This window comes from Talpa occidentalis, unplaced genomic scaffold (genome assembly GCF_014898055.3).
Source record: "Talpa occidentalis isolate TD23 unplaced genomic scaffold, MPIMG_talOcc4v2.1 talOcc4.12, whole genome shotgun sequence".
Lineage (NCBI taxonomy): Eukaryota > Metazoa > Chordata > Mammalia > Eulipotyphla > Talpidae > Talpa > Talpa occidentalis.
This window is the reverse complement of record NW_023601212.1, coordinates 27,249,432-27,532,364: the sequence shown is the minus strand read 5'-3', so window position 1 is coordinate 27,532,364 and position 282,933 is coordinate 27,249,432. Positions and strand designations below refer to the sequence as shown.

Genomic DNA, 282,933 nt, shown 5'->3' with positions numbered 1-282,933 from the left:
GCCTCCTCCCGCCTCTCTGTGTCTCGCGCTGTTCTGCCAGTCTCTCTATTTTAAGACACTAGCATTGGCTCTCCACCCCGCCCCCCCCCCGGGGAGCGCTCCAGGTGTGTGTGCACTGTGCGCGCGCGTGTGTGCGCGCGGTGCAAGGAGCGCGCTCCGCCCCGGCCCGCCAGCCTGGCCTGTGCCCGCTGCTCCCCAGCCCGTGTCCCACGCGCACCTCCTTAGCCAGGGTCTTGCCTCCCGCTGCGCCCTGCGTGCGCCGCCGGCGGGCGGGCACATCCAGGTCTCTTACTAGGAAAACGTGGCGTCTTGGCCCAAGCTTCCAAGCCTGGCGCCCCCTGAGGATCAGTTTGCTTTCTTCTCCTTCCCTGCACGGACCCCAATGGGCCGTTTTCTGAGGACAGCCACCTCCCGCCGGTCCCCTACATTCGCAGCCTGTGCTAACCCGTGCGCTCCGTACGCTCCGAACGCCGGGATTTTGCACTCAGCTTGCACACGTCTCCACTGCCCCACAGAGATCCCAAACCATAAATGACCCTTGCACTGTCCGTTATCCAAATAATAAAGTGCCAATAACAACAAAAAAGTAGACAAAAACGTACGTTCTTGTTTGTTTTTAAATTCTATTTATAAACTTTTCGTCGCCGGAAGGGCCTCCGCAACGCCACTCCGGGGTGCTGGTGAGCCCTGGGGCAGGCAGCAGGGTTCGCGGTTTCTCCGAGCGCCAGAGACTCCTGACAAGTGATGTTCGTTCCCAGGGCTCCCCACCACTCTTGGGGTTCCGGGAGCTGCAAAAACACGTCTTTACGCGTTTTTTTACTTCTTCCTTCCAGCTCCCCAATTCTAAGTCAGTTCAGACCTATAATATGGGAGGACTTTTGTTTTCAGCCGGCATTGTTGGGTTGGGGGAATCCCCAGGCAACCTGCGCGCCCTGGACGGCTCCGGCTGCTTCCCGCCTGCCACCGCGCCAGGGATGGCGCGAACCGGGCGAGTTTCCCACCACTGGGTCTAGGAATTGGTGTGCACAGAACGAGGGAAAAAACGCACCACGATACAGAGAATGAGAAATACAGGTGCGATGACCGTGTCGGTGACTTCCCTCGCTCAAAACGTGGACGCTAACCCAAGTCGTTGTCGGTTCCCGGCGAAGCTGCTCGCCCAGGATCCCAAGGCGCCGCGGCAGCAAGCGAACACGCGCGCTGGGGTCGGCGATTCAATTCAAAGGAAGGGACACACTTGGAGAACTAACATTTAGGCACTTGGAAAAATAGAGATTAATAAACCTAATCCGAGTGCGCCTTAGACGAGGCTCGCAAGGAGTCTGAGGTACTTCATTCCCGAAAGTTGTGTGTGCGCCCTGGCTGCGCGCTCCATCCCTCCTCCCCACTGAGACCAGTTTTCGTTTATTTTCCTCCACTCAGAGGCGGCTCCAGGGCACGGGAGAACTGCGGCCGGGTGCCAGTCCAAGGTCCGGAGTTCCTGCTCTGGGCCCCGGCTAGCCTATGGCTCGGGTGACTGGGCTCGGGTACCTGTCGGATGTCCGGCACCCGAGGACCTCTCCCGGCTCAGCGCCGGCGCCACGACCCGGGGCTTCTCCCGCGCGCCAGTGGAGAAGGGATAGGCTGCGTAGCAAGCCCGAGATGGGCTCCAGGGGCCCGGCGTTCCCGCCGAGGAACATCCCGGGTGGGAGTTATATTCGTTCCCAAGAAAGTGGGGGGCTGTCAGCAGCCGCGGAGAAACTGGCAGGATTCGAGAGCGCACGGCGTGGAGGCGACCTCACCCGCAGCTCGAACTGCAAGGCGTCTGGAGTGCTTGAGGCCCAGCACCCTGTAGGATGGCCACACCGTAACTCCCGAAGACTGGGCGCCGGGACTGAGCGTTACCCGCTGGGACTCGTGGTCTGGCCCTGCGGTGCGCACCCGGATGCGCGCGCTCTGCGCTCCTCTTTCGGGTTGCGTCCTCGCACAGCCCTCCTTTGCCTCTACCTCTTTTCGCCTCCACTAGAATTATTCCCCTTCACCTCCCCCACACTCTTCCCATTCCTTTCCCCGCAGCGAACATCTTTCCCCTTCCCCCTGCCATTTATCTGTGGCCCCCCACTGTCCCCAGCATTTTCGGCCTCCACTCCTCGGACGAACTCCACCCCCTTCTCTTTTCCCTCTTCTCCACCCCCTTCTCCCCACCTTTCCTCCAGTTTCTCCTTTTCCTTCTTCCTTCTCTTCCTTCCCTTGTTCTGCCTCTCCTTCCCTCTCTTCCAGCCGGCGCTAGAGCCCCGCGCGCCCCGCGCCTCCGCGCACCGCCGCGCGGAAGACAGCCGGCGGCCACGGGCGCCCACTGCGCCAAACCCCGGTCCTGCAGCGGCGGGGGCTCGCCTCTGCGGGCCGCTCCCCCTCACCCCCCCCACACACACTCGCTACTCTCATTGCTACAGGCTTCCCCTCAACCATAGGCAAAAAATTCGCTCAGACGTTCCTGCACATCGGTCCCTTGATTTTAGCTGTGCAGTGTTATAAATAGGTAAGGAAGTAATATATTTCTATTCAACTCCTGGATTTTCCATATTCCACTACAGAGGCGAGTGTAATCTCAGAAGGGGTCTGAGGGCAGGAGTCCCCGGGTGTAGTGGAGGGAGAGATTCCAGATCTGGGATTTTGGACCCTCTAGCTCTCTCTGTTGCTTATAATCAAAGTTGAACCCCCTTTTTTATTTATAAATGATAGCCATAATACCTACTCCACAGGCTGACCTTTCATAATCCATGTTTTTATAAAGCTGTTTCTTTTCATGGGAATGCGCCCCTAGACCCCTCCCTTGCCTCTTTTTCTGCCTAGAAAACTAGTTCAAGACCCATCTCAAATGTCACCTTATCTCTGAAAGAGGTTCCCCACTCCCCAAGGCTGTTAGTTGCATCCCTACTTCTGTTTTAGCGGCTCCTTTGCTGTAGTGTTGTCTGTGGTATGTGTTTCACATGGGGGACAATGAGCTCCTGGAGGACCAATACCCTGGCTGTTGTTACTCATCTTGTATCATCAGTACCAGCATAACTAACCTGGCATATCGTAGGTTTGCAGTAAACTATGTCATGAAGAAATGAATGCATGAAAGCTAGGATAATTATATAATGTGGGAAAAGCTCAAGTATATGATGGGACTTCAAATCTTCATTGGCTTTATCTTTCTCATTCAATGAGTCCCTCTCTCCTTCCTTGATTTTTTTTTTTAGCAGTGGCATCTAACCTAATTCCTATTTTGCTATTTTGCCCCATCTCCCTCTTTTCCAATTCCTCTCTCCTGCTGGCAGACTGGAAGGGGCTTCTGTGGGAGAAAGCACACCCCAGCTGTCAGTCACAAAGTGGAGCTTTGGTCAGGAATAGTCAGGGTTTTAGTTTCCAACATTAATGAAGTGGCTGGAACACCAAACATCTGCCAAAGAGACTCAAACCTTTTCCAGCTGCTGGGGACCCACAGACACTTCCCAGACTTCTGTGACTGGACCCAGACAGTGTCTCCCCCTTACCTGGGACGAACACACAGTCACACACACACACACACACACATACACACATGGGAACAAACCTGTCTACACTGAGCCATGCTAGCTGGACAAGGAAAGGGATAAAACTCCACACTGCCAAGAGGCTTCAGATCAGTCTCCTTCCCCTATGTGGCACCTGATTCCTGGGAATAGTGGGAATAGAACACAGCCGGAAAGAAGGGGACAAAGGTATCTTTGGACAGCTAGGAGTGTCTGATAGCCAGAAACCAAAGAATCTCTGTCCCATTTATACTCACACCCAGTATCTCCACTCAACTAGAACTCATGACATTTGATAAAATATTTTGTTAATTCTAAGGTGGTATTTAAATTGCAGCTAGGCTCTTAACCTAAATCAATGCAGCTTGATTTTTAGTTCAACTCTCCTTTTGTCGTCTTGAGCTATGTGTTGGTATAGCTCTTCAGAAGCAAGCAGGACAAAAGTCTTAGAAGTACACTAATTTAACCCCAATGATCTTTTCTCCAAAGGGAGGAGGGAGGGAAACAAAAACACTTCTTACATTCTGTAGAGTGTATTTAATAACTTGTATTTCAGTCAGTAAGTTTTGAAATAGTTTCAGACATGTAAAAGCAAAATAGGGAAAGCCTTGTAAGTTAATATTCCCCTGGGCCCCTGGGTCATGCCAAAACCTCTGTCTGTGCAGCCCAGCACTGCCGTCTTGCATAACAAGAAGTTAAGGAGGTGTACAAGGAGGCCAGCTTATATTTAATGATGATATTAATTTACAAAATCTGCTTTCAAACATTGCAAGGCGTCTTTTTAAGAGAGGCAAAAATGCAATCCACTTGACAAATGGACTTGGAAAGATCTGAATAGGTCCCTGTATCCTTTCTCAAAACATCTTCCTGCAGTAAAAGTTTACACTGGAGGGGCCGGGGGGAGAAGACACTGACTATATCTACAGAGCGTAGTACCTTTACATCAAGGGTGGAAATGCAATAAATCACTGAACTGTTACCAAAATTTTAGGAGATTGGTACAGAGATTAAAACTGTGGGGCCTTCCTGGTGGTGCAGGGGTTAAAATCAGCACTATCAAGCTATCAGCCACCACTGCAGTATGAGTTTGATCCCACACTAGGGAGCTGACCCATATGGCACAGCAGACCTCTCCTATCTTGCCTGCCTCTCCCTTTAGCAGTGAATTTCAGTAGATCCCCCTGTTCTGTTCCCAACTCTGTCTCAGGTGAATCCTCTTATCCCCCAGTGAGAGGCGCCTACACTGGCTCCTCTGGCCTACACCCCAGTTCTTATATGCATAAATTAAAAAAATAATAATAAATCCTTTTTGAAAAACTGTGTGTTTTGCTGATTATTTTCCTTTTGTGCTATCCTGATATCAAACAACCATTTTTCTGACAAAAACTGTGTGCTTCAATTATCCCAACTGATATATCTAGAAAAATAAAATTTTATCTCTTCTGTCTCTGTCACAATATTGTGAAAATAGATATGGAAGTTTGGAGCATCATTGGTTTTGACATATTTTTCACTTGGTATCTCTTCATCAGGGATAAAGTTGCAACAAGAGAAAAGAAGCACTTTTAAGTATGTAGAGGAGCAGTGCCCTGGTTACCTGGGGGCTCCACTTCCTGCCCAATAACCTAGTATATTCCCTGGGCTCTGGTGATAATAACCAATTCAGAAGTTTGCTAGAGGATTTCTTGGAGGATTGTGGGCACCGTATTAACTCACAAAATGCCAGCCTTCCCACCACTTTCACTTTAAATTCAATAAAATAAGCAATTTGCTATCAAAATCCATCACAAAATAAAATTTCATTTTCAAAAGCATTAGAACAACTGCTGTTTCACACATGTTTGAAGTTGGCTTTTGTTCAATGTTAAAAACCAGGATCAAATAAGAAATAAAGAGCGGAGGAGCAGGAATATGAGTGTGGGACTGTCATTAACTAAAAGAAATGGTCCTGGCCACCAAGAGTTCCTAAGTACTACTTAACATCTGGTCCCTAAAACCACAGACTCAGTACATCTGCAGGTGTCAATCATTCTAACCAGCACTTCACAAGAGACTGGCTCATTTATAGTTGTTTTGCTTTGTTTTGTTTTGTTTGCAAAAAAATAATGCCTTGATCCTGCACCCACTGGGGAATATCTCATCAAAACCATCTCATAAAATATTTTTATTCTCGTCTTGGTGTCAAGAAGACCTCGGTTAGGTTTCATGTGAGTTACCTGTAGTCTTCCTTTACAGAGGGCCGGCCACGGGCCCAGCAAGACAGGATTTCAAAGAGAACAAGCAGCGCTGGGTCACTGGCATGGCCTATTATCAAGGACAAGAAGGTTCCTGTGTCAGCCAGTGCAGGGAAAGACTTGTGGAGCCAGTCTGCCTGCTGAACACATGAAGGAAAAAACAAAACTCACTGAGAGCTTCAAATGATTAAAGAAATTTGCTAGCTTGATTATGCTCTTACAGAACAATATTTACTGAGAACACTGGGTACAGTGTGGCAGTCACAGAGTTTAATGGCCTCTGCTTAGCAGGTCCTTAAGAAGGAGGAAGTTGGTGCACACTCCTGGACACAGGTGCTAATCACCTGCTTAGGTACAAGTGTAGAGAGTGTGTGAGTGTGTGTGTGTGTATGTGCCCACACTCTGCAAATGTTTTTTGTTGTTTTTTTTTTTTAATGGAATGAAGACAGGCTAAGAAAAAGGAAAGTGAAGAAGGTGGGGAAGAAGAGATATTTGAAAATCTTACTCACTAAACAAATTCAAGAACAAAATCTTTAATTCTGGTGGGGGAAGGAAAGTGTAGGCAAGCAAGTTGTCCAACCCCAAACCTCACGTTTGTACTATCTCTCTGCCCAGTGCTCAGCCTGTGTTAGCCAACTCATGCATGGAAAAAATGGAGACTGTTTACACTTTTCTAAGAAATAAACTATGATTTGAAATACTTCTTACAATGATAGGCTTTTAACAGAAAGCAACCACAGTGAGCTACTTATAATGAATATTTTTATCATCCATAAAGATTACAACACAACAAATGTACTCAAAGCAAAATGGAAAATCCAAAATCATATGGAAATTTTTTATTTTAAATATCCTCCTATAAAGCCCTCAAAAACTTAAGGAAAAAGCAAATTGTAATTTTCTGGATCCTCAGTCCAACGAAATTTTGCTTAAACTTTTTTTATCTGGGGATTTTTAGGCAGAAGTTATTCCATTTCACTTTGAGCAGATAGCCTGGAGGGCAATTTTATAGCCCTCTCATGCTAAAGCTTTTCCTTGCTTGTTTTCCTTGCTTAACAGGGGTTCTCAGATATAAATAAGCTATAAATTACCAAAGTAAATGAATAAGATAGTGCCAATCTAATGCATTTCAATGGCACAAACAGCCTGTCCTCTTAAATGGGATTTGAAGTCATCATAGAGCAGAGAATCCCCAATTCTATTGCCAGCCCACATCCTGATACGTTTACTTAAGTCAGTTATTGAGTCTCTTAGATTGTGCCCACATAAGCAGCTAAAACATCTGGTCATTTCAATCAGTTCAATAAAAGATTCCTCCAAGCCAACAGGAGAAAAATTAGTCAAATTAATCCTTTGTTTTCTCCAACAATGGGTTGTTTTCTCAGGGTACACAGTAAGTGGATCTAGCTCAAAGAGCTTTGGTTTTCTCTCCTGAAACCAGAATAGAGTCCATAGTTCTTAAAGAAATTGTGACTTTTATCAGTTAATGTTGGGGAGATGTTCTGACAGATCTTCAGTCCCAAATGTCATGTGTGTGAAAATGACTGAGCTATGTCTCTGAGACAATTAATTCTGTGCCCATTTGAATCCTGTTTTCAAGGCTGGGACTATGCCAGAATTAAGCCCACTGGTGTTTACTAAATGCTGGAAAACACAAATAGCAGCACTAGAAATTACAGAATCATGTTTTCACCCCCTGGAACTTACTGTATTTCCAGTGCACATGTATCCTCACTTGAAGAAAATTTGACACATGATTTGAATTATCAAATATAGATAAATACAGCTTCTCATCTGAACTGCTATAAAATGGTTTTCAAAAAATATTAAAAAATGATTTTATTTCTTTAGTCTCATATAGTATTTCAGTGACTATTTGAGACTTCAAGTCATTATGTTTTTGGATCACATAAAGGCAGTTGAAACAGAAGGGGAAGGAGAATTCAGAATTCCAGTTAACCATTCTGTCCATATTATCCCCATTTTTCTTTCACATTAATATTCTCACTCTAGACTGAAAATTTCTGTAAAAATTATTTGATTTGGAAATCTGTCTTAGAATGTAAACTCTCACTTGACTAAATGCACTGAAAGCATAAAACATTTTTATATTCATTTGGGGCAACTTTATGTACTGATAACCCACCCATGTCTAATTTTATATGACATTGTTCTCTATGCTTAGAATTGAGGGCTTTTTTTAAAGTCATAGACAATTAAATGTAATTATTGTCATAACTGACTAATGTAAACTTTATATTAAGGTCTGAAATGACTCATCCTCCTACTGAATATTCTGAGTACATGATCTCTTAGGCTGATGATGTCTGTGTATAACTTGATGTCTACAACTTAATTGTTAAGTAATTGTTAATGAATTAGTAAAAAAATGAAATCTTTGTTTCTCTTAAAAGAGAAAAATAGCTCTTTACTTCAAGGAGGAAGAAATTAAAAGAAATACAGTTTTCTATGTAGGAGAAAGAATTTTGGGGAAAGTTTTATTTAGAATTTCAGTACAAAGAAAATCTTGCTTATGGAAAATTAAAGATTATAAAATTAGGTTCAACCAGGCTAAAGGTTAAAACCAAGGATCCAGAAAAAGAATGATGTTCATGTACCCAGGAGTAAGGATTTTGTTTTTGTTATGGGGGATTGGAATTTGGGAGGATTAAGACTTTCTGTAGAATTAGGCAAAAGAACACTCAAAAGAATAGGACAAATTGGAGATATCAAATGGGGTAGACATATCTCAGTTGACTTCTTGTGAAAAACCTATAATTGTTTTCCATCATTAAGTAGTAATTTATGCAGCATTATACCATTATTTATCCAGTATTATTTTAGAAAAGCAGGTTTTACAGCACAAAAGAAAATGACCTGGAGAAGAAAAGGAAACAGGGAATGAAGGACAGTCTAGAAGACAGGAAAGAAAAAAAGAGTATCATAACAGAATATGCCTGAGAACCTCAAAATGGTTAAGATGCCTGAAGAAAAGGGTTCAGCCTTGAATTCACTTTAAAATTCACACACACACAAAACACACACAGGCTAGGTAGTCTACAAGTAGGTTATGCCCTGATGACAAGCTGAGAAGTAATTTACAAGGTAACATTCTGGAATACAGAGAGACCCAAACAAAAGAGCCTAAATTAGTCACACACTGTTTGTAGGCATGTAAACTGGTATGACATTTCTGCAGGGCAATTTGGCATTATGTCTCAAATTCAAAATCGATCCAGCAACCCCAATCTAGGAATTTAAACAAGGTTGTAATTCTCAAACATGATTGTACACATAGCAATCTCTGAGGAGAGCTTGTTTTAAAACTCTCAAATGTTAATTCTCTTCCCCCATAGATTTGTAGTTGTAAGAAATGACATTTTAAAGCAAGCAGCCCTCTTAGTTTTGGTACTGTTTAGCAAACAGGGTGCTAAATGTATAATAATAAAAGTGGAGAAAGCTGTAAACAGAAGGAAAAATATTAGTTATGAGTCCTTTAAATTGCAGAAAATTAGAAAACCTGTTGTTTCTTCTCTCTGAAACTCAGTTCCCTTATCTTCACAATAAAGTACACACTCAATGCTATTGTTGTGAGATTAAATGAGGAATTATGTAACTCTATTAGACAGTGTTTTACTCATTATTAAAGATCAATAAATGCTAGTTATTATGTAGAGTGGGGGAAAAGGCATTAAAATAATGGAATATTTTACACAATTCAATTTTTAGAAACATTATTTATATATACGTATATGAATTCATAGAAAGTTGTCCAAAAGCATGTTCAAATATTAACAGTGGTACTTTTTTAATCGTGGAATTTAAAAGGATTTACTTCCCTCTATTAGTGTTGTTTGAATTGTCTTACAATTAACATTTGAATGACCAATTCAGAAAAATAAAGTGTATTTTTATATAATATGTCACATTTGCCTAGCATTTACATTTACAGAAAACTTACTAATTTACAAATGCCTTACTTCATGTGAATCCTATGAATGAAAAGGACATGATGAGGGTACCTTCTCATTTCTGTTTTACAGATGAGAAAACTGGGAATAAGTGGTTGACTTCTGGACACCCACATACAGCTGAAGTTGCAGGCACAGTCTCAAATCCATACCTGTTTAGTCCAAATTCACTATAATTTCTACTGTACTGAATGATGTTTTTTCACATATCCCAGCTCTGCATATGTTTAATGGGATTCTACTTTTAACAAATGTCTATTTTTTACTTACCTCCTCCCACCCCCGTTTGTGCTAAGCACTTTCTAAGCTGAGATAAATGGAATACTAAGGAAGCTGATAGGAAAACATAGAACATCAGGGATGGATAGATCTCCGATAGAAACCCTAACCATCTCCTGTGACCTGTAATTTTGGTTGCTAGACAATCCTCTAAATATAGACAGTCCCAATCACCCATTAAAAGTTAACAAAAATTTTATAAGCAAGGAAATTGAATTGATTTTGTAATTATGTAGAACTTGTAATTTGTAATTATGTAGAATGTGGACTATCAACAAGGCTTCTCTAATTCTCACAAGTTTTTCACCTAGCAATCAAGCCCGGACCCTAAGCCGGTTTAGCTTCTGACAACTTGTAAGGTCAGGAGTGGATTCTATGGCTGCTGTTTGCAGCATTTTCTCAAGGTTGCGGTGCGACCGTCACCGCCCTCTAACGGAGGAAAAGGAAGTACAGCGTCTGTGCAGTGGAATCATGTCTCCCTCTGTCGGCGGAGAAAAATCCTATCAGCGAAAACCGCTTTCCTGAGGTCTGAGTCAGCCATCATCACTGTCACTGAGTCTCAGAACAGTATCGCTCACTGGTCTTCAGTAGATACCATTTGATGGCTCTTCAAGCAGACATATAGGTAATTCTACCAGCGGTGAACAGGTCTTGTTCACCCTGGGGACTCCTCAAGTCAATTCTGAGTCAGAAGTATCACTAATTGGTATTCTTAATTCTCACTACTAAAAGAGTGAAGCAGACCAAGGCACACTCTTTCTTTTTGACATGGAAGGCTCTTCCGTGGCCCTAGTAGGAATCCAAATAGTCTCACCATCAAAGATTCAAATTTTCCTTCTAAAAAAAAAAATGTTACACTAGTTCATTCTACTTGTGCCGAATAAAAGCATTTAACAAGGGAAGCTATGAAAGCAACACATAATACGAGTCTACAGCACATAATTATTACAAGATTCAAGACTATGTATCCAAATTAAGAAAGAACACAGCTCTAGTCCAATCTGGGTTTGTGAACCTCACCCATACATAAAGCCCACTTCAAGTTAGTCTCAGAGATCTAATTGGCCTATGGCAATAGATCTTTCATATGTTGGCAATATGTACATACATTTCCATTTTAATTACAGGTTTGTCTACTCCAGGCCATGTTTTAATATATTCAGTGTTTTGTATTGGGTGCACTTAAAATACTCAAATTTGTAAATGATACCTGGTCTCCTTTTACTTAGGAAAGTGAAGGGTTGACACACCTAGTCCAGCCTTATGAGGGATCAGGGAAGAGTTTCTTGCGCAATTGTCTTCTAAGATAAGGCCTGGAGGAAGAGAATGAGTTAGCAGGGAATAGCATTCAAGACAAATGAGAAAAACATCCAAAGCCTAGAGCCAAGTAAGTAAAAATGTCTGTGTCCTGGGACTTGCAAAATACAAGCGGGCTAAAACACAGGTTTGGAGGAAAGTGCTAAGAAAGTAAGAGAAGAAAAGTAGGGCCAGATCATAAAGTGTCTTTCAAGCTATGTTATTGACTTACATTTTATTCTGAAAACAATTAGAAGTACTGAAGGATTTATAGCAGGAGAATAGCATAATCAGATTTGTGTTCCAGAAAGCCCTGGCCACAATGTTTGTATAGATTAGAAAAGAACAGAAATGGAGGCAGGTAAACCAGTTAGGAAGTTATTACATTGGGGCCTCCCCAGTGGCACAGTGGGTTGAGCACTGCTCTGTGAACTGTGAAGCTGTCCGCAGCCTCTGCAGCGCGGGTTCGATTCCCGGCCGGCCAGGGAGAAACCCACATGGCGCAGCAGACCCCTCCCACCTTGCCTGCTGCTCCCCTCAGCAGTGCCTTGGTCCGTCTGCCTGTTCTGTTCCCCGCTCTGTCTCCGGTGAATCCTCTCACCCTTCCGTGCCTCTGACCTGTACCCCAGTTCTTTAAAAAAAAAGTTACTACATTAATCTAAGAAAGAGGTAGCTATCTTCTAAAGTAGTAGGGAGTAGAAATTATGAAAAAAAAAGGACAATAGAATTCATGAGACTCAAGAATTATTTTGATGTGGGAAAATAAAGAAACAGTGACACCCATTTAAGATCCAGAATAAAAAGAACTCCTACAACAACCAAGAAAGGAATGGACCAAAATTAAAAATAGGCAAAGGACTTGAATAGATATTTCTTCAAAGAAGATTTACAAATGAAAAAATGTTTTTAAAAGAAGATGTACTAATGGCTAATAATTACATGGAAATATACTCAACATAACTAGTCCTTAGGGAAATGCAAATCAAAACTACAATGAGATCCCATCTCACTACTACTAAGATGGTTATAATGAAGAAAAAGGAAAATAAAAAGTACTGGCAAGGATGTGGAGAAATTAGAACCCTTGCACATTTTTGATGGGAATGTAAAATGGCATTCAAACAAGTATTTATAAGCAAATATTCTTTGCAGAATTATTTACAATAGCCAAAAGATGGAAGTAATCCAAATGTCCTTTAACAGGGAACAGGGTAAGTAAATATGGTACACACATATAATTCAAATGTTTAGCCATAAAAATAAATGTTCTGATACATGAAAGAATCTTGAAAATATTAAGTGAAATAAGCCAGACACAAAGGACAAATACTGTATGATTTCAATTATACAAAATACCTAGAATAGTAGGCAAGCTGATAGAGACAGAAAGTAGATTGGAGGTTACCTGGCACTGTGGGAAGGAATGTTGGGAAGTTACTGTTTCATGGTTACAAAGTTTCTGTTTGGTGTGATTAAAAGTTTTAGAAATAAGAGGTGGTGGTGGTTGCTCAGCATTGTGACTGTAGTTAATGGCTCTGAATTGTACACTTAAAATTATTTAAATGGAAAATTTGCATATATTTTATCACAACTTAAAAAAATCAATAATTTGGTCAGGGTACAAACTTTTAGTTATGAGATGAATAAGGTCTGAGGATTTAATGTATAACAGTTGACTGGTAAAATTAACTATTATTGTACTATTGTACTATAAAATACTTTACTACAGAATTGAAACTTGCTAAGAAATTTAACTTAGAACTTAAAAGTTCTCACAAAAAAATAAGAGATAAATATGTGACATGATGGATGTGCTAAATAACTAAATGGTGGGAATCCTTTTATCATGTTTATATGTCAAATCACCATAAGGTATACTTTAAATCTTAAATTTTCAAATTTCAACTTCAATAAGGTTGAAATAACAATTAAAAAAAAATAAATGACTTGAATTTCTCCAAGGAAGATACACATGGCAAATAAGCACATGAAAAGATAGTCAACAACAGGGAAAATACAAATTAAAGCCAGAAGACACCATTTCAGGGCTGGCAGCCCTGTTCTACAACTGCTGAGAGTTCTAAAGGGTATCACAAGTGCTCACAGATGGCACCTAAAATGCTATCCATGGAACTGGGAAGACAATAAAATCAAGGTGATGAGCACCCTATAAATGATTTTCACATCAGGAGGGGGTGTGGGGCATTCTTTTTTTTAAAAAAATTATTTATTTATTTTCTTACATCATTATTCATTTTTGGACAGTATTTGATCTCTCCCCTCAGGTGTAGTCTCTGTAGTTCTCCCACCACCACATCATCCGTGAACTATCACCATAGTCCCTTGTGCTCACCCCTCCCCTGTTTTGACCATCCCCTCCTCCTCCCCTGCTGTAGACCTCAGATCTATGATCAGTTTACCGGTTTGTCTTTACCTGAACCTTTGTTCGGTCCCTATATTCCACATATATGTGAAACCATCTGATAATTATCTTTTTCCTTCTGACTTACTTTGCTTAGCAAAATCCCTTCCAGTTCCATCTGTGTGGATGATCACTGAGGAGTATTCCATTGTGTACATATACCACATCTTGATCCATTCATCTCTTTGGGGGGCATTTAGATTATTTTGAGTGGGGCATTCTCATGGGGTCAAGCACCTTGGGCTATCTTGGGTGATTTCTCTTCCAGGAACCTCCTAAACACTCCACATGCTATTCCTGGATTAATGAATCTCTGTTGACTCTTAGAACCAGTTCACCAGCTACCCAGCACACTTGAACCCCAACACTGGCCAGAACTCCAGTCCCTCCCTGGAGTTTTCCAAATTCACATATAAATTACTACCTGACTTTCCTGATGTTTTCCATCAAAAGTTTTTCAGTCTCATTTAGACACAAACTAAAATCTCCTTAATCCATGGCCTGATACTTCATTTGCATAACTCTCTAGTTTTATTCCTGTGTTTTCCAGCGATGCATGATTGTTTTGGGCTCCAGGCAATTTTCATAGACTTCTTCCTTCATTAAAATACTGAAAATTATATTTTAAAAATATTATCATGTATTAAAAACTTGTATTGACATAAAGATGAATACACTGAAATTACATAATAAATCATTTTCCTCCACCTAATAGTGTATTTTTCCAATTTTAAAAGAAATTAAAATATTTTGGCGGGTCCTTAAAAGTACCTGGGCTCAGGCACCTGGCTTCTGCACTCAGTGGGTTAAAGACGGTCCTGGTTTTTCCATTCTTGTATCCTTAGTTCCTAGTCTGAGCAAAACCAATATTCAATACTTTTTTTATTGAATAAGGTTAATATTCTAGATGAGCCTACTCTGAAAAGATGTCTGAGAATCAAGCAAGAGAGTAGTTTCAGAAGCTATTTCTGGGCCTCCCTGGTGGTGCAAAGGATTAAGCACAACACTATGAAGCAATCCGTAGCCTCTGCAGCATGAGTTCGATCCCCGGCTGGCCAGGAAGAAACAGACATGGGGAGGCAGACCTTTCCTGTCTCTCCTGCTGCAGTGTATTTCAGTCCTTCTGCCTGTTCTGTTGCCCACTCTGTCTCTGGTGGACCCTCTCACACCCACCCACCCTGCATCTCTGGCCTGTACCAGAGCTCTTGTATGCATAAATAAATAAATCTTAAAAAAAAAAGAAGCTATTTCTAACGTGTGAGTTCTTTGCAGATAAAAGGAATTCAGGGAGGGAGAGCGATGTTAAGTTGGTGAATGGAATCAGAAACCCCATCCGAGGAAGAGGAGCACCAGGATGCCAGCAAAGGCAAAGCAGGAGAGAATGGAAGACAATTTTTGCCTCCTGCAGTATTTGGCAAAAACCTGAGCCTGCGTGGTTCTCGCCCCTGGATTTGGACAGCTGTCAGGAAAATCAGCAGGAAACTGGGACAAACATATGTCAAGACACAGGCAACATCAGACTGTGAAAACTAATCCACAGGTCCCGCTCCAGCAGATGGCACTGTGTCAACCGGGAGGCAGGCGCAGCGTTTCTAAGAGGCCCCATTAAATGACCTTGTGCTTGCACCAGCGCAGGGATGCAGTTTGGATAATTTTTCTTCTCATTATCTAATGAGAATTTTTTTAATTGACCGAAAATAATATGAAATAGAACATTATTATAGTTTTTAAGCCACAATGAAACTATAACCAAGATAGTGAAGACATGCAAATAAAGCAGTAATATTCATTGATAGTCACTGTAAACAAGTTAAATTTGGGTCCTCATCCTCATCATCATTACTAATTAATTACAAATTAGCATTGGCATCGACTTTTCATTGAGTTGATATTGGTGAAACTTCTGAGTCTTGTAAATGGAAATTCATTCATTAGGTGAGATTGGAAATGGCACAGACACAGCCTGGGATAATATTCATCCTAAGATTAGTTCAGGACTGAACAAGTGTCAGGGGCCATAGGCAGTGCCATCTGCAGGTCCCAATCTTCCCTCTCATCAGCTGAGGACTTGCAGAGAATTCCTGCCTGGCCTCACAGCCTCTTCTACAATCCTGTGGGGGCAGCTACAAGGCATGGGTCTTCAAGGATATGGACACCTATATTAGGATGCTAGAGCTTCCATAACAATTGGCCATAGACTGGGTGACTTAAATAACAGAAATATATTTTCTTACAATTCTGGAGGTTTGGAATCCAAAATCAAGGTGTCTGCAGGTTGATTTCTTCTAAATCTCTTTGTTTGGCTCAGAGGTAGCCATTTTCTCCCTGTCTTTACAGGGTTTTCCCTGCCTGGGAATCTATGTTCAATCTCTTTTTGTTTTTTGGTTTTTTTAAAAGATTTATTTATTTATGTATACAAGAACTGGGGTACAGGCCAGAGGTGTGGGGGGTAAGAGGATTCACCAGAGACAGAGTGGGGAGCAGAATAGGCAGACTGAAATACACTGCTGAGGGGAGCAGCAGGTGAGATAGGAGAAGTCTGCTGTGCCATGGGGGTATCTCCCTGGGCAGCTGGGGATAGAACTCGTGCTGCAGACAGCTTCATAGTGCTGTGTTTAACTGCTTGCGCCACCAGGGAGGCCCTCAATATCTTCTAAGAACACTTCTTGTAAGTGAGATTGGATTAGGGCCCACCACAATTATCTCATTTTAACTTAATGGCCTCTTTAAAGACGCTGTCTTTTAACATGGTCACATTCTGAGATAGTGGGGGTTAATATTTCAACCTATAAATTGGGAGGGGGCATAACTTCAGCTGATAACAACATCCAAATTCTTGTCCTGATACTCCCACCCAACTAACTGGGTGATATAGTATCTCTAAGCTAGTCACTATCTGGGCCTCTGATTAATTGGCTATACAATGAGGTTGTTGAATTAAGTAATCTCTGTGGTTTAAAAGTCTGTAGTCACAGCAATCAATACAAGTCTGAATTTTGCAAGACCAGACCAGGCTGATTTCCAAGCGAGCCACAAAGGACAGCTGTCTCTGTTTATAGAATCAACAGGTGAAGGACATAGGTGTGTCTCTATACTCTTGTATATCTAAAACCAGCTTCCACCAATGTATGAAAGTCATCTTCGATATAGACACACACAATACATTCAGGACAGCATCAGAACAAAACCCAGTATGAAATATGTTTTCTCCAAGTAAGTTGGTAATTTCCCCTTTATTTCATCTTCAAAAGAAAAAAAAAATGTAAGTGCTTCCCTGGTGGCATAGGGGTTAAGTCTCAGCACTATTATCACTATGGTCTGAGTTCGATCCTCAGCCAGGGAGCTAACCCACTTATGGCTCAGCAGACCTCTCCTGTCTCACCTGCTGCTTCCCTGAGCAGTGTATTTCAGTCAGTCTACCTGTTCTGATCCCCACTCTGTCTCTGGTGAATCCTCTCACTCCCCACACCTCTGGCCTGTACCCAAGCTCTTATATGCATAAATAAATGAATCTTTAAAAAAAAAAAGTTACCTCCTCCTTAAAACCTTCCCAGCCACCTCAGAAAAAGTTGGTTCTTTCCTCTGCACCTATATTGTACCTGGTGGCCAATCTATTATTTTTTTTTTAATTTTTTTTTCTATAGAGGCATGTTTTATTTATTTATTTATTTGCTTGTTTGTTTGTTTTGTTTATACATGCACTGGGTACAGTCAGAAGCGCGGGAGGGTGAGAGAATTCACCAGAGCCAGAGCGGGGAGCAGAGCAGGCAGAAGGACCCAAGTACACTGCTGAGGGGAGCAGTGGGCGGCAGGGGAGGTCTGCGCGCCATGTGGGACCCTCCTCTGGTGGCCAGGGAGCAGCCGGGGATCGAACCGGCACCGCAGAGGCCTCGGGCAGCTTCGCAACCCAGCACTCAACCGCTGCGCCACCGGGGAGGCCCCATGGTGGCCAATCTATAATAAGAAGTCCCCTACATACACATAGTACTTACTTCATGCCATGCGGAAGGCTACATGCGTTAGAACAATTCCTTCAATCTTCACACCTGCCCTAAGAGGAAGAAAGATACTGTTATTATCTGCATCTAGCACATGAAGAAACTGAATCACACAGAGATTAATTAATATGTTCAAGTTTACTGAGAAAGTGCTAGCATTAGGATTCAAAGCCACACAGTCCATTGCAGAGGCTGAACAAGCCATGTAGCATTAGCTTCTGCACTACATTATTTTGTAATTAACATGTGTTCACATTTCTCTTGCTCGCTAGGTAATAAGTTTCGTGGTGCCAAAAACCATTTTTTATGCCTCTTATCTCTTTCGGGCTTTCACAGGACATGGCCCTTGGCGGGTAGTTAAATAGTGAATAAATGTATTTATTGACACATAGTCCCTGCCTTCCCTCCTTACTTTTTTTCCCCAGTTCCTGTTCTCTTCACCATGACTCCATAGCATCATTCTTTCTCTGGCAGATAGTTCTCAGGTTCAAGCACACTTCTCAGTGCCCGTCTACAATGGGGTTGTCATATGGCATATGAGACTGCTCAGATGACATCTATTAATTACAATAACCAACACACATATCTCAGCTAGGCATTTAGAAGAACTTCCACCCTTGTTCTTTTGGGTCCTCATTCTGCTTTATTCTATCACCACCACTAGTTTGTCTTTCAAAATTCATAGAATACAGAAGGGGAACAGATAAAGAAGTGGAACACTTTATCCAAAGGGTTGTTAGTCCCCAAAGAGCGCCAGATAAATGGAAGGTCTTATCATTGGCTTTAAAAATAACATTTGATAGGGCCTCCCCGGTGGCGCAGCAGTTGAGCGCTGGGTTGCGAAGCTGCCCACGGCCTCTGCGGCGCCGGTTCGATCCCCAGCTGCTCCCCGGCCACCGGAGGAGGGTCCCACATGGCGAGCAGACCTCTCCTGCCGCCCGCTGCTCCCCTCAGCAGTGTACTTCGGTCCTTCTGCCTGCTCTGCTCCCTGCTCTGGCTCTGGTGAATTCTCTCACCCTCCCGCGCTTCTGACTGTACCCAGTGCATGTATAAACAAAAAACAAACAAACAAATAAATAATAAATAAATAAAAACATGCCTCTATAAAAAAAATTAAAAAAAATAATAACATTTGATATATATGGTTTTGTTTTAAAATAAATCAAATGCTGTTAGTTTTATACACCACTAACCAATGTTCAACCACACTTATCTAAGCCTTTATATGAATTATCTTCTCTAATTTTCACAAAAATTAATGAGACTCTCCTTTTATCTTTATTTTACCAATGATAAGCTACATACTCTGAGAGCTTAAATAAGTTGCTCAAAATTTCATAGCTAGTAAAGGTCAACACTAAGTTTTGAAGATCAGTACAGAACCAGAATACTTAACACTCTTCTCTGTGGTCTCTGTATCGCTTTCAGTTTGCTCTTAATTTTTCTTGCCTATATTTTATCAAGAAGAAAGAGAAACATGGGAAAGAGTAGAGAGTAGTAGGATGAGTAGGGATCAAAAAAGGAGAGCAGATTATAGGAAAGTAGGGAAGATAAAGGATACATCATGGGAGGAAAAAGAGGAAACAGCACTGTCATCACTGCACTCCTACATTCAGCAAAGTTCACTGGTGAGTATAAAACCACTGGGCAAGTTTATTTTCATTTGATTTAAATAAGAAAATTCTTAGAATGCAACTTGTGAGGTTATGTCTCAAATCAGCCAAAGACTATCCATGCAGAGTCCTAGGGGCAAGTGAAAGACACCGCCCCCCCATCTCTCAATGTACCAACAGAGATACTCACCAGCCAGGTCAATTAGGTTGTACTATTTAAACTTCTGATAGTGCTTAGCAGAGCCCTGGTAGTCATTTGACTAGGCTTCAGAATGTTTAGGTCAACACAATGTATCCATTCAGGACCTGGCCCCAATAACAAAGAATTATAAATTATCACTCAGGGTTGCATGCTTCCAATCTTTTTTTTTTTAAGATTTTATTTATTTATATAAGAGCTGGGGTACAGGCCAGAGGCACAGGAGGGTGAGAGGATCCACTAGAGTCAGAGCCAGAAGCAGAACAGGCAGAGAGATGGAAAACACTGTTGAGGGGAGCAACGGGCAAGACAGGAGAGATCTGTTGCGCCATGTGGGTGCCTCCCTGGCCAGCCAGGAAACGAACCCACGTTGCCGAAGCTGTAGACAGCCTCACAGCGCTGTTCTCAACCTGCTCTGACCCACCCTGGAGGCCCTTGCATGCTTTCATTCTGTCCAGGCTACTCTATACTTATCTTGTATTTTCCTCTTGGGCATCCTCCACACTGATATTCCCCACCTGATACAGATGTTATATTAGAAATAGGCCCTACGTCCAATTGTGTGTGGTCCTCATATTTCTCATGGAAGAAGCAGGTTCAAAAGTGTGCATGTTGATTATAATTAGAAAGGCAGGACAGGAGTGCTGGAGGACAGATGAAGGACTCAGTTCTGGCACAGAAGACAAATTACCCAGACTTAAATGCCAGGATTCCAAGAACTGGCAGTAGAACATTATTTAAAGTACTAACATTTGGGTGACAACTAGCTTTGTGACTGCAAGCAAATCAGCAACCTCTCTGGTTCTTTCATCTTTAATAACGTAAGAATTAAACTCCATGATCTCCCAGATACTCATCTAGCTGTAGAAATCTGATTCTGCTAATCCATCCCAGAGAGGTTTTCATAAAGAAAAAAGCAATTTTCAAAAGAAAAAAGAAATTGTTGGGTAGGAAATTACAACCTAATAGCTTTCTTTTGATGAAAAGAGACCAAATTCACAGCAAATTATCCTACCAATTGACCAAGAAAAGAAATACAGAAGGGAAAGTTATTTATATTTCAGCTTTTTACTTGCCTTTTGCTTGTCTATTTTAATTAAACAGGAGAACTTGTTGAACTACTGAATTTGCTTAATAGGCTGGCATTAAAAGAAAAGATCTAACATGTATCTATATAATTTATTATTTTTATTCTGAATTTAATCATACATTTTGTATAAGTGCAAATGTACAACATTTGATGCAAAATTCATAGAACAGAAGCATAGTAAAATGGAATAATTTTTCTTGGATAGCTAAATTTGATAACTTTAACCTTAGATTTAGTTCAGAGGCTGCCATTTCAAAGAATTTTTAGGCATTGAACTGTGGGTCAATTGAGGAGGAATTATGAGCTAGTTATGATGCCCTGCACCACCTCTCCCAGCCAGACACAAGCGTGTCTTTCCTCTAGATTGTCTGACTTTGAAGAGTTTCCAGGTATCCCCACTCTGATTTTGTTCCTTGACGTTTCACAATAGCTTCCTTTGCCCCAATTTTGTATCTACTGTAACTCCCAACTTAGCTTGGCCTTCCCACCAAACACCCAATTCCCCATATATTTCTCTATCCTATTTTCATAAACTGCTGCCCCACTCTCCATTCCTGAGAGAAGATCACTCAGGGCTACTTTGTCCTGGAGAGACTGCCCTACAGCTTGGAGGGCATTTCGTGAAGCTCACCTGAGAAGGGTCAGTGATAAACAGGAGCGGTTTCATGGGAGAGTTCTCTAGCCTGTGCTCATTAACACAAACAAAAATGTAAATAGAGTTGAGGCAATAAGCATAAAGACTTGACATCAAGAAAAAAATTTAAGGAATTAGGGTTTTTTGAGAGACACAGAAAAGAAGAAACTTAGGAAACCAAGTATCACACAGAAAAGTTACTTGATTTATAGTTTTGACTCCAGAGGATGATGTAGGAAAAGTTACAGAAAGTTATAGAAATATTTACAAAGGCAGATTTTAACTTCATGTAAGAAAACTCTTTTTAAAAGTTAGAAATGTCAGGACCTCCCTGGTGGCGCAAGGGGTTAGGCACAGCACTGTGACGCTGTCCGCAGCCTCTGCAGCATGAGTTGCATCCCCAGCTGGACAAGGAGCAACTCACATGGCACAGCAGACCTCTTCTGACTCACCCGCTATTCCCCTCAGCAATGTATTTCAGTCAGTCTGCCTGTTCTGTCTCTGGTGAATCCTCTCACCCCCCACACCTCTGGCCTGTACCCCAGTTCTTGTATGCACGGGTAAATAAATCTTTATTATTATTATTATTATTATTGGTAAATAAATCTTGAAAAAAAAAGTTAGAAGTGTCTATTAATGGAATGGGTTCATTTGTGAGATTAGAAATTTGCCGTCCGCTGAGGATGATCACATAGATGCTGACCAGTTACACCGAGGGATTGTTTTTGAGGAGGGGAATTTGTTAAATATCCACCCACTGAGCACTTTTCATGGTGAAGCACAGGACTAGTTCTGTAGATACAAGGTTGAATGAGTTATGACCTTAGTCAGACAGGAAAATGATAACAAGAAAGACCAACACTACATGTCATCTCATATGTCACTGGTTCATGAGGAGAACTAAAGAGTGAGGTCCTTTCAAGGTTATACAGGGGATTTGGATTCAGGGGAGTGCACATGTTTCTCTCCAATATCCTCTTGCTTCTGTTGTTTTTGAAGAAGTCCTCTGCTGTTGACTGCTTTTGTTTGAGGTCAACGCTGTGCACAACAGACCATTCCAAGTCAAGGACAGTCACCAATGTGATGTTCAACCCTCAAATTCTTCCTTCCCTTGTTACTTCTTAACAGCAACCAGGCAGAAATACGCCAATGACATCATCCCGCCAAGGATGGTCACAGGAAGAGATAAGGAGAACCCACCAAGTCTGGAAGTCCAAGATCATAAGGCCCGAACTCTGACCACAACAGAACTGACTAAAGGTCACTTGAGGCTGCCCAGTAACTGGATTTTCAGAAGAATCTCTGGAAATTTTTATGAACGACAGTGACCTGACAAGACTTGGAGAAGTGGAACCAACTTAGCGATTAACACAATGTCATTTTCCCGGTCCTCTCCCCATTGCTTTACTGACATTTACTCACCTTCACAGCTCAAACATGAGCTTATATTTCTGTCAATCCACATGTACTGTTTCCCACTCTGTCTCTGGTGAATCCTCTCAGCCCCCGCACCTCTGGCCTGTACCCCAGTTCTTGTGTGCATAAATAAATAACTCTTTAAAACACACACACACACACACACACACACACACACAAACATGAGCCTGAAAGATCAGCACCACTTCTGCTGCTCTGATTTCCCTGCCTGGTCCCAACATGTCTCTTGGGCCAGGAGAGTGACCCTGGACAGATGGGATTCCTTCAGCAGAAGTGACCCTGAGGCGCCTTAATGATCCTGAGGGGGAATTTGATTTTACTGTTTGCAGCACAAACAGGATGCCACATATTTCAAGCACAACAGAATAATAAACCTCATGGAAATGCCACGAAATCCTTGGGGGGGGGGTGTGGAATAATGCTGATTCCGGAGAAAAGGGAAAATTGTAATAATGATACTTCCCCAAAGAAACCACTTAGAGAAGTCAGATGAATTTCTGCTACGGAAGGACTAAAGTAAAACACCACGAGCTAGAATGAATGCCAAAAGGAGGTCCCTTGAAACAGTCAATATTGCAACATGAATATCCAGATGGTTCTCTCTAGGGCAGGCTGACTCTACTGGAGAAGGAAGTAGGTAGGAGGGACAGGGAGCAGGGCAACATTCACACCAGGCAAGGAGAGGGAAATGTGCATTTGATTTTAAACTGTCCTCCTGGCCTCCCCACTGCTTGGGCCCATCAGAGAGTAGAGGCAAGGAAAATAGGCGCATTGTGCTGTGTGTCTATGTGTGTTCTTGCTGCAGCGCTGTTTACACAGTTTGCATGTGTTACCCCAGGGCAATTTATTCCAAAAGGGGTCCTAGGCAGCCCCAATTCTTCTGGGAGATGTTAATCTGTGTTATTGTTGGGGAAGGAGAGGAAGCGATGTCCAGTGGTCAAACTATTTTGGAAACACTGAATTTTTCCAAATTTTATTGTAGCAATTCTAGGCTGCTTTAACATGCCAATCTGCATTGTGACTTTCCTGGCGGAAATAGACAGTTTATCCCAAATTTAGATGACTGGATATTTCCCATGGAGTGCTCTCTGAATGTTCTAGAAAATGTTGCCTTGGAAATACCCTCTATACCCTGTGCCTGTGTGGTGTCTGTCTCAGATGTGTCTTTTCCTTCCACCCCTTAGACCCTAATCCCAGGAACAGCAGTTCCCCTACTGGGCTGCCCAGGTCAGGTTCTTCACACAAAATCTATTCTACATGCTTCTCACAGCCTTGTTTTTATTTACCAAGCCCAGTCTAACCCCTCTAACTGCCTGTGAGGTCCAACAAAATCTGTACCAATATATCTTTACTCTTTCCCCAAATAAGAAGGAACATGGCGTGAGTGCCTATTGCGTGTATAGAACTGTTCCAAGCACTTAAATTACCTCATTCAGTCCTTCCCACGACTTATGAAATAGGTACATTCTTTTAAATTTTACCAATGCGAAAGCTGAAATATAGAGAAGTTCAGTAACTAGGCCAAGGTCACATGACTAATAAGCAACAGAGTGACTGTATAAACTTATGCCATTCATCTGCAGAACCAAGACCCGCCAGAGCCACCTCTTGCTTGCCTCTGCAGTCAGTGCCTCATTTCGGCCTTCCAGGCTTAGCTCAGGAAGTCAGCCCAGCCTGGAATGTCCTCTCTCCCCTGCCTTGTCCACTGCAAATGGGGAACAAGCCTGGGTCAGACTTTGGAGGCTCTAGCCCTGTTATGGAATTTTGACTTTATCCTCTGGAGATCAGGGAGTCATTCGAGGGTCTAGGAAGTTGCACAGCAGCATTAGATTTGGGCAGTTGATGCACTATCTCTGGAGAAAGAGTGCAAAATAGATTGGGTTAAATTTGACAAAATCAGAAAACAGAGAATAAAGCTAATACATACAGCACATAAATGAATGAATAAATGAGTCCTCATAATCCTGTGAGGTCAGGGCACATTCTCATACCCCTTTTTTATAAATGAGACAGGAAATTAAGTTATAAAGTGGTTAGGGAATCTGCCTAAGGTTACCTAGCTAGAAAGTGAGGGGACCAAGATATGAGCTGAAACCATTTATTTCTAAAGTGATCCTCTCTAACCCAGAGCTGGAAACAACCTAAGCGCCCATCAACAGATAATATATAAAATGTGGTATAGATTCAAATTTAGCATTTGTGAAGCCTTGCATACTACTCTGCTTTCCTCCAACAATGGGGTGCCAACTGTCTTCAGGTGAATGGACAATCCAATGCCTAAATTCACTTTGAAAGTCTGCTCTCTTGGTACCAAGTGCCTTAGCTCTAAATCCCGGGAAATAGAACTTGAGACAAAGGCTTATCAGATCCCATTTAGTGGAGAGTGCAATTCCCAGGCAGGTAGCAAAATAAGGGGAGAGGAAAATGAGCCACAGCAAACAGAAGAAGTGAAACAGAGAGCTTCGTAAAATATTTTGGTAACCAGTGTAGTGGGTAGCTGCTCTCAGCTGTTTGAAACCCTGGGTGCTTTCTGAGTAGCCTGGTAAATAGCCAGCTATGGGGCAGGTCAGAGAAGGAATTTGTCCTCAGGTTTTCTCCCATCAGGAAAAAAAAATGTGGTCCATATACACAGTGGAATGAATACTGCTCACCTATAAGAAAAGATGAACTTGTGCCATGTGCATCAGAATGGAAGGGCCTAGAGGGCATTATGCCCAGTGAAATAAATCAGGTGAAGAAAGACAAACACCCTATGATTACTTATATGTGGCACAAACAAGTAAGCTAAACAAAACAAAAATAAACTTTTAAACTATCAGACCAAAGTAGTGGCTACCAAAAGGCGTGAAGAGAGGAAGATATATCGGGTAAAAGGCGTTAACTGTCTGGTAAAGAATGGAATTAGAGGGCCTCCTTGGTGGTGCAAGGGGTTAAGCACCACACTATGAAGCAATCCGCAGCCTCTGCAGCACAAGTTCGATCCCCCGGCCAGGGAGCAACCCACATGGCGCAGCATACCTCTCCTGTCTCACCTGCTGCTCCCCTCAGCAGTGTATTTCAGTCGATCTGCCTGCTCTGTTCCCCACTCTGTCTCTGGTGAATCCTCTCACCCCCTGCATCTCTGACCTGTACCCCAGCTCTTGTATGCATAAATAAATAAATCTTAAAAAAAAAAGAATGGAATTAGACTTTTAGAGGTGTTTAATGTTATATATACATATAAAATGAAACCTGTACAATGTTATATACCAATGTCACATCAGTAATTTTTAAAAATAAAATGATACTCTCTTAATATTTCCAGTCTTACTACCTCTGCGGAAAGTTTTTTTTTTTTTTTTTTTAAAGATTTATTTATTTATTTATACAAGCACTGGGTACAGTCAGAAGCGCGGGAGGGTGAGAGAATTCACCAGAGCCAGAGCGGGGAGCAGAGCAGGCAGAAGGACCGAAGTACACTGCTGAGGGGAGCAGCGGGCGGCAGGAGAGGTCTGCGCGCCATGTGGGACCCTCCTCCTGTGGCCGGGGAGCAGCCAGGGATCGAACCGGCGCCGCAGAGGCCGCGGGCAGCTTCGCAACCCAGCGCTCAACCGCTGCGCCACCGGGGAGGCCCTCTGCGGAAAGTTTTTATACTTAGAAAGTTGTTCTCAACTTTTCTCTGCTCCAAACATTTCATAAATGTTTTTCAGTGAACCGCAAGGGGGCAGATTGGCTGCAAACCTGTGAAGAGGCTGTTGCAGGTGAGTCACCCAGGGGAGTCCTGATGAAGTCTTGAACTAAGGAATGAGGAAGGCAGTATGCAGTTGAGTGGGCGAGTGGATAGATAAGAGAATAACCCAGGAGGGAGGCTCCACAGAGAGTGGTGCTGAATGAGGAGTAAAGAATGTGGGAGAAAGAAGAACCCATTCAATTCCAGTGTCCCAGTTGGAAATATGGGAACCATTTTTAGCTCTTACCGTCTCATACTAGCTGCCTCCTGCCTGGGCTGTCTGGCTTCCTATTCTGCAACCTAAATTCTATTCAGCATGTTACTGACAGTGTCATCTTTACCAAAGACTGTGTCAAGGAAGCATATTTGTATCACATTATTGTTTTTCTTTTTAGCAGAAACCTAAATTTCCAGATGGCACATGTTGTGTGCCTCGCCCAGTGCTAGGAATTAGGCATGATGGATGGAGTCATGGATAAAAGTGCATCAAATTATGTCTCTCTCTCAAAAAAAAAAAAAATCTGCTCAACAGATAGCCTGAAAGGTTAATAGGAAACATTCTTACCTACTTATGATCTGCAGAATTCTCTCTGATATGCCAGATATCTGCAGTGATGCCTGAAACCCACTTTGAATGCCTGAAACCCCATTTGAGAGACCATAAACCTCCAAATAGATCTTGCAGCCTGTATAATTAGTCTAATTTTTCATAGGAAGGAATCAGGCCCAGAGAGATGATGTGATTCGTACAGCATCACACAACTTGTTACTGAACCTAGATTTAGAGTCCTGAATTCCCCTGCTGACTCTCTCTGGAGTCTTCTTTGATCATGAACATCCTTTCCCCCTAACAGAAGGAAGGAGAGACAATACTTTGACATTCCTAGGACCTTGAATTCCTAACAGGTTTTCCTCTGTTCTCCAAAAAAAAAGGTTGCACTGGAAGCTTTGCTTAAGAGGCCACTGGTATTTTACCACAGCAATTCCTTTCTCCACAGCAGGCAGCTAGGATAGCATTCCCTGTTCTTCTCCAGGTTGCAAAGGGACATTGTCCTCAGAAGCACTATTGATGTCTCTGCTTAACCATTTGAGGAACAGTCTGCACACTTATTTTAAACATCTAGGGCTTAGCTAAGGCTTTGCTGGGCCCTCAGTCACTGAATCATAAACCTTTAGCAAGAGGGATCTCCATCTGGTCCAGCTCCCTGACTTGAGATAAGATTTTATTATCTCTAAATTTTTCAGATAAGGCCCTGAATCCTAAGAGGTTAACCATCTTGCCCAAGGTCACAGCGCTAGTAATTAGAACAGCCACTTAAAACTATTACCTACTTAGAATCCTAGTGGCATAGAATGTCAGCGCTGAAAGTGATCTTATAAATACAGTGACCATATTTTCAGAATTCAAAACTAGGCCATTTGTCCTGACAAACCCAAGTGCACTTATAGGAACAGCAAACAGTTTATTTGAGTTGGTGCTGCCCCAGAAAAGGGGATTTATGGCTGTGATTCTTAGAGATCATCCAGTCTAAGCCCCTCATTTCATACTCGAGGCGACTGAAGCCTGGATGAATTGCTGGAGGTTGAGGTCGTAGGCAGAAATGTTTTCTGTTTTCTCAACTCTGAAGGTTGAGTCAACAGGGTGTGGGTGGGGGAGGACAAGAAGGGGCCATTGTTCAGACCAGTTTCCCTCAAGCTGACTGACCTAACCCCAGAGTGCCTGCTTTAATGGGTGCGGCTGTCCCCTGAAGACCCGAGAAATAACATTTGAAGCCAGATAAAGCTTAGGGTCTAGAGCGCTTGCAGACCTGGGCAGCTGGGCAAAAGGCACTCTGAAGACATAAAACATTTTTCCTCCAGGAGGTAGCATTCTGTGCAAAGTAGATGTTATTTTCGAGGGTTTCTTGCTCTTCCCCATTCAGAAATAGTTTGTTAAAATGACAAGACAAAAACTAATACATAACCCCTCTGTATTTCTAAATTCTAGTGTAAATCAAAAAAACAGGTCAGACTGACAAGTATTTTAAAGGGATCTACACAACCCTTGTAATGAGCTAGGTACTATAAATATTTATTATTAAATCTTCAATTTGCCCCTAACCCCTGCTTCACCCACTGTTTGGCCTCATTTTATATTTAGTAAGAGAAAAGAAGACTAAAGAATCAGTTCAAGGACTGAGGGTAAGTCCATTTCCAGGCAGCTACTTTGGCCCGGAGGCCCCCAACCTCTGGATCAACACTCATTCCCATATTAAAAAGTGCATTTCATAGTGTCCTTTAACACTGCAGCCATCCAAATTGGGACTCCAAGTGGCAGATGGAATCCTTCCAACTGTCAGCCTAACCTCTCCTCTATGCAAATGCAGAACCACTCTGCTGATAGAGAAATTGCTTCCCGGAAAACCAATTTCCTCCTCATTGTCCCACAGGCTGCTGTGAGATACCCTGCTGTGTGGGGTGGGTCTGCAGCCTGCTTATTCCACTCAGAGTGAAATTGCACAGCACATGTTGCTGAGACTGAGATTTAGAAGACGTGTTTGAATAGGAGTTGTGTTCCCAAGTCCCTGGTTTAGAAATTCTTTGCCTGATGCTTATTTTCCATTGGTCTAGTTGCTTTGCACCGTCCGAGGCCCTGGAGCTAGAGTTCTCAAAGCCTCACTGGCCACCATACACTGGCTATTGTCAGGGTTCAACAATTATTGCATTCATTACTTCGTTCATTCATTTCCTCTAAATTTGTTTCCAAAGAACCGTAACCTGCCATTCAAGACCACCCTCTATTCTACTGGCAAGGAATCAAGATGGGAGGTGAATGGCAGGACTCTACAATGTGCTCCTCAAGTCTCGGTCCAAATTAGAGCACTTTTCTGTGTCCACCATTCACCCCAACCTTCAATCCTGCTTTGGATGAAAGCAAATGACAGTGAACTTGAGAAGAGCCAATAAAAACCTGATCTCCCTGATAGCATCTTCTTTAATTATTTAAAGAAAGGGACAGCCTGTTTAAAAACTCTTCCTGTTCCAGTTCTTTTGTCAAAACTCCCTCAGAGTCAGTGACAGGTTGCAGAATTGAGAGTAGGAAGGAGAAGGTGTTGGCTCTGCTGATGGGATACAACAGCAAAGAGTTTTTCTGGATGTCAAGGGAAGGGGTTGCAAAAGACCCTTTGTTTAAAAGAAAGTTGTGTATGCACTTACTTTGCCAACCAAAAATGTCAGAAAAAAATACTTTATGTATTAAAGAGCTGATTTACTAAGGCTAAGAGAATAGTCAAGTCTAACTTCTATGGGAATTTGCTGGTACCCGTGATTATGGTATAGTAAGCATGTGTGTTGGAGGTAGATTTAAGAACTGGTTCTGCCACTTACCAACTGTGAGACCTGAGAAAACTCATTTATAAGTTCTCTAACCTTCAATTCCTCCATCAGTAAAATGGGCATCCTAATTGCTGCCCGCTACAGGTGATTTGAGGTGGGAATGGGGAAACACCTAGACTTAGTACATAGTAAACACACAATAAAAATATGTAGTGCATTCAAAGAATTGAGAAGTCAATAGAGTTACTCACTGGACTGTCCTAAGATTGTTTCTGGTGGATTATTCCCTTGCTTGACCTTATAACCTGGAATATGCATTTGTGTCCACATAAATTTATTTATTTATTTTTTAAAAATTTATGCATACAAGAACCAGGGTACAGGCCAGAGGTGTGGGAGGTGAGAGGATTCACCAGAGACAGAGTGGGGAACAGAACAGGCAGATTGACTGAAATACACTGCTGAGGGGAGCAGCAGGCAAGACAGGAGAGGTCTGCTGCACCATGTGGGTATCTCCTTGGCCAGGGATCAAACTCATGCTGCAGTGGCTAGAGATAGCTTCACAGGTTGCGTCTTAACCCCTTGCGACACCTGGGAGGCCCCAAGTCCACATAAATTTAATAAATATGTGCAGAATTAGAATTAGACCCTGCATTCAGGGGAATCTGAGTCTTTTCATTAGAGGTCACAAAAGAAATTCACGTGGAGCTGCACACCAGTAGAGGGAATGGAAGGTGTCATTGGGCTAGACTTTGTTCATATACATTCTCAGTACATATGGGGAATTTAAAATCGGGTCCTGTTCCTTTCTGGAAAGAGAAAGCTCTGGGCAGAGGGAAAAGAAAAGATGGATATGGGTCCAGATCAGGGAATCTGTAATAGAAGAAAAAGCAGAAGCATGCCAGTCAATCTAATCAACAGCTGCCTCTTGCCTCTGCCTCCTTTACGCCTGTGTGATCTTTAGATGAATGTCAGCAATATTCACAGAAGCACCTAGCTGGAAAAGTAACATCCAGATGTGGTAGAAAATAGCAGGATGATTAATCTGATTTAATAACACTTAGGCAGAGCTTGCCCTGTGCCAGGTAACTTTCTAAGAACTTTATAAATACTATCTTGGTGAATCTTCAAAGCAACTCAATAAGATGGGTCTTTTATTGTCCCTATTTTACAGATGAGGAAAGTGAAGCCTGATCATAATAACTACTTTTTATTAAGTATCTGAATTGTAGCAGAGGTTTGATGCCTCATAACCATAGTCTTCAGACTCTATAAAATAGGATCATTACTATTTATCCTGGACAGATGATGGCACAGAAATTCATGGAGCTCTAGTGACTTGCTTGCAAACACGTACTCAGTCTGATTCCAACCACCAGACCACCTTCTGGATCTCCAGGACACACCTCTACTCTCAGAAAGCTGAGCTGAGATGAGGGATAACTGTAATATATCAGATGCCATTTCAGATGGAAACAAGTTCTGTAAAAGCATAGGAAGAATTTCCTAAATTCTGCCCTCCCTTCTCTTCCCTATCACCACCACCTTGCAAGAAGACCCCACTTACCATGGGGTTAAATAATCCTTTGCAGAAAAACTTAAAGTGAGAGAGACCCTCTTTCCTCCTCCTCTAAGTACCATCCCTCCCCTCAGTGCCATGGTTATAATCCTGGTCTCTTTGAACCTTACTCTTTTTTTTAATCTCCAAGTGCATGTGATTAAAAAAATAATCACATGCCTGGGAAGGGAAGGGATCTCAATAAGGAAAGAGAGAACAGAGGAGGGGGTGGCTGGGCAGAGTAAAACGGCAGGGTCAGAGGACTGGGCAGGGATGATGGGGGGTAATGTCAGGGGGGTGGAGGAGAAAGTAGGGGTGGTTAGAGCCTGTAAATACCCCCTAGGCAGAGGGATGCCCAGCTCAAGTTCTGTGAGCAATCTGCTGCACAGCTTCCAGAACTTGCGCTCAGGGTTCGTACAGATATCTGCCTTCTTCAGGGTGGAAAACCAATGCAGTTACCTGCATGAAAAGTAAGAGGTTGGCCAGGGACCTGAGGCAGGCAGTGGGGCTGGCTGTCCTGCTCTTTGCCCCTCCAACAGCAGCTAAAAGTCCCAGGTTTAGTCCCTGCTGCTTTGAAGCCTGGCTCTTTGTCCGGTTGAACAAGTCGAGGCAAACCTGGCCCAGCAGGTTGGTGCTGGGCGGAGCCCCGAGACCGCCTTGACCCAGGGCACTTGTTACCTGAAACGGGCAGAGAGGGCACGTAAAAATCAGGTGTGATCTGTGTTTACATTGCCTCCCCGCATAGAGGGGCCTAGGTCATTCTGGGAGGGCTGGGAGAGGGAGCCTCTTACCCTATGCCTAGGGAGGATAAATCAGGAAATTCAGATGCTGGGGAGAAAGACAGGACAGCATGCAGCAGCAGGTGGGGAATGAGCAGGGAGCAACCAGTCTGGGACAATTGCCGAGAATAAACACTATTGTCTACCACAGGTTTTCCATGCCAGCCTGGACCTGCTGGGTTGACCACGTTTAAAGGGCCAGTCCCTGGGCAGCAGAGGCAAACTGAGATGAGTCCTGGAGGAATAGATCATAACTATGAACCTGAGGTCCATGGCAGGATGTGAAGACAGAGGACAGGAGCTGGTGGGAACAGGACCCGGGCAGGAGGTGGGAAGTGAGCCAGATGTAGAGATGGGCCAGGATGAAGGCTGGGCACCAGGCGAGGTGACAGTTCATTCTGACTAAAGGTTGGCGGCCTGGTATCATCTTGATTGTTCGGTTTAACAGAACAAGACCTGACTAGAAACCTGGCAGCCTCGTCTAGATACTTGGAGCTGACTTCACTGGACACCCGATGCTTTCTTGTGCCCTGGAATTCACATGCTGTGGGCAGATTGTCCTTGTAATCCCTTCCATTTTTACCTACCTCCAAGTACAATTTCTCTACCCCAGGAAACTTGCATGCTTCTATTATTATAGTCTCTTCTCTGAAACCCAAACTGTGAAGACAAAGATTTAACCACTCTGAAATCTACATTTTACCCTCATTTCCCCCACAGTGATGTAATTCATCTCCTACTTCCTGGGGGAAGATTCATAGCCTCCTTCTCCCTTTCCCTTCAGACACTGAGTGCTGGGAAACTATTACCTGGATTAAAGGCCCATTGACAAGGGTGCTGTGGTTGCCTAGAAACAGACCTGTAGGAACTGTACCATCCAGATAAGAATTGGACTGATTGGTCTCCTAGGGGAATGGCCCCCCCATCCCCATCCTGAGGTTATTTAAATTCAGGAATGATAAGCACAGATCTCCTCCAGCAAAGCTCTTTCTGGGCCATTGATTGAGTCAGAAAAAAATCCATGTGGAGGAGAAACGGGGAGTTCTAGAAGGGAGACCCAAGATGATCTATTTGTATTGAAAGAAAGAAGGAGAGGGAGTGGTATGGAGAGAGGTAGAGCAGGGGGAGAGAGAGAGAGAGAGAGAGAGAGAGAGAGAGAGAGAGAGAGAGAGAGAGAGAGAAGAAGGGAAGAGGAAAGGAAGAAAGGGAGCTAGGAAGCAAATGGGAATAATAAAGAGGGGAAGCAGTGGTAGTAGTGACAGTGCAATTGTCTACCTTTTTCCAAGCTGTAGCTTTCACCTTACAGTCAGTTATATATGAACAGAAACTAAATGGGGCAAAGGAAAATGGTGGGGCTGGAAGTGAAGGTTCTGGTCCAAGCAGAGGGATTATACTTCCTTTTACTTATGTCCCAGCCAAAGACCAATTCAATGGTCAATAGAGTTATGATTCCTTTTTCTGTATTAGGAGATGTGCATTATTTGCTCTGCTTTCCCAGTATTTCAGCCTCTTTACATTTCTTGTAATTTGTACATTGTGGTAGGAGAGGCAGTATATTTGAGGTTTCCTTGAGGACAAGGGCCCACCTGCTAGACTAGTACACTGCCTGAAAGCAATTAACAAGCATCTCTAACTTGAAGGCTTTTTCTAGTTCCCTGGGCTCCTATAACTTGGTTTCACAGTAGCTACTCTTCTGACATTCCTTGGCTGATATACTCAAAGTCACTATTGCCATGTCTAATCTGGAAGCTAGTGACAGAAGGAGTAGCACGTTTCCTCATTAAACCTTTTCACACTTTCCCACTTATCAAGGTAGTACCACCAGTGCAGAGGCTGGCACTAGAACATTTAGGAAAAGCAACTTCAGAGCTTTGCCAGAAGTTCTGGCAGAAGCAGCCTCTTAAAGAACCTACCTGCTGATTATAGTACTAAAGTATTGCACTGAAAAGGGAAGATTAAATATGGTGTCTGGTGCCCAAAAAGTCTCTTGGAAAAGTTTTTGCTGCCAGAAATGGGGCTTTCCTTGAGGACAGACTCAACCAATCACAGTTTTTCCTGATGATGTAATGCTCTGCAAACAACTTTGATTGGTGGGAAAGCTCTTAGGTGTTGTGAGGGTGTAGAGTTTCCACTGCAGCTCAAGGAAAATTGTCTGTGGCTTCGTTTAAGGGTCTACTGAATTCCATCGTGCTTATATTTCCAACCAAGTTGAGTTTATATTTGGCATTTGTGAAAAACTGGAATATCAAGAAACTTTCTATTCCGCTGATGTCAAAAGCTTCTGATTTCCCAGTGTCAGTTATTTGGCTGCACTTACAGATCCTCCGCCCTCCACCCCCAGGTCCCAGGAAGCTGACCAGCAGAGCATCGGGACACGATAGTGGATAGGAAATACACCACCGCATGTGAGGTTGTAGAAAGGAACCTTTTGGGTGGAAAGGACCTTAGAGAGCCGGCTATGCCCGCACATATTTCCATCTGATGAATTCGCAGGCACGCACACGCCTTAAGTCCGCTCGGCACAGAGAAGCAGCACTAAAAATAGCTCGGAGCTTATTTCCCTCCATTCGAATGTGTTGTCCCCAGTTTTAGTGTCTCTCCTCCCCCAGACAGAGCCCCTGCTGTCTGCCAGTCTGCGCTGGAATTAGCACACCGGTGTCTGTGCAACTCAGTGTCCCTGCTGGCAGAGGCTGCCTGGCACACTTCCGCCGGAGCGGGGTTGGGCCCCTTGGTTCCCTGCATCCAGGAGGCCGGGAGTACCCAGCCCTAACCACATAGTGAAAGATGTCATCCACTGACTCACTCTCTCTATTATTTCAGACAACAGGTTGTTGGTGCCCCCACCACCTGGCTGCCACACTACCTCCTTTCCTTCTGGAGAATGGGCTCCACCCTCACCTCATTCAGGAAACCTCAGAGTAGCTCCACCTTACTGCAGTCCCCCCAAGCTCCAGCCAGTTCCTTTCTACCAGCTTTTATCTTACCCCACTTCTCAAATATGTGACACTTTATTATGACTGTCTCAAGCTGTGTTAGTGACTCATGAATATGAATATGTTGAAACTTCTATGTAGTACTCATATTTACCCACCCACCGTTCACTCCCTGCCCCCCAATAGAGTAGAAACAGCACTGGGATTGGACTTGAAGGATTTAGGATGAAATTGCTTATACTGCAGAGATTTTGTCGAATTAAATGAGATAATACATACTTGGCACATAGTAGGAGCTTGGAAAATAAAGTTGAATCTGAATCGTATAATGTAAATTATTTAGACATTTGCTTTGGGGGAGGGTGTGTGTGTGTGTGTGTGGTTCCCCCCCCCCCACCTTTCCCCAGTGTTTAGTCCCTCTGAGAATAGAGACATTTAATAAATGCCAATTGAGATATTTTGATTTTTAGGATTCCTTTAGGATCGCGCATACTTTGCCTAGTAATTTGAGTGTCAATAAATCACAATAATGATGAATAATGCCACTTTACAATCAAGGCTCTGTATCTTAGGCTCCTCACACTATTTTCAGTGGCATATTCCAGGGTCAATATAAACAAAATTGCTATGAGCACATTTGGAGACTCTGACTTGTCACTACAAAGGATCTTTCTCCAATGATTTCCTCTTACTCTTCTGACCTGTTCTTTTAGCTGACATTCAGCTAATTAATTCCTACAGAGGTTTTAACGGGTGAGCCTAGGCTGATAAAAGCTTAAGGACCCAGCCTGACTTGTTTTGCTAGCCCTCCCATCACATCTGCTAAGTGACTTCTAAGATGTAGAAACCCTTTGCAGGTGCCAAAGAAATGTTTTGCTTGGGATGAGAGAGGAGGAAGGGGCAGTGAGAGGCTGATGCTCCCTCAGTAATGGTTGGCTATTCAGTTACTGAGGGAGGCTTTTTGGATCCCACCTGCTAACTCTGAACCTCCGGTTCTTACTGCTGCCAGGAGGCCAAGCCAGACAGATTTAATACTGGGTTTCTCTCAACCTGTTGACTACCTCACTTCTCAACATCTTCTAGCTGTCATTTTCAGAAATCTGATCTTTTCAAATAGCCCCCACTCTCTCTTCTTGTTCCCTGAGGACCAGCTAAAGACAGTTCTTCTGAAAGGCTCTCTGGTCTTGTACAGAGTTCTCATTCCTGCAGGCAGGGTACCTACACTAACTGGAGAGGAAGCACCCCTGTGAACTGTGTACCCTGAACTGTACACTTGCATCACCTAACCCCAGCCTTGCAAAGTTGCTAGATGCATAGATATGCACACACTGCTTATTTTTCAATTACTTTGGTACATTAAAAATATCTCCATAATCATTGCTTTATTTCATCTTTACTAGAACCATGTAAGAATTTGGAATTGACTCTTAGTCCACAGCTTGTCTTCCATGCTGCCCTTGAACACTCAAACCCAGGCATCCGTGCATAAAGGATACACTTGCTAAAGGGGTAAAACACCCAAACTTTTCTTGAAAATATTCTCTGTTTTTTAAAGTATCTTTCAAAGAAAAAAAAAAACATGGGATTTGGGGTCTTCACCCAAAGTACTAAATAACACCAAACAGTAGCTTAGTAAATAATGATTGCTTGACCAGTGAGGGTATATCGCCCATTCGGCATCAGTCCCTGATGACCGCTACCCACCTGAACACTGCTGCATCCAGTAGGAAAGTGTGGGTAGAAGAGTTGTGTGGCTGTTTCCAAGGCTGTCTGAGAAAGGCCTTTTTTTTTTTTTTTTAAAGATTTACTTATTTATACATATAAGAGCTGGGATGCAGGCCAGAGGTGCAGGGGGTAAGAGGATTCACCAGAGACAGAGTGAGGTGCAGAACAGGCAGATCTACTGAAACACACTGCTGAGGGGAGCTGGAGGCAAGACAGGAGAGGTCTGCAGCACCATGTGGGTTAGCTCCTGGCTGGGGATCAAACTTGTACTATAGTGGCTGCCTATAGCTTCATTATGCTTAGTTTTAATCCCTTGCGCCGCCAGGGAGGCCCCAAGAAAGGCCTTTCTGAATTTATACAGAAGTTGTGTTAGTGGATCTGTGCAGTCTCACTAAACCTGCCTTGCTGAAGGCACAGATGCTTTCTGTCCACAGACCCAGCTCCATCCCATTTTCAAGCCAATGCAGACCAAGTTAGGTAGGAGAGAAACTGCCTCTGTGTGTCTTTCTGTGCTAGTTCTGGTATTCAATCTGTCAGAGATGAGGCCCTAGGAAACCATACACCATAGCTATAGTCTGCCTTCTTCCTTTCTCCTTGTGTAAGCCAGCTCTCCTAAGGAGGCACCGAATTGTGAAGCCCTGCCCCTTAGTAGAACCCCAGTGACAGCATCTCTTGCTAGGAATTTTTTAAGAGGTGGACTCTGCTCTCACTACTGCTAGCTACTTGTCAGGGTCCTGAGCCAAACATTTAGGAATAACTGCCTTCTTCTATCAACCACCCTCCCACCCCATCCCATGTCTCTGTACGGGTTCATGCCCGCTTGAGCATTAAATTCTTACTTTCTGGGTGCTTCCTGAGATTGTGGGCTCCCCTTATGGCCATGGGACTGCTAAGTTGCTTCATTTTGTCTAGCTAACCCATGACCATTTAAACTCAACTGACTACATGTCACAACCTGCTCTGTCTTAAGAACAAGACTCAAATGGCAGCACACATTTGAGCAAATTGCTCAAATCTCACTTTCATCCCCACCCCACATTCTTGGCTTTCTGTTCTGACTTTAATTCCTGCCTTTGGCACTGCCAGAACCTGGCAGTCTTCCGAACTTTTTCCATTCTATTTGGACCTTGGCCCTCCTCCCCGATTTCTGGCCAGCTCACCCTCTGGCTGGTGTTTCCATTACTTCAATGGAGAGGTCCATATACTTTTGGTCTCTCAGAAATCCTCATTCCTTCTCCTGGCTGACTCTTGTCATGTCTCCATCTTTGGTCTTCTCTCTCTATACTCCAACTATGTTTTGAGAGTTAACTTTATGCATCAAAGAGTTAGAAGGAGAAGAATACCTTTAGTCTTGGAATCATCTTGTTCCAATTTCCTTCTCCTTTTTAACAACCAAGCTCACTGTTGACTATTTTTAAAACAATGGTGAGCATGCAGCTATGTGTTCTTTTTTGTATATACATATATTTAAAATCAGTCCAAAAACCAATGATTTATTTGTCATATCCCCCCATCAAAGCTACAAAATATCTTGCACATTTTCCCAAAGCAATCCATATTATTCTGGAGTACCATCTTTAATCATTGCAAAGCTTTTCATTATGGTTGCCTCATTTACATACTCTTGGGGAGTCTACTGTCTTTCTCTGCCTAAATTGCTTCAGTAACATTTCTGTTCTTTTTCTCCATATTTTATCCCTTACTTTCCCTCCCACTCACAGACAGATTCTTAATCATCTACATTCATAGAATGCAAATGAGACAAACTAAAAATAATTAAAGTGGCCATGAAATTCACAATGTGATATTTTTGGATGGGGACAGAAGTAGCAAAGTTTTTACATGTATTCATCCTCCTAATTACTATTATTGTTGTTATTATTATTCTTTGCTTGGTAAATCTTAGTGTTTTTCTCCGAGTAGTAACTACTGACTTGCAGGGGCAAAGGAGATTCAAGATGAGGAGCAAGGAGAAGCTGCTTCAGTTAGGGTTTGAAGAAATGCTGCCATTTAAAGAAAAAAGGAATGAGTTAAAGGGAATGATGTGTAGAAAAGCAAATATTGCACATTTACACAGTAGACAATTTGACAAAGCAAAATTCTTATTAAAAACTAGCAGAGGGGCCTCCCTAGTGGCTCAGGGGGTTAGGCGTCAGCACCATGAAGAAATCTGCACCTACTGCACCATGAGGTTTGATCCCTGGCCAGGGAGCTACCCACATGGTACAGCAGGCCTCTCCTGCCTTGCCCACAGTTCCCCCCAGCAGTGCATTTCAGTCAATCTGCCTATTCTGTTCCCCACTCTGTCTCTGGTGAATCCTCTCACCCCCCACACCTCTGGCCTATACCCTGGTTCTTGTATGCATCAATAAATAAATCTTTAAAAAAATAAGTAAAATAATCCAATCATTGGTGATTTAGTTGTGTATAACTATAAAACTATCTCAGATCCCATGGATGATGGTCCAACAAAAGGAAAATATCAACTACATCAATAATTGAATTTCATCAAACTCTTGCAATGAACAGATGGGCTAAATAAATACACATTCAGTGCTCTAATCCCTGCTGGATTTCTGAAATCAGCCAACTCCTTCTGAACGAACATGTGCTGAAGGAAAAACTGATAACTCCTTGAGTATCTTAATTAACACCTGGTTTCATCAGGATGGTGCTATATGATACACCACGAGCTCAGAGCTGCAGATTCCATGGCACACCTAGGTCTAATTCCCAATTCCTCAAATAAAGGAAGTGAGAAGAGCAGGCTCTATATATAGGGGAAGAAAGCCAGTCACCTTCACACTTCAGCACCTCTGTTCTTGTTGCTTGAGCTGCCTAGACTCCCTTGTCCCTTATCTATATGAAGAAATTCTGTTCTTTTTTCTCATTCTTTTTTTTAAACAGTTGCTTTCTTTCTTTTTTTTTTTTTTTTTAAATATTTATTTATTTATTTATATAAGCACTGGATACAGTCAAAAGCACGGGAGGGCGAGAGAATTCACCAGAGTCAGAGCGGAGAGCAGAGCAGGCAGAATGACGAGGTACACTGCTGAGGGGAGCAGAGGGAGGCAGGAGAGGTCTGCGTGCCATGTGGGACCCTCACCTGGTGGCCAGAGATCGAACCTGTGCTGCAGAGGCTGCGGGCAGGCTGGCAACCCAGCACTCAACCGCTGTGCCACCGGGGAGGCCCTCTTTTTTCTCATTCTTTAAAGTACTATTCAAATTTTTGCTTCTCAGGATGCCTATTTCTGGACTCTCTAGTTATATGTTTCCTTCACTCATTCATTCAGCAAACACTGAGCAAGTCTATCACAAGTGTGGTGCTGTCCTGGCCTGGGGTGGGGGGACTCGCTTGTCAACTCGCTTGTCTCTACCCTCAGAACACATCAACACCAGGTAGCTTGGCTGGCAGTGCAGTTCCCTTGATGGGCTGGACTGTCTAAACAAAGGAGAGTTTTTAGAAGACAGAAACCTGGTATTTCAATTAACAAATATTACAGAGCTCTTGCTATATCCCAGGTGCCGTCCTGTTTTATGCATTAAGTATGATGAATCTTTTAAGTCATATAACAACCCCATAGGTTATTGCCTTATTCTGCAAAAAATGAAACTGAAGCATGGAGAGGTTAAGTGACTTGCCCAAGGTCATGCAGCTAGTAAGAAGCAAAGCTAAAATGAGTTTTAGGGATTCTGACAATAGAATGCATCCTTCACTAATATGCTCTGTTTTATTATTATTACTCACTATTATACCCCTATTATTGAATAGGATGCTAGAAATGCATTTCAAAATGTGTGTAGAATGGAAATGAGCTAGCTACTCAACATGAAGGCAAGTCATCCTCTCCAAGATATAATTTCTACAAAGATAAAGAGGAGAGATTGGACAGGAAATTTTCTAACATGACTTACACCTTCAATTAGTTTCTCATTCACATAGTCGATAGTCTTGAAGCTTGGTTCTGAAAGATATCTTGAAGATCCTCTGATATAATCCTGCACTTTAGCCACACTTCACCTATAGGACAAAGGTGGGAATTCTTTTAATATATCAAGCACTCTAAGATGTCCCACATTTTGACACTAAGGAATGGATGACTCACAGATTTTATGACTAATTTACTGTAACAGCATAGTTAGGATATCTAAAAAGTTCCTTCACATAATGAAAGATACGTGTTTTTCTATTTGCATTGATGGCAGTTTTGTATCAAAGGATATTCTGAAAATATTTTACTTCAATTTTAAGAGGCCTTGGATTATGTTCTGAGTTGCTTATGTACTTGTAATAGAGAGAACACTACAAGGCTTCTCAGATCTCAAATGTTCATAAACCTGGCTGCAAACAATACCTTACCTCCAACAGACTATTATAAATTACGTCTTCAGATATATTATGGCCTGACATTGTTTCCCAAAGACCTAAGGATACAGTGCCAGTCCTTTAGTGCCAGGCAGCAAAATCCCCATCATCTGACCAAATGCCAGTGTGGGTCATTTTACACTGGCCAGGCTTCTCCTTCCCGCAGCGACACTTGGCGACATAGGCCTCTACCATCCAACTCATGCTGCCTGGTAATCACTGAATTGGCAGAACTGCCTTCTCCCGTGAGTAATGGTTAGGAAACTGTCAGAAAAGTAATGGTCAGAAAACTGACTTGGACCGAAACTAACTGTAGGGGAGCATATCGGTGGTAATGAATTTCACTGCATCTAAACCCACAGCAGTATTATTTTCTCTGTGGGGCTGATGTCAATAGGCAGCAGGACCGTAGACATTGCCTTTGAGAATTTAGCATATTTTACATAGTTTTGACTATTTGCTGACTCAAAAAATCCATGGTATAATGATTGATTGTTTTGCTGAGGTGAGAATTGAACATGTGCACTTTGAGATTGGTATAAAGTTTGCGTGAGTCACCTTGCCAGAGAGTGAGTCCAGTTACGCACCTGATAGCTCTATGTGGCTATGTGGTTCCATTTGGGCATCCAATGCCAAATCTCTTTTCATTTTCTCACTAAACCATTAAGATTCTTCTTATTACCCCAGTTTTATACATGAAAGAATTATATGTTCTGGTGCTATTCACACATTTAAAAATATTTGAAGGTCTAAGAATGTGTCCTTTCCCTCAATGCTGACTTTGTGAGGAGTAGAGCTGGGGGTAAACTGCAGTAGAGAGACATTGGTCTCCTTCTCCTTCATCACCATGTACAAAGGCTCCTCTCTTGATGGATTAATTTCTTCCCTTCACCCCCAGTCTATAATTTCATTTTTTTCAGCCATAAATTTTTGTAAATGATGTAATGTTCTGTATTATGTGTTTTTTAAATTTACAAAATGGTCTTGAACTTAAAACTCACTCTCTTTTTATATTTTGAATGCAAACCAATGTTTTTGATGTCCATGGATAGAACTAAATGTATATCGAGTCCAGTACTTCAAACCACAGCATATTATTCTACAGTATGCATTTTTATTTTACCTATTCAATTCCCTAGTTTTATATATGTGAGTATATATAACATATTGATACATAAAATAAAAATATAACATCATTATAATGTATAATATATACATAACATATATAATGTACATATTATAAATATATATGGCATTGATGTGTCATAGCACATATGTAAACTCACTTCACTAACTAGTGCCAGATGGTTTTGCAAACGATTGTACCTGTTCATACTCCCACCAGCAATTCATAGCACATTCTTTACATTACTCATCAAAATTTTATTTGAATTGATTTTCTTCAGTTTTTGTATAGTCGGACGATTAAATACAAATATTGGCAAATGAAGCACAGGGAGGAGTTGGATGGGTCTGGCCTTTTGGTCTCCTTCTCCAGTGTGTTATTCCTACCATTCTCTTATCTTTCCTTTTGTTCCTCATTCCTTTTATTTATTTATTTATTTGTTTGTTTAAGATTTATTTTTATTTATTCATGCATACAAGAACTGGGGTATAGGCCAGAGGTGCAGGGGGTGAGAGGATTCACCAGAGACAGAGTGGGGAGTAGAACAGGCAGATCTACTGAAATACACTGCTGAGGGGAAGGAGCAAGCAAGACAGGAGAGGTCTGCTGCGCCATGTGGGCCGCTCCCTGGCCAGGGATCGACCCCATGTTGCAGTGGCTGGAGATAGCTTAATAGTGCTGACTTTAAGCCCTGTGCCACCAGGGAGGCCCCTCATTCATTTTAGATTATTCCAGAACCTGCAGAAGAAATTTTTTCCTCTGAACCTTCTCCCTGCATAGTTTCCTTCCTTTTTATCAGGGTTTTCACCATACCTTAACAGAGTGTTCTGCCTGGTCATAGCTTTAAGTGTCCAGATTCTTCCCATTTTATGAGGACCATTTAAGATGTAACTCCGGGCCTCCCCGGTGGCCAGCAGATTGAGCGCGGCGCTGTGAAGGTGCGCAAGCCTCTGCAGTGCGGGTTCCATCCCGGCTAGCGAGGATCCCACATGGCGCTGCAGACCTCTCCTGTTGGGCCCGCTGCACCCCTCAGCAATGTATTTCGGTCCATCTGCCTGTTCTGCTCCCTGCTCTGTCCCTGGTAGATCCTCTCACCCTCCTGCGCCTCAGGCCTATTCCCCAGCTCTTGTATAAAAATTAATACTTTTTTTTTTTTAAAAAAAAAAGATGTAATTCCTCCACAAAACCTTGTTTAATTAAGATAGCCTACCTGTGTCCTTTCTCATTTTAACTATATATCTACCATTTGAGGAACTGGTTTATACTCAATATAAGTATCTATTATGTTTTATGTAATTTCCAAAAAGAGAGATCAGACCAATGAAATGTGTAACTTGTGGTCAGACTCACCAATCCAGGAGGTCAATAGTCTTAGAACACAGCCTGTATTTGACTTGCACTCTCCTGGCACCTGTAGGAAAATCAGATCTGCCCAGGTAGCCTCACCTGCCACCTCAAGACAATCTTCAATAGGACTATAGAAAGAATTCAATAATATAGAAATATGTAACAAGTGTGACATCTGCAAAGTCGATATCCAGGGAGTTTTACCAAACCCCTCTTTTACTGATTATACTTATCTCTATTAACTCCGAGTTTGTGGAGTTGAAGAGTGGAAGATAGGTTCCAGGTGACCCTCTGGAACTCTGCTCAGCTCTAGCCTGCCCTGGTGTGTGCTGTCATCACGTGTCTTTCAACAATCCCTGCGTGCTTTCCCTAAATAAGCAAGTGCCTGTCAGAAGTCAACTTTTTCTCCCGCTTTCCCATAGTCCACCCATCAAAATTAAATAAGTTGGGAAAAAAAACACCCACCACTGTTATGTTAAACTATTTTCCATTCTTAATTTTCACCTAAAACCCTCATGTTGTAACAAAAACTACTATGTTTAACCAAGATTTTTGCCTATAAAACCAATTTGTTCACTTAGCCAAAATTCAGCCAAAACATTGACATTATTCAGGATGCATGAATGGAGTTATAAATCCACATTTTCCAATCTGTTTGGCAGTTGAATTTTATGTGACATTATATGTCACTCAAATGAAAACCGTAATTAGGTGTAAGAGTTTTAACCATGTTCTTTAAAGAAAAACACATCAGCTAGTATTCACCATCGTCCTTTATCCTCCCTTCTTCCTGCCTAGAATGTGCATGATGCCTGGGGGTGGTGCCATTTTGTTATCAGGAAGATGGAGACAGTTTACTGGAAGAATGGCTGAACAGAAAGACAAAAGGAATCTGGGTCTCTGATAATGTCCTGGAGCTACCACACCCACCCTAGACTGTTTCCTCTAGGTGCTTTCCAAGATAAGGAAAAATAAACTGGCAATTCTTGTCCCAAGACTTCCTGCCTGTATCCCTCAGGTGTCTCTTAACAAACCTTTCCCTTTGCAAAGTAGCAGCAGTAGCTCTCTGTCCACCTGTGACTATGCAGGTGACTTTCTTCCTTTCTCTTTTCACTAACAAACCTATCATTTTAAAATGAAAAAGAAGGACCTCCCTGGTGGCATAAGGGGTTAAGACACAACCTATGAAGCTAACCACATCCACTGCAGCACAGGTTTGATCCCTGGCCAGGGAGCTACCCATATGATGCAGCAGACCTCTCCTGACTCGCCCGCTGCTCCCCTCAACAGTGCATTTCAGTCAATCTGCCTGTTCTGTTTCCCAATCTGTCTCTGATGAATCCTCTCCTCCCCCACACCTCTGGCCTATACCCCAGTTCTTACATGCATTAATAAATAAATAAATCTTTAAAAAAAAATAAAATGAAAAAGAAACCTCTAATTTGTTTAAACACCGTGTGTGTGTGTGAGTATGTGTGTGTGTGTGTGTGTGTGTGATCTGCTGGAAGCAGTCAAACTGTAGTTGTGATTGTTGTTTATTTGCCTTTGACAAACATCCTCTCCCTGAGAGTCTTGCACTAGTTCAAAGACAGCTTGAGAAGGAGAAATCTGCTTGTTTTTTTTTTTTTTTAAAGATTTATTTATTTATTTATACAAGCACTGGGTACAGTCAGAAGCGAGGGAGGGTGAGAGAATTCACCAGAGCCAGAGCGGGAAGCAGAGCAGGCAGAAGGACCTAAGTACACTGCTGAGGGGAGCAGCGGGCAGCAGGAGAGGTCTGCGCGCCGAAATCTGATTGGTTTTAAGGAGAGCCCCATAGTTGTCCACACCAGTCCTCTGGTGTCAACATACCAAGCTCTGCCTTCCCCTTCTATCTCAGGACCTTGCTGTGGGTGATATGGGACATTGCTCAATGGGGCAGAGGTTTCTGGCAGACTCTGCTGCTGGCACAAATGTCCTCCATCGATAAAGGCTGAAAATGCTACATGTTTGCTTTCCTTGTTTCCCTCATGGTTAGGGTCTGGGCATGTGGCCTAGTCCTGGCCAAAGAGTTCTGGGGAAGGGGAGGGGTGGAAAACTTCTCTAATAAAAGGACATGTGGAAACAATGTCCCCTCTTCATTGCCTAGAAATGCTGACTCATCTTGTAATCAGTGACCTGGCTAAGAGGACAAAGACATTCATGAAAGCACTTGAGTCCTTGACTTATCTCCAAGACACACCACCGATCCGGGACACAACCATTGTTGAACATCTGGTTGTTGTTCACTGCACTTTTGAGATTATTCTGTAGTTGGCACTTGAAAGAGCTCTAAGTGATATATAGGTGTCAAAATATGGCTGGCAGCCCACTTCAAACTTCATAGTTTGCTTTCTGTAAATCAAGTTCCTCAATTCCTCCACATGTCGCTCTCCAGACAACTTGCCTTGCTGGTCAGCAAACTTGCCCAGACAGGTCTGAATCTGCAAGGAGTGGAGTCCAGGCTTTGTGCTGGAACTACCTTGCATGCTCACAGTGATCCCACTTCAGATTCCTCACTTTTTAGTAGCACAAAATTTATTAAAGCGACTACTACGTGATATGCCATTATTTTTTTACTTTTTAACAGTAAAACAATCTGGATGCTGGATAAAGAGCATTTACGAGGGAAACCTGATCTTTACCAAAAATCAGAATTGCATTTAAAAAAATTCACAATTGTAAATTAAAATAGGTGAAGTAAACATAGGCCTAAACTCTTATCCCGTCATTGAAAGGACTTTTGAAATTATTTGAAAATAATTATTTCATCATAGTTACATTAATTATACTTAATAACTATAAATTACAATTATTTGAAAATGATTTGTAGAACTTCAGAAAATATTAATAGCATTCAAACATGATACCAAAGAAAAATGTCTAATTTGCTATGATGAAGTATTATCTTATTTCTGTAGGCAGACTGTGCAGATGAGATATTTGCCTCTTGTTAATCTGGTGGTCTTTATGTTCTAAATCAGGAAGGGCCTGTAGCATAGATAGGCTGACATTTAATATTTTCCTCTGAACCTTCTAAAATACATGTACATCTTAAGTTGTTCTTTGCACACAATGGCAGTAGTTTTGCTTAGCTGTTCGATTGTCAAATGAGAAAGTCCACCTCTATTTACCTGCACAAAACACTTGAGTGAAAAGTGAAAATTTCAGTTAATCTCTGAATAGTTTAGGATTGCAGGGAAATATACTAACTTCACTGTTTACTAGTGATTAGAGATCCCAGTGTTAGTGAAATTCCTTGCTAAGCTGAGGTTTTGGTTTAATAGAGATGCACATGATTTCTGTCCTATGAAACACATCATCTCTAAGATTTATGTTCTATTGGTTTGCTTTTATTTTTAAATCAAATCTGACAATCTTATCCTAAGCATTTCTTTGCTGAACTGCTTATAAGCACTGAGATTTTCAAATGCTCTCCAATCAATGATATCATCTTACTGATTTCATTTTCTTTGGATAAATACCCAGAAGTAGAATAGCTAGATCATATGGTCTTTCTATTTTTAACATTTTTTAGGAAACTCCAAATGCTTTCCTTAGTGGCTGCACTAATTTACATTCCCACTAACAGTACATAAGGGTTCCCTTTTCTCCACATCCCCACTAACACTTGGTATTTCTTGTTTTTTTGATAATAGTCATTGTTATCTAACAGGTGTGAGATCTCATTGTAGTTTGGATTTGCATTTCCCTATGCCTAGTGATGTTGCTTGCTTTTTCATGCCCCTGCTGACCAACCATATTCCTTGGAAAAATGTCCATTCAGATTCACTTCCTATTTTTAAGTTGGATTCCTTATTTTGCCACTGAATTGGGTTAGTTCTGTATACATTTTATTTATTTATTTATTTATTTAGTAAGTTCAAAACTCATTTATTCATGGATACAAGAACTGGGGCATAGGCCAGATGTGTAGGAGGGTGAGAGGACCCACCAGCGACACAGCGGGGAACAGAACAGGCAAACTGGAGAAATACACTGCTGAGGGGAGCAGCTGGTGAGACAGGAGAGGTCTGCTGTGCCATGTGGGTATCTCACAGGCAGGCTGGTATCAAACCCGCGCTGCAGAGGCTGCGGATGGCCCCAAAGCGCTGCTCTCAACCGCCTGCACCACCAGGGAAGGCCCAGTTCTGTATATATTTTAAATATTAAAGCTTTATCATATATAATAACCCTTAATCAGATAAATATAATATATAATTTGCAAGTATTATCTCCCATTTAGTACATTGCTTTTTCATTTTGTTGATGCAATGTACAATTTTCATGGAAAAAAACACACTATTAGCAATCTGACATAAAGGTAAGGTATCTTTCTGTAGCTCATTCTCTATTTGCACCTAATTCCCATTCCTTATACCAATATATTTTAAGCCTTGAATCCTCTGTGTATTTGTAGGGAGCTCTGTTTGAAGCTTACATACCAACTTACTAGCTTATTGTATATATATATATATATAATTTATTTATGCATACAAGAACTGGGGTACAGACCAGAGGTGTGGGGGGTGAGAGGATTCACCAGAGACAGTGTGGGGAGCAAAACAGGCAGATCCACTGAAATACACTGCTGAGGGGAGCAGTGGGTGAGACAGGAGAGGTCTGCTGTGCCATGTGGGTAGCTTCCTGGCCAGGGGGGTCGAACCTGTGCTGTAGTGGCTGCTGACAGCTTCACAGTGCTGAGACTTAACCTTTTGAGCCACCAGGGAGGCCCCCCCCCCCACTTAATATATTAACCAATTTAATATATAGCAGTTGTGTTGCTTTCTAATTTACCCGTCCTCTCAAAAAACCAAAATTGTTTCTTTGAAAGGTAAAGGGGTTTTGTTTTTTTAAGGTTAGAAGTACTTTAGGGCCTCCCCTGTGGCGCAGCGGTTGAGCGCTGGGTTGCGGGGCTGCCCGCAGCCTCTGCAGCGCCGGTTCGATCCCCGGCTGCTCCCCGGCCACCGGAGGAGTGTCCTACATGGCGCGCAGACCTCTCCTGCCGCCCGCTGCTCCCCTCAGCAGTGTACTTCGGTCCTTCTGCCTGCTCTGCTCCCTGCTCTGGCTCTGGTGAATTCTTTCACCCTCCTGCGCTTCTGACTATACCCAGTGCTTGTATAAATAAATAAAAAAATAAATCTTAAAAAAAAAAATAGTCTTAAAAAAAAAAAAGTACTTTTAGAGGAAGGGATCAGGACAGGTTGCACCACTCCTACTTTTACCAGGCTGCTATGTCCAGGTGTAGGGAAGGGGCCAAACACACAGCCTTTCCCTTTCTGCAAAAGGCCCTAGTTTCTGCTTCTGCCCTTCCAAGGGTCTGGCCCCCACTATAGACTGTGTGTAGCTGAAAGCTGAATACAGAATACTTTTCTGTGCCTCTTGCTGTGGAGCAGGCTTGTCTGGCCCAGATCACACTTGAATAGATGAAAAGAATCCGTTTTTTGCCTTGGCCCAAAGCCTGCGGTGGAGGCCACAAAGGCCCTTACAGACATGCTGGAGAAGGAAGGGCAAAAAAGAAAGGAGAGAGAAGACTTGAGAAGTTTTAAGAAGAAATAAACAAATCTTCCAGAACATTTCCAGCTGATGTAGGTTATGAGTTATTCAAACGGTCCCTTTGCTCTCATTTGGAGAAATGAAAATTGCAAAGAAACTAACTACAGCTTCCTGTGGTTTCACTGGAATCCTGTCTCCCAACCTCTTTAAGGAAATCTAGGTAAAAATAAAGCCATGGGTGTGGCCCTGGGAGACAAAAAAACACACCATGAGCAAGATGGCTATCACCCCTCACCTCCCCCGGCAACCCCCAGCTTGATCCAGGAATTCAAGATATAACCAAAGTCTGAGAAATGCTGTTTCATGCATGAGGATGATGCTGGGAAACCTAGAAGCGGTTTTTATCAATGTGCTTTGTTTGGGAGGTAATTGTGAGAATTAGTCCCTTTATGTAAAAGCTGTGTTTGGGAGTAGTGGGAAAGGCAAGGCTCTGCTCTCTTTCTACTCTGGTTAGAAGCTGTGAAATGGGAATCTCTCTTCTGAGAAAAGAGCCTGGAGATCTTTGCAAAATGCAGTCCCAGATATAAAGTTAGGGGAGTGTTCGCTGTAGCTCCAATTCAGATAAAACAAGGAAGTTGGGGCTGCAGGAAACTGGATCCTTTAGTTACTGGATGGGTTACTCCTGGTTATTTCTAAGTGACAAGAAACACAGTTTTTGGAGAAAAGTAAGCAAACTATCAGAATGATTGTAATTCACAGGTGAAACCTCTTCTATCTTTTTTTCCTACAATTTATTTCCACCCTTATTGTTTATATGATTGTTTCTGGCTTTGCTGATGTGTAAAGTGGTATTTTGGTGTTTTTGGCTCAGGCATCTGAGCGCCTGCACCAGCACCATCTGGGATGCATGCCAAAATGCAGACTCCCAGGCCCCAGCCCAGATTAATTGAATCAGAGTATCTGGGAAAGAGAAGTGTACAGATTTAATTATCTCAAATTTGAGAAGAACTGGGATTCTGAAGGTGAGAAGACCTAACAACCTGACTTCAAATCATAATGTTGCTGTTCCCATGTGATCTTAGGCAAGTTATTCAACATCTGTCTCAGTTCTCTGGCTGCAAGGGAGAGATCATTATGACTACTTGATATTGTTATTGCAAATATTAAGTACCATATTTTTAATTAGCACCGCAGCCTAGAATGGAGCAGATTAAGCATTCAATAGACACTGACAATTCTATTTGCTATCATTTCAAAAAACCTTGAAAGCCAGAGCTTGCAGAGCGGCTGCAGGTCAACCGGTTTGCTCCTTCCAGGCCTGTTCCTTCCTAGCACTTCAGTGACCTGTGTTCCCACACACTGCAAAGAAGAGCCATTTTTTTTTTAATTAATTAAACTTTTTTATTTTTATACATTGTTATTCATTTTGTACAATATTTGATTTCTTCCCTTAGGTATAGTCTCCATAATTCTCCCACCACCACATTACCTGTGAACCATCACCACAGTCCCTTGTGCTCTTCCCTCCCATTTTGACCTTCTCCCTCCGCCTTCCCTGCTGTATGCCTCAGGTCTGTAGTTTGCCTGCAAGTTTTGTCTTTTTTTTTTTTTTTTTGACCCTTTTTTTGGTTCCCCTATATTCCTCCTATAAAGTGAAACCATCCAATTTTTTCTTTTTCCTTCTGGCTTATTTCACTGAGCATAATCCCTTCTAGTGCCATCCATGTTGCTGCGAATGGCATGAGTTTATCTTTTTTGATTGCTGAGTAGTATTCCATTGTGTATAGATACAACAAGGAAGAGCCATTTGATACAAGCTCTTGCTCAAGTGTTTGCCAGTACAAACTTCTTTGGTGTCCTGGACCTCACTGTTCCCTATGTTGGTCTTCTTTTTCTGCCCCCCCCGCCTCTGATCTCTGGCTTCATACCTGCTGCTTTGCTCAACTTAGTGGCCTCTAGAGACTCCCTTTGTTGCATGATCTTTGCCTCTTTAATCTTGGTGTTATCTTTATTTTGGTCTTCCTCATAATTCTCTGTAAAAGACTCTCCCTCATCCATTCTTTTTCCTGTGCATCTTCCAGTGGTGCTACTAGGTCCCCAACCCTGTCAGAGGAAGGAAATCCAGACAAACCACACCCTCAGCTCAAATTCTCTGCAAATAAACATATATAAAGCAGTAGAAAACAACTGGGGTATCTGCCTAAAATCTGGCCTCATAGAGTTTGAGGCTTTGGTCCTTACCCCATTTTTTGGAAGCCTCTGTGTTTCCTTTGAAACACACTCTCTGCCTTTTAAAGCTGAAAAGTGGGTTTGTGCTGAGCTTTTTCAGGAAGGAAGGTGTGCTCGGTAGGGTGTACGAGAACAATTAAAACAACATTGTGAGCCTGACAGCTTCCAACTCCAGGAGTTGGTTATTAACTACTCAAAGCTTGAAATGCCAAATATGTGTACGTGGGTGGTTATGATTTCTTTTTCTCCCTCACCCACTCCCCCTCTCTCTGCCTCTCTCCTCTCTCATACTTGCTAAGCTTCAGCAATTGGGTACCCTTCCCCAGAGAGCAATATGGAAAAGAAACATCTTCAGCATAGTTGTCCTCCTTATAGTTGAGTGAAACTAATACAAGTGATATAAATGGAACATGAAGTAATAATGTTCACACAGAATCTCAAAACACCCTTTGTAAACCAATTCATTCTTAAGTCTTTTTAATGGAAGGCATAGGAAAATATTGTTGCTGGTGTTCAGGTGTGAGATGGGAGGAATGGCAGCATATAGTCATGTCCCTAAGGTGGCTCAGTGAGTCTCTGGTGGAAACAGAACTTTAGTAACAATTAGCACTTAAATCCTGACAGTCCTTAACACTGCCAGACCCTCAGTCTCTGGAGATGGACACTCCTTCTAATCATGAGAAATAGCTCTCTCTCTCTCTCTCTCTCTCTCTCTCTCTCTCACACACACACACACACACACACGCATACTTGCATAGAAACAAGAAACTTCACTTCTCCTTAGGCTCTGTCTTTTACAACAGAACCAGTGTATTTTGATAAGACATGTCAGAGATACATTTACTGAGATGAGGAAAGTCCTGGTTATGTGCATGAAAGAGCTGTACCATCTCTCTGGGGATATCCCGGCACCAGACCTGAATTCTAGGGGCACAGCTAGTAGTTATGTCACTTGGAATTGAAATGAAAATTGAGGTTTTAAATAAGTGACTGCAGTAATGAAGATAGGCTGTAAGGTAAGTCGATTTACATTTACTGAAGAATGAAACAAATATAAAATAAGAAATGTGAGAATAAAATTAATGAAAATCTGGATCAGGTATTGAGGGAATAAGCTAAGATGGAACATGTTTCCAATAATAAACTAAATTTAGGCAGTAATTAGTACCAGATAGCATTAACTGTGTTTCTAACTGCTCAAGGATTTTAGTCAATTATAAAAGTATAACAGTTCTTCCAGAATATGCCTGAACTTTGGAACTTTACTGGCTTGATCAGCCAATGTTCCAACAGAGGCCTTAGTACAGAATTAACCTTTGAGACCTTCCTCAGGACTTTCCAAGAAAAAAATGGGAAATAAGTGTCAGATGGCATTTAAGGAACACCCCTCCTGGGGAACTTTTTAACTAAACAAAATCCTTAAACCAAAGGGCAGACGTATTGAGCATGAAATTGTAGGTATCAGACAGTAGGTAAGGCAAGACTTTGTTCTGACTCTTGCTGGTCTATGATATTGGCAGCCTACAAAATAGAGTCAAAATGAGACACAATGTCTTTTAATTCACATTGCCAATCTTCATCTTTTAATGAGTGCATTTCGACAATTTCTACTTAATGTAATTACTGGTATTTTAAGACTTGTCTCCCATTTCATTTTTGGGGGTTTTTGTTTGTTCTTTTCTTTGCACTTCACTGGTTTCATTTTTTCTTACCTTTCTATGGGTTACCTGAACATGTTTTTGGAAGTCCATTTTGATTTCTACATAATGTTTTTGAGTGTATCTCTTTATACAGTATTGTTGTCTTTGACAAAAGCTGTTATTTTGAATTGGCTTTCAACCCACATCTTCTCTGTACATTTCTCTCTAAGAAATAGATCAGTTTTTATAAACCTTGATTTGAGAATGACCCTGGACAATGATATAAACATTCTAAAAATATATAGGGGATCATGGACCTACCTGGTGGCCTTGAGTTTAATTCTCAGTGCTTTCATCTCCACAGCCCACCAGGACAATGGCCTGAGTTCGATCCCGGCCAGGGAGCTAACCCACATGGTACAGCAGACCTCTCCTGTCTCATCTGTTGCTCCCCTCAACAATGTATTTCAGTAGATCTGGCCTGTTCTGCTCCCCACTCTGTCTCTGGTGAATCCTCTCACCTCCCTCACCTCTGGTCTATACCCCAGGTCTTCTTGGCAAAAATAAATTAAAAAAAATTAATATATATATATATATATATACATATCCCATATATATATATGGGATACATATGGGATATATATGGGATACATATATATGGGAATAAATTGAATTTGGTTCTTAGGAAAAATTGAAAGGCAATCAAATGTTCATTTTGTGTTCAAAGAACTGCAATTTGGGGTGTGCAGTCTCAAGTAGAAAGCTAAAATGTGCCCCAAGAAGGGGTAGAAGTTGGGGGTTTATGGGAAAAAAAGAGGAAGATGAGGTAAGCGGTTAAATCAAAGAATTGATTAATGCTAACAAACTTAGACTATTCTTTTTTTAAAAGTTTATTTATTTATTCATTTGTTTATGCATAGAAGAACTGGGGTGGAGGTCAGAGGTGTGAGGGTGAAAGGAGTCATCAGAGACAGAGTGGGGAGCAGGACAGGCGGATTTTACTGAAATACACTGTCAAGGGGAGCAGTGGGTGAGAGGTCTGCTGTACCATATGTGGGTTAGTTCCCTGGCTGGGGTTCAAACTCAGGCCATGGAGATGATAGCTCTGAGACTTAACCCCTAGGCCACCAGAGAGACCCACACTCACACTATACTGACTATACATAATTGGTTACAGATTCTATCCTTTGGTAAAAAGTCCATAATCAGTTCTCCTGATCCAGATGACTTCTCAAACAATTGTTTGTGGGGGTGGTTTCTTAAAATAAATGCTTTTCCACCCAGTCCAAAGGTCTTTGTCCCAGTTCACGGGTCTTTGTCTCTGTTTAAATGAGACAGGCAATGCAATTTCTCTGTAATGATTCCCAAGCTCCATTTTAAAATGGCTTCACAGATGTCAATTTCTCATAATATGCACACACACAAGGATGACACACCAGCTATCACTAATTAGAGAAAAATAAACAAACAAACAAATAAATAAATAAATCACAGCACTATAATCGTTCAACAATAGAAGACTATTACAGGAGTAAGGATGGCCTCCCCGGTGGCGCAGCGGTTGAGCGCTGGGTTGCGAAGCTGCCCACAGCCTCTGCAGCACCGGTTCGATCCCCGGCTGCTCCCCGGCCACTGGAGGAGGGTCCCACATGGTGCACAGACCTCTCCTGCCGCCCTGCTGCTCCCCTCAGCAGTGTACTTCGGTCCTTCTGCCTGCTCTGCTCCCTGCTCTGGCTCTGGTGAATTCTCTCACCCTCCTGCTTCTGACTGTACCAAGTGCTTGTGTAAATAAATAAATAAATCTTTAAAAAAAAAAAAAAAAGGAGTAAGGTATGGATATGTGGTCCTATAAAAAAGATGTAGATAAATATTTATTGACATGAAAAGTGAAAAAAATTGCTAGGGGGAAAACAGTTTGCACATTATTTCCCATAGGACAGCATTTCTGTTAAAAATGGTATATATTTATATATTTATTCATTTGTAGAGCTATGGACCAAAATATTTCCAGTACCTCAGAATTGAAGGACTATGGATTTTTCCATTTTAAGACTTGTGATTTTTTTAAGAATGACCTAAACTATTTTATCTTTCTACAAAGGTTTATTTTTTCAAACACAGGATACTGCACATAATGATTCTAAATAAAAATTACATTTTTATTTAAAATGAAACCCAAATGACCATTACTTCCTTTTGCCTCCTAAAGTAAAGAGAGCCATGAGCAGCTTAGTCATTCAATCATTTATGACTCCCATGTTCCAGGTGTGGAGTAGAGGAATCTAAGCTAAACAGACCTGTGTTGCATCCCTGTTCCTCCATGGAGAACATGAGAAATTTCCATGGTGCCTGGCTACCAGGCAGAATCTCCAAAGGAGGTAGGCTACTGTAGTTTCCTTTCTCGACAGACGCAGGTAGATGATCAAGAAATTCTTTGAGGACAATTCTTACATCTCTGGGTCACTTTCTTGGGTTCCTGCTGTTGTTAGCCACTGGGGGAGTCTCTGACACTTTAAAATTAGTTACTGACACAGATTCTTAAAAGCATAGTCCAGCATATAAAAAATAAGTTCTGAGAAACAAAGTCACGTCAGCCTGAAAACCCGGTTTAGAGGCTGAGGAGCAGTGGACAACAGTTTACATAACAGTTGTCTTTGTTCCTCTAGCCATATGTGACCTTTCCACTCCTTCCTGCTGACACCATTCCCAACAGAAAAAAACAATCTGTTTAGCGGAATGTACCTCCTTCCCTCCTGAGCCTTGGCGGAGAATAATAACAGCAGCTGCGTGACTTTTACTTCATGTAAATACTTTATTTACTTTTGTATTTAATTTATGCATCTGTCCATGTTTGCACAGCTGTTTGATGTCCATGGACCCACAGGTTAACCTTTGCTGAGTTTATCTATCTTAAATTTTAAGCATTGAAAAATAGAAAGAACACCCCATTCACTATTCTTTGCCCACCCTGCAGAATGGTCCCATACAGACAAAAACTTAATTAAGAAGGATGCTTCTGAGTGAGACTGAGTCATCTCCTCAAAGATAACTTTCTCATTTGGTGAAAACAAAAGCCCAAATTTCCTGACCCATCAGGAAAAACATAATTGACTTTGTTTTCCCTGTAAAAAGGACTCCACTCTATCAAAGTAACACTGAAGAGGTTTTTGTCTTCTTGGAAAAGTGCACCAGAGATTGAGATTTTTGGCAAATAGAGAATGTATAAGAGCTAGCCAAGTAGTGAGGCTAGTAATTATGGAATGGGCTGGGATGGAAAAATTGCTCTGTTATTGAGGCTCACTTGCCCACTGAGGAAGGTGGTATATGAAATGCCAAAGCTTACCTGAGTACCAGTACCTAACAGTACATTTGTTTTTTTGTTTTTTTGTTTTTAATTTTTTAAAAAATTAATTTATTTATTTATATAAGCACTGGGTACAGTCAGAAGTGCGGGAGGGTGAGAGAATTCACCAGAGCCAGAGCGGGGAGCAGAGCAGGCAGAAGGACCGAAGTACACTGCTGAGGGGAGCAGTGGGCGGCAGGAGAGCCATGTGGGACCCTCCTCTGGTGGCCGGGGATGAAACCGGCGCTGCAGAGGCTGCGGGCAGCTTCGCAACCCAGCGCTCAACCGCTGCATCGCCGGGAGGCCCAGTACGTTTGTTTTTTGATGCTGTCTTCTTGTGGCATGGGCAAGTGACTGCCAAGTACACTACTGGAAGCTGTCCTGGAAATGCAAATGTGAGGGCCTCATGTCTTCTTTCCTCCAATAGCAAAGGGGAGTGAGGAGGGTGGAAAATGTTGCTTTGCTTAGATGGGCTTTCTCCTGCAATGTACACAGAACAGTACTTTTAAATAAAAATTCTTGTCCAGTTTTGTGTGAGCTGGCATCAGCACATTTTTTTAAAAAGGTAGATAATAAAGATCAAGTACAGGTTGAATTTTAGTTAGAATTTCACTTTCTCTGTACCTCAGTTTCTCTCAAAGTTAATAGTGCCTCCAACTTGCTGATAAATCCTTCGGTCTCCTATTGAAACATGCTCCACAAGAAAAAGGAACTCTTTTGCACTGTTGGTGGGAGTGCAAACTGGTCCAGCCACTATGGAGAGCTGTGTGGAGATTTCTGGACCTACTAAACATAGAGCTTCCAGATGATCCAGCAATTCCACTCCTAGGTATTTACCCAAAGGACACAGAAACATCAATTCCAAAGGGCACCTGCACCCCTATGTTTTATAGCAGCACTATTTACAATAGCTAAGCTTTGGAAACAACCCAAATGCCCAAAAATAGATGACTGGATCAAGAAGATGTGGTACATATATACCATGGTATATTACTCAGCATCCAAAAAAGATAAACACATGCAATTTGCAGCAACATGGATGGTGCTGGAAGGGATCATGCTCAGCGAAATAAGCCAGAAAGAAAAAGAAAAATACCGGATGGTCTCACTCATAGCAGGAATCTAGAAAACTTAAATAAGGGACCAGCAAAATGAATAACTATAAGGAAGTGAAAATCAAAATCAACAAAAAACTATGAACCAGAGACACGTTATGGGGGGTAGGGTCCGGGAAGGGAGGGATTGGGGTCAAAATAAGGGGGTTGCAATTGCATGGGAATATAAAAATAAAATTTATTATAAAAAAAAAGAAGCATGCTCCACAAAGCACAGATAAACTCAAATTATCTAAATTGTCATTTTCTCAGCTGCTCTGCTCTGTCTATTCTATTGCAGGACTCTTTAATGAAGCTTTCTGTTGTCATGAGTCAGTTAGTTGCTATTGCTTTTTATTTTTTTGTTAAAATCCATCAAGAACAAAAGAGAAATAATTTTTTTTTTGAGAATACTTTTAAAATTAGATCATGATCCAGGAAAGGAAGAATGAGCTAGTAAGTTTGAGTCTGTTATCGGCTCTGCTTGAGACTGGCCTTTTATATCACTCTGAGGAGTAATACTGTTTGTTTTCACCATGAAATACATAAGAGAAAAAATTGAGTAGGGAACAGGGGAATAATATTTTGATAGAGAGTTTTATTGTTTTGTCTGATATATTATGACCCCTAGCCCCTTGTATATCCAGGGATTATCCATACTTAATGTTAAATACAAAATAACTTCCAATGCCAAGGGCAAGTGATTTAAAAAAAATAATAAATGCCATCTATCACTGTCCTAGGAAGCCTCCTACTTCTCTACTGTACTAAGTTTAAGAAACATAGGTAAATTCTCTGCAAATGTGAATTTTGAATAAAGCAGGAAAACACAGATGTTTTAGACCTTCTGAGATGCATTAAGTTCTGGAAACTGGAAGCTATAAAGACAAAATCGTGGGAGGAGAATTGCAGGGAGCACCCTGGGAAAATCCAGCCCTGGAGTTGAATGACCTCTCTTTGATCTCCAACTTTCCCAAGTCACTTTCCCATGCACTTCCTCAACACTGGTTTCAGTTCTTTAGATCTAATAAAAGGCTTTGGGGTTGCAAGTATCACCAAGTATCTGAGTAGGGTGCTGATTCAGGCAGAGCTCTGAGGGCCAAGTGGAACACTTGGCGTGTTTACAGTAAAATGTGGTGTGTGTGTGTTCTCATGAGAAGTTGCAACATCTCACCACTGTCACAGTCACCAGCAGGAGATTTAGCTTCCTCCAAGTCACCCCAATGAAACATACAACCTAAATAATGTGGCAGCTTGCTGGGGACATAGAGCTTTCAAAAGTCTGCTGCCCTCTGTTTCCCTCCCAAACATATCACTGCTCCCCAAGGAGCTCATATATAGAATGTCAATTCTTTGTCTTTTAGTTCTTTTATGAATTTCCACACTTGATGAGAAACAGAATTAATACTTTACACAGAAGCTTATACTTTGTGTAAGTTGTTACAAGTTGTATTTTAAAAATATCTTTCTTCCTCCTTTTCAAAATGTTAGATAAAGATGTTTGAGAAGCATCATGATTACTCTTAAGTGAGTGATCAGACCCATTTTATAGATGGAAACACAGAGATTTTAATTGATTTGTTCCAGATTACTATGGGGTAAGACAAAAAGTGAAAGGGAGAGCTAGCAGCTCCCAAAACTCACCATATTTATTGCCTACATGTTGATTATTTCAGTTGGGAATGAGAAGGTACTTTATATAATTTGGCTTTAATTTCTTTAACTTCTACCTATTAAAATCTAATTGCAAGGTTAGGCTATGATTTTGCCTTACAAGCATTAAATTCCTCACTTAATATGTACCCCTCTCTGATGAATATTGATATTTTCTTACAATTTCACTATAATTTATTTTGATTGGATTTTCAGTGAATTGAAAATTACACAATTTTATAATTTGTAATTGTCCCCACTTGTAATAAGTATAAAGACACTGCATAAAAATCAGCAACAGCAGAAAATAAGTGAGCATACAGATTCCGTACTCTGACAGTGTCCATTTATTCATTCATTTGGCAGTGTGGATACAGTGGTGAATTAAACCACATCCCTGCCTTCATGGAACTTACATTTTAGTAAGATGGGCAAATAAATAATTGCTTGACATAATCACTTAGTGATAAATGCTCTAAAAGAATTTCAGTAAGAGCATAGAGAAGCATCACAATTACTTAAGTGAGTGATCAGACCCATTATATAGATGGAAATACAGAAATGTTAATTGATTTGTTCCAGGTTACATATGGGGTAAGACACAAAGTGAAAGGGAGAGCTTGCAGCTCCCAAAACTCACCGTATTTATTGCCAACACGTTGTGATAACTGCTCTAAAAGAATTACAGTAAGGGCATAGAGGAGGCAAATCTAGATAGTGGTTGAGAAGGTTAATTTAAAAGGCAGGAAGGGGCACAGTAGACCTCTCCTGACTTGCACGCAGCTTCCCTCAGCAGTGTGTTTCAGTCAATCTGCTTGTTCTGTTCCCCACTCTGTCTCTGGTGAATCCTCTCACCCCCTTACTTCTCTGGCCTATACCTGGGTTCTTGTATGCATCAATAAACAATTTTTTTAAAAAAATAAATAAAAGGAAGGAAGGAGCATCCTGGATGGTGTGAGGAGCCATAGGTGGGTGTCTGAGCTGGAGCAGAGTGAACAGTAAGAGGTAAAGAGGAGAGGTGAGTACATGCTGAAGGAACTTGCAAGACTGAGGGAAAGACTGGATATTGCTGAGGTGTGATTAGAATCATAGAACACTGGAAAGTTAGAAGTAAGAGGAATCATGCTATTTTACTAATGTCTAGAAAGAAATTCTCTAGTTGCTGAGTAGATCAAGGAGGGGCAAAGAACGGAAGCAGGGAAGAGATTTTAGGGGGCATATGTAGGTTTTAGTGGTTATGGAAGTGTTTTGAAGGTAGAACTGGAAGGATTTCAGGCTAAGATGAATATAGTATTTGAAAGAGATATTTTTGTTCTGAGAGGGAAACAGGGAAAAAATTTTGGTTTTGGTTAAAATATCAAGAGTTCTGTTTTGGACGCTTTAAGTTTGAGATATCCAAGTGGAGATGGGTGGCAGCCGGGTGTATGAGCTTGGATGCTGGGGAAGAGGTCAGGGTTAAAAATACACATCAGTGATTGGAGGCTACTTAAAGCCAAAGGCTTGAGGAGACTGCACTGGGGGAAGGGCCAAGGACAGAGCCCTGGGGCAGTCAACATTTGCAATTCTAGCCTAATGGGGGATTTAATGGAAAAATAGCAAAGGAGCTACTACCTGGCTGAAGGATTCAAAAGCAGACATATAGACAAAAAATGGCAATCAAGTTGAAAGCCTGGAAATAGATCTTTGTGGATGAACAACCAAAAGTTCGAAATTATACTAATAGAGGCTAGTGAACCAAAATGTGACCAGGAGAAAAGTTGGAAAATCTATCATTTCAGTGAATGCCCTGGGGGGTGGGAGGGTGGTGGTGTCATATCCCAGGGAGCAAAAGTACTGCCAACTTCCTAAAATGTTGCTCGGAGTACTTTTTGTTGGAAAGGGTTCAGAGTCTAGAGAGTTTATTCCAGCGGCATTCATATTAGCTAGGAGAAAGCTACACATAGACAACATACCTTTTTAAAAAATCTAGTTCAGTTTTATGGGGACACAATATGGAGCTGGCCCTTAGGCCAGGGAAAAAAATAAAGAGCATGTCAAATGCTACTTTAGGAAAATTCTCTATTAAGGCTGGCCTCTTTCAGCAACTCATTTTTCTCAAGACAGTCGTTGAGCATTCAATTGGGGATGAAAATAAGCTGCTCCTGTCTCCCATGCTCAATTCCCAGGTCTCTCTAAAACTCAAGGTTAGGTTAAATGTTGCAGTCATCTGTGTAGCTGGCCTCCTTGCTGGCTCTACTTGTCTGCACCATGACGTGGCTTCAGTGCCCAGAGGGGACTGCAGTGCAACAGATCGCTGATGCCAGGAGTGAGCCCAGATGCTACCGCCCGGAAGATGACAGTGCCAAGGCCAAGAAAGGAGGCCAGGATAAAACCTCCAACAACTTCAGACAAAGAGGGAATTTGCTTCCCTTCCCCCTTGTCCCTCACCTAGGGAATATTGAATCAAAACCTAACAACATGGATCACGAACATTATTTTATTGCTGGGCAGCCTTTTTCTTCCTTAGGAAATGTTGCAACCTTGGGGATTTCTTCATTGAGACTCTAAGCATGTCACTAGGACACAAGTAATTGGTTACACACACCTGAAACACTGAGTTCAGATGGCTGCGCAGTTGCCCAGAAATCACAATCTTCAGTTTATCTGCAGGTTTAGCAATGATAACTAATTCATGGGATATTGAATACTTTTTAGGAGAGAAGGTGCTGGCTCAGAAGGAGAGTACGGAGCATCAGCAGTCTTGAGCTTGCTTAAACACCTCTGACATTTGGAGTACACACATGGAATCCATTTGTTCTTTCTCTGTACTAGATATAACACAAATGAGGGAGGAGTTACCAAAATGTTTTGAGACTCTGAAGTAAAGTATCTGTGTCATCCAACATATGCATAGATCCTAGTTCTTTCATATATTATTCACCTCCACCAGCTGAGCATAAAACAGTTAACATTCAGCCACTGCAGCTGATTTTGGGGTGTGATGGCAAAACTCTGGAATGTGAAGGTTTTCTGAACAGAAGAGTGTCATGATCTTAAGCCAGAGCAACCAAGCCTTGGGCAAAACTTGCTTTCCACGGTGACTTGGTTTACTGTCCCATATGACTTCCCCAACATCACCAGAGCCTTTATACTTTTTGCTAACCAACCCAAATCCCTCCCTGCCTGCTCATCCCTTCCTGCAAACATGGTTCTCTGCGGCCAAATGCTGAGCCCGTGGAACTGCTTCATTTACCTAGCTTTTTCTCCAGTACTTGGAGGAACCCATTAAGACCATTACAGAAGTGCACCAGTTTCCAGGAGCCGGCCACAGCACCAGGACATAATCTGTTAAAGTAAGTTTCTGTAAGTGTTCCCATCCCAGTATGTGTGTCTATGCAAATCATCTTCTTTAAAGAATCCTGGTCTTTAAAGAAGCTTGGGTTATTCTAAGGCTGCCAAGAGTGGGATTATTGTATATGTGCACTCCCTAATTTCTCTCCTAGATAGGTGAAATCCTGTGTCATGTACGTGTCCTTGAAATTCTGCTAAGTGTGGTCAAGGCCATGTTTTATATTCAGTGACTCCCAACGAAATGACTAAATGCTGAGTAGACCTGAACTACTGCAGTGACATTAGTGTGATGCAGTATTTGCCATCCGTAGGTTTGAGGACTGAGTAACATTAAGTAGGTTAACCACCTCCCCTCAATACGCCCCCCCCCATTTAAATACCAAATGAGTCAGAAAGAGCGAAAGGTACACATATACAAGAAAAAACTGAAAATACAAAACGGTAGTGTCAAGATCTTTGTTACACAGAAGGTTGTTTGCAGGTGTAAGTACCACCTATCTTTAACAAAAGGAACAGGGGAACCAAGGCAGTGGCCATCACAGGCAGGGGCTCCCCGCGAGCTCCTTCACTTGTCTCCAAAATCTCTTTTCAGTCTAGTCACGCACCTTCAGGTTTGCTACACTTTCACCCTTTCTTGTCCTTCCTCTGCCCTGTCATGTCACTTCCAATCTCCTGGTCCTTAAGTCTGCATGAAGAAGCCAACTGAAGGAACTTTTAGGCCCCTACTTGCAAATAATAGCCGGATGCGAGTTTTTAGACCAAAATGTGCACGAGATAGAGAGCGTCCACGAGCTTCCTGACTTCAGGGATGCACCCTCTCCTCCCTCTTCCATCCCCCCGGCGCGCGGGGACAGTATTCAGGGGTCAGCTGGGAGTGGAGAGGAGCCGCTGCCGTCGTCTCCGGTATGTCTCTTTCTGGTGTTAGTGCTGCTGCAGCAGGTTTTTTATTTTTGCAGCACAGCATAATGCAGAAAGGCAACAGACTCCGCTGGAACCCCAAAGGCAGCCGCTCAGCCCCCTTCCCTCCCCCCAGCCCCTGCGGACCCCCCACCCGCTCCCCCCGCCCCGAGAGGGCTGGCCGAGCGCCCCTCGCCAGCCCCCCACCCCCCGCAGTGCACGTGCGCTCCCGGGACAACAGCAGGCGAGGCCCGGGCGCGCCCCCGCTGCCCTCGGCGGCGCGCGCGCTCAGCCCGCCCTCCTCGCGCGTGCTCGTGCCCGCGGCCGCGGCGGCGCGCCCCTTCTCCCCGCTGCGGGCGTCGCGGGTGCAGGAGGAGGCGGAGCGCGGGAGGCGGGGGCTGGGCCGGCGGCGGGCTCCGGCGGGGCGCGCGCCGGCGAGCGGGGCGGGGGCGCTGCGGGGGCGGCCCGAGAGCGTCGGGGTGAGGGGCTGGCGAGCCGGCCGACCGCGTCCCGGGGCCGACTCCGCCGGGAGAGGGCCCGCTCGCGGGAGTCGGGGGTGGGGACTTCGAGGCCGCGGCCGGAGCCCGGTCCCCGCCCCCGAGCCTGACGGGGCGGCGAGGCGGGATGAGGCGCTGGCGCGGGGGGCGCCCGGCCGAGCCCCCGCGGCTGCCCTCCGCGGCCCGGCGCTAGGCTCGGCGGCGCGGGCGGTGCTCGGCGGCGGCGGCGCGGGCGGAGGACGGCGTCGGGCCCGGCGCCCGCCCAGGGCAGACACGGAGCGGAGAGCGGGGCGCAGCGACGCCGCGGCGGCGCGGCGGGGCCGCGGGGCTCGGTAAGGCGGGGGCGCGGGAGGGCCGGGGGCGCCGCTGACGTGGGCAGGCGCCGCAGGGCAGGCTGCGGGGGCCTCGCTGTCCCTGCTGGAGGAAATTCTTTTGCAAGGAAAGGCTCCAGATCGTGTGTTCCCAGCAGACCATCTCGGGTTTCCCCGGACACCCCCCCCAACCCCCCCAAATCCCCGGACTGGTCGCCCCAGGTTGCCCGGGTGGACGCGGCTTCGGGCCGACCGCCTCCCGCGCTCCATCTCGGGTGTGGGCCCCGGCGGACCAGGCGATCTGACGGGTTTCTGGCCTGCTGCAGTGTTGCCCGCCTCAGGCTCAAGTCAGGCGAGAGCCGCGACTCCCAGGCGGTGGCAGAGTGGCCCCCCCCCCCCCCCGGGACCCGCGCTGGGGGAGCGGTGCCCCCCGCTGCCCGGGGCGACCTCGCGGTGCCGCCCCCCTAGGCCGGGCCAGGCGGTTCTGCTCGCTGCAACCTCGGTGGAGTTTTCCCTCTCCTCTTTCTCATTGACAGAACTTGCTGCTGCAAATTGGACGATACTGGGGGGCCCCTCCCTCGCCACCCCCTTGTCGAGCCTTTCTCATTTTGTTGACTTGGATAATTGTTTATGTTGAAGAGTTCCGCAGACAGACACCAGAAGCGGTGGGGAGAGAAAGTCCAACCTGGTTTCTTAGCTCTAGTCCACGTGTGGACCCTCTTTCTAACTTCATCTTCTTCTGTTCCTCATCCTCAAGCCTAAAGAGGGTGAAGGGAAGTAGGAGACCCACAACAGGATGCTCGGGATGAAGTTTAATAGTTATCTCTTGGACAATAGAATTTGGATAATTATCATTTTGATTCACATGCAGAATGGCAATCCGCTTTTAACATGCTTGGGGCACTGCATGATGCTACACGGATAGCTGGCAGCTGGGCCACATTGCATTGTTGTCAGCATCTCTTTTATTTTCCATTCTTTCAGAGTTTTAGTTGGCACAGAGTTCAACCTTTTTAAATCAATCTGAATGGGAATAACTTCTCATCCATCGGTGGCTTTGGCAAACGTTGTCTATATTCCTATTTATGGTGGAAGAAGAAAAAAACATGGTGCTGGATTATTATGGTGACTGTCTTAGAGTCCCGAAAATGTGCTAGTTTGATTCAGTATTTGGATTGTGTTGTAATAATTTTGGGTAGTGGTGACTGCGATTTATTAATGTGCTTTTCCTTATTGGGGAATTGAACTCTGTCTAATTCGGAATCTTGACATTTGTGCAAGTCAAGAGTGAAAGAAATAGAAAGAGAGAGTGAAAGAAATAGAAGCTTTCCTTCATGTTACAATATAACCTCAAAGTTTTCAACGACTCTGGTGTGAAATTCTTTTTATTGGAGCTACTTGTAAATAATGGGGTATTATGATCTTGTCATGTCTGTTTTCAGGAATATCTGTAGTTTACTTCCTTCCGAAAATTGGGTGTGTGGTGTTGGATTATAGATCATGTCTCCAGGATGGTGTGAGGTTGGAACTGTGCTCAAGCCAGTTACCCTCATACCATCGTCGCTATAGCAGTCCCTGGAATAAAGCAGCACTTTGGACAGAGACTTGTCCAGCTTTAGCTTGGGTGAAGCCCAGTTTACTGTATGGTCTCGCACTTGAGGTGGGTGATAGAGTCTAAGTGGGCCAGAGAGGAAATGTTACTGGGAGAACCTTCTTTGGTTATATAACTGTTTTGTTCTCTAGGGAGAGACTAAGAAGCAGCCAGGCAGGCTCAACTGTCATTAGAGTCTTTGATGTTGGTTTGGATTCCAGTAGTTATGTTCCTTTTATTTTCTTTTCCCAGCCCCCACATCATTTTCCAGTCACCAGAAGCTATTCTGCAGTTGGGCTGAGACTTTAATGGCAATACATTCATCTTCATTTCTCTCTTTTTCTCTTATTCTCCCTTTTGCATGACTTATTTAGCAGTGTTTTCCCGTTCCAAGCAGGCCTGGGTGCATTGTCTGCAGAGTATATATAGATTCACTGTTGACTATAGATGATTTTAACAAATGTCAAGGACTAACAACTGTTTTCTTTGGAAGACTAGTAGCAGAAGAAAAATGGAATGGAATGAACTAAACGTTGTTCATTATGTTTTAACGGTTATATTTCTGTGTTTTATTTTAAAGATTATGACTGATTTCAAGAATTTCTGGGATTTAACCCATTCACTTGAAATCTGTTGTCCATGGAAGTAGTTAAGAAACAGCAAGGACTTGAAATCAGGTCATTGTTGTCAGTTCTGCTTAACAACTGTGTGGCATGGTAACCTCTTTGGGCAGGTTATTTAGATTTATGAGCTTGTTTTCTTATGTATAAAACAGGATGCATCAAGTCCTGCATTGTCTTCCTTACAGACTTGTGAAGGATTGCATGAGAGAAAGGATATGAAAATGCTTTGTAAAACTTTCTATACTTGTAAGATTTTACTGTCATCACTTATAAGCTTAGTATTTAACTACTTTAAATATTTTAACTATCAGCTTAAAAATGCACATAAGTAATGAATGTGTTAGGTCTGTTCTAGTTCCAAAATATTGTGATTCTACCTCATTAGGCAATTCATATGTAGTACTTACAGTTTTGGACTCTGGGATATTCAGTTGTTCGGGACATATGTCAAGTTTATTGAGACTTTGAGCTTCTTTGAAGTTTCAGTTCAAAATATCAAAGGAGGTAACATGTTAGGATTTGTGAGAAGAGCTGTTGAGTTAAAAAAAAAATTGCGTTTGTCTTACTGAGGACAGAGTTGGAAAATTCAGCCTGTAGGCCAAGTCTGGTTCACAGTTTTTTTTTTTCTATGACCTGTGAGCTAAGAATGACTTAAAATATTTTAAATGGTTGAAAAACCAAAGAAGAATATTTAATGACATGTGCAAGTTATATAAAATTCCAATATCCATAAATAAAGTTTTATTGGAACAATCTCACTCATTGTTTATACATTGTCTGTGTCTGTGTTGGCAGTATAACAGCAGAGTTCTTGCAGCAGAGACAGTATGGCCTGCAATAACTAAAATATTTATTATTTGGCCTTTTACAGAAAATGTTTGCTAACCCCAGATATGGGACTTAAATTTTGCTTTCTTAGCTAGCACAAGCATTATTTCTGATTATAGCATTGTAGGAATTGAGACCTCTGGCAATGTACTGCCTTCTAAACAATTTTAATTTGTTTTAAAAATTTTAATTTTTATCTGACTGTTGTTTTGAAGTCTGATAGGCTCGTAATGGAATGTTAGCTTGTGATATTTATAAACTGGAAAACTAACTGGTAGATGCCTGGGTTTCCTTCTTTGTAATCAGAAAATAGCAATAGTATCTATTTTGGCTATGATTAAATTAAATGATACATGTCAAGACCTAATGCTATATAAGCATATATTAAGTGTGATAGATAGGTGATAGATGAGGATTATAAATTCAAATCCAAATGATAGCCTAAAATATTGTACATTGCCTTTGCCCCTGTATTACAGAGTTGTTCTCCTCAGTGATATGCTACTTGCCATCAGGTTTTCTTCTGTATTGAAACCATTATTTTAGTTAACAACTGATATATAACTTGAGAAATTTCCCATCTGTTGTACTGTATTTTATTAATCACATATTTAGATTATTAAGAATGGGTGGAAAGATAATTCTGGTCTATTTTTCAGGGATTCTGGCTCTTGATAATTTCCTGGTACTATTCTGTTTGCAAATTAAATTTAAATATCACTTCTATTTTAGTACTTTTTTTTGAAGAAGATATGTGAGAAAAATCTGTTTTAATTAGAACAGAGTTAGATAACTTTCCCTACATGTATATGACACTCTAAGTCTTCCTTATGATTTGCATTAGCAGCTTCTCTTCAAAACTGAATAATAAAACTTATATTTTTTTTCCCTAAAGATAGACCTAGTTTACTCATTAGAAGCCTTGATATTAGCTGCGTTTTGAAGTATTTGGTTTAAATTATGTTACAATTGAGAAATTGGATATGCTGCTCAACTTCAAGTGCTGGTTTATTTAACATTAATTCCACACTAAGAGTGAGCAAATAAACAAAGACCATTGTTCGAACTGAGTCAGACAAAACAGAATTGAGGTCATGGTGGCTCTTGCAGTCTTAACAGATTGTGTCGTCCATCCCCGGAAGATAGTTAAATGCAATGGGACCATCCAAGGAGATATGTGGGAGGATTTTAATGTTCCCCAGCTGTCCTTAGTGGAGCGGTGGGAAGGAGGCAAAGGGGTTCTTCAGAAAAACCATAGGGCAGTAGCACCTGGAAAAGCAAACTGCAGGGTTCTAAATGGTAGCCCCTCAGAAAAGGTAGACACCTAAAGAAGACCCATTATCATCATGATAAGGCAGGGAAAGGACAGTATGAAATGAGGTGTTTGGTTTACTCTATCATAACACATGAACCACATTATTCACAGTGGAAATAGAATACTGTTTTTCAGAAAGATCCTATTATTTGACTTATCATCATAAATCCATTTACTGCCCTATTTCATGCTATGGATTATAATATAGATTGATATTGCAGGTTGTGGAGATGGAAAGCAATGAGGGGAAAAGCATATGGAGGTGTTATGGAGGTGTTGTGATCTGCCCATTTTCTCTAGAAAAGAGAGGTAGTGTAATCTGGGAAAGAATTCTAAAGTAGATGTCCTATTCATTTGCTCTTAAAAATAGTAAAATTGTTATTAACTGTGCTTCTTCAGAAGCCTTGTGATCTTGGTCAGGGCATTTGCCTGCACTGTTTTTTATTCCCTTGTGTGTAATTCCTTTTTTTCATTGGAGAGATATGTGGTAGAAGGATTCTTTTTTTTTTTTTAAAGATTTATTTCTACATACAAGAACCGGGGTACAGGCCAGAGCTATGGGGGTTGAGAGGATTCACCAGAGACAGAGTGGGGAGCAGAACAGGCAGACTGAGTGAAATACACTGCTGAGGGGAGCAGCAGGCGAGTCAGGAGAGGTCTGATTGCCATGTGGGTAGCTCCCTGGCCGGCGATCGAACTCGTGCTGCAGCAGCTGCAGATAGCTTCATAGGTTGCGTCTTAACCCCTCGTGCCACCAGGGAGGCCCCGGTAGAAGGATTCTTATGATGAGGATCATTTTCAACAATTCTAAAGAACATATTATACCCAGTATATCAAGCACAGATAAAAAAGTGAAGCAATCTTAACAGAGAAAGGAAATTTGAACTTGAAGCCAGAGGGCCTGGGTTCTTAAGTCTGGAGTAAACAGCCTGACTTTGGAAAAGTACTTCATCTCTTTGAATCTCACTTTCTTATATGTAGAACCAGGGGTCAGACTAGATGTCTCTACAGTCCTTTTGTTTTGCTCCAAAATTCTATAGTTCTCTGGTAATTTTTTTTAATAGGGGCCATACTCTCAGATTTATCCAGTTCCCATTTACTTTCTAATCAAGAAGAACCCATAGTCTTTACTAGTTGCTTTATATCCAGTGGTCTTCAGAGTCAGTAGCAATCCTGGCTGTAGTAGGATGAGGGAAGCCAAATCTCTTATCAGCAATTTAGAAGTACCCACTCAATACATACCAGGTATTTTGTACCATTCTGGATGCACTGGAAAATAGATATGAAAGAAGGTGGCACTGAGTCTCTGCCCTTAGGAAGTATTCATTTCATTAGGAAGATAGAACTGTATTATGGAAAAGAACATTTTAAAAGAGTATGCTGGGAACACTGGGATCCTCTCTGATCAGGCAGTTCAAGGTCTTGAGATACTTTGTGGCCTTAAACATTTGTAAAATGAGTTTTGCAGACTCCCTGTAGTTCTGAAATTTGGTCATAAGCTCTTTGACAGAGATCGGCAGCTCTGAAGCAGCCTATCAGGAGACAACCCAAGTGAGAACTACTCAGTTCAGGTTAGATTTTTGCACCTATTCTGTGTGGAACAAAAGGGTTACTTTAATTTGCTGGAAATGCATTGAAGAGACAGTCTTTCTTCTGAAAAGTCAAGCATATAACAAGTGACAGGAGACCAAAATGCCCCTGCTTTTGAGTCAATGTGTTTGTGTTCTGGATCAGTCTTTTTGCCTTAAGTTCTTCATTTCTGTAGTTATTTTTCTTTCTTAAAAGATCATTCTTTCTTTATTGACCCCTTTAATATGCAAGCATGCTTTATATTATGTGCAGTAGTGATGATTAATCATTCATCAAATGCCATTCTCTGTATGGCTTCCTTTCTGTTATGCAATTGGGCCCTCAAGTTTTATCTGGGCTCATGTCTGCCCAACAAGCATCTGTCTTACAGCTTGATGTGGCCACATGATTAATTTTGGCTGAATGAATGTGAGCAGAAATGATGTGTGAGATTTCTGGGTCACCACCTTGGAAAGGAGGCTAGTTGCCTTCTACTTCTACCATCCGTGCCCCCCAAGTATGTGGAGAAGAGAATGTAGTGCTGGTGCATGTTACTCAACTTTACAGGTAAGAGAAATACTTTAGGAGAAGATGGATTAAAGAACTAGCCATGAGTCAATACTTTTAACTGAAAAAAATCACTTCTCTTAAACCACCCACTCCACCTCTACTTCTTCACTACCTATTCTCTACTTCTTCACTACCTAGTTTCTCTTTAGCCTGATCTCTTTGAGCTCCTGTTCCACCATTCCACTGAAACTGTTTTTGTTAAGGCTGCAGTGACCTGTGTTTTGTCAACATCAGCAATCAATTCAATATCTGCATCTTACTGACCTCTCATCAGCATTTCATGTTGGCTGACTACTTCCTCTGACCTCTTAGTTGCTCATTCTTTATGTCTGCTGGTCAGTTTATCTCTACCCTGGTGGCCTCTTACCCCCTCCTTAAAATATGGAGTGTCCCTGGCCTCTCCTCAGCTGATTTAATCTATTTTCATGGTTTCAAATACTGCTTATATGCTGATGAGGTGCAAATTCCTCTCTCTAGTATTGATCTTTCTCCTCTCCCCCCCTTGAGACTTAATCTAAATTCCATTTCTCTACTTGGGTGTCCGACAGATACCTCAAATGTGACATGAACAGAGAAGAACTGTGGATTATTCTTTCTTTCATTTACTCTTCTCTCTAACCCTCTCAAGTCTTTACCAATCTCAGTAAGTGGCATCACATCCTCCAAGTTGTACAGGCCAAAATCCTTGGCGGCAGCTTCTATTTTTTCTCAACTCATGTTAAGTTCTTTCAACTTCAGAATATAACTAGGACCTGACTACATCTCATCTTTTTCACTGTTAAAAACCCCAGCTTAGCCTTTCTTTGGAAAACTGCTAGGGGATTTCCCTGCCTCTTCTTGTCTATGTCTTTCTCACCTATCCTATCCCATAGACCAAAGCCCAAAATAATGTCATATTTTAATCACATCCTATCTTCTGCTTCCTTACTTTCTAATACACTTAACACACTTAACACTAAAAGTAAAATTTAAAATTTGTCATGGAAACAACACCTTCATATTGGCTGCTTATGAGGACCTATAATAATGGTTCTCAAAATGGGGATGATTTTCCCTTAAGGGATGTTTGCCAGTATCTGGAGACATTTTGGGTTGTCAGAACTGGGGTTGGAGCTTGGGGAGGAATGTGTCATAGGCATCTAGTGGGTAGAGGCCAGAATGCTGCTAAACATCCTGCAGTGCACAGGAAAACCCCCAGCGAAGAATATAGTCCAAAGTCTCTGTAGTGCATGATCTGACGCCTGGCTTCCTCTCCAGTCTCATCTTCTGTTTTCTTTATTCCCTGGGCTGCATCACAATGATGGCCTTTTTTTCTTTTTCTTAATAAACTTTATTTCTAAGGACAGTTTTAGCTTCTGAGTGAAATTGAGTTGAAGATACAGAGGTTTTCTATATAGTGCCTGCCCTTACACAGGTACAATGTCCCTTGTCAACAAATGTAACCAGTTACTTTTGTTACAGTTGATGAGTTTACATTATCCTCATCTAAAGTCTGTTGTTCACATTAGGCTTAGCACATTCTATGGCTTTAGACAAATGTATAATGACTTGTATCTACCACTGTAATATCATAGTTTCATTGACCTGAAAATCACCTGTGCCTATTCATCCGTGGCCTCCACCCACCCTAACCTGCCTACCAGTGATTTGTTCAGTGACACTATGTTTTACCCATTTCCAAAGTATTATATAGTTGGAGTCAAACAGTATGACTCCTTTCACCTAGTAGTATATGTCTTAAGTTTCTCCCGTGTCATTTTATGTTTTTTTAAGCACTGAATAATACTCCATTGTGAGGATGTGCTATAGCTTCCTCCCACCCCCACTCACCTGCTGAAGGATATCTGGGTGCTTCTCAGTTTAGGCAATTATGAATAAAATTGCAGGGCCTCCCTGGTGGCACAGCTGCGCTGGGCTGCGAAGCTGCCCACATCCTCTGCAGCGCTGGTTCTATCCCCAGCCGGCTGGCGAGGGTCCCACATGGCACGCAGACCTCTCCTGCCATGCCTGCTGCTCCCCTCAGCAGTGTGTTTCATCAGTCTGCTTGTTCTGTTACCCGCTGTGGCTCTGGTGAATTCTCTCACCCTCCCATGCTTCTGACTGTACCCAGTGCTTGTATAAATAAATAAATAAATCTTTTAAAAAAAAAATTGCAAACATCCCTGTGCAGGTTTTTTTGTGGACATAGTTTCAGTTCTTTTGGGTAACTAAGGAGTACAGTTGCTGGATAGTGTGGTAGAAATACCTTTAGTTTTATAAAAAAATGGCCTAACTTTCCAGAGTGACTGTCCTGTTTTGCCTTTCCAGCAAGTAGTGAATGAGAATTTCTGTTCCTCCATATTCTTGCTGGTATTTGGTGGTGTTAATATTCTGGATTTTGACCTAATAGATGCGTAGTGATGATGTGTTCTAATAGATGTGTAGTGATGATGATCATTTTTATTCCTTGAACAAGCTAAGCACTTCTCAGGGATTTGCAATTGCTTTTCTTTTTGTTTAGAGTTTACTTCTTTCAGATTTTGCATGATTGCCTTTTCCTCCTTCCCCAGAGAGGCCTTTATGATTACCCATATACATGCAGTATTCTGATCTCTTTCGTCCATATTGCTCTATTTTATCTTCTTAACATTAGTTTATTATTTATTTGCTTATGTGTTTAACTTGTCATTCCCTTCTCTATAAGCTGTTTGAGGGCTAGGGGCTCTACTACCTGCTCTCTTTGTAGTAGTCCTGCTGAATAAATATTTGTTGAAGACAGAGAGGTGCCTGAGACCTTGGTGGGAATGGAAAACAAGGGTGATAATGATAAAACAGAAGTTCTAACTGGGAGCAATATAGAAGGTGATGGTTTTTTGGTGGATAGAAGATTATCTGTTGGGACAAGGCTGCTTTGACTTTTATTTAGTAGTTAAATTTGTAGAATGGAGGCATTCATTCCCATTTTTGAGGAGGCAGTGACAAAAGTAAGCTGACCTTAGGACTTTTAAAGAAAGGTTATTTTAGGGTTTAACTTTCATTTTGCCTTGTTTCTGATACACTTGTTTCTGCATATTGAACTACATATTCATAAGGTTATTAAATTCTGCAGTTATGTAGACTTCTAAGGAATATGTGATCTTACTATTTCCCAATATCAGACTTCCTTCCACATTATCCTTGGAAGATACTCATCTGCTCTCTGCTTCTGTATTTTCTATCTGAAAACTCAGTTACTCACATGACAGCCCAACTTTTTTAAAAAAGACTTCTTATTGTTTCAGGATTCCTCATTATACTGAAGTGGAGTGCACCTCCCTGTGCTTCTAACGCCACACAAATCTGCTTTATTTTTCACATGATAGCTCTTTAGCTGTCATGTGAAAAATAACTGATTCTTTTATCTTCCCACCAGCTTTTTCTCTTTCCAGGCTAAATGTACTCATTTTCTTCAACTATTCCTCATATGACAGGGTTTTTAGATCTTTTTCCAGGCCCATCCCTAACAATCTTGGGACTCAGGGCAAGAATACAAATGGAAGTCTGCCAGATGTCTAAACATTTATGTTATGGATCAAGCTAATCAGTAAAGATCTTCCATTGCCTACCTTAACCAATAATAATTACCGAAATCAGGGTCGAATTAAGAATTCTTCTGACTTCCACTCCAGAAGATGGTAAAGTGCATAGAAGCAACCTCCACCTAAGATCTCCTTTTTACTTCAGGCTCCTTGCATAAGGAACTTGGCATATGCATCTGTATGGACTCTGTAGCCCATCTAGTCCCACACACCTTTTAATTTTTTTTTTAAAGATTTTTATTTATTTATACATACAAAAGCTGGAGTACAGGCCAGAGATGTGGGGGTGGGGGCGGTGAGAGGATTCACCAGAGACAGAGCGGAAAACAGAACAGGCAGACTGACTGAAGTACACTGCTGAGGGGAGCAGTGGGCGAGGCAGGAGAGGTCTGCTGCACCATGTGGGTTTCTCCCTGGCCGGCCCAGGATCTAACTCATGCTGTAGAGGCTGCGGATTGCTTCATAGTGCGGTGCTTATTTAACCCCTTGCGCCACCAGGCTACCCCCCACACACCTTTTATATAGCTCCTCTTTGATCATCCTGTGGGTCTAGATATAATTGCTGATTATAGAGTCATCTGCCTTTGAGAGGACCAGCTTACAAAAGAGACTTGAACAGACTCAGGAAATAGGCAGGAGATTTTAGGATCCAGGGCAAGATGAGGACTCGGTTGTGTAGGCTGCAGTTGAGCCAGAACAACTGAGCCCTGGTCAGAGGTGTGGCCAGAGGAAAGCCAGCTCATGGCCCTCCAAAATTCCAGGTCCAAGATAGGAGCTAAGCTATTGCTTAACTCTAACATAAAAAATATTTATTTCAGTCAAACTGTGGACTTGATTCTGTTTGTCAGAGCCGATTATTATGGAAAATGTTAAATTCTCTCTTATAGTGCTCCAAATTAGACCTGGTATTTTTATTAGAGCTTCCTAACCAATGTCCTAGGCAGTGCTGTGAATGTGTTACAGATTGACCAGAATACAGATTTCCTTAGTTCTTAGAGGGGATTGTGGTGACAGTCGCAGAGATTCTATGCTAATGACTATTGGCCTCTGGCAGCATAGTTTATTTACCCAGAATGCCTGTAGGAGTACTGTCATTTTCTGCATGTGTCATAAATGGAAGAGATTGGGTAATCCTGCTCTAGATCGATGTATGTTGGCTGTGTATATGGTTTTAGGAACTTTTTGAAAATCGGTGTTATTATTTGGTCTTCCTGACAGTGTTGGAGGTATCGAAGTAGATTTGTGCTCTATTTATTAATGAGGAAATAGATCCAGGTTAAGTGGCTTCTCTAGCTACATATTCTCACTGAAGTAGGGCAGATGAAACTAGAACTCCATTCTTTTGACTCTTATTTTGGTATATTCCCTCAACTAACCCAAATTGGTTTCCTTACACTTTTTTTTTTTTTTTTTTGGGCAGCTTATCACCTCTGTTTCATTTAGGGCATGCAAGCAATTAGATTTTTTTTGAGATTTTCTACCCTAAAGTTGTTCTGTCTGATTGTTGTTACTTTTTAATTTAGAGACCCAACTTTAATCCCTGTTAAATGGTGCCATTTTTTAGGCAATCCAAATAATTGATCCAATGTTTGAAACTAGTTTCTCTGTGTTGTCCATTGGGTAATTCTCTTCGTAAGGTTAGTTGTCATATTTAGTTATTATAGTGATGTTTGTTTGAAACATCATATTTAGTTATTATGGTGATGTTTGTCACACCTTCATAAAAGGTCAGATTACATTAAGGTAAGAAATGTGCAGTACATTTTAGAAATAATTCTTTCATAAACCAGTTCTGATATGAAAGTTCTGGCAACATGTAAATTCACTTCCCTTTTTATTTAATACCCACTTTATATTGATCTTTACAAATGTTCTATTATTTAAACCTCTGAAAAGTGTGGTCTTTTGCTCTAGTTACCCACTGTGTGGTGGATTGATTCAGAATCCAAATCTACTTTGAAGTACCTGTACTTTCCTAAATACTGCTCTACACGTAATGTGAGCGAAGTGATTTCTAAATATTCTGAACATTTAACTAGAGCTGGGAAAGGGATGTCAGGAAAGCTAAATCTCTGACATTACTCATGCAGAGGTCAGCACCTCTACCCTACGCCTTTGCTAAACATCAGTACATAGTTCTGATATTGAGAAATCCTGCTTTAAGAACGTTAAGTAGTCATGGTTTTACTTTGAGTAAGTGTGTTTGTATATTTAACTGACTATTGTGTGATGGTTGGTAGAGTGTGTGAGATGCAGAACTCCTTGTGCTCTGTAGTTCATGTTCTTAATTTATTTTCTTACTTGGGAACAGGTTGCCCATGAGAATAGAGCATGATTATTCATTTCAATTCCCTGTTGCTTCTAGAGAATCTGGGATTTAGTACTGAAGACCTGAGTGGTGAAGGTTAGGCTTTTTATGTTGAATGCTTATTTTATTTTATTTTTATTATTTTTTTTTTAATTTTCTAGAGGCATGTCTTATTTATTTATTTATTATTTGTTTGTTTGTTTTGGTTTATACATGCACTGGGTACAGTCAGAAGCGCGGGAGGGTGAGGGAATTCACCAGAGCCAGAGCGGGAAGCAGAGCAGGCAGAAGGACCGAAGTACACTGCTGAGGGGAGCAGCGGGCGGCAGGAGAGGTCTGCGCGCCATGTGGGACCCTCCTCCGGCCGGGGAGCAGCCGGGGATCGAACCGGCGCGGCAGAGGCCGCGGGCAGCTTCGCAACCCAGCGCTCAACCGCTGCGCCACTGGGGAGGCCCTGAATGCTTATTTTAATTAGAACATTTGATGGTTAAAAAACAACAACTTGTGAAACTTGTGACTTTGGGGTACAGCAGACTTGCTTTTGTTGCTATAATGTTGAAGGAAAGAAACACCTATGTTGAACAAGATGAAATTATTTGAGGACCTGCTTCCTTATATGTCATTTCTCTTAAAATTGCAGTTTCTAAGAATTTATGAGTAATGTTAAGTGAGGACTTACTGTATTGACTTGCCACTGTGTGATTTATACGAAGAATTGTCATTGGTGCAAGCCCAGGTTTGAAGGAATTGTTGCTTAGCATTTGAATACGAGTTCTTTTTTCTTTTCCCTTGTTTTTGAGTTCTAAGGCATGACCAGTACTTTCCCCAATTTCTTCAAAATACCTTTCCCAGACTTGATTTTGTTTTCCTTTGATTTAGATTGCCATACCCACCTTCTTAAGCTTAAATTTCATTGTGTTATTCAAACTGACCAAGAACAATCAGAGGTTCCTTATTCCTGCTATTATACTTATTAAGCTCTCTTGCTTGATTTTCAAAGGAAACTTTCTTATAATTCCCAGTTCAGGATTGAGTTCCACTAAATGGAAAATTTGTCTCATTAATATTATCAGTAGCTCCTGTTATGTTAACACTGTTTGTTATTGATATGCCAGGAACTATGTGTGTGTTACCTGGTTTAATGATCACAATTACCCCATGAAGTACTCATACCGAGTTTTTAAAATTGTGATAAAATAACAGAACTTAATCATCTTAGACATTTGTGTGTGTACAGTTCAATATTTAAGTATATTCACATTGTGAAATACATCTCTTGTAGAACTAAAGCTCTGCCCATTAAACATCTCTTCATTTTTCCCTTGCACAAGCCCCTCATTATCATCATTCTATTTTCTCTTTGGTTTTATTTTTATGATTTGTCTACTTTAGATATCTTATACAAGTAGAATCATACAGTATTTGTCTTTTTGTGACTGACTTTTTTTACTCAGAATAATGTCATCCAGCTTCATCCATGGTATAGCATGTGAGATTTCCTTCCTTTTTATGACTGAGTAATATTCCATTTCATGTATATACCACATTTTGTTTATTCATCCATCCATTGATGGACACTTGTTGTTTATGCTTCTTGGCTGATACTAATAGTGCTGCTGTGAACATGGGTGTGCCAGTATCTCTTTTAGATCCTCTTTTCATTGTGTACCCAGAAGTAGAATGACTGGATCATATGGTAATACTGTTTTTAATTTTTTGAAAAATCACTACACTGCCTTCTATAGTAACTGTTTCATTTTACATTAAATATACCTGTGCACACGGATTCCAATTTCTCTAGTCCTGGTCAACACTTGTTATTTATTTATTTATTTATTTATTTATTTATTTATTTATTTATTTCATTTTTCTCTCTCTCTCTCTCTTTTTTTGGTGCAAGTAGCCATCCTACTTGATGGCTTGCAAATGATGTCTCATTGTGGTTTTGAGTTGCATATCCTTAATAGTAATAATATTTAGCGTTTTTTCATATGCTTGTTGGTCATTTGTGTATTGTCTTTGGAAGATATGTCTGTTCAAGTCCTTTGCCTGTATTTTAATCATTTTTAGAGTTGCTAGAGTTCTTCAGTTTTTTCCAGACACAGCCATACCATGGAGTATTGTGAGTTTGGTTCCCAGACTATTAAAATAAAGTGAACATTGCAATAAAGTGAGTCAGACTAATTTTTGGCTTCCCATTCCATATAAGAGTTATGCTGCACTATATTGAAGTCCCTTAAGTGTGTAATAGTATTATGTCTAAAAAAATTGTACCTTAATTAAATATGACACTGAGACATAAAGCGATTATCACAAGTTGTTGGAAAACGGCACCAGTAGGCTTGGTCAACATGGGGTTGCCTCAAGGCTTCAATTTGTTTAAAAAATGCATCATCTTCATTTTTAAAAGTGCAATAAAGTAAACCACAGTAAGATGAGGTATCCCTGTAAATGATTTTAAATGTTTTCCCCCATTCTGTGGATGGCCTTTCACTCTGTTGATAGTGTCTTTTGATAGACAAAAAAGATTTTTATGAAGTCTTGCTTATTTTTAGTGTCATACTCAAGAAATCATTGACAAATCTAGTGTCATAAAGTTTCCCCCTATGAATTGTGCAGTTTTAGCTCTTTTGCTTAGATCTTTGCTCCAGTTCATTTTTCTATGTAGTATTAGGTAATGGGTCCAATTTCATTTTTTTGCATGATATCCAGTTTTCCTCATACTACTTGTAAAAAGCTCTGTCCTTTCCCAAATGAAAGACCTTGGCACGCTTGTTGAAAATTATTTTACATACATGGTAATACTTATATTGATTGTATACATGAAGTGATTGACATTGAGGTGTGACTGATTGACATTACCAACACATTTTCAAAAAGATTTAGATAACTCCAAAGTAATCCGTATTTGGTGCAGTAAAATGAAGGAGGTTTTTATGATCGTGAGACCTTTTTTCGCGTTGCACTCTTCTAGGAGAACAAGTGTTTCCCTAACTTTGTATCCTAGTTCTGATAGTTTCCCAGCTCCATGTTCTAAACCACTGATTTTCAAACTCTTTTAGCAACAAAATTCTTCCCTTCACCCCAAAGGAAATCTTAGTTGGACGTTCTGTGCTTCTCCTGATATTTTCTTGGTATTGGTTCGCCTAAAAAAAATCTGTGTAGGGCCTCCCCGGTGGCGCAGCGGTTGAACGCTGGGTTGCAAAGCTGCCCGCGGCATCTGCAGCGCCTGTTCGATCCCTAACCACCAGGTGAGGGTCCCACATGGCGTGCAGACCTCTCCTGCCGCCCGCTGCTCCCCTCAGCAGTGTACTTCATCATTCTGCCTGCTCTGTTCCCCGCGCTGGCTCTGGTGAATTCTCTCACCCTCCTGCACTTCTGACTGTACCCAGTGTTTGTATTAAAAAAAAAAAAATCAGTATGTAATGTTAACCTATTTTTGCTAATTGATGATAGCACAAGTTCATTTGTGCTTCTCATTTTTAAAAATGTATGTATGTTATGGTTTTTAAAATTATGCCTGTTAATGATTTTAAAAATACATAATGATGTACAGGAACACCTTCAAATCAAATGTTTGCAGAATGCCTGAAACTCTGCTATGGAAGTCAGTGTGAAAGATGATGACTTACCATTGGGGGTCATTTTGCAACATGTGCAGAGCAAGAATTATAATGTCATGCACCTGAAACCTTATATAATGTTATAAATCAATGTTGTTTCAATAAAAATTGAAAACAACAAAGTAACAAAAGCCTAATAGCTTATTTAGATATCATTAAGAAGTTCAAATTGTGGTTTTGGAGAACAATTTTTCTCTCTATAAAATTAACTAGGGTGTTAAGTGTGAGATATTTAGTGCTGAGACATGGATCTAATTGAATAGTCCAATAACTAGCCCCCTCACTTCTGTGCTAAGGCTTTAAGGATAAGTGTCAAAAGACATCTCATTTGTGTGTCCTAAGTGGTTTGACTTAAGAACAATTCACATCTTGTATTTTAAGACACCAAGGTTGATAAAGATGCAGAATTTTTTTAGTTATAGGAAATTTATTCTTTGAGATTTGATTTTAATTTAAGTATGTCAGTAGCATTTATTAACTTTGTAATGGAAGATAGTAATTTTAGATTTTAGCAATCTTACATAAATTAAGGTCTTCGAGATACAAATCACTCTTTTTTTAAAGAGCTCTTTTGCTTAATGGAGTGCTTCCCAAGAAGTTACCATATTCATAATGAAATATACTATTTTTTAAACCTGAAATCATTACCTAATTACTGTGCAATGGCATTAAGTAAATTTGCAGAGCCTAAGATTCTTGAAAATTGGTGTAGCAGGGTGATTTTTTAAATTTAAAATAAGATAAAATAAAGATATACTCATATACTCATTTAAAATAAGATATACTTATTTAGGATATATAGTATAAATGTTGGGAAAATTTCTTTTGGTTTTGATTCTTTTATGCTCCTTGTTTAGCTTTCCCCTCTTTTGCCTTCTCCAACCTTTATTAATATTAGTATTATAACACATACTTTAAGTTATAATTTGGTGATCTGATGCAAGTATGTTGCAAACCATCACCACAATAAAGTTAGTATTTCTATCTTTTCGCATATGTAACCATTTGTGTGTGTATCACATTTTCTTTATCCACTTTTCTGTCAGTGGACCCTTAGATTCTTCCCATGTCTTGGCTATTGTGAATAATGCTACAGTGAACATGAGGCTGCAGATATATTTTTGAAATATCAATTTTCTTTTCTTCAGATAAAATCACAGATGGGGGATTGCTAGATGAAATGACAGTTCTGTTTTTAATTGTTGGGAAAATCTCCATACTGTTTTCCATAGTCTATTTACCAAAGGACATTCCTACCAGCAATGCACAGGATTTTCTTCACTTGATCTTAGCCAAAAGGCCAAGAAGTGATAGGATTTTCTTTCTCTCTGTGGTCTCATCAGTACTTTTTGTCACTTTTTGGTGACCATCCTAATTAGGTGTGAGGTGTAATAACTTGTTGAGGTTTTGATTTTCATTTCCCTAATGGTTAATATGTTGAGCATCCTTTCATGTACTTGTTGGCCATTTGTGTTTCTTTTTGGGAAAATGTCTTTTTGAGTCCTCTGCTTAGGGGGGTTATATGTTCAAACCTCTTTAAATGTATACGTTCATACCCTGCCCACAGCCTGCTCAGAAGCTACCATGAACCGCTGAGCCCCTTCCCTTCTCCAGCCCCACCCTATCACTCATTGCCTCAGCTTTGTAGTGAGATGGTAGTATTATTGGTTTGGGTTTGACTGATCCTTTGTTATGTTTCTGAATTTTCCATATTTAAGTGAGGACATCCAGTATTTATCTTTCTCTTTCTGACTTCTCTTAGCACTATTCTATCCAGTTTCATCCAATTTGTTGCAGGTGGCAGGAGTTCATCCTTTTTTGTAGCTGAATAGCATTCCGTGTGTGTGTGTGTGTGTGTGTGTATGTATGCATGCACATTTTTCTGCACTCCTGTGTTCATTGCAGCTCTATTAAAATGACTAATTTATGGAAACAGTCTTAAGTGCTGAAGACAGAGTAATGTTCAGAAATGGTTTTTAAAATTGTGGCTTTAGGGCCTCCCCAGTGGCGCAGCGGTTGAGCGCTAGGTTGTGAAGCTGCCCGCAGTCTCTGCAACGCCAGTTCGATCCCTGGCCACCAGGAGAGGGTCCCACATGGCATGCAGACCTCTCCTGCCACCCGCCGCTCCCCTCAGCAGTGTATTTCGTCAGTCTGCCTGCTCTGCTCTCCCCTCTGGCTGTGGTGAGTTCTCTCACCCTCCAGCGCTTCTGACTGTACCCGGTGCTTGTACAAATAAATAAATAAATCTTAATAAATAAATAAATAAATAAATAAATAAATAAATAAATAAAATTGTGGCTTTAGCCAGATTTTTTACTGCTCCTTATTTATAAGTTGGGTTAAATTATTATCTCAGAATTAATTTAGTGGTATTTACTACATGTCTATCAGAAGTGGGCTTATAGGTGATAGAAAGTAGGGATTTTATTTATGCCATTTAAATGCTAGGAATTTAAAAAACTGTGAGAGATAGAATAATTTAAATTACAGTATACATAAACTTCTAGTGTTAAGAAAAAATTCATGACTCAAGAGGTATATTTTAATTCTGCTTTAGTTCATATCTAGTCTGCCCAATTAATTTTTTCATAAGTAAAATTGTGAACTTTTTGGTCAGATTTCTGTATTTTCTCTTAATTTGTGTAAAGGGCAAACTTTGTATCGCCGTTTTTATAAAGCTCCTTTTTCCTTTATCTCATACTGATTCTGTAAGGCTAGACATAAACATCCATAAGTTTGGTAATAAAAATTGTCAAAATTTTAACATTTTTTTCCTTGCAACAATGGCAAAAATAATTCCTATATATTATTGCTATTAGCATATTAATTACCTGCTAAAAGATTCTTATGTTTTTAGTTTGACTTTTCCCCCATTGCACCATTAATACTCATTTAGCGAGATGTTTAAGGTCTAAATTATTTTGATTAACAGAACAAGTTGCTTTATCAGCTCTTTGCTCCTGGTAGGAAGCAGTTTTCTTACATTTGTTTACTGAAAAGTATTTCTTGGAAACTGTTGTGAATTCCTCATCACCTGCTTGGTGAGCACGAAAGAGGTAAAAACAAAAAAAATGCTTGTTTTTCACTTGGTAGGTAGATTTTAACATTACTTGTTAGTTAAAGTAAAGGCCGGGCCTCAGCCTGGAGAGATCTGCCTTCATGGTGCTGGAGCTGTGTTGTGGCTTATCATGAGAGGTAGGAAGAGAAGGCCTGAAACAAAAGAAAAAATTTAAAAGATCGGTTAGTCTTAGTAGATGAATGACAAGAAAAATATTAGGATGTTCTTAGTGTTTCAGGGTTATGTACTTTAGTAGAAGTAGAATAAAAGAAACTCATGGTAAAATGAGCCTATGCAGGCATGAATGGTTTTGAAATATTTCAGAGTTACTGAATTTTATGTGAGACAAAATCTGGAGTAACTTATCTTTTTACTTTAGATCCTTTTTCTTATATTCAACCCTGTCCAGAGCTATCTTATAGTCACTTTCAGCAGCATTTCTTATTACTGTGGATTTGGCATATATTCCCCCCCCCATCTTCCAGCTTTATTCCCTTCCATTGTGTGCTTATTAAAATAAAACAAAATGAGATTGAACCTATTTTCTCTGAGGATTATGGTGTAGAGAATTTTGTTGGTGACTCAATGAATTATAGGTAGATTTTTAGTCTTCTAGAGACATCTGTCTTAAAAACACTTATGGACAGGTTTTTTTGTGGGGTGGGGGAGTGCGGGGAATAAATTGTTATGGTTGTACTGATCAAGTTCTTCCAGCATCTTGCTTTAGGTGATCTGTGTTATGTGGTTCTCAGCTTTACTGTTAAAAAAAGTTATTTCAAACTGTTTTCAAAGATGCTAAGTAATCTCTTTTTTGATTATTTATTGGATAATTTTTTAAAAGATTTACTTATTTTATATAAGAACCGGGGTACAGGCCAGATGCGCGGGAGGGTGAGAGGATTCACCAGAGACAGAGCAGGGAACAGAACAGGCAGACTGACGAAATACACTGCTGAGGGGAGCAGCAGGTGAGGCAGGAGAGGTCTGCTGTGCTATGTGGGACCCTCGCCGGCCGGCCGGGATCGAACCAGCGCTTCAGAGGCTGCGGACAGCTTCACAGCGCTGTGCTCAACCTCCTGTGCCACCATGGGAGGCCCTGGATTATTTTTTGAGGGTAATTATTTCTTGATTATTCATCTGTAATACAAATATTTTATTAGAGTAGACTTGGAGGTTGCTTTCGGCACATGAAAGTAGTAGTACTTTATTTAAAAATTGGTGCTTTAGGTGGATAGCTTAACCAAATACTTGACTTTTATATTTAAGTAGATTAAATATATAAAGGTAAATTACTTGCATTCTAAATTATTTTAGTATATTTACATTCTTCATTCTAATATATCTGTATTTAGGATCTTTTCTATTTTAACATAAATTTTATAACATTTCTTATTTAGATATATTTATTGTCTTGTTAAGAAAAAACTTTTTATGGCCTCCCTGGTGGTGCAGCAGTTAAAGTCTCAGTGTTGTCAAGCTATTGCCAGCCACTGCCACTTGAGTTCGATCCCCCGCCAGGGGGCTAACCCACATGCCACAGCTGACCTCTCCTGTCTCGCCCGCTGCTCCCCTCAGCAATGTATTTCAGTAGATCTGCCTGTTCTGCTCCCACTCTGTCTCTGGTGAATCCTCTCACCCCCTGCACCTCTGGCCTACATCCCAATTCTAGTATGCATAAATTAATAAAATAAAATAAAGACAAGGATGAGAAGAACCCTGAGAAACAAAGTCAGTAAAACTTTACAAAAGAATGGTATGAAGAAGTATGATGATTATGACAGGAAGTCATAAGACCATGATCAGCAGTGATGTTCTTTATGTTTGACAGAATCAACAATCATTTATGCCCAGGTAAATAAGTTATTTTTTTCACAAAAGAGATTTAATAATTTATAGTTGAAGCGTAAGTGAAATACTATGGCCCTTCAGTTAAGTAATGCACATGCAGGCCTCAGATGTAAAAGTTCAGTCAGTGTAGTCGTTGCAGCCCATGTCATTGAAGGAATGGGGACAAAAGTCTGTTTGTAACTACCGTGGAACTGAGTACAAAGACAGAGAGACCTCTGAACTTTGTGGCTGTGCATCTGAACAAGGAATTGTTTGAGGATGGGAAAGGCTGCCAGTAGACTTGGGATATGTTTTCTCCTTGCTTTCCACAGAATTGTTGAATGACCCTACTCTAGAAAAACAAAAAAGCAAAACCCCCAAAAACAAAAAGCTTAATTGGGAGAAATTCTCATTAGTCTCAGAAAATCTTGTGTCCACATAGCTAAATCTAATTAGATATTCATACCCCAGAGTGACAGTCCCTGTAAGCATATTGTCTCTGCTTACAAAAATGGCAACATTAATTATGGCTGTTTTATGCATTAACAAGGCTGATAGAAGCTTGTGGTTCCTTCCTTTGCAATTGTTATCTTCTTTTTAAAAGCTGTCCTCCAGCTCTGCTGGTTGAAAAGTCCTTCTGTATCTGGGTCACACTAATTCTTAGGTTTCTTTTACATTGTTTTTAAAGTTTGGGCATTTTTCAGAGTGGAACCTCCAAATATTTGTTGAATGAATGAATGAATAAACTACAGAAAAGTGTTTTTGTGTGAGGAAGTAGAACATGGCATTTGCATTACATTTTTTTTCCTTTCTCCCAATGTGGTTAATGAAATCTAGTGACCTCTCTCAATTTGAAGATGGCATACACTTTCTCTTGCAGATTTAGAGTAACTCAGCTATTGATTATACTACTCTGGGTCACACTAGCCAGTTTCAAACTGGGCTCAGATGGCAAGGTTTCATTTCACATTTGGCGTCCTTGGAAACATCTGAAGAATCAATGTCACTGTTACCATTTTGGAGAAAAGATGGATGGTTTATATTGCATATCTTATCCATGACTGATAAAGCAAGATGTTTGAAATTAATGTACCAGTTCACCATTAAATTGTCCATATATTTTGAGGTGTATTTGTGTGATTCTTTTCATATGCTTTTATATAGATCACTTTCTAATCAGTGGTCAGCACCTTAATTTGGTTTACAGGTTATGATAGTTGCAGAAATCTGTAATCATATTGTGTCTGTGGGCTTCATTAACAGCTGTGTCTTTGTGAATGATAAGGCATAAGGTGGGCAAAATTAGTATGGTAGTTATGATAAGAAAGATGACTGGCTTTTTAGTGACTTTTCTAAATGTGCTTATATATGCTACCAGAAATTTAACATAAATTCTTAATTTTTTAATACTTAAATGATTTTATTCATCATACTCATATGCATAATAAATTAGAAAGTTTAACCTTGATTTATCAACTACTATTTTTTTTTGATTTATCAAGTAATCTTACAAAATATGACAATTTACTGGCAAAAGTTATTCAGTTTCTTTTTAGAGCTTTCTGATACGCTTAAGGTGAGTAGGGCCTCCGGTGTTGTTACTCCACAGTGGAGGTAGAGATAAAGAGTGGAGGGGACTGAAATTGTGATGGGAAAGGTTTGGCTATCGGGGAAGACTGTAGAAAGAGAGTGAGAACTAAGGGTTGGAGAGAGAGAGAGAAAGAGGAAGCTAGACAGTAAAAATTAGCCGCAGATGAGCAGCCTTTTCAACCTAACGGAAAACAGAATGAAATCAGAACTGCTACTGCAGGCATCAGATGATCTTTGTCTGGTAGAAGAGACCATCCTTAAATGTCTCATTGATTAAAACAAATTAAATTCATCTTCATCTTCCTTGTGATAATTGATGTCTTTCATTCAGTTTTGGCTTTGGCTTATTTTAATAAAAATCTTTCTTGTGATACAGATTGAATTTAATTTAGACTTTAATTTGATAATTGTAAAAGAGAGAACAAGCAAAGTTTTGCACAAGAGACTTTCTTTGACAAAATACTATAAAATTGCCATAAAACATTTAGTGAATGGAATATTTACTTTTCAAAATATTCCATGAAATATGTTACTACTATTTTAGACAAAAATACAAAATTTTTTGAATAGTCTACTCCATTATACTAATATGAATGGTTTATACAGGGAAAAGAGAGGTGAACAGAAGAATGTCTAATACTGGCTAGGCTGTATTATTCACACCTTATATACTGAGTGGAAAAGTTTGTGTTTGGATAATACATTCAGCAATAAAGTGCCATATCACTTGATATTCTGTGAACTCACAAATGCCCGCTGAATTAATTTGAATGAATGGTGAACAGTGCTTTAGTTCAGAAAATTCATTGTTCAATTCTGAAAAGAATTGTCAGGAAATACACTATGGGATTTATGAAGTTGGGTTTTTAAAAAAATTATTTTTAACTTAACATCTAGGAACTGATAATTTTAGAAAACTTTATCAACTTTTTAATAATTTTTCTTTTTTAAAATATTTTTTTTAAAGATTTATTTTATTTATTTATTTATTTATACAAGCACTGGGTACAGTCAGAAGTGCGGGAGGGTGAGAGAATTCACCAGAGCCAGAGCGGGGAGCAGAGCAGGCAGCAGGACCCAAACACACTGCTGAGGGGAGCAGCGGGCGGCAGGAGAGGTCTGCGCGCCATGTGGGACCCTCCTCCGGTGGCCGGGGAGCAGCCGGGGATCGAACCGGTGCCGCGGAGGCCTCGGGCAGCTTCGCAACCCAGCGCTCAACCGCTGCGCCACCGGGGAGGCCCAATAATTTTTCTTTTTAAGAGATTAAAATTAAAACATGAAAGGAAAACATTCTGGACACTGATTTGTAGCTGCTAGCTAAAGAAATGGTGCTGTGCCTAGACTTTTAATGTTACAGTGCCTGAAATTAATTTCCTCCTGTGGTAAATAGTATGAAATATGCTTTGGAAAAATAGTTGCCAAAATTGTACCACAGAAAATTGCATCTATTGCCGTGATCCACACACTGGCAAGTTGCTAGATTAAAAAAAATTTATATTTAAACACATCAAATGCTCATCATTATTGTCACAGGGATTCCTAACTGCCTATCTGATACACATTTCTCCTTTTTTTCTTTCCAATAAATGTAAATTTTGTTAGAAATAGAAGTGTGCTTAGTTAAAACTATGCTTTCATAGCCTGCCGTTCACCTGTAGTAACCCTGTGACATAGACCTGGTTGGTGAGCTATAGGCAGAAATTTCTAGATGAAATTTTTGGAAAAGCCATTTTAGCTATTTCTTTTTCCTCCTGTGTGGGAATTAGGCCTGAAGATGAGCTAGACCATAATTCTTTAGAGGAAAAAACAAGAGATTTACAGAAATCTTAATCTGTGTAGTTTTGAGTTGCCCAGCTCAGCAAGTGCCTCTCTCTGAACTGCTATTTTTTGAGAGGAATAAGAAGGGATTTTATCTAACTTCAAATCTCTGAGGCCCTAGGATTTCTAGAATTATTTGTTTTTTAAACTTGATTGGACCAGCTGGAGGAATATTGCTTACTGCTGGAGGTTTGAAGGAAATGGAAGGAAGTATTCATAAATAGTCTAGCATTTCCCACTGGAATTTCATCCTCTCTTTTATTTCAAGTCCCTGTCTTCATCTGACTATAATTTATATTAAAACTACTAGAGCTCCCTCTCAATGGAGGGATTTGCAGGGATTTATTGTATTATTAGGGTCTAGATTGGTTAAGGAGAGGAATCTCCATGCCAAAGTTAACTATAAAGATTATTCCCGCCCCTTTAAAACAAAACCTAAAAATGTTTAATGTACATGCAGGGAACATACAGAGAATATACATGCATAACTATGGTTTTTCACAAACTGAACGTATCTGTGTAACCAAGAAGCAAATCTATCTATGTGACCAAGAAGCAAAGAAGTTCCACTTTGCCTTGTGGATTACTAGTATCCAGACTTCTATCAGTTTAGATTAGTTTTGGCCTATCAGCATAGATTAGTTTGTATTTTATATATGTGTAATCATACAGAATGTATTCTTTTTTTTTTTTTTTTTTTTGGTGGGACCCTCGCAGGTGGCAGGTGGCCGGGGATCAGAATGTATTCTTTTGTGTCTAACTTCTTTTGCTTAACATTCTTTGAGATTTATCCATATTGTTATGCATATAGTTGTAGATTCTCATTGTAGTGCAGTATTCCTTTGTGGCCTGAGTGTATCCTAACTTATGCATCTTGTCTACTGTTGGTGGACATTTGGATTGTTTCCAATTTTAATTATCATAAAATACAGTTACTAAAAACATTCTAGTAGGGCCTCCCTGGTGGCACAGAGGTTGAGTGCTGGGCTGCGAAGCTGCCTGCAGCCTCTGCAGCGCCGGTTCGATCCCCAGCTACAAGAGAGGGTCCCACATGGCTTGCAGACCTCTCCTGCCGCGCCCACTGCTCCCCTCAGCAGTGTACTTCGGTCCTTCTGCCTGTTCTGCTCCCTGCTCTGGCTCTGGTGAATTCTCTCACCCTCCCACGCTTCTGACTGTACCCAGTGCTTGTATAAATAAATAAATAAATATTAAAAAAAATTCTAGTACATACTCTTTGGTAAACATATATAATGACTTTGTTGGGTCTGTATACCTTGGGATGGGTTTGCTGGCTTATAGGGTATCAGTAATGGACTGGAGTTTTGGTTTGGCATTCTCAGCACTACTTAATTTTGTCACTGTTTTTAACTTAGTCATTCTGGTGGATATGTATTTTGTGAAGTGCCTGTGCAAGTCTTTTGACCATTTTTCTATTGAGTTGTATGTCTTATTGTTTATGAGACTCCTTTTTATATTCTGGATAATAATCCTTTGTCTGATAATTGTATTGTGATTATATTTTTTCTATTCTGGGGCCTCCTCTTTCATTCTTTTAAGTGTCTTTTGAGGAATAGGTCTTGACATGATCCAGTTTATCAGCTTTTACTTTATAGTAATACTTTTGGTTGCACTATTAAAATGATCAATGCATACTCCAAGGCCACAAAGATGATGATCTAAATTTTCTTTTATAAAAGCTTTGTTGTTTTACCTTTTATTTTTAGATTTGGCCTTTATCAAGAGTTGATTTTTGTATAAGATATGAGGGAGGGTCAAAAGACGTTTTTTCCAATATGGATATTTACTTGAGTCACCTCCATTTATTAAAAAGATTATCCTTTTCCTACTGTGCTGTGGTGTCAGCTTTGTTGTAAAACAGGTAACCAACTATATGTAGCTTGTTTCTGGATTCTATTCTGTTCTGTTCCTCGTTTTTTTTTTTAACCCTTTTGTGAATACCATACTGTCTTAATTGTTACAGCTTTTGTAACAAGTTTTGTTAAGTTTTCCAGCTTTTGTTCTCCTTTGAGAAGGTCTTAGCCAACTTTAATGATTGTCAAACTGGCTAGGTGGAGTTGATATTCATTTTATGTGCCTTATAGCTTATGTATACACATCCCTCATCCAACTGACTGAAATACTGGCTTAATCCACTGAGTCATCAAGAGAACCCAACTAGGACCTCTAACCTCTTAATGGGTTTTCAGATTTATTGAGTAAACAGAATAATTTCTTGGTGCACACATAATACATCACATTAAAAATCAGTGCTCACTTTTAGCATAAATTGCTGCAGTGTGCAGTAATCAAATATTTAGTTCAAATGTGTGTATTTAATTGCACTGATGCTTAATTTTCTCATTTGTAAGTAATCAGCTGTTTTGTTTATTATGGCCAACTCTGTAGATGCCATGTTTGGGAATTAGTTTGCTTCAAAAAGATGAAACAGGAATAGTGAAATAAAAATAAGACTGACTCCATCTGGAAGAATGAATCATCTGTGCATGACATTTAAAGGCAGTGATCTTTGTTAGTAACAACGTGATATTGTCAGAAGAAATTTCTACTCAATATCCTGCCTTTTCCCTTTCCATTTCATGTTTATTCAATTGTGGGAAATTATAAGATTTTTAAGTAAAATAACTACCTCAAAATTGATCATTCATAACATGACGTATTTCTGTAGGGGGTGGGGAATAGGGAGGAGGAAGGGAAGTAAGGATCGTAGACACAGTGACTGTGTGTTCCAAATTCCCATATGATATGTGTTATCTTTGATGCATTATTTAAAATTGATACTATCTTGGGAACTAGAAAATAAGTGATCAGTATAATAATTTTTTCCCCTTGTTCTTAAAATAAGGGGCCAAATAATCAGATATATATATATATATATATATATATATATATATATATATATATATATATATGTGGGTTGCATGAGTTTTTTCCCCCTCTTTTTGATTAATAAATGCTCAGTTACAAGGGTTCATGTTTGGTTTAGAGATTGAACTTGGATGTTAGTTAGGTATCTGAGACTCTGATCACACCTATCTGCTTTTAATTACAAATAAAGAATATACCACTTGGGCCTCCCTGGTGGTGCAGCGGTTGAGCGCTGGGTTCCAAAGCTGCCCGCAGCCTCTGCAGCTTCAGTTCGATCCCCAGCCACCGGGCGAGGGTCCCACATGGTGCGCAGACCTCTCCTGCCACCCGCTGCTCCTCTCGCTGCTCCTCTCAGCAGTGTACTTCTTCGTCAGTCTGCCTGTTCTGTTCCCTGCTCTGGCTCTGGTGAATTCTCTTACCCTCCCACTTGTATAAATAAATAAATAAATCTAAAAAAAAAAAAATCCATTCTTAATATGTGAAACCATTTAAAAAAAAGAATATACCCCTTTACGTAGTATAATTTATTTTTTTATTACTTAATTTTTAAAGATTTATTTTATTTCTTTATGCATACAAGAGCTGGGGTGTAGGCCAGAGGTCTGGAGGGGTGTGTGTGAGAGGATTCACCAGAGACATATTGGGGAGCAGAACAGGCAGATCTACTAAAATACACTGCTGAGGGGAGCAGTGGGCGAGGCAGGAGAAGTCTGCTGTGCCATGTGGCTCAGCTCCCTGGCTGGGGATAGCTTCATAGTGCTAAGAGTTAACCCCTTTCGCCACCAGGGAGGCCCTCACATAGTATAATTTTAATGTAATTAAACTTGAGCAGTTAAAGTTTCCACAGTTATATTCTGTGTTACAATAACAGACCCAAATTTGCTTTGTTATCTTATAGCAGTTCATACACAAGCATATCGTGTGCAAAAGTTCTCCTGTTTTGCAGGTCAGGGACTTATTTTTGGTCTCGTTATCTCAGTGGCAGCATTTTTTGACCAGTTATCTGTTGAGTGCATAATGTTTTTCGAACACTTTATCAGCATATAAAGATGAGCTATTGATTCTGCCATCAGAACTTTCCAACTAGAGTTGTTGGCCTTTATAACCTGGTGTATTTGCACACTGGTAACAATAAATAATTTTTGATTGCACTTTGAGGACTAAGGTTTTTCTACTTCAGTTATGTATAACGTTTTCTAGTACAGTGTACCAGATGTTCACATATTTGAGCTATTTTTCCTCAACCTACAATTAGTTAATAGCGTGTAACCTAGCTAGATTAGCCTTTTGCATTCTCTATGGAGAACATATTCTGCCTGAAAATATTATGGCCCTGTTTGAATGTTCTGGAGATGAGCATCCAAAATGAATGTGCACTGCACTTTCTTACCTCCCTCTTTTTTGCTTGGGTTGGAAAATTTTGACAACATGTATACCTACCAATTCATCAATGACGGCCATGTTTGGTAACACAATATGTCCTTTTTCATAGAGATGATCTGTCTACTTATATTACAAGTTCCTGTTTAGGAAACCAACCAAGGTAATGGAAAGGGAGCGGGATAGAACTTTATTTGACAAAATTTAGATGATTACTGCCTAGGTATTTAGGAATTGAAGGGAAGATTAGGAGCAGTTTTATTCAAAATTACATAGGTGCCCATTCTCTTCTTTGTGTTGTTTTCCTCTCCCCCTTCCTCTGCCTTCTAAACTTACTCTCTGTCTCTTAATCCATTCCCTAAAAGCATACCTGGGTTTATTTTTAATCTCTATAGTTCTATTTTTACATCTTTTAAATCAATTCCAAATTTGTCCACCTCTCTTGAGCTCCACTGCTACTCCCCCTAGTTTTAATATCCTCTTCTAGTTATTGCAGCAGCTGACTTATTGCTCTCTTCACCTGAAACTTTTCCATTCCAGTTTATTCTTTCTCCATTTTGAAGACAGAGTAATTTAATTAAGGTACATATGCAAGAATTGAGGGAGCTTCCCTATGTAATACTGCCTGGTTGAGTGTGGAGTAGGGCTTAGAGAGAGGCTAAAGCATGTTGTGTAGAGGGAGTGGCATTTACAAAAGCCATGTTTTAAACCAAGAAGTCTTTGTTAAGGAGACAGCCTGCAAGAAAGACTGTAGGGGCCTCCGTGGTGTCGCAAGGGTTTTAAGTGTCAGCACTATGAAGCTATTTGCAGCCACTGCAGCACGAATTCAATTCCCCTTCCAGGGAGCTAACCACATGGTGAAGCAGACCCCTCTTGTTTTGCCCACTGCTCCCCTCAGCAGTGTATTTCAGTAGATCTGCCTGTTCTGCTCCCCACTCTGTCTCTGGGTAATCCTCTCACCTACCCTGCACCTCTGGCCTGTACCCCAGCTCTTGTATGCATAAATAAATTTAAAAAAAATTAAAAATATTTTAAAAAGACTAGCTCTTATACTTTTTTTTTAAGATTTATTTTTATTTATGCATACAAGAGCTGGGGTACAGGCCCAGAGGTGCGGGGGGTAAGAGGATTCACTAGAGACAGAGTGGCGAACAGAACAGGCAGATTGACCAAAGTACAATGGTACAATGCGGAGGGGAACAGTGGGCGAGTAAGGAGAGGTCTGCTGTACTATGTGGGTCACTCCCTGGCCGACTGGGAATTGAACTTGTGCTACAGAGGCTGCGGATTGCTTCATAGGTTGCGTCTTAACCCCTTGTGCCACCAGGGAGGCCCAGTTCTTTTATACTTAATTGTCATTCACCTCTAGGTATGCTGACAAAATCAGTCATGTAACTTTATGGTTATATATCCTTGCTTTAACCTAAATGCAAATGAATTGAAACCTTACTTTTATACAAATGAGTTTGAAAGACCTGTTTTGCCATTTATATTTAACAGCTTATTCCTTTGTCTTCCTGTAGTATTTGGTTCACTCTACTGTGTTTGTTTAGTTAATAGATAGAACTAATTTGTAGTGGTGATCAATATTTTGCCCAGTTCAGTAAATGCCTTTGGTGAGTTGGAATCCCTAGTCAAGAACAGAAGTTGATAAACTGTTATTTGAAAACAATGTATTAACATAGGCAATACCCTAAAGAGAACACAGGGCCCAGGTACCATTTACTAACTAACTGACCATTGTTGTCCTCTTAACTGATTTTTTGATAGTAGATCCTAGTGGAGCTTGTTGTTTTCTTCTATGGTAATCAAAGATTAGACATGATCACAGCTGAGGGTAAAGTTGTTAAACTGGCAGATCAGTTAGTGTTGTGATGGTAAAGGTGTTAAAGATGATAAACTATACTATAGATGTAAAGTTAATGTTAGTGTAGAATTAGTTTAAAAATGTAAATTGTCTTCTTTTCCTGTGGTGGCGACAATACAAGGCTGAGGTACATAGTCACAATGGCATGTTTGTGGGAAAGGTCCTTTGTTGTCTTTAACCTTCAATATTTTCTGCTCTGTTTCTTAGCTAAAATTTTGCTTATAAATACATGTAATATTCATATATTATTGATGTGTATCAGTAAGTTTGTGAGACACATTTCTGTCATTATATAATTTTAAAATGTAGTTGCATTTAAACATTGGGTTTAAACAAATTAGATTTTTTTTGCGTGTATATGAATACATTTTCATTTATTCATATAATCCAATCATTTTTAAACTTTACTGTTTTCTGCCTTGAGATTTTTACATTCAGAGGCATATATTCTTCATAATAGAACTGTTCCAGGATTTTGTAATGTAGACTGCTGGAAAAATGATTCACTTATTAGAATTGTATTCTACAGTCAGGATTTTTGGAATACATCATATTTCATTGAGGGAAAGGTGCTTGAAAAGGAAAATCTTATAAACCAGATAACAGTAACAGTGTGTTGGCTAGCTACATGATCTTATCACCATCACCTTTGGAGTTCCTGAGTGGCGCTTCATCAAGATAAGTGTCAATTTGCTTTCTTGTTTGTCTCCTGTTGTAGTCTCTTAACCAATATCTAATCACAAACTTGGTGGTTTAGTTTATGAGATATTTGCTGGGATCTGAGCCAGATTCGTTGTTGGATTTTAGCATTCAGTATAACTTTTGAAAGCTGTTTCTTGAGCAAATCTTTGAGAGGCAAAAAACAATGTAATAAAGTTCATACATTGCTTATAGGATGTTAAATGATGTGATTTTTTTCTGAGGGGCAATTTTGGATTATATATTAAGAGCCTTAAAATGTTACTTTTGACCTAGTAATTTTGTTTTTAGGAACTTGTCTTGAGACAGTAATATAAAATGTATAAAAGATTTAATGACAGATACTGTAGTATTATGTATAATGGTAAAAATTTGATGTCATAATGTCCAACAAATTAGTTAATTATAGTATGTCCATATAAAGGAACATTACATAGCCATAATGAAGTTTCTTTTTGAAGCCTGTTTAATAAGGGAAAATTCTGATACCAAAGTGAGAAAGTTATGAATAATGCTATAAAAAGCCCAAAAATGTGAGTCAGACCTGTATATACAGACCTGGAAAGATCATAAAACCTTATTAAATACAAAAAAAAAAGATATGAATAATACACACACACACACACACACTCGCAGAATAAAGTAAAACCCTATTTGTAGTCATGTATTAGCGTGTACAGTATAGAAAAAAATTTGCTCAAACTGTTAGAGCAGTTACTGGAATTGGAGACAGGAGAATGTACATGCACTTTGACTTCTATTTGCATTTTAACATTTCTTGTATTAATTTATAACTTGGAGTAAAGAACAAAAAACCCCTGAAACTTAAGATTTTAGTTTGTTAAAAAAAATTCACAAAGATAAGATAGTTATCCCTGGGAGACAGGAATTCAGAGAGTTCTTAATTTTCTTTGTATTTATTTCTGTATGTGCTAGAATTTTGGCAATTAGCAGTTATTTTTACAATCAGAAAAATCTGAGAATTAAAAAAGCTGAAATCTCAGGTGATAGCAGTATGGTTTGGGGTACAGGACTAGGTGTGTGAAGGTATTGGGATGTTGATGCTTTACTTTTCTCACAGGATTTATTTGAATAGATGAGTATAGGCTAATTTTGATAGTGTTTACCCACATTTGGTGCTTAATATATATTAATTTCATTCTTGCTTGCTTTTTTTTTTTAAGTTTTTTTTTTTAAAAGATTTATTTATTTATACAAGCACTGGGGTATAGGCCAGAGTCGCAGGAGGGCGAGATAATTCACCAGAGACAGAGCAGAGGGCAGAACAGGCGGAAGGACCGAAAACACTGCTGAGGGGAGCAGTGGGCGAGACAGGAGAGGTCTGCTGTGCCATGTGGGTATCTCTCTGGCCAGGTAGGAATTGAACCAGCATTGCAGAGGCTGCGGACAGCTTCACAGCGCTGAGCTCAACCTGCTGCACCACTGGGGAGGCCCTTTGCTTGCTTTTCTTTTTAATGACATAGCAGCTAAAACACTCCACAAAACAGAATGAAAATACTATAAAACTATTAATAAACACACAAATGTATTGAAGAATTAGGTAGTTGAAAAGTTTATGAAAGTTTTAGAAAGAATGACACTTCAGGAGAGAAAGTAAATTAGAACAAAATAAAGAAGGTATATGGCATTTCACTCCTGGTGGAAGGAAGAGGCGGTTTGAAGCTTCATTGTTTTCTGTGAACCAATGTTAGTCAACAGCAATATGGGTTTCTAAGTATAGTATAAAAATTCCCCATAGGTTCAATCTGATTAATCTTTTTGAAGCTGTGTTGCAGATAAATTGCTGTCTTTCTTTATTCATTATGATTATCAATATTAAGAAACAAAAGTATTCAGGATTTCAGGATAATAAAAGTCACAACAGTAATTCAATATGTAAAATGAGATATCTTCATTAATTTCAGAGGTTATATTTCAGTGTCATAAGATAATTAGGGAAAATAGATACCAATATAGAATGCTCACAGTAGTTGATGATTACAGTCTTTTTACACTCGTTTATTAGAAATACAATAGAAACTACGTACCATTTCCCCTATTTTGCTGAGCAAATACCACAGGCTTAAAAAGGAAGCTTGGTATCACACAGCCAGTGAAGTGGCAAAGTAGGAATCTAGTGCTGGATACTTTAGATACCAAAGCACCATTCTGTTTTCTCTAGTGGTGTTTTCATAAAAAGAAAGTTTTTTTTAAAGGGCCAGAGAGGTTTTTTTGGCTACAAATGTTTCTATCTACTTGCCTTCCTATTTAGTCCTATTTCTTTTTTTATTTTTTTAAAGATTTATTTATTTATTTATACAAGAACCTGGTACAGGCCAGATGGACGGGAGGGTGAGAGGATTCACCAGAGACAGAGCGTGAAACAGAAGAGGCTGACGAAATACACTGCTGAAGGGAGTAGCGGGCACGACAGGAGAGGAGAGGTCTGCTGCACCATGTGGGATCCTCGCCGGCAGGCCGGGATCAAACCCGAGCTGCAGAGGCTGCAGACAGCTTCACAGCATGGCGCTCAACCGCCTGCGCCACCATGGGAGGCCCTTTAGTCCTATTTCTTTTTCTTTTTTTTAAATTTTTTTTTTAAAGATTTATTTAGTTATACAAGCACAGGGTACAATCAGAAGCGCGGGAGGGTGAGAGAATTCACCAGAGCCAGAGGGGAGAGCAGAACAGGCAGACTGACGAAATACACTGCTGAGGGGAGCAGCGGGCGGCAGGAGAGGTCTGCGCACCATGTGGGACCCTTGCCTAGCTGTTGGGGATCGAACCGGTAATGCAGAGGCTGCAGGCAACTTCACAACCCAGCGCTCAACTGCTATGCCACAGGGGAGACCCTAGTCCTATTTCTTGACTAAATTTACTATCTTTTTTTTTAAAGATTTATTTTATACAAGAACTGGGGTACAGGCCAGAGGCGCAGAGGGTGAGAGGATTCACCAGAGACAGAGCGGGAAGCAGAACAGGCAGACGGACTGAAATACACTGCTGAGCAGCTGGTGAGACAAGAGAGGTCTGCTGCGCCATGTGGGTATCTCCCAGGCTAGCCAGGAATAGAACCTGTGCTGCAGAAGCTGCGGATAGCTTCACAGTGCTGTGCTCAACCCTCTGTGCCACCAGGAAGGCCCAAATTTGCTATCATATATGAATGTATTTTCTCTTCTGATATACTTTCTCTTGTATTGTAGCCCTTAACAAAAGCCAAATATCGAAAGCCAGTATGGGGGACAGACTTTCATTTGGTGAAAAGTGAGTGTACTTTGGGAAAGCAGATTGCTCATGTGATTCTGAGCTAGCAGCAGGGTCTCAGTAGGTCGTCTGCAGTCAGGACCTGCCATGTCCACTTTTTTTTTGAGTGTCTACTAGTAGTAAAATTTTCAACATGAATGCCAATTCAGTATCTTTGTGAATATGAATTTATCCCGGTGAGTTCATTTCTGTTCTGAACATAAATATATATATATATATATATATATATATATATATATAATCCTTTTCCTAAAAGTCAAAAACTCGTGGAATATACCGTCATTTTAGTGAAATTGTATTTTCCTTACCTTGTAGATTTACCAGTGGTCAGTTATTTTTCTCTGTCTGAATAGCATCTTTATATTTTCAACTTGCCATATAGTTGCTTGAATCATAGGTTATCTGGGATGTTTTGTGCTCTTTTTAATGACTTCTAGACTAGTACTCTTTCGACTGTGTCCTTTTATTTATGGAAGCCAATCCTTTCCTTATCTAATTCAGTATATTATTGTCAACCTAAACTACATCATGTGTTGTAAGACCTTAACTAAATAGCATTGTGTTGTCCTTTTCTCTTGATTTGGTAAATGACCATGTGGAGAGCAAGTGGACTCCAAGCTGCAGGAGGGCAGAGAACATGTCAGCTTTACTCACTGTGTGTACTGTGCCTGTACAGCACCTGGGACACTGTTGGCATGAGTACATTTGAATGGCTGAGCAGTGACTGAGCACAGTTGTACATGAAGAAATAGTGGGGTCTTAGGTACTGTGACCTGAGTCATCAATTTATTGTGTGGAGATGAGGCACAAGAAAAGAAGGATATTTTACTAGGTTTTTGGAAATATATGGACAAACTATACTAGTGTTGATGATATTTTTGAACACATATATCAGGCACTGTGCTATGAACAATATATGTAGAGTCTCATTTAATCTTTACAACATACAAACAACAGCACAAATTCTCAGATCATCAAAGGCAAGGCAATGCTTTGGCTAGTCTGGGGAAAAGGACAGTAGGGATGATTTAGGCATAGAGCACCACTTACAAAGATATTTTGGGACCTCCCTGGTGGCGCAAAGGGGTTAAGAATTAGCGCTATGAAGCAGTCCACAGCCACTGCAGCAGGAGTTTGATCCCCAGTCAGGGAGGTGACCCACATGGTATAGCAGACCTCTCCTGTCTCTCCCGCTGCTCCTCTCAGCAATGTATTTCAGTAGATCTGCCTGTTCTGCTCCCCCTGTCTCTGGTGAATCCTCTCACCCTTCATACCTCTGACCTGCACCCCAGCTCTTGTATGCATAAATAAATAAATCTTTAAAAAAAAAAGATATTTTGTACGGGAGTTGTCGGTAGACTATAGTGGAATGATTTTCAGTGGATTAGAGATAAATTTAAAAGCTTTCAATTACTACTGTAATCAAAATAATGAGAGCCAAGACATAAATAAAAACACTATTTGGATCTTTCCCAAGGAAGTAATCTTGGTATAAAATTCTGTGAGACATATATTATTGGATGTTATGCTCATCCAAATTTTAGAAGAAAATAGGTCATCTACCCTAGATGACCAGATAGGTTGACAGAGATGAGTTTTCAAACTATCCTTTCATTTGAATTCTATTACTTCATCAGATTGGATGTAAATAATTTTGAGGGAGAATGTTTGAGTTCACTTAACCTTTTACTAAACATATTTAGGGCTAATTTAAATTGAAGATAGAGCAAATGTTTAAAAGGAAAATGTCCATTGACTCAGTTTAATTTTAGGAGCTAGAGAAGAATCAGTGTGTTGTATCCCCTTCCCATAACTGCTTGAAGTTTTCAAAGTTATTTGTAGTTCATACTTTGAAAATATGTAATTCTTTTCCTGTTTTGCTATTGCAGGGTTTTTATCTTCCAGAAAACATTTTTAGTAGAAAGCAAACATTATTCATAAATTTTGCATTGTTTTAATGTGTTAAAAATGACCTTCAAAAGTTGGATGGAAAATTGCTGTATCATACCTTTTATATGCTATAAAAGAAAGCCTTTTTCTTTACTTCTTTTAATGTAGAATTGGAAGATGAAATGAATTGATTTTATTAGATAAATTTCTTTGAAGCCAGATAATAAAATTTGGTACATTTTTGTTTTGGAGAAAATATTGTCACAATAGTTGTATTTTTCTGCTCCTTTGATGTATGTTGTTTGTGGGTTCTCTTTAAAATCCTTTCAAAAGTCTCATAGGTTGCTTTGAAGTCCTCAAACAGGAACTGTCAATATATGAGAAGATAAACCTATGAATGAATTTAATTAATCAGTTTAAAATCTTATGACTGCTGGCAGCTTGTCTCATATCCAGCTTTGAATGATGAATACAACTAGGTCTGCACATCTTTATATGTATATATATATTTTTTTTAAAGATTTATTTATTTATTTATACAAGCACTGGGTACAGTCAGAAGCGCGGGAGGGTGAGAGAATTCACCAGAGTCAGAGCGGAGAGCAGAGCAGGCAGATGACGAAGTTCACTGCTGAGGGGAGCAGCGGGCTGCAGGAGAGGTGTGTGTGCCATGTGGGACCCTCACCTGGTGGCCCGGGATCAAACTGTCTCTGCAGAGGCTGCGGGCAGCCTAGCAACCCATTGCTCAACCACTGCGCCACTGGGGAGGCCCCTTTATACGTTTTTTAATTGTATATGTCTTTAACCAGGAGTTGTTCACATGGAGTGTAATAATTTTCTGTTCACTTCCGAAAATCATGGAATAAACATTTTATTACTCTTTAATCTATTTAATGTACCTTATTAAACATTTTCTCGGATGCAAAGCACTGCTGAGCCTGCAAGGGAATGGTGAAAACGAAAGAATAGTGGCGTTTCAGTGCATTTACAGTAGGCTGAGGAAGGTAGAGTTGGGTGAGGAAAAGGAGAACTGAGTGGAGGAAAAGGAGAACTGAGTGGAGGAAAAGGAGAACTGAGTGGAGGAAATGCTCTCTTTGAGCTGAAAATGAAATCAACCTCAGCAAGTTTCAAATTAAAACGTTGATCCTATGAATACATCTCTTACAAAACCCATTTTAGTAGCACGGTTGATGGTTAGAAAGGGATTCCTTTTAAAATCCTATCCCAGTGTTATGATCCATCACCCTGGCAATTTAGATTGAAATGCCTATAGAGCTAGAGGACTGCATTAGAAATTGCTAGACTGGATGTGCCTAAATGTTAATATCAGCATTTGATTGTCTCTAGTGACCTACAGTTAAAAATAGTTCTGTTAAACACTAATTTGCAGGGATATATGCACTGCAGTGTTCATTGCAGCACTATTTACAATAACCAGTTGTGGAAACAATCTAAAGTCCCAGGGACAGAGTAGATTAGAAAAATGTGGTATATATATATACAACGGTATACTACTAAGCTATTTTTTTAAAAAAAGATAAACTCTTGCCATTTGTGACAGCAGGGATGGAACTGGAGGAGCTCTGTGAAGTGAGGTAAGTCAGAAGGAGAAAGACAAATCCCAGATGGTTTCACTTAAAAGTGGAATATACAGAATCAAACAGAGACTTAGATAAACCCAAACCAATAACAAACACTAGAAATTTGACTGTGAAATTGAGGCTACAGGAGAGGGAGGGGGCACAGTGGACTGTGGTTGAAGATCCTCAGTGCCTTGGTGGTAGGTGCGGTTTGAGGTGTGATCCTGTGCTTCTGAGTTACATGCAGTTTTGTAAAACTTATTTCACTGAATGGTGATTGATAGTTTTATTTCAGGGTTTTTTTTTTTTCAGAACCTCTCATTTATTGCATTTTAGATACTGGTTTATGATTTTATTTCATACTACAGGAAGTAGAACATAAACCTTTGTCTTATTTTATTTATCCTCAAAGGATCCTACCCAGTAGAAAGGATCCTGCCCATTAGATGGTTTTGAATTTGATGAACTCCTATCTGTGTACTCTCCATCGTTTTATAGATCATTTGTCCTTATCATTATTTTTTCTAACTAAAGGCTTTTATTTTTGGACTCCCTAAATTGACACTTCGTTAGAAACTCTGCTACATTTGGGTGTTTCCCTGTTTGAAATTTATCCCGAAACTTTCAGTTGGAATCAGTACTAAAACTGACTTGAGAGAATTCTTCCTTAAGACAGTTTCTGATCTGTGAACCAGTTCACCCAAGCTCAAGTTGACACTGATGTTTTAAAAATTGTGATTCTTTTGAAGGCAGAGATTTTATTTTGTTGATAAGACCAGGGGCTAGTAGTCAATAAGCTATTAGTTCTGGTGAGCTGTCAGTAGTTTTGCTGAATAAATGCAATATTGTCAGTGAATTATGACTGTCATCAAACATTTGTGATTAAGTGGCTAATTTCCTTTTTTCTGTGTAAATAACATGAAATAATAATGCCCAATATTTTATTGGGCATAGTATCTCTTACACATTGTGTATAACAATTGTAACAACCTCCTGAAACACTGGTCATGAACCTTAAGTATACTGCTATTTAGGATCAAGAACTATACATATCATCTTCTCTCTGAACTAGAATGGAGAAAAAGTGGTAATAGATTGACAAGGATGCAGTAAAATTGTTACCCTTATACGTTGTTGGTGGCTGTATACAATGTTTAATCTTCTTAGAAAACATTTAAAAGTAAACATGAAAGCTATCAAAATATATCTACACTGTTTGACTTAATGTTAAAATTTTTAGTTTAGTGAAATAGTCCAAAATAAAAATCTAGCCATATATACAGAGGTGTTTATTGCAGAATTATTTATGTAATAATACTAAAAAAAAAAAAACTATAGTACAATATAGTGTACAATGTGAAGATTGTAGTGTTAAATCTTGAGTGAGTTACTTATCTCTGCTTCAGTTTTCTTTGCTGTAAAGTGGAGATAATAAGATTACTGTCCTCAGAGTTGTAAGGAATAAGTGAAATTTTACTTGTATGTTTTTGTCTGTCTAGACAACTCTATCTGTAGCTTATAGTAGTATCTAACATTCAAATATAAATGCACTCAAATTGGCTGCTACCAATTTTTTTTTATTGTTATTGATGCACAGGCCTCATTTCCTGGAGACTTTTTAAAATGGAATTGTGCTGGGCATTGTGATAGGTACAATGGAAGATAAGTAAATAAAATTTGTGGTTCTTTGGTGAATATATTTACAGATAATTTTAATTATAGATCAGTATGTGGTGAGACCAGAAAGTTACAAAAGGCAATGAAAGTGCTAACAAAGGGAGATTGCACATTCCTTTGAGTTTGTGGAGGTGGAGAAGATGACGTTTTCACTGAGAGTTAAGAGATAAAAAAAATTTTGAGAGGTAAAACTATGAGAAATGGTTTTTCATGAGGCAGATGAGCAAAGACACAGAAGTTGGAAAATAGAACATATGTATAGTGTGTATGTTGACATATATAGAATAGAAGAGAAGATCAGACTGAGGAGAGGGATAGAGTTCCTGTGTCGAAGTGGTTTGAATGCCAAACTGAGAAATTTTTTACTTTATTTACAGGATATTGGTAACTGAAGTTCTTTTTGAGTTGATAAGAATTACACTTTAGGAAAACTGAATAACTGCAGGATGATTTGGTAGAGGTAGGAGAGATGGGAAGTGGGAAGACCAGCCTTTTTTTTTTCATTCATTCATCCAAAATCGACTTCTTGCTTGCTTATTTTGTACCACGTTTTATGCTTTGTACTGAGAATAGTAAGTTTGACCTATAGTTTTACTTGATCTGTGATTGTTAGGATCTTCTAGAACACAGATAATGGAGCCTGAAACTAGTGTGGTGTTTATGGAAATGAAAGGTAGTTAAGATGTCAGAAGTATTTTAGAGGTGGGATGACAAACTTGATAATGTACAGGTGAGGGGGAGGTAGAAGTTGAAGACAACTTAAAGATTTTAAACCTGAGTGACTGCAGTATTATTTCACTTTGGGAAATAAGAGGATGAGCTAGAGTATGTTGGACAAATGGCATTTTATACTTGAATTATTTTACTTTATTGCCAGTGAAATAATAGGGCTTGCCTACCTTAGCCCTGCCCTGCCTGTAAAACAGTAATAATGATACACATTCTTTTTTTTAAAGATTTATTTATTTATGCATACAAGAACTGGGGTATAGGCCAGAGGTGCAGGGGGTGAGAGGATTCACCAGAGACAGAGTGGGGAGCAGAACAGGCAGACTGACTGAAATACACTGCTGAGGGGAGCAGCAGGCGAGTCAGGGTAGCTCCCTGGCCGGGGATTGAACTCATGCTGCAGTGGCTGAGGATAGCTTTATAGATTACATCTTAACCCCTTGCACCACCAGGGAGGCCCGATACACATTCCTTTAGTGTGTATTTATTAGGTAATTCATATACATAATTTAAAAAGAAATGTAAAGAAAGTCTCCTGACCCTATCCATTCTCACACAACTTAGCCCTGTCTTGCCTGTCATTCCTGCTCTATAAAGGCAAATTGTTTTCAAGTCTTTCCCCTGAGATTTTTATGCTTTTACTGGTAGTTCTTGATTTGCCATATTTAGACATTATCTAAATTCATTTAGATATTATTGAATACTTTTTGATTTTTAATACTTTTTGATTTTTTTAGAAAGGCAGCGTTAACCCACATGGTGTAGCAGACCTTTCAATTCTCACCTGCTACTCCCCTCAGGAGTGTATTTCAGTAGATCTGCCAGTTCTGTTCCCCACTCTGTCTTTGGTGAATCTGCTTATCCCGTTGTACCTCTGGCCTACACCCTAGTTCTTGTATGCATAAATAAATGAAAATTTAAAAAAATCTAATAAAATTTTAATGATGTGTAAGTTAGTGTATCTTTCAATAAAATCAGATATTTTTCTTAATGTTTATTTATTGATTGTAAGCTATGTGCGAGGTTCTGACCTTTGCTTTTATATATGTTTTTATTTATTCCTTACAACTCATAGGCATCATTTTCCAGATGAGCAAAAGAAGAGTAAGAGAAGTTAAATAATATGCCCAAAACTGCAGTGGTGATAACTAGTGGAACCAGAATTCAAACTCAGAAATGTCAGACTTTCAAATCCATATTCTTAATGGCTAAATTAAACTATGCACTGTCTCCTATTTTGGCTGCCCAGGTATTCCAGCGGTTCCTTTCTACATCTCTGCTGAAATGTTGCTTTTAAAGTATGGTCTTTAAAAATTATACAAATGGGCCTTCACAGGCACAGAAATTTTTTTGATTCATATTGAAGACAAAAAGTTTGTGAAGTGGTTTCTTATAACAGCTGAAAATATGACAACATATATATTTTATGCTGAAGCATTTGGGGCTTGGGAGAGAGGAGAGGAGAAATTAGTCTGAACAAATAGATTATTACATCTTGCTTGCTTCACAAGTATTTAGTGCTTGTTTAAGGCCCTATTACATGTCTCAAGAAATTCAGAGATAAGTCAGATGGTCTTTGCCTTCAGGGACAATTGGACTAAAAATATTGTGTAAGGCAATGGAAATATCCTGTAAGAAGGGTAAATTAGATACTGTGGGAATTTACTGAAGACATAAAGAAAACTTGTAGAAAAGGAAATGACTTGAGATGGTTCAGCTGAAGGATGGATAGCACAGATACAGAGGGTCATTTCACTAGAAATGTACAGAGGCAGGAAATTATGGGATGTGTTTGTGGAATAGCAAATTAGTGTGCTTAATTTCTCTCCCCAGTTCATATAGTTAGTAAATGCTTGAATTAGAATTGGAATCCCAGGAAGTCTAACTCCAGAGTTTTCAGTAATAGCTATTGTGCTAAATTGCTGCATCCTCACCAAGAAAATCTGCCTAGTAACCCCTAAGGCTAGAAGGGGGTGAGGTCTGTGAAGAGGCTGAGCTGAGCATACAGGGAAATTATTTATAATGGAACAAGTTTCCTGATGGGTCACTGGAAAGAGATGAAAAGGTAGTCAGCAGAGGAGGAGGATAGATTAAGGAAGAGGATCACTAAGAAGAGTGGAGTTCACTTTGGGGCAGTGATCAAGAAGGGTGGATAGAAATATGATATATGATGGAATTAGGTGACATCAAGTTTCCAAGTAGAACTGTGGTGTGGTAGATAAAAGATGATTGCATGTTCTTTGCTACACTTTAGAGGAGGCATTTAAATATACTGAGAAAAACTTTCTTCTGTCATATCATTAAAAAAATTGGTTCTGATAGCACTTAGTGAATTTTAGTGTTATTTCTGATTTGCATTATTAAAATTGTAAAAAATTAATCAGTATTGTAAAAAGCTGGATTGCTATCACTACAATTCTTGTCTTTAAGCCATATGGCATACCTTTATTTTCAAGAATATAATTTTCATACATGAGAAATAGAAAACAAATCTGTAGTGAAATATTTGGTGTTCAATTATTAGTTAATGGTGTTCAATTATTTCCACTGTATGATGCTATTATATGCTCCCATCTGAATAGGGAGTATCTATTTGGAAATTTCCATATTAAAAGCAAATTTTATCTCAACACAACATTTGATAAGGTTCAAAATGTCAATTCCAAATACTCAAGAATGATACTGAATGTCAACAGTTAAGTGTAAAAGAAAAAGCAGATACCAGAATGATCTTTGGGCTCACTAGGAAACTTAGCAAACCTTAGCGCATAATATGGAGGGTCTTGGTTTTGGCATATTTAAATTTGAATTATTTCCTACTAGGATTGTTATTTTGAGTAAGTAATCTAACATTTTGTGAGTGTGTTTCTTTCTTTTTTTTTTTTTTTTGATGTATGAATAGGGAGGTATTTTTTTTTTTTGGTGGGACCCTTGCTGGCGGTGACCAGGGAACGAACCGGCCCTGCAGGAAGCCTCACAGCCCAGCGCTCAACCGCTGTGCCACCAGGGGAGGCCCGAATAGGGAGGTATTTGTATCATTTAGTTGGTACATAATGGTAGATGATATATCATAATTTTATGTGCATAGACTAGTGAGTGCATGTGTTTTCTTTGTTATTTTGATAGTTGCGATACATTATTTCTAATTTTCCAAAGGTATTCAAGAATATTAGTTGACTTTTTAATCCATCCAGTAGTTCATGAAATTTAGTCAGTTTGTTTTGCATTTTATTATTTTAAAAGCGGATATATTTTGAATCAATGAATTAAACATAGCATTAGAAGTTTTATTATGAGAAAATTACACAATTTTGCCTTCTAAATATTAACAAATTTAAGATGCACATGTGTGAATCTCTGTAATTGCATTGTGAAATCATGCTACGGATGTGCTTGTGCTTGGTCATCTCATTGATGATCGTGTAATAAACCAAGTGCACAATATGATTTCCTACAGTAGAATTATGTATTGAGATCTTTATTAAATAATGTTTTTATTACTCTGCAAGCTGTTTATGGCTAACATTGTGGTAAAGTTTTACTCCTTAGATAAAATTTTTTTATAGTCTGCATCTCTCTGGTGAGATAACTAACTGCACTTCCATGAAGTACAGATTTTAATGCACCGAGAGACAATAATAAGAAAAACATTATTTCTCCCGAGTCCTCTGAATATGAATTAGGAAAGCAATAAGATGTATATAGTGGCTTTATAAAAGCAATGTTGCTGTAATGACTGACCAAAAAAAATACCTACTTGTTATGTAGCTTATTTGATACAGAACTTAATGGCACTATTCTGGTTACTACCTACAGAAAACACTGCTTAGAAACTTGTTTTGACTCTTAACATCCTACCCCTCTCCTCTCTTTAGCTGTATACAGAAATGTAAAAAGCGTGGTTAAGCAGAATGAGTCAATGGATGAGAAAATGCAATAGACATTCAGAAAGTAAGGGGTAGTTATTTTGAAAGTTTTCTTACAATAAGCTGGATGTGCTGTGCAGGAATTTACAAATTGTCATTAAGATTTGCGCAAATATAAATGCAAGTCCTGGGTTTGTTCTTTCAAGTACTCTTATACAAGGCTATACTTCTGGAGGCAACTGCAACAGAAGTACCATTTGAGATACAGTATTGCACCAAATACAGAGTACTACAAAACAGTAGCAGCAAAAGCAGATTAGCAGAAGCAGGTGGTGTTTGCATTAAGAATAAGAACTTTGTGTCCTGTTCAACATACAAGTTATTAGTTGTGTGTAGATGCCTATACTCAGGACAACATCAGCAATTATTAAGCAGGTGGCAGAAGGGAAAGGCCAGACTCTAAAGCATCTTCTTCTTTTTAAAAGATTTATTTATTTATACAAGAACTAAAATGCAGGCCAGGGGTAAAAGGATTCATCAGAGACAGAGTGGGGAACAGAATGGGCAGATCGACTGAAATACACTGCTGAGGGGAACAGCGGGCGAGTCAGGAGAGGTCTGCTGCACCATGTGGGTAGCTCCCTAGCCGGGGATCGAACTTGTGCTGCAGTGGCTGCGGATAACTTCATAGGTTGCTTCTTAACCCCTGTGCCACCAGAGAGGCCCTCAAAAGCATCTTCTTTATAGGAACTCTGAAGTAGTAAGCAAGGAAAACAAACCTGTTAGAGCAAAACATCAAAAAGTTATATATATTTTTTCAGTTTTTACATTAATATTCTGCTGAATATTGCCTGTACTATATTGTCAAGTAAGTAAATATGTCATTGCCATTTAGTGATCGTCTATAAACATCAAGGACTTAACAAGAACTGATAACCTAAATCAGTAATATTTTGAAATATACTAATAAGCATTTTAGTTGATGCTATCTTAAATGCTTTCAAAGTAGATACAAATATCTGGGGAGGTGGTAGTGAAGAGACTGTGTGAGTAAAATCCTATTATTTGTATATACTTTTTTTTTAAACATTTTTTTTATTTATTTTATTTTATTTTTTAAATTTTATTTATACAAGCACTGGGTACAGTCAGAAGCACGGGAGGGTGAGAGAATTCACCAGAGCCAGAGCGGGGAGCAGAGCAGGCAGAAGGACCCAAGTTCACTGCTGAGGGGAGCAGCGGGCGGCAGGAGAGGTCCGCGCGCCATGTGGGACCCTCCTCCGGCGGCCGGGGAGCAGCCGGGGATCGAACCGTCGCTGCAGAGGCTGCGGGCAGCTTCGCAACCCAGCGCTCAACCGCTGCGCCACCGGGGAGGCCCTATTTGTATATACTTTTTTTTTTAGAGGCATGTTTATTTATTTATTTATTTATTTGTTTGTTTGTTTTGTTTATACATGCACTGGGTACAGTCAGAAGCGCGGGAGGGTGAGAGAATTCACCAGAGCCAGAGCGGGGAGCAGAGCAGGCAGAAGGACCGAAGTACACTGCTGAGGGGAGCAGCGGGCGGCAGGAGAGGTCTGCGCGCCATGTGGGACCCTCCTCCTGTGGCCGGGGAGCAGCTGGGGATCGAACTGGCACCGCAGAGGCCGCGGGCAGCTTCGCAACCCAGCGCTCAACCGCTGCGCCACCAGGGAGGCCCTGTATATACTTTTTTTTTTTTTTTTTTAAGCAATTTTATTTATTTATTTTATTTATATAAGCACTGGGTACAGTCAGAAGCGCTGGAGGGTGAGAGAATTCACCAGAGCCAGAGCGGGGAGCAGAGCAGGCAGAAGGACCGAAGTACACTGCTGAGGGGAGCAGCGGGCGGCAGGAGAGGTCTGCGCGCCATGTGGGACCCTCCTCCGGTGGCTGAGGAGCAGCCGGGGATCGAACCGGCGCTGCAGAGGCTGTGAGCAGCTTCGCAACCCAGCGCTCAACCGCTGCGCCACCGGGGAGGCCCCCTGTATATACTTTTAACTTAGAATAAAACCAGCTAATGATAGGCTGGTAAATCATAAAGTTTCTCCTGAGGATACCTAATGTCAGATGTGAGTTACCTAACTTAAAATTTCTTTGAAATTTCATATTTATCTTAAATATCCATTAAAAACTCCCACATGATTTTTGCAGTATACAACATTATAATATATATTAAAATTTACATAAATATAACTTTAAAATTGATACTGACCCTGCCCCCAAGATGTGCCATTTAAAGTTTCTGTATTCTTTGGTACTTGCTATTGTATATTAATACTGAGAAGTAGTGTAAAGGTGGTCAGTTTTAATTATGATTTAATTATTTAAAATTCAGTGGTTTGAAATTCCCCATACTAGAAAGCATAACTAGCATTTCACTTTTAATGTGCATTTTCAGTGTGTGGTTGGGTGTACAAAGGTAATTATAGGACATTTTAGATATAAACACTCAGTTATCTAACACTAGGGGAAAAAAACTCACAGTTCTTATCAAAAAGCAAACAAGGCCACATTTCCCTCCACTGTTGTTTATTCCTCCTGGTTCTCTCTTTTTCTCTCTCTTTTTTTTTTTTTGGTCTTCTTTTATTTGAAGTCCAAGCTTAATATTGTTTTTCTTATCCATACACCTGTAGTTGTGTTCCTGGTGCCATGTCATTTTACCAGTCCTTGAATTTCAGCAGGTAATAGCAGGATAGTACAAACTCACTTTTGCTACAGTTGAGTTGAAAGTTTCAGAATAACTTGTACGTGTTCAAACATAAAGCATCCACATGTAGGGCCTCAGATGAGGGTGTGGGGAGGACCACAGAAAAAGTGGACTGCAGTTCTAGTGCAGTGTTAGGTGTTCAATTGGTAGGGAAGTAATTGGAAAGGTGAGATTTGTATTAATTACTGTCTTGGCAAATGACCACAAACTTGGTGGCTTAAAACTGCAGAAATTTGTTCTTGACTTTTGACTGCGTAACTAATCACTGCTTCTGTTGTCCCACAACCTTCTCTGTGTCCTGGTCTTCTATTTGGTCATAAGGACACTTGTCATTGGATTTAGGGCCCACCTGAAATCTAGAATGATTTTTATCTTGGTATCCTTAACTAACATTTCGAAGATCCTTTTTCCAAGTAATGTAACATTTACTGGATCTGGGTATTTTTTTTAAATCAATTATTTTATTGAGGGAAATTAATTACTCAGATGCTAACTGGGTGTAGGCAAAGGGAACAAACATGTTGGAGGTCATGTGTGTTGTTGGTAGAGGAATGAGTACTGAGGGCTTGGCACAAAAAATACTCAGAATCCAGACTTTCCATATTTCTCCTTAGTTTGATTTATCATGGGTCACTTTCCGTTCTAAGGATTCTGGAGGCCAATAGTAATGTTAGTACGTTAGACAAATTTACCTCTATGGGGGTTGCAACAATTTGTACTCAAATTGTGTATTAGAATTGCTGTTGTGTATCCGCTATCAATAATTGATTAGGTTAAATGTATTTTTATTATAGACATTAAAAATATATGTACTATATATTGTATATGTAAAAAATATCTACAAAAGTAGGGAGTAGAGTATAATGAATTACCATGTACCTCTCGCCTAACTTCAATAGTTTTTAATATGTGGTCAATTTTGTTTCATCCAAAGCTACTCACTCTACCCGGGATTATTTTTAAGCTCATCTCTGCCATCATATCATTTGATCAATAACTATTTCAATGCATCATGCATATCTCTAAAGATAGATGCACCCTTTTTTTTCAATTACTGAGATAACCACAAAATTGAGGTTACCACACCATATCCACCACAAAAACACCCATACCCCACAATCATAGTCCATTGTTCTCCCTCCCCATTTTGTTCTTGGCCACACTCTGTCCACCAACCCTCCCACCTGGTTTCTATAATCATTTTTCTAGGGTCCTTTGTTACTTTGGCTTTATCTGACCCTTCGATTTCTCTATATTTCACATGTAAATGACACCATCTGGTATTTGTCTTTCTCCTTCTGACTTTATAGTCCCTTCTACCTCCATCTATGTTGTTGCCACAAATGGCAAGAGTTTATCTTTCTTGATCGCTGAATAGTATTTGATTTTGTATATATACCACATTTTCCTAATCCACTCATCTGTATTTGGGCACGTAGGTTGTTTCCATAGTTTGGCTGTTGTAAACCTGTTCCAAACCTCGGTGACACTTCATTAGATGTATTTCTGTAGTTACACTCTAATCTTTTGAAGTAATTGTTTAATGTTTTGTCCACAGTTGAGGGTTGTTAGTCTATATTGTACATAACTTGGAGAAATATGAACTACTCTACCATTGCTGGAATCAGAGCTGCACTCAGTTTTAAAAACTGACAGTTACATATGTTTGGTGTGCTAGCAGTATATCATGCTTATACTTGACAACACAGCAGAGCAAATATTTTCACAAGAACCTATTTACATGTTATGTAACTTTGAAAAATAGTATTGAATATTATACTGTCCTAGGTTCTTAGTTGATAGATTTTTACATTATAGAAGTTGTCAAACATTGAATTGATTTGATACATAATATTTGATACAGTTTCTATTGAAATCATTTAGTGCAGGGTATTTTAATCTTTTAAGATGAAGGGCACTCATCTCTGAAATAATATTCAGAAATATTATTTTAAAAGTATATTCTAGTTTAATTTGGTGTCACAGATTTAGTTTGGAGAAGACAAAGCTGCCTAAACTAAATAGTTGCTTGTTTTCTTGTCATATTCCAATGAAAGTGCTTTACCTTAAGGTGTTTGTAACCAAATTAAAGACAAAATAGTACAAGTAAATAGATTATGGAATACAGTTACATCATTGTTTTTGCTTGCAATCCTCATTGTAAACTCAAATTAGAGTTTAGGGACAGCAAAGATGAAAGCTCCCTGACTTTTATCCAGAGCAAAAAACAACTGCTCACTTCATTAGCATTTGATCCATTTCCTTAAAGATACGAAGTGTGGATTTTGAAAAAAATTAAGTAGTTTCTTTTTAGGTATGACTTATGAAAAAGTCTGGATGGCCATAAGCACTATGGTGTCAAGCTTCAGTTAGGTTCATGTACTCAGCCTCTGTGTTACAGTAATTATTTCTTTTACAAGACTGCCACCTGATGTTGTAGTTCTTTAGTAGCAACTAGCTGCATATTTCAGTTAGCAGCTTAAGTATATTTTTGTTGCTTGCTATCTGACTACATTAATGTTACATATATCTCTTAATATTCAGGGTATTCTTTTTAAATTTTTTATTTTATATACATTTTACATCATTTTTCATTTTTATACAATGTATGCATTTTCATCTTGGTCAGGGTGTTTATTCCAACCAACTTGATAAACATTAAAATCCTTAAGTAACTTAATTTATCAAAAGCACTGATTGATTGTAAGGGATTCGGTTTGTTATTCTTTTCCTGTGCCCCTCACTTTGCTGAAAGCCTCTTCACTGTGCTACCTATTATTCCCTGGCTATCTCTGTAGACCTCCAACTCTCAATTTGCAGTTAATGCAGTCATTGGAGTCACTTTGTGGTGGTATGGTGGTGGTAGTGGGTAGATTTTTATGATAGCACATTGTAAAACTAATATTAATTAGCTCTTTGACAATCCAGAGTGCTTGATAGTTTAGCCAGTATTGTAAAATTTAATTAGCAAAGACATTTTCTTAAAAGATTTACTAATTAAATTGCTAGAAACATGATTGCATGAAAATTATTTAGAGTAAAAGCAATATTTTCCTTCAAATATCCATTTACTTGTGACTGATGCCTTAATTACAGATAATTTTTATCTGTTAATTTATACTAATTCCTCTAGGCCATCTATCAGTACATACTTTAAGTATGTGAAGTTAGTAATTAATGAAGACTTTTTCAATAATGCAAACTTTAAGCCAAAGAGAGATTATAATTAAAAGCCCATCTTTCACAAAATAATTAATACAGTTATATTCTGAAAAAATAGAATTAAGAGTTTCATAAATCCTGAAACTGGACCAGGCAGCACAGCATTGTGAAAGTATTTGTAAAGATGTGGAAAAAACAGATGGCTTAAATTTTTACTTCTTAATTTCCTGGTTCTTTGTCCCAAGGTAAATTATGTAATAGCTTACAGCCTTAACTTCACTTTTGTGTGAATTGGACATAGCCAAAGGTATCTAGACTAAAATTACAAGTATAGCTTAACAGTTTATTGTCAGTAATAGCTAAGGTCTTGTCAAATTGATGTCTTTAAAGGATTAACTTTTGGTTTTGTCCGTTTTCCTCCACTTTGAGTTTCTGATCTCTCTTTCTTCTTTGCTATCATTGCTGTTTTTGTCTGCTTGCTTTGGGTTTAGTTTGGTCTTCTACTAATTTTTTAAGGTAGAAGATCAGGTTGATTTGAGATTTTTCTACTTTTTAAAATACAGGCATTTATTTACAGCTGTGAATTTCCTATAATTTTTGCTTTCACTCCAGCCTTTTGATTTTATTTTCATTCATCTTAAAATATTTTCTGGTTTCCTTGTGAATTCTTCTTTGATATATTTTTTTTGATGGTGTTTTTCAAAGAACTGGAGTAAAATCCTACTAAAAATCATATTGAATCACATAATACCCTAATAACTAAAGCAGTCTTGACAAAGAAGAGAATGGAGGTATCACTTCCAGACCTCAAGTTATATTATAAAGCCATAATAGTTAAAACGGCCTGCTACTAGAACACCAGATGCACAGACCAATGGAATAAAATTAAGAGCCCCTAAATAAACCTGCATATATATGGACAATTAATCTGTGACAAAGGAGCCAAAGCACTGGAACAAGGATAACCTCTTTAGTAAATGGTGTTGGAAAAATTTGACAGCTGCATGCAAAAGAATGAAACTAGACCTTGATTGTCACATCATACATCAAAATCAATTAAAAATGGGTCAAAGACATGGATATAAAACCTGCATCCAGAAAATACATAGAAGAAAATGTGGGCAGGGCCTCCCTGGTGGCACAGTGATTGAGTGCTGGGCTGCAATGCTGCCTTCAGCCTCTGCAGCGCCGGTTTGATCCCTGGCCACCGGCGAGGGAACTGGCGCGACAGACCTCTCCTGCCTCCCACTGCTCCCCTCAGCAGTGTACTTCGTCAGTCTGCCTATTCTGCTCCCCACTCTGGCTCTGGTGAATTTTTTCACCCTCCTGTGCTTCTGACTGTACCCAGTGCTTGTATAAATAAATAAATAAATCTTATAAAAAAAAAGAAAGAAAATGTAGGCAAAACACATTTCATTACCACAGCTTTAGTGATTCCTTTAGGGATTTGTTCCTAAAAGCAAGGGAAACAAAAGAGAACATAAATAGCTGGGACTACATCAAAGTAAAAATCTTTTGTACAATGAAACCATAACTATAACAGAAAGACACCAACTAAATGGGAGAAAATATCTGCATACCATACATGTGACAAAGGACTGATATCAAAGATATACAGAAAACAACAAAATACCCAATTAAAAAATGGGCAAAAGAACTAAACAGACTCTTCTCCAAAGAAGACACTTAAATGGCCAATGGGCACTTGAGAAAATGTTTGCAATCACTTATTAGAGAAATGTAAATCAAGGCCACCGTGAGATACCATCTCACACTTTTGAGAATGCCCCATATCAAAAAAACCAAAAACAAATATGGAGAAAAGGGAACCTTCCTACACTGCTGAGGTGAATGCAGACTAGTTCCAACTCTTAGGGAAAGCTGTACAGAGGTGTCTCAAAACATTAAAAATGGGTCTACCAATTGATCCAGTAATTCCACTGCTAGGCCACTACCCAAAAAATTCAAAAACACTTATTTTGAAAGGAAACTTTACTCCCATGTTTATTGCACTGCTATTTACTATTGCTAAATTATGGAAACAACTGAAAGGCCCCAGAACAGATGAGCAGATCAAGAAGATGTGGTGTATATGCACAGTGGAATATTACTAGGCGATCAAAAAGATAAACTCATGCCATTTGTGGCAACAAATGTGGATGAAGCGTGCTCAGTGAAGTAAGTCAGAAGGAGAAAGATAAATAGTAGATGGTGTCACTAATATGTGAAATATAAAGTAACTAAACTAATAGTCATAAAGGATAGCTTAAAAACTAATCCTTGATAGCCAACTGAAAAATAGAAGCGTAGGGAGAGGTTGGGAGCAGGGTAAGCACAGTGGACTGTGGTGGTGGACAATGGGCCATTTGGTGATGGGTGCATTATGGTGGTAATATCTGATGGGGGTAATATTAATCCCAATATTACAATTAAAATAAATAAAAATTAAATGAAAATATTAAAAAGTAGGTTGTAAATAAGGACAGTGGCAACACAGTTTCCCATGGATATTTTTATTTAAATTTAGACTTCTTCATCCCTCTTTTGCTAGAATCTCTCTACACTAGAAATTTATTTTCTTTTTTAAATGTTTTTCACAGAAATCTAATAAAAGATTTAGATTATATGTCTACTGAAGATTGGAGGAAATTTCTCATCTTTTAGAGCAGCAGGTGTAGCATTGTAGTTAAAAGATGAAGGGTTGAAAGTTCTCTTAACCTGTTCCAATCTACCTATTGAAGAAAAGACTAAAATGTCAGTTTTGAGGTACTTGCTAGTAAAAATTGTTTCCACATGAATAACCAAGTCAGTCACCATGTTATGAAATATGTCCTTTGAAGACATAATTCTGAAATTTACTTGTCATATTTATTCTTGATAATAACATAAGGGAATATGATGATAGCATGAAGGTAGAATGAGAAACAGAAATTCACCAAAAAAAAAGAGACCACCTCCACTTAAAATATTTGATCAATGCTGAACATGAATGAGTGCTTCAAATGACATCATTTCTTTGGCCTGCCACCCAGTAAACTGCAGCAGTAACTATAGTTGTGAATAGTACAGAAGAAATTGGTCCCACAGGGCCCAGATACCTTTTATCTTTGTTCCGCCCCTAAAGTGAACAAAGATAAGTTTTGAGACTGTCATTACTGTGACCTGCTTTACATCTAATAAGAGATTTCGGTTGTATTTGTACTTAAGATTGGAGTCACAGTAATGTCAGTGTCAGCATGTCACGGTAATGACAGTCTCAAATATAGGACCCACTTTAGGTCCTGAACCTAAATATTCTTGATGTTCCATGGTGAAGAACACCAGTGATTGAGTGGGGTCAAGGAAGGAAAGAGAAGAGTGTAGCAGCACACGCTGGGTACATCTGGAAGGAACAGAAAGAAGTGGCTGCAGAGCACAGAATTTCATTGCCCACTGTTGGGACCAGGTTTAGACTGAGCCTTTAAGATGTCTGCTGAGCCTCCACTACTACTTGCACTTCCCTTATTGTTTATCTCCAGAATTCATTGCTGTGGGAGGATTGCAGAGAGCACCAACTTCCTAGGCTCAGGGCCAGAATTTGTTCTCTGCATCACTGCTGCCTATGACTTTTTTTTTAAAACACACACACACACACAGAGTAATGAGTGTCTCAAAACTTACCTTTTTTGACTTTAGGTAAAATGTATATGTCTTCTCAATTTTTCTTGTTCATTAATACATGGACATTTGTGATGTATTATTGACACGTATTTCATAACATGGTGGCTGACTTGGTGATTCATGTGGAAATAACTTTTACTAGCAAGTACCTCAAAACTGACATTTTAGTCTTTTCTTCAGCATGAAAAATCATGCTCCCTTTAAACATTCATATGGCAATTTTATATGGAAAGTGTAATTAAAAAAGCCGTAAAGTAAGGCTTCTTGGTTTTGTGTAAACTCTTGAATAAGCAATGTGGCTTTTCAATTTTATTTATTTTACATTGTGAAAAGTATGTGTCTGAAATATCAGTGTCCTCAGTTTCTAGATGTTATTTTTTAATTTTTATTTTCTTCACACCCTTTTCCCCTAATTAGAATGTATAACATCATCTGAGTCAGTAGTTTTAAACATGGCCTCACATCAGAATCACCTGGGAAGCTTTTAATAAATAGTGATGCTCTCACCCTATCTGTGCAGAATCTGATTTGGTTGGTGGGTCTCAGGCTTTGGTATGTATTAAAAGCCTCCCAGATAATTCTGCTGTATAGTTAGCTTTGGGAATGTTGTGTGGTTCGATTCAGTTTTGTCTGTTAAATAGTTGTAGAAATGGGTTAACACAGCTTGGAGCAAATATATTACTATTTTAAATTCTGTACAAAAACAGTGATAGAATTTAACCTGCAAAAAATTATCTAGAAATTGTTAACAATGCAGTGTTTTGAATCTTACTCATTTTAACCATTGTGGGATTGATCCTAGCAACCTGCGTTTTTCACTGTTGTAGATGATTGTGATGCAGGTGGCTCGTGATCCATTGCATTAAGCCAGTCTGATTCTAGCCAGGATCTATGTTTACTGAGGAATTTGCATCTTCTCTTGTTGAGAAAACTTGACTTTGACAAGGTAAATATTTAAATGTGTTTCTTCTTGCTTTTCAGTGGTGGGACAGTTTTTGATCTACAGTGCAGTATTGATTTGCTGCTGTTGGGGAAATTGCTAATTTTTTGTTGTTGTTGTTGTTGCTATTTTCATTAACAAAATAGATATGAAAGTCTGGGGTGGGGTTAACTGTTGGCCAAAATGTACAATTTCATTTTAAGGGAATATTCGTAGTAGACTTATTTGGACTCGAGAGTATCTTTACTGGAGATTTTACCTTGTACCTACTTTTCTTCCTGTGCAGCTTTTGAAAATGACCCTTTGACATTCTATCCTAACATTCAGTTTAAACCCTTCATTGGGCATAACATAAATTTCTCTGCTTTTAAGCAAAAAATTCTAAGAATAACACTTGGGCTTTCTTTTTTGGCAGACTACATTATTTTTTAGTTAATAAACCGCTGGCATAAGTGGTGTAAATTTTGCCTAGAACTGAAATGTGATCTTTTCTCTGTTGCACCAAGGCTGTAGTAATCTTTTCCTTCCCTTCCTGCTTGCTTCCAAAGCTTATTCATGTCTTTATTGTCTCAGTCACCTAGTCTCTTGCTCCTAATTCCCACACCATGTATAAACCTTTTCTATGCCTTAAAATTAAACTCCATCATTATTATCTTTTTCCTTTGTTTTGTCCATTCTTGGCTCTCTTGATACTACAAGTGGTGAATAAACATATTATAGAAACTTAAGCTACATTATCTCAGTTATGATACTCTGGTTTTAAAAAAAAAGTTAATCTGTTCTGGAGAATGGTCTAGTTATAGGGAAAGTATTTCGTTGTTAAATGATCTGCGCTGCCTGAACAGAGTTTTCTTAAACAGTTTTTTCAAGTGCTGTAGTTTCAAAAACCTCCTTTGCCTGGAATCATAATTACTTTTCACTGTTTGTCCATGACCTTTAGGATGAAGAGATGTGTTTGGAGATGGGATTGCCAGAATTTGTTTTTTCATGACAAAGTAGCTATGGGTCCCTCTGTTTGAGATAGATGAAAATAGGTGGATTGAAAGGAGCGTTGTGGGTGAGAGGGTAGTGAGTATGAATCTCCGTGCTTCAGATTGCATCTTACCTGTTAGTAGGGGCACACCTGGCTTCCTTTTTCTCGCTCTGGTAGACAGAGAGTAATAATTGTAGGATAAAAAAAGTTGTAGTGTGACCTCCCAAAGTTTGAGATAAGTCTTTCTTATCATCTTTACAGATACTGTCAATATACTGAAATTATCTTTTGAAATATTAGAAAAGTTTGAAAATCACTGACGAAATATTTCTGGGCTACAAAATAGGAACTTTGGCTAGCCAAGAACATGATCTCCGCTGGTGTGTGAGACTTTATTCTTTACTCTTTTGTGCTTTCTACACAGTAACAACACAGTACAGCAATTTATAAACACATGCTATGTAGTAGTTACTTTGTCAAATCCACTGTGTACACTGGCACACTTAATTCTCCCTGAGTCTTTCTCAGGTGGGTGGTAATCTGATTTTGCATGTGAGGGAATTGAGGCTTAAGTTAAGTAATTTGCCCAAGGTGCCGTGGTCATCAACAGGACTGGGATTTGAAAACACATTTGACTCCCAGGCTAGAGTTTTTATTTTTATTTTTTTTTTTTAAGATTTTATTTATTTATACAAGAACCAGGGTACAGGCCAGAAGTGTGGGAGGATGAGAGGATTCACCAGAGACAGAGCGGGCAACAGAACAGGCAGAATGACCGAAATACGTTGCTGAGAGGAGCAGCAGGTGAGAGAGGAGAGGTCTGCCTCACCATGTGGGTTGCTCCACAGCTGATGGGGATCGAACCGGCACTGTAGAGGCTGCGGACAGCTTCACAGTGCTGTGGTCAACCGCCTGCGCCACCAGGGAGGGCCCTCCCCCCACTCCCCCCCCTGTACCCCCCTCTCCCCCCCCCCCGCAAGAATTTTTAAATACTTGGCAAAAGCCAACCTCAGGGATTAAGTATATGCCCATTTCTTTGACTGGAGTATTTATTTAGAAAGTCACAGTACTTGTTTTCTTAGTCATTTCTTAAATAAAGTTATTCTGATAATTAGAAATAGAGAGTAGGTAGTGTCGAAATTTTTTCCTTTTTAAGTTTATATTTCTAGTGAATTTAGAAAGCATTTCAGGAGCAATTATTATGTGATTCATGATATATAAATTGCTAAGCATATGTGTCCATGGTTATAAAAGAAAATAGCTTTAGAAAATGTTTGTAGAAGGGAGATGTCTCTTATACTGAACTTTAAAAAGTTAATGGTGCCCACGATTTAACATTTTCTTACCTCTTATGCAACATTAGATTTTGGCAAGGCATAATAGCCTGTGGTATGATGTGGTTCTAAGCTTGACCTATCTTTTATTCATGTCTTCATTAACCTTATAGGTAGTCATTGTTACTTTTTCATGACAGCTTTATGTTCAGAGCATAGAAGAAAGTTTCTGGGTTACTTGAAGAAAATAGCTAAGAAAAGAGGAGGAATATAGGTTTTGATAGCAGAATAGGGTTGAATTCTGTGAAAGGTTTAAAAGACACAATGAAGGTTTAAGTTGATAAAGGGTACATACTGATTCTACTTCACTTAACAGCATTAATAAATATAAAGTAAAATCAATGGGAAATAAAGAAAAATAGCAATTAAAGATAGCAGTGGATGAAAATAAGGACTTAGAAAAATTCTGTTAACATAAGGTAAATTTAATTAAAACACATTGAACTTTATCCTCTCAAAATAGAACACACCTTCTTTCAAGTTCTTTTGGAACATTACAAAAACTGATCATATGTTGGCCATTAAAAACACTCAAGAAATCCCTCAAAATAGAAATAGTTGAGGTAGAAGCCATATTTTCCAATATGGCATTAAGGATAGAAATCATCCAACACTATCACTTTGGAATTAATGTTTTAAAAATTATTTTTGTATCAAAGAAGAAATAACATATCAAGGACAAAAATAACAATGAAAACAAAATCTATTAGAACCTGCGGGATCTGGCTAAAATCTTCCTAGACAAATAGGAAGATTTGTCTTAAATATACATATTAATATACACAAAAGCACTAGAATAAATGAATTATCCATCTCACTCGAGAAGAGAAAATTGCAAAATATATCCAAAGAGAGCAAAAGAGGAAATAAAGACTGTAGAATAATGGCTTTTCTGGTATGTTCATGTCCAAATCCCAGAAACTGAATATATTACTTTTTTTCTAAAAAAGATTTATTTATTTTTATACAAGAGCTGGGGTACAGGCCAGAGGTTGGGAGGGTGAGAGGATTTCACCAGAGACAGAGCGGGGAACAGAATAGGCAGACGACCCAAAATACACTGCTGAGAGGAGCAGCGGGCACGACAGGAGAGGTCTGCCACGCCATGTGGGAATCTCCCAGACCGGCCGGTAATCGAACCCATGCTGCAGAGGCTGCGGACAGCTTCCCAGCACTGCGCTTAACCCGCTGGCACCACTGGGGAGGCCCTGCATGTATTACTTTGAATGGTGTATTAGTCTCCTGTGACTGCTGTGACCAGTGACCACAAACTTGGTAGCTAAAACAACAGAAATTTATTCTTTCACAGATTTGGAGGTCAGAGTGTGATGTCAAGTGTTGGCAGAGCCATGCTAACTCCACAGGGTGTAGAGGAGAACTGGTTCCTCACCTTTTCTTGCTGCTTCGGCGGTTCTAGCATTCCTGTGTTTATGTCTGCTTCACTTCAGTCACTGTCTCCATCTTTTGATTTTTCCTCTCCTGAAGGTCTAATCTCCCTCGCTCTGTCCCTTATAAGGATGCTTGTGATGGCATTTAGGATAACCTAGGTAATTGGAATTATTTTCTTATCTCAAGACCCTTAATCATACCTGTGAAGATCCTTTTTCCAAATAAGCTAATATTCAAAAACTCTAGGGATTAGGACATGGATGTGTCTTTGGGACCCAGATCAGATTACCACACATGACATCAGGGTCTTTGCAGATGTGATTAAGTTAAGGATATCAACATGGGGAGATTATCCTGGATACCTTGGGTGTTTCCAAGGTAATCACGGAGGTCCTCACAAAAGAAAAGCAGTAGATTCAGAGTGAGTGAAAGATGTGATGATTGAAGCAAGAGGTTGGAGTGATGTGTGCAAGAGGCCATGAACTAAGGAATACAAATGACCTCTAGAAGCTGTGAAAGGTAAGAAACAGTCTCCCTCTCCTCATGGGACCAAACTGCCAGTACCACGATGTTAGCCTCATGAGACTTACTTCAGACTTTTGGCCTCCATAATTGTAAAGAAATAAATATGTATTGTTTTATGCCACTAAGTTTGTTATAGGAGAAATTGGAACTTACTTAAAAGATCAGAGCAGGAATTAATACAATAGAATGCATTGTACTATGATGTATTCTGAGCTTGTTACTTACATGAACTCATTTAGTTCTCACAATATCCTTATGAAATAGCAACTGTCATTGCTAAAGTCAGGCACTGAAAAGTTAAGTAATATGTTCAGTAAGGTGATAGGTATAATTAGAGAAATTGAGCTGTTTTATTTTAGAAAACAATGATATAAAAGTAAGCCGTAAGAAATTTTATTTGGAAATGAGCATAGCAGAAAACATTTAAAGAGTCATAAGCTTTGTGTAATGATGATGAAACAAATGTGAGAAACTGAATTAATTGGATCGCTTTTCTAGAGAAGTTATAATTACTGAGCCAACCCAAGCTGACCATAGAAGAGAGAAATAGAAGCAGAACAATTATCATGGAAGAAAAAAATCACTAAAGAGCAGCTTATTTCCCACCTTCATCTATCAGATGTGGATGATATTGAAACCCACACATCACTCCAACCATGCCTTTATGAAGAGGGTAAATAGTGTTATTTAAATTGGCATAGAGAATAGGAAAGAAAGGAACAGTTTCAAAAATTTTAGAAGAGACTAGCAAAACTTGGCAAAGATTACACACAAAAAAGTGTTGGTTAATGTTGCAAATGATTATCAGTGTAAAAATTTGACAAATATTAGAGTCCAGTGCTCATTTAAAGACTAATATGCCATTATTGGATGTTTATAGTTCCTTTTGTAAGTCACCATATAAATAAATGAAAAAAATCTCATTTTATCACTTCTATAAATTTTAAAAAAACATTTGTTAAAATTCAGCTTTCATGCTTGGTAAAAGAAATAGATCACCATTTGCTTTAAAATGATAAAATCTGTGTTTCTCTCTCTGTGTATGTATTTCCAAAAGCCAACATCATGATTACTGAGCAAACACTGGAAACATTATCATTACCAGAATGAAACAGTGATAATCAGTGGGTAGAAGTACTTCAGAGATAGCATTGCTTAAGTTGAGTCTTGAAGGATGAGTCCTTGTTTACCAAGCAAATGAGTGAAAGACTGTTCAAAGGAGAGGACCTAAAATAGTACAAAGTACAAACAAAGGCATAGAGATGCAACAAAAAAAAAACCCTTGAGTTCACAGAAGTAACTTTAGATAGAATTTGAGTGGCATTCATAAAGGGCGATAACGTTAAAAAACATTTGATACTGACTTAAAATAAATAAATAGTCTTGATGAGACCTGCTATGTCTAATTGATTACACTTAAGCAAGTTACGATTACCTTTATAAACTTTGGGAATATCATATTTGGAAACTAGGATTACTTAATTAACTATCCATGAACCACACTTAAATCCATGAGTTTGTTCTGAAGTCAGTGGGCAAAGTAAAAGTAATCCCTAGTTTTCCTTGGAAACCCTTTGAGTTTACTGTAAAGATCAGAATGAAAACATAAACTTCACTAAATTCATCATAGATTTTTTTTTCCTTTCAGCAATGAAACACTTGCTATTTTTTCAACTGAGTGTCAGGTGAAATACAGTGAATTAGATCTTTCATAAATTTTGTAACATTAAAAATTCCTGTCTTTATCTGGAATCATAACTGGTGCTGAATAGGTATTGTTGAATTTGCATAAAGTAATCACATATGAAGATGTGCCATACTAACTATTGCAGATAGAGGTGAAATAGATAGTACTTTGTTTTCCTTTCCTATAACTAACACCCCCTCCCACAAATAGCCCTTGATTTTTGTCTAGAAATCCTTTCTTGCCCTAGTTTTGCTTCCTTAGGGACTACGCAGGGACAAGGGACACTACCTTCTTGTTGCAAGGTTGAAACCCATGACTCAAGTCCAGGCCAAGCAACAGAGTACACTTTTATGGATAATGTGATTAGTTTAGAAATAAGTAAGAAATCTAAGGTGTCCCAATTAAACTGAATCTGTAGTGGTTACCATAAGAGTGGAGGGTGAAAGATTGAGGTTCCTGTGGTTAGAAGGGCTGCAGCTTGGAAGTTGTGAAGTGCTGAAAGGAGGCTGATCAGAAATCAGACTAATAGTCCTCATGCCCCATGTGGACGGTTGTGACTCATTTCCTGGTGAGGTGCTCTGTTCTTTAGTGGCTTGGTTCACCTGGGTGCAGTTGCTGCATTCACTTAGTGCCTGCTTGACAAGTCCTTTTTCTGTTCTAGGATACCAAATTACTTTTAGTCATCATTTCTCTGTGGAATTTTCTAGGTTGTGACAGTTACTCAAGCTTTCCATGATTTTTGACCTTGACAGCTTTGACTAATAATGATTGATTATTTTGTAGACTATCCCTTACTTTATTTGGGCTTTTTTCTAATGGTTAGACTGGGGCTGTAGATTTTTGGGAGGAGTACTGCTGCCATTCTATTTAAAAAATTGCTTTTTGAATAACAAGTAGGGACTTGATAAATTAATAGATTTATTCTTAAAGATTTTTATAAATTTTAGTTAAAATTTTTTTATTAATGACATTATATTATTTTATATCCTTGTTTGTCTTTTTTGCAATATAGGTTTTCTCACTTCATGTGTGTCACCATAGTTTTCCCGCCACCAAGTCACCCGTTTTCTTCTACCATATCTATTGTGCCTCCTCCCCTCTGGCCGCCCCCCCCATTTTCTATTTTCTCCATTTCTTCCCCCTCCTCTTCCCCTCCTGGATTCCTCAGATCTATGGTCAGCTTTCAAGGGTCAGTTTTAAAGTTTGTCTTTGATCCATTGGTTTCTCTATATTCCACATACAAGTGAAACCGTCCAGTATTTATTTTTCTCTTGACTCACTTCACTTAGGGTAATCCCTTCAGTTCATACATGTTGGCACAAGAAGATTAATGGAGAAATCTTTTTTGCATGCTGTGTAATATTCCATTCTGAGTGTGTGTGTGTGTGTGTGTGTGTGTGTGTGTGTATCTCTCTCACATCTTCTTGATCCCTCATCTGTTCTGGGACATTGAGGTTGTTTCCATATTTTGGCTATTGTAAAAAGGGCTGTTATAAACATGGCAGTGCAGATTTCCTTTCAAATTAGTAATTTATTTTTAGTTTTTAAAAATCATTTAAAGCACATACCCACCTTCCCTCCAGAAAACTAGAGTATATGGTCTCCTTCCCAATCCTTTCCTCTGTTTAGTGCCTCAGCTTATCACTACTATAGTATCTTCATGTGAATTTTGTATTTTGTCTGTTACAGAGCACTGTATCTATTAAAACTAAAATCTCTCTTTAAATGGCTCATGTAGCATTATGAAAATGTTGCACAATCACAACATATTATCTGGAACATAAAAATTTAATTCAAGATGTGGGAATTTGTACATTTTCAATCTAATAGTTATATTTCAATAATGCAGAATTTATTTAATGCAACCAGATGGGGCACACTATTGTTGACATGTCTTGGAATCATATAAAAAGGGTGATAAGAGTCTTTGACTCTTAAATCTGTTGCTTTTCTCCATTACTATTACAACACCTGCTGCCAGTTGCAGGAAACCTCAGCACATTATTACATGCTGTTATTAGCCTTTGGCAAGTAGTTCTGACAAATGTAAGATTAAAATTTAGCAGCTTATAGGTGGTAAAACAAATTCTTTGTGTTAGAATACCTCCTGGAGTATTTTCTGACTTAACTGAAGCAGTGATTTTGCCCATTTTCAGTGAAATGTGAGTTTCATTGAGCATAGCAGCATGTTAGTGCCTTGGGGACATATTTTGATTACCCTATATCTCAACTTACATCATTTAAATTTCAAATAGCACAACTACCAAGAGAGTAGAACCGTTTGAGGCTTAAATAAATGACAAGTCATAGGTTTTTTATACTGTATTTCACTTGAAATATACTATTAGGAAATATAAGCCATTGATGGGGTTTGGAGAATAAAATTAAGACATTTGTGTTTTGGGGGATAGCTAGGTAATGGCCAGATAAAAATATGAGATCCAAATCAATGATGTTTGGGTGAGAGGATTTACCAGAGACAGAGCAGAACAGGCATACTGGCTGAAATACACTGCTGAGGGGAGCAGCGGGTGAGTCAGGAGAGGTCTGCTGCGCCATGTGGGTATCTCCCTGGTCGGCCGGGACTCGAACTCCTGCTGCAGAGGCTGTGATAGCTTCATTGTGCTGTGCTTAACCCCTTGCGCCACTAGGGAAGCCCTGTCATTTTATATTTTGAATCACATAATTTTAAGTATATATATTTTTAGGTATATATACTTAAGTACATAACATGCTATGAAGTTTCCTTGGGCATCTTGTACAAGTATGCCTTGTTCTAATTGCCATCTGGAATGTTTACAGTTGTGTCATGTTATGAACTATATTCTACCAACTGTAGTTTCATAAAATAACATTAATAAGAATTATTAATGGAAGAATAAGTGTAAATTTTATTGAGGTAAGTTAAACAAATGGCTTACAGTGTAAATGGTATTGGTATAGCCTTAATTAGAATAATTTACCCCAATAGACCCAAGAATCAAAGAATTCCAAAATAAAAAATATGGTGACTTTCTTCCTTTCACATTACCAGAGCTCTGTGCCAAGAAAGTTAAACTTTCTACATTTGCAGATATTACAAACATCATAATTTTGCTCTCATTCCCCACAGTGAGGGCCTTATTTGTATACCAAGCAATTGATTAGGGGGTGTAGTTGTTTGTGATGATGTTATTTTCACTCATTGACAGAGAGATAGTGAACATCCTTCCTTATATGAATTGGTAAGTTTCTAGTTATAGTATTAAAAACTTGGTACTTACACAATTTTAGTAGTGTTTTTGTTTCTTTCTCATGTAAATACCTGAACATAAAACAGCTAGACTTCTCAGATAAATACAATCAACTAAAGAACTTCAAATGCAGGTTTTAGGTTCTGGTCTCTGGAAAACCTGTAGCTCTGTGGAGGGGGGTGGGGAAATGAGGTTTATATATATTTTAAAGCTACTTAAGTGATTTTGTTGGCCAAGTTTAGGAGCCAATCATAGCATGTTTGTGTAGTTCCCTTACATACATCTGAGGAACTCCTGACTTTTGGTTTATATGTTATAGAAGGAACAGAGATGAGTAAGGAATTAACTGTTGTGTTAGATGCCTACCATTTTTTTAAAACAATTTATTTATTTATGCATACAAGAGCTGGGGGGTAGGCCAGAGGTGTGTGTGGGTGGTGGTGAGAGGATTCGCCAGAGACAGTGGGGCGCAGAACAGTCAGGTCTACTGAAATACACTGCTGAGGGGAACAGTGAGCATGACAGGAGAGGACTGCTTACCATGTGGGTCAGCATCCCGTCTAGGGATCCAATTTACATTGTAGTGACTGCTGATAGCTTCATAGTGCTGAGACAACCCCTTGTGCCACCAGGGAGGCCCAGATGCCTAGCATTTTTGATGGTAGCAGTTTTATGCTGTACTTAAGAATTCAAAGACCTGACTGGCTAGAAATTGGTATTTAGTAAATACTGGCTTTTAGAACATTTTTATACAGGTTAAACATGTTACTCATCACAGCAGTAAAAATAATTTATGACTTTAGTGATGATGATGATGGCTGATTGATGGCTGTCATTTACTCAGGGTCTTATCAATACTTGGAAATGCAGTGGTTTCATTACATACATTACTTCTAATCCATCCATTAGCCTTACAAAATTATTATTCCTCTGACATAGATTTCTAAGCTGAGACTTGAAGTGATTTGCCCCAAAGTACATTATTTGTAAATGGCACATTTGAGATTTGAGTCTTTGATTTCAAAGTACTTCCATTTCCATTGAAGACCATTATTTTTTTTTCTGGCTTTATATAATTTTTAGAAATAAAACATTTTTTATGCGTATATTCTTGCAATAGGGATGGTATTTTGTTAAGATAGCCAGTTTTGGGGAAATTTCATTTACTTTTTTGAAAAGTTAGAAACATTCTCTTTTTGAAAAGTTAGAAACAAAAGAAACAATGTTTCTAATGAAGTAAGTCTGCCATAACATGTAATGTTCTATTTTCTAGCAGAGTAAGCCATGTATGTCTTTAAAGTGATTAGTAAAGTGATCAATTAATGTTAAATTAATTGTATTCTTTATTTTTGATACTTAAATTTTACTTATATATTTTACATGTCATTTTAGTAGAATAAAGTGTGCATAATAACTGTCCTTTAGATAAATTTGTAAATAGAAACACCTGTAACAATTGAGGTTAGAAAAGCAATTTAAATATGTAAATAATCTAACTTAGAATGAATGCTGCGTAATTAGTATAAGAATGATCATTAGTGGATAACATTTATATACTATATATTGTGATTTTTACATTTGGAGGAAAGTTTTCAGTCATTGAAAATGTTTTAGAAGAATTCATGCTTAATTTTTCTTTATGATACAGTAATTTGATATACATATCTGTATCACACCAAGACACAAACTGTTTACATTGGATGAGGTACTTTTTCAACACATCTGATTGTTACGTCTATATTTAGTGTTGTAGTTGTGAAGCACTTGTGGATGAATTTTGGTTCCCAATTCAGGAGATGTTTATTGACTACTTGACTATCATGTGCTCTATTGAACAGATTTGATAAAAAAACAATTCTAACATTTTTTTTTTTGTGGGAAAAGAACTGAAATGAGAATGTGGACACCATGGTTCTACACCTGCTGTGCTATTTTCTGCTTTGCTTTGTGATCCCTTAATGATGCCCCTCGTAGTCAGCCCAGATGTGTGATGGATGGTAGCTTCAGCAGTATCACTGCCTACCCTCCAATCCTGGAAGAAAGAAAAACAGCAAAACAAAATTATGACATCAAAGAGGGTTAGGTTTCAGAGCTGAATGTGGACTAGAGTAAAACTATACTTTCTTTCCATAGAAATAGAAATCTATGTGGTGATTAGATTTTAGGTTTATTTTTATAAAGTATTTTTCATGCACATTTATGAGTTGGATAACCCTGGACAAGTTATCACATACGCTAAAGCTTGGTTTCTTCACCTGATATGTGAGCATCATAATAGCTCCTACCTCATAAGATTGGTGTGAGAATTATGTAATTAAGTAATTATATAATTAGTAATTATGTAAGGGCCATAGCACAGTGTTTGGCACTTGAAGTAAGTGCAGAACATATATTTACTGTTACTACTTTACTATTGTTAGTAGAAAAATAAGCCACTTGAAGCATATTTCTCTGGAAAAAATGCACTCTCTTAACAAGTTGGGTTTGTTAAGCTGTTGCTAAGAAGCTTTTCCTTTACTGCAGTGGGATTAAGAACTTTTCCCCAAAGCCTCCTTACTCTTGCTAAAAGAAAATCAAGACTCAACTAGTGCTAAACTTTTGATGGTGACACCTATGGATTAGCTTAGAGGTTTGTTTTACAAAAGTATGTTAAAGTCGGGAAACTGCCCTGGTTTTAATTCAGTCAGGGTTGAAGCCATCATGTGGTCTTCAGGATTATAGAGTCGCTTTCTCACACTTCAGGTAGCTTAGTGATTCACTCTGCTTTGTTCTTTTCTTGCCCCCCCCCCATTAATTATCTTTTGTTTCTGCTAGATTTTCATTAGCTGTTGAAGAAGGGAACAGAAAACAGAAAGACATTGGTTTTTGAAGTTGGAGAAAGTGTTTTAAACTTCTGATAACAAATTTGAAACAGAACAAGTTTTAGAAGGCTTACCTTGGTTGGTGAGAGAGAAGGCTCTCATTGCATTAAGGGGGTGTCTGGGCAGATAGGAATTTGAAGTGGCAGCAGGACTAGAAAAGATTTCCCAAGTGATTTTATGTAAGTCAGAATGCCCTTGGTAATTTTGTGTAAAAATATTGCTTATTGTTAACGTTTTTATGTTTGAAGGGACTTGAGAAAGTTAAGATGTTAAATGAGATAATGAAAGGGCAAAAAAAAACAACAAAAGAGTTCATGAAAACGCATTCAAGCAGGTGGAATTGTTTAGAAGAAAAAGAACACCTAGATACATAAAAGTTTGCTTCTTTATTAAGGGTTATAAAGGATTGTATTTAAAATTAGATTTGTTGAGGGGGGGCAAATGTTATTTATAGTATTTGTGCATCATAGAGTGAAAATGGTCTCCTCTTCTGCCTCTTTCTTCTCTGTGGTGTTTTTTTCCCATGTAGTCAGGGGTGTTTCTTCTTTGAAAATGTGAATGGCAGCATATCTTCTACACTATTCTTCGCCTTCACCTTTTCTCATGTCTTAATGATGTGACTTAATGGTTTGCTCCATATCACGACCAGTAGGACTTCCCTGTGTTTCGGATTTGATGAACTGTATAGTATTCCCTTCTATGAATACTCCATAATTATCTAGTTTTTTGAATGAGCAAGTTAGGTTATTTTTGCTCTTCTGTTTTGCTATAACAAAGTTTCCTATAATCAGCTTTCCTTTTATTTCTACATGTAAAATAAGGTAATTTTTCCTTCAAGGGAAATTGCTGGGCCAAAAAAATGTGCATTTTGATTTGGGCATATTTTGTCAAATTGCCTGGCACAGGGGTTATACCAATATATATTCCCACCAACAATAAGTATTCTTTCCCCTGTCTTCTTCCAGTCTGTTAAAACCTTTTAAAATCTTTGTCTGTATGATAGCTTAAGAAAAGACAACTTACTGTGAATTTTTGCATGTCTATTATGAGTGAAGTTAAATGTTACTTTATTATGTTTTAGATTTTCCTCCAGTTTATGTCCCTTGCCTTTTAATCTTTTGGGTTGTTGGGTTATAACAATTTGTAGGAACTCTTTATGTATAAAAAATTAACCTTTTGTGATATTTTATAATTTTTTTTCTCGGTTACCTTTGACTTATACTGTTATTTTTGTTTTGGTTAGGGAAAATTAAAAATTTTTATGTTGTAAAATATATCATTCTTTTATGGTGTCAGGGTTTTCTACCATTGTATTTAAAAAGTACTTCCTGCTGTGGCATGATAAATGCTTTTCCATGATTTACTTTTGTGATTTTATAGTCATATTTATATCTGATGGAAATTTAAGGATTAAGTGAGGAAGGGCTAAAATTTAATCCCGTCTCTGGAATCTTTGGGAATAATAGGGACTTATAAAGAGATCTTAATGATCTTTTACCTTTTTTAATAAAGATTTATTTATTTAAACAAGCACTGGGTACAGTCAGAAGCACAGGAGGGTGAGAGAATTCACCAGAGCCAGAGCGGGGAGCAGAACAGGCAGAAGGACTGAAGTACACTGCTGAGGGGAGCAGCGGGCAGCAGGAGAGGTCTGCGCGCCATGTGGGACCCTCACCGGCGGACGGGGATTGAACCCTGCTCTCAACTGCTGTGCCACTGGGGAGGCCCTGATCTTTTACTTTTTTAAATGATTATTCAGGGCAAGATTTGCTATGAATTTGTCTTGAATGGAAATTATTAGGGCAGTTTTTAAGATATCTGGTCAGTTGTTGAGGAATTTTTCTGAATTAGCTGCTATCAAGAGCAGTTTGTTTTGTAGATCTTCACTCAGGCGTGACAACAAATTTTGATTTCCAGTTCGAATACCTTTAATGATGACACTTAGTAAGAAAAAAACTACATAAAATTTGGCAGAAGCAAGATTAAAACAGCAACATTATAAGGGTTTTTCTTATTTTCAGATATGAACATCCAGGGGTATCCCATTTGAGGCCTTACCTTTTTTTTTTTTAATCTCGTCTGATTTAATAGAAAGTCAGGACTCAGCAGTTTACTGCATTTCAGTAAAAGGCAGGTGGACACCCAGGGATATTTGACATGTCATGTTGGCACCAACATGACTGTCTTCCAAGTAATAATTGTATTGTAGTTGGTGTTATGGTTACTACCCTTTTCACTAATTCCCCGGCAAGTCATATTGTTGCTGCCATGGGGCTCTGCAGTTTAAATTATATGTAAAGGGTTTTTGTGCTTTTATTCGATGTGCTTGTCAGGGTCTTATAGTTCACGATACTTATTTTTCTGTTTGAAAGGCCATGGACAAACCTGACTGTTATATTCTACTTTGGATACTTGAAAGAACGTTTGCATGGCAGTTATTACTGAGGGGAAAGAAAGATGGGTGTAATAAGGAAGGCATGAAGTTGGGCAGTTTCCTACCAGGCTTACCTTTTCTAGAAATTGTGATCCTCCTTAACTGATGTATAACTCTGCTTCTCATTGTACTTGGCCCAGGAGACCCTGATGAATGGTCTTACCCTTTCTGGTCTTTAGTTTACCTTTCTTAATAAGAAAAGCCTACATTGGAAGAAAGCTGTTTCTTTAACTTATTAACTGGAAACTTTGAGAAGAGAAAAATATCTAATAAACTGAAATACCTAATAAACTGAAGGGAAAAAAAAAAACCACCTTCCTTTGGGTTCTGCATTTTCTTATGTAGGGCACAGAGCCGTAGGCAGTGGGAGGGGTCTGGGTGTCGCAGGTGTAGCAGTCCGACGCAGTGAGTGTGCGGTGTGTGATTTCCTGTCTTTACCCCGACTGTAATTACCCTAGCGCATAAAAGACTGACCCAGCATGAGCACACATCACTGTGTATTAGCCACACACCTGAGTGTACATAAATAGAGCTCAACAACCTGAACACTGGTGTTCTTTATTTCATGCCTTGAGGTTTAAATGGTTTGAATACAAAATGGAGACTGAAAGTGAGAGTAGCACTTTAGGAGATGACAGTGTTTTTTGGTTGGAATTTGAAGCGACAACTCCGGTGACTGACAGTGAAGAGGGAGGAAGGGAAGAACATTTCAGGTAATTATGGAATTCACATTTCCCTCTCGATCTTGCCTTTGTCTTTTTGTCCCTCCTCCCCCCACGACTTTTCTATCCCCTGTGTTTTAATCTCTTCTCCAGTAAGACTTCATCCCCCCTTTGGGGGAAGGTCTGGAGCGGAAGAGGACAGGTTTCTAGTTGCATATAGCACTCTTCATTCCACAACTTGCCCTAAGCTTGTAAAACACATTTTAAATGACTTGTCAGAACACAGTGAAAGAAGGTGTTAGACAGGTTTTGTAGTAGCATTTCAGGAATTTCAAGTAGAGACTCTTAATGAACTACTACCCCTTCCTGTATCTGATTTGTACCTAGTAGATTTGATCTGAATTTGAATCTAGTAGATGTTTCCTCCTCTTCTTCTTAGGATATGTTCTCTGTGCACGTGTGTGCGTGTGTGTGTGTGTGTGTGTTTTGGTTCCTTTAATCGTGACCAAAATCCTTTGATTTACAAGTTGATTATTTTATGACTCAGCCTCACTCTTGTCCCTGACCTGATATTTCATACCCTTTCCCTTTGCCAGTCTTTCTTGATTTTGAATCTCTTGTTGCAACTTCATAGTTGAAGTTTTTAGAGAACTGTCTTCTGATTCAGCAGTGCTCAAAGTTCAGTGGCTGTGAAGAATGAGTTCTTACCCAATTTCTGGAAACAGTGCCATTTGTTTATTAATTTTGCTGTACTGCAGCACAATTTAGGAGATTTTATTCTGGCTTTTCTTTTTAAACAAGGGTATTTAGCAAATTAATTCTTTTGGAAGCATTAAGAAAAATCTCTTGAAGAAGTTTGTATTACATATTATCACAGCCACCCACATGAGTAATTAAACATCTTTTGTAGTTTTACCTATGAGTACTTGGGTAGGTGAACATACCATTATTTTAATCAGATCTTGTCTTTATGTTTAGTGTTCAAAAGGAATCTCTTCCTTTCTCCTTTGTCCACAGATTATATTTTTAAAGTATAGGCTAAATGACAGGAGGGGTTGAATATTAGGAACTTTTGATAACCTACACTAAATTTACTAATAGGTGTTAGTGTGTTTTAAAATTTGAAGAGCAGTTTAGTGTTCAAAGTATGAAAATGAATGACTTTATTACTATATGCAGTTTCGTTTGGTCTCAACTTTCTCATTCTCATAATTTTATTTAGCCTTTCTTATTTGAATAAACCACTTCTTTCCCAAGGTATGCTGATGTTACCCATATTTCTTAGTTTTTGAAATGGTTAGTGACTCATGAACAATTAGTCATAATAAAGTATTTGCTTCCAAACTGTTTGGCCCAGCATTAAAGTGATGGAGATCATTTTGGGGTATTTGTCAAAGGAAGAAACAACTTGGATTTTGTTATTGTAATAGATGATTCTTGATTTACTGATTAGGTAATATGAGCTCTTGGGGTTTTCTTCCAACAGCTAAATTTAAAAGCAAATCTGTGTAAGACTGAGCTTTTCTTTTCCTTAGGAGTAGGTGACAGCATGTCAGTCCTGAGAAACGGAGCTACTCATGTGCATTGCTTTAGGAATCCATGATACCACAGGGCATTTGTCCTGTTTGTACACTATTTCATATCTCAATCTCTTCAAGTCTCTCCCAAGCCAAATATGTCTTTGAGATTTAATCTTATTTATAAGTTCAACAAAGAAACCAGGGTAAGGCCACATTTCATGTAGTGTTTCTCACCCATTCAGCACTGAGACATGAGGAAATGTGACAGCAGGGTCCTTTCACAACACTCAAGGCGGCGGCGTTCTGGCTGAGATGTCTCACAGAAAAAATGCATGTGGGTGTCAGAGGTGAAGGGTTGGATAGTAGGAGTTGCAGCTGTAACTTTGAGAGAATCAAGCAGTACATTCAGTGTTTTATATATATGACAGTTGCTATTGTAAAATAAAATTTAATAATTAAAAAATATGTAGGAAAGTTATCATGTATTCCCTTAAAATCTATGGCTAATGGCCTCTCGTGGCCCAGTGGTTAAGTCTCAGTGCTATCACCTCAAAGGCCTGAGTGCGATCCTCGGCCAGGGAGCTAACCCACATATGGTGCAGCAGACCTCTCCTGTCTTGCCCATTGTAGATCTGCCTGTTCTGCTCCTCACTCTGTCTCTCACAGAAGGTTTATATTTGTCCAGTAGTTTTTGGACTAGCATTTATTTTTGGACTTTGGTGGAGGAAAGGACACTTTTTCTTACATTTTAGCACTGTAGGAAGTTGTCCGGTTGTGTTCATGGAAGTACTTCACACTGTTTGCTGCTAACTCATACATCCCTTTATTTTCAGATTTCTAACTTGTAGAGTAAAATTAATATCCACCATATTACTTTGGGAAAGTAGTTCTTAGATTAGAATTTTTAGAGATCCTCAGAGTTAATGGATTAGAATAGTCCTCAGGACATAGATCCTTAAATAAGAAAGGGGTAATAGGAGGCAGGAAAGGAAAAACAATGTCTTAATTCTTTTAACAAAGAAAAGTTTTATTTAGAAGTCATTATATGCAGTGTACTAAGCCAAATGTTACATTTTAAAAAAAGATTTATTTTTTTTATGCATACAAGAACTGGGGTTCAGGCCAGAGGTGTGGGGGTGAGAGGATTCACCAGAGACAGAATGGGGATCATAACAGGTGGATTGACTGAAATACAATGCTGAAGGGAGCAGCAGATGGGATAGGAGAGGTCTACTGCGCCATGTGGGTTAGCTCCCTGGCGTGGGATCAAACTCATGTTGCAGTGGCTGCCTATAGCTTGATGGTGCTGAGACTTAATCACTTGACCACTGGGGCCACCAGGGAGGCCCCAAATGTTACATTTTATAGATTAGTTATCTGCATATCATTTCATAAGGTAGGTACTGTTTTTTAGATGAGGAAATTATGGCTCAGAAAGACCACATTGTTAGTACAATGTAGATCAAAATTTTTTTTTTTTTATAGAGGCATGTTTTTATTTATTTATTATATTTGTTTGTTTGTTTTGTTTATACATGCACTGGGTACAGTCAGAAGCGCGGGAGGGTGAGAGAATTCACCAGAGCCAGAGTGGGGAGCAGAGCAGGCAGAAGGACTGAAGTACACTGCTGAGGGGAGCAGCGGGCGGCAGGAGAGGTCTGCGCACCATGTGGGATCCTCCTCCGGTGGCCGGGGAGCAGCCGGGGATCGAACCGTCGCCGCAGAGGCCACGGGCAGCTTCGCAACCCAGCGCTCAACCGCTGCGCCACCGGGGAGGCCCGTAGATCAAAAATTTTAACCCAGATGAAGTTAACATTAAAAGTGACAGATTTTTAGGTTTGTTTTTTTTTATTTTTTTAAAGATTTATTTATTTATTTATACAAGCACTGGGTACAGTCAGAAGTGCGAGAGGGTGAGAGAATTCAGCAGAGCCAGAGCCAGGAGCAGAACAGGCAGAAGGACCGAAGTACACTGCTGAGGGGAGCAGCAGGCACGGCAGGAGAGATCTGCGCGCCATGTGGGACCCTCGCTGGTGGCCGGGGATCGAACCGGTGCTTCAGAGGCTGCGGGCAGCTTTGCAGCCCAGTGCTCAACTGTTGCGCCACTGGGGAGGCCCCAGATTTTTAGTTTTATTAAGGATTTTTGTTGTATTTCTAACTAAATGTTAACCTCTGGTTAAGTGGTATCTTAGACACAACTGATACCTCAGTTGTGATTTTATTTTGAGGAAATTATATGCACCAGCGATGTACAGATTATGCAACTAATATAATATTAAGTAATGCATACACTGCAATTTTGTGAAAATATGACCTCTAGGACACTTAGAAATTTTTACTAATTCTTAGTCATGAAAGGTTCTAGTTCTTTAGTATTTGAGCGCAGAAATGTTTATCATATAAACTTGTTTATAAGTTTATGTTTATATGTTTATGAGATGTTACTACCAGGAACGTTGGCAAAGTATGACATATAATTTGAAACAGTTACAGAAATATTTTAATATTTTGTACATTTCAGCTTTTTGGAATACCTATGTACTTGATTGGTTGGTTGGTTGGTTGGTTGGTTGGTTGGTTGCTTTATTCATTCTCTGTCTTATTTGAAGTGTTGACAAGAGTGAAAACATACTACAGCAGTCCAAATAGGTAACGATCATTTGGAATATGGTATTCTATTTCATCTAGGTTTTTGCTTTTCTTTCAGATCTAGGATGATTTTCTTAATGGCTGAATTCCTAAAGCTCTCTCACAATTCTTTTACTGACATGACTGTTCTTTTGTCTTCTGCTGAAAAATACTGATTTTGGGAGTCCCCTTCAGCTCCTATGAACCTGGGAAGTCAGAGAGTTAGCATTAGCAATTAGTCATTTGACATAGATACCAATATCATATTCAGATGTGTTGTATTCTCTGTTCCTTTTCATAGGCATCTCACCCTTCATAATCTGTTATGTATGGTATCAAAAAAGATGTGTATTTTGCAAAAAAGAATTTTATTACTGTGTAGACTTGGATGGATAACCTGGAGTATAACTTAACCCCAAAGCCCCTTTCAACATTAATAAATGTGATTTATGTCTAACATACTTATCAGTGTTACAATAATAATAAATTTAGTTGAAATTAGTAGTGTCTGATGTGAACATCCCTTTATGTCACAAAATTTTACTCAGTATAGGAGGCTAGCAATTAGATTGCATTTATAATCTGTGAAATGAATCTGTCTTAACCATGAGGCATGCTAGTACAAGACTTTCTTGGTATTTCAGTAATTAAACTCTTTGGGATGGAATCCAACATGACCCTTTCTTATATCTCTCTGTATGACTTTTTTTTATGTTCAGGAAGGACCTTAGCATACAGAAACTATATAAAACTATATAAATGTTCCTAGTTTTTAAGTTGTTTCTTTAAAGTAAAATTTAAATAGCTTATTTTTCTTTAACCTTTGTATTCAACTTAAAAATTGAATTCCCTTGAATGGTCAGTTGCATGTTCAAATTTAGTGCAGGGCCTCCCCTGGTGGCACAACGGTTGAATGCTGCCCACAGCCTCTGCAGCGCCAGTTTGATCCCCAGCCACTGGCGAGGGTCCCACAAAAAACAAACAAACAAACAAACTTAGTAAATAAAAATCCCTGAAACATTTCAAACTCTTTTTTATGTAATACATAGTCAGTTTCATTTAAAAAAAAGAAGTATTTTTGGCTCTATTTTCCTTACTGTCCTTTCTTATAAGATAAAGTTCTTTAATTTTTACTTTTTTTTTCAGCCCCCTTCTCCCTAAATGAGACTTTTGGTACTCTTTCATAACTGTATTTTTTTTTTAAAGATTGATTGATTGATTGATTGATTGATTGATTGATTTATATAAGCACTGGGTACAGTGAGAAGTGCAGAAGGGTGAGAGAATTCACCAGAGCCAGAGCAGGGAGCAGAACAGGCAGACTGATGAAATACACTGCTGAGAGGAGCAGTGGGCGCGGCAGGAGAGGTCTGCCTCGCCATGTGGGACTCTCGCCGGCTGCCGGGGATCGAACCAGTGCTGCAGAGGCTGCAGGCAGATTCGCAGCCCAACTCTCAACTGCTGCGCCACCAGAGGAGGCCCTCATAACTGTAATGTTTTTGCTGAGATGGTTTAATATTTTTTGTCATATATTCAGATTTAATTGTATGTGTCACTGTTCATATGTACAGTGACATATGTACTTGTATGTGTATGGTTTTTCTCCTTTTCATCATATCCTGTTTTAATGTGTTCAGCTTCATTTATTTTTGGTTGATATTTTCAGAAAATTTTGTTCAAATAAGGTCTATGGGTAATATACTCTAATTTCCTGCATATACGCAAGTGCACTTTTTTTTTTCCTTTGCAGGTAACTTGTTCTTTCTATCTGATTGCTTTAAGATTTTCTTGTATCCTTAGTTTCCTGTATTTTCTTATTCTTCTGTTTGGATCTAATTGACTTTTGATTTACATATTCAAGTCTTCATATTCAGAAAAGCTTTTTAGTGTATTCTATTAATTGAATTTTATCTTCTCTGTAATAGGTTTCAGTACTTACGGAACACGTTTATATCTTAGTCTATTCTTTCATGATATATTTCTCTTTTAATTTTTGTGATTCGAAGTATTTCTTGTACTTTAGGCCACTAACCATCTTTAATCTTCCAAATTCAATTTGAACAGAGAAGTAATTTTTAAAAGTTCCTCATATATAGATATGACATATGTATTGGCATATATTATTTATTTATTAATAAATTTTATGTTATTTCTTTTTCAGCTCTGCAGTTTTATTCATTCAGTGAATAATGTTCTGACTGGACAGAATTCATGCTTTTAATTGTTAAGCTAAACATCTGTCCCCCTTTGCGTTTTCCCCATACTGTGATTTCTTTGGTAGTTTCATGATATGTATTGCCTCTGTCTTGCTTCTCTTAGGTGTAAACACCCACTTTAGAAGCTCTAATCCTTCTAATTGATTGTTAAATTTCATTACAGAGTAATTTTCTAGTTTTTATTAATTCCTTGAGGGCAAATATCTCTCTTGTTGTGGAGAAAAGTGGGAGTGCAGTCTCCTTGAACTTGGTCTTTTTCTTTTTTAGTTTACCAGTTGCTTTATATCTTCTCAAAGTTTACAAAGAGCTCTGGCCTGCTCATGCCACCTATTCCATTCTGTTAATGACTAATTTCTCTTACTGAGTCTCAGAGAAGGAAAGATCTGTTTCTTTACATGTCTTGGAGAAGAGAGATCTGTTTTGAATTGAAAGTCTACTGATAGTGGGTTTTTTTTTTTTTAATGAATTTTGAGAAGAAACTTAAAGGGAGGCAGATACTGGTCTTTATGACCCAGTGTAGTGGTTCTCTGGTGATGTGAATGGCCTGCTTCAATGTTATCTTCAGTCTGGGAAGTGGAGAAAATGTGCTACCACATCTGGAATGACTGAGATGTGTTAATGTGTTTTATTTTCTCTATTTGCACACAGGGCTAGTAGCAATAGTGTTATCAAACATGCTCAAGTTGAAGATATAATGGAAAGAAAAGTGCCATTTTTAAGAGCATCAAAAAAATATAAAATACCCAGAAATAAACTTAATTAGGAACCCTCTAAGACCTGTATGAGGAATATGTAAAACATTACTGAAGGAAATAAAAGAAATCTGGGAGAAATGAAAAGATATATACCTTGTTCATAACTGGAAATATTCAACAACATGAAGATGGCAGTTCATTATAAATTTAGTATGGTAAGAGTGCTTTTAAAAAGTCTGCCATAAACTGATCTTGAAATAATTTGATCTCAATTATTTGAGCTAAGTAATTTAGCTAAGAGACTTTTTGGGGACAAGAAAAAGGGGAAGGATAATGAGTAGAAGACTAGTAAAATTAGCTATCATACTATAAATTTTGAACAATTGAAATCTTGTGGCAATGGTACATAAATAGAAGGTATAATAGCATAGAATGGAAAGAGTAGAAATATTCACAAATATATAGGAAATGGTAAAAAACAGCAATAATGCAAGTATCTATCAGTAGGGCACTGATTCAATAAATCATGGAATATCTAATTAGATATTAGCAAAGAAACTTCATATACTGATGAAAGTTCTCCCAGAAATATTAAAAAATGACAGAACATTGTGTAAACAAACTTTGAATGTAAAAAGTGGGGTGGTAATGAAAAAAAACTATTTCCCCCCCTTTTTTTTACACAGAGTAACATATTCACATACTGTTTTTATACTTTGTGTGAATATGGAAAATATTTATATATGTAATGTATATTCATAAAGAAAGCCTGGGGAAGGTGGGGTGGGAGAAGTTAATGGGTATAAATTGGGCATATAAGAGATAGTGAACAGAGAGTGATTTTTCCTCATAGGCAGTTTTATACCTTTTGGGTTTTGCATGTTAGAATATCTATTAAGAATTAGGGTGTAGTGGGCATTTTCAGTTGCAAGTGACAAAAACTCAATCCCCATGGGTTCAGCAAGCTTCTCTTCTGTTTTCAACACCAATCCAGCTGATCCCACTTCTGTTAGAAGCTGTTTCTTTTATTTTTGGAATCTCAAACTAATAGCTAATGTTAGCACTTACTAGTGTGTATAAACCATCCAAAAGAAGGTTCCTGTATTTCAAAGGTTTTGTGATATCATTTATCCATATCTTCTGAAGGTAGGAAAATATATTACTCCCCATGATGCCAGATAATGACTTATCAGTTTTAGACACATGGACACAGAGACACTTGCATTGTCAGTTTTAAAACTTTATTTTATTTTTTTTAAAGATTTATTTATTTATTTATTTATTTATTTATTTATTTATTTATACAAGTACTGGGTACAGTCAGAAGTGCGGGAGGGTGAGAGAATTCACCAGAGCCAGAGTGGGGAACAGAACAGGCAGACTGACGAAATACATTGCTGAGGGGAGCAGTGGGTGCTGCAGAAGATGTCTGTCATGCCATGTGGGACCCTCGCCTGTGGCTGGGGATCGAATTGGTGCCGCCCAGCACTCAACCGCTGCACCACCAGGGGAGGCCCAGTTTTATAACTTTAGCAACGGGTTAAATGAGAACACTAAAGCCACCATTTCAGATATATGTCAATTTAGTGGAATTGAGATATATTCCTATAGAAACAGGCTTGCATAAATTTGCATTTCTGTTTCTGACTTTCATTTAGTTATTTTTATTAATTTAGTTATTAATTTATTATAACTTTTAAATAAATTTATTTATTTTTATTTTTTAAAGATTTATTTATTTATGCATGCAAAAGCTGGGGTACAGGCCAGAGATGCGGGAGGTTGGAGGATTCACCAGAGACAGAGAAGGGAATAGAACAGGCAGATTGACCGAAGTACACTGCTGAGGGGAGCAGCGGGAAAGGCAGGAGAGGTCTGCTGTGCCATGTGGGTTACTCCCTGGCTGGCCGGGGTGGAAATTGTGCTGCAGAGACTGCAGATTGCTTCATAATGCAGTGCTTAACCCCTTGTGCCACCAGGAAGGCCCAATTTAGTTATTTTTAACTGAGTAGGTTTCTCTTTCTATCTGTCAAAGACTGACACGTGTTCAGGTCATAAAAAAGACTTCTCAGTCATTTTCCATAACAGTGGGAGATAACCTACTGCTCACAAGAATTGCAGAACTGGAAACAAACTTGGGAAAGAATCAGAAATAAAGAAAAAACAAAGGTTAGGGGCATAAAATGGGAAAGGTAAAGTTCTATTGCTGCTTGACCATTACTCCAAGGATCAAGAAAAGATATGGCTGGAGAAGGCAGTCCTTGAGGAATGCTTCCCAGAGTGTGTCACTTGGACATCTCTGAGGAATTTCAACACTGTCAAGTATACTACTGCATAGTTAGGAACAGTAATTTCATACAAATATAAAGTGAGTGTATGTCAAAGATTTATTTGTTTTTTATTTTTTTATTTTGTTAAATATTTATTTTATTTTTATACATATAAGAGCTGTGGTACAGGCCAGAGGTGTGGGGGTCGGGGGACAGGTGGTGAGAGGATTCTCCAGAGACAGAGTGGGGAACAGAACAGGCAGATTGAGGACTTCCCTGGTGGTGCAAGGGGTTAAGCACTGCACAATGAAGCAATATGCAGCCTCTGCAGCGCGATTTCCATCCCTGGCCTGCCAGGGAGAAAACTACATGACTCGCCCACAGCTCCCCTCAGCAGTGTATTTCAGTCAGCCTGCTTGTTCTATTTCCCACTCTGTCTCTGGTGAATCCTCTCATCCCCCGCATCTCTGGCCTGTACCCTGGTTCTTGTATACATAAATAAAAATATTTTAAAAGAAAAGATAATCAATAGTATAAAATCTGAGTCCAGGGCCTCCCTGGTGGCGCAGCGGGTTAAGACACAACCTATGAAGCTATTCATAGCCACTGCAGCATGAGTTCAATCCCCGGCCAGAAAGCTACCCACATGGCGCGCAGACCTCTCCTGACTCGCCTGCTGTTCCCCTCAACTGTGTGTTTTACTCAATCCACCTGTTCTGTTCCCCACTCTGTCTCTGGTGAATCCTCACCCCCTGCATCTCTGGTGTACCCCAGCTTTTGTATGCATAAATAAATAAATATTAAAAAAAAAAGAACAGGCAGATTAAGTGAAATACGCTGCTGAGGGGAGCAGCAGGCGAGTAAGGAGAAGTCTTCTGTGCCATGTGAGTTGCTCCCTGGCTGGGGATCAAACTCGTGCTACACTGGCCATGGTCAGCCTCATAAGTTGCGAATGAGAGAATGAATAAGATGGTAAGGCTGGTTACCGCAATATGAGGAAAATGTTTTTTCCCTTCTTTTTTTCCTTTTGATATCTATGTTCAAGTCTAGAGATGATTTATAGAAAACTCTTGTAAATATAAAATTAGATTCTTCAGGTCTAATGATTGGCAAACCACTGTGGCTTTTTTCCTGTTAGATATGAAACTGCAGTTAAACACTTTAAAGGCAAAATTTGTCCATAAAATGGGCCTCCCTGGTGATGCAAGGGATTAAGTCTCCACACCATCAAGTGATCAGCAGCCACTGTGGCATGAGTTGGATCCCAAGTTAGGGAGCTAACCCACAAGGCTCAGCAGACCTCTCCCATCTTACCTGCTGCTCCCCTCAGCAGTGCATTTTAGTAGCTCCACTTGTTCTGCTCCCCATTCTGTCTCTGGTGAATCCTTTCACCCCCTGCATTTCTGGCCTACTCCCCTGTTCTTGTATGTATAAATAAATAAAAATAAAACTTCAAAAAAATTTTTGTCCAGAATTTTAAAAGCATAGAACAAAAGAATCAAGTAGATACTCAGTTTTTAAGGAGTTGATTCACTGTTACATAACACAAAATGTATATAAACCTAAATTTTATACCTTTTAAAATGTTGTGTAACATTTGCCAATAAACTTTTACTTTATACTTTTAAGATACAACTTGCATATAACAAGTCTCACTAATAGTGTAAGTGCTTGAAAAATTTATATAAATGTGTAAACCCATGTAATCACAACCCAATTGACATAAATTATCTGGCACCCCACTTAAGTTATTTCTAACACCTTGCCCCTCTAATCAGCACCTTTCCCAAAGGTAGCATTATTCTGACCTCTGTCACAATAAAGTAGTTTCACTTTTCTTGAACTTCGTATAAACAGAATTATGTAGTATGAATTCTTTGTTTCAAGCTTTATTGAGATATAATTGACATAATGTTTTATAAGTTTAAGGTGCACAAGGTGATGATTAGATAATTGTATATTGGGAACAGCATGTGCCTTTTTTTTTTTTTTAAAGATTTATTTATTTATCTATACAAGCACTGGGTACAGTCAGAAGTGCGGGAAGTGAGAGAACTCACCAGAGTGGGGAGCAAAGCAGGCAGGAGGACCGAAGTACACTGCTGAGGGGAGCAGCAGGCGGCAGGAGAGGTCTGCGCGCCATGTGGGACCCTCCTCCCGTGGCTGGGGAGCAGCCGGGGAGCAGCGGGGAGCAGCCGAGGATCGAACAGGTGCTGCAGAGGCTGCGGGCAGCCTGGCAACCCAGCGCTCAACCGCTGGGCCACCGGGGAGGCCCACAGCATGTACTCTTAAAACTGGTTTCCTTTCAGCAGTTTGAGATTCATCCATGTGTTACAAGTGACAGCAGCAGTTCTTTTTTCACTTCTGTGTCGTATTCTGTTGTATAAAAAATAGTTTACTGGGCCTTCCTGATGGCTTAGGGATTAAAGTCTCAGCACTGTCAAGCTATCACCAGCCACTGCAACAAGAGTTGTATCTGGGCCAGGGAACTACCCACATATTGCAACAGACCTCTCCTGTCTCACCCACTGTTCCCCTCAGCAGTGTATTTCAGTAAATCTGTTTGTTCTGTTCCCCACTCTGTTTCTGGTGAATCCTTTCAACCCCCACATCTCTGGCCTATACTCCAGTTCCACAACACACAAATAAATGAATACATCTTTAAAAAAGAAAAAATGGTTTACTTGTCTTCTATGTTTCTCTTTAACAAGTAATTGTAATTGTATGATACTAGTATGTACAAATACACTTGATTTTAGCATTTGACATATTCTGTGTTCTTACAAACTTGTTTAGCTTATTTTAACTATTTTTAGTCTTTTTGATTGTGTATCTATTGTGTCCTCTTCAAATGATGCAAATTTTATTTTCCTTTATATTTTTTATGCCTTTTATTTCTTTTGCTTGAATACCAAGTGGGCTTTGCTACAGACTGCCTGAGTTCAAATAGCTACTCTGCAATGTCTTTTTTTTTTTTTTAAGATTTATTTATTTATTTATACAATCATTGGGTACAATCAGAAGCGCGGGAGGGTGAGAGAATTCACCAGAGTCAGAGCAGGGAGCAGAACAGGCAGAAGGGCCAAAGTACACTGCTGAGGGGAGCAGCGGGCGGCAGGAGAGGTCTGTGCGCCATGTGGGACCCTCCTTCGGTGGCAGGGAGCAGCCAGGGCTCAAACCAGCGCTGCAGAGGCCGCAGGCAGCTTCGCAACCCTGCGCTCAACCGTTGCACCACCGGGGAGGCCCTGCAATGTCTTTTTTTTTTTTTTTTAAGTATTATCTGTAATGTTTTAATTTAATTGCAGAAACTTTCAAACATATACTAAAATAGGACACTGTCATAAACCCCAAGTACTTGTCATCCACGCATCTCCTCCTCCTGGATTATTTTTAAATACATCCCAGACCTTGTTTTCCATTCATAAGTCTTTCAGTAAGCATTTCAAACACAAAGGGATCTTTAAGAAAAACATAACCATAATAATATTTCAGAATTATGAAATACCCAGTCAGTGTTCACATTTGCTTATCTTAGAATTTATTTGCTCAAACCTGAACTCAAATAAGGTATGTACTTTGCAGTTGGTTGTTAGGTCTATTATGTCTTTTGGGGAATTTTTGCCAAAAGTTAGATTGCTAGAAGTGACTTTGTTGGGTCAGAGGATAAAGGCATGTGTAATTTTGTTAGATGACATAAAATTCCCTTCCACAGAGTTACGGTAGTTTACATTCCCCTGGCAGTGGGTAAAAGTGCCCATTTTCCCACAGCTTCACCAAAGTTTTGTTAAGCTTTTGGATTTTTGCTATTTTGACAAATAAGTGGTCACAACTGCAAATGGTTCCTGTGCATATTTGGAATCCTTATTTTTACAATGTAAGAAAAACATTTTTTCTCCCATTTTTTCCAAGAAGATATGAAAATATGGCAAGCATGGGTTTTAGAACAGAGGAACTCAGAAACATGAGCCAGTCAAATTCAAACTTCTTTTTTTTCTCTTTTTCATTTTTTTCTTTCAACATTTATCATTTTTTACATTTTTTAGACAATATTTGCTTCCCCCCACCCCCTCAGATTGAGTCCCCATAAATCTCCTTCCCCAAGGTACCCATGCACCATCACCATAGTCCCCTCTACTCCTCCCTCCTTCCCTCTCACCCCCTCCCTCCTCCTCCCCTGCAGGATGTCTCTGGTTTATAATTGTCTGTTTTTGCTTTGTTGTGTTTTGTACTGTTGTTGTTATTATTATTTTTGCACTGATGTCTTATTTGGTTCCCTTGTATTCCTGTTATAAGTGAAACCATCCAATATTTTTCCTTTTCCTTCTGGCTTATTTCACTGAACATAATTACTTCTAGCTCCATCCATGTTGCTGTGAATGGCATGAGTTTATCTTTTTTGATTGTGGAATAATATTCCATTGTGTATATATACCACCTCTTCTTGATCCAGTCATCTATTTTTGCGCATTTGGGTTGTTTCCAGGTTTTACCTATTGTAAATAGTGCTGCAATAAACATAGGTGTACAGGTGCTCTTTTGAATCACTGTTTTTGTGTCCTTTGGATAGATCCCTAGGAGTGGAATTTCCGGATCATATGGTAGCTCCATTTTTAGTAGACTGAGGAACCTCAGACAGCTTTCCACAATGGTTGGACCAGTTTGCACTCCCACCAGCAATGTAGGAGAATTCCTTTTTTGCCGCATCCTCGCCAACATTTGTTGTTGCTTGTTTTTTTGATATGTGCCATTCTTACTGGTGTAAGGTAGTATCTCACTGTGGTTTTGATTTACATTTCCCTGATTATAAGGGATGTTGAACATTTTTTCATATGCCTGTTGGCCATTTGCATTTCCTCTTTGGAGAAATGTCTTTTGAGTTCTTCTGAACAGTAAATTCAAACTTCTAAGTGCATATCCTGCTCAACACCTTCTGATGACATTGCATACTTTACATTCCACATAAAATGTCTGGCTATAGCTGTACAATACACTGCAGTGAGTGTTCAGGCCATTCTTCAGAGGAGGAAACTGTGTTACAGGCCATCTCAGGGACTCTCCAGGCTGAGAAAGAAGCCTGGGCCAAAACACAGTACCTTTGGGGACCTGCAAAATGGATTTTGGTCAGAGTTTGAATATTAGAAAGAAAAGATTCTTTCTTACTTCCTTTAAGAACTTAAAGGCTGAGACTCCAGTTTCTTTATCTTCTGTCTTCTTTGTTCCTCAGTTCCAGATTGGGTGTTTTTTTATTTATTCTGTTTATACAAGAACCGGGGTACAGGTCAGATGCGTGGAAGGATGAGAGGATTCACCAGAGACAGAATGGGGAACAGAACAGGCAGGATGACTGAAATACACTGCTGAGGGGAGCAGTGGGCAAGACAGGAGAGGTCTGCTCGCCATGTGGGTTGCTCTGAGGCTGGCGGGGATCGAACCGGCACTGCAGAGGCTGCGGACAGCTCCACAGCACTGCACTCAACCACCTGCGCCACCAGGGAGGCCCCTTTTTTCCCTAAAATTAATTAATTAATTAATATTTTACATCATTGTTCATTTTTATTTTTATTTTTAAAAAGGTTTATTTATGCATACAAGATCTGGGGTACACATGGGGGGGCGCGAGAGGATTCGCCAGATACAGAGTGGGGAACAGAACAGGTGGATTGACTGAAATATACTGCTGAGGGGAGCAGTGGGCGAGACAGGAGAGGTCTGCTCAGCCATGTGGGTTAGCTCCCTATCCTGCAGGGGATCAAACTCATGCTGTAGTGGCTGCAGATAGCTTCATAGCTCTGAGACTTAACCCCTTGCACCACCAGGGAGGCCCTCCTATATACTTTTAAGGTTAAAAATTAGCTAACAGTTTAAGGGGAATTTCCATGTAGATGTTGGACTTTTTCTCTATAGGTCTTTTGGGGGACATCCCCCCACAAAGCAAACAAAAAACCTATATGCTTTGTAAACCCCAGCTTACAACCTCTGCTTTCTCAACCTAGTTAGACTGCTGTTAATAGTTGGGCTCTATTTCCCATCATTTATTTAAGTTTCTAATATAAAAAGAATGATTAAATGTGGAATTTGCTTTGTGGTCATTTTTTCTCTTAATGATTATAGCCCTGGAAGTCTTACCTATATCGATTGCTTTCCTATACCTTCTGTGTTTTTTCTCACATTCATAGTTATTCTTGACAGTGCTGATTCAGTATAGGATGCTTCACAAATTAGAATGAGAAGTACCATATTTCATCTTTCATCCGGAGGTTTTACTATGTGTAGTACAGCTCTGTAAATATTGACGGCTGTTTCAAATCTTTGCAAGGTTCATACTGTGTTGAATAGATTTATCTTCTTGGAATAAAAACAGGTGTTTGTTTGTTATATATCAGGAAAGTTCTCTGAAAACCAGAGTAGAAATGGAGGATCAATACTAGCCATGAAAACTCTTTTAAATACATTTCAAACGTGATGTAATTTTTTGCTCCTTAAATTGTAGTCATTGAAAAACTTTCATAGAAATGGAAATTCTTATCACAGTCTCTCATGTTTTTGTTCTCTAGGAAGATGAAGTCCTCGGTACATTCTGAAGAGGATGATTTTGTTCCAGAACTACATAGAAACGTACATCCTAGAGAGCGGCCTGATTGGGAAGAAACACTTAGTGCAATGGTAAATCAGTTTTTGTATATGTATATAACTGTATTTTACTTACTTTAGTGAGGGAACCGAGGATACATTGTTCACAGAAAAAATATTTTTGTTGCTTTGCTCATTTGTTCAGGAAATCTCTATTGAGAAAATATTCTAGCCAGGTACTGTTTTATACTCTGGGACAGAGCCCTGAACAAATCACAAATTTCTTGTTTTCTTGGAACTTATCTTTTAATGGGGTAGGAGGAGAAGAAAATTAATTTATAATATGGTAAGAGGTGGTAAATGCTATTGTAGAAAATTAATGCAGAATAATAGAATTACAGAGTGATAGGACAGAGTAAAAGCATCGTTACTAGTTACATAGGGTGGACACAGATGGCCTTTGGGAGAAGGTAAGTTTTGAGCAGATGCCTGAAGAATATGAGGAGCAAGTAGTTTCTCTGGGGACACATCATTCTAGTCCATGAAAAACAATTTAAAGACTGTTGCATAGGACAAAAAAATAGGCTGGAAGAAACGCAAATTGAACAAGATGGAATTGAAGTCAGAGAAGTTGTTTGAGTGAGTGAAGAGCTGGTTATGTAGTTTCTTGTAGTTCATTTTAAGGATTTTGTTCTTTTTGCCAAGATGGAAAATCATTGGATGATTGACATGTTCTGACTTAAAACTTTAAAGGAAGTCTTTGTCAGTAGGATCAAGGGGCAGGCAAAAGAGAATATACCTCCTTTTTTCCAGTTAGAAGACTATTTTATAATTGGTGAACAGTGATGATAGCTTGAACCAGGATGGTGATAGATATTATTAAAAAGGTTGGATTATGCATATAGTTTTATAGAGAAAGCCAACTGTATTTTCCTAATGATAAAAACTGTGAGATGTGGGGGATGACTTAAGGGTTTTTTGCATAATCAACTTGAAGAATGGCATTTATATTCACGAGGTACTGGAAAAGTACTTTTTTTGTTGGGAATAGGTGGAAAATCAACACTATGGTTTCCACATAAGTTTGAGATAGCTATGTAATCTATTACTTTTTTATAATTCAGATCTATTAATAAAAGCAATGACATTTCTTTTGTGGAGGATAACATTTTAATTATGGTTCAAAACTAGTGTTATAAAAACTGAGTAAATGTTCATTGGTCAATGTTGATTTCTAATGAGATTTTTCATATTTCATTTTGAAAATGCTTTTTCACTCACTTAAATACTACTAAACACATGAGCATGTGATTTTAATTGACCGTATTCATTGCTTAGAAGACATTTATAGAAATCTTTTAGATTCTTTTCTTCATATTTGCCTTTTAGCATAACATTACATTGCAAAGTTCCAACTGATTGTGTGAAAGTTCCTCTATTGCAAAGTTAAATGGATTTTTAGTATGAAGATTTAATGTGGCACTTGGATTATGGTCTGAAAAACCCTGCTTGAACCTCTGTAGTTTGAGCTTGAAAAATATATTCACCACAAATTTATGTGATAATACAGTTCTCCCTTCTTATTTTAATGTTTGATAGTTTGGAAACTATGCATATAACAACTTGTGATTCTAACAGTATTATCACAATGTAAGTTTCCTCATACAAGCTATTTTTATTTTTCAGCTTGTACTTTTAGGTTAAATTCATTAAGAAATATCAAACCAGCAAAAGCTAATTACCAAATGCATAGAATTACAATAATAGAAGTTGAAACTTTATGAAACTTTTTCTGATTCACTTTTTTTTAAAAATGGATCATATCTTAGTAGATTCCACTTCAGGATGTACTTAATTAATGTTTACTGAATTTATTTAAGAATAGTCTTCAAATGCAGTTTCCCCATGCGGACTGTACATAGGGGATACTCTTTCAGCCAGTATATATTCAGCATTGATTCCTCAACAGCAGTTGAACAAGTTTGGTTACATTCGTTGACTCATCAAGATTAAGGAAAACCACTTGAAATAATTTGTCTTGTATTTAATTCACTGTTTATTTTGCTTCCAGTGTCCTCGTTTCTTCAAGTAACTCTTCTCATCAAAAGGCTAATTATTGGCTTAACCAGTTTTTTTTTTCTCTCCTGTACACATTTCTCTGACTGTTATAGGTAAACATAATTTAATTTTTCTCAACATTGGTAAATGTCTTTCCTTCCTTGGCTAACAAATGAACTAAAATGTACTTTGCTTGCAATCTTGTTGGGTTTTTTTTTTTCCCCTTAATTTTTGTGAACAAATTCCATGTGATGAATACTCTATTTTAAATTTTCAAATTTTTCAGTGTGTTGCTTTCCTTACTTTAGAATATTGTGATGAGCGCATAGTTTGGTAATGATGTATATTCTGTTCTTTTAGTAAAATTCACTGCATAATGAACACAATGTTTTGCCATCTAATTAAAAACAAACATACCTTTCCCTTTGTCTTAAAGGGATGATATCCAAAGCCTACTTATCTCTTCTTTTCTTGATTTTTACGTAATGTGTATGAATTGGTAATTTAAAAAGTGTGATATGGCAATAGATGTAGAACTTGAAATGCTGTTGAGTTATATAACTCAGTAATGCTGTTTATGATGTACTTAGCAGCATTGTGAATTGATGACTGTACCACATAGTTTTACTTATGTAGCAGCTGCAAAGCTCTGCCATTGTAAAGCCATGGAAATTACGTGAGTATAACTGTGTTACAATAAAAATTTATTTATGGCCACAGATATTTGAATTTCATATCATTTTTACACTTTTTTTGGAAACTTATTGAACAAATACGCAAATTTTAAAAATATGAAATTTTATATTAAATATTAAACAAATATAAAAATTGCTTTTAGCTCAGGGCTATATGAAAACGAATATTAAACAAATACAAAAATTACTTTTAGTTCATGGGCTATATGAAAAATTTCTTGACCTTTGCATACTCCTATAATTAAAGCTTAAGAATTAAAATTTTCCTAAACATTTCAGATGGAAAGTGACTTTATTTTAATTCTCATAGTATGTTTTTCATGTTTCTATCATAATCCTAATCTCATCATATTCTCATTGGTTACAAATGTATCTGTCTCTCATACTGTATTGTGAGTTGTTTTAAGAAGGGTAGGGATTATCTTGTATTCATTTTCCTGAAAAATAGAATTTTTAAAAGAAGATGTAATTGTGACTCACACAATTATAAAGTAAACACATGCAAAAAATATTTAGCTTATTAATGAAGGACCCAGTCAAGTGTTATAACTGGTTCAAAGGAGAATTCAAAGCTTCTTACATTTCAGATCAGTCAGATTAAAATGGATGCAAATGGATACAAAGCTATTCAGTTCCTTTGGATACCATTTCCATTTCTATAGATAGGAATTATTTGTGGTCTCAGTTTGCTAAAAGGTAACTTCTACTCTGTGGAGATATAAAATAGCTTAGTCAAAAACAAATCCTACATCCCTTATTGAATCCAGTCATCCCTGAAGGTGCTAGCATTCCATTGGAAACATATTTAGTTATCTTTTTTTGCCCATTTAAAAATCTTCCACAGTTCTCTATAGTTTTTATAGCCTCCAAAAAAAATCTATATTGAATGTATCAAATGATAGAAAGATGTTTTTATTTTGTTATAAAATGTCAAATCCTAGCTTGAACAGAAATGTGCAGAGCTCCCTACCCCAAAACTGCTGCATACACCTTTTTTAAAGTATGCATGGAACATTTCAAGAATAGATCATATGTTAGGACATATGTCAGTTGTCAGTAAAACTACAAGATCAAAATCATGCCAGGTACTCTTTCTGATGGTAACGCCATAAAGCTAGAAATCAGCAGCACTACCAAAAAACCTGGAAAAGTCTTAAACACATGGAGACTAAACAGCTTGCTGCTTGATAACTGTTGGATTTAAGAGTAAATTAAAGCAGAAATCAAGATATATCAGACTAATGAAAATGAGGATGCAAACTTTTAGCATTTATGGGATGCAGCAAGATAGTATTAAAAGGAAAAATAATTGCAATACACTTTTATGGACTGTGAGAAAATACTGGATAAAGCATACATGGTTACAGGCTCATTAGACTATTGGTTTAAAAAATGGTGTTTTCAGATCCTCTAAGGCTTCTTGGACCACTGTTTGGTTCATTGGCCTAACTATTACAATTTTGTCTTTTCAGACAGGGGTTTTCCTGTCAGGCCCCTTTGGATTGCCTGTGGACTTACCTTTGAGTCATGTTTCTATCCACAGACCACTCAGTTGTGGTTGCAGAGGTGTGTGGTTTATGTGTGTCTCCCTCATGTGGATTCTAGGATAGGTGGGTTTTCTCCTTTTCACTTTAGATGTGTGGTAGGGACATGTAGCACACAGAGATTTGTTTTCAAAAGACAGTCTACCAACTAAAGTCATCACCATTTACCGTGGAAAGGACCTCTCTTTCTTATTTTATGTTTTTAAGTCAATTTATGAATAATTTATAGAAGAAAAAGTAAAAATATTATTATAAATTTTAATAAGAATATAGGCACAGACCTCTTTATGTGAAGTAAATTTTGATGCACCAGCATAAAAGATGAAAGAATGTTGTCACACATAATTTTAGCAAAACAAGGTGATTCTGGTTGTTTTTACATAATATTGTATGCCAGAGTACTTTAAGTTGAATGACTTGATGACGAAAAATGCCATATTTTCTTTCTGTTCAATAGAAATATATTGTTCACCCATAATTCTTATTTTATACACTAGTCATTTAGGATATTTTCAGCCTGGTCACAATCAATTTCACAATCAATTTCACCACCATCAGTAGCATCTAGAGTACTGCTTTCTCTTTACATCCATTCTTTGTTATGCTATTCATGGTAAAATATCTTTCTTTGTCAGTTCTCTTTATATATAGAAAATGAAAGATTTGGAATTCTCAAATATAGTCACTGAAAATGAAATGCCAACTACCAATATGGTGTAGTGTCTCCAGGTTTTTCTAGTACATTCTTGAAATGGGATGTAACAATTTGGGCAGTGCAAAAAATAAAGCTGGGTGATGATTTATTTCACATTGCATTAATGTTGTGGGGTCACTGGTTTACAAACTTCACCTTACTGGCCACTTGTTTTTACAAATAAAACGTTGTTGGAACATACCCATTTATGTATGCCACTGCTGTTATGCTATAAATAACCAAGTTGAATGGTGGCAGAGACAGTGTCTAAAACATTTGCCCTCTACCTTTTCAGAAGAGGTTTGTAAACCCCTGTGGTAGGGGATTCACTAATTTTTCTTTCAAAAATCATTAATTTTTATTTTAGTAATTGTGCTGGTATGGTAAAGAATAATGATGAATGCTAATGAAATAATATGTAGTATTATGAAACAGCTACATTTTGAGATAGAGGAAAAAATAAAATTATTATCTTAGATCTATAAAAATGTCCAGTGGATTTATATGGCAATTGTAAAATAGAATAAGTTTCATTTCATACTAAAAAAATAGTGAATTTTTTTTTCTTTGGAAAACTTCTAGAAAGAGATTGATCTTGAAATCAACCTCTTGATTCTAAGAAGAAATCTAGGAAAGATTCATCTTGAAGTCTCTACCCTTATAAACTTGTTTATTAATAATTAACTACTATTATCTATAGCAAGTTTAGCAATGCTAAGGATAGTAACCTCAGTAACAAAAATTGGGTCCAGTGGACCTCTAATGAATACGTATATACCACGGGTTAGTTCTTGTAAATTCATACATGTGCCTCATAGCTTTGGAAAGTCATTGTTTTTAGCTTTGTCCAGACTTTCTTGGCAACTTTTCAATAATAATCATATTAAAAAAGTAAGTTGATGTGTGTCTCTTAATTTCATTGCTTACTTGTATTAATTTCCTATAATGTGTCATGTGACATTGGCCATAATAATTCACTTTAAGTTTTCTGTTACAAATCTTAGAAAATTATAGTATATATTTGTTTAAGATAGATATTTGGATTTGCTATTTTATCTTGAGTATGAAGAACGTTTTGATTTTTCCCAGTTTCTGTTTTTAAATTGATGAAGCTGAATGTCATAAAAGTAAAAAAAAAAATTCACCATTTAAGTTGGCAATATTATATACATGTCATTTTCAAATTTTAGTGTAAAAAATGCATGTTGTAATATTTATATCATAATTATATTCATATTACAATTTTAAACTTTATTATTAATCATTGTAACCAAAGTTATTTCAGCAGCACCCAGGGGAGATTTTAGTTTGTGCCAAGATACATAATATGTGAGCTGACTTTGAAATTTGATTTAAAGCATGAAAAACTTTATTTTTGCAGAAGCTTCCTTATACAGTACAATTTAATACTTAAATTAGGTGATTTTTTCTTATTTATTAGATTCAATATCTTATTTTAAAAAGAAGTAATTGAAACAATATGTGTTCCTATTGGTATAAAGTCAGCAGAACCATTAATTTTAATCTTTTTTTAAAACGTATTCATGCTAAAGGAATATTCATAAATCTTTCATCTTTAATGTTTTTAAAAAGGCAAGAGGAGCAGACGTTCCAGAGATTCCTGGAGACCTTACACTTAAGACATGTGGCAGTACAGCCAGTATGAAGGTTAAGCATGTAAAAAAGTAAGTATAATTTTACAGTAGGTATGAAAACAAATTCCTGTAAATCATCTCCTTGCTCTCTTAAAGCTTTTATTTAGATTCTTTACTAAATAAGCTTGTACTGTCCATGTATTGTTAAGCTTTAATTTATGTCTCAACAATTAGTTAAATAGGTCTGAAGATTATCTGCATGTTTAAAAATATACTGTATTTTTGTTCTTGAAACAACTTAATGTCATGAGTAATTTTGTACTTAGTTAATAGGAGCAATACATGTGCATCTTTCTTGGTACTATTAATACATACTCACTAATTAGAAAAATCCTAAAATGGATTTTGAGAAATCCATTTGAGAAATCCTAAAGTGGAAATCCTAAAATCCTTTGAGAAATCCTAAAATGGATGCTAGTAGTTGATTTATATTTCTGAAGATATCTATTTCAGTTTTAAACAAATAAAGCATCTATTTATCAGGTGTAGAGTTAGATAGTTATGTTTCATTGTAAATAGAGAATAGACAAGGATAAAAATGTTTATTCTGCATCCAGACCCACCAATCCAGGACTGATGGGCTGCGACAACATTCACAGGTAAAAAATCTGGTTTCGTATTTTGTGGTGGGAATGCTGCTTCTCATGAGAAGCTGGCTGTTTACAATCAGATTCCATAACATTCACCAGAAGCACAGTTTTTCTATGGTCACTGACTTGGATCACAATTAGGAGAGTATAGTGATGCTTAAATTTTTTTTTTTTCATTTTGCCTTATGCACCGAATGTACCGTTCATTTGGCTCAGTGTATTTCTGAAAATGGTTGTGTGGGTATATGTGTGCTCATGCGCATGTGCTTCTTAAATAGTTTTGTTTGCATGAGCTCTTTAACCCCAGTATTTCCCCCCTAGGATCAGTAATTTTGGCTATTCCAGTAGCTTGTAGCTCATTTATTTCATTTGCTTCAGGTTACCCTTCACTAAAGGTCACTTTCCGAAGATGGCTGAATGTGCCCATTTCCATTATGAGAATGTTGAGTTTGGCAGCATACAGGTATGTTTGAAATACTTCCTGCGTATTGAATTAAGATATGTCTATGTGTACATATCCAACAGGTGACACTCCAAATCAGTTTTTACTGTTTGTGTCTTATTGGTTGATGTAAAAACTTTCTCACTCTGTAGACTAATACATGATACTTGATGACTCCTAGTTCAAGTGGAAATAGAATCAATGTAAAATCTTAGAATTTTGATCAGATTCCTAGACAGTTTTTTAGAGTGCTTTACAGAGTGAAGTATTGTCACCTGACTTGTGTTGAGTTGTAGTAGTGATGGATGAGTCAGAGTCGAGATGAAGGGAGAAGTGCAAAAGGATTTTTTTCAATATTTTTTTCTTAATATAAAGTATGTCATGTATATCTATGTGTATATATATGTAAAATGTATCCCTGTACACATGTACATTATATACACATGTATACACCCATATACCATTTGAAATTCAGGTTAAAAGCACAGAAATTTCCTCTGTATCCTTCCTGTGTTTCCTTTGTCTTCCCTACCCCAAAAATTACTTATGTCATAATTTCTGTTAATACTCATTATCTTTTTTTTTTTTTAAAGATTTATTTATTTATTTATACAAGCATTGGGTACAGTCAGAAGTGCGGGAGGGTGAGAGAATTCACCAGAGCCAGAGCAGGGAACAGAACAGGCAGACTGACGAAATACATTGCTGAGGGGAGCAGTGGACACCGCAGGAGAGGTCTGCACGCCATGTGGGAACCCTCGCCCGGTGGTCGGGGATCGAACCGGCGCTGCAGAGGCTGCTGGCAGCTTCGCAACCCAGCGCTCAATCGCTGCGCCACCGGGGAGGTCCTCATTATCTTTTTTTATAGCTTTATTATCTGTACGTATCCCTAATCAATATGGTGCTTAGGTTTGCCTGTACTTGAACTTTATGTAATTGAAATCAGTCTAATTCTTTCAGGAAACATTTACTAGGAAAGTACTATGTTCCAAACATTTTTTTAGGTACTTTGACCATTTGCGAACAGTACCACAACTAAAATTAAAGATTAAAGACATGTTCTTAAAGTGCATACAGTATAGTCAGAAAGATGAGAGCTGTGGGAAAAAAATGGATCAGAGGTACAAGGAGAATGTTGAAATACTAAACCAGAGTGGGCTTCTTTCTTCTTTCATTTAACATTGTGAAAGTTATCCCTGTAGACCCATGTAGCTACTTTTTATTCAGTTTGTTCATTGCTGTATATAAATCCATAGTCACAGTCTGTCCATTTGTTACAATGCATATGTCACAATCTAGCCATTATTTTTTTATGTAAGAAAGGGAAATTCAATTTAAAGGAAAAATAAACCAAAGTGTCTGAAAAAACGATTGGAGCGGATTAACTCCTTAAAAAACTGTTCTCTGTCTTGGTGACCACATTTATTGGTCACCAAAGAGACAGTTGTATAAAGTCTGCTATTTTCCATATGGGATAAATTCTTTGTTTTAGCCAACTCTCAGTATAGTATAGTACCATCTCCCTGGACATTGAGCCTTGGGATATTCCATATTGTTGATTTATAGATCTCTTCATAGGTTTCTTCATCAATTTCTATAGTAGTCACAATTTCTTCCACATATCCCTATATCATGTTTCAATGTTGATCCTAAGAATGTCTTTTTAGATGGTCTCATATCTCTTATGGTATTTCCATTTTGTTTATACAATATTTTCTTGACTTTCTCTCTTTTTTTAGTTTTTTAAGACTTCTTTAAAATAGCTGTCAAATTTGAAGTCTTTTCCTAGTAGATCCATCATTGTATCTATTTTAGGAGAGTTTCTATTGATTTATTTTTTCTGTTGAATAGGCTGTTCTTTCCTGTTTCTTTGTATGTATTTTGATTTGGATATTTGAAAACAATAGCTTGGTAATTCTGGAAATTATATTGTCCCCCTTCCCCAGGATTTGCTGTTGTCATTGTTTATTGTTTTCCTTATTGTTGTAGGCTTATTTTATGCCAAAAATCAGCCTGAGGTGTCAACTTAAGTTCTTCTTAGATGTTTTATGGGCCTGTACCTTTCCTTGGGTACATATGGTCAATTTCTAATTTTACTCATATATACACTTGCTTTTTATTTTATTGAGGTAATGTTCACTTACATTATTGTTGGTATTTTGGAAGTACAGTATACTAGTATATAATGTTTGATCGCCAAAGGAGAAAAGAAAAATTAAGAGATAAAGAAGTACTTAAGCAAATTCTCTGGAAGTCACTCTAGTTGTTGAAGAAGTTTGCAGTAAAATGTGTAGGTGTAACACAATGGTCACGGGTCTCTTCATTTTGCACCTCTGAGATCAGAAGCAGGAATTCACTATTAGAAGACAGATCCTTGGTGTTTGGAGGACATGGTCCTTTTTGCCTTGCTGGGCTTCCAAACAAGTTAATCTTTGAATGAATGCACAATTGCTTCACATGCTGAGGGGTTGGGGATAGGTAGCCACTACTGTACTGAGGACGAAAATTGACCAAAATTAAGCAGAATTTATCATGCAAGCCCTTTATTGAAAGTCAACAAGCCTTCAATAGACTGCATGGCTAAAAATAATTTTATCAGGCAGGTTTGATTGGTGCACTTAGTGTCTAGGCGAGACAGTTTCCTAATGCTTCCCATTTTTCCATTGTCTCTCCAGAATCATCCTTCACCCTTCCTTATTTTTACCATAAGATTGGCAGTGTGTTCTGAGAAGAAAATAAATAGGGAAACTTAGTGAAATGTGTCTGGAAGAAGGCATCAATCTTGGCAGCCATGTTATGTCCCATTAGGTTATTTATACTGTCAGTTGACTGACTCAGTTGTTGCCTTTTAGTGTATGTGTCCATTGGAACATTCTGCAGTCACATGTTGGCCTTTTTTCATCCTGATTTTAGAAATTTCTCTCCAACTTTTTTGTGTTCATATTTATAACTCTTTCTGCTCAGATACTGAAACTTTATCATTTCAGTAGGCCATTGAATCCTAAAGGATGTCACTGTTCACTAAATTTTAAAAATCCAGATAAAATTAACTTTAGGACTTTCAGTGATGAAATGAAAAATACTATTCTTAGTCCTTAGTGTTAAAAGTCTGCTTTTCAATTTTATTAAAACTGAAAGATACAGTTGCTCTTTAAAATGATTGGGATCGAAATAATTTGGGCCAGTAATGTCATTGCCATATAACATACAAGGAAATTTTAATAATCTTCCCTTTGATTTCCAGTGCTGTCTTTCCAGCTGGCTTCTCTGCATCTTCACTTGGATGACTAATAAGCATATTAAATTTAGCATGCCTAGCACAGCCTCCTCTTAAACCTGCTCCTCCTGCTGCCTTTTCCATCTTGGTAATAACAACTCTTCATCTTTCCAAGCTTCCAATCATTCCTTGGTCTTTCTGGTGACCAGCCCCCATTCAGGAGTCATCCAGGAGTCTACCCCGAGTCACCTTAGTGTTAAGTAGAAGAAAAGATGCTCCTAGTGTTCTTATCACTCAGGAATTTGCAAGGATTTCAGGAGCTCTGTGCTCAGACTGGGAGTAGAGACCAATATGTATTTTCTCACATACTGTTATCAACATTGTATGTTTTTATATTATTTACCATTTTCCAATTTGATTTACTTTCGTTTATTCTTTGGTATTCCTAAGCTATCATTAACCTTTATGTGTGGGCATACCTTATTTCACTTCTGCAGAATGCAGGGTAATAGCACAGTAGTAAGTGCTCAGTAATACTCTTGAAGGGAAGATATATGATGATCATTATTAGATATGTTGGGGAGTCATTCATTTAACATACACTTACTTATTGTACATTTGTTGTGTTATTCTTTCTCTTGAGATGCTCCTACTTACATGGAAGAGACCAACATCTGAGAGGATAATTATAACATAAATGTTGGAAGCAAGCTATGTCAGCTTGAGGTTCATTTCATGTCTTCATGTATTTGTGCATATAGGTATACTCAACAAATATCAAGAAATTAGCTTTATTTTGAAGCATGAGAAAATGCTATGTATAGGAGGTGATGTTTGCTATTTTAGAGTAGAAGTTCCCTGGGTAGAGATTGGGACATCATGAACAATGGCCAATTGTCACAGGGTTTTTATGCATCACATCATTATATATAGTAAAAAATTAGAAATAAAAATCTTCACAAATAGGGTTGGGTTATGTAAGTTATGGACTCTTCATCCAGGGAAAATTCTGTGAAATCACTGAAAGTGATTTGCTGAGGTGGAAACAATATTTATGTTACATAAATGCTGATAACATGAACTCCAAAAGAGCAAGATACATTTCTGTAAAACAAAAATTTATATGTGATATAAAAATAATTGGAGGAACTTATAGAAATAGATAAAAGTTAGAATTTTAGAAGGAATGAATTGATAATATAGCCAGAAAAATGACTTCCATCTTTAAAGATTAGAGCAAAAGGTGTGATATTTCTTTGATACAAGTTTTGTAAAACAAATTTTCTCCCTAATTTGAAGGACTGAGTAGTTCTTAAATCATGTATTTCACCTTTTAAGAGCAGAGTAGGCACTGAGCATCCTTGAGGCATTCCCTTGTTTCTAATTTAATTTGCATTAGAGAAAATAATTCCCAGGCCTATATATATATATTTTTTTTTTTAAAGATTTATTTTTTATTTATTTATTGATTGATTGATTGATACATGCATATATACAAGCACTGGGTACAGTCAGAAGCGCGGGAGGGTGAGAGAATTCACCAGAGCCAGAGCGGGAAACAGAATAGGCAGACTGATGAAGTACACTGCTGAGGGGAGCAGCGGGCGGCAGGAGAGGTCTGCGCGCCATATGGGACCCTCCTCCGGTGGCCTGGGAGCAGCCGGGGATCGAACCGGCACAGCAGAGGTTGCTGGCAGCTTCGCAACCCAGCGCTCAACCGCTGCGCCACCGGGGAGGCCCCTATATATATTTTTCCTGGTGGATTGGTAATATACACTTTAGATTGCACAGATGTGTTCATCCCTTTTCAGCTCATTTCTAGCAGATTTTAATCAAATTATCTAACTTCCCTGTTCAAATCTCAGTTCACTGCCTTCAGTTGTAACATGTATGTGTTATTGTCATGCTGAGAAGAAATGATAGGGTTGTGGTGTAGAATGGGTGTGGCTAACTGGTAAGATGTTGTCATTTTACTCTTGACTACTATGGAAATAGTCACTTAATCATGGTCTTGTTTTCCTTATCATCCTGTTGAAAAGGATACATACTGTATCATACCCATTCCTGGATACCCGGAATTTGCTAAAGCAGCTAATGTTCCTTCTAGCAAAGACCTTGGATAAACCACGAACTCTGATTTAAATGAGTTGGGGCTATAATGGGTGAAAAGGAAAAAGAAGTATAATAGCACAGAGGCAGGAGAGGCTGTACCATGTCGTGTTCTTACTTTAGTCTACTTTTATAGAGCATGCATAAACTATCTTTAAAAATTAGTATAAGGAATTACTATGGTCATGGCAATATATTGTCAAAACATCTTTATATTCCTGGAAGACATGCTATTGGATTAAATATTTAAAAATAAGTGCCTGTTTTCACTGTACTGAAGTTTTATGATATTTGTGTCTATGTTTACTAGTGATGTTGACCTGCATATTGTACTTCTATACTAGTCTGAGTTTGGGTAACTTCATAGTCTAGTCCCCTTTTTAAATAAATGCCCTGGAATAATTTAATTCGTGGTAACGGGAAGTAGTGTTCTCGCCCTCCCTCACTCCTTGTCACTTTCAACTCTCCCTTCTCATACCATTAATTCTTAAGCATACTTTTTTTTTTCCAATCTACATTTTTTGGTGTTTGTTATTTTGTCATATAGCTTGTGTCTTGAGTTGAAAGTTTAGGTTTTTTTTTCTTGGAAAAAGTAAAAATAATAGTGAATAACAAATTATGCATTTACTCGGTGTTCAAAATGGCTTTGTCATAAGCCAGTCTTGTCAAATTTTAATATTATTCTATATACACATCTTCTCTTTTCATTAGAGAAATAAAATTCTATATAAGTACTGTTGATATTTTATTTATTTGAAGTCACTTTTTAATATGTGGATTTAAGTTGGGATTTTTCCCCCCTGAATATTAGTTTGAACAGACTTCACAGATTTTGATGTATAATTGTTGTATTATGTTTTGTTTAATTTATTTAGAGAAATTGAAATCTAAAAAGGAAAGGGAAAATACAAACGATTGCTCAGGACTGTTAAATCACATGTAGTTTTAAATTATGTAAATTTATTATCTTTATTGCACCTAACCCTATTGTATCATGTCCATTGTCCGAAAACATAGACTTACCTTTCACGAAATACTTTTTTACTAACATGGAAAATATTTCTTGGAACATGCGAAATGTGATCAGTTTATTCTGCTTGAGCCTTTACTTTCTCCCTGCTCTGCCCTCTAGTGTGCAGGGACTCAAAGACGGGTATGTGTGGTTTGCATTTTCTTTATCATCTGGTTATCTGAAGCTGTTGATAAATGTGTTTCTTTCTATCTAATTTCATAGGAAGCATTAAATTAGCCTCAAGTTTTGAACAAAATAAGGCACAGGGAAAGTGTGAATTTAGTTTTTCTATCTTGAGCTTTCTCTGCTAAAGCACCTGTGCAGGAGGCTTGGGCAATGCTCCTTGGGCTTGTATCTTCAGATATGTTCTTGCTTTGATACTGACAAATAGGGAACACAATAGGAAGTTGGGCCTGAGTGTGGAAATGTGGAGGAATAATAATATGAAACGAAAAACCTGAATTTTCATTTTAAATGAAGTAATCAGAATTATTAATAGAAAAATACAGGCTACTATTAGATGTTTTCTGTGAGCCAGACGTTATACTAAACCCTATTGGTATGCTTTCTCTTTTATCCTCCACAATAGTTTCAGATGAGGAAATTGAAATGAAAAGAGTTTAGGAATTTTCCCAAGATCATAGTAAATAAGTAAGTGGTGAGGCCTATGTTTGAATCAAGGCCATAAGCCATTCTGCAGATTCTTTTATAGTACTAGAAAAACAAAAACTGACAACTACTATTTTAACAAGAAGGAATAAACAATAGTTTTGAAAAATCCTACATCTTTCATGTAGTTGAAGGTAAAAAAAATAAGATGCGGGCCTCCCTGGTGGCACAGGCGGTTGAGCGCCACACTGTAAAGCTGTCCGCAGCCTCTGCAGCGCGGGTTCGATCCCGGCCGACCGGCGAGAATCCCATGTGGCACAGCAGACCTCTCCTGTCTCACCTGCTGCTCCCCTCAGCAGTGTTATTTTGTCAGTCTGCCTGTTCTGTTCCCCACTCTGTCTCTGGTGAATCCTTTCACCCTCCTGCACATCTGGACTGTACCCTGGTTCTTGTATAAATAAATAAATCTTTAAAAAATAATAAAAAAAATAAGATGCATAATAATGTCTAATAACCTGTGTGATCTTATATAAACTCTGACTTCTCTGGTCCTTTGTTTCCTCATTTATAAAAGAGGAAGAATTACATCTATTCCAAATATATCACAGAACACTGTGAGAATTAAGTGACTCTGTAATTAACACACATACCCCTCCCCACACCCTTCAATAAATTTTAAAGAACTTTAGAGAAAGGCATATTTTTTTTAAGGGTTTATTTATTTATTTATTTATACAAGCACTGGGTACAGTCAGAAGCGCGGGTGGGTGAGAGAATTCACCAGAGCCAGAGCGGGGAGCAGAGCAGGCAGAAGGACCGAAGTACACTACTGAGGGGAGCAGCGGGCCGCCGAGAGGTGTGCGCGCCATGTGGGACCCTCCTCCGGTGTCCGGAGAGCAGGCGGGGATCGAACTGGTGCTGCAGAGGCTGCGGGCAGCTTTGCAACCCAGCGCTCAACCGCTGCGCCACCGGGGAGGCCCGAAAAGCATATGTTTTAAGGAACTTTGGTATATACAGATCATAAATCTGTAAAATGTGGAAAGTAATACTTATCCTGATGATTCTTGGGTAGTGTTAGGACTGAGGCAGTGGATATAGAAATTTTTTGCAAATAGGAAGCTTTCTAATTATAAGCAGTGTTGTGGCAAAACACACCTCACAAGAGAGACTGTACTGCAGTATTCTTAGTGATCTAGTAATCAATTTATTTAGTTGTAATACTCCTTTTAACATAGAAACTTATCTTCTATAAAGTCATGAAATGGACAAAGCAAGTTAAAATAACAGATGCCTTTCTATAATTAGCATTAATTAAAAAATTTAGCTCCAGTTTAAGATAGATTTAAACCTGTGACTTAGGTTATTGAAATTGTAAAGTATTTAGAAAGTTCAAAGTTTCAAAATAAAGTTAAAGGGAACAAGAGAAAGCACATGATTGCATTTCCCCTTTTTGAATACCAGCACTGAAAATCTTGTGTTCACAGATTGCTAATTGGTAATATCATATTATATATGGATTCTACTCTTCAGTTTCAGTATTTCAAATACCACCAGTATTTCCACATTCAATTAACTATTGACTGTGGTTTCTTTTGGAAGCAGACTGGGTTTTCTTCCTGATTAAGAATTCATCTGATAATGTGCAGGCAAATCACGGATCTGAGGCATGCAGCAGGGGAGGAGGAGGGAGAGGAGTCAAAACAGGGTAGGGAAGAGCACAAACTACTATAGTGATGATTCACGGGTGATGTGGTGGTGGGAGAACTATGGGGACTACACCTGAGGGAAGTAACCAGTTACTGTACAAAAATAAACAATGATGTAAGAAAATAGAAAAAAAAATAAACAAAAATCCCCAAACAAAATAAATAATTTCAAAAATCCTAACTAATGTGACCATCTATTATCTCTCTGATCATTTTGCCCTAATGATGAATAATGTCCCAAGAAATAAGAGAGAGAGAGAGAGATTGAGAAAGAGAGAGAAAAGAGAAATGTGGTGTTTATTTCCTGTTCTTGGCATATATAAAGGAAAAGTACTCCACTGAGGATATGGCCAGTCCAAACAGATTCAAAGTAATAAAAGGTCTCTGGCTGATTATAATTCCTTTGTGAAGAGTTTTACTAGTTTACTAATGATGTTCACCAATGTCAAAGATAATCAACAATTGTCAAAACCTGTCATCATCTCATATTTGGAAATGGTACTGCTCTTTTTGAAACTCCTAACAAACCTTCTGATTTTGAGTATCAATGGCCAACTTAACAGGAGTGAAAGCAGAGTAATTAAAAAATGAGAAAATTTGTGTTAATTAAAGTTTATAAAAATATGTGTCAGTAACATGTTTTTATACATATCAGTGATATTTTTAGTCATCAATAACAGAATTAACTAATGAAAAGATTATTTCCCCTCATCTTGTTCAAATGACCTAAAGTTTTAGCATTAACTTATTAAATGTTTAGCATTAACTTATTAAATATTAAATTAGCATTAAAAAATGTCTTACATGGAAGTGTGTATACATGAAATCACTTGAAACAAAAGCCATGTTAATTTTACTGTATACCAAACCAAACAAAGTTCAGCCCCACTTTTCTGTACATTCTATAGTAATACCTCCTCTTATGCTGGGAAATCAAGATTTAAAGTGGAAAGTTCACTTGATGAATTATCAGCTCTGCTGTCATCCAAGTACTGGATTTCAGCTGAATCTCATTTGAGAATATCCCGTTAAAGAGCTGGTATGTAAAATTGGTTGAATGATTAAAAGATATATATTGGAGTCACACTACACATGCAATTTATTTCCCGGAATTTAACAGAATATGCTCGTAAAAATATTGTTGAGTCTGAAACTGAAGGGTTTGACATGTTACTCTACTTAAAAACATACAGAAACATGAGATCTGTGGATTAGAAGTGATACCCGTCATTTACTCCTAGGTAACTTGTGTTGGTTTCCTGTGCTTCAGCTCTCCATGCAGTGATGCAGTGAGAACCATATGTAGCCGATGTGTACATTGAGGTTTTGTCTCTGGCACATCTGTTCATTTGCCCTTCTGGTGAGGGAGATTTTTGCTCTGGAATGTAAACAAGTCCTTTCTGGGGGAAAGAAGAACAGTTTCTACTTAAAAATACCCTGGAATATAAACATAGCTGGCTCTGAGAAGAGAAAGTCATTTCTCTCTGGAGGGCTCCATCATCGGCATTGCTATCATTTATCTTTAACCGGGGTGTCAGAGTTGTTGCTCAGAAACTCCTGTGCTTACAGAAATATGAAAATATTCATGAAGCAGTGTTTCCTGACAAGTGCGTGTTCTGGAGTGAACAGGGGAGAGGTGACTCTGCTGTGCTGGTATTTAATCTCATTTCCCATGTTGTGGGCATCTTATTGAGCTGAGGATTATTCTAGTGTTTATAGATGAGCAAATCAGTTATTTCATCGTGTACTCAGCTAGGCTTACAGTGCTTGTTTGGAAGGAAAAAGTGTTCGCTTTATGAGGATGAATATAGGTCAGTCACTAGCTTTTTCCTTATAAATTTGAAGTGAGATTTTTGTCTATTGTCAATTTTTGCTTTACGTACTGACATTAGACTTCTTCATTTGTTATTCAAGTAAGATGTAACGCTTACATAGTTATTCTATATTGTCACTTTACTTCATAAATTCAGTGTACATACATTTCATTGTACTCATCATTCTCAGCTCAGTAGTTTTGAAGTAATATTTTCAGTGTTAAGTGTTAGGATGCCTAAGGCAGGGGTGAGTGAACTACATAATGCTTTGCAACAGAAACTCTTTTTCATATTTCTGCATCTACTACAGAGACCATAGAGGTAAAGGAAACTACAAAATCCATAGTTATGTCACAGTGAAATTGCAGCCATAATAGAACTGTACAAGAAGAGAATTCTCACTGTGTTCCTCTGTTGATAAGGCTTTGATGAATTTATTTTTTAATGTGGGTGGAGATGTATTTTTACCCCTTTACATTTTTGATTTCCATATAAAGGACTTTTCTGAACATTTGAAGGCTTGCTGAATAGAGTTGTATTTTTAAAGATCCTAACAACATTAATTGTAGGTTGGTATCTATGGTGATAGAAAAAGTGAATTCTATGTATGAACAGTAACTCCTAAAATAGGTTAGTAAGGAACATAGAAGTTATGGGAATTAGATGTTCTGGTTTCCATTTCTTGTAAACAAAATGTTGAGATTGGGTTGAAGGAAGTAAAAATAATTTTAGTTATTATATTCATAAGTTTCTATGGGCAAATATAATCTAATCTTTCATAGTGTAAACTCTTGGTACTTGTGATTCAGCTACTGTATAAAACACACTGATTGCTCAGTCTTGTGCCTATGATATTTTAAAACCTACAAACACTTCATTCAGAATAGTTTTATTGAATGCCTTGTAAGTGCTGGATGCTTGTGAGAGTTTCATTGATGAAATAGAGAAACACACAATATACCAATAACCATATTAAAAGAAGAAAAATGTAAGACATGTTCCAAGAATGCTTATTTATTCAAAGGCAAGAGAGGTTATTTCCTGTGGGAATCAAGAAAGACTTTATTGAAAATTGAACACATTTTGCATATGTAGAAATAAAGGTGAGGAACATTTAGAGAAGGAAAAATAGCACAGCCAGAGATACCTAGGAGGTAGTGGGATGACTAGGGTAGAATGATGATTGGAAAACATGAGACAATATATTTAGAGAAATGCTGTCCTTCAAGGTTCATGTAAAGTATTTAGATTTTTGTATTTGCCTTACTTTCTTATTAAGACCTGAGAAAATATTACCAGATTTTGAGAAGAACCTTCATCAGTGAGGAATGGGAAATGTGAGAGGCTAGAGAGAAGACTATTGTAATCATGCACTTTGCAGCTGGCTATAGAGTAAGTAGATGCTGCAGAGATGACCCAGAACCAGGGATGTAAGAGTAGAAATGGGAAAAGGGGGGGCAGATGTGATAGATAAGTTCTGTCTCTCTTAAGGGACCAAAGGTTGAGATTAGATCTTGACCCTGAGAATAGAAAAAGAAAAGAATGTGTGGGGGAGTAGGCGTTGTCCACTAGGTGAGTGGTTATACTATTTATTTTAGGAGGGGAGGAGGAAGAAGAGAATATGTGAGGAATGATAATATAGTTTTAAAATGAGTATTTTATTTTAGTGGGATACTGTTTGTTTATTTAGTCATTCATCAAATATTTAGTAATCCCCACTTAAATTTCAGATACTTTTCAAAATGTTGGAGTAGGCATACACCTATCTCATTTTTTTCCATATATATATTATGATCAACATTATGTCAAAATGTAGATTACATTTTCCTTCTAGAGTGTGACTCATCATTGTCCTTGTTTTATGGGATCCCTTTTGTGATAGTTTAAAAGAATTTTGATACAATCAGTCTTATCAGTCTTTTGTTTTGCCCTTTTTGTGTTTGAAATTTTCCCTTGCCCTGTGGGCATGAAGATATTTTGCTGTGTCTCTATTACTACGAATTTGGTTAAATTATTTTACATTTTAAACTTTTAACTTTCACACTTAGGTATTTAATTCACCTGGAATTATTCTTTTTTTTTTTTTTAATATATAGAGGCATGTTTTCCTCATTTATTTATTTGTTTGTTTTTGTTTATACAAGCACTGGGCACAGTCAGAAGCGTGGGAGGGCGAGAGAATTCACCAGAGCCAGAGCGGGGAGCAGAGCAGGCAGAAGGACCGAAGTACACTGCTGAGGGGAGCAGCGGGCGGCAGGAGAGGTCTGCGCGCCATGCGGGACCCTCCCCCAGTGGCCGGGGAGCAGCCAGGGATTGAACCGGTGCTGCAGAGGCTACAGGCAGCTTCGCAACCCAGCGCTCAACCGCTGCGCCACCGGGGAGGCCCCACCTGGAATTATTCTTTGGATGCTGCTGTGTGATAGGAATCAATCTTTTCCCCCTGGTTATCTTAGACCTCTGATTAAGTAGTATTTCTTTTTTCCAGTGATTTTTTTAAGAACTAACTGGTTATAGATCAATGTCCATATATATATGTGTAAATAATCTTGTTGTCTTTTTTGATCCATTGGCCCATGACCCTCAAAAAAGTAGTGACTTCACATGACAACCATTTTATGGCAATCCATGATACCTGGAGTTCACTCAGATGGGCAGGTTTTTGCTGGTTTCCGTGAGTTCCTGCACTTGCAGGGATGTGATAATAGTAGCTGGGACTGGATGTTGGGTGCTTCAGTGATCTCCACATGGACTTTCTCTCCACATGGTGTTTCATGTGCTCTTTTTTTTTTTTTAAAGATTTATTTATTTATACAAGAACTGGGGTACAGGCCAGATGCATGGGAGGGTGAGAGGATTCACCAGAGACAGAGTGGGGAACAGAACAGGCAGACTGATGAAATACACAGCTGAGGGAAGCAGCGGGCAAGACAGGAGAGGTCTGCTGTGCCATGTGGGATTCTCCCCGGCCGGCTGGGAATTGAAACGGTGCTGCAGAGGCTGCAGACAGCTTCACAGAGCTGCGCTCAACCACCTGCACCACCAGGGGAGGCCCTCTTCCATGTGTTCTTTATCCATTGATATATAATGGACCTTTGATATGGAGGCTTAGTGCTCTAAGACTAAGGAAGCAAAGCCTCCTGGCAATTTTAATGACTAGAGTTTGAAGTCCCAGAACCTTGCTCTCCCCACATTTTATTGGTTCCAACAGCCATAAAGGCAGTATAAATTCAAAAGGAGGGGAAGAAAACTCTACCATTTGATGAAAAGAAAAGCAAAAACAAACAAAGAGGCTCTGAATTGCAGTTTCATAATAAGTCTTGATATCTGGTAGGACAAGTTTCTTGATCAAGATTATCTTGGTTATTTTTGGCACATTGTTTTTCCTTAAACATTTTAGTAATCCTGTGAAGAAAAAAAAACGAGCTTGTGAAATTTTGATAAGAATTGCATTTCATCTATTGACTTACTGAGGGAAAATGAGTGCATTTACCATACTGAATTTTTAAGTCTATTTGGACTTATTTACATCTTTGTTTACATCTTTCAGTAATACTTAACAATTTCACCTGATGCTTTGAACATTTTTTGTTTAATTTAATTTTAGATACTTTATAGTTTTTGCTCATGTGAATAGGATTTGCTTCAATTTTATTTAAAATTAGGTTCTATTGATTTTTGAAATATTGTTTTTTTTTTTTTTTTTTTTAAGAGGCATGTTTTTTTTTATTTATTTATTTATTTATTTGTTTGTTTGTTTGTTCGTTTACACATGCACTGGGTATAGTCAGAAGCGTGGGAGGGTGAGAGAATTCACCAGAGTCAGAGCGGGGAGCAGAGCAGGCAGAAGGACCGAAGTACACTGCTGAGGGGAGCAGCGGGCGGCAGGAGAGGTCTGCGCGCCATGTGGGACCCTCCTCCTGTGGCCGGGGAGCAGCCAGGGATCGAACCGGCGTCGCAGAGGCTGCGGGCAGCTTCGCAACCCAGCGCTCAACCGCTGCGCCACCAGGGAGGCCCTGAAATATTGTTTTTTTTCCACTTTAAATTCAAAGAATCTCCCCCTTTATGGTTTGAAAATTATATATGGTTTTTTTATTCTTTTAGAGATCACCATTAAAATTTTAACCTGAATACATAATTTTCAGTCTAACTTTGTGTATTTCCTACTTCTCTCCAACAATACCAATACTTGAATGTTTTAAGTGGGATGACTCTTCTATGTTAGTGTTGCTCAGGATTGTAATTTTATCTCTTTTATCTCCTATAATCATTATTTTTGTTGTACAGTAAAAATTTGTTTAGATGCAATACTTATTTCCTCACTTTTTTGCTTAATATTTCTACTTTACTAAGAACTAAAGATACTAGTTCTTTCTACTTGAAGCTTGTTTCTTCCTTCTCAATCACTTGCCTTGGAATTCCTCTTAAAGAGGATTTGTTGGTGGGAACTGTACATTTTTATTCATCAGAAAACACTATTTTTCCTAATTTTTGTCTTATAATTTCAGTAGAAATAATACCTAGGGTAATTTTTTTTCCTCAGAACTGTGTAGGATAATCTTAGATCTTTCCCATCTGCTATTGTTGAGAATTTAGGTGTTTTATGTGTATATAAATATTCACCCTTGGGTAGTGTTTACCCCCTTGTCCCCCACTGCAGTTCTGGGTTGTTTTTTTCCTGGTACCATGTCCCTTCAATCTGAAGAACTTGTTTGAACTTTTCTTGTTACACTGTTGAAGTTGAAGTCAAAGTCTCTCAGCCTTTGTCATTCATAAATGTGTTTATGTTTCATCATTTTCTGAGGCTTATTTTTATGGGATATAGAATTGACAATTTTTTCTTGTAGCATTTTAAAGCTGTTTCTCTTTGTCTTCTGTCTTCTAGTTTCTGGTGAGAATTCAGCTGTTATATATGTGTTGTACATTTATGTAATTTTTTTCTTTGCCTGCTTTAAGGACTCTTGTCTTCATTTTGTTTTCAACAGTATGATATGTTCAGTAGTGATTTTTAAAATTTATCCTATTTGGAGTTCCCTGAGTTTCTTAGATTTCTTAGTTGTCTTTCACCAGTTTTAGAAAGCTTTTATCTGATGTCTCATCACATGTTTCTCTGCCCCATCCCTTCTCTCATCTCATTCTGGTACTTACTTCTGTTGTACATATGGTTGTGAGTTTGGTGTTGTTTTTTTTTTTTTTTTTTTTTAAATTTTATAGAGGCATGTTTGTTTATATTTATTTATTTGTTTGTTTGTTTTTTGTTTATACAAGCACTGGGTACAGTCAGAAGCACGGGAGGGTGAGAGAATTCACCAGAGCCAGAGCGGGGAGCAGAGCAGGCAGAAGGGCCGAAGTACACTGCTGAGGGGAGCAGCGGGCAGCAGGAGAGGTCTGCGCACCATGTGGGACCCTCCTCCGGTGGCCAGGGAGCAGCCGGGATCAAACCGGCGCCGCAGAGGCTGCGGGCAGCTTCGCAACCCAGCGCTCAACCGCTGTGCCACTGGGGAGGCCCTTTGGTGTTGTTTTAGATATCAAATGTACTTATTTGGTTGTTCTTTTTTCCTCTTCTTTTTGTTTTAACTTGAATACTTTCTATTCTGTTTTCAGGTTCACTGGGTTAACTGATTATTTCATCTAATCTGTCCAGTTTGCTGTTGCTATCTAATATCATAATTTTTATTCCTAACATTTTCCTTTGAATATTTTTGTGGTTTCAATTTATGTTGAGATTTCCCATGTTTTCTTATCTTTTCAACTGGGTTTCAGAATTCTGTGCAGTTAGTTCACAGTCTCTTCATTGTTTCAGTGTCTGGGTCAATTCTCTATCTGATTCCTTTTATAGTTTTCCCTTGATCATGTATCACAATTACTTGCTTCCATGTTTGTTTTATAATTTTTCTTTCCAAATATGTTATATAAATGGTAATATTGACTAAAGTAAATGATATTTAACTCTAGGAAAGGGTTTATCCTTCTTTCAGTCTGTTACATATTTGAGTTAGATGATGTATTCATGTTTAATTGGTGACTGAGTTAAGCTGATCTGCAGGTGATACTGATATGGCCTCTGTGGTTTTAGTTTATTATTACTTCTAAATAATTGGAGTGTATGTTCTAGAGCTTGTTTTCAGCAGGGAAGATGGAAAATTAGTGAGTGTCTGAGGATGTCTGTGCTTTACTAAGTCACTAGCTTTCTTACTGAAGGGGAACACACACTTTTCTCTTTGCTTCTCAGGCTGGTTGATAACTTCCTTTTGCTCTTGAACCCTCTTGCTGGCTTCTGTGTCACAGGAGGCTCACTTCACTCTTCCCCTTCCCATGCATGATGTGTAGTTGCCTTCCTTATATTGTATAAAGGCCTGAATTACCTCAATCCTTCAGTTGTTGCATTGTCTCCGTATGTGTGTCTCTTCATACGTGTGCCTCATTGCATGTGTGCCTCAGAGGGTCTTTCAGTTTTTCTGTCCTGTCCTAGCTTTCTTGTCCTGCTCCCCATCTGTAGAGGCTAGCTGCCTTGTGTTTGGGGTGACTCTGCATACGTCACAGTTATCAGAATTTCCTGTTCTCCCCTCAGCTTTTGCTGTGCTGACTCTATATACTTGTTGAATGAATATCTGTGTAATCAATTGATAAATTGGTGTTGACTCTCTGCTAGAAGGTGCTCCTTGGAATTTTAGGTTAGCATGCCAGTGCATGTGCAGTCATTCAGGGTTTGCTGGTTTCTTCTTAGCCTATCTAAGGAAGATTCTTTATCCTCCTAGATCTCTGCTAGACATTTGAGCACATCTGTAAGTCTTTTCTATTTCATGAAAGTCTTGTCACTTTCTGCAACTCAGTTTATTTAGGTTCCTTTTCACCCTTAATTCTTTTTTTTTTAAACTATGATTTTATAGTTCATCTGGCTTATTTTTGCTGGTGTAAGAATGATCATTGTCTTGTGACATAGCAGAAGGCTTAAATAAAAACAAAACTTCCAGTGACATGCTTTCAAAAATAGTGAATTTCTTTTCATCAACCTTGATTTTTATAATATTAGCTATAATGACAAGTAACATTTATTAAGTACTTACTGAGTAGTACTAGGTACCTGGGTGAACATTTCAAATGCATTGTCTCCATTTAATTCTCACAGACTTGGGAATAGTAGGTATTATTAGACCATTGCCATTTGCAGAAGAGAGATTAGGTAGCTCAGTATTACAGTCAGTTAGCGACACTTTTGAACTCAGGAGTATGTGTCACTGAAGAGAGTTTACAAATTCACATCCCAAATGGGGGCAGGTATGTAATATAAATGAGTAAAGTGAGAAGGGTATAAGAAGCAAAGCAAAGCAAACAGCATGATGAATGGTAGTTAAATATCTGCCTAGATACTGGTAAAAACCAAAATCAGTTCAACTGGCAAAGGCTCTTGGAGAATATGTTCCATAGAGGAATTGCTGAAAGTTATGTATGAAAGTTAAATTTTATAAAATGGTGCCCTTTTTTTTCTTAAGTAGTTAAAGCAAATTAAACATTGGCCAGCATTGAACCATATCTGTAGCAACAGCATTTGATATAGTCAAAATTCTTGTGTTTAGGACAAACAAGGAAATAATGAAATGTTGTTTATAAGCATTATACACACATGCACACACACATTTATTTTTTTTATTTGATTATGCCTCCTTTCAAAAGAAAGTAAATAAAAGGAATGGGTAAAGCTCCAGGCATTTGTTGCCTATTTGAGAATATGGGCTTGATATCTCAAGGTTTTATTTTTTAATACAAGTCAAAAATCTGTATTTTTCAAATGAAATCATTCAGTTTCTAAATGTTAGTTGCTGGTTCAAATAAAAAAAAAATAAAGAATGTGAGTAACTACATGGTGAATCTGAAATAACATATGTCTGCAGGCCCAGCCTGTTCCCTGGGCAGCCAGCTTGCAATGTGTGGAGTCTGAGCTCTGGCTCAGTTGTGTGGTTTCAGTTGCATGATTACACTGCCTCTCAGTCCCCATCTAATGTCTTTCTTTCACCTATGTACTAAACAAATTAAGGAAGTAAAGACCTGCACTTGCCTAAATATGTTTCATTTACTGCTATTATTGCAGTTGTGATTGTTTAGATATTAACTACAAAGACAATTCTTAAAATGCATTTATTTTATCTGCCTTAAGCACTAGAATTCAATTTTAAGGCATGTCTTTCATTAAGTTGATGTGAGGGTACCAGTGTTATTGAATGTCAGTTAATGCTTGTTCATTAATCATGACTTTCCTTTCTTCTGTGACATAGCTTTCACTTTCAGAAGAGCAGAATGATATAACGAAAAATGGCTGTGAATCTAAAGAGCTGGTCTACCTCGTGCACATCGCTTGTCAGGTAATTTTGTAGATGTGTTCTCCGCTATCACACAACATTTGATAAGAATTATTAGGAGTCATTATTAAATTTCTTTCTCTAATGTGTTCTTCATGTTACATAATAGAATCCTCAGATTCTCATACAGTATTGAAATGAAATTGCTCTGTAACTATTGTTAAAAAAATAAATAGTATTTTTTACAAAAGATAAATAAGCATGTTCATACAATGCAATATGGAATGTGCAGTTCAGTATGGAACTGCATATTTAGAAAAATTTTTTTTAGAGTCATGTATTTATTTATTTATTTGTTTGTTTATTTATACATGCACTGGGTACAGTCAGAAGCGTGGGAGGGTGAGAGAATTCACCAGGGCCAGAGCGGGGAGCAGAGCAAGCAGAGGGACCGAGGTACGCTGCTGAGGGGAGCAGTGGGCGGCAGGGGAGGACTGCGTGCCATGTGGGACCCTCCTCTGGTGGCCCGGGAGCAGCCGGGGATCGAACCTGCGCCGCAGAGGCCGCGGGCAGCTTCGCAACCCAGCGCTCAACCGCTGTGCCACCAGGGAGGCCCCATATTTAGAAAATTTTTAAGACTTTAGTTACTTGAGTGAATAACAGTGCCCATATAAACAAGTTTGTTTTGTTCTTCCTCCTATTTATATTGGCATTTTTACACATACTTAGAGTTGGAATAGTCAGTTTAGTATAATCATTTTTATAGATATTTAATTTACAAACAAACAAAAATTCTTCTCTGAGTAAAGAAGTCTATCAGTTATTGATAATAAGATAAAAATAAGCCAGCCATTTGTCACATGTTACAATAAAAGAACAGACTGAGTTTTCTCCTCCTCAGATGCTCACTTTCTAACCAATATGGTTCTCCTTCCACTTACATTGTTAAAGCACTGCGGTGGAACAGGAGGATGTGTAGATGTTTTAGAAGCTTGCTTTTTTCCCTGGATTCTTAGTATTAGGTAATACCCATGACTTGTTCTTACTGAGGTTTAAAATATGTCATTTGTAGCATTATTTCCTCCATCAAATAAAAAATATCGATCCTTTATTCTCCTTTCATTGAGCCTAATGCTTATGTTTGAATTTTTAATTGTAAAATGTCTTCTAGAAAAGCCTTCTTCTATATAGATCTTTTAGTTTTCTTTTGGAAGCATAAAATAAGGGCATTTATGTTTTTTTCCCAAAAGGTATTATTCATGTACCTGAAGTTAAAAATTAAGTCATCTAGAAAAGTCGAGTACTGGACCTCCCTGGTAGAGTAGGGAGTTAAGTCTCAGTGCTATCATGCTTTTACTGCTTTGGCCTGAGTTCGATCCCCGGCCTGGGAGCTAACCCACATATGGCCAGCAGACCTCTCCTGTCTTGCTCATTGCTCCCCTTAGTGTGTTCCAGTAGATCTGCCTGTTCTGCTCCCAACTCTGTCTCTCTCTGGTGAATATTCTCACCCCTCTGTACTTCTGGCCTACACACCAATTCTTCTATGCATAAAATATTTTTTTTTAAAAAAGTTGACTACTTATCTCATATGGGAAATGCTTAAGGTCTTAGCCTAGATGATTCTAACGAAAAGCTTTCAGAAAAAAAGCTTTTATTGAAAGTATTAAAATATGGGATAAGAAGTTGAATTGAGCTTGTGTATGAATAAGATAGCTAAAGTTACATATTGTTATACAGGTTTTGTTTTATGTGATCTCTGTTCCTTTGAGAAAATAGGGAGCTCTGAATCATTCAGTTTCATGTGGTTTTTCATAAAATTCTTCAATTTGGTGAGCTAATTTTTAAGTGGAAATATCAAGTGCTTTTATGAACTATTATAATGTCCTTATGTAACCATATCTTCTTTATCTAGAGTAGATAAAGTAGATAATAACATGAATTTATTAATTCTCTACAGCCTAACATCTTGTGGCATCACTTCTCACCATAAATTTCCCTATGCTTCAACAATGCAAGTGTTTTTATTCTTATAAATAAAGTATCAAAAATACCTATACTGTTTTTTACACTTGATCTTAGCCAAAAGGCCGAGAAGCGATCCCTATACTGTTTTTTAAAATGACCTTTAAAATGTAAGCAAGGTATTTTGTTACCACACATTAGAATATGTAATTGTTATTTGATTATGATTCCTTGAATTAGTGACCTAAATAGTTAGGCTCTTTCCTGGTTGTAAATATCTCATGAAGCTGGTTAAAGAATTTCAGATGACTTGGTATATACTACTTATTACATCAAAGTAGTAATTTGCTACATTATAATAATGCCATTGAAGTTCTCTACATCTCTGTAAGTAATCATTGATGCAGCCCATGGCTTACCTTCTGTTTTCATGCCATACAGAACTTAGATATATGCCATGCTAAGTCAAACACAAGTCATGTTAAACTAGAATCATTTTTATGTTTTTTTAATAACTGAAAGTCTCAATCTCTTTAATTTACAAAGGAGGAAAGGGAAACTCAAATTACTGAAGGAACTTTCCTAAACTATTGATATTTGAAATTTTAGCAGGAACTTTTTAAGCACTTCAGCTTCTTGATTGCCAGCTTCCTTTACTTCGTTGACATTCACAATTTAGATTAGATTTGAGAGAATGATTGGTCTTAAGATGAGATGACCACTATACTCTGATGTAATCTACTCATTCTAGAAGCTATTTATCCACATATTTCACATTTCCACTAATTTCTAATAATATACACTTCAGTTTCTTTTTAATGTAACCAAAAATTATTGGCTCTTGTTGCAACCCACATTTCCCTGTTTTGTTGTCTTAGAAAGTGGTCAATTAAACAACCAAGCCTTTTCCTTTCTGCGAGTTAAGTGATACCATTCCTTTAGATCTCATCTTTGGACCTTTTAATTGTGTATTTGCCTCTCCTCTGTTTTTCTTTTAATTTGTGTATCCAGAAATGTAAACTATATCCTTCCATGATGAATAGATTCAAACTCAGTAAGCATTTTTTGATCGCTTATGTGTCTACTACACAGATATTATGCATGCAGTATGTTATTTAATTCTAACAACAGCTCTATGAGGCAAATAGTCTGATTTTCCATTTTACAGATGATGAATCTAAAATTAGTAATGTTAATAACTCCCCACAGTCATAAAATTAAAGAGGATGAACAGGATTTGAATCTTAGCTTTTTTTTTTTTTTTTTTTGTTCTCCTGTTTTCCAATTTGATTTGTACCTGGCTTGTTTCTCTGAAATCTGGAAGCATATCCCAGATGTTAATAAAGAATTATAGAAATAGGGAGCCTCTCTAGTGGCTTATGGGTTAAAGTCTCAGCTCTGTGAAGCTATCATCAGCCACTGTGGCATGAGTTAGATGCCAGCCCAGGGAGCTAACCCACATGGTACAGCAGACTTCTCGCCTGGTGCTCCTCTCAGCGTGTATATCAGTAGATCCAGGTGTTCTGCTCCCCGCTCTGTCTCTGGTGAATCCTCCCACCGCCCGCACCTTTGGCCTACATCCAGTTCTTCTCTGCATAAATAAATAAAAATAAATCTTTTAAAAAATTATAGAAATGCACTGAAACTGACCATGTCTAGTTTCTTTACATGATTTCATTGGCTAGGGCCCAGCAACTATCAGTTGGAAACCTCAAATTTAGAACCCTGAGGATGATAGTCCAGGTCAACTGGGGACAATTCCATTCTGATAGACTATCTAATGAGAACAAAAATATTTAACAGCTGGTATAGCATAGGCGCAAAGTAAGTTGAATAGATACTGGCCATAAAAATCTCATTTGGCTGTGTGTGTCTCAACTGATATTAAGCATGGATAAAGCTACTCTCTTAGATGCCTCAAAGAATAGATCTATAATGCCCCGTCAGAGCCCCCAACTCCCTCCCTCATAAGTTGTTTCAATGAATGAGGCATGTTTTGCCTCAGATTCCACCCCCCTTATCTTTTTAATCAATTCTCCAAGTAAACAGGGAAAAAAAAGTATTATATAGAACAAGCAGGTTAGCTAGTGTAGATAAAGAAATACTCTTTCCAGTTTGCATTTCCCCCCACTGGTACATTTTCTGTTCTGAAAGCCATACTAATGTTTCCTCTGCACATTCTCTACTTTTCAGGAAACCCAATGCATTTAGTTTCAAATCAGTGGAAATTAATGGAATCCTCAGAAATTCAGGAATTCTCAAGTGGGAAAAAAAATACTTTACTGTCTCAAATGTTGAAAAATCAGTAATTTAAAAAATATCAAAATTAGATAAATTCTGACATTAATTGTATTGAACCCTACTGCACAGAATAAAGCCCTTACAGTAGTGGTGAGTCTTAAAAACATTCTGTTATTTATCTTTTAGTAAATAAGGAGATACTAACTTTAAGTGTTAATTTGAAAAATGGCAAATTTAAACTTACATGTTACAAGAATTCATTCTACATGTGCTCTAGAGAAAATCCTGTTCTGATCTTTCCGCTGTATGTATAGCTTGGGTGGTGTAAGAATGATTATTTTTGAATAAAATACTGAATATTATCCCGTAGTAAGCTTTAATATAATTGATTAATGATTCTTACTGAAGGGAGATTACATTAAGTCTATTTGTACTTAACCAGAATTCAGCAGTCTACAATAGTCTATTTTTTCTTGAAGTTTAAGTTTTTCATCAATATTTACAGTAATTTGAAGGCTCCTTTATGTCTAGGAGGTAGGGTAAACAGTTGGTTTTAGAGGAATGTTTTCCTGCCTCAAAATATCTCCTGTATTCTGATGCTCCCATGCATGAAATTCCACCATCACATGCATTCCTTGGTTTTATATAGCTAGTTCCATTTAGAATATGCTGTCACTAAGGGGTGTGGTTCAATATTAACATTGTGGAGTGTCAGTATATGAACAAAATATTTACTCAAATTGCATTCTTATTTAAATTAAACCTCATAGCTCTTTAATGAAATGTAGGTGGTGTTATTCTGATTTTATCAATGAATAAACTACTGCTCACAGGTGTTAAGTGACTTGTGTAAACTCCTATATCTAGGATAGGGCCAGACTGAGATACAAATCACATCTGTCTCCTTTCACCGAACATCACACCATTATAGATAGTTCATAACATTAATTCTTTTTAGATAACTTTCCCATGATAAAGGACCTAGTTTTTAGAAGGAAGAGCAAATGTATTTAGAATTTGTCCATCTCTTTCTCTGTTGTTACTTGGCTTCCCCTAGCTGCTATCTCTTTCTCATGTTGGGCCAGGGCGATAACATCTGTGTTTGCACCCTATATTTAATTATAAGCATTTAAGCTCCCACAATGGTGGAATCTACATGTAAAATGTAAATTGAAACATCTTACTCTCATGGTTAAAATTCTTTAATAGATTTCTACTGTATTTAGAACTAAACCTAAGTACTCCCCAAAACTTGTGAGGGTCCTGTATAATCTGAGCCTTGCCCATTTCTTGTGTATCATGGCATGACAGTCTTATCTTCACTCCCATGCTCAGGTCACACTAGCTTTCAGTCAGTTCCTAGAAGATCCTAAGTTCTTAAATGCAACAAGGCATTGAACTTTGGTCAATCTGTAACTCGATTACAAGCTTTTTGCTATCACAAGAAAATTATTTTAAGAGTTGAAAGAAATCATTTCACAGATAATTTGAGGAAGTAAAATTTGAAATCCAATCCCCTTTGTTACTTTTTGAAGCTCTGAAGATTATTGTATTTATGTGATTGGTTGTTGATACTAGTTTCCTTTGAGGCAGAGTGCTTAGATGGAAAAGAATGTGATTACTTTTTTAAAATTAATAAACTTTATCTTTTTGGAACAGTTATAGGTTCACAGCAAAATTGAGTAGAAAGAACAGAGTTCCCATATGCCCCTTGTCCACACGTGTGCTGCCTCCTCCGCTATGGACCCATATCACCAATGATATGTAATTAGTGAACCCACATTGACACACCATTGCCATCCATGGGCTCAGTCATGCTATTTTTCATTTTGTGATTTTGGTTAAATTTATATTGGTACCTCTATCTACCATTATACCATCATGCAGAATAGTTTTGCAGCTCTAAAATTCCTGTGCTCTACCGATTCATCTCTTCTCCCTCTAATTCCAGGCAACCACTTATCTATCTTTCATCTGTCTCCATCGTTTTACCTTTTCCAGAATGTCAGTCTGTAGTTGAAATCGTATAGTATGTAGCCTTTGCAGAATGCCTTCTTTCAGTTAGTGCTATGCATTTAAATTCCCTTCATGTCTTTTCATGCTCTGGTTTACTTCTTTTTATCCCATAGTCTGAGTTATCAGTTTGTATTTATCCATTCACCTACTGAAGGATATTGTGCATGCTTCTGGGTTTTGACAGTTATAAATGAAATTGCTATAAACATCTGTGTACAGGTTTTCCTGCCTGAGCACTGTCTTCCACATAAATTACTGCTTCTGAATTTTTGTCTGATCAATTGTGTTTGTCTGCATTTACCCCTTGGTTTCTTTAATTTGGGGATCAGCAGTTTGCCCCATTTCCTGATGGATTTACAGGAGGGTTGTTGATTTTCTTTCAGTTCAGAATCCCATTCATGAGGACTTTTCACTGTCATGATTGCACCAAGCGCTACCTACCTCCCAAAGGGTTCCTTTCCTAATACTATCACATTGGAGAGTACAGTACTATTTCAACATGAGAATTTTGGGGAGATATATTTATTCAGTTCACAACACCCTAAATTATGTCAAAAAATTCTTCTGTTTTTAAGGAATGTTTACTGTAAAAGGGTTGGAAACAAGCCAATTTCTGTTTTAAAAGCACCAGGAACCCACAAAAAGAGGACCATATTTCATTTGTATTCACCACTTTGCTTAGTCAGTTGGCTGACAAGGGGTAATAGATGTGACTATACTTGGTCATTTCTCTCTTTATCTCTAACAGAGTGGTATTATACATGTTTGTACAGTTGATCTGATTGATTGCTCTGCTTTTCCACTAATGATTTAAAATCCTATTTATATATATTTTTTTAGTGAAAAGGAGCAGGGAAAAAAAAAGCAAAAGGTCACCAGGACTTATGAATTATTTTAAAATAATGGTATTAAACTCAAAACTGAAACTACTAATTTAGGCTTTATGGAAAGTAACCTTGATCTCATAAAGATATGTTAGATTTTCCCTGTTTGAAATCCTGTTATGCATAATGGAATACTGCTTAGCTATAAAAAAGATGAACTTTTGCCATTTGCAACAACATCGGTAGAACTGGTGGTGATAATGCTAAGTGAAATAAGTCAGAAAGACAAATACTAGGTTTCACTAATATGTAGAATTAAAAGAGACAAAACAATGGGTCAGACAGGACAAACCAATAACAAACCCTAGAAATCTGACTGTACAATTTAGGGACAATCAGAAGGTAAACAGCAGGGTGTAAAGGGCACCCCCTGGATTATGGTGAAGGACTGTGGGTGCTTTGGTGGTACGAGTGTGGTAGTAACATATATCTGAAGAGCTGTGTTTCTATAACTCTCAGTCATATACAGTGCTGTAAACCATTGTTAACTCAATTAAAATAATGAAATTCTGATATATGTAAATGTAATCAGTAATAATCTTTCTTGTCCTTTGAATTGCTAAAATCTTGGTGACCACTTATTCTGCTAATATCCTCGGGGTTTTTTTTTAGAAACTTCGTTCCCCTTTGTGGTATGTTCAGCCCACCATAAAAATCTCCAAGTTAATAAAAAATAGTAATAGCATTAGTATTAATACATTGATACGTTAGCATGTATTGAGCAATTTTTATCATCTGCTGTTCTGTGAAGCACTTTATAGCAGTTTATTTAATTTAATTCTTAAACAGCCAGAATTTACAATTTTAGTGTTTTGATCCTAATGTTAAGTTTTTAGCTTTTTGGTTATTTCAGGAGTTGTAAATTATATATCTTGTGATGGTAACGACTTTAGCAAATTAAACTTTGCTGTGCTGTACCTAAATATATTCAAATACACTTTTTCAAAACACTTAATGCCAATCCCAAATCAGAAGATGAAATGGATAAAGTACCATGAGTGATGGCAGTAAATGCTTTCTTATCCAAATGAAAATTTGAATTATTTTATTGGACACTTATTTTAATTCCTGTTATTTCACATGTGAGATTTTGAGCAAATTCTATAGAGAAGGAAACAAATTCTTATGTTACTTCTCTTTGACAATATGCTATAAACTGAGGGCAAAACCCCAGACTTTGGAGCAGGTGTCTGCAATACATGTCAGTGATAAAAGATGATTTTCCCAACAGACTGGCAAGTTATAAATCAATAAGTAAAAGTTGTCATTTTAATGGATAAAATGAGCAGATTTCTGGTAGGATTGAACAGTTCACACAAAATTGGCATTATCACTTTGGAGACCAGTTCGGCAAATTTGAAATCAGGTTGATGATGGGCATATATTATGAGTTAGCAGTCCGCCCTTTAGGTTACCCCTGTGCAGAACCTCTCACAATGGGTGGGATGAGACATGAACATGAATAAAATACAATTGTAGAAGAAGGCCTGATTCATAAACATTTCTTAATAGAGAAGAATCATGAGAATCTTTTTTCCTTATTCAAAGGGCAAAAGTTGGATTGTTAAAAGAAGTTATGAAGATTTTCGGGTACTTGATAAACACCTTCATCTCTGTATTTATGACCGCCGATTCTCCCAGCTCTCAGAGCTTCCCCGTTCTGATGCCCTGAAGGACAGTCCAGAGGTAAGCAATTAGTACCTACAGAAATAGTCACAGCATTTAAATTAGTGGAAAATTTTGCCCATATACTAATTAAAGGCTTATATTAAACACTCAGGATGATTCCTTAGATTACTTAACTATTTCATAACCGAAAAATTAGTAATGCTATGTAGGCTGTTCATAATTAAAGTATGTTCAATAAATAATTTTATAAATAAAGCTCATATCATGACATATAAGTAAGCAGAATTTGAGCAGAGCATTCTTCAAAGAGAATTTAGGATATGAAAAATGTAGATATCAATCAAAGAAATGCATTTTGAAAAATGCTATTTGCTTAGTTTATGATGGCAGGCTATTTATACACCTGTACTTCCACTCCTGCCAAAAATTTCTAGGGAAAATATGAAAAGAACTTTAAATTTTTTAAAAGAGATTGTTTATAATATCAGAAAATAAAAGGAACCTCCAGGGAATGAAAATTTGTGAGAAATGTTTGATTTTTAGGGGTGAGAAAATATAGCATAAGAAACATGCAAGAGAATTGCAGAAGATAAAACAGAAATCTTAAATACCAAAGCAGAATTCAAAATAACTGAGGTAGTTCAGAGTCATGATTACTATCCTCAGAGAGAATGTGAGGCCATCACATCTTTGGAATGAGATCAGATTTTTATGAAAAGAAAATGATGGATCTTAGAAATGAACATCTGGTCATTGAAGTTAATTTCTATAAGAGTAAACCTATCCAATTGGACTATATACAAAGTGGACACAAATCAAGAAAAAATTAGTGAGTTAGAAGAGCAGTTTAATTAATTTATAAAATTATAGCCCTCCAAGGGATTAAAAAATTAAAAGTTGTGAGAGAACAGCTGGAGATCATGGAAAATAGATCCAGAAGTTCCTACTTTCCTCTCATAGGGGTTTAGAGGAGGAAAGAGTGGATGAAAATAAGTAAAACTTAATATGAATCCCCCATCCAAGAAAAAGAGACAACTCCCTAAGTTTTCAGATTAAGTGGACCCATTAAGTACTAAATATGAGTGAGAAGACATACATGTAAAAATACTGGTTAGAAATTTCAAAATGTCAAAATCGAGAAAACCCTGAACGCTTCCAGACAGTGAAAACAAAGAGACCAAGAGTTGTATTGACAGTAAACTCCTTACCACCACAATGGAAACTTGAAAACAAAATTCCAGATATCTTTTAAGGTCTGAGGGAAAGCCCTTATCAATATATAATTATAGAATCCAATGTATTTAAGCAGATAGGGCAAAATAAAGGCATTATTACTTATGCAAGAATTGCCACTGCCACAGGATCTCAGGAATTTAAGACATGATAGAAAACCTGAAGTTTTTCTACCTCCATTTCCCACCTCTGCTTATCTGTTGTACTTTTTGCTAAGACCATTGAGAAACATGACTCTACCAAAAGATCCCAGGTTTTTATCCCATTTTAAGACAGCAGCCAGACTGAATTGAAATTTTGTATCACAATTTCTAATTCCTACATTTACTTGTCAGACCAACTAATATTTGATGATCACATTCCTAGACCAATCAGCTGATCCATAGTGTAGGACAAAAAGGTTTGATTATGACTGTCCTGCCATAGGCAAGTGCCTGGAAGATTATAGCAGGTGTTGGAGAAAGGTTTCTGAGGGCAGGGAGAAACTGGGAAGGAAAACCAAGTATGTCTCTGCTATTATTATCTTTTTGTATTTTCAGAGCAAAAATAGAGAAAGCAAACAAATTAGAATCTATAAAATAATATGACCCCTGATGATGGAGGGTTAAAGTTTACAAAAGACAGAGAATTACTATGTAAGTGCCCCTAGTTTCAGTTCATGGAACTGTGAAGCCACTGCAAAAAATTCTCTAACTGTTAAAATGTCTAAAAATCTGCAGTTTCTCCCACCATAAAAAAGAACAAACAAATAAACAACAACAACAACAAAAAAACCCAACGAAACAGTTTACATCAGTTCCTCTGACAAAGCAGAGTACTTTTATTCTGAGTTACCACTGAATCTTTTCTTTCTCTGTAGTCGGTCACTCAGATGCTTATGGCTTACCTGTCCCGCCTTTCAGCTATTGCTGGCAACAAGATCAATTGTGGACCTGCCCTTACCTGGATGGAGGTATTATCTAATTCCATTTTAAAATATTTTTAAAATTTATTTCAAAATCATGTACTTAAGAAACAATTTAATTTTGATAGCTATTATGTTTCAAGTATAAAAAATAAAGATTTTAGAACAAGGAAAACTTGCATTGAGATCTTAACTCTTTCATTATTGGCTGTGAGATCTTGGACAAATTTCTTAATGTCATAAATTACATAACTTTTTTTTTTTAGCTTTAGCATCTTTACCTTTAAATGATAAGTATCTTTTAGAATTATGAGATGAAATAGTATATGTTATATGCACAGCACAGTGATTGGCACACATTAAGTACTCAATAAACGGTAGTTTATTTTATTTTATTTTATTTTTTTTTTTATAGAGGCATGCTTATTTATTTATTTATTTGTTTGTTTGTTTGTTTGTTTTGTTTATACATGCACTGGGTACAGTCAGAAGCGCGGGAGGGTGAGAGAATTCACCAGAGCCAGAGCGGGGAGCAGAGCAGGCAGAAGGACCAAAGTACACTGCTGAGGGGAGCAGCGGGCGGCAGGAGAGGTCTGCGCGCCATGTGGGACCCTCCTCCGGTGGCCGGGGAGCAGCCGGGGATCGAACCGGCGCCGCAGAGGCCGCGGGCAGCTTCGCAACCCAGTGCTCAACCGCTGCGCCACCGGGGAGGCCCAACCTCTTTATTTTAAAGAGGTTCTTTGGATTATGTTCTCTCTAAATCAAATTGAGGTATCTTTTATAGATAGTCAACCTTTTCTAAGTCCCATGTTCTTAGTAATCTCATGGTACATTCTTCTCTTTCAGATTGATAATAAAGGAAATCACCTTCTAGTTCATGAGGAGTCATCCATTAACACTCCTGCTGTTGGTGCTGCCCATGTTATTAAGAGATACACTGCTCGAGCCCCTGATGAATTGACCTTAGAGGTAAACAACTAAAGACTGCTATGTGTTAGCCTGGTCCTTGCTATCTTTTCAGCCCCGTCTTTATTTGTTTTAATCACTTCTATAATTAGAAGCACCAGGTTTTTTCATACTCTATTTTCATCCTGAAATGCCATCTATTACTGTACTCATCCTTGAAAATTCATCTGAAATAGCTCCCATTTCTTGTAGGAAGTCCTCCTTGATCTCCTCCATTATGCATGCTATTACATGACTCCCCACAGGATACCCTGGATTAAATGTCATTCTGGACTGTTCTCATGGCTTATCTCTAACATATCACTTACTGCATGCAGTGATGATTGTTTTCTTGTTTGTCTTTGTGAACTTTTCAAAGTCATGTCTCAGTCTTTTGTCTTGTGTTTTTAGTAACTAGCAATTATACCCAATGATGCTGTCTTCTCATTGTTTGTTCAAAGATGAATTAAAGAGTAGATGAAAAGCAAAATGAACATTTCCTACAATCAGATGCAAAAGAAGGGGAATTAAGTTTCCTCCTTTAATATTGATTGATGAGAGACAAAAATGCTGACTATTCAAGAAAAGACAGTGTAAATTTTTTTATTACATAGAATTGAACTGTTCTCAAGCTGAAAAGTTAGGTTTTATCACAAAGGAATGTAGATCTTGAAAGAAATCATGACTTAGCAAATATAGCTTCATGAAGAGGACTCCTCATGACAATTTTCTTAAAAGAAAATTCTTAAATACTTAATTACAGTACTTAGTAACATTACTATGAAGATGATTTTGGAGATCATCACTTATTTTGAATGAAGAATATAACTTCCATTATATATGTGTGATATTTATATTTATGATTTTGTTCATATTTGTATAAACTCACTAGTTTGTCTTTTAGAATGTAAAAAGAAAGCGATGTAGTGGATGTAGTACCATCTATCAAAAGACGAATATTTGTTGCCGAATTTTACATTTACTAAGTAAAATGTAAAACCTGTAAGAAGTTGTAGGTATCTTAGGCCTTTCCTATTTGATTAAAAAAGGATAGTGCTCAGTACAGTGCCTGGTATGTGGTTAGTCCTCACTAAATTGGTTGTAAATAGGATCTTTTGTTCTAAATATTAGTATTTAAAATTATCTTTTTAAAATCAGTGAATTTGATCACTTTTAGTAACAACACTAACAGTATTTTAACAGAAGTGGTGATCGTAATTAAAAACCACATGCTATAATATAAATCTGACTTTCTGAAGTTGCTACACGTGTTAGTTGGATCATAGTTTTTGTGTTCACCACTTCTTAATAAATGTAAGATTATTATGTTCTTTAAGGAAATGTTATTTTTTTTCTGGAAATAGTGAATAAGATAGGACCTATCCTTCTTGTTCGGATGAGACTCAAATTCTATATATAACTGCTGGTTTAAAAGTTGACTAAAAACATTTCACTTTTTTTTCTCCTAGGTGGGAGACATTGTTTCTGTAATCGACATGCCCCCTAAAGTGTTGAGCACGTGGTGGAGAGGCAAGCATGGATTTCAGGTAGGCAGGAAAGAATGAAATGGAGAAAAGTTGCAAGAACCATTTTTCCTTATGTTTCAATATTATTCCTTTTTACGACATTTTACAACATGTACTGGCAATGGACTTTTTTTTAATCAGAAATTTTGTCTTTAGTGATAGAAAAATGGACATAATATTAGACTTGAATTTCCTTTTCTGGTTACTGTTATGATGGTTTTATCATTATTTTTCTTCTCTAGATGGTAATATATACAGTCAGGGTGAGCAAAATCATGGATTTGATGACTACTTTTTGACTATCAGACCTGACTCTGCCTTATTTTTAATATTAGTTTTAAATCATGATGCACATTATTTAAGTTACTTAAGCTACGTCATCAGTTTTACTGAAAGGATATTTCATATTTTAATAAAATTTTTTGTAGGAGGAATTCAGAATATTATCTAAACTAAAATTATTGCTTTACTATGGTGTATGTTTCCCACTTAAAAGTAGATGGTTAGTGCATAGAAAGTAAACTTTTATGACATTTTTGAAGTCCTCATTATCAATATATTTACTAAAAATGAAAAAGTTTAAAAAATAATGAGTCATATTTTCTCTAGAATTCAATATTTTTCTTTAAAAATGTATTGTTAACTGTTAATGTGTTAAATGTAGAGCAACAGAATTTAAAGCAGTCTCATTTCTTTTTCCATAGATGACTAAATTATTTGAAACCTGATAATGGCATCTTTTAGATTGAGTAGCACCAATTTCCATAGGCTAGATAGGTTTTCTTTTATCTTTTAAAACTACCAATAGAAGAATATCTGAAAATGCCTTACAATTGTATCCTTAATATATAACTTGTGGGTTTTTTTTTTTTTTTGGTCTACTTGTGTTAAAGTATTTCTAAAATGTTACATAAATAAAATGCTGTTGGTATTTAGTGAGGAATATTAAAAGCTATTATATAAATATCTTGAGCTTTAACTACATATTAAATAAATGCCAGTTATTAGGTTTTGATAACATGTATTTTATTTTAAAATAATCACTCAATTTAAAGCAGTATAATGTGGTGGCTAAAAGCATAGCATCTGATGCCAGATTGCCTGTGCCTTTACTGCTGGGTTAGCACTTGCCTTAGTTTCCCCATTTGTAAGATGGGGATTGTAGGACTATCTTTATAAGATTTTCATGAAGATCAAATGTGTGAGAATAATATATATAGTACTTAGGCCAGGTCTGATGCATAATTTTCTTTCAGTCAATATTGATTTTTTAAATTTAATAATCTTGTTTTTTTAATTTTGTAAATTTAATTTTACCTTTCCCATTATCTATTAAAATTATCTATAGCAATTCATCATACCCATGTTACCCTGCAAATGTTCTTGTCTCTCTCTGTGTTTTCATTTCTTCTTAACTACTATGAATAATAGGTGCTTTCAGTTAAAAATAAATAGAAGACAGGGGTTATCATTTTTCAGATTTGGGGATCAGTTTTCCATGTTCATGGAAATGAGCTATAAAGCCCTAGGGTTTCAAAGATGATCAAAAAATAAATTTGGCTTTAAAATAGTTTTGATCTTAATGTTCCTGCCTTACAATCTTAGACAAGTCATTTGCTGTCTTTGAAACATAGTTTCTTCTTAAAGAGTTCTCTCTAGTTATTGTTAACATTTTAATTTCATGATTGTAAGGATAGTAGCAGATTTTCCCTTCTTTCATGTAACAGTTACTTATTATGCTAGGTATAGATTTGTCTACCTAACTTTTCTAGAATCACACAAATTAGTTTATTGCTGAAACTAATTCTTTTAGAAATCAGTACAGATTAACTAGTTAAAATTTAATTGCCAAGAAAAATTATTTAAAATAATAAAATAGGTTTTAAAACTTTGAGAATGAGGAGTTTTTCATAAAGGAATGCTATTTTTCATCCTGATTGGTCTGGGAGAGGCAGGCTTGTCTGTTTAGATCATGTTGGAGCTAGAAGAGGAATTGATTTGAGGTGCCTTGGGAGCACCCATGAAACCACAAGAGTATCTTTACATGTCACTGTCAAAGACTTCATTAAAAAATGGCATCCAATACTTTAAGGGAATAGTCTACATAACTTACTTTTCCTTGCTGTTTGTTTGTAGATGCGCCGCATGGTGTATTGCAGGGGGAGGTGATCGGGAAGGCATGGATGGAGCATCTGTTATGCACAAGGTGTTGCTGGGTACTTTTTACACAGTGTTTTCTTTAATCTTCCCAAATCTTCAAGATAGCTTTCATCTCCCATTTTATGGAGAGGGAACATTTTCGAGAGGGTTAGTAAACAGCCAAGATGCCAAATCAGTAAGTGTAGGGACTCAGATTCATGTCTGCTTGATCACCTTGCCTGAACAGCACTCAGCCTGGTTTCTACACTTACTCTCATATTATCAACTTTCTCCCTGTAGAAAGGAACATCTTGCCTAAGACTGTAGTACAGATTATCCACCTGTGGACTGCAGAGCATACAGGTTTACTGTTACAAGATATTACATTGTTATGTGATGATTTGTATATTGTATCTAGGAGAAAACTCTTTTTTAGGTTATTGGTGATGTTTTCTACCCCTATTAGGTATTTTTTAATTGTGAACATATGTCTGCCCTTTAAATATTTCTGTTGAGAGAGGAAATAATCATAATTTAGTCCCTGTATATGATATTATGTATAGGTCCCTTTAATATTCTGATATTTAAGTTTTAATACCTGGAATGACTGAGTTGTTTTCATACTTTTTTTTTTTTTAACCCCAGTGGAATTGTTAATCAAAGATAATCTTACATAGAACCTCAATGTGAGAAGAGGTAACACTGCCCTGATGAGTTTAAGTTTAAGGCACGAACTTTATGCCCTACAAACAGGCCTGGTGGCATCCCTCAGGCCTCCTGCAACATCCCAGAGGAACCTCAGTAGAGCTGGGTACAAGCATCACTCCTGGGATACCTCTGATTTTAGTTCTGGTAAATTTTACCTTATGTGATGGATATTGTGCATCACAAGCCGTTCTTACAATTTTGATTTTTAAAAGTATTAGAGAAACATATTCTTTATAAGAACACCTTTTATGTGACTCCTTTTAGAAGGGTTATCCGATTTTTTAGTTTTTCTAATTAAATCATGCTGAATTCCTGTTATTTCATATATTTTGGTATAGGTGGGTAATATAAATTTAGAAGTAATAGTAATTTTATTAATTTTTTTTCTATTATTGAATATTGCTGCTCCTAAGTTTAATCTATTCCCTTATTTGTTTAGTCCTTGTTCATTCCATATTAGGTCTGCCATAACAAAATACTCCTGGGTAACTTAGTGAACAGCAACTTATTTCTCACAGTTTTAGAAGTCCAAGATCAAGGTGCTGCCATATTTGGTTTCTTCTGAGGCCCCTTTGGCTCATCTTCCAGATAGTTGCCTTCTCATAGTGTCATCAAGTGGTCTTTTTTCTCTGGTGTCTTTGTCTCTATGTCCTAATCTTCTCTTCTAAGGACAGCAGCCAGGCTATCTTAGGCATACCCATATGACCTCAGATGACTGTAATTGCCTTTTCAAGATCTCTGTACCTTCTGAGGTACAGAGTATCAACAGCTCAGCATATGAGTATCTGAAAGATACAATACAGCCCATAAGAGTGTCAACCAATCCTGGAGGTTGAGGAAGGTGGGTCCACATTTAGGGCTGGTTTAGACCCTTCAGGGGCTCTCTTATACAGACTTGATCAGAAGCAGGGCCCCACCAGAGCCAGGCTTGTCCCCATGCCAAGGGCAGGCAGTGCTTTAGGGCATTGGCCACAACTGCTTAATAGCATGAAGGTCTCAGAATAAAGGAGCTTGGGAATGAATGCTCTATGGGTGCCCTGCCCTTCCTGCCGTCCTCAGACAGGAAAGTGTGGGGCAACTTCTGAGAAGGAACCCCTGCTCTTGCTCACAGGCAGTGATTGAACTTCATTTGTGGCAGCAAGCCCTCTGAGCATTGGACACCTTGCCCTGAGGCAGGACAAAGAGCACAGGCAGGTCTTGCTGCCCTCCTCTGGGACTCTCTGATAGTAGGATGGCAGCGGTGGTGGGGAAGGGAGGGCGGGGAGGGCTTTGGTTCAGAGCCCAGTAGGAATTCATGCAAGGTCCAGGAGAGCTCTGGGGCAGGGAATTCGTACTGCGAAGTCTTGTGTGTGATTGTCTTCTGAGAAGAGGATATCCTGATGACCTGGGCAAGGATGGCTGGTCTTGGAATATCGTGCCCCTTGGTTAGCCAGTTTGGCTGGCCCTGGTCACACAGATGGACTTTTGTAAACTGGGCTCTGTCAGTGGCTCTTGAAGGATGAAACAGAGGCAGGAAGTGTGTCTTCCCAAATAATATAGCAGGAGAGGAAGGAGACTTGAGGTGATTTGGAAAGTGATCTTCCTTGGTTTAAGACCATTTAGACTGAGCATTCTCAGGAGAGAGAGGAAAGGAGAACAAGATGTGGGCTGTTGTTTCTCAGAATGAAGAACACCTCCGCAGTATCCTGTTCTGAGCACTGCTGGAGAACTTTCTGGAAAAGTGATGTGGGTACACAGGGTCCGGTATATCTTCATTTGAAGGTCTGCTTATCCTGTGTGTTTGTGTTGTATTATGTGGACTCTACTTTTTCTTTTGTCATAGTCACATGTATGTTTGCTGTCTCCTTCCCAGCCTGCTCTCTCAGAATGTGACAAAGGTTCAGGTGTCAGTTCGGAAGCCTTTTCTTTATATTACTGTGACCTGATGCTAGGCAGTTGCTTGGTAGTGACTTTTATTATTATTAAAAAATAATCAATAGACCTTATTTTTTAGTTCACACTTATAGAATAATTGAGTAGATAGTACATAGTTTCATATAATGCCTCTCTCCCCCCCACACGCACATACACAGAGTTTCTCCTATTAACAGCTTGCTTCAAAATACATTGAAAAGAATTGGCAAAGTGATTATTTTTATTAACCACCTGCTGAATTTATAGTCTCTTCTAACTGACTTATTTTACTTAGAAATATCCATTTAAATTTCCTTCAGATCTTTTCATGGTTTGATAACTCCTTTTTTATCACTGCCTAATATTCATTGTTAGGGCAGTGCCAGAAGTTATTCATCCACTCACTGATTAAAGGACATCTTTGTTGCTTTTGATTTTGGGCTGCTATGAATAAAGCAGCTATAAACATCCATGTGCAGGCTTTGTGTATATATGTTTTCCATTCCTTTGTTAAATAATAAGGAATATGATGGTTGAATCATAAGATAAGAGTATGTTTAGTTTTGTAAGAAATCACCAACTGTCTTTCAAAATGGTTATACTATTTTGCATTCCCATCAGCAGTGAGTGAGTATTCCTGTTGCTCTGCAGCCCCACCAGCATTTGATATTCTCAGTTTTTTGGGTTTTAGCTATTCTGATAGATATGTGGTAACACTGGGTAGTTGTCATGATTTACAAAAACGCCAGTCCAAGGAATAGCATTTACTAACCCCTAGGTGTGTCCTACTGCTACCTTTATTCTCCTATTACCAGTAATTATTTCTGTTTTCTCCTTTCACACTGATTCTCAAACTTTAGTGTATTCAAGAAGTACCAGGGGAGAATATTAAAATATAAAACCCAGAATTCTATGTCGATAGTTGTAGGATAGGATGAAGAAGGTACTCTGATCTGTGTGATTTGGGCCCATTTGTTCCTCAGAGCACTCTTCTAGAAACAGTGCAGATAAAGTCTGCTAATCAGCTGGTGGTTGATAAAAATCAGCATTTTGCCAAGTTCTGTGTATTGTTCTAGCCTACACCATAATTTGGATCTGGTAACAGAAGGTTTAGTTCATCCATGTGTTAAAATTATACCACGACTCTGTTTCTTTTCTTAAACTTTTAGGAGTAGGAAGTGTGAAATTATATTAACTATAGTGATTTGAAATTCTGAGTTTTTTTTATTAGCCTCCTAAAGAGTGTATTGAATCTTTTAGCTTTATTTTCTGAGTTGTTTTGTCATATAATGCACTTCAGCAAAAAATAAAAACTTTTTGCTTTTTTTCACTGTCTTTGAAAAGTAAATGACATCGATTTTTGTGATTCTCTACATTATTATTAGAAATGTGAGGTGAGGTGTCAGGAGAACCTTTTTTCTTACATAAAAGGCACAAAATATAATTAGACAATTATAAAATATTTATATCTTTGAGGATTATTGGTGTGTTTTTTAGTGTTTTATTTGGGAGCTTCTAGCATTAGAATGACCTGAGAAATATGCTGTAACTACCTATTACTAATCAGAATCTCAGAGGATGGAGATTGGGTCTGAATTTTATGTTTCCTCAGGTAATTATTAAGCATAAAATGTGAAAATCACTATCCCAGCCTCACTTGTTTTCTTGTGCACAGGTAGAAGAAGGAAATTAAACCTGGGTTAGTAAGTGTTCTATACCCTCTTCCCCAGAAATTTTCTTCTTTAAAACATACTCTGGATGCAGTTAATCTAATGGATAAAATGCCATCTAGAGATGGAATTTTAATTTGTAGCACATGTTCTCTTGAGTCCCCACAAAATGATCACAAATCAGATATTTATTTTCCTTTGTTACCCCAGTAACAATACAGATTTCCTTATTTTGGGAATTTAATGTGGTTCCAAATAATTTATTTTCAGAAAAGTATTTTTTATCCAGAAGGGAAAATACTTGGAAGCCTTAATCCTTGTAGTAGTTTAATAATGAAAATATTTCTGCTCATTTATATAAAAACCATCACGTTTACATACGAAATGTAAAGCTGTGCCTTTTCATTACTTAAAATTAAATAGAACAGCATATTTCCTGTCCAGTTAAATAATGGGAAGTCATGTACTATAAATATTCACCTGACAGGACATATAATTTCAAGAGGAAGTATATGATCTATAAATAAAAGTAATTATCTATAAATAAAAGTAACTTTTTACAAATAAAAGTAATTGTCTGCAAATAAAAATAATTATAACACTCCTCAAGTACTTTTTACATGTGCTGTGCTTAGTGCTTAACGGTAACCTTCATTTCTCACAACTCTGTGAAGAAGATAACTGTTATTATCTATTTTACAGATGAAGAAGCTGAAGCATAGAGGGGTTGAAAACCATTGTTATTCCACTGTTTCATGTCAGAGCTTTAGATTGAAACATAACCTTTCTGGATAAATAATAGAACATGGTAGTAGTTTAACGACCCTACAGTTTCTAATTATCTACTGATATGAATCATAGATTTCTGTAGTAGAAAAGACAGTAATGGGTCATTTGGTCCTAAACCGTCATTTAAAAATTATAGAAATTTAGAAACAATGGAAGCTAAGATAAATTGCTCTGGTTCACAAGGACCACAAGTAATGGTGTAGCCAGAACCAGAATGCAAACTTGACGAGTTCCAATTTTGTGTTTTCCACCCCCCCTTGGATCACAAAAATATTTAAATTTTCTTAAACTATTTTGTGTATTTCTTGTTGTTTTTATTTTTCTTAATACCATTAGCAGCTACCATTGATGTTTACAGAGAAATTCATTCCTTGAGAGACTTTATAATTTATAATTTACATGTTATGATATTAATTTATAGCATCATGGTATGTCCTACCAAATGATGGCTAAACATTCAGTTTCTTGGAAGTTATTAGCAAAATGGTTTAGAGCAATGTCTTAACCTCATCAAACCCTATGACCCCTCCTTGCAGGAAATTTTTCTAAAATCCTTCCATATGACTTTGAAATGAAATTTATAAATTATATAACTACTTGCATATAAATATAATTTTGAAAAATCAGTATAATTTTTCACATAAAATGAGGGAGAAATAAAAGTAATTTATATTTAAAATACAAACTGTATATTTAAAAATTTCTTGGGGCATGTGTATGAGAATCTAGTTACTCTAAATGTAATCCAAAGAGTAGCAACATTAATGTCAGTCAGAAAATATAATGAAACCCATTTATAACAGCATTGAAAATACTTAGGGATATATCTGAAGAAAGATATGAAAGATCTGTGTGCTGAAAACTACTGGGCTTTCCTGAGAGAAACTGAAAAATTTCTAAATAAATGGAAAGATGATATCCCTCTGTTTGTGTTGAAAGTCTTGTTACTAAGATATTATTTCTTCCCAACTTGACCCCAGTGGAAATCTCAGCAATCTTTTCTTGTTAAGTAGATAAACAGATTAAATAATTCATGTGGAAATGCAAAGGACCTACAATAGTCAAAAGAAATCTGAAAAAGTACAGTTGGAGAACTAACACTAATTGAAGATTTACTACAAAGGTTCAAAATCAATTCTGTGAAGTAAGTCTGGTCTATTTTACAAACAGTACTGAAACAATTGCCTATTAGTATGCCTCCCTAAAAACTAAATCTGTCAAAATTAACTCAAAATGAGCAATATGCCCAAATATGAAGCTTAACTATAAATCTTATAGAGGAAAGTATATTTCCAAAAATTGGAGTATATTTTTGTGTGGTTGGGTTGGGTTGGGCAAAGATTTTGTAAATGCAAAACCAAAAGAACAACTCAAAATAAATGGAATTTTATCAAAACTTAAGACTTCTTTTTGAAAAACATTGCTGGTAAAGTAATAAAAAAATAACCACAATCTAGAAAAATATTTGCAATGACTGTCTGATAGGTGATTTGTATCTGTAACATATAAAGAACTTCTAAAACTAAACAAGAAAACAGTTCAGTTTTAAAATTAGGCAAAAAATGGAATATTTATATCACAAAAAGATATATAATAATTGAACATGTAAACACATGTTCAACATCAGTTGTCATTAGAGAAATGCAAATTAAAATGACAATGAAGTACTGCTGTATACATAATTAGAATGGTAAGGATGTGGAAGAATTGGAACTTTCATACAGTGCTGGTGGAAATGTAAGATGCTGCAGCCAATTTGGGAAACAGTTTGTCAGTTTCTTTTTCAGGGAGAATTTTTCCATATAGAGCTGTATATTTGGTGTGTCTGTGGGAGGAGGTGAGTTCAGGAACTTCCCACACCGCCATCTTGAACCGCCTCCAGTTTCTCAAGTTATACATACACCTACTACATAACCTAGCCTTTCTATTCCTAGGTATTTATGCAAGAGAAAAGAGACCTTATGTTCATATAAAATCTTATGCATGGATGTTCATAGCAGCCATAATATCCCCAAACTGGAATCAACAAAAGATTAAGGAATAAACAAAGGTTGTTATCTGTACAGTGGAATACAGCAGGTCCTTGAATAACATTTTATTTTAATGTTGATGAGATAAAAAGAATCTTGGCCCACATTGAACAAAATGTTTCATTATCATTTCACATAAAATTGTAGTTTTCAATAACCTATCTTCACCATTAAGTTAGGTTCCAGGAATAAAAGGGAATGAGTTATTGATATTTACAATAATATGATCTTCAAAATAATTGTACTGAATGAAAAAAAAAACCAACAAAAGAATACATTCTATGTGACTCCATTCCTATAGAACTGTAGGAAATTTAAAGTAATGTATAGAGATGGGAAATATCAATATATCAATAGTTGCCTGGGGAGCAGGAATAGAGGGCAGGCAGAGAGAGAGAGTGAGATCACAAAGAGATACAAGGAAACTTTTGGGTTTGAGGAATATATCCTTGATGTGTATTGTACCTATATTTTTAAGAATGTCAGAATTTATCAAAATGTTATACCTTAATAACAGAAACGCTTCCAGTTTGTTGTTTTTTTTTTTTTTTTTTTTTTTTTTTTTTTTTACAATGTAGTAGTAGCTATTGCTTCTTTGTTTCATTCTCTTCTTAAAAACAAAGAAGGAAAATGTCTTCATTCTAACAACTGAGTGGAGATAAAGTTTCAAACTTAGATCCAAAATCTTAGTAGCCAGATTACTTGGCTCATTGATCTGTGGCTTGAGTACCAGTGCTGGGATGGTGTGAGCAGGGCCATAGAGGTCTGACTAGAAAGAGACCCCAAAGGGGAAAAGATTCTCTAGAAAATTTGGGGAGTGGAGTGAAAATAAATGGCATTTCTGGATGGGAGACTGTGAATTCATATCGGTTCAAATCTCAGTGAGTGATTTTTCTCCAGCACTGCAGAAGTATGCAAAATAGAGAAGTAGATTGATTTAACTTTGAAGATTTATTGTGCTGTTTTGGCAGAAGGTTAATATTGCAAGGAAATTAAAGCTAACTGATTATTTTTGAAAACTCATTTGATCAGTCACAGAGTACATAATAGGTAGCAAAAAAAGAGATTGGAATGGGGAAAGCTAACTTAGGGGGAAAATATAGGAAAGAGGTGTGATACTTCCAAATTTGAACTTCATGCATTTGAATACTAGAGACCTGGTGGGATATGAAGTTGTACTCCAAAAAACTGGAAAAATTCTAAGGTCAAATATTTCCAACTGATGAAATATCTGTGGTATATATCTGTGAATAAGAGCATTACTTTACTAAGCTTAATTTAAAAAAAAAAAAAGGCTTGTTATGCTTAAACCCCTAAAGGTTTACTAACCCTAAATTAAACAAGCCATAAAATAAGAATTTCTTTAAAAGTCTGCAGTGAACATGTTGTCATGTTGAATTTTTTTTCAGCTTTTGATGGGTTTCCTTAGAGAGACCATGGTTGGATCGATTCCTTTCTCTTTTCATTGTGGACAGAGCTCCAGACTTACTTTATTGCATCAATTTCTAATGCAGTATTCCCTCTAAGTTTTACCAAAATATTTTTCAGTACATTCACTTTTGTAGGCAAACCAGCTTTTCTTTATAGCTTGAGCATATCCTCAAGGTAGAAGGTCTGGAGAAGCAAATTGCAGTCCCTTTAAATCTCTCCTTATTTTCTGAGGGTCAGAGAGTAAGCCATATAACTTGTCAAACTACTGGAAACCTTATCCTCACGAGCTACTTGGGGTAGGTAGTTCAGGCACAGAACCAAACATACAGATAAACATTAGTGCTGAGCCTGGAGCCAGCTATGAAATTTTTAGGAATTTGGAGGGGAGTTATTGAACACAGCCATTATTAAAAACTAGAGTATGTAGGTTTATATGTATTGATGTATTGAAAGCAAAGCTAATAAAGACTTAGAATTTTTTTGTAATCATTTTACTGTTATCTATGCTCACAGGGTTATTTTCATCTAGTATGCTATATGGTGTAAACACTACATAACAAGCTGTTCCCCATCTCTTTCAACTCTGCATTCAGTGGTGTCACTGTGTAGCTTGAAACCAGCCATGTAGGAGTATTTACACCATGGGCACTTGGCAAACACTGTAAATCAAAGCTTTTCCCCTTGAAGTGCCACATGTTAAACATTTATCACTGGACCATGGGATATAATAACACCTCTGACTTCTACTTTATCTCAAAAACTTAGAGGAAGATTACCAAATCAAAGATTTTCTTAGTCCATCCCTAATCTGTTCCAGCTACATCTTTACATTGCCCACCTCCCACCCCCTTCTATTACTGTATTTTTATTATCTAAACCTTTATCCCTTTGGGCCCTAGATGGTGTTTTTTTGTTTTTTTTTTTTCTTCCACTTTTCCATCTTCTTCTAGAGTTGATTCTTATTTTGATCCCTGGTAATATATATTCATTTCCCTTCCCTGCCATATAAATTAGAGCTTTAGAATTTGCCACTGCTGCAGAAAGACTAATATATGAAACTGAATGACATAGTTTATAGATCATATAGCTAGAGTTTCAGTCACTTTTAACATTTGACATTTTGAGTGTATCAAAATGATACATGTTTGGTAAAATAACTTCAGTATGAATCAGAAAGGTATAAAGGCTCATCAACTATATTTTTAAGGTTAAATTCTTTTGTATATTTTTAACAGAACATAGTTTCATTTTTTATGATGGAAATCTTATAATAGGAAAATCAAATCTGTTTGCCTTTCATAAATTTATAAAATCAATGCTGATTTTATAATAGTAACACTCTTAACATCCTTAATAGTAACACTCTTAACATCAATAAGCAGAAAAGTATTGAACTGAAAAGGTGACCAATTGCTACTGTTGGCTCAGCAGCTTAATGATGGTAGGCAGAAGTTTCTGAGGTTCTCTTGACCTTCTATTAAGGTCAAATGATTGCCTCTGCAGAGCCAGTGTTGCATTCGCAGCAGAAAGGAGACAGAATGCTTACATGTGTGGTGGCTACAACTTGATACAAGGAGTTCTGGGAGCTGAGATTTAGGTTAGCTAATATTTAGTGATATTACACATCATAATAAAAGGAGCAAGGACGAATATTAGGTATCTAAAAAACCTTACAGACCTCTGTATAGTGTATGAATACATTCCCCCCCATATACCTAAACCTAATGCATAAAGACAAATTTAAAAGGTGAAAGTGTTACTGGTTTATATGATAATGTTCCCAAGAGGAGTTCATTAAGCTTCATTTAGTCTTTGCGAAGAGGTAATGTAAAATTATTTTTATTTACTGAAAGATATTCAAGTTTAGAAACTACATCCTTCCACACAAGCTATTGAGGTAGCTAATGTTATTCCCATTTTTACAAATTAAAAGTCTGAGACAGATGTTAAACAGTTTGCATCAGATCACAGTACCTAGTGAATAGGTCAGCCAAGTTTAGAAACTGGTCTTCTCTCTACTTTTGAGGCTACGCTATTAGCCATTAACACCATAAACTTCTCATGACTGTTTTATGTAAGAATGAGAAAAGATTTTTAAAGTTGTCTCTCACCTGGTTCTAACCAATCTTGCGAAAATTTCTACTTGTTTAAATAGGAAGTTGAGTACAACATGATATGGAATTTCACCAACAAATAAAACAACTTTTTAAAGCAACATTTTGGAAGGCAATGCATAGGAACTTTAAGATTCACAAGTTTAAAATCTTTGAAACAAAACTGATAATTTGTTAAGAACCCCTTTTAAGCTCATGATAACTGGTTGTATCTTCATAATTTTAAAAACTATCATAGTCTATTGATCTATAAGTTGAAATAAGAATATAGCAAATGAAAATAACTCCCACACAGATGGAAATTATACAGCTCAGAAACTTCATGATGAATCATACTCTTGGAAGACCATCCCTTTTCTTCCCCAGAGTCTGTCAACAGAGGGATGTACAAAGTGAAGTAATTTTCAAGTTTCAGCTTTAACATCTGCTATACAGCAGCCCATTTATATCCCTATCTAAGGAAACATCTATAAATATTGGTAAAGATTTTGTCTTTACTTTTGTTTCCAGGCTCATTATCTTTATATTTATTCTGTGGTCTATAATGCATTTCTGGGTGATCTAAGGCTCAGTATTTTTCTAATACAACTTCTTAGGATTCTTCTGAAGCCTGTGAGCAATTCTATTACCAGGTCAAGGTGGTATGTTTCTCAAAGCCAGAGTCTGTCTCTGCTGCTGAGATTGGCTGTTTTCTTCTTTCTTGCTTTCCCACAAATCCACACACTAATAGCTGTTTAACAACAGTGAATACTAGGATTTTAAGTGCATGATTGTTTTACCAATTTATTTCAGCCCAGTCATTTCCAATGAAACCTGTGGGAAAATAAAGAAAAAATTTACAGAAAGTTTGAATGTAGTTTAGGGTTGATTTTTAAGAAATTACAGAGAAGACAATAAATACATAAGATTTGGCAATAGAGATATGAATACAATCAGATTTAAATTTCAGCAAAGTAAATTGTTAGGAGACAAAAATTGTGCCTACTATATGCATAACTTGGTACTGGACTTAAATATTCTAATTGGTATAAAAAATTTAGGTAATTAAAAGCACACAACTAAAAAAGCAGACAGATATTTGGACAAATAAAAAATGTAACTATTCATAGCAACAGATTGTTGTATTATTTGTTTGTGTCATTGGCATCATTTGTGATTTAGAGTCTTGGAATAGTAGAATCTTTTGGGAGCAACCATGGAGAACATTACTGGAATTGATTTGGCAGTTCATACACTGGTCTGTTCTCTGGTTTAGACTCTTTGCTGCCTGTCTTCCTTAGGTGGGACTCTTCCCTGGACACTGTGTTGAGTTAATTAACCAGAAAGTTCCCCAGTCAGTGACCAACTCAGTGCCAAAACCAGGTGAGTACACTCTTTCATTAGTGTGATTATTTTATCAGTTGCTTCAAGATACAGATTTTTCTCTTCCAGGGGAGTACATAACTTGGTTTGCTGTTCTTTGCATTTAATGATACAATGTGTATTCCTGGTTTTATGTGATTTTGATTTTTAATATGTTCTTATTTCTCTATTGATCATTTCACCAAGGTTTATTTACATGCATACATTTTTAAGAATTATTTGCTTCACTAAGCATTGTCATTATTTACTTTTATATTTTTATGATAGGAATAAAGCTTATTTTTTTAAAAAAAGATTTATTTATACATACAAGAATTGGAGTACAGGCCAGAGGTGTGGGGTGTGAGAGGATTCACCAGAGACAGAATGGGGAGCAGAGCAGGCAGACTGACTGAAATACATGGCTGAGGGGAGCAGCAGGAGAGGTCTGCTGCACCATGTGGGTAACTTCCTGGCTGGCCAGGGATTGAATTTGTGCTGCAGGGGCTGCGGATAGCTTCATAGTGCTGGGTTTAACCACTTGTGCCACCAGGGAGGCCCGGAATAAAGCTTATTAATGAAAAAACAGTAAAAGAAAACAGGTTTAAAGAACTGACATGAAGATAGTATAATTAACTGAAAATTAATAAATGAAGGAAATACATAGCTTATCTGTGCCTGTGAATATTAAAACTTTTAAACAACAGTCCTTCATATTTATATAATATGTTCACAATGCTTATAAATATATGGATTGGGCCTCCCCTGGTGGCGCAGCGGTTGAGCGCCGGGCTGCGAAGCTGCCCGCAGCCTCCCCAGCGCCGGTTCGATCCCCGGCCACGGGGTGAGGGTCCCACATGGCGCGCAGACCTCTCCTGCCGCCCGCTGCTCCGCTCAGTAGTGTTTCATCGGTCTGCCTGTTCTGCTCCCCACTCTGGCTCTGGTGAATTCTCTCACCCTCCCGTGCTTCTAACTGTACCCAGTGCTTGTATAAATAAATAAATCAATCTTTAAAAATAAATAAATAAATAAATAAATAAATAAATAAATAAATAAATAAATATATGGATTATCTTACAAATATGTAAGTGTAGAGCAGTGTTACAGGGCCTTAAGATAAAAAAATGATTTTTTGTTTTTATTGGTGTCATTTTTTTTAAAGATTTATTTATTCATTTATGCATACAAGAGCTGGGTTACAGGCCAGAGGTGCTGAGGGTGAGAGGATTTACCAGAGACAGAGTGCAGAACAGAACAGGCAGGTTGACCAAAGTACACTGCTGAGGGGAGCAGTGGGCAAGGCAAGAGAGGTCTGCTGCGCCATGTGGGTTGCTCCCTAACTGTCGGGGAGTCATACTCTGTGCTGCAGAGGCTGCGGACAGCTTCATAGTTTGCGTCTTAACCCCTTGCGCCACCAGGGAGGCCCTGGTGTCATTTCTTAAGGGAAATATTTTGTAGAATACCTAGTCTAGAACTTTTTGGTGTGTATTAAATTTTGTAAAGAAATGAAATCAAAGACTAAGGAGAGAAGAGGAAGCAATCACATTTATTTCTCCCTGTAGTGTGATTATTCCCTCTACTGTTTCTGTTACACCACTCCTACTTCCATCTCCCCTCCTCCCTAGTGGAAAAGGAAAAAATCCTGGCCTTAGAATTTATTTGGACTGTTTTCTTTAACTTATCTTCTAGGTTTCATACCTGTGAAAGTTTATTCATTGCTTAGTTCATACTTTCTTACCTCTGCCCCCAAGGCACATACCAAACCCATTTAGGTAATTGTAAAGAACAGTAATACCTTGCCCAATGAAGCTTATTCATAGTAGGTTAGGGACTCAGTATTCCAATTTTTCTCACTGAAATTTAAAAATTTTAGATAGATTATCTTTATTTATTGAGTAGAAAAATGACTGTGAATTAGTGTCCTCTACAGTTCTACTTTAGCCAGTATTCTCATTGCCTTTTCAAGGCATTTGTTTCCTCTGTTAAATCCCACTCCTTTGGGTAAACTTACTAAAAAAGATTTCTTCAGGGTTTTTGGTTAATAAATGTTCTTTGTGATTGTGATGACTACAGCTTTTCTCTTTAAAGTATGGCATTAGTAACTTAAAATAAAATCCTCTACCCATTGGCAGAGATTATTCTTCCTCTCCCCAGCCCTAAGCAGCTACTGACCTGCTCTTTGTTCTGTAGACTTACCTATTCTGGACATTTCACATAAATGTAGTCAAACAAAATGTGGTCTTTTATGATTGGTTACTTTCATTTAGCATAATGGGTTCACTGTTTATCCCTGTATTGGTATTTCATTCTTTTTATGGTTAAATAATATTCCATTATATAGATTTATACCATATTTTATTCAGCCATTCATTATGGATTGTTTTCATTTTTGTCTGTGATGAATAATGCTGCTCTGAACATTCATATATAAGTTTTTGTGTAGATACATGTTTTCATCTTTCAAGCTCTGCTATTACCAAAGAAAGGATTTAACAAAGGATAAAAATGTCTTGAAAAGAGACTGGGAATCCTGGCTTAAGTGAACTGCAGGTTTTGTGTAGATGTGTCTCTCAAGTATATGTAGAAGTTTTTAATTTTGATGAAGCTCAGTTTATATTTTTTTTAGCACCTTTCTTTAGACACCCTTGGTGTCTTATCTAAGAGGGTTTTGCCTCAATCAAGGTGAAGATTTACTCCTACATTTTCTTCTAAGAAGTTTATAGTTTTAGATTATACATTTTAGCTTATGATACATTTTGAGTTATTTTTTTTGGCGTGAAGTCCATCTCCATTGGATGTCTAGTTATTCCAGCACTATTTGTTGAAAAGAGTATCCTTTCCCCACTGCATTGTTTTGACTTCCTTATAGAAAATCAGTTGACATATATAAATGGATATACATCTCTCTCTCTCTCTCTATGTGTATATATATATAGATAGATAGATAGATAGATAGATAGATCTCAATAGCAGTTTATATGTGTATTTTTAATTCTGTTCCATTGTCTATATATCTGTCCATATGCCAGTATTACCTTGTTTTGTTGCTTTGTGGTAAGTTTTGTAGTTGGCAAGTACTCTTACTTTATTTTTCAGGATTGAGTTGACCTTTCAGGGTCCCTTACAATTGCATTGGAATTTTGGAATCAGCTTGTCCATTTTTAAAAGAACCACCTAGAATTCTGATAGGGATTATACTGAATCTGTATAAAATCTGTGAAGTAGTACCATCTTTTTTGTTCTACTCCCCTAAAAGTATTTTTTTTGTTGTTTTACTTCCTTAAAAAATATCATTGGAATTTTGATAAAGATTGCATTGAATCTGAATGTTGCTTTAGGTAAGATGTCCATTTTAACTATTACCTCATCCATGAGCATGGATTATCTTTCCATCTCTTTGTGTCTTCTATATCTTTCAACAGTGTCTTGTAGTTCTTATCATACAGGTCAGGTCTTTCACTTGCTCGGTTTGCTCAGTTGTGAACAAGAGTGTTTTCTTAATTTCTCTATTGTCTAGCTCCTTGTCTGTATATAGGAACACAATAGATGTTTGTATATTCATTTTGTAGCTTGCCTCTTTACTGTTCTAGGTTATTGTTTCTAGTAGTTATTGTGGAGTCTTTAGGGTTTTATATGTATGCTATGTCATTTGCAAATAATGATAGTTTCACTTCTTTTCCAATCTGGGTTCCTTTTATTTTTGTTGTTAATGTCTAGTTGGTCTAAGTCCTCTAATAATTTTGTTTTCTTATTATCATAATGCATAGAAATACAATCAGCTGTATATTAATCTTCTGTCCTGAAACCTTGTTGAGCTGTTTATTAATTCTAACAGTACTTTAGTGGATTCTCATGCATTTAATGGGAACATTTCTCATAGTGAAAACTTCCAGAAACTTTTAAAATTTGGGAAAGTCAGTTATTGATAGTTCAGGAAAATGATTTCTACTTAATCCTTTATGGCATTGTTATTTCTAAATTAGTGATGTTGCAATGACAGCATACCTTCAAAAGCTATTGTTTTAGGTTTTGTGAGCAGCATTTCAGAGTTGGTATAGGGAAATATGCATCCTCAATACGTTTTATAAAGGATGATATGAATTCTATCAGCACTAAGCTTGTTTCACACTTTAAAACTCCCTTTGCCTACAGTATAAACAACTCAAGTGTTCTATTTATTTTTATCATTACCATCTGTCACTGTTAGATGCCAGATCTGAAAGATGCAGCTATAGTTTCAGACTGAAAATTTAAAGCTCCCTATATTATTACACAACATGGTAACAGGAAAAAAATTTTCCTTTTGGGGCTCTTCTTAATGTTCTCAATATGTTAAATTATTTGTGTCTGTAAAAATAAAATTAATGAGTCACCATGTCCTGGCCAAAATAACCAGTATTCATGGTACCTTAAGGAAAAGAGAGAGAAGAGGGGAAAAAAGGAAGAAAGGTAAAGAGTTGGCATTTGGTTCAACCATCTCTGGTTATGGTTTGTTGAAGAAAATGAGGTTGGGGTGGGAGGAAGAGGAAGGTAAAGCACATGCTTAATAAATGCTAATTTTTTTATTGATTGATGTTATGTCTTTTAAATTCAGAAAGTATCAGAAATTAGTTATTTACTTCATGTAGGTCCTTATTTAACATGTTATTTGTTGACATAGATCTATATGCCAGTATCTAACAGTATGCAACTGAAACAAATGAATTACAGTATTTTTTATGGGTCCCTGTGGGGGAGGGAGCCTCTTTGGATGGTCACTGGAATCGAGTTTACTTCATCATTTTTTGTTGCCTTTTTGATCACAATTGAATTATTATTTTGTTTTGGTTATTTTTTTTTGACTAGCAAACACCAAAAGGCTTTCATTTGGGGAGAAGATATAATAATTAGACATAACTGATGAAATCCTTATATAAATTTAAGACTTAGTTTATAAGGTGACAATCATCCAGATTGTGAAGCTTAATCTCGAAATTAAAAAAGGCCTTTGTGGTGTTCTTTTAGGAATCTGATCCTCTTTTAGTATCTTGCTTTGTTATTTTACGTTTAATTTTGACTAATTATAGTATTTTTCCTTTGTATTCATTTGTTTGCTTCTGGATTGTCTCTATATCTAGAACTTTGAGTTCCTAGACCTTTGTTCTTCTGTAGCTATGTTTCTTTATGTGTCATTTTAGTATGAAGTGACCATACCTTGTATCAAGTAAAGTAGTCCAGGGTTTTGCATATCTTATGTGGAATATTGTATTGAATATTCTTCCTATTGAGATATGCTTACATGTGTTCTGAAAGCTAATACTTTAAGGATCAGATATTAACATCAATACCATAGGGAGGCACTGATGTAAGATTCAAAGGAGTACCAGCATGTTGTGGTACCTGTGAACATTTTCTCCCTGAATACATTGCAAGGGATAGAACATTTTCTCACTCTGCATCAGGGAAAAACAGAAGATTCATAATACCATATTTGCAATATGCTTTAAAATTTATGAATACTTAAATTTTCCCATTTAAATTGGATTTTGAATTTCAGTACAACACTGTGAGATATTGAGGTTAGGGAATATATGTCTATTTTCCCCAAAAAACCTCTCTCCTTCTTTAACAACTGAAGCACTGAGACCCAGAAAGTTTAAAAGACTTGCCTGAGAGTTCACAGTGAGGATTTACTGGAGCCTTGTGACACCCACCCGTAATCATAGTCAACATTTACTTAGTCCTCATGTGTGTGAGGAAGGTGCTATATTGAGCACATAGCATAGTTTAACTAATCTGTTATTTATTAACTCAAAACCCAGAATTATTCTCACTGGAGATCATTGAACAGAGCTAGTTTATTGTTCTCTCTCTGTCTCAGAACAAGTATTTATTTAATATCATTTGCTTTTATTACAGTAGGAGTATATAATTGCATTTGAATTTTCACAACAGAACAGAAATCAGAGCAAAAGATGAGACACATCGAAGATGTAGGAACCTACTTGCTAATTTAGTTTCAGCCGTCATTCTCATACCTCTGGTTAATTCAAAAATATCTTTTAATCTTTTTCTTTCTGAACTATTTTTACTGCATTTTCAGCCATCCTGTTTTCCATTCTCCTGTCCTAACCTTTCTCCCTGTGTGCTCTGCTGGGCCCTCTGCATTCTCTGACATTTCATGTGTTTTTCCCTTTCCTTTTGTTCCCATAGCTTTCCCTTTCCCTGCTGTTGCTACAGTCTGAAGTGCCCTCCTATCCATTTAGGTCAGTTGAAATCTTCCTTGTATTTCAAGATTCAGGCCATTAATCTGCTTTGCCCGTGAAAGCTTTCCTGATCCCATTCTCCCAGACCTCATCTCCCCTTTACCCATAAGAGCAGCTATTTCACTTGGTCGCTAAATTGCAGTCCCCTCATGAGTGGCAAGGATGCCTCATTCATCTCTCATCCAAGCATGTGTAATAGTAGATGCACAGTGAACACCTGTTGAATGAATGCTTTCTGATATTTACTACAAAGTTTTTTTAGAATTAAACTTTTGTCTTGTAAAAGTTTTAGAAAACTTCTGTGATTATCGCTATGTGCCAGGGTTATGCACAAAACCTTTAACTTAGAATTTAAGGTATTCCATAAACACTGGAACTAAATCTTAGTAACTTCTTTTTCTCCCTTATCTATATTCAGTGTCAGTAGCATATTTCCTTACTTCCCTCCTTCCCTTGCCTAGGATCTCTCTCCTGCCTAAAATGACTTACTCTGTCTTCCATGAAGGCTCCAGGTCACCAATCTGCAGAGTTACATGTGCATTCAATTTGTCTAAGAGATTAAGTTAAAAAGAACAAAGTAGGGAGGGAACATAGTGGCCTATGGTAGTGGACTATGCGTGGCTTGGTGGTGGGTGTGATGTGGCAACAACACCTGAAACGGGAGATCTAGTATTTCTAAAACACAGGCAATGTGGTAAACCAACGTTACCTCAATAAACAAAACAAAACAAACTACATCATGACTCATTAGGGCTGGGCTGGGGCCTGTGATTCTGCATTTCTAATAAACTTTCATGTAATTCCATTCTGTGGGTCTTAATACAACATTTTGAATAACAGAGGACTGCATTTCAGCCTACAGTAGCTCTTATTTATGTCACTCATTTGGAAATGTGTATCACAATGAGTTATCTGAATTTGAATTTGATGTTTCACTTTTTGTGTCTTCTTCCTTACCTAGAATGTTTTGCTTGTGGGCAAACATTTCATTTTATACTAATTTGCATCTTCTGTATATAGTATTTGCTCCTGAACAGTTGATTGGTAATTATAAACATGAAAAAGTTGCTTCAGAGTTTTCAAAAATGTTTCCTGAACTCTAATATGTTCTTTAACCAGTGCTAAGATTAAGTCCCTATTAGTCTTCCTTCCTTACTGAATATATGTTTACTTAGCACATACTAAGTAACTACTCAGACTAAAACAGTGAACACAGCAGACAGAAATATTGTCATTTTGGTGTTTGTATTCATGTGTAATAAGAGGTGGATTAAAAAGTAAGCAAATTCTGCCAGCTTCATGGCCAAAAATATATCCAGAATCAGATCACTTCTAAGCACTTTAACAGTTATATCCTGGTCTAAGCCACCATCACCTTTTGCGAATTTCATTGTAATAATCACTGCCAGTCTCTTTCTACCCATACATCCACAGCAACCCAGTGATCCTTTAGAATGATAGTAAACATATGGTAAAACACATAGTGTGATAGCTAAGTGCTATGAAGGAAAAAGATCCTTGAGGATAGCCGGGGTTAGGAAGTGCTGGGAAGTGGTTCGTGTGGGGTTATAATTTCAAAGGATAGAGTGGTCTGGGAAGGGCTCATTAGAAGGTTACTTTGAACAGACCTGAAGGAAGTGTAGAGAAGAGGTTGACACACAACTGGCAACTGTACTTGCAAGAACACTGAACTGAACGTGTGTCAGGTTTGTCAAAGGAGCGGCAGGAAGGCCAGTTTGACTAGAGCAGTGAGTGAAAACATGAGCTGAGGTTGAAGGTGAAAGAGGATCAGATTCTTTTTGGAGCCTCGGTGCCTCTGTATGAATTTTGGCTTTCATTTAAAATTAGATGGGAAGGCTTTAGGAGGCTTTGAACAGAGTTGTTGTTTGACTTCACATACCTTGTCAAAAGGATCACTTGTTGCTGTGTTAAGGAAGGGCGAGGACATGGGTGGAAAGAGACTGGCAGTGACTATTAGAATGAACTTGGCAAGAGATGATGGTGACTTAAACTAGGATGTAACTGTGAAAGTGCTGAGACGCGAGCTGATTCTGGATATATTTTTGACCGTGAAACTGACAGAATTTACAGATATACTGTGAAGGATTTGAATAATTTAGGTGATTTTTTTTTAGTAGAATGATTGGAAAATAACCACCATTCATTTTAGTGAATTCTGTTGTTGTTCCCACCACCCACAGAGATACATCTTAGCTCTTCACAAGAGAGCCTACAAACATTTTGTTAAACATGAGAGAAAAATAACAAGTGACTTATCTGATCATAAACAGTTATTAAAAGACAAAGTGTAGTGTTTTTCAGTGAGCCATATATTTTTTAACTTTCTGTTTTAAAATAGTCTCAGAAGAAGTTACAATGGTACATAACTATAGAGTGCATTATCAAAACCAGGAAATTGACACACTCTTAACAGTTAACTAGATGACAGGTCTTTCTTCATCTTCACCAGCTTTTGCTTACACTGTTTTCTTACCATGTATTTTTAACGTGTTGTAGAGTACAGCCTTTCAGGTTTTAGATGAGAGTTATTATTCATTATGTAAGTCTTCTACTCAGGCAAGCTATTGCCCCACTTAATATTTGTCTCTTTATATGTTAGATAATTGGAGGGGCTTAGGAGTTAGAGTAAGTATTCCCCCAAATGCCTTTTATTCTTTCTGTCTTTCCTTCCTCTTTCCTTTTTCTTTCCCTTGCCCTCCCTAGATGTCTTTGGTGGTAACCAAGGAAAGGTTGGGAAGAGAGGTATTTCTTAATTTAAATATTAAAAAATAAGGGTGGGTTTGTCTTCTCCACTTTGAATAAAATTTAAGTCTCTTTTCCTACTCAACAAAAATCCATAAATCCACAGCTGTTTCATAAAGTGCCTAGAATCTTGCCTGGCACAGAGTAACATTATTTTGTTAATTAAAAACAAATATCTGAGTGTGGATACACATTGGTATTAGTAAAAAAGTCACTTGGAATAGAAAATATGTTAATCTCTTCCAGTTCATTTATTTCTTCAAATAACCTAATTGGGTTAACACAGTGCAGTACTTTTATTTCGTATAAATATTAAACCTCTTTAATATTTATATAAGTAGAGTCACACATTTAACACTTGGGCAGTATATAAAGAAGGAGGTCATACTCAGGAAAAATCTCTCTCATTCTGGATTTTCAATTCTGAAAAAAGCTTTCTTTATTTCTTTCCCTGCAGTACACTTAATAGATTGTTGTCTCAGAATTTTTCACACAGTGGCAGTGTAAATTGATCCTTTTTGAATATGTTAGTAGAAAAGCAATCCCAGCTCAGTATTATTAACAGTATTAGAAAGTATGTTTTCCTGGCTTGTTGATGATAGTTTAATGATTTAGCTTTTTTACTTGGTTATACTTCCTGCTCCATCAATTCCTTTCCTCATTTTATTTGCCCCTAAAGTACCGTCATTTTTATTGGATACACTGTCTCCCCTCTAGTAGCAAATACAAATTACCAAATAATAACTGTTTAAAAGATTGAAGACATAATTAAATATCGATTTCATACTGCATTTTCTGAGCTGGAAGTCTCACCTGGGTGATGTGGATGGGTGGGGCTGCACAGGGAAAGCCTGTTCTGCCAGAAGCAGTCTGGGCGGGCCCTTCTGTGAAGTTGCAGAGCAGAAAGAACATGCAGAGAGGGAAGGATTAAGCTGGTGAAGGCGAGTCGTCCCCCACACACAAGCCAGCTTGCTCTCCCTGACGAGCAACTCAAAGCAGGGCGAAGAAACTGCTGAAAGGGTGCCTGAAAACACAGCCGGAGCCTAAAAACCTTGTGGAGGTTAAAAGCCTTGTGGAGGTTAGATTCAGAGTTTCCTGGTGGTGGATAAGGTTGAAAACTGTGATTATGATTCCTTCTGTGCACTCTGGCACGGACTGCAGAGCTGTGGTATCCTGTGGAATCTACTGCTAAGCACAGTCATTTGGAATAATTCTAATTATTGATCCTAAGACCTGTGCCACAGCAAGAGGTAAGGGCATCACCTTTCTCAGTTTATTCAAATGTTTAACTCCAGCACGTCCTGATATTTTCCTGGGACAATTTTTTTTATTTTATATTTGGGCACATGTTTCCTTGGTTGCTTTCAGGTGAACGGTTTAAATGTTTAATTATCCAGAGATTGAGTAATTTAATATTTGTAGAGAGATAATCATTTTTTGAAGTAGATTATACCACATAGGTATTAGGCAGTGTGTCTCTTATTTTCCTAGTCAGTTTCAGGAAGTTCCTATCTTTTTAAATTTTAAATGAGCTTATTTCTTAAATGTCTTCTAGACCTTAAGGTTGATGTACAAAAATTTTCATGATTCAAAGAACTTACCTTTGTTTTATTTATAAGTAACCGTGTATATCGTATTTTTTTTTTGTTTTACTTTTTCCTGGTAGACTAATAATATTTCTGTTGATGAATGAAAAATAGGTAGCTCTGATTCACTAAAATGAATTTGGTAAGAGACTGTTCAAATTAGCATAAGGAAGTAATCCTCTACTTTATATTTTCAGGTACTATATGTGTTTTTTTCTTCTCATTGGTATTAGTAAAGATCATCATCTCTACCTATAATTATTTGTATTGATTCTTTTTCCTCTTGCAGGGTCTTTTTTTTTTTTTTGCCATTAGGGTCATAGTCCATATTCACATAGAATTTAGACATTTGTGGTAAATGCTTTTTATTAAAATAACGTGGAGACCAGAAATTTTCTTAATCTCAAATCAAACCTTTTAAGATTTTGAACTTTTTTTTTCTTTTCAGGAATATTGCACTGCTCTTCAAATGATATCAGTATTTTAATTTTCAAAATTGTAAAGGGGAAATTTCAGAATAGAGAGTGCACTGTCACCTTTTTATAAAGCACCTATTATGTGATAATGGATGAGACTAAAGTTTTCCTTTAAAAATATTATATGTAGAAGAGAGCAGAAATCTAAGTTTGCATTTGAGACAATTTGAGAAAAAGCCATACCTTGCTCTTGTGCACCCTTCTTTCTTGACCTCAGCCCTAAATTGAAGAGGTACAACCAGATTCAGTTTGGATTCATATTCTGGTTTGGAAAGCTGACTCAGATTCTGATTAGCTCTGTACCATGAAGGATTCTCAAAATTTTTCAGAAGAAAGATAAACAGAAATTATGGTAATAAAAACATTCCTGTTTATTGACACTTGTTAAGTGCTTGGTACATATAATTTCATATAAACATCAAAGTAATACTGAGGGACTTGAGACTTAAATAGGTAATTTGCACAAGATCTTGCAAATTGGGAAGTGATTAGAGAATGGATTAAAACATTCAGGTTTATCTGATTCCAAACCCATGGTTTTATTCCCCCTTGCTAAAGGTCCGTTAGCATACAAAAGCAGCGCAGGCTTCTAAGACATTTTCCTTTAAATACAGAGTCATTACTATCAGTTATGAGCTCTCCAAATATAGAACCTTTCCCCTCTATACCTTTATATCTCTTGGAAAAAAAAAAACCCAACCCACTAAAACAAACAAAATCTAGCTATGATCATATCAGTGTTCCACACCAAAGTTCATAGCTTAATAAAGTACAAAGGATTATATGACATCAAAGTGAATGTGATTACATTTTAATCTAAAAAGTTTCAAGAAAAGAGAATTTAAAGCTTCTAAAATTCATGTTTTTAATAGTACTTTTATCTTTGATGTTACTGAATTCCTGAAAATACGTACTTTTACACTTTTGTAAATGAATATATAAATAAATGTCCTCCTGAATATTAGTTTTTAAGTTTTAAATAAAATAGTTCTAATTCATCTTGGAAAATTAAAAGTCCAGATAATTGTAAAATTCTTAGCAGAGAGGCTCCTATGGTCTGTGTGTTATAGCCTGTGCTAGCATTGTAATCCTTCAGTGTCAGAATTTATATCAACCTCATGATTCCTCCTACTCTCTTCTGCTAAAATGCAAATCTTTTTGTTCTGTATTTAGAAACGAAATTAGTCATAGTCTTTTATATAATAACTGGGGTGGTAAAGTCACAAATTGAAAAAAATAACTCTGATTTTATACAAAGTTGAGGAACAAAACTACATTTATTGTTTTAATCTGTAACCTAAATCTTTAAATAAAAATTACTGTTGTTTTAACAGGAAATCTATAACTTTTTTATTTTACCCCAAAATCATATAAGCTAAAGTTGAGCCTCCTTTGATATTTATACTTGAAATTTATAGTTCCTGGAAAAGTAAATGTGTAATGTCAATCGTAAGAGTGTCTTGTCTTAACTTATGACCATTTTCCACAGGGAACAATGACTTTATTTTTTTATATAATAAATTTTATTTTTATATTCCCCATACAATTGCAACCCCCTTATTTTGACCCCAATCCCTCCCCTCCCGCCCCCTACCCCCCATAGAGTGTCTCTGGTTCATAGTTTTTTGTTAATTTTGACTTTCACTTTCTTATAGTTATTCATTTTCCTGGTCCCTTATTTAAGTTTTCTAGATTCCTGCTATGAGTGAGACCATCCGGTATTTTTCTGTTTCTTTCTGGCTTATTTCGCTGAGCATGATCCCTTCCAGCGCCATCCATGTTGCTGCAAATTGCATGTGTTTATCTTTTTTGAATGCTGAGTAATATTCCATGGAATATATGTACCACATCTTCTTGATCCAGTCATCTATTTTTGGGCATTTGGGTTGTTTCCAAAGCTTAGCTATTGTAAATAGTGCTGCTAGGGAACAATGACTTTTAAAGATGGAACATATCATGTCCTTTGTACGTAATACCTATTCATGTCCTCTTCTGGAATGGGCACAGCATGATGTTGCATTGGTTTCATTCTTAATCCTGAGAAAAAGATACATTTTTATTCAAATACCCCGATATTTTAGTAATGGCACAGGCGTACCATTCCACCTATGAGTTCTGCTGGAGATTCTGAAGAAGCAATTGGTGCTTGTTTTCAATTTGTCAGTCCTTCCGTCCTTCCTTCCCTCCTTCCTTCCTTCTTTCCTTCCTCTCTCTCTCTCTCTCTCTTTCTTTCTTTCTTTCTTTCTTTTTCTTTCCTTTCTTTCTTTTCTTTCTTTCTTTCTTTTCTTTCTTTCTTTTCTTTCTTTCTTTCTTTTCTTTCTTTCTTTTCTTTCTTTCTTTCTTTTCTTTCTTTTCTTTCTTTTCTTTCTTTTCTTTCTTTCATTGTTCCTCTCTTTTGTGTCTGAAAAGTTCTCTTCTTTGTCAGTTTTATTTTTGCATCCCTTAGTGTCACCATTGGCATTCCAGTTAGTAATGTCTTTTGAAATGCTTTCTTTCACAAGTAAATGAAAGTCTGTTTGACTTATGTAACTGCTAGTAGCTCTCCAATTTTTCAATCAAGGGCCATTACTGTCAATGCTATTTTTAATTCGGCATTGCATGTACATGACATTTCTTAAATACCTGAGTTCTTCCTTTGAGGTTGGTATGTACAGATATCAAAACTTAGAGTGTCCACATTCCAGAACCTCATCCCTGGACTGGGTCCCAGATATTTTCTTGTGGCCATCTCTTGCAGCTGTTACATTCTTCAGTTAGAGAACTGTATTTATTTCTTTCACTTTCAAAGTTGTTTATGATTATCTTGATAAAAATGTTGCTTTATTGTTCCACAATTACTTCAACAGTTTATAAGATTTAATTCTCAAATCAACTAAAGATTTTTTTTTTGATACCTACTTTGGGTAGAAGTGGAGAATGAAATCCAAGGCTGAGGGCCTCTCCGGTGGCGCAGTGGTTGAGCGCTGGGTTGCAAAGCTGCCCGCAGCCTCTGCAGCACCAGTTCAATCCCTGGCCACCGGGCTAGGGTCCCACATAGTGCGCAGACCTTTCCTGCCACCCATCACCCATTGCTCCCCTCAGCAGTGTATTTCGTCAGTCTGCCTGCTCTGCTCTCCCCTCTAGCTCTAGTGAATTCGCTCACTCTCCTGCGCTTCTGACTGTACCCAGTGCTTGTATAAATACATACATACATACATACATACATACATACATACATACATAAAAATCCAAGGCTGAAACTGCTGTATTTTTGCTTTAAAGATTAGTACTAATCTCAGTCCTAGAGAGACAACTAGCATTTTGCATTTTGGGTATTGATCTGGTAGAATGTAAGTTTTCAGAAGTTAAGAACCTATGGGTGAGTTTTTTGTTTTTTAACTATGGTGAATTCCTGAGACCTAATTCAAAATTTAACCTTTATAAAGTATATGGCATTTTCTAGTAAAAATAGTATTATAAATGTCTATTGTATTGTTCACTGAGGACTTGCTAGTAAATAAATCAAAGAAACATGCAACAGTTTTATCATACGGCATGATCAACAACTGTGAATATGTGCAGCAATTAAGGATAGTGAAATTCATCAAGTCTTGAGATGGTTATAAGCATATTGTTATATAAAGACTATTACTGAATTTCTATAGAGAAAAAATATTTAAAATTAATTTAACTTATAAAGTACTAAACCTAACATACTGTATGTAAAAAGTAACATTTAATAATGATCTATCGTATATTTTTATACCACCTTTTTAAAGGATGGTTAAGAAAGTCTCATTCTTTTGACATAGTTCTCTAATGAAGTTCTTTTCTCCTTCCTAATAAATTTTCCTAAAGCAAAGGCACTTTCCACAGACTTCAGAGCTTTCCATGATGTTCTATCATCATACTTTCTGAGAATATCTTGTGATTTCTCAACTGTTTCCACTGAAATTAAAAATTTTGCTCTATTACCTAGAAATTTTTCTTTAAAAGATATGTAGAGTGAATTCACTCAGTTAAATCATGGCTTAGTTTCTGAATCCATTTATTTTCAAATAAAATAAATGTACTTGACATACTCAAAGCTATGCATGAAATAATAATTATGTCACATTTCTCACAGCATTTACTATATTTTAGCAACTAGGAATAGGGAAATTCTTTGATATTTAAGGTTTGTACACAAAACTCCACGAAAATTTTATCCTTAATGGTGACACTTAAGAAGCAATCTGTTTAAAGTCAGCAACATGATAATCAACTATTGGATGTTTGATGAAATTAGGCAAAAAGAAAAGGACTGGAAAGGAAGAAGCAAATCTGTATTCAGTTGTCTACAAGTCCAGAAGAATCCTCATCAGATTATGAAAATTTAGATAAGATAAATGAAGTGTTGGGAGGTAGATATTTGTCTGCAGCCATGCAGCTATAAGGTGCAGAGACACAACTGGACCCTCATAGTCTGATCGTGCTGCTAGTTGCATTTCTGTACACATATAATAAGTGATAGAAACTATATTTTAGAAAATACCATCATTTACAATAGAAACAAAAACTGTGAAGTTCCTTAAACTTGTTATAGCAGAAATTTGTAAGATCTTTAAGGAAAAAGATTAGAAAGAGCACTAAAGAATCTAAGTGAGTGGGGAGAAACACTGTGTTCATGGACAGGAAGGTTCAGTATCACAAAGAAGTAAGTTCTCCAATCTAGTCTGCAGTTCAATGCAACTTCAATTGGAGTCCCCCAATTCCTTTTCTTCCAGGGAGACATTTAGGAGGTAGCTCACTGCGCTATTAACTGTAGTGACAAAAACTTGAAAACTCTCTAAGGCAGTCAGTAGAAGACCACTGTAGTTCAAGTGAGTGTCCTGAGTCACAAGTGCTGCTGATAAACCTCAATATAGATATAGTTTTGAAGATTTGATAGTATGATTCCAATCCAGCAAATTTTAGAAACATATAAAGTGATAGTATGTATTACTTATGGCTTATATACTTCTAGTTAAAGTATAAAAATTCAAGGAAATGGTCATTAAATTCAGATAAAAGGATTGGGGAGATATAAGGGTTCAACTATACTTTTGTGCTTTATTTTTTAATTTACAAAAGGAAAATAAAATAAGGCTAAATATTAATGTTTGAAAAAAACTAGATGATGGGTACATGGATATTGTCATATTTTCCTCTTAAACTTTTCTGTATAATCAAAATACTGAGTAATTTTTTAAGTAAATACACCTGCCTGGGTCTCTGATACTTCGATGTCAGTTCCTTAGTTTTTGGTTACCCAGGATAATCATGACCTCAGGCCTATCCCATGATGTTTTCCAGTTGCTTTGTCCTGACAACCATCTGAAAAGATTTATGTTACTGTAAAACTAAGCAAGTTTAGGCCAGTAACCTTTTAAATAGTAATCACAATAAAGCAAAGCATAATGCAGTAGGCTTTTTGTCTCAGTCTTTTTTCCTTTCTTAAACGTCACCTTTAAAATGTTCTTTTGAAGAGTAAATTTTATTAATCTGTGTATGTAAGACGGTAAGAAAAATATCAGTTTGGCATTGCTTAGAAAACAACCCTTCATACTATTGGTGTGAATTTTGTCCACTTAACTTTCTGAATTTATCACAGATCTTAGTACTTGATGCATAACCAGTAAACCTAATGCTGAGGCCATTGCTGGCACAAATCACCTTTCTTTTTACCCAGAGAAGTTAATCCAAGCCCAGACTTCTCTCAGATCAGTCCAGATTTCTGAGAACCAATTTACGGATTTCTGGTGTAGGCAAAGAATTATGAGAAAATAAAAATAGTTTGGCTTTGCTGGAGAAATATGTTTGTGTAATAGAAACCCAGTGCCTCTCTTCTCCATATCAAGGTTCACTGTGGCTTGCAAACTGTATGTTTTCAGTATATCCCTATTAACTGGTTATTGGTATCATAAAGATTTACCTCAGAGATATTAGCGTGTGTTTCATCCTGGTAAATCTTTTAACTACTGGAAAGACTGGTCTGTTCAGGTATGTCTCAGATGAAAAAGATTGCAGATATAAAATCTGTCATGTTTACATAGCACGGGAGAAGTTAGCGTCATGGCGCATGTTGCATTTTAAGTCTAAAATAGGGAATTTGAATATTAAATAGTATGATTTGCTTTTGTCTTTGTGTTTTATGTATTTCACTTGTGGAAATGCCATTGTTAGCATTTTAGTTTTTATACACTGCAACGTATTTGGTGGACCTTCAACCTAACACCCTTACCACTGCCTTCCAATGTTCCTCCCTTGAAGTGGGTTTATAGGCACTAAACCATCTAAAACCAAACTTTCACTCTACCTTCCTCAGTAGAAGTCTTCTGATGTAATGTACCCGACATGTAATGTTCATACTTTGACTCCTTGAAAATTAGTTTTGCTTGTTCAGCATCACTAATTATCAGGGAAATACAAATCAAAACCACAGCGAGTTCCCACCTCACTCCAGTGGAAAAAAAAACAGAAACAACAAATGCTGGCAAGGATGTGGAGAAAAAGGAACCCCCTTACACTGCTGATGGAAATGTAAACTGGTCCAGCCCCTATGGGAAGCTGTGTGGAGGTTCCTCAGAACACTAAAATGGGTCTCCAACATGATCCAGTGATTCCACTCCTAGGAATCTACCCAAAGAACACAAAAACACTAGTTTGAAAGGAAGCATGCAAGATATGGAAACAACCCAAACACCCCCAAATAGATGAATGGATCAAAAAGTTGTGGTATATTTATTCATTGGACTATTACTCAGTGATCAAAAAAGACAAACTCATGCCATTTGCGGCAACGTGGATGGAGCTGGAAGGGATTATGCTAGCTGAAATAAGTTAGAGGAAAAAGATAAATACTGCATGGTTTCATTAGTATGTGGAATATAGAGAAACCAAACAAAAGGTCAAGAAAAAGTCAAAACTTGCAAGCTGACCATAGAACTGAGGTATATGGGTTAGGGGGGAGGGAGATCAAAATAGGGGAGGAAAGAACACAAGGGAATATGGTGATGGTTCACAGGTGATATGGTGGGAGGAGAACTATGGGAATTATAGCAATGTAAAAAAGAAGTTTAATTAATAAAAATTAAAAAATAAGTTTTGCTAACTAGTTTACTAGTTTGTTATAATAAATAGAAAGGCAATGGGTGGAGGACAATGTAAACGTCCAAAATAAGTTTCTTTTGGTCATTTTGTTGTCTAATTAGTGGGGAAAATATAAAATGAAGGAAAAATATATGAAGAGACATTTATATTTGGAAGTGTTGTTAGATCTTCCAATATGTGTATAACTAAACTGAATGTTCATTAGTTTCAGTTTTTATTGCAATGAAATTTATTTTGATAGATAGCTAATTATTTAATTATGGATGCCAGAACCTTTCATCACAACTAGCTCTACCACAGTAGATTATAATGCCAATTAAAATAATAACAGCAACAGTAAATCTGTGCAGAACATAGTTTAACCTTCCTTTGAAGATTTAGAAATTATTTAAAACAGTATATCCAGGCACTATTATGTATATTAGTTATTTATGTGTCTCAGATTAGGATATAGATACCACTCCCACTATTCCCACTCCCACCACCAGTTTAAAGTTCCCAATTTATATAGTAATTTTTCTTTTTGAAAAGTAACAAGCACGGTGGCCACACAGACTAGAAAACAGAGTTGCACATATACCAGCACAATTTCCCAGAACCCTCAAGGACTGATGGGCACCCACAACTGCTAATAGCACTCTCCACTGCTCTTAATTTCACATCATACTACTGCTTTTACTGAATTGTATTTGAAATCAGTATTTAGGGAAAATAAACATGAGTAGTCTTTACCCCAACAGGATAAGACAGTCAACTGTCCTTGTTTTTGAGCCAAACTTAGGACAACAAAAGCAGAATCAATTCCACTTAGTCTGACTTCCCTCTAATTAGTTGGATTTTATTGTGTATTGAAGGATGGGTTAGAGGGTCATAATTATAAATCTGTTTCCATGCAGTTTGTGTGAATTGTGAACATGTGTATTGCTGGTTAATATAAAAATTAATTTCAGTCAATAATTCCAGGTATGACAATGCTAATTGATGTGAAAGAAACACATTTTTTCTCTCCTGGTGGGGAGTCAGTTCAGTATGGCACACTACCCATGCAGTTTTTAAAATGTAATAGCTTGATTTGTGCTCTCCTTATTTCTCTCCCTCCCTGCTTCCGAGCACAGCTATGGATTCATGGGTAGTTATTTATTTGATATTTTATAGTAAGTTATAGACATTCTTTATGATGTTGGAATCTTTATGATTTCCCAAAGCAGCCGGTAGGGATCCTTTCAACTCTCTCCTTTAGCTCAGCACCTAATGAGGGGAGTGTTTTCCTTACTTTATGTTACAACAAAATTTCCCTACAGTGATTTCCCTCCAGTTAACTAGAAAGCAGGCATTTCTCCAAGAAGTTCTGTTTTATTTTAATATGGACTGGTATTTAGAAACTCAGATCTGAGCTGAAAGGAGTTCACTGCACCTGATTGTCATTGTTACTATGTGTTTTCAATGTCTTCAGCTTAGAGAAAATGTACATATGTTTTAATTTTGAGTTCATGTTCACATTTCCTCAAAGTTAACAGGGTTTTTGTCCCTTTTTAATTTTATTATTGTAGTTAACTTTTCTCACATGCTGATAATCTGGGTTCCTAAATAACATTAATGTTTTCATTTGTTCCCAAATGTGTATAAAGTTGTTTCAGTATCAAATTATCAATACTAAACAGTTGAAGTCAACTATTATTTTGTAGTATTTTTGTCCCTACATTCGGCATATACAATCATTTTACTGTTTATAAGCCATTTGATATTCTATTAGATAAACTTTTTAGGTTATGTCAATATTAGGATTTGCTTTTTTAATGTTTTAAATTTGTTTTTGAAAGTATAAGTCAAACTATATAAAAAGATATAGTCAGAGCAATCTCTTTCACACTCTCCATCGTTTCTCCACCCAATTTGTTTTACCCATTTTTATTGATTTTGGTTTATTTTTCCAGTGTTTCTTTTTTGCAAAAATTAGCTCTTATATACACACATAGATGTGTTTGTGTGAATTTATGTTTGTGATATCTATATTTTCAATCCTTTCTGATGCTAAATCTGCATTCCTTTTGATTTGATAGGTTTCGGAGATTATTCCTATCAACTAGAGATGCTGGGTAAAAAAAGCTCAACAGTAATTCTCTGTGTACATGTATCATAGTTTATTTGACTAATTCCTTATTAGTGCACATTTGAGTTTCTAATATGCCCCTTGAGTTATTTTTTAAGTAACCTTTCTAAAATATTTAAACTATTCAGTGTGTTCTCATTACATGAAATCCAAACTCTGTGTTAGGGCCTGACCAGTACCTGACTTGTGCATACCTCTTCAGCTTCATTTCATGCTACTATTCTTTACATGTCTCCCAACCCAGGTTTGACTTTCCCAGACCTTCCCTTTCCACCCTAGCCAATGTAATTTCTTTCTTCTCAAGTCACCATTGCTTCACTTGGTTGATTTCCTTATATGCTGTTCTTTAAAATATTATATTTTATATAATTCTTACATCATTTTTCATTTTTGCACAATGTAGGCATTTTCATTTTGGTTATATTCCCCATACAATTGCACCCCCCTTATTTTGACCCTAATCCTTCCTCTCCCCACCCCCCATAGTTTGTCTCTGGTTTATAGTTGCTTGTTGATTTTGATTTTTTCTTTATTATAGATAGTCTTTTTCCTGGTCCCTTATTTAGGTTTTCTACATTCCTGCTATGAGTGAGACCATCTGGTATTTTTCTTTTTCTTTCTGGCTTATTTCGCTGAGCATGAGCCCTTCCAGCTCCATCCATGTTGCTGCAAATTGAATGAGTTTATCTTTTTGATTGCTGAGTAATATTCCATTGTGTATATGTACTACATCTTCTTGATCCAGTCATCTATTTTTGGGCATTTGGGTTGTTTCCATAGCTTAGCTATTGTAAATAGTGCTGCTATAAACATAGGGGTGCAGGTGCCCTTTTGAATTAATGTTTCTGTCATTTGGGTAAATACCTGGGAGTGGAATTGCTGGATCATAGTTCTATCTTTAGTAGGCTATATGCTGTTTTTTAAAAACAATTAACAGCAACTTGAAGTCACCTTCTTAATTTAGCTAGTGTCATTTAGTGGCTGAGAGCTTGAGTTTTACAAAGCAGACCACCTGATTTGGAATCCTGTTTTGACCTTAAACATGTTGTTTTAGCACTGTGTGCTTGAGGGTCTTCATATAAAAATGGGAATAACAATAGCATTTTCCTTATAAGTTCCATGAGAAATGAGTGGCTTTGGAGTGTAAACCCTGTGCGGTTGCTGATACTTACTAAGTGTAAAATAAATGCTGTCTACAATGGTTTTATTATTTAATTGTTCATTGTCTTTCTCTCTTAGTAAACTCTGGCAGCAAGGAACATGTCTGACTTGTTAGCCACTATAAACGCAGGTCTTAAAACAGTTCCTGAGAGATAGTTGTCACTTACATACTATGTTTCTGAATAAATAATAGTTAACACTCAATTCCTGTATCTTTTAAATGTTCTTGGAAATCTAAGAGCAAAATAATGCTTTCTCAGAATACAGTCATAGACAGTTGTCAGATTCAACAGGTATTTTTTAATCAAATTTGGCATCAAAATATGAATGCCTACTATTTTTGTTATGAATGCATACTATTAACATGTGTCCTGGAAGCACTGTCCGTTTATCAAAACTAAAATAGAAATTAAAAATCATTGCCATCAGAAAAAGACTAGAATTATCATAATTGTCACAATTTGATGTCCATGAAATATGAAAGGATCAATTAAAATTTTCCTAAAATCAAGAGTTTAGTAAATGACCTGATATTTTTACACTACACATAAAGAAATAATTTTTTTCCAGCATTCTAATAATTACCAGTTGACACCATAATGAAGAAGAGTCTTATTCTGTAAAAACAGTGACAGATTTAAAGTATCTAGCAATGTGGAATGTGTCATTTATAAAGAAAACTAGAAAACTTTAATGAGATATAAAGAACTGAAAAAATGATGATATGCCCATTTTCTGGGTAAAATTTTAAATATTGTAAAAATTAAAATTCTTTGAATTTTCATTTAAAGACAATTAAAACAAATACATAATGTTAATATTATATATATATGTTATAAATTCAATGATAAATTTTTACAAACCAAACTTATTTGTATTTATTTGGAACTCCTGTCAAAAATTATTTGAAATTTTATGTGGAAAATGTTGGAAAATAAGCAGAAATGGTTTCATCCGATGTCCAGTCTTTAACAAAGACCATAACAACACTCTATCTGCAGCAGCTGGGGGAGGATACAACTCAAATAACCTTTAATATAGTAAAATACATGATTAACTTTTGACATTATCCTAGTCAGCTGTAAATGTCACCTCAGCAGTAAAGAGAGCATATCATTTAATTTTACAGCAAGGAATCTGAGTTACACACCAGTAATTTAGCTGTTGAGAGTATATCAATGTACTGATGATTCTAAATTTTAAATAATTGACATAGAAAGAATAAATTACCCATTTAATCTGTGTGCAATCATAGGATGGCCATCTTAGAGTAGTCCCCAGTTTCCCTAGGAGTTTCCATGGTTTTAGCTCTAGCAGTTTCAAATTCCAGGAAACTAGGGGAAAATCAGTTATGATTGGTTACTCTCATACAGTTTATAGGAATGATGCTTATGGCCACAAAGGTGTTTCCTAGAAAAATGAAAAAAAAAAAAAAAAAAAAAAAAAGGATGACAAATGTCTGATCTAGTGGAGTAAATCATTTATTGGTTCATTCATGCTACAGGTTAACTCTGGGCACACTGAATTCCTATATGAATCTTCATTAGTTCCAGGAATTCTTTTTTTAAACAGTTATTTATTTATTTATTTATATATACATACATACAAACACTGGGTACAGTCAGAAGCGTGGGAGGGTGAGAGAATTCACTAGAGCCAGAGCGGGGAGCAAAACAGGCAGAAGGACTGATGTACACTGCTGAGGGGAACAGCAGGTGGCAGGAGAGGTCTGTGTGCCATATGCGACCCTCGCCAGTGGCCAGGGATCAAACCGGCGCTACAGAGGCTGCGGGCAGCTTCGCAGCCCAGCGCTCAACCGCTGCGCCACCGGGAAGGCCCAGTTCCAGGAATTTAAGATTGGGGTTCACTCAACAATCTATAGTAGAATTCATTAAGACTCCCAGTAATCATCTGCTAGATGAGTAAGGCCATGTTGCTTAGTCTTCTATACTACAGCTAATCTCAGAGTCCATGATAGTTATTGTATGTTGGCTTGTGATTTTCCCTGTAGACTGTACTTAGCAAAACTCATTTTCCTGGGGATTCACTATTTTCTAATTTATCAATCATTAGAAATATTTTTACTGTATAATAATTTATCTCTTGCTTTGATTTATAAAGGTTTTAAGATGATATATTTAGTCTATTATAGGTGAATCTAGTAGATATACTGATACTTTTATATGTGTGTATGTTTTTTGTATTTAGAAAGATAGCCATTATGCTGAGAATTTCCTGCAGAATATAAGGTATACTCATAATGGATTAATTTGCAGTTAGCCTGTTGAGATATTCATTTCTTTTTGCACTAAGTAGAATATAATCACTTGCCACAACTAAGATAGTTTCTCTTTATTATTGTTTTTTAGTGTCTAAAAAGCACGGCAAGCTCATTACTTTCTTACGCACATTCATGAAGTCTCGTCCAACAAAACAGAAGCTAAAGCAGCGGGGGATCTTGAAAGAGAGGGTGTTTGGTTGTGATCTGGGGGAGCACCTTCTGAATTCTGGTTTTGAAGGTAAAAATAAAATGTATAAGCTCATTATTTCAACTCCTGGCCTCTACATATTGTTTTTCTATAAGGAATTATGAAACCGCATTAGGAAAATATTGTATGTTTCATTTAAGTACAGTAACATATATTGAATGTTTTCAGGTGCTCATCTTAGTTCTGGAGGTAGCCGAGGATGAAGAGAGGTTTGTCTAAGAATATACTTTTGCTTCAAAGATGCTTATGACCTGTTAGGGAGAGTAAGACTTTCACTTAAATAATAAAATAGCACTGTTAGTTTACATCACTTTTATTAGTTGGGAAAAATGGAGTTTTTCTTTAACTTTTTAAAATAGCACTTTCCTCTACTATCTCTTTTAGAGATGCTAGAATATTAAGGAATTATCTACCTATAATGTTGGTAAGTACCAGAAGTATATGATTTATGAAATTCTGAATCCTGATGGGAAATACTTTTTGTACTTTTTGAGAAAACCACAAGAGAATACCTTTAGTAATATCAAGTCCAATGTAAGACTTCACTCATTGTTTAAAGAATACAGATCTACTTATAATATGAACTTTTTTTTTTTTTTAAATATTTTATTTATTTATTTGTTTGTTTATTTATTATTTATACAAGCACTGGGTACAGTCAGAAGCGCGGGAGGGTGAGAGAATTCACCAGAGCCAGAGCGGGGAGCAGAGCAGGCAGAAGGACCGAAGTACACTGCTGAGGGGAGCAGCGGGCGGCAGGAGAGGTCTGCGCGCCATGTGGGACCCTCCTCTGGTGGCCGGGGAGCAGCCGGGGATCGAACCGGCGCCGCAGAGGCTGCGGGCAGCTTCGCAACCCAGCGCTTAACCGCTGCGCCACCACGGAGGCCCTACTTATAATATGAACTTAATGTAAACTATACCATGTTTCTTGAAGAAGACAAAATATTATTTTAACACAGGTATTATTTCCAAACTAATATCAACTTGATGCAATTACTAAAAACCCACAAGCAAATAGACAAAACCCCTGAAGATTATTTTCCCAACTAGTCAAAAATACTTGGAAAAACAAGCAACTGAGAACATAAGAGACCATTGTGGTGGAAAATGTAATAGGATAGGAGCTATCTAGTTTTAACAGATACTAAAACAAAATTCAGAACTAAAATGTTATTAGTTCAGAGACCGTGATGTGAACGAAGCAGTTTGAAATTTTTGAACAAGTGGTTGTGATAGATAAGAATCCATTCTGCTAGAATATGCTTTTAAAAACCATGTCATGAGAAGGGTTACTTATAAAATATGGAAAGATAAATAATGAAAAATAAATGTTACTTTAAGACACTATGAAACACTATTTCAAATTGAATTGCTTATGTGAAGTGATTTTGTTTTGAAATAGAAAAGAAATCGGAGCTTTCTCAGATAACATTAGAAAGGAAAAGTTGATTTTGTTAGCATGCAACTGAAGGGTACCCAGGGACCTCAGACTGTTAAGGGGTACACACTCTAAAAGGGATTTGGCCATCCATGATTAATGAAAGAATACTTTCAGTGTGATAGATGTTTAATAGAATTGGTGTACATAGAGAGGGAAGAAAGGATTTCAAGTAACAGTGAACTTTGAAAATTACCCATCCCCTCGTGGGCAAATGACCAGTCAGACAGGTGCAGCCTGAAGAGGGGCCACTGAGGCCTGAAAGATTTCCAGAAGTCTAAGATACCTTCTGGTAAGAAACCACAAGAAAGAGGGTAGGCAGGTCCTTGAGATCTGGGACAGGAGGAGAGACTCAAGATTTAAAATACACATCAAGAAAACAGCTACCATTGTCTCTACCAAAGACCAGGGGTGGCCTCCCCATGTATCTCTTACTACATGTTTCTCCTCCATGTTTCCTTCCATATGTCTCTTCCAGTGGTACTGGGGTGCAAGTCGAAGCCAGAAAAGCAAAAGTTTCTGAGCATACGTATGTTCAGTTATAAGTCAAGCAAGGCCACTGAACTCCACCCCTAGTTCCCAGCAGCTTCCCATTAAGGAAGTCACATGGCATGCTGCGAGTTGTAATTTTGGGCTTGAAGAAATGAGGGTGGAGTCTGTAAAAATGTCAGGGGATAGATTGTTCCTCTAATAATTTCACACATAATTTCCATATAATGAAAATAAAGGTAAAAGAAAGATATAACAGACTGGGACACTGTTTACATATGGTGAAATGCTATTTATTAATGCAGTATATGCAAATATTTAAATTTCTGAAAATATTAAATCCTGAGTACTAGAATGGAAATTTAAACATAATTTTCACACAGATATAGCAAGTAAAATTCAGAAAAGTAGTCACAGAACTGTACCTTTAAGCAATTTTACATAGATACATATTAAAATAACAAAGCTAGTTTTCTAAATTATGATATCTAGTGCTATTAAAAACAGTGATTTCTGAGAGACTGGTTTTGTGATATAATTGAACAACTCATCCTCTGAATTGTGGAACTTCTTAAGATGTTCCAAAGGAGGGATTGTATGGGAACAAAAGTTTATACCTCAAACAGGTTTTTGGCTCGAGGTTTATTTCATGGCAGGGGTTCTAAAAACTGGGTGGAAGTTGCTTTTGAGCAATGTATACATATATATATATATATATATATGTATGTATGTACATATATATCTGAACTGCTTTCTATGATCACCTTTTTTTGGAAGATCTAAATCTTCTTACTCTTTTCAATGTAAAAGACCTTTGCTTTCCCCAGTAAATGTCCTCACTGATTTGATGTTTTTCTGGCTGAGCTGTATATGATGGTCACTTGGAGAGTTACTCAATCCTCCTGGGTCTCCCATGTAATCAGGAGGTATACACAGTATTATTAAACTTCACTGTGGATTTTTCTCTTAAAAAAATAGCAGGGATTTTCAGGTAGTTCTGTGAAGTATTATGATTTGAAAAATGCTTTTGTACTTTGTAACAGGAGACTTTATATTTCCTTTCATGTAGCAGTTCTCCTTAGGAGTTTATCCCAATGCTATATTTCTGTATAAGTAAAAAATATTCATTATACTATTATATATGAAAGAAAAAAATGGACACTCAACTTTCAGGGAAATTAATATATAAATTATGAAGATAATTAACACTAATATGAACACATTGTCGAAATTTGGAATATATTATATACAAACAGTACATACATACATACATACATACACCTTTTTTAATGTTTAGCTGCTTAGATGACATTTAAAATGAATAGAATTATTGTAGAGTATTAGGTGAGGAGAATATTTTTGTGAGTTTTTTCTTAGTTGTTTTCCTTTACCCATTAAAAAAGAAAAAACACAAGAAGAGTATTTGAAATGAATTTAATAGTGTTTGAAGAAAAAATTCTCCTGAAGACTTGCTCAGAGGAGATAGTCTATATTCAAATCATTGAAGAGCAAAAAAAAATTAACTTCTGGCATTAGGTTGTAATTTGAAACATTTAATACCAAGATCATACACATTTTAGCTTACTTATTAAAATAATTTGTTTGACTGGGGATGGTGAAAAATGAAGAAATGTTTATATGAAGGGCCTGAATTCGAATATTCAAATATTAACTAGATTAGCAGGGAAAGGGAAACCTTTAAAGCTTACTAAAATTTTTTAGGAAAGAAAATGATTTATGATATTAAAATGATTTAATAGACTTTGATTTGCTAAATGTGTGAAGAACTAGTCTTTAAAGATTTTTTTAGACTTCATATATCCTATACATAGTCCAGTACTGTAGTTATACTGTTACATATGTATTGAGAAAGACTTTTAAAAGGCCTAAATTAAAATATGGAATTGAATGTTTGTATTATGTATAATATTTATTTATTTATTTTTAAAGATTTATTTCTTTTTATATAAGAGCTGGGGTACAGGCCAGAGGCGCAGGAGGGTGAGAGGATTCACCAGAGACTGAGCGGGGAGCAGAACAGGCAGATGACCAAAATACACTTGCTGAGGGGAGCAGGGGGCACGACAGGAGCACTCTGCAACACCATGTGGGAATCTCCCTAGCTGGCTGGGAATTGAACCCATGCTGTAGAGGCTGCGGACAGCTTCATAGCACTTTGCTCAACCCGCTGTGCCACCGGGGAGGCCCTATATATAATATTTAGTAGTCTAAGTGAAAGCAATAAGAATAGTCAGGAGGACTATTTATATAATACAAACATAATTATGGGAAGTAAGCTATAAATATAGATAGCTAGATAGATATAGTTACATGATATTTATAATTATTGTTCCTCATTATTCTGTTTTAGTTTGGATCCTTTTATATAAAATAGATTTTTCAATAGATTTTTCTTAGACATCAGTATAATGTTTTGCTAATGACTCATCCTCTAAATTGTATTTCTACTGAATAATCAACTTTTTAGAGAGACTGTCCTGTTAAACTTCCTGAATGTTTGAGTATCTTCCTCTTATAAGAAGTGACAAATCTGAACTGTGTCTTTTATAAAAAGTGTTAGAAGAAATTATGTAGTATTGTGACAAGGCATTTTACTTTTTATTCTTGTATTTTCTGATCCCTGGTGCCAGGATTCACTCAGGATAATCTGACAGTTTCAGCTACCACAAACCACATGCTTATAATTGAGTCTATTAAAGATTATATCACATTTATCTATAGAACTATGAGTTTTAAAAATATCTACCCACATAGTCCTTTTTTGTGCATAGTTCAGACAAATTTGTCATTTACATAGACATTCTTAATTGTGGAGTCCAAATGTTTTTTGTTATGTTAGTTTCTTTTCTCTTTTGTATCTCCTTTTCTCTTTGTATTGTTTTGTATCATTTTATTAAGCCTTGCATAGATGTGATCATTACTGTGGGGGAGTGTTTTCCAGTTCTGCCATGTTTTTTAGCTTTCCAGCATCATTTCAGCAAGTTGGTTTTTTTTTTTTAAAAGATTTATTTATTTATGCATACAAGAGCTGGGGTACAGGCCAGAGGTATGGAGTGTGAGTGGATTCACCAGAGACAGCGGGGAACAGAACAGGCAGACTGACTGAAATACACTGCTGAGGGGAGAAGCAGGCGAGACAGGAGAGGTCTACTGCGCCATGTGGTTGCTCCCTGGCCAGCCAAGGGACTGAACTCATGCTGCCGAGGCTGCAGAAGCTTCATAGGTTGCATCTTAACCACTTGCGCCACTAGGGAGGCCCTAATTCAGCACGTTTTAAGTAAGTAGTATAGGAGAAAACAGATACCAATAAGTAATTTCTTTCTGGAAAAAAAAATAGGTTTAATAATATCATGGTTAATATCATGGTTTTATCACCATGATAAAAGCTGTGCAGTTGAGAGTTCTTTCATAGGACTTGTTTTATTTGTTGCCCATATTCAAAACTGAATTTCCTTAAAGTAAAACCTCCTTTTTTAAAAAAAAAAGATTTATTTACTTACACATACAACAGCTGTCCTATAGGTAGGTAGGGGTGGAGAGGATTCACCAGAGACAGAGTGGGGAGCAGAAGAGGTGGACTGACTGAAATACCCTGCTGAGGGGAGCAGCAGGCAAGACAGGAGAGGTCTGCTACACTATGTGGGTCAGCTGCCAGGCTGTCTGGGGATCGAACTCTTGCTACAGTAGCTAGGGATGGCTTCCTAGTGCTGAGATTTAATCCCTTGCACCACCAGGGAGGCCCAAAGTAAGACTTTCTTTGAAAAAGTAAAAAATATGTAGGAAACTTGGTAAACTACTATTTCATACACAAATTTATCTAAATTATAGAATGCTTGCATGATGCCTGGCATTTGGAAGGGACCTGATAAATGACTAAGTGAGCCAGCGAGTAAGTACTTAGAGGAAAAAGAGCAGAAAAGAAACCAAAACTCAAGAAAAATCAAAACTCAATACTCCTCGTGCTTACATATCTTGTATTTCTTTTAGCCATGATTTTAATCTAAGTGATAACTAGTTTCAATTTAAACATTTACTGTAAATTGTATTGTTTGAGATAAAATACTAAAAATGTCTAAAAGTAGATCATAAACATGTTATTTGCAGAGTGTGGGGATAATTCTTAAATTATCATCTCCTTTTGAAGAGTTATTTTAGAGGTTTCTAATGTTAAATTTTGACTGGATCACTTTTTAATGTGCACTTGGTTGGTTTGATAGGTGGTTTTGAGGAAAGAGATTAAATAAAATGCCTTTTTAAACTAGAGTTTCTTCCAGTCATTTATATGGTTCTCATATTGTTTTCATAGTAAAAATGTGAACCAGATCTCTGCTCTTTTTATCTTCTGACACTGATCTTCAGTTCTTACTATTTTATTCAAAGTGAAAGTTTGTGCTTTTTGTTTCATTTTGTTTATTAAACATGTCTCATTGTCTTGCTTAAAATTCTAAGTAGTAATGATGTTCATTTATGTAATTTTATTTAAAGCCCCATCATGTGATTATTTTGTGGACATTCAGTCCTTTACTTAGGAACATTAAAGCATACAGGAACAATGCAAATATTTTCCAAAGTATTATGTATATAGAAGCTTAGCCACATTACTAAGGATAGACCTCTAACTTTGTAATACATTTTCAAAATTTGCTTCTTGTTTGGGGGAACATAAGCAAGTCTAAATCTAATATATGGATACAGTAGTCCCAAGAAAGTTATCCTTTTTAATAGATGATGACTTATTTTTGTGATTATTCTATAATGTGGTAGGAAAGCCTGATAATATAGAAATATAGCTCTATGCTCTGAAAGGCTTTCTTTCAAGGCAACCTTTGTACCTAGGTGAGTGAGCATGCTAATTTGGAAATACTTAATGAGAAGGAAACTTAAAAAAAAATTTAGCTCTGTTTTTCTTCTTTTAAATAATTATCCCAATAACTTCAAATATGTTTCCTTGGAAATAAGTGATAGAAATTTTCCAGCCCTAAATATTGATTCCACCTGTAGTTAGTCGGTTAAAAACCTGGGGTACAGTGGGGTTATCATTAATTGAGCAATATTAGAAATATGCCTGAAGCCCATAAATATACCTTATATTTTGCTTTATATATGTATGTTACTTTATACTATCATGTATATGATACTATATAAATGATACTATATATCATGTTGACATAGAGATAGCTTATAATATTGAAGTCGATAAGCATAAAATTCCTGAGACGTCTGCTTGCCCTTCATCTCTACCATATAAACATATTTCTTTTTGTTATTAAAATTCTTGAATAGTTTTAGAGATGAAAGCATGCAGTGGAAAATGAATACAGCTCAATATCTCTTCTCTGCTGACTTGATCAGATGATTTTATCAGGCTCACAAGATACCTATAAATTAATTCATTTTCTAATTGTACACATTGTGTCACAATTGTGTATTAGTTTCTCAATATACAAAGATAAATGAAACTCAGTTTTTGCCTTTTAAAAGCTTGGCTACGAAAGGGTAAATCATTATATAAACAAATAATAGTATTTCAAAATAACGTAGTCTGTGAGTATCTGGAACTACTTGGGAATATTCAAAAAGGCTTCAGAGTGAAAGTTCAATTAACTTTTGAACAAAAGCTAGTAAGAAGATGGTGATAGAAGGAGAGTCCCGTAAATGAAATTTTGTTTTGAGGAAGTTATAGAATGGCTGGTATGTATAGCAAAAGATGAGACTTTGCTTGGCCTCAAGTTATGAAATACAGGAAATACAACAATAAAATAAGTGAATATTATGAAATACCTTACATTCCATGCAGTATGTTGCCATAGTTAAAAATTGACTCTGTACTTGGACTAGTTAAGTTAGAATTTCATTTCTGCTGATTGTGTCCTCCTTGCACTTACCTCCTTTTACTTGCAATTGCTTTGCTTTATGAAATTGAAATTTACATTATGGCAGTGTTTTGCTTAATTATTGGCTATAATTTGAATTAGCATTAATTAGGAAAAGATGAAAGAGGCTTTTTTCAGTTTTAAGTCTTCTTAAGGCTCAGTTTCCCCTCTGTAAAATGGAGTAATGATAAAACTTCCCCCAAAATATTTTAGAATTAAGTGACAGTATCATTTGTAAATCACATAGCCCTACGAATATTATATTCTCAACAATACAGTTGATTTAAAAAATTATTTAAGATTAGGGAATTTAAGTTTTAAATGTAAGTTATAGGATCTGGTAGAGTTTAAAATAATGATCAGGGAAGACGATAAAAGGCAGAAAAGCTAAGGAAAAGTCAAATGTAATAATACTTTAGCAGATGTAATCTTATCAAAGCATCTTATTTCATTTACCTCTCTCAGTGTTTCAGCCCTAGTATATAATAGTGTTTCTGTAGACCAAATAATGTTCTATTTTGAGGGATTTTTAACTAACACTAGGAAGTAAACATAGTCAACTAAAATCTATATATTCATCAGTCTGCATTGCAAAGCAAAGTTCAAATTCAGCTACTGCAAATCTTTTAATATCTATACAGTTTTTTATTATATGCTTTGAGCATTCTGTTCTAATAATCCCAGAGTAGCTGTCCATTTGTGTCAGATAGCATCCTACTTGTCCTTGTATACTCATTCTTAAAGTAACCTTTTTGATGAACTGATAATAGTAAGTCAAAATGTCAGTAATTTGGATGCAGGAAATTAAAAGATTCCTTTTATTTGCAATTGATTTGCTTTATGAAATTGAAATTTGCGTTATGGTTATGGTGGTGGTCTGCTTACTTATTGGCTATAATTTGAATTAACATTAACTAGGAAAAGATGAAAGAGGCTTTTATTTTTAAGTTAAAAAGTATAGTACAGGCAGTTATGTTGGGATAAGCATTTAACTTTGTATCTTCATTTGCCACAGCTGAATAACTGTATCTTTTAAAAATCTGGTACAGTGTGTGCTAAACAGTTCATCCTCCTCTTGTTAAGATGCTCTAAATGAATATACGGCAGAGGATCTTAGAGAGACTCCTAATTGCTTGTGAAATCTTTCTTTTACCTAAATATAATGAGATACAGCCAGTCTTGATTATTCAGGAACTAGTTATCTAGTTTCGATGTGAAATTAAGTAAATATACCCTCATTATTTTTTGTAGGTTAATCACTGCCTCTTTTAATTTAAATTGACAAATTTTATTTTGCTTATAAAACTAAGATGTTTTCACTGAATATTCCCAATTTAATTCTTTAAAAATTCTTTTTAGTGCCTCAGGTTCTTCAAAGCTGTACAGCATTCATTGAAAGATATGGCATCGTGGATGGAATTTATCGTCTCTCTGGCGTTGCCTCCAATATCCAGAGACTACGGTAAAACTTTACATGGCATTTTCTTTTTACTCCTGGTGACTTATTTTCAGTAAGATCATTTAGGTAATATGAAAATAGTGTGCATATTGTTTTCTGTATGTATTTTTCTAAATGCCATTTCTTCATTTGTAGTATCAGAAAACTATGTCCCTTAACCTCATCAGTCTATACTTTGTCTTGTTACAATTGGCAAAATACTGGATATTCAAACTATTGGGAATTGGGAGTCCTGTTTTGGATCTGTGTGTTAAGTGCTGCTCATTCATATGCATTTCAGAGATTGTTGTCCATTCCTGTAGTAAAACTATTCCTGTAAATTTCATGTAGAAAAACACCTGTAATATGACCAGACATCCAGTTACTGCTGAAGTCCATGTATAACTTACATGAATTATGGTTACTTGAAGAAAACATTAACCACTGTTTGAGGTTAACATTTTGCTTTCTGTTTTTCCTTAGAGAAATTATTTTGTTTTCTTTCTTTTCTGTTTTGCTAGCCATGAATTTGACTCAGAACATGTCCCCGACCTGACAAAAGAACCATATGTTCAAGACATCCATTCTGTAGGCTCCCTCTGTAAGCTGTATTTCCGAGAACTCCCAAACCCTCTGCTCACTTACCAGCTTTATGAGAAATTTTCCGTGAGTACAGGTCACTTTTATAAAGCTCTGTTTGGAATTTTGAAGTGGTTTTCTTCAAAAGTATTAAGAAATTGGTGTGGTCCTGTAAGAAATAGTTTTATGACTGTGCTGTCACCTTTAAAAGCAAACAAAGAATACAAAGCAGTTATTGCATAGTTTTTGCTGTTTTCACATTTTCAATCTGTTAGTTTCTGGCTTTGAGCCATTATCTTATCACCCTTGATTCTGGTTACAAGTTTTTTAAAGATTATCTTTTAAAAGAATTCAATGTCCACCTCTGTGGGAACAAAGTTTACTTCCTTAATACTATGCTGAGTCTCCTTGTCATTCAACATCAAAGAGTGAATTAATGTCAGAGTAAAAACTAAATTGTAAGTGAGCTTTCATTTTTACCAGCAAAGCCAACTGGTTCATTTTGCTTTATGATCTTTATAGGAAGCTGTTTCAGCAGCAACAGATGAAGAAAGGCTGATAAAAATCCACGATGTCATCCAGCAGCTCCCCCCTCCACACTATAGGTGAGTCATGTGTCATTGAAAACCAGCCAAAACCAGAAGTCAGTTCATGTGTAAAAGCAGTATTTTTCTTTGCATTTGTGGCTATTTAAACCTCCATTTTTTAAATGCCTTTATATTCATTTATTTGTCTTTGTATCTCTATGGCCTGGCACAATGCTTGGCATCCAGTGGGTATTTAATAAACAGTGAATGAATGAATGAATAAATGATCAAATGGATAGCTTACTAAGCATGTTTTGTTGTTTTTATTTTATTCTTGAGACACTGAAAAATATTGCTAAAAGTACCAGGTTGTATGATGTTTTAGTAATATACAAGTTAACAGTGCTAATTTTTATTTCAAAGTGACATTGCTCATATGTATTTTAAAAATCACCACTAAATTCAGCACTTAATCAATACCAGTATTTTTTCAATTGCTGTCATGTTCTTTATTTCTTACTTACATTAGTTACCAAAATGTATGAAACATTTTAATTTCTTACCCATAATCTCTGATTTCTATTAATCTCTTAGCCTTTTATCTCCCTAGAGCTTTTATATTTTCTAATCTGACCCCTTTCTCAACTGTGCCTGTTCCATAAACCTTTTCACTTTGCCTTCTGAAAAATCACAATCATCAGCAAAATTTATTTTGTCTCAACTTCATCCATGAATGATCCTTTCACCTTTTTGTTTTTAAAAGATTTATTTATTTATGCATACAAGAACTGGGGTACAAAGGATGAGAGGATTCACCAGAGACAGAGTTGGGAACAGAACAGGCAGACTAACTGAAATACACTGCTGAGGGGAGCAGCGGGCAAGACAGGAGAGGTCTGCTATACCATGTGGGTAGCTCCCTGACTGGCCAGGGATTGAACTCATGCTGCAGAGGCTGCAGATAGTTCAGAGTGCTGTGCTTAACCCCTTGCGCTACCAGGAAAGCCCCCCTCACCTTTTTGTTTTAACTTGAGGTAATATTAGTTTATAACATGCATGTGTTTCAGATGTATTGTTGTACAGCTAAAATTTTTTTATTAATTTCTTTTTTTTCTTTTTTTGTTTTTTAATTTTTTTAATTTTTAAAATTTTTTATTTTAACATTTATCATTTTTCACATTTTTTAAGACCATATTTTCTTCCCCCCACCCCCTCAGATTGAGTCCCCATAGACTCTCCTTCCCCAAGGCACCCATGCACCATCACCACAGTCCCCTGTGCTCCTCCCTCCATCCCTTTCACCCCTCTCCCTCCTCCTCTCCTGCAGTATGTCTCTGGTTTATAATTGTTGTTTTTGCTTTGTTGTGTTTTGTACTGTTACTATTATTTTTTTTTTACACTGATGTCTTATTTGGTTCCCCTCTATTCCTGTTATTAGTGAAACCATCCGTTATTTTTCTTTTTCCTTCTGGCTTATTTCACTGAGCATAATTCCTTCTAGCTCCATCCATGTTGCTGTGAATGACATGAGTTTATCTTTCTGATTGCTGAATAATATTCCATTGTGTGTATATGTACCACATCTTCGTTATCCAGTCATCTATTTTTGGGCATTTGGGTTGTTTCCAGGTTTTACCTATTGTAAATAGTGCTGCAATAAACATAAGTGTACAGGTGCTCTTTTGAATCACTGTACAGCTAAAATTTTTAATCAACATTTAAGTGTCACCATAGTTATTTTTAGTTAATGCTATAGCTATAAATGCCTGAGTGTCAAGAGCCAGAAGGTAATAGCATTGACTCATTTTCCTACTAATGTAGTCTTCTGGAAGAGTAACAGATTAACAGGATTTTAAGGACTCATTGAAGAGTGAAAAGAAAAATGTTCTTGGGCCTCCCTGGTGGTGCAGAGGGTTGAGCTTAGCGCTGTGAATCTGTCCACAACCTTTGCAGTGCGGGTTCGATTCCCGGCCGGCCAGGGAGATGCCCACATGGTGTGGCAGACCCCTCCTGTCATGCCCGCTGCTCCCCTCAGCAGTGTCTTCGGTCCATCTGCCTGTTCTGCTCCCTGCTCTGTCTCTGGTGGATCCTCTCACCCTCCCACGCCTCTGGCCTGTATCCCAGCTCTTGTATAAAAATAAATAAATCTTTACCAAAAAAAAAAAAGAAATTTATGTATTTATCCCTGAAAAAGAAGCCTGGGGAAGATTATCTCTAAGGGGTGAGGGAGATTTCATTTAATTAAAGAAGTGGAAATCTAGTACAATATAAAGGGTTTTGACTTTAATAGACCTGAGTTTGAATCTCTAACTTTTTATCGTTTACTATGTGACCTCTCCCAAGTGTCAGTCTCCATATCTGTGAAAAGAATACCAATCGTATCTTCCTTTTTAAAAAAAAAATATTTATTTATGCATACAAGAGCTGGGGTACAGGCCAGAGGTGTGGGGGGGTGGTGAGAGGAATTACCAGAGACAGAGCAGGGAGCAGAACAGGCAGACTGACCAAAGTACACTGCTGAGGGGAGCAGCGGGCGAGTCAGGAGAGGTCTGCTGTGCGATGTGGGTTGCTTCCTGGCTGGCCAGGGGATCGAACGCCTGCTGCAGAGGCTGCGGACAGCTTCATAGGTTGCCTTTTAACTCATTGCACCACCAGGGAGGCCCCCAATCGTATCTTCTTAACAGGATTTTTTTTTTTAAGATTTATTTATTTATTCATACAAGCACTGGGTACAGTCAGAAGCGCGGGAGGGTGAGAGAATTCACCAGAGCCAGAGCGGGGAGCAGAACAGGCAGACTGACGAAATACACTGCTAAGGGGAGCAGCGGGCAGCAGGAGAGGTCTGCGCGTCATGTGGGACCCTCACCCCGTGGCCAGGGATCGAGCCGGCACTGCTGAGACTGCGCGCAGCTTCACAGCCTAGCGCTCAACCGCTGCGCCATCAGGGGAAGCCCATAACAGGATTTTTTTAATGATAAAATGAGATCAGATGTTCATGAATGAGTGTGGTCCTTTTTTGTTAACACAAAGCATAGCAAGTCAGATGATAAAGTCATGATTCTTGCCTTGGTAGTTTTATTTGAGATGCCATCTAAATATACCTTCTTGTCTAAATAAAAATATGATCAGTATAATATGCTGTTAAAAATGGTTAAGAATGATTAATGAAGATGATTTAGGTGATAGAAACTAGCATGTCACATAGTGGACATGAAGTCTTCTTTCTGGGAATAGCAAATTAGGGTGGAAGATGGGAAGTTTTATAGGATAAATAAAAACTAGTGAAGTGAAAAATAAAAATTACCTGATTGACTGAGTCCACATAGTCAAATTAATTAGGGATGAGGAGACCCAGAGTTGACTTGATGTGTGGGGTTTGACTGAGTTAGTTGGGTAGACTATCATTTGGTCATGTGGAGCACTTACAGGCACATGGAGGTTATCTAAGGTTTGGTTTGCTGACGTGGACCCCTGGGCTGGAGCAGCTTCATCTGGGGCCTGAAAGTTCCCTTTCATAAAAAACTGAAAGTTCTTTCAGTAGTCCATAGTTTTTATTAAGAAGTCAAATGGTATATGGTAGCAGTCTCCTGCTTTACACCTCCCCATCTAATTTCTCTTTCCTAAAATTCACTATTCTTAATTCTTCAGGAGTATATTCCTGTTTCTAAATGATATGGTTATATTTTTATTTCTTTATTTTTCATATATATATATATATATATATATAATTTGTTCCCTTTCATATTAAATACAAATTTAGCTCCCTTATAACTCCCTCCATCCAATACCACACACTTCCCCATCTCATTTTTAATCTAAGCCAGTATTCAGTATCTACATTGTAGTAAAGATATTACTACTATTTACAGCTGCACCAAATAGTACACTAGAATTATATTTCCTTCCTGAGATAACTTTTTCTGTTTTCATGGAGTGCTTTCTGATTTTTGGCTTATTAAGTTTCTCGTGTCTTTCCCAAAAATTCTTTAGCAGAACTATAAATGTTTTCTCAGTGTCTTCAGTTATCAAACAACTTTCCCCGCCATGAAAACATCCCTTTGAGGGCTTCTGTCCTACTGCTCAGTCCAGGCTTGATTGCTCTCTACACCTAAATATAGCAGGCCATGCCCCTCGTCCTGGAAATTCCCTTCATCATATCCCTCACAAGTTGAATCTCCTGCTGACGTCTTGTTTTTACCCCATCATAAACTTTTTTCCTCGGTATTCTCTAGATGTAATTATTATAGAGATCATAGAATTCATAATATTTGTCTGACTGCTCTGTAGTAATAATGCTATTCAGTTCTAATAGCAAAAAATGTTGCTGGGATTTGTGTTTTTTTTTTTTTTTTTCTGTAGAAAATTTACTAATTAATTAGTGGAGCGTTTATATTCTACATTGTTACATAATTTTGTAGTTAATATGTTGTATTTCATTTTCCAGAACACTGGAGTTCCTAATGAGACACTTGTCTCTTCTAGCTGACTATTGTTCCATCACAAATATGCATGCAAAAAACCTCGCAATTGTTTGGGCTCCAAACCTGCTACGGTGAGTTGCATTTGATTTAAGACCTTATATAGACTCGGCCATCTTAAGTGAAAGTCTTAATACATCAGTGTTCCTTCGGGACAGTTTTAAAATGGAAAACTTATCTGTAGTTTTTATGAACAGCTCCATTAAACAGGTAACTGGGGCTTAGGCAAGGAACTGTAAAAATATGATTTCTTCCTCTGCTTTGTTTATAATTTGCACATTAAAATTAAAAAAAAATTCCTTTAAGACTGCTGTCTTTGGGAATTTTTCATGGTCCTGTTGTTTACCCAACAGATCAAAACAGATAGAATCTGCCTGCTTCAGTGGCACAGCAGCTTTCATGGAAGTGAGAATTCAGTCTGTGGTTGTTGAATTCATCCTCAATCACGTAGATGTCCTCTTCAGTGCGAAAATCAGTGCCGTCATTCAGGAAGGAGCAGGTATGGCTCTGATGGATTTGTAGTACTAGGAAATATATTCAAACTCCTAAAGGAATGGGAAATTACATTTCTTATCTCAGTTTTCCCCCCAAAAAGCAGCTGAATTTGTCTCTTTCCCAAGATGAACGATGTAACAGTTATTTTGTGTGTACATAATGGATATTATACATTGGACTTACTGTGATCTAAATCCACGACAGAGAAAACACTATCTCCTTTAATGATGTGTGTTATGGTATAGTGTGGAGCAGCAGAGGAAAATGCCCCCTGAACTAAAAATATATGAGTGATAACAAGCAATTTCTGGCCTCTTTTAAGAAAGAAAAATAAATTACTTAAAGGATTTCTAAAATATGTGTGTGTGTGTGTGTGTGTATCACTTGTTAACAATCTGTATGTCACCTTCTCTTCCTCAGTATAAAGCACTATTAATTTTATTTATTTTCTTCTATTGTTAGTTATTTTTGTATTTTGGTTTTTCTCCTTAGGTATAGTCTCTGTGGTTCTCCCATCACCATATCACCTTTGACCTATCACCATATTCCCTTGTGCTCTTCCCTCCCCTGTTTTGACCTCTTCTTATCTCCTTCCCCCTCCCTTGCTATAGGCCCCAGATCTATGGTAAGCTTGCAAGCTGTGTCTTTTTCTTAACCTTTTATGTGGTTTCTCTATATTCTGCATATGAGTGAAATCATCAGGTATTTATCTTTTTCTTTCTGACTGACTTCACTTAGCATAATCCCTTTCAGCTCCATCCATGTTGCAGCAGATAGCATGAGTTTATCTTTTTTGATAGCTGAGTAGTATTCCATTGTGTGTGTGTGTGTGTGTGTGTGTGTGTGTGTATACACCACAACTTTTTGATCCATTTGTGTGTTTTGGGACATTTGGGTTGTTTCCATATTTTAGCTATTGTAAATAATGTTGTGATAAACATAGGAGTGCGAGTTTCCTTTCGAATTAATGTTTTTGTGTCCTTTGGGTAGATTTCTAGGAGTGGAACTGCTGGATCATATGGCAGATCCATTTTTAGTGTTTTGAAGAGCCTCCACACAGCTTTCCATAGGGACTACAACAGTTTCATTCCCACCAGCAGTATAAGAGGGTTCCTTCTTCTCCACATCCTCGCCAACATTTGTTATTTCCAGTTTTGTTTTGTTTTTTTTAATATTGATCTATCTCATTGGTGTGAGGGTTATCTCATTTTGGTTTTGATTTGCATTAGTGATGTTGAACATTTTTTCATATGCATTTTGGCCATTTGTATTTCTTCTTTAGAGAAGTGTCTTTTTAGTTCTTCTGCCCAATTTTTTGATTGGGTTGTTTGCTTTATTTTGTTGAGTTGTGTAAGTTCTTTGTAGATCTTTGATATCAATCCTTTATCTGTTGTATGATTTCTCCCGTTCAGTAGGTTGTCTCTTCCTTTAGATTACCGTCTCTTGTGCTGTACATAAGCTATTTAGTCTGATGTGGTCCCAGCTGTATATTTTCTCCTTGATTCTGGAGGTGAATCCTCAAAAAATGTTTCTGAGATTTATATCATATTTTACCAATGTTCTCTTCTATGTATTTTATGGTGTCAAGTATTACATTTAAGTTTTTAGTCCATTTTGAGTTGGTTTTTGTGTATGGTGTGAGATAGTAGTCTAGTTTTATTCTTTAGCATGTGGCAGTCCAGTTCTCTAAACACAATTTATTGAAGAGGCTTTTCTTGTTCCAGTATATATTCTTTGCTCCTTTGTCCAAGAGTAGTTGACCATATATGTGTGGTTTTGTTTCCAAGCTTTTGATTCCATTGGCCTGTGTGCCTGTTTTTGTTCCAATACTGTGCTGTTTTTAGTATAATGGCTAAGTACTATTATTTTTGCCATTTGAAAACATAGTGAAAAATTTTAAAATAACCCAGACAGGTGGATAAACAGATTGATAAATGCTCACTCACATATCTGTATTTATATTTTTCCTGCATGCCCCAAAATTTGACTGTATTTGTTGTTTTTCTTCTTAAGTTTCTCTAGCAAGACCCAAGTCCCTGCTGGTTCCCTCTCCATCTACAAAGCTGCTGACATTGGAGGAAGCCCAGGCACGAACACAAGCTCAGGTCAATTCTCCAATCATGACTGAAAATAAATACATAGAAGTAGGAGAAGGACCTGCTGCACTTCAGGGAAAATTTCATACCATAATTGAGTTCCCACTTGAAAGGTAAAAATCATTAAATCCTCCTTAATTAACAATATGACTCTCATGTGTTGTTTTCTTTTACTTTTTGAGTTTTATTATTCTACACTGACTCTGGCTAGGCAAGTCCCAGAAAAACCTGTTTCTTTGATTATAGAAGATACTTCACAAGGAATGAGAAAAATGATTCTCAAAAAGGGATATAAGAGCATATCCTTTCAAAGAAGAATAAACTCAATTGTACAGGGAAAGTTGTTAGGAAAATGATACATTTCCATGATAGAGGGTGTGATTTTTCTGTCTGAGATATATTGTTTAGAAATTTCTTTAGAAATAAACTGTGGGAACAACCTGTTCAGAAAGTAACGAATGGATAATGACTTGTCTGACATCAGCTCCACGTTAAGTCTAGAATAGACTAGTGTGTCTCCCAGTGTGACCTTCCAGCCAGCAGCATCAGCATCACATGAAGTTGTTAGACATGCTCATAACCCCTTGGATATCTTTATGGAGATTCTTTTCTCCTTCATAGGAGGAGGCCTCAAAACAAAATGAAGAAATCTCCTGTGGGCAGCTGGCGTTCCTTTTTCAACTTGGGGAAATCATCGTCGGTTTCTAAACGGAAGCTGCAGCGTAATGAAAGTGAACCCTCTGAGATGAAAGCCATGGCTCTGAAAGGTCTGTGCCCATTCACCTGGCCTGCGATCCACAGTGCGGGGATTGGCATACGCGGTTCGCACGTCTGGCCCTGCCCTGAGGCTGCCTCTTACTCTCTGGCCTCGTGCTCCTATGTTGTCACATGCTTCAGTATGCTGTGTGCTGCCACATGTGGGTTGTCTTCTTTTACCAACTCTTTATTCCCAGATACATAAATTATCCGTGAATGTGTTGATTATGCCCGATTTCTTATTGAAACTTAAGCTATATACACAGTGAGAATGTGGTTAGGCATTCACAAAATATTTGTAACATGGTATGTATGTTGTTGGTAATAAAAAACAACTGCTGTGGTGTTTACATTTATTAATCTTTTTTTTAAAGATTTATTTATTTATGCATACAAGAACTGGGGTATAGGCCAGAGATGTAGAGGCGTGAGAGGATTCACCAGAGACAGAGTGGGGAACAGAACAGGCTGATCTACTGAAATAACACTGCTGAGGGGAGCAGCGGGTGCGTCAGGAGAGGTCTGCTGAGCCATGTGGGTTAGCTCCCTGGCTAGGACTTGAACTCGTGCTGCAGTGGCTGCGGATAGCTTCATAGTGCTGTGCTTAACAACCCTTGACCCTGGGCCTCCCAGGTGGCGCAGTGGTTGAGCGCTGGGTTGCGAAGCTGCCCGCAGCCTCTGCAGCGCCGGTTCGATCCACGGCTGCTCCCCGGCCACCAGAGGAGGGTCCCGCATGGCGCGCAGACCTCTCCTGCCGCCCGCTGCTCCCCTCAGCAGTGTACTTCGGTCCTTCTGCCTGCTCTGCTCCCTGCTCTGGTTCTGGTGAATTCTCTCACCCTCTCGCATTTCTGACTGTACCCAGTGCTTGTATAAATAAATAAATAAATCTTAAAAAAAAAAAAAAAAAAAAAGAATTGTTTAAAAAAAAAAAAACCTTGACCCTGATCTATATTTCTATAGATTAAATTAAAAAGAACCATGTTTCAACATGCCTTTCCAGTTTATAGCTCTTAAAAACAAAGAAACCTTCTTTGTACTAGATGACTCATTGACGAGAATATCTTATTGGCTCAAATAAATTTATCCACTTTTAAAAGCTCTTTGAAAAATAGTTTAAAATCCCTGTTCTATTGCTACTAACAGTTTCTTAGTCTAGGAAAGGTAGTGCTTTCTTCTCAGGTAAGGTTCAGTCAGTTTGCAATCAAATACTAAGCATGTGCTGGATTTTTTGATAGCAGAATCTGCCCCTGCCTTAGAATCTACTTGAGAAATTATGTGTGTAAGAAAACAAGTTCATGCGTAATCATTGCTATTGAAATAGAGGCTTATGTAGGTATTTATGGTAGGAATTGTCAGTTTATGTGGGGAGAGGGGATATCTTGTGGTCAGAGAACACAGCCTTTTATTTGGATTTGGAGCCCTAGTAAGCATTCATCTGTTCAACAAGGGACTGAAAAAGAGGAAATCAGAGCAAAATGTGTGATTGTATGTGAAACAGGTAACCATAAGAATTTGTGTTTGGGTAGTGTGGTACAAAAAGCAGTTCAGATCAGTAGAGAACTTGTATGTATTCCAAAGAGTTTTGTCTTTTCTCACATTCTGGAGTCGTTATTGAATGGCTTCAGTATGTAACATGAGCAGATTTGAATTTAAGAAAGATGACTGTGGCAGCAGTGCAGGGATGTATGGGAAAAGAATAATAAATTCAGAGACAGTTACAGTTGTACAAAAAAAAAAAACCGAGGGCCTGGAATCAGCAGTGGCAGTGGGTAATAGGAGTGATCTCTAGGGAGCAGAATCTACAGGACTGGGTTTCCAAATGATCATGACAATGAGGGGGGAAAAGGATTTTCAGGATTTGATGGAATGCCATTATTCCTATAGGGAGTAGCAGGTTTGAGAAGAAAAGTAATATATTTATTTTGGACTTAGTGAGCTGGACATGCCCAAGAGATGATTAGTAGTACGGGTCTGGAAACAATAAGGGGGCTTAATATAATGGGAAATACAGATGGAAAGTCATCAGCATATACCCAAGGGTGAAAACTCTAGTGGTAGATTAAGAGAAGTAGGTTGGGGGCTGAATCCTGGAGAAAAAGCAGCATTTAAAGGATTGGAAAAGGAGAAGTTGTTATGAGAAGAAATGGTTAGAAAGATCAGCAGAGAACAAAAGAGATGAGTGCTATCATCAGAAAGAACAGAGGAGGGTTTTTTAAAGAATGTGGCAGTAGTCATAGACTTTGCCAAAAATGAAAGAGGATGAAGATAGGTAATAGATGAGGTTTGGCGAATAATTCAGTGTTAGTTTCCAGGGGCTACCATAACAACTTGAGACAAGCTGTGGCTAAAAACAACAGAGCATTTATTTCCTCGCTGTTCTGGAGTCTAAAATTTGAAATCAAGATGTCAGCAGGGCTGTGTCCCCTCTAAACGATTCAGGGAAGAATTCTTGTTTCTTTCGGTTTTTGGAGATTCCTGATAATCCTTGACTAGTGGTGTCCCTATAATTTTTGTCTCCCTTTTCACACAGCCTTCTCTCTGCATCCTACTTAAAAGAACACTAGTCATTCGACTTAAATGCCAATATGCAGTATGGAAGTTAAATCATCTTCAAATACAGGTTATCCCCACCTGTTGGAATAGAATATTCCTATCTGGTATGATATGGTAAATTATTTTTTGATTCTGCGAATGAGAAAAAAAAAATCCACATCCACTAATGGGGATAGAGTTCTCTGATGTAAAAAAAACCAATTGAATTATAGAAATAGGAACATTCTCCTTTCAGCTAGCAGGGGAGGCCTGCATCATAGTGCTCCTCAGGAAACAAAAAGGATAGGCGTTCTTAATTCACCTCTGTTCTCAAGTTCATAATTCTTTAAAAAAGAGGTTTTTCTTTTCAGAAACTAAGAACAATACAATGTGTTATATAATATGATACTAAATGGAAGGTAACTGTTAGCTAATGGAAGTTAAAATAAGTATGGAGAAAATATTGTTTCTTTCCCTACATATGTAATACTGAATACAGTTTCATACTATTTGGTTTTGATTCTTCAGGTGGCAGGGCAGAAGGAACCCTCCGCTCAGCTAAAAGTGAAGAGTCTCTTACTTCTCTCCATGCAGTTGATGGTAAGACTAAAAGCATCAATTGTTTTAATCTATATTTCATAAAAGAACACAACAATTGAGAATATTTTATAAATATATGCTTGATGAGTGGGCTGTAGACTGTCATTTCCCAAGGATACTGGCATCAGTTTAGCTTTGTCCATTAATGTTTTAATATGATACTGTCTAGATTAATCTGTCTATATTCAGACCATACTCTTTTTCAGTATCATGGAGTATCATCATCTTGTTTATTAACTTATCTAACTAACTGCCAGCTCCTCATTGACTAGCGGGGGGTCTGTCTGATGTGATCCAAGAAATCCCGTGCTTGGGTGACTGATCTCTTAGAGTTTTTTTTCTTGATTTTCCATTTTACTGCAGAGAGAATGTTTCACAAAAATGATGCAGTGGCCTGGGTAGACCGTAGTATTAACCAGAAAAAATTGTTTAGGTAGGGATTAATTTTATAAGTGGTCAACATACTAGTGAATAATATTTATGTTAAGACAATTCCTTATTGCCTTTTTATAGTACATTTTCACTGTGGCACTTCCAGTCATTGTAGTAGAAAGAGGAGATGGAGGACTCTTACCAATTGGGTATGCAGCAATATCCTAAATTGTGTGATACTTTGCCACTCTTGAGAACTTCTCCTGAGAAACTTAAAGCCTGTTCTTATTAAAGAAAGCAATAAATCATTTTTGTTAAAGTATCTGAAAAGAATCTTAACTATATGAAAACACTTGATGAAATTGTAGAGCTTTTAAATTAAGTTCAATTATTTTGAAACTGGGATGTTATGAGGATTTTCCCCACCAAAAAAAAATCTCCTCTGTCATTTATCCAAAACATTTAAAGTGATAAATTCTATCTCATAAGTCATGCGATAAAATAGCACACAAAGAAATGAAAACTTGCCCAAAGTCACAATAAGAGTCAGTGCTTGTAATAGAATCCACGCGCTCTCAATCCTTTTCCCTGTTGAAACTGTTCCATTCTGCCTTCGACCTCTAATTACATCACATGTGTTTTTCATTTCACTTTTAGTTTGGTAGTTTTATCTGTGCAACCCAAGAGACAATTACCAGAAATAAAATAAGAAGTAACATTTTCTTACCCTGTACATTTCTGCTATACCAAGTAGGTGGCTTATCATGGTATTATGTATCCTATGACATTCACACTTTGATACTGTTATCCATTTTTACCAGGTGATTCCAAGCTGTTCCGACCCAGAAGACCCAGATCTAGCAGTGATGCATTGAGTGCCTCTTTTAATGGAGAAATGTTGGGGAATCGCTGTAATTCCTATGATAATCTGCCCCATGACAATGAAAGTGAGGAGGAAGTAGGGCTGCTCCATATTCCAGCTCTGATGTCTCCTCATTCGGCTGAGGATGTGGATTTGAGCCCACCAGACATTGGAGTAGCCAGCCTGGATTTCGATCCAATGTCATTTCAGTGTAGTCCTCCTAAGGCCGAATCAGAATGTCTGGAGAGTGGTGCTTCCTTTTTAGATTCCTTAGGATACTCCAAGGATAAAACAAGTACCAGTATAAAGGATGCAGAAGCAAGTGGTAACCAGTCGCAGACTCCAGGAAGCACTGCAAGTTCTGAACCTGTCTCTCCTCTTCAGGAGAAGTTGAGTCCATTCTTTACCCTGGACTTGAGCCCAAATGAAGAGAAATCATCTAAGCCAGCCTCATTCACTGAAAAGGTTGTCTATGCTTTCTCTCCAAAGATTGGACGTAAATTAAGCAAATCACCTTCTATGAACATCTCTGAGCCAATTTCAGTGACCCTTCCCACGAGGGTATCAGAAGTCATGGGTACAATTTCAAACACAGCAGCTCAGAATCCACCTTCTCCAACCTGGAACAAAAGTATTGAAGAAAGTGATGTCACAAATAGATCTCCTACCCAAGTAGTGAAGATGAAAATAAATGAGAATGAGACTCAAGCAGAATGTGAGTCTGAAGTCCAGCCCCTGGACCAGGTGGCTGCTGTAGAAGTAGAGTCGCCAGGGAAGGAGGAGCAGGTCGTCTCCAGCAGTCAGAGTAAGGCTATACCTTCTGGACAGACTCAGACAGGTACCATTTGTTTTCCTCCATTCTTTGTTTAAGATAAGAGGGCTCTTCAATCCTGTGTGCCATCCGTGCCTTTTAAGAGAGAAATTTGCTCCACAGCTAGCCTTTAATCAAAGAGAAAGTTTCTCTGTTTGGTGCTGATGGCTCAAAGCCCTAATTAAAAGCAATCAAACAAAAGTCCCCCAAAGGGCCAGTAGTCCTGCTTCAGACCTTCATAAAGTCCCCTTACCTTTTTGGACGGTCAGAATTCGTGGATAATTTTTGCACAACTTCGTAGCTCTTGATTTCTTTTCTAATAAAATATCTGTATTATAGCCTTACAAGTTAACCAGCCAGCCTGCACCATCAAATGTAAAAACTAATAACAGTCTGCAAGCACTTGAAGCTTGTTTTCTAAGCAGTCTTTTCTGAGCCAGATGAGGGACCTGCTTTTTCCCCCCATCTCTGTGGCAATTCAAGAGGAGATTGCAGTCTTTAAACATTCTTTGTTTTACATTTCCTTCTGAACCAGATGTGTTTTCTACAGCATTTGCATGTGGGATAGAAGATCGTGGATTGTCATTTTGAAATGTGGAAGGCACCTATTTTTTAGTGATCAAAATGGGGAGTGTTTGGCTTTCCGTATAGGATAACAAAAGCTACCTTTTCACTCTCATTTTTTTTCCCAATTTCCCACCAGGAGCAGTTACCCATGACCCCCCTCAGGATTCCGTTCCCGTCAGTTCAGTCTCTATTATCCCACCACCACCGCCTCCGAAAAATGTTGCCCGCCTACTGGCGCTAGCATTAGCTGAGTCTGCGCAGCAAGCCTCAACTCAGTCACTGAAGAGACCAGGGACTTCCCAGGCTGCTTATACAAACTATGGAGACATAGCAGTAACTACAGTTGAAGACAAACCACCTAGTTCCTACTCTAGTGTTACTCTAGATAGAGCCTGTTTCCAAACTGATAGGCCAGCCGCACCATTACACCTCCAGAACAATGCATCTGGGAACTGTGACCAGCCTGTGCCAGATGCAGCAGCCATGGAGGATCACACCAATTCCAAAGCAACTGAATCTGGGGAGCAACTCCACCAGGCAGACTTACCAGGGACTCAGCCACATCGAACCTATTTATCCAGAGACCCAGAAAAGACCAGAATCACTTCAGTTCCTTTGATAGACTCTAAGTCTGATGATCTCATAAATTTCTCTGAAGACCAGCCAGGGAGGACCAGTATGCCAACGGTCTCCTTTGCGGATCAGGACCAGTGTCAGCTTCATTTCTTCAGTGAAGAGGAGCCTCCTTCTTACCTTGGTGCAAGTGTGGAAAAGTCCCAGCACCCTTCAGAACTTGCAGACAAATCTCTCACACCTTCTAATTTGCCTCGTGACAAAGTCTACCCTCCTTCTGGGTCCCCTGAAGAGAATACCAGCACAGCCACCACAGCTTACATGACAGCTACTCCAGCAGCAGCTGAAATAAGCGCCAGGGAAGCCAACTGGGACTTGGTGGAACAATCCACCGCAGCGGACTTTGCTGCTGCCACCCTTCAGCGTACTCATAGAACTAATCGTCCCCTTCCCCCGCCTCCTTCCCAGAGATCAGCAGAGCAGCTACAGGTCGTGGGGCAGGTACAAGCAGCAAGCAATATAGAATTAACTAATTCCCACAAGGTAAGTAGGAGAGGAAGTCTGCGAGATGAAATGTACTTTTTCCAAAGGTATGTCACTTTTCCGCAGGGTGCATTATTTTCTTTGAGTCAGATAAAACATTTATTTTAAGTCCTGTGGCAGGTTTACAGGAACCATTTCACACTTGAGCTTGGAATCTGCTATTACCTTGATGCTGTTTTTTTTTGTTTTTTTTTTTCCCCATGAGAAAGGAGCAATTACTTGAGAACTATAGTTGGGGTCTGCCTGCTCCTTTTTCTTCTAAAACATACTTGTGGTTTCTTCATAGTCATCCAAAGAGATCATGATAAAATGAGTCAAGCTGAGCTTTATGTATCAGGGTTTCATAGTTGTTTTTTTCCTTAATTCCTCACTGACTCATTGTGACCTTGGGCAAGTCATTTAAGCACCTTCTGCTGGTTACACACTGCATGATGAAGGTGCTTTATTCTCTAAATACTTGTAGGACTTTCTGCCTTGCAGGCTTTTTAAAAGTGTAGGAGATTATAACGCATTGGGACTTTCTGTTATTTTCTCAACATTGACCAAAATAGGTAAGCACCAGTGAGAAGAATTTTGCACAAAGCTAGGGTTTCTTCCTAATTTTCTTGTATTTTAAAAAAGCACCCTTTTTTTGTGGCCACCTTGAACTAAAAGGACTTCAATATCTAGTATTTAGTAAAAGCTTCTGTTTCAAGTAGTTGCTCCTCAAGAATAGCATCTTGTAGGGCCTCCCTGGTGGCGCATGGGTTGAGTGCAGTGCTGTGAAGCTATCCACAGCCTCTGCAGTGCCAGTTCGATTCCTGGACCTCCAGGGAGATTCCCACATGGCGCAGCAGACCTCTCCTGTCTCTCCCGCTGCTCCCCTCAGCAGTATATTGCGGTCATTCTGCCTGTTCTGCTCCCTGCTTTGTCTCTGGTGCATTCTCTCATCCTCCCGCGCCTCTGGCCTATACCCCAGTGCTTGTATAAATAAATAAATCTTTAAAAAAAAAAAAAAGAATAACATCTTGCAGTGTTGCCACGTGGATCAAGTTTGAACTTTGGTGCCTCACAGCAGGGTGGAATAGAAGGTGGGGGACATACAGCAACTGACTCATTTTAATGCACTCTAAGCAAGTCTTTTTATTACCTTTCTTTAGATTTTGAGGCTCAGCTATGAGTCTCTTCAAATTTCACTCCAGATGTAGTTACTATTTTTTTTAAAGATTTTATATCTATACATACAAGAACTGGGGTACAGGCCAGAGTTTTGGGGGGTGAGAGGATTAACCAGAGACAGAGTGGGGAGCAGAACAGGCAGATTGACTGAAATACACTGCTGAAGTGAGCAGTGGGCCAGTCAGGAGAGGTCTGCTGCACCATGTGGGTCACCTCCCTGGCCGGGGATAGAACTCATGCTGCAGTGGCTGAGGACAGCTTCAAAGATTGAGTCTTAACCCCTTGCACCACCAGGGAGGCTCCTATATTTATTATTTTTAACAAAATGGTGGTGACACTAAAGTAGACAGATAATCTGGGTATATGTGTTTAAACTTGACTGGTATTTGATTTAAGATAACATCTGGTAAGATAATGCCATAGGCAATCTCATCTCACGTGTAAAACATGTCCTAAATTAGAACCATTCTCCAGAGATGGTAATGGTTGTCGCTGCACAGTGCTATACTGACAGTGGGACAGGTTGGCCTTCCGGCCTGTCCACTGCAGCACATGGCTTGGGGAAGTTCAAGTTGCGACCCACAGCCTCAGCTTATAAGTGACAGATTTAAACAGTGTTTGAGCCCATAGAGGGGAGCACAAAAACAAGTATATTATCATCTTTCAGCAGGTTCAAGCAGGAGTCCCAGCTCCAGAGAGGCCACCTGAACCCAGAGCCATGCATGACCCTGCGGCTGTCCTCGTCGGTGATGGTAGTCTGGCTGCTCAGTGTCCAATCTCTGCTCCTGCTATCCAGCCAGGCCTTCCTGAGAAGGTGCGGGAAGGTGCCAGGGCCCCGCCGCTGCACCTGCGTGCCGAGTCTGTCCCTGTATACTCCTCCTGCGGCTTCAGCGCGCCAGTCCCCCCTACCAGGACACTGGAGAGTAAAATTGCTGCCGCCATGCACTCTAACAGCGCAGATGCCACAGGCAGCTCCGGTTTCCTTCCCTTTGTCACGGCTCCCTCGGCCTCTGTGGATGATCTTTTGCCTTTACCTCTTCCTGTCCCACAGCCTAAGCATGCTTCGCAAAAAATGGCCTATTCTACCTTTGTTAGGCCTGATTTCACCACTGAGCCCTTTGGTCCAGAAAACTGTGTGCATTTCAGTATGACTCCAAACTGCCAGTACCGCCCCCAGAGTGTACCTCCACATCACAATAAATTGGATCAACACCAAGTATATGGTTCCAGATCCGAGCCACCAGCCTCCATGGGTCCCCGCTATAACACCTACGTGGCCCCGGGAAGAAATGCATCTGGACACCACTCCAAGCCATGCAGCCGGGTTGAGTATGTGTCTTCGCTGACTTCCTCCATCAGGAGTGCTTGTTACCCTGAAGATATCCCTCCGTACCCCACCATCCGGAGGGTGCAGTCTCTCCATGCCCCTCCATCTTCCATGATTCGCTCTGTTCCCATTTCACGGACAGAAGTTCCCCCAGATGATGAACCAGCCTATTGCCCAAGACCCCTGTACCAGTATAAGCCATATCAGTCCTCCCAGGCCCGCTCGGATTATCACGTAACCCAGCTTCAGCCTTACTTCGAGAATGGTCGGGTCCACTACCGGTATAGCCCATATTCCAGTTCTTCTGGTTCCTATTACAGTCCAGATGGAGCCCTGTGTGACGTGGATGCCTATGGCACAGTACAGCTGAGGCCCCTTCACCGCCTGCCCAATCGTGATTTTGCTTTCTACAATCCGAGGTTGCAAGGGAAGAACTTGTACAGTTACACTGGTTTGCCCCCACGTCCCAGGGCCAACATGACTGGGTATTTCTCTGGTAATGACCATAATGTACTCAACATGCCTCCAACTGCTGATGTCAAGCACACTTACACCTCATGGGATCTGGAGGACATGGAAAAGTACCGCATGCAGTCCATCCGGAGAGAGAGCCGTGCTCGGCAGAAGGTGAAAGGGCCAGTTATGTCTCAGTATGACAACATGACCCCAGCTGTGCAAGACGACTTGGGTGGGATCTATGTCATCCACCTGCGTAGTAAATCAGATCCTGGGAAAACTGGACTCCTGTCAGTGGCAGAGGGAAAGGAGGGGCGGCACCCAGCCAAGGCCATCAGTCCCGAGGGAGATGACCGCTTCTATAGGAAGCACCCAGAGCCAGAGTTTGATAGAACCCACCAACACGGGGGATATGGCAATGGACAGCCAGAAAAACCATCCCTCCCTCAGAAGCAAAGCAGCCTCAGGAACAGGAAGCTTCATGACATGGGTTGTAGTCTCCCTGAGCACAGGGCACATCAGGAAGCAAGCCATAGGCAGCTGTGTGAATCAAAAAATGGGCCACCTTACCCCCAGGGAGCTGGCCAATTTGATTATGGGCCCAAAGGGATTCCAGACACTTCTGAGCCAGTCAGCTACCATAACTCTGGAGGGAAATATGTCACATCAGGGCAGGAGTCTTTAAGACTGAACCATAAAGAGGCACGGCTCTCCAAAGAGCTGGAGAGGCCTCGGGCTAGGCAGCCTCCTGCCCCAGAGAAGCACTCCAGAGACTGCTACAAGGAGGAGGAACACCTCACTCAGTCAATAATCCCACCCCCTAAACCAGAGAGGAGTCATAGCCTGAAACTCCATCATCCCCAGAACGTGGAGAGAGACCCCAGTATGCTGTACCAATACCAAACACATGGCAAGCGTCAGAGCAGTGTGACTGTCATGTCCCAGTATGACAACCTGGAGGGGTACCACTCCCCGCCCCAGCACCAGCACCAGCGAGGAGGCTTTGGAGCAGCAGCAATGGGGACATATGTGCCCTCTGGCTTTCCCCATCCACAGAACAGGACATATGCCACAGCTTTGGGTCAGGGGGCCTTCCTGCCCACAGAGTTGGCCTTGCAGCATCCCGAAACACAGATCCATGCAGAATGAGCCCTGGGAGCAATAGAGTTGAAGCAGCCTCTGCTGGACAGTGGACTGTTCTATTTTTTTCAATAACCAAAAAGAGTAAAAAAAAAAAGCTACAAAACCCCTGACCACATTAAAAAATATGAAGAAAAATAAATCACCACTCTTTTCCTCCCTTCCCTGCTTCATTACCACCTCTTTCATCTATAGACTGTGTCATTTTTGTCATTAAAAGAGATCTGAATGATGGTAAAGCACTGTGTTGAAAACCTAGTGAAGAAATTTGTCACAGGCCATACTTGCCACGTAGGGCGACTTTGTAAGAGCTTGAGGACGCCTTTAGCTGAATTTGAATTTAACTCTGTCCTTAGTGTTTGCTGTCTAGTTCAGAGCAGTTTGCAGCTGTTCCTGGCAGGCTTTTGCACTTTCTCTTGTGTTTCTGTTTCCTTCCGTGGCCATGCAGTCTGCCCAGATTGACATTCAGTTTTCTCACTTCATTCTCCCAGTCTTTGAAGGGTCTTGTGAGTGAAATTAGATCTGAACAGCTTCTCCCTGATCCTTCAGATAAGTCTTTCTGACAGTTCACAATGTTATAAAATCATTAAGCCTTTACATGAAGAGTCGTCATAAAGTGTCAGACCATGTAGATGCAGACTGAATCATACCCTTTACATTATTTTCATGCTTGCTCTCACAGTTCAGTGAACCAGGCTCAGGTCTCTGCAGAAAGGAGTTTTTAAAGTTAGAAGTAAGGACGTTTCTTAGGTGGAAGTCGGTGAAATTGGTGTGTCAGTGCTTCTAATGTGTTGCCTGCCTTCAGTTAATTTTTTTCTCAATATTATTTGGCAAGTTGTAATCCCAGCAAACATTTCATACCATATGGTCTTCAACAGCAACTTTTTTTTCACTAGAAAAAAAATTAAATAGCGTCAAAAACCAGCATGATTTGACTAGATAATTACACAATTTATCATGATTACAAATCTACATGTTAATTTCTTTTTGTGAACCAGAATAGAGGTTTCCTGGGAATTCTCACGGTAGCTATGAATTATCTGTTAGTAAGGTGAAAATTCTTAGAGTAATCACTAAATGTATACAACCATTCACTGGTTGGAATTCTGGCGCTTACCGTGTGTCCTCAGGAATCATCATGCTGGTTGTTCACTCTGTACTCTCTGATCACAGTCTCACTGTAATTGTCATCTATACCAGCGTGTCATGTATAGCTTTTATACTGTAGACATGTTAAACATGTTTAATCCCCAAGACTTTCTTTTGAAAGTTGCATTCCTGATTAGGGGTAAACGCCTCTCTCGCCCAAGTCCATTTCAGTTTCTCAGCCCTCCTCAGACTAAAAAGGCAGTCCTATATTTACAAATTGAGTTTTGGTTGTCATTTCATTCCATAACTCTGAATAGTACTTGAGTTTCATACATTCACATGTTTTAAATAACTCAGTTTGTAGAAGACACTAGGAGAATTTCATTCCGTGTATTGGATGATTGCTGCTCCAGCTTTTTAAAACTTGTAATTTTATTTAGAGCAAAGGAAGAAATCTTCTATGAGACAAAACTCATGCTGCTATTATTGCTGTGAAATTGTGTGAAGATTAGGGTTCATGCCAATTTTTTAAAAAAAATTAAGCGTGCATTTTCAAAGGTTTATATTTAGAAAAAAAAATCTTAACACATTTATGTATATGAAAAAATCTATAAGGTTTTCTTCTGTTTCCCCAGAATTATCAGAGGGATTCAATAAAAACCATGGCAGAAATCTTGAAATACAGATATGGGAAAGGTCTGGAAACTTACAGACCTTTCCACTAAAGTGCAGACGCAAGGGGCATCATCCCGTCATAACAGTAATCCTAACAGGCTGCGGCTCGTAGCACGCAGGCACCTGGGTGCTGTGTTCAGGAGTTTGATCTGTGGTGACTGCAGCTCGAATTAACTTTTTTTTAACTACAACTATATTTTGTCTAGTAGGCAGCCCATTGCCCCTTTGAGATTGTACAAACCCTCTTAGGTTCTCAACCAGCAGCGTGGAGATTAGAGAGAGTTGCTGGTGTGACAAGGAGCTACTGTTGGCTTAACTGAACCCAGAAGCTTGTGGCTGAAGAAGTCCTGTCCAATTTTAATATTTGTGGATTTGTCATCATTTTGATTACTCCTGGAATCAAAATCTATTTTATAAATACTAAGGTTAGTTCCTCAAAGTAATTTGATATCCTCTGGGTTTGAAATTATCAGGTAAATATTTTGAATGCAGAATAATGACTCAGATTACAGATGTTAAGTGTGAAACACAAACTTTAGGTAAAATCTAGAGTTGTTTCATGTAACGTACATAGATACAGCCTTAACTTGGATTCAGTTATTTGAAGCACTTTGCCTGTATCTTTTCCTTTCTAATCTCATAGGGTAGAAATTGGATGGCAAATCACTGTGAGCCAGGTTACCTCAGCATAGTTCACCTTGGGTGTGACTTCACAAGAGCAAGCAAATGTTCTTTCTTGGAAATGTTGACGTGGAGCATTCTGATCAAAGAAATGGAGCCGCCTTATGCATTAAATCTACAATTTAATTCTACTGGTATTTTCATAGTCATTTTCCAGAGTTTATCTTTTTGATAAAATGTTGATGCCACAGCTTGGTTTGATGAAATAAAAATTCCCTGGAGTCTGGCCAGAACCTTTGCTAACAGCCCCGGAGGTGCCATTTTCTTATTAATAAATTTCATCTGAGCCTTATTGCTTACTATACTAGGTTTCCTTTTAAACATGCAAGTCCCTGGGGGGTGGTCCCAAGGATAGGGCCTGAATATATATAATGACAAAGCATTTTTTCAAAGTTAGGGTCAGGTTGAAAAATTCTAGGACTAACTGTAGAGAAGAGGGACCATTTACGTGAGAAAGCACGGAAGGGTAGGTTACCATATTTGAAGCAGCAATACATTCATCCCATGTAAACTTGAAACTTTTCAAAGAAGCCTGCAAAGTCCATATTTCTGTTCCCAGCCCTGCCAGTCAAACATTTTCAGTATGCTTCAAAGTTTCGTCTGAGCAGAATGTGTAAGGAAATAAGAATGAAAGCAAAAGTATGTCAGAAAGTTACTTCCAAATGGTTAGAGGCATGTGATTTTCAGTACTGTGTGTTACGGAAATGTCAGGAATGGTATATTTTAACTGCAAGATAATGTCAGTGTGCACAGAGGGTCTTCTTTTCCTTTTCTGATTAGTACTGTTAGTGTTCAAAGAGTAAAGATGGTTGTTTTACAGTTTAGATTCCAAGGTAGCAAAACCTGATTTTTCAACCATGACCTGCATGAGAGAAGCATCCTAGAAAGTCTTAGATCATATTTTTAAGTTCTTAACTTTAATTTATATAGTGTTTTTTTATGTTTTAATATTTTTGTGAACTGGTGTAAATTGTTAATGCATATAAGCTTGTGTATTTTTGTAAATAGTTTTGTGATTTATTTCTTGACCCATATGTAAATATTTAGAGTCTCATTTCTTCAAAACTTATTTGAAGCTGAGTTGTGGGTTTGGGGTTTTGTTTGTTTCTTTGTTTTGATTGGGGGTGGGGGGCAAGAAGGGATTTTGTACTCTGCTAATCCAGATAACGCTATCTTGTGGTTTAAAGCAAATGTCCCACTGGAAGCAATTCAGATATCAACAAAATTATTTCAGGTTAAAACAGACTTCTTTGTGTATGTGTTTCCTTTTTAACCTAACGTGAACTATAACAAAACAAATGGGACACTTGACTGGGGATATCGAGACCAAAAGATTAATGTTTATTTGACATGTTATTACATCAAATGAGATGTTTTGTGAAGGAAGGGATTTAATGATGATAACTGTACAGTATACTACAGCCTGGCCCAGTTTTCACCAGGTCAAACATTATTATCTTCAGAACTGCTGTGGGCTCTTGATCTGGACAAAGTCTAGGATGGCCATAAGGAATCTCTGCTCTGCCCTAACTTCTAGCTTGCAGTTCCCAGGAAACTGAATATTAATTGGCTGTTCTCAGGACTCTCCAGAAGGGGATTCTGAGTAACAGCCATATTTCTAATGATCCCCACAAGGCATCTTGAGCATCCCATTACTTTTCAGTGTAGAATGACCCACGGGGAGTCACTCCTGTATTTGGTCACCTGCAGCAAGTGGGTTTGTGGCAGGCAAGGTATAGTGTCCCAATGAGATGTCATAGGTCTGAACCAAGTGCTGCAAGTAACCCAGCTGCCCAACAGGGTCCAGACTGTGCTGGGCGAGAGTCCTTCCCAAAAGACGTATTTCAGTATCAGTCATGATGTTTAAAAGAAAAGGAACCCACTTCAGTATTCAGCTATTGAAATACTAGTTTTTCTACTAGGAATCATAAATTACAAGTCATTCTGTAAAATATGAGGTCTTATCCCATTTTGCCACTAATAGGGAAAGTAGTCTCACTAGTACTGATGGCCCTGGTGAGGCACCTGCATTCCACACTCTGGACTATAAGCATCGATGCAGCTGCTTCCTATAAACACTCCCTGATATGGGTTTGTTTTTTTTTTTAATAGAGGCATGTTTTTATTTATTTATTTGTTTATACAAGCACTGGGTGCAGTCAGAAGTGCGGGAGGGTGAGAGAATTCACCAGAGCCAGAGCGGGGAGCAGAGCAGGCAGAAGGACCGAAGTACACTGCTGAGGGGAGCAGTGGGCGGCAGGAGAGGTGTGTGCGCCATGCGGGACCCTCCTCCTGTGGCCGGGAAGCAGCCGGGGATCGAACCGGCGCCGCAGAGGCTGCGGGCAGCTTCACAACACAGCGCTCAACCGCTGCGCCACCGCAGAGGCCCCCAATAGGGTTCTTATGGAAACTGATTAGAAGGGATTAAAGGAAAGACATGGATCGCATTTCCATTGGATCTTCTAAGCTTTCTGGGACTCTCATTTCCATACCAACTATTTCGACTCCCAAGTTTACATCATGCTGATGAAAATACAATACTACTACTTAAAATGTATATTGCTATTTGAAGAATTGGTGACACATACATTGATGGTATTTGGGATTTTAGTCGTTTTGGTTCTATGGGAAAAGGCACACATTTTTAAAGTAATACTAATTTTCCACTACAATGAAAATTTGGGTACGTTTCTCACATAGTTGAGAATGTACCCCTTAAAAAGATAAAATTGTGGTTAAATTTTTGTTTCATATATTTGAATTTAAATATTTCCAGACTATATTTCAGACCACAAACTCTGCTGTAGGAATCCCTGAAGGTTCATCATACCCATGGTTTTCTGTACCATAATGTAGTGAAACCCTTGGGGAAACAGGGAGAGCAAAGGAACATTTCCTTCTATACCCAATGCTCTATCACCACTTTTATGTTCTTGCATTTGTTTTTTTGATTTTCTAAATCTTTTGCTTTCTGCTATCACCTCTTGTTACTGTCTGAAAACTACCTGTAAACCTTCTTCTAAATAACCTTTTGAAATAAATAAGCTTGTCAAAATGGTGAGCAGAAGAACCTCTGAACTGGAGCCCAGAAAGAGTTGGACTTTGTGTCAGATATTTTTTATTACCCTGAGCCTCTTGTCTCCTAACAGTTTCTTGGACAGCTGAGTTTCAGAAAGTGAGATATTGCATGCGTTTCTTAGAACGTCTCCTTAGAAGGGAGAATGAAACAAAGATGATTGAGTTCTCTCTGCATTTGACATTTTATGACAAAGATGTATAATTAGACAATGGCATTTTCCCTGTTTAGAACTGCAAACTGCTCACCATGGACACTAGTCCATAGGAGACAGCATCCACAGGGAAGCCGTGTGCAGAAAGATCCCTATGCACACTACAGCTTCAGTTGCCACTGAGTCTTTCAATCCATGTTCTGTTTTTCGTTTCCTGAAAACATTTTGAAAAGCACCCTGAGATTTCTCAATCACTTGTTCACATTTCAAACTGAACAAGTAGTTCTCACACTTCAGAACCCACAGAAATACCTGGAAAAGAAAGCCAATTAAGTTTCCTTGAGCCACCATTACATGGTGATTCAGTAGGTCTGGGATTGGACTAGGAATCTACAATTTTAACACCACTCCATGGGATTATGGAACAGATGGTTGAAAAATATGGCCTGGAGAGATGCTTAATAGGTGTCTCTCACAGCAAATCCATCTAGTTATTTTAGCTCACCTGCATCTTGGTACCCTCTCCCATCAGTGAAACTAGAACAAAAATATATTCTTCATATGTCTGACTCCAGCATTTAATTAGTAAGCCCAGATTTGTTACAGTGACATTTCTCAAGGGTTGAACAGAACACTAGTACCCAGTGAAGGCTACCCAGATTCTTTACTGTCAAGTGCTGCAAAACTATGCAGCAGTTAACAGAAAAGAGGGAGATAGTATGCATATGTACTTGTGTCATTAAGAATTTAATCAGTTGGGGGCCTCCCCTGGTGGCGCAGCGGTTGAGCACAGGGCTGCGAGGCTGCCTGCAGCCTCTGCAGCACTGGTTCGTTCCCCGGCCACCAGGTGAGGGTCCCACCAAAAAAAATAAAATAAAATAATAGTTGGGTCAATCTTCCTGAAAAAGTTTTCATGTAGTTGACATGGGCCTTGCAGGAAGAGAGTCTTAGTAAGTAGAGATCTGAGACATAATTTGGTGTTTCAAATAAAACATCAGGGGAAGTTGGAATGTCATGTGGCAGTAGAGAAAGCCCTCGCTTCCTAGACAAGCAGCGTGATGGGAATGGAATCCTGTGTGGAACTGTCCCTGACTGTTACTACAAGTAATGTCTATAGCCCGCATAGAGCAATGTCACCCTTTCATTTCACTGCATCTGATAACTGTGGTTCAGTGAAATGGCCTGGGCCTCTTAGTCTCTCCTGCTAAGTCACTTTCTAAGCTGGTTTCACTGCATGGCTTGCCCTGCCCTTGTGCTCATTTACATGCTGGGTGGCAGGGGTGGGAGCAGAAGAGGACGATGAGACAGGGCTGGGGCTTTATGAGAGCTGCTAAAACAGGCAGCGTGACTCTTCACGTCTGAATGTTAAACTTGGTAAGTAAGGGTCTTTCCATTCTTAAACACACATACATTTTTCCAGATTCAAGATTTGTGAAAGCTAAATGCTTATCCAAAGAAGAGAGTGGAGTGATGGCCCTAGTGGAACTACTATAATCAGTTTCCTATTAATTCTCTATTAATTACCACGCATAGGACAATTCTGAAGAGTTCTGTGAATATTAACACTAGCTCAGTTTTCCTAACACTTATGTGAAGTAGCATTATTTCATGCCCCTTTACAGATAAACTCAGGGCCAGAGGATTGATGTCACATGCCTGAGCTTATGCCTCTGAGTTTGGTGGGATTCAGGCTAACTCTTGGGTCCTGAGTCTGCATCTCCACCATGCCACCTGCCCAGTAGACCTGCAAAACCATGAGTTCTTCCCCTAACTCTGGAGTGGAGAAGATAACAAGCTATTGATACTGATTTTCTGGGAAATCAACCCTTCCCTATCAGTATAGGCTTGGTATCATCACCAAAATTCCAATGCTAATTAAAAAAAAAAAAAAGTTTTTCTGTTTAAGCAAAGTCTGCTGCAGATCCAGCTGACCATCTGGCTAACAGTTGTCTGTGCAGCTACTCATCCATCCAGGCCTCCAACGACTCCCTGATTCTTTATATCATCTGAAGCACAAGTTCCTTCCTGGGAGGGGTGGCCAAGGGGAGCACACTAGGGATGTGACCCAAGTTTAAGTGGGCCCAGAAGCAATCAAGTTGTTCCTGCTCACAGCTGACAACCAGAACTGGCCTCAATGTCCTGACCCCAAATAGGGAGGGCAGCAATTTCAGTGTGTCCACTGTGTGTCAGGAAGGTGGTATCTGAGAGGGACTGACTCTTAAGTCGGCCATGCCACTAGCCGTTGGCTCGGATTTTCCCACTTACATGAGTTACTGACAGTCCTCTTGGTACCCGGAAACAGCGCTCCAGGTCACATCCTGAGACACGCTACTCACGCCCATTAGACAGGAGATCGAGGGGCCATGTAGAGCTGGCAGGTGAGTGGTTACTTCTGGGGTTCTTGCTATGGTGGCAAGAAGTTGACCCTGTACCCACACATTCATATTTCTAACCATAGGTTGGAAGGAGGCTTCTGGAAGTAAAGAGGGTGTGTCTTGCTCCAGTCCCTGAGAAACAAGGAAGCTTGCAAAGGAGCAGACAGGCTCTATGATGCTGTTTGAGAGTCAAATACAACCCCCGCCCTCTGCCTGCCACCCAGGCCTGCGACCTTGTTCTTCCCTAAATAAACCCAAACTCACTTCCACCTCAGCCTTTGCACCAGCCGCCTTCCTTTCCCAGCAAATCTCGGGTACCAGACATTGCGCGGCTTCTTCCTCACTTTAAGTCTCTTCCTCCTTGGAAAACTAGACTTTCTTTGATGACCCTCCCTAAAACAGCATCTCTTACACTCTCAACCCATATTCTCTGCTTTCCTAATACATGCATGTAATAGCCACATCTCTAGAATCTGAGCTCCAAGCCTCCCTGGTGGCACAAGGGGTTAAGACACAACCAATGAAGGTATCCGCAGCCTCTGCAGCACAAGATCAGTCCCCAGCCGGGATGACCCACATGGCGCAGCAGACCTCTCCTGACTCACCCGCTGCTCCCCAGTGTATTTCAGTCAGTCTGCCTGTTCTGTTCCCCACTCTGTCTCTGGTGAATCCTCTTAACCCCTACACCTCTGGCCTGTACCCCAGTTCTTGTGTACATAGATAAATAAATCTTTAGAGGAAAAAAAAAGTCTTTCCACTTCCAACTACCAGTGCCTTCGATGGCACTACAGCCTCAGTCCTCAGTATTTGTTGAGCAGATGAACCGACGTGTCTTATCCGTGCTGGCACGGGCAGGCATGTGCGCGGAAACCCTTTGTTCAGAAACTGCAATCGCGCATTTATCTTTCTTCAGCAGCAAGATTGAGGCGGACATCACTTGCTTGGCTCATGTTGCAAGCACAGTGAACAGCCTGCTATTTGTTGACGGCCGCAAAAGGAAGCCAGGAGTCTGAGATTAGCTCAAATTCAACTGCCAGAGCGACAAGACGCTGCTAGAATTAGTTCAGAAAAACCTTCTCACAGGAGGTCAGCTTTAAAAGTGTTTGGAAAGTAGAGAAGGGAAGTTACTTGGGCATGAAATGGAGATTTTCTAAGTGCCTGGAGAAGGCTCCCCCCACATGCTTGTCCCCCTGCTGACCATCTTAGGGTGTGGCTGGGGAAACAAGTAATGAACCCTTCCAGGCCATGGCAACTTCGGAAGTGAAGAGAAGGTTAAGGCTTGGGTAGTGTCAACAAACATATATACACATGGTCTCCAGCGTGTGATGCCTTGATTTTTCCATGGCATGATGGTGTGAAAGTGAGCAGGGGCCTCGCTGTCATGCTCTCGTGGTGCTGGGCACGGTCTGGAGCCATGGCCCCTTGTCAGCTCTGCCAGCTTGCAGAGGGTATATCTGGATGCAGCCCACCCCAGGTCAAGGAAGATTTGTAATAACCCATGACCCAAGTTGTGCACAAGGGGTGGCAGGGTGGAGGGAAACAAATGACTTAGCTCCCGAATCCTCTGCTTCCCTCAGTCACCTGAGGGGTAACTAGAACCCCTCACTGGTGTTACCTGGACCCTAGAGGATAAAGTCACTGGGACTCCGAGACCCAGAAGCCTTGAGAACTCTCTGAAACAGGCGTGATCTCACTATTGCTTGGTGCCTCCTGTTATAGACGAGACCCTTGCTTTGGGGGTCCTCTCCAGGTGTTTTACCTTGACCCTTGACCCTTCTTATCATTCATAATTATTAGGGTGCCAAAAGCTATCTTGGCTTTTGATTTCTATGACCCTTCTCTTAAAAATAAACTAAAACATGTAGGAGTAGCTTCTTTAGGAAAAGGCAACACCATCCAATGTTGGACTCAAAAAATATTTCGTTACACCAAAACAAATGAGTATTCCAGGCTGCTGTACTAAGCACATGATGTGCCTACCTTGAGTAATGTCCTGGGTTTTCTTGAATTTTCCATTTTACAGGGATGAATATCTTTGTCCCCTCTTTTAGAGAAGGTGACACTTGTCCAGACACCACCCTGGTATTCCAGGTAAGCACCCGACACGCTGGCGCCTCCTGGGTTCCTCAGCAACACACTCAGCCAAACTGTGACCACATTGTAGTGAGGAGAGGAGATTAGGATCAGCCTCTTGTTAGGAGAGGATTTAGACTTGTCCTGCTTGACTCTAAAGGGTAGAAGCAATCAGAAATGGATATTCATCCAGCAAGGAGGCTGAGGGAGGGATTGAAACACTGGATGGATTTTGAAGACACTGGAGTCCCTCCCAAGCCTGAGCTGTGTGGTATTTGTGAAATCCTAAGGATCCATGACCTAGGCCACCTGCGGTCACCCGGGAGCTGCCTTCTCTGCCTCCCAGTGGGGGAGAACTCTTCCTCCTCTCCCTCTACTTGGCATCTGCCCCTCCATGACTTCAATAGCGTTTAAGATGAAACCCAGACTATTCATTCTGGCCTGTGTGATCCAGCATGTGCTCTGTCTCTCCCCAAACCTGTTCCTATTCCAGGTTCCTTGTACAGGCCTAGAATTTTGCTTTTAGTTGCTCTGCCTAGAATGCTCTTCTCGGGCCTCCCTGGTGGCACAGGGGTTAAAGTCAGCACTATCAAGCTATCTGGCAGCCTCTGCAGCACTAGTTGGGTCCCTGAGAGGCCAGGGAGCTACCCACATAGTGCAGCAGACCTCTCCTGTCTCGCCCACTGCTCCCCTCAGCAGTGTATTTCAGTAGATCCACCTGTTCTGTTCCCCACTCTGTTTCTGGTGAATCCTCTCACCCTCCTGCACCCCAGCTCTTGTATGCATAAATAAAAATAAATCTTAAAAAAAAATAGAGTGCACTTCTCATGGAAGTTCACTTCTCCTGAGATCTCACTCACTTCATAGAGAGGTTTTTCCTTGATGACCTAAGAGGAAGAAGACACTGAATTATCACTTCTCATCTCTCAGAAATCACTTGCACTTATTAGTTTATCTATCAGTTGTCTCCCTCTCTTCACTAGTTCGCAAGCTCCGGGTTAGCTTGGCAAAAGGTAGGTACTCCACTAGGTTTGTTGAGTGAATAAATGAATGACTAAGAAAATAAATAATGCTTAAGAAAGAAAGGGATCATGGCTACAATAGCTTTAGAAGTGTTCTTTTGCCTGAGCTCAGCCCCGTAAGGAAGAGCTCTTCTCTGTAACCCCTGGAGTCTCCTCAGCTACAGAGACTAGGAAGACTGCATGGAGGTTGGCATTTGAAGGAACCACCAGATGGCGCTGTTGGCACATTTTTTTATTCACAAAGCTCCTGTTTTTTGAAAAGGCTCACTTGGACCTCCCAGTGTAACTCAATATATTGACAGCTGTTTTCTTCCTCATTTCATTTCACTCCACTTTTGCCAGAGCAGTTTAAGGGCAGTGAACTGACAGCAGATACAGGGAGCTCATATGAGAAGCCACACTGAAAAAAGAAGGGTAAGATTTAAACTGTGACACCGGATTTAGGCAAATGTGTAGGAAGAACCCTGGAGAGGGGTTTGCTTTCTTCATTATGAGGATTCTATAATTTCTAAGGATGATTTCATAGTTTTAAAATCTCAAATATTATTTACTGCTATTTTTAGGAAGTGGCAGAAAGACAGACTGGCCCCTCTGTTTTCATATGCTAAGTGCAGGCAGAGATTTGGAAACAGCAGAATTTGCTAAGCTGGTGCAAATCAGAATTCCTTCCACAGCTACAAAAATACAGATATCTGTGCCCCACTAAACTAGGTATATTTTTGTTGTCCAGGGGATTTGTATTTTCAAAAGGCACTTCCCAGAAGATGTAACATCACCTGCGATCTAAGATCCCCAGAAAAGCTCTAGCTCCCCCACCCCCAGCATTTATTCTATAACATTATCCAGTGGGCAGGAGTTGCATTAGAGAATACTCTTGCTTGGGGGAGAGAGAAAGAGAGACAGACAGACAGACAGCGACAGACAGAGACAGACAGGGTGGGGGGGGCGGGCATTCAGTATGTTAGCACAAGAGTTTGGGGTAACTGAACCACAATTGACCTTCAGTTACACCCCTTTGGCTGGGAATTAGCCTCAGGCAAGATATTTTGTTCTTTCAAAAAAATTTAAAAGCCTCTTAATACTGCTATGGTTCTCATAAGTTTTTTCAAAATGAGTCACATCTGTATGGTTCTATTTTTCTTGAAATTATAAAAATGCATTTAAAATGTCTTCTAAAAAAGAAATAAGTACCAAGCCCAAAACTATATTTCAGGTTTAGATTTCCCAACTCGGGCAATTTGGAAAATAACTGAAAATATTTTTATCACTAAAAGGAGCATCTCTGAGCTGTCCTTTATTACCTGACTCATCCATTAAAAATGCGTCATTGGGCTTTCACTGTTTTTCTGTGCTGGGGCTCTGAATATTGGAAGTGTACCCTCTTAGCCTCAGAGAATTTATAATCTCGCTGAGACCAGACAGGTGAAAGCCATCTAAGGTGATGAATATGTATGAGCTCATGTAATGAAATGTACATATATTATAGAACTTAATGGCAAGGAAGAACATTCAGGAGTTATTCTGCTTCACTGATTATTTATCATAAACCCTCATGGCAATTCACAGTTGTTGACCGTTATTGGCTTCTTTGAGAAATTCAAAAGTGCCTATGTGATCTAAACAGCTTCATTTATTAATAGCCACTAAGATCTATGATATGAACTAAAAGTGGTTTAAAATAACAGGCAAGAGTGCAGGCATGAGTCAGTCGCCTGGGCATAAATTCTTACTGGTTTTGTGACCTTGGTTGAGTCATTGGACCTCCTTAAACCTCTGTTTACTCTTGTCTAAAATAAGGATAATAGTACCTGTTTCATAACATGCTTGTGTAGAGCAAATGGGTTGATAGCAGGACTGCACTGAGAACAAATTCTGGGGCCTGCTGGTAAAACACTCCATGGAAATTCTTATTTTTCTTAAGGTGCATTCATAGTTAAACATTGACTTGAGAGAAGTGAAGTATAACTAGGAAAATACTTTGTGAGTTATTAGCAACAGCACACACATGAAGAAGGAAAGAGGGAATTTTATTTTGTTCCTAGTCAAGAGCTATTGAAACAAATATCCTTTCTGTCCGCTTCACTAAAATGTGAAGAGTAGAAAGGCAGTTTCCACTTGGTCCTTCGAAAGTATCTTTTTGATTTTTCCTATATGCACACCTGAAAGAATCAGCTGTGGCAATTTTACTGGAAGAATTTTTACCTTCTAGATGTGCAGGATGCGGGGCCTGGGTGAAGGGGCTCACTCATGTCCATGGCTCCTAAACTCTCACAACCATACAGCTGTTCGCCCCATGAATTCAATCCTTTTTCCTTTTGCCCCCAACTAGAACATTTAATTTGGGTTATTGCATTCCTCTCATTTTGATTTTTGAGTAAACTTATTAAATAGTTTGGGATAATACTTGAATAGAATTGTATTTATCAATCACCACAAACCAAAACACTGTCTTGTTAAAATTAAAAAATATCCAAAATACTTATTCTAATAATAAACCCCATTCATTGGGTACTTTCTCTTGCCCTTTAATGTTGATATGCCTGAAAACCTTCTCTGCTCTTACATTCTTCATGGGAAATCACATCCATGTCACAGATTTTCTTTTTCACATATTTGTATCTGTTGCTCAGGACTTTCTCTTGAACCCTAAACTTCAATCCAATATCCTCTTGGATCTCCCACCCGGAAGTCCCACAGGCTCCTCAAACTCAGCTTGTCTAGACCAACTAAGAATTTCCCTCCCTAAATTACCCTGTCTTCGGAACTCTCTAATTTCCCTTTAGTAGCTCAGTCTCTCCAGCCAGAGACTCCAGAGTTACTCTAACCCCACTTCTTGTGGCTTAGTTCAAATCCTCGTCAGTTTTCACTTACAGTATTACAATAACCACTTGTCTGGGCTCCAGTTTTTAAAATTCATCCCATAAAGTGCAACCAAAGCAACCCATTTGATTGCCCTCCCTCTGCTTGGGTTCTTGAATTAATCTCCCCATCACTGTTTCCAAACAAAGTTTGCTTAGGAATTCCCCCGGGCATCTTGAAAATATGTGGCGTCCCATGCCCTCCCTCAAGGATTATTATTCAGTGGATCTGGAATGGGCTCAAGAATCAACTTTTTTTTTTTAATTTTTATTTTTTTTCCAAAGATTTATTTATCAGGCCTCCCTGGTGGCGCAAGGGGTTAAGACACAACCTATGAAGCTATCTGCAGCCTCTGCAGCACGAGTTTGATCCCCAGCCAGGGAGCAACCCACATGGCGCAGCAGACCTCTCCTGTCTCACCCGCTGCTCCCGTCAGCAGTGTATTTCACTCAGTCTGCCTGTTCTGCTCCCCACTCTGTTTCTGGTGATTCCTCTCGTCCCCCACACCTCTGGCCTGTTCCATTTCTTGTATGATTTATTTATTTAAAGATTTATTTTTTTAAAGACTTATTTATTTTAAAATAAATAAATTTATTAAAATTAATAAAAATTAAATAAATAAAAATTAAATAAATAAAATAAGTAAAAATAAAATAAAAGTTATTAAATTTATTTTTTAAAAGATTTATTTATTGGGCCTCCCCGGTGGCGCAGCGGTTGAGCGCTGGGCTGTGAAGCTGCCCACAGCCTCTGCAGTGCCTGTTCGATCCCCAGCCACCGGGCGAGGGTCCCACATGGCGTGCAGACCTCTCCTGCCTCCCGCTGCTCCCCTCAGCAGTGTACTTCGTCAGTCTGCCTGTTCTGTTCACCACTCTGGCTCTGGTGAATTCTCTCACCCTCCCACGCTTCTGACTATACCCAGTGCTTGTATAAATAAGTAAATAAATAAATAAATAAATAAATAAATCTTTTTTTAAAAATCATTTATTTATTTATGCATACAAAAGGTGGGGTGCAGGCCAGAGTTGTGGGGGGTGAGAGGATTTACCAGAGACGGAGTGTGGAACAGAACAGGCAGATTGACCGAAGTACACTGCTGAGGGGAGCAGCAGGTAAGTCAAGAGAGGTCTGCTGCACCATGTGGGTTGCTCCCTGGCTGGCCAGGGATTGAACTCATGCTTCAGAAGCTGTGGATTGCTTCATAGTGCAGGGCTTAACCCCTTGCGCCACCAAGGAGGCCCAAGAATCAACTTTTTTTTTTTAAAGGTTGATTGATTGATTGATTGATTGATTGATTTATACGAGCACTGGGTACAGTCAGAAGCATGGGAGGGTGAGAAAATTCACCGGAGCCAGAGGGGAGAGCAGAAGGCAGATTGACGAAGTACACTGCTGAGGGGAGCAGCGGGAGGCAGGAGAGGTCTGTGCACCATGTGGGACCCTCTCCGGTGGCGGGGGATGGAACCGGCGCTGCAGAGGCTGCGGGCAACTTCGAAACCCAGCGCTCAACCACTGCGTCACCAGGGAGGCCCAAGAATCAACATTTTTAACAAATGCTCTGATCAAGGTAGTCTTCGGCTCCCATCCTGAGAAGCACTGCAGGGCAGAACAATTCAGGACTTATCTCTCTAACCTTACCTGTGTCTGTTCTTCCACTCATGCCCTAAAATCCAGCATTCAGGGTCAAGGTCCAAGAGGGCATTAGGCTAGGACCTCCATGCCTGCCACTCACTGAAGTCCACTTTCAGGATCTAAATGAAGGGGCTCTATCCCACAAATATAATAGGCAGAGGTAAGAGAAGTACCATGTTATTAATAGTTCAGACTAAGCCCAGTGCCCTTCAATTCATGGTTCTCTTATAAAAATTGAAATGCTGAACTTAACTTGCCAGAAGATAAAGGGAAGGAAGTGAGACGCTTCGCCAGAGTCAGCAGTGGCCAGGTCTACAAAGCTGCTTCTGAATTCATCCTCCCCATGGAAGACCGTGGCCTGCCCACCCTCGGGCTGAGATGTGAGAGTAGAGAGGGCTGCTTGGGTGAGGAGAAAGGCCTTACACAGTGAGCCGATTGCTTGGGAGCAGATTTAGGACAGTACCAGTCTTGGCCAACAATTTTTAAGCCACAGCAACTGCTCACCAAGTAATTTCTCTTCCCTGACTTCAGGTAAGGGGTCTTGGAAGGGAAGATTCTGGGTCAAGGCCAGAGATCCTTCTGGCAGCTCTCAGGTCGCTGAAGGAATGATGAACTCCAAGTCATTCATGGACACAACTCATGCTCCTCGCTATCAGACTTTGAAATACTCAAAGAAAACATTTATACAAAAAGTATTTGCAAAATTATAACTTTTGATTGAGGAATGAGACAAGGAAACTTGAATTACATTCCTCAGAGAATACAAATGAGTTTTGATGAAGCCTGTGGCATTTCTCAGGGTAAGATGTCTTATCTGGTTTAATTAAGACTTCCAAGATTTCTATTCTATGAGTGTCCATCATTCGAGACCTTTCTCTAGGGTAAAACCACAGCCAGTGGGAAGTTACCCATTACGAGCAATAAAGGACTCCAAAATACAAGCATCTCTCAGTGATTCTGCGGGGATAAAATGGGATCATAGGTCTGAAAGCTAGAAACATGAAATGGGGATTAAAATTAATATTCCGCCTGTGATAACATCTTCAGTGGATGAGGTTTCATTCAGAATCTGAGAGAGCTGGACTCTCTCGTAACCATAAACTACATTCAAGCTGATCCAACAAGGCAAGGCAGCCTGTTCCCAAACAAGGCAGGGCAGCCTGTTCCCACTTTCAGCTGCTGCCATATTCCTTGGCCTCATTGTGCTGGGGCCTGACTCACGCTTCTGTTGGGCCTGGCCGTTAGGATGTGCACAGCCTACAGGGGAGCCAGCTGCTGAGGGAGGACAGAATATTCGAACAGAGCTTGGCTGCTTTGGAAAACAAATTTGCAAAGGAAACTCCTTTAAGACAAGGTCCAGAGGTGACAGGAAACCGCCTTGCTGCCTCCCTGTGTTGCCATCCCAGCCCTCAGGAGAGCCCTATTTTAAGTTGAGGAAAAAAAGGTGACGAGAATTAAAATAAGCTTCCTGGAGACTCCAGATTTCCATTTCAAGTCTGTGAAATAATTTGCACATCAGGAAAACCTGCCAGCCTACTGGCCACTGGCAGGCTCCAGGCTCCTGGTCAGCAGGGTAGCCCCTCTGCATCGCCTCCCCCACCCACTGCTCCCACCAGCAGCACTGGGAATGAGCAGGGACCAGCATGCCCAGCCAGCCCCTACCACTGTCAGCTTGCCAAGAACAGGCAGGTCTGGACCGTTTCCTGAAAAGGGCCTGTGGTATTTGTGGGAGAGCCCCAGGGCCTGCTCACTTGCTTCTGCTTCTGAAGGGGCTGAGCTCTGGGTCGTCCACCTCACCCACCTTGGCACCTTCGGAAACCTGCACCCCCAGTTGTCTGAGGGCCAGTGTGCAGGAGGCCATTTCCAAAGTCTTGGAAGGAGAGAAGGGAGTGAGCCACACTGATGCTTCGTGTTTTGTTTTTTTTAAAAAAAAATTATTTGTTTATGCATGCAAGAGCTGGGGTGCAGGCCAGAGGTGTAGGGGGTGAGGATTCACCAGAGACAGAGTGGGGAGCAGACTGACTGAAATATACTGCTGAGGGGAGCAGCAGAAGATACAGGAGAGGTCTGCTGCACCGTGTGGGTATCTCTCCGGCCGGGGATCAAATTCATGCTGCAGAGGCTGCGGATAGCTTTATAGTGCTGAGTCATAATCCCTTGGGCCAACAGGGAGGCCTTGCTTCTTGTTTTATCTAGAGTCGCATCTCTGTGAGTACATCCAAACACAGCCAGTGTTGCTGAGCTCTTACATCATGTTAGCTCATCAGATCCTCAAATGTGTGAGGATGGTGTAATTGTTACCATTTGCAGAGGACACCGGCAGAAGGCCACCCATATCAGAGGTCTCAGTCCTTTGCATACATCGGATTCTCTTCAAGGGCTTGTGTGAACAGAGTACACTTTCTGATCTAGCAGAAGGGGACGTGGGGGGTACAAGACTTTGAGTATCCTGTCAGTTCCCAGGTAACACTGACGCTGCTGGCCGCAGAGACACAGAGGTGCCCAGGGCCTCAGACCAGACACTAGAGGGCCACCTGTTTGTGAGAAGGGCTGTGTGTTGGGGGTGGGGGGTGGCGGGGTGGGCATGCACAGGCCTGCCCAAGGCAGGACAGAGGCAGGACTCCACTTTACATGACTTCTGAAAGAGAGAGGTGTCTTCACATCACAGTAAATGGAGCTTCTTCCTCCTTCCAGCCCCACTTTTGGGTCAAAAGTACTCCAGACTAATAAATTAGAGTTCCTTCAAAGGCAGAAACCACATAGTATTTTGTCCATGGAAAGTTTAATATAAAATATTAATGACGGGCCTTCCTGGTGGCGCAAGGGGTTAAGCACAGCACTATGAAACAATCCGCAGCCTCTGCAGCACAAGTTCGATCCCCAGGCAGCCAGGGAGCAACCTACATTGGGCAGCAGACCTCTCCTGTCTCACCCGCTGCTCCCTTCAGCAGTGTATTTCAGTCAGTCTGCCTGTTCTGCTCCCCACTCTGTTTCTGGTGTATCCTCTCACTCCCTGCATCTCTGGCCTGTACCCCAGCTCTTGTATGCAAAAATAAATAAATCTTTAAAAAATTAAATAAAATATTAATGACTATTTATAGGAGATTGGCCACGAAGAGGGAATAAAACAGAACTCAAAGGAACAACACCCTAAGGCTAAGGCAGAGTATTGCAAGGGGGCCCTCTCCCCAGGCCTGGAATAATCTCTTTGGAGAGGATAGGACAGAAGCACAGACTGGATGGGGAAGAAGCTGATTGGGCACCTCTGGACCACAGCTGGTCCACAGCTGGCAGACTGTGGTCAGAAAGCAAGGAACACAGATGGGACTGGCAAAAGATAGAAGTTCCCCATTGGACTCCTAGCAGACCAGGGAGGGTGAGTAGGGAGTCATGGGTCCCGATAGTGAGGCCCCTCCTGGGGTGCCGCAGGCCAGGACTGGCACCTGGCAACCAGCTGGGACTAGCAACAACTTTCGGGGGAGGTGAGTACCACTGGACTTCTCCCTGCATGTGCCTGGCCACCATGAGCAAGTAGAAACAGAAGCGTAGACCAGGAGTGAGACCCCTTACTCCTGCTGTGTCCTGCAGTGCTCACATCATGCTATGGCAAAGGAGAAACGTTTACAGGGTCTGGTTTCATGATCACATCGTAAGACATTGACAGGAGTGTTTGGAGCTGAGAGGTCATATTTTGATAACCACACACATCAGGATCCAGTTACTTAGACTAAAGTGTGAATGGTCTTTGGAATCAAGAAGCACAGTGGCCCTGAGAGAGGCATCACCCAGCTGGGAAGTCTTCCTTAAAATGCTTTCTATTCTATCTTGGACAGCCCATAGAAATCGGCTAAAGGAACAAAAACAAAGACCTGCAGGCAGAAAGAACAGTTTTTATGAAGGCACAGAGTGGGAGAACTTGATGAAATTTCCCTAAAAGCCATTCAAGAGAGAGCTGCAGATATGGAGCTTTTTGTCTTCCTAAGAAAAAGTTCCACTTCAGCAAAGAGCATCATTTCCTTGGACTAAAGATGAAAGCTCTGACTTGTGTCTCCTCAATCTTTGCTACTACCCCCCTCACTGATTCCTCTTGCTTTTCTCTCTACTTGCTGCCACCCCTTTCTTCTAGCTCTGTGCAGGGGTTCCAGCACCTTGCATTTCTTCCAGTAGTTTCAGGAATCTGCAGAGTGTGATCTGGAGGCGCATGGAGGTGGTTCTTTGCCCCCACTTCTGACCTTTCTGCTTTGGCTTGAAGTGGTTGAACCCACCGATGCTGTTGATGCCAACACTGACATCTCCAGCAGCACCTACCTGCACTGCCCTTCCTGGCCGGTGCCCCCTTTAACTTGACCTGGATCACCTCTCACTGTTGGCATTCAGCATAGTTCTTGAAAAGAGGGATACCACTGCTTCCCTTTTCCTCTGCCCAAGCTGTTGCAGGGTGCCAGGCCCCTGTCACGAGGGCACTGGCTGGACATGACCAGTGACCCCTGAGTGTGTCCGGTCCAGGGGGAGCACAGGACCGCCATGGAAGGACCTTAGCAGCATGCATGTCTTGCTTGTCCTGCCAGATCTGCTCACCTCACTCTTCCTTCCACTCAGCACCCAGGATACTGACGCATGTGCCATGGCTATGGAGTTTGACCAGTGAACAGAGCTGTGGTAATCAGGAGATGGGAAGAGAATGAAATAGGTTATTTGCTTGCTGGGTCCCCTCCTTTCTGGGCAGGGCAGGCTGCACCCCTCTACAAAGGCTCCAAGCAGGGGCCTGCTCCACTCTGCTCTCTGCCCAGGTTCAGATCAGACCCCCAACCCCCTCACCCTGACCCTTCAGTCCAAAGGCAGCATCCTCCACCCGGCCCCCCCTCTGACCAGCCCCCTGCCTTTGCAACCACACTGCTTGAAGATATCATATATTGCCAGCTGGGATGGAGACTAATAATGGGTGACTACTTGGGTCCAGTCCTTCTTAGGGGGGTGGCCTCTGAGGCCAGACGGTGGGCATCAAAATCATGTCTCCGGCCTTCTGAGCTGTGATTCTGGGCACATCTGGGTACAATAACCATGTGCACTTGGTGATTTGCTGTGAGGATGTAATGAGGCGGCACGTGACCAATGCCAGCTCAGTGCACTTGAACGGCTGCCCCTGCTCCTCCCCACCCTGGACCCCCACCCTCCACGCCTTCCCTTCCCCTGCACTGCCTCCTCAGCGGGGAGGTGGGCGGGCCTCCGTTTGGGCAGCTGGTGCTCAGTCTCCGGGTACATGTGCGAGGAATCCGTGCAGGCAGCTTCCAGCTCAACGCCTGGGCCCTGATGGATGAGTCAGTGTTAATCATTAATATGATTTCTTTCCATAGAATCATGAGATTTTACAGCCATGGAGAATCATGTCAGCCCACACTTCATAACAGTGGAAATGAGGTAACTCTTCCCTGGAGTCGCCACCGCAAACCCAGCACAAACTGCTTTCAGCGGGCATCTGTGAGAGCATCTCCGAGGTGCGTGAGTAGAGCCGGTGGTTTTCCTCTGGGTGAACAGGCACCCGCAGAGTAAACGTGAAATGGGAATCAATGAACCCTCACAATCACTGTTCTCACCCCGTGCCGCCTTCCATATCCTGCACTGTTTTCTGACCCCGTAGGCACTGGCTCTGGCAGCAATGAGGGGAAGCCAGTTCCCCATTATTTGCACGAAGGGCCCCTGAGGGAAGCTCAGAAGTGACTGCCTGGACTTCTCTTGCCAGTGGGCGCAGGACGACCATGTTCTCATGAGTCACTTCGTCCTTGAGTTGGGTACCCGGATCCCAGTGACTCAGTGGCAGAGGCCTCCCGGCCTGCGCCGGCTGCTCCCAGCTCTGGGGACAGGGCAGCGCAGGGGATGGAGGGGCTTAAGAGCTCCAGGGGAACACGAGCCCTCCGTGAATTCTATGTGTGTCAAGAGGCAGAGAAGCCTCTTCTCTAGAAACAGCCTGGGCTTTTGGAAAACAGGAAAGGTTCATGGCAGGGGTGTTAAGTGGGAAAGAGCGAAGGGGTGCGGCGGAGCAGCAGCAGACTTGTAGGAGAGCTGGGGCGGGCACCGGGGAAGGCTCTGCCTGTGTCCTTCAGCCCGAGAGCTGTCACAGCTCAGCTTCCAGATGAGACAAACCTCAGCGCAGGGATCCTTGACTCCAGGAAATCTCCCGAAGCTGATAATGGAGATTAATGGAGATGACGCACTTGGAAACTTTGTGACTCCGAGGAGGGGGAGGCAACGGGGGACATTTACGTGCTCCCAAAATATGAAGTGCGTGTCTCCTGGGGATCAGACAAAGGGCTGGGGCCAGGGAGTCAGTGAGGGAGCAGACACCAAACCCCCAGCATGGTTCCGGGTTGTTGGGGTCTTCCCCGCACCCGCACACTTGCCAGAAGGCTGGTTTCTCTCCCCAGAACTCACAGGCAGAGAGAAAGGTCTGGGGGCGCGGGCTCGAGGGCAGATGGACGTCACCTGGCCTGAGCAAACGGCCCAGCTATTTGCTGTCTCTCGCTCCACTCTCCTTCCCTGTGATGGCCTTGAAGAGCCTTTTGTTCCTCCTGTCCCAGTTCCGTTTCCATGGGAACTGGAGTGGCAGCAGCATCACTCTGCTGAGGTGAAATGCCCCCAGGATGCCATGAATACCTGGGGAAAACTACCTGAGAAGAGTAAGCCATCTCAGAAATTACCCTGCAGGGGGCTTCCTTCTCAGGCCTCCACTCAGTCCTGAGTTTTTCCTGGTGTTAGATTTACGTGCCCAAGGTCACGGAGGCTGCCGGGGAACAGGTGCACTCCTGCACTGCGCCTGGGTCTTTGGTCCCGAGCACCTGTCCTGTACCTGGTTGGCGTGGGATGGCTACTTACTGGGTGAAATCACAAGCATGGGCTGGGATCACATGACGTCATCTGATGCCCTTTCAAACCTCTCCCCCAAATTGTCATCTGACTACGTGACTCATGACACACTTATGGACTGCTGCAGTTATGTTTTAATTGAACTTTTCAAAAAACCCAAATGGTACATTTAATAGTGGTCACTTAACCGGCAGGCTGGTTGACAGTCACCAAATGTTTTGGAGTGGGGGGGGTGGGGAGGGCTAATCAGCAGGCCCCAAGCAATGGAGAGATTTGGAATTGCTACAGGGTAATCTCATAGGGGAAGGGAGGTTCTAGGTTCCCTGCCCCACCCTAAGGAAGGGTGGAACTGAGAAGGGAGAAGCTAGAAAAGACTGGGAGAAGGGAGGATGGACACCAAGGGGAAGACCTGGAGGAAGCATGAGGAGTGGAGACACATGGAGAAGGTGCACTTGCTTCCCCGCCTTGGCCTTTTACCAGGGACTTGGGGGGCATGAAAGGAGACAGAGGCGAGGCATGGATGGGAGAGGGACCTGTGGAGAGGCTGACAACGGCTGCCTTTATCTTGACTTGTATTTTGGTATTTGCTCCTTTAGTTCCCCTTCTGCCCTGTTTCTGTGGTCCCCACCAGAAGATGCCTTAGATTTCTGGCAAGCTTTCAGGCCTCCGTGGCCCAGCTTTTGGCCAATTCTGTTTGGGGGATGGGTAACTTTGGATACTTCATGGGGAAACTATTTTAACTATATTCTTTCTCTTCTATTGCACACTAATTGTATTAAAATTCCCTTCCATTGATGGTCTTATGCACTAGAGTATGTTTTGTCTTGATGTGAGAGATGGCAGAGACTATTTAGAGCAGAAAGTTTTGGGGTTCCTGGGGTGCCCCTCACCCCGCCCTGTAGCTGATAGAGCTGGCTCCTAACTTTAGTTCTTGCAGAGTGTTGAGAGCATGGACTCTGGAAACTGTCTGCCTGGGTTCAAAGCCTAGCTTTTCTACTTAGGCCCTGTGTGAACCTGGGTTAGGTACTTAGCCTGTCTGAACCTCAGTTTCTTCATCCATAAAATGGGGCCATGATGGATTATATCATACAGATTTGCTGTGTATTTAGTAAATGAATATAATACAGCATTCAAAATTGTCCATGCCTGTATTAAGTCCTAGATATCTTATTACTACCATTATTACCTTAGTTTATTCATTCTGAAGCACATCTTTTCCCTATTTTGTCATGTCTGAAAGCTGAAGATCTTTTTAGTCTTTTTTGGTACATGAAATGGCATGCTTTACAGTGGATTGTATTTTTTTTTTTAAAGAATGCAAGTTCTTTTTTTTTTTTTTATAGAGGCATGTTTCATTTATTTATTTATTTGTTTGTTTTGTTTGTACATGCACTGGGTACAGTCAGAAGCGCGGGAGGGTGAGAGAATTCACCAGAGCCAGAGCAGGGAGCAGAGCAGGCAGAAGGACCGAAGCACACTGCTGAGGGGAGCAGCGGGCGGCAGGAGAGGTCTGCGCGCCATGTGGGACCCTCCTCCGGTGGCCGGAGAGCAGCCGGGGATCGAACTGGCGCTGCAGAGGCCGTGGGCAGCTTCGCAACCCAGCGCTCAACCGCTGCGCCACCGGGGAGGCCCTGGATTGTGTTTTTGATTCAATTACATTCATTGTGTATTGCTGTTTTCCCTGGTCTCTAGCACCATGTCTAGTCCTTACACTCTAGGAAAGGCTAAACTCCCTCCCTCCTAGGATCTCTAGGCCTCCCTTTCCTGGGGTCCCTTGGTCATCAGTGTGGGCTCAGAGGCAGTCAGGATGGGCCTTCACTCATGACACTGACCTGCCATCATCTCACCTCCTACGCCACCAAGCCAGATATTTTATCTGACTCTTCAGTGCTGGGGGGTGGGTTGTCTGATTTTGCTTCATTCTGACAATGGGAGGGAGTTTTGTGTCTGTATTAGTCAGAGTTCTCCAGAGAAAGGGAAACAATAGGATAAAGGCTCAGAGTAGAAAACTTAGGATGGAGGCGTTACAAGATCAGAAACTAGAGGTGGGGGTAGAGATGATTAACATAATTATTAAACCAGCTATAGAAATGAAAAATCCTTAAGGCATCAACTACTGTAGCAAGTACCAGACTGCTATAGAAAGTATCAGAGGCAGAGGATATGGAGGTGGAGGGTCAGTGTAGATTATGAATGGTCCTTACAAATTAACCTAATCACACCCTAGAAGCGATTAATTTAATAAAGATTTATTTTAAGGGGACCTCCCTGGGGGCGCGGAGGGTTCAGTCCAGCCTATGAAGTTATCTGCAGCCACTGCAGCAAGAGTTCAATCCCCGGCCAGGGAGCTACCCACATGGCACAGCAGACCTCTCCTGACTTACCCGCTGCTCCCTTCAGCAGTGTATTTCAGTCAGTCTGCCTGTTCTGTTCCCCACTCTGCCTCTGGTGAATCCTCTCACCCCCCACACCTCTGGCCTGTACCACAGTTCTTATATACATAAATAAATACATCTTAAAAAAAAGATTTATTTTAAGGGATTGACTTCATGTGTTTACATGGCTGGCAAGTCCAAAATCTGCAGAGTGGGCTGGTAGACTGAGACTCCGGACCCAATGCAGCAGTTCAAGTCCCAAGGCTCTTGGCTGGAGAATTCCCTCTAGTGTGTGGGGAAGTCAGCCTTTTGTTCTAATCACATCTTCACTGATTGGATCAGCCCCACCCACATTATGGAGGACAGTCTGCTTAGAGACTGCTGAGTTAAATGTTAATTTCACCCAAAACACCCTACAGAAATATCCAGGGTGTTTGACCAAATATCTGGGCCCATTGGCCAGTCAGGTTGACACATAAATTCACCATCTTATGGTAATAATTTTATGGGGAGAGTTCCCCACAAGAACTGAAGGGGGAAATTTCCTGGAGTAACGGTGCTGTCCTTGCTGAAGACCATGCTTGCCTTGGGGACCCCTTGTCTCCTGCCTTTGTGATTTCCCCGTGTTCAGCTTGACAACAGTATTTTCTTTGTCCTCCCAGCAGTTCTGCACCACGGGCAGGAGACTCTTTGCTTTTCATGAGAAGAAACACACATCAGAATTTAAACGACTTATTATTAGATAATTCTGGGAAGCTAGAAGATGCATTATTAATTGTTTTCTCTATTTTTATTTTCTTACATTGTTAATTTTTGGACAGCACATGATTTCTCCCCCCAGGTATAGTCCCCGAGTTTCTCCCACCACCATATAGATGCATTATTTAAATCCAGTTTCATCTCTTTTTAGCTCTTACTTGTCAAGAGCAATAGTAATAATAATTATTATTATTGCTGTTGTTTTATCACTAAGGCTCATTATGTTTCAGGCACTGTTCTAAGTACCTTACATGTATTAACCTGCTTAATTAGCTCCACATCCTAACCATCCCCTAGAATTCTGAAGACAGATGTGACAAGTTGTCAAAGGTGTGAAATACTCAGGTTCACACTGCCTGGGCAAGAACCCGCAGGAGGGCCCTCCTACCTGGGGCTGGTTATCTCCCCACCATCGGATCTTCTTTCCTGCTCTTTTTACTGAGCAGCCGACTGATGCCTGCACTGGGGATCCATGCCCACTCTGTGGTGTTCGCACCTCATTAGTTCTTAGCACCTTCTACAGGCTTCTGAGATTAGCTCCTATCTCAGTTTGATTCATTTGATGAGCAGAAGATGACATACAGGCATCAGGGATCTGTCCACACTCTCTGGGCTCTTCTGCTCCTCCCTCCTGCTCTCTCATTTTGCACCTTTTCTAGA

At 38.7% G+C, this 282,933-nt stretch overlaps 1 protein-coding gene, 1 long non-coding RNA gene and 1 pseudogene across 8 annotated transcripts; 1 reads left to right on the top strand and 2 right to left on the bottom strand.

Moving 5' to 3' along the window:
- Positions 1-64,069: 64,069 nt before the first annotated feature.
- On the top strand, positions 64,070-261,277 carry ARHGAP32 (Rho GTPase activating protein 32). 7 transcript variants are annotated; one of them, XM_037505623.2, is made up of 23 exons: positions 133,491-133,829; positions 149,662-149,770; positions 156,262-156,353; positions 156,881-156,922; positions 157,292-157,376; positions 176,093-176,179; positions 184,768-184,905; positions 186,941-187,033; positions 187,832-187,954; positions 189,400-189,477; positions 203,511-203,592; positions 227,392-227,541; positions 236,692-236,794; positions 237,292-237,436; positions 237,872-237,954; positions 242,321-242,428; positions 242,708-242,853; positions 244,863-245,058; positions 245,567-245,712; positions 248,762-248,833; positions 250,027-250,905; positions 251,582-252,561; positions 254,390-261,277. In XM_037505623.2, exons 1-23 carry the CDS (start codon positions 133,714-133,716, stop codon positions 256,649-256,651), a joined length of 6,315 nt encoding a protein of 2,104 aa, XP_037361520.1. In that variant the 5' UTR covers positions 133,491-133,713; the 3' UTR covers positions 256,652-261,277. The 7 variants fall into 7 exon arrangements, with proteins under 7 accessions (XP_037361517.2, XP_037361516.2, XP_054549176.1 ...); XM_054693203.1 differs by lacking the exons at positions 133,491-133,829; positions 156,881-156,922 and adding exons at positions 151,749-151,848; positions 153,903-153,996 and having other exon boundaries at positions 149,731-149,770; positions 254,387-261,277; XM_037505620.2 differs by lacking the exons at positions 133,491-133,829; positions 156,881-156,922 and adding an exon at positions 64,070-64,096.
- On the bottom strand, positions 178,084-178,215 carry LOC119242494 (U2 spliceosomal RNA; annotated as a pseudogene).
- A 6,734-nt stretch (positions 261,278-268,011) lies between the features above and the next one.
- Positions 268,012-278,831, bottom strand: LOC119239957 (uncharacterized). The gene is made up of 3 exons (XR_005124042.2): positions 278,708-278,831; positions 276,857-276,932; positions 268,012-268,187 (listed from the first exon to the last, which is right to left on the bottom strand). It is a non-coding gene; the product is annotated as an uncharacterized LOC119239957 (long non-coding RNA).
- Positions 278,832-282,933: the final 4,102 nt, after the last annotated feature.

Coding starts and splice junctions, on each gene's coding strand:
- ARHGAP32 (XM_037505623.2), top strand. CDS start 133,714: ATGGAGACTGAAAGTGAGAGTAGCACTTTAGGAGATGACAGTGTTTTT. Junction 242,429..242,707: donor TGGGCTCCAAACCTGCTACG/GTGAGTTGCATT, acceptor TTTACCCAACAG/ATCAAAACAGATAGAATCTG. Junction 245,713..248,761: donor GAAAGCCATGGCTCTGAAAG/GTCTGTGCCCAT, acceptor TTGATTCTTCAG/GTGGCAGGGCAGAAGGAACC.